General features: G+C 51.1%; 3 protein-coding genes and 1 long non-coding RNA gene across 17 annotated transcripts; 3 read left to right on the forward strand and 1 right to left on the reverse strand.

Annotated features, from left to right (window-relative positions):
• Positions 1-46,913: 46,913 nt before the first annotated feature.
• On the reverse strand, positions 46,914-48,678 carry LOC130706001 (uncharacterized). The gene is made up of 3 exons (XR_009006409.1): positions 48,548-48,678; positions 47,435-47,644; positions 46,914-47,257 (listed from the first exon to the last, which is right to left on the reverse strand). It is a non-coding gene; the product is annotated as an uncharacterized LOC130706001 (long non-coding RNA).
• Positions 48,324-98,527, forward strand: CRHR1 (corticotropin releasing hormone receptor 1). 3 transcript variants are annotated; one of them, XM_028164917.2, is made up of 13 exons: positions 48,324-48,650; positions 71,212-71,299; positions 80,696-80,815; positions 85,588-85,673; positions 92,888-92,994; positions 93,778-93,898; positions 94,121-94,274; positions 94,568-94,628; positions 96,780-96,852; positions 97,066-97,202; positions 97,441-97,576; positions 97,764-97,805; positions 98,304-98,527. In XM_028164917.2, exons 1-13 carry the CDS (start codon positions 48,618-48,620, stop codon positions 98,442-98,444), a joined length of 1,299 nt encoding a protein of 432 aa, XP_028020718.1. In that variant the 5' UTR covers positions 48,324-48,617; the 3' UTR covers positions 98,445-98,527. The 3 variants fall into 3 exon arrangements, with proteins under 3 accessions (XP_028020718.1, XP_007175907.1, XP_028020719.1); XM_007175845.3 differs by having other exon boundaries at positions 48,329-48,650; positions 97,117-97,202; XM_028164918.2 differs by lacking the exon at positions 48,324-48,650 and adding an exon at positions 75,894-75,913 and having other exon boundaries at positions 71,216-71,299.
• An 8,202-nt stretch (positions 98,528-106,729) lies between these two features.
• On the forward strand, positions 106,730-108,823 carry SPPL2C (signal peptide peptidase like 2C). The gene has a single exon (XM_057536790.1). The coding sequence runs from the start codon at positions 106,730-106,732 to the stop codon at positions 108,788-108,790; it is 2,061 nt and encodes a 686-aa protein (XP_057392773.1). The 3' UTR covers positions 108,791-108,823.
• A 25,329-nt stretch (positions 108,824-134,152) lies between these two features.
• On the forward strand, positions 134,153-243,337 carry MAPT (microtubule associated protein tau). 12 transcript variants are annotated; one of them, XM_007175823.3, is made up of 16 exons: positions 134,153-134,274; positions 193,220-193,339; positions 197,325-197,411; positions 199,959-200,045; positions 203,917-203,982; positions 208,670-208,975; positions 211,608-211,663; positions 214,241-214,435; positions 215,488-215,620; positions 216,787-216,840; positions 218,598-218,863; positions 228,872-228,964; positions 233,050-233,131; positions 235,033-235,145; positions 240,078-240,285; positions 241,106-243,337. In XM_007175823.3, the coding sequence occupies exons 2-16, from the start codon at positions 193,237-193,239 to the stop codon at positions 241,117-241,119; spliced, it is 1,863 nt and encodes a 620-aa protein (XP_007175885.2). In that variant the 5' UTR covers positions 134,153-134,274; positions 193,220-193,236; the 3' UTR covers positions 241,120-243,337. The 12 variants fall into 12 exon arrangements, with proteins under 12 accessions (XP_007175885.2, XP_007175897.2, XP_007175899.2 ...); XM_007175835.3 differs by lacking the exon at positions 208,670-208,975; XM_007175837.3 differs by lacking the exons at positions 208,670-208,975; positions 214,241-214,435.
• Positions 243,338-243,793: the final 456 nt, after the last annotated feature.

Here is a 243,793-nt window from a genome sequence, read left to right on the forward strand (position 1 = left end):
TTGTGGCAAGCGGGGGCCACTCTTCATCGCGGTGCGCGGGCCTCTCACTGTCGCGGCCTCTCTTGTTGCCGAGCACAGGTTCCAGACGCGCAGGCTCAGTAATTGTGGCTCACGGGCCTAGCTGCTCTGTGGCATGTGGGATCTTCCCAGACCAGGGCTCGAACCCGGGACACCAAATCTTACCCACCAAGGCTTGCTGGGCTACCAGGACCCCTCTGGTTTTGAGGTTCAGAGTAACTGAGATGTCTGAGATAGTAAAAAGCTTAACCTAAGCGGCTGAGACTTGCTTAGCGAGCAATCCTTGTGCTGCTAGAGAATAGGGTGGCAAACTGGAAAGAAACTAGCTTGGAAGTCAGAAATAACTGAGTGTCCACCCTGGCTCTGCCTCTTACTATCGTGTTACCTTGAGCAACTTACTTTACTTTTGTGAGCCTCAGTTTTCTCATCTGTGAATGGGCTAATAATACCTACTGTGTAGGGTGTGCTACCTGGCCCAGCTCAGGTACTCAGTAAGTGGGAAGATTGTCCCTCCATTATGGCTTCCTCAGCATCTTCTTCTCCAGTGTGCAGGGTTTCAGAGCCTCAGTACAGCCCCGATGACTTTTTCGCAGAACTTTCTGGTGGGGAGCCAGCTGCGCACACACACAAGCCACCCCCTCCCCCTGGTACAGACCCATCTTTGCTCCGGTTTCTAGAAAAGGGGAGGGAGGGGACTTAACGGCTCAAGTAGCCAAACCACTGGCTGGGCAGGAATGCAGCTGGCCTCAGCGGTGACTAGAACCAGAACCTCTGGGGCCACCAGGCCTCACTCCTACTGTCTTATCTCTGATCCCCTGGGTGTCCCCTCCGGCTCAGACATCTCCTCCCATGCTGCTGTTCCAAGGCCTAATACTCCACTGAGGACCAAAACTCTTCTCTCCAATTCCAGTTACAAACACACAAACAAGGAAAGACCCCAACCGGCCAGACTTGGGTTACCCATCACCTTCTCGACCAATCATTGAGACCCAGAAGCAGAGAAGTACCATGAATGGCCAGGCTTTGATCAGGTGATCACACCCAGACCAATCATTTTTAGCAAGATGGCCACTCCCATGCAGATCCCCTAACTAGAGCAGGAATGGACAGTTCTTTGTCCAGAAAAAAAAAAAAGGGAATGAAAGGTTCTGGACAAATTATCACATGTCTTGTATTTTTCAAATCCCAGTTCTCTCTGCTTCTAATCATTTCCATCCAATACTGAAAATGCCACTAGTGAAATTTACATCCTGCCACTTCTTCTCCCCTACCCTGGTGCTTAGGTCTCTGCTTTCTGCTTGCTGGGCACAGCTAGCCTGAATCAGCCTGGCTGAAAAACCTGACAGGTTTTCCTGAGTTCAAGGAAGTCCTCCCTTCCTTTCAACTGTCTTCAGTGCCTTCCCTCCTCTGCTGCTTCAGCAATTTCACTATTGGAGATTCACTTCTTAGCTTAGTAGGGCTTGTTCCCATTAAAATGCACATCCTCTTGTGAGCAGGCACTCGCCGTCTGAACAATTATCTCTGATTTAGTACTAGAGGTTTTTTTCGCTTTTCCCCATTTGGGCAGGGGAAGGGAGAGAGAGAGAGAGCGTGAGAGGACTTGCCTGAGGCTGGAGAAGGGAAGAGATTGGATGCAGAATGAGGAAACTGACCACTCTCCTGATTCAACGAGTCTGTCCTAGGTGTCCAGGTGCCTGTCTGGAAGACTTGGCCATTCTTATTTCATCTTGGAGAAGCAACAACTGTTTTTCCTTTTTTCCCCTCTCTCCCAAGTTTAAGTTTATCTATTTACACCTTTCAGTCTTGAGATAATTGTACCTTCACATGCAATTGTAAGAATTAATACAGAGAAATCCCATGTGCCCTTTGCTCAGTTCTCCCCAATGGTAACATCTTGCAAAACCATACAAGAATATCACAACCAGGATACTGACGTTGCTACAGGCAAGACACTGAACATCTCCATCACCACGAGGATCTTCATGTTGTTATTTCATAGCCACATCTACTTCCCTTTCCACCCTACTCTCTCTATAATGGGTGTCAACCACTATTCTGTATTCATCTCTATAATTGTGTCATTTCAAGAATGTCATATAAATGGAATCGTACAGTGTGTAACCTTTGGGGACTGGATTTTTTCACTGAGCATAATTCTCTGGAGATTCATCCAGGTTGTTGTGTGTATCAATAGTTTATTCTTTTTGATTGCCTAGTATTTCATGGTAGGATATGCCACAGTTTAACCATTTCCCTTTGAAGGACAACTAGGTGGTTTCCAGTTTGGGGCTATTATAATTAAAGTTGCTATGAACATTGGTGTACACGTTTTTGTGTGACTATGTCTTCATTTCTCTATGCAAAGGAGCTGGGACTAATTATTCCAAAATGATTTTTTAAATTACATATATACAATATACATTATTTACATTGGATATATTATTTATATTATGCAATTATTTTGGAAGAATTTTAGATTTACAGGAAAGTTGCAAGGATAATATAAACAGTTCCCTTATGCCCCTCATTCAATTTCCACTAATATTAACACCTTCCATTACCATGATACATTGTCACAACAAAGAAATGACATTGGTACACTACTACTAATTAAACTCCAGACTTTATTTGGATTTCACCAGGTTTTCCACTAATATCCTTCTTTCTGTTCCAGGAGCCAATCCTGGATCCCATACTGCATTTAGTCATGGTTTAGTTTTATGATTTTTTGCACTAAGGCCTCAGGGATGTGGCAGAAAGCTACTGGGGAGGTGAGGTGGGGAGGTGAGAGAGGCTTTAAAAAAAAACTATGGTATAATTTACATCTGGTAAAATTCAGCCTTTATAGTGTACATGTCTTTGAGTCTTGATAAATGCATACAATCATGTAATCATCACCACAATCATGACACAGAACATTTCCATCACCCCCCAAAATTCCCACCTGCCCCTTGGTAGTCAACCCTTCCCCCATCTTCAGCCCAGACAATCATTGATCCATCCGTACAGTTTTGCCTTTTCCAGAAAGTCACATAAATAGACTCACACGACATGTAGTTTTTTGGGGGTCTGGCTTCTTTCACTTGGTAAGATGCACTTGAGATTCATCCATGTTGTTGCGTGAATCTAAACTTCATTTCAGGACTTCCCTGGCGGCCCAGTGGTGAAGACTTCACCTTCCAATGCAGGGGGTGCGGGTTCGATCCCTGGTCGGGGAGCTAAGATCCCATACGCCTCGCCGCCAAAAAACCAAAAACATAAAAGAGAAGCAATATTGTAAAAAATTCAATAAAGACTTTAAAACTGGTCCACATCAAAAAAAAAAAAATCTTTAAAAAAAAAAAAGACTTCATTTCTTTTTATTGCTGAGTATGGGTATCCCATTGCATGGATATGCCAGTTTGTTTATCCATTTACCAGCTGAAAGATGATTGGGGGGCTTTTTGATGATTATGAATAACGTCTCTATAAACATTCATGCACAGGTTTTTGTATGTATATAATCTTCATTTCCCTTGGGTAAATACCTATGAGTTGGATCGCTGGGTTGTATGATGAGTGTATGTTTAACTTCATAGGAAACTGACAAATTGTTTTCAAAAGTGGCTGTACCATTTTGCATTCCCAAAAAGCAATGCATGTGAGTTCCAGTTGCTTCACTCAGCCAGGCTTTGGTATTGTCAGGTTATGATTACTGTTGTTGTTGTTGTTATTTTAGCCATTCTTTTTGGTGTGAGTCAAGAATTTTATAGCCCTTCTTTCTGTCCCTGCTGCCCCCCTCTCCCCGCCATGGGTACCAGAGAGGAGGGGGTGTGGTCACAATCCAGAGAATGCAATTATTTTGGAAGAATTTTAGATTTACAGAAAAGCTGCAAGGATAATATAAACAGTTCCCAGAACCAGAGAAACAGAGGACTGGCTCTCAGAATTCCCCTGGACACTAGAAAGTTCAGGACTGCAGTTTTTAGGAAGGCATGACTATCAGCAAGTATGTCAAGGAGAATCAGGACAAGGGCTAAGGTGGGAGGGGCACTAGGGCACAAGGCTGGCAGTGAAGGGCCTGGGGGCATCAGTACAGAGTGGCAGGACCTGGAAGACCTAGCCTGTCCACTCCGGGCTTGCTGGTAGAGGGAAAGGGTCTCCTGGGGCCCAGGGTAGGCCCCACGGTCTCAGCACCCTCCCACTGCCCTCCAAGCCTCCCAGCCATTTCCTACAGAGAGAACTGAAATCTCCTGGGATCCCAACAGGCTTGAGAGGGAGAGGGAGGGAGCCTGGGAACCAGAAGCCTGGCTTGGGGCCCAGTTGTGTGACACCTGAATCTTGGGGAAGGTGGCTGAGGGGCCAGGCCACTGGAGCCTCCCAGGACAGCTGGGGACAGGGAGGGGCCGCTCAAGTTTCATCACTGCTTGGTGTGTTACCCGGGCCCTGACTGGGCAACAGAATAATGCCAGGTCCTGGCCCCTGTGGGGTTTCTTTCACCAAGAAACCGCCGTCCTTCCACGCTCCACAGGGACTACTCTGGCCCCGACTTTGGGTCCTGTGGCCTAGAAGTAAAGAGACCAGATTTAAGTCAGGTCCCAGGACAGGAGCCTAGAAACACTGCTCTGGAGGGGAGATGTGGGGTGTATATGTGCATCTGTGCCACATGTGTCTGCAGCATGGAGAGGGTGTCATGCGGGGGGTGAGTAGCCTCCAAATATTTGCTTTCTGTTTACTAGCTGTGTGACCTTGGACAAGCAACTTAACCTCTTTGGGTCTAGGTTTCCCTAATTTTTGACTCAAAGGTTTGGTGATTTTCAAATTTCACTGAATATCAGCGTCACCTGGGATTTTTAAAATAAACTACAGATTGCTGGGCCCCACTACAGACTTACTGACTCAGCATCTCTGGGTGTTTAACAGGTTCCTCAGGTGGGTTTTTCTGTGGCCAGCGAGGCACTGATATCTCTAGAAGCACAACACAGTAGTCCAGTAAGTTCAGCCTCGGGCAGCCTCTGTCAGGGAAAAAAAAAAAATGGTCATGAAGAACCTAGGGGCAGGACGGGAATAAAGATGAAGACCTACTAGAGAATGGACTTGAGGACATGGGGAGGGGGAAGGGGAAGCTGGGACGAAGTGAGAGAGTGGCATGGACATAAATACACTACCAAATGTAAAATAGATAGCTAGTAGGAAGCAGCCGCATAGCACAGGGAGATCAGCTTGGTGCTTTGTGACCACCTAGAGGGGTGGGATAGGGAGGGTGGGAGGGAGGGAGACGCAAGAGGGAAGAGATATGGGGACATATGTATACGAATAGCTAATTCACTTTGTTATAAAGCAGAAACTAACACACCATTGTAAAGCAATTATACTCCAATAAAGATGTTAAAAAAAGAAAAGAAGTTAGGGAGGCCGGTCCAGAGAGGAGAGAGGAGCCAGAGAAAGGAAGCCAATCAGATACCAGGAAGGAGGAGGAGTCAGAGAAGGGGAGCCAATCAGAGACCAGGAAGGAGGAGGAGCCAGAGGGGGAGCCAGTCAGGAGAAGCAGATGCTTCAGGACTGGGTTCTGATGGGGAAGGAAGATTTAGTCTGGATAGAGAGACAGCTGGGCTGGGAGCCCAGGAAGAGAAGTTTCTGAGAAGAGAAGCCAAAGTAGTTTGGCTATTAACTGTCTGGGTGTGGCTCCTCGCATCACGAGACAGTAAGAAGGGGACCACCTTTGGGTTTCAGGAGGAGAAGGACAGGGAAGGGCGGGCAAGGGGGCACCTTCCTTGTCTGCTTGGAGACTCTGAGCAAGTCTAGGAGAAGCCGCCTCTGCCTGGAAGGACACCATATACCCTGCAAACGCCGAATAGCTCCTGGGGCATAAATGGCTGCTTGGACCCTGGCCAGTTCACCCCCTCTGTACCTGACTCGGTTTGGAGGACCCAAGAGTCCTGGTTTGCTGCTTCCTGGCTTTGTGACTATGGGCAAGTCCCTCAAGCTTTCTGACTCTGTTGCCTCATGTGTAAAATGGGGATAATAATTACAACTGCCCTACCCCTCACGGCATTACTGCGGGCATCACCTGCGATGAGGGAGGTAGTAGTGCTGTGTGACCGGCAGCATGGCAGTGGGCACTATTGGAGCCCCGGGAAGGAGAGGATTGGACTCACTCCTCTGCCCCATAGTTGGAATGTCCGTGCTTAAAATAAAATCACACAGGCCAACTCCTTGTAAATTGTTATACAGTTACAGATCATCTCCCCTTTGATGCCCCACTTTCAGGGGTAACAATTGCTATATGAATTTGGTGTGATCCTTCCACACTTAAAAATATTTGGGCCCATGGAAAATATACAGTATTTTGTGAGCCTGTGTGTATGTGTATGGTTCATTTCACATAAAGAGTGTCACAATGTCGTATCATTCAGCAAAATGCTTCTTTTAACTCAAGATTATATGTCTGAGATCTAATTAGGTCATCCTTTTATCCGACGTGTAGCATTTCACTGCGTTTCTCTCCCACATGCTGTTTGGCCTGATCTCAGAGCTTTCTTGTGCCTTTTCTTGTCTCAGGGCAGCCAGATAGGCTACCTTTAGCCAAGCCCAGCAGGGTCAGTAAGAAGCCGGAGGCTGTCGAGGAAGCCCGAGGGTGAGTTGTCACCTCCGAGCCTGGAGAGAGCATCCTCTGTGCCTGACCCTGCTGGGTCATCCACAGCCAGCGGGAAGGAGAGCAAGAGTGAGCCAGAGAGAGAGAGAGAGAGAGAGAGAGAGAGAGAGAGAGGGAGAGAGAGAGAGAGAGAGAGGGAGAGACGGAGGGAAATAGAGCTGAGGCCCCGGCTGCCAGAGAAGACCTTGGGTGGCCATCCTCCCATTGTAATAGCACTGCCCCCTACCCCTTCAGATGAAGGTCAAGGACCTTTGTCCGGAATCAGGGCAGGGGTCATACTTTGCAAGGCCCAGTGCAAAATAAAAATGCAGGACACCTGTTTAAAAAGTATGAAGGCTGCATTGAGCCAAAGGCAGCTTCCTTCTAAGTGTGGAGCCCTGTGTGACCCTATGAAAGTGCTGCCTGAAACCGTCCCCCAGGGTGTTGGAGAGAGGAAAATTACTGTCATTTCTGAAGCGCTCGGGGACTTTGAGCACGATCACACTGAAGCATGGAGGTCACTGCTCCGAACAGGTTGGGAAGAAGCTCTGATTTGCCGGAGCAAATAGACGCCTCAACAAAAAAGAGGCCTCCATCCCTGGGATGGAGGCTGGGAAGCTGAGAGGGTGCAGAGCCAGCCGGTAGGTCAGAAGGCCCGGGCACAGATCCTCCCTCTGTCCCTGCTGCACTGAATGACTGTGGGTTTGTTGCTCAGCTTCTCTGTGCCTCAGTTTCTCTATCTGTGATATGGTGTCTATTAGGCAGGATTGCTTTGGGGATTAATCCTAAAACTCTATGGAGAGCCTTAGAAGAGTGCCCGGCATGTGGTGAGTGCTTAGTCAGTGTTAGGTGCTCTTTCCTAGAAAAACAGAATTGGGGGTGGGGTGGGCAAAGACGGAGGGAGCCCTGGATCTGGAGTGAGGAGCCCTGAGTTCCACCCTCAGCTCTACTACTGACCACTGGTGACCAAAGGCAGGCCACCCTCCCCTCTGAGTCTCACTAAAATCCAAGGGGTGTGTGTGTGTGTGTGTAGGGGGGGTGACGTGTCCCTTCCAGCTTTATCGTTCTGTTTCCAAGGGAGCCTACCCCTCCCTCTCATTGGCTTATTCAGTTATTTATTTTTCTCCTAGATTTAAGAAGTTCTTCCTCTTATCTGACTGCAACTCCTTCTGCTTTAGTTAAAGTCCATTTGTCCTTGTTCTGCCCTTCATGTGAAAACAACTGGCCAGTGACCCATTTTATAGACTAAGAAACTGAGGCACATGAGCCATCTGCTCTCCAGATGGAATAATCCCAGTCCCTGCCTTTGATTTCTCCTTTCATTGGCCCTTCACTGTATCCCCTCCCCGGGAACCTCCACCTCGTCCCGCATTTAGAGACGCACACAGGTCGCTTCTGCAAGCCAGGCACTGAGCTACATCTCTCCCTGCGTCTTCCTGTTCAGTCCCTCATCTGTAAGGAAGCAGATCTTGTTCTCATGTTTATAGCTAGAGAAGCAGGCTCCTGGAGCCTGGACTGAGAGGGTCCTTTGTGGATGACTTCTAAGACCCCCTAATGCTGTGAGGCTGAGCCCCCGTCCTGTGGGGCCCATCGTTCCCTGGAGAAAGTCTTCCCCTCAGCACTCATGATGGAAGTTGTCCCTGCTAAACCCACCCTTGGGCATGTGCAGCTCTGGGCATGCCGGCTGCAGCTGTGGCCCCCTCGCTGCCACTCAGGAAGACGCACGAGAATGCAGACATGTGCGAGGGACCTTGTCGGGGGCAATTCTCAAATCCGGGCTTCTCTCCACAAACCAGGTCAGGGCCCCCAGCAGCTCCAGCACTATTACAATGCAGTTGGAATATTTATTCGTGGGGATTATTTAATGTACATCTCCCCCTAAAATACAACTCTTGATTGTATTGGGTCAGGGGGCTTGGCTTGTTCACAGATGCCTGTCACGCTGCCTGACACGTGGAAGTGCTCAGTAAGTGTTCCACAGGTGAGCAAACGATCCACTGTGATTTCTTTAAACTTCCAGTAACTGTTGGCTTTTTACTCTTACTAACAAATTCCTAGAGGTGCAGCTCTGACAGGATCACTACGACCTGGTACCAATTTAGAAAAGCGCTATTTCTGTATCACGTTGTGATGATACATTCATTCGGTCAATATGTACTGAGCACCTACTATGAGCCAGGGCTCTGGGGAGAGAGCAGGAAACTAGCCAATGTCCCTGACCACGTGGAGGTCACATCCTAGTGGGGAGACTTTTAAAAAGCAAACACCACTCACGGCTACACGATAGGGTCGGGCAATGCTTTACTATGCTATGGAGAAAAATAAAACTGGGAAAGAAGACAGGAGAGAGGTGGGGTGGATGGGGTCCTATTTTAGACCGAAGGGTCCGTGAAGCCCTGCAGAAGAGCTGGTATTGGAATAAAAGCTGCCGCTGAGAGTGAATCGGGATTTGGAGCATCCCATGTGGCCAGCAGGATTCAAAAAGAATTCCTTGAAGTTTCAGGCTCCTGGATGAGCCAGTGGGGACACACTCTACTCGCCATCAAAGTGAATTAGAAACTCATCCGGCTCCAAGCCTGTGCCAGAGTCACCCAGGCAGCAGTGGCCTCTTTCAAAGAAAAGAGTTTACCGAAAAAGAGGGCAGCATGGCATCCTGCTGAGGACCGGGGGCTTTAGAGTTTTAGGCAGAAACATGTTGAAATCCCAGCTCCAACAAGATTAAGTTTCATGTCTTAATCACCCTGTGTCTCGATTTCTTCATCTGCGAATGGGGCTAACAATAGTGCCCCCCACCACAGGGTTGCTCGTTCAGAGAACTAACCTGTGTAAAGCGCTTAGCATTCTCTTGGCTCCCAGGGAGGCTCTTCTCACTCATTCATTCCACAATTCTCCCACCGGCTAGTTGCCAGGTACTAGATACTAGGGTACCCAGAGGGGAGACACTTGAGCTGTCCAAAGGTGGGACAGAGGGAACACCCATCCGAGAGGCAGAGCCCTGGGCTTTAGGCTGCCATTCCTACCCGAATGAACTTGGCCACGTTGCTTTGTCTCATTGGGCCTTAGTTTCCCCGACTGTTGATGGAGGGATCCACTTGGCAATCACTAGGTAGTCAGTGGTGGGGCCTGCCACCTCCAAGGACCCACCACATTGGCCAGGGCCCCTCATGGGGACATGGCGGGAGCAGCCTGCACAGGGGGCAGAGGGTCCAAACATACCTTCACAGGAATAGAGCATATAGGGCATGCTCAGCAGCATTGAAGGTGTCGGGAATTTCGAGGGAGGCTCCTGAAGGAGAAAGCCACCAGGCGAGGTAGCCAGGGGGGCCAGATTGAGGAGGAGGACCTCAAGGGGGAGAAGGGACTTGTCTCATTTCTTCCCAAGTCCTGTTTTCCCTTCTGGTTCTGGGAGTACTTATCAAGCTTATTTTGGGGCTCCCATACTTTGGGCATGCCCTCTCCTCCTTTCCAGCCCCCTCTCCTCGGAGTGCCTCATTCCCTGGTACTGTCCCCTTCTAATTCCTCCTCCTTCCCTGCACATCAAAACTTACCCATCCTGGGCTTCCCTGGTGGCGCAGTTGTTGAGAATCTGCCTGCCAATGCAGGGGACACGGGTTCAAGCCCTGGTCTGGGAAGATCCCACATGCCGCGGAGCAGCTGGGTCTGTGAGCCACAACTACTGAGCCTGCGCGTCTGGAGGCTGTGCTCCGCAACAAGAGAGGCCGCGATAGTGAGAGGCCCGCGCACCGCGATGAAGAGTGGCCCCCGCTTGCCGCAACTAGAGAAAGCCCTCGCACAGAAACGAAGACTCAACACAGCCAAAAATAAAAAATATAAAAAGAAATAAAATTTAAAAAATAAAAAGGAAAAAAAACTTACCCATCCTGTGTACCTCTCCCTCACGGCTATGGGGAACTAGGCTCTAAATAGTGTTCATTCACTTATTCAAAAATCTTTCCATGAGTTTTGTGCCAGGAACTCTTTGGGCACTGATGACATAGTAGTGAACAAAACAAACAAAACCCCTGCCCTCTGGGAGCTTGCATTCTAAAATGTTAAGGGACAATAATGATTTAGTGCAGCATCTTGTTAAAATTCGGTCTCATTCAGTAGCTCTGGGGTGGGGCCTGAGAGTGGTCCAGTGTTGCTGGACCACAATTTGAGTGGCAAGGGTTTATGTGTTATCCCTTGCAGGGGGATTAAAATCTGGAAGAGAACTCCCTGAGATGAAATGATGGAGTTCTCCCTGGAAGAGAATTCCTTTATCCAAAGGAATGGCTATCTAATAGTGGAGCCCTGGATTTGTATAAGTGGTGGTAGGCAGGTACCTGAGGACATATGGCGGCCATTGGCCTGACCTTATGGGTGGCTGCTTTCTTTGCCTGTGGAAAAGGCTGGCTCAGCTTTCCAGATCTGGCTCTTTAGCTCCCCGCTGCTCTTGTTCAGCCAGGCTGTGGGTGAGAACATCTGGAAGGGATTCCCTGGAACTGAAGGGAATTTCCAGGCAAATGAGGCTCTGTCACCTCAGCTGGGAACACCCACCCCTGCCATCTGCTCCAGACGTCATTACAGAGTCTGTGTGAGAGGAATCCAGCCGTTTCCAGCTCCTCCAAGGGAACACGCGTGTCCTGCCTGGGGCACATCAGCAGACTGTCCCTGCTGCTGCTGCGGCCCCGCTGGGAGCCTGGGTTCCTGAGCGCACGAAGCAGGTCCCTTTCCTTTCTCCCTTTCTCTGCTGGGAGGTAAGGTGTCTTGGAATTCCAGAGATGCTCTGAGTGTCTTTCCAAGAATAGTGATGGAGGGAGAGGCTGCCCTGGTTGTCAGAGCAGTGCCATCAGCCCAGAATTTTCTCATCCTCACGAGGCAACGTTTGTCCGATACCCTCTGTGCTCTGCCTTATGCGACACCTTGGTAATACCCACTTCTGTGTGCAGGTGGCCCTGTGTACCAGGGGCTTTACGGTTTGACCTCATTTGATCTGCTGGAAGCTCTGTGAAACTGTTCTTATTCTCACCTTCCTACAGATGGGGACGTGGCAGCTCAAAGAGATCAGGTTACCCACAGGAAGTGGCAGAGCCAAGATGTGAACCCAAAGTCATCCAATACCAAGGCCCAGTGTTAACCCCTCGGCCATATTGCCTCCCTACATGTTCTTCTGAGAGCAGGTGCTGGCCAAGAGGGACAGCAGGGCTGGGTGGGAGCTCATCTAGCTGAAAGTCTTGCCTCTCCCTCTCCTCCAGCCCCACGGGCAGCTCCTTGCCCAGGGCTATGGGTGGCTGTATCTGCCATATTTGTCACATGCATCTGCCCGAGATGAGGCAGCACTTGTTAATGAGAGTGACAAATGACCGTCATCAAGCCTGGGAGTTACTCAGCACCAAAGATGGGATCTCCAAATGTGACACCCTCATTAATAGCACATATTAGAGCAGAACGCCTAACCCAAACCAGGAGGCCCAGGTACTCATTCGGGAACTCCCAGGGGACTCCAGGGAAGCTTGCCCAGTCACAGGGCAGCAGGGTGGGGGAGCCAGGGCTTGGGGTCTGCTCTCATGGAGGGGGTCTGAGACTGCAGTGTCTCTACCCTCCATCCCCAAGCCCCACCGCCATCAGAGGATATGGGGGAGGTGAGTACCAGATTGATGCTAAAGTTGTTATTTTATTATATTCCCCTCCCACCACCACCACTGTCTTCCACTCCTTCCTCCTAGCGTGGATGCCCCTGGCCCGGGAGCCCTGTGCTGAGCTGGCAGGTGGATTAACAAGCCTTGATGTGTAGAACTTGTGCCCAACCACGGTGAAACAGAACCTCCTGCCCCTCCCAGCTGGCTGGGACCATAAGACTAAACAGGCAACACAATCGCTCTGTCTTCACCTGCTCCGCTGCCCTCTTTGTCTGCTGTGCCCTCAGCTTTAAACCCGAGCCGGGCAAGTGTGATCAGGGAGAGAGGGCTCCATGACTGCGATTGGCCGGGAGATTAGGGGCCCCTGAGGAAGGGCCTTTGTTTCTGTATTTTGGTTTCACAGCTTGGGGAGATTGGAGATAGAGTGCATTCCCTTGAGCAGACTGGCTGTGAAGGTTCTATAAAAGCCAGGCAGTGCTCTTGCCTATAAACGTAGGACAAACATTATCATTTTATGGGGCTGAATCATCTCCCCTGTGGGGGAGGGAAAAGAAGACAGACCTAAACTCCCACCTCCGAATGGGGCAGCGTTGGGGTGGGGAACAGGGTCTCGAGTTGCTTGGAGATGGGTCCTGGCAGTGGACTGGCTGTGTGTCTCCAGGCCGGTGAGGCACCTCTCTGGGCCTCAGATCCCAGTGGGAGGAAGGAGGGAGTGATTTCGGAAGATGAGGGTATAGAGTGTTGGTGAGAGACGTAAGAGTGACTGGGTAGGTGGCTGCAGGTTGGAAGGAAGAAGGAAGGGGGACTGGGAAGTAGGTGGCGGGAGAGACAGGACAGGCTCAAGTGTGCTGTTCGCAGAGACTGGAGGGCCCCCTTCCACTGGCCTCCTCCTCTATCTCCTGCTTCTTCCTCGTAGCCTGGGTGCTGCCGTGCTGAGTTGGCAGATGGGTTGAGTATAGGACTTGTGCCAACCACTGTGAAATAGACCCCACAGGCCTCCAAAATCCTGCCCATCTCCCTGCCCCTCCAGCCCTCCCCAACCCCACAAGGGGGGCTACTCAACCTCCATCTGCAGGGTTGCCCCCTCCCCAGGCTTTGCTTCTGACCCTGTTCCCAGATTGAGGGTTAGAGGGTCCATAGATTCAAAATCAAGTCACCTCTTACCTTCTTTTTTCCACTGAAATCTGACCTTCATCCTGGGCCTGGTTCCAGGCATGGGTTTGGATCCCAGCTCTACAGCCTTTAGGTCTACAACTACCTTCTGCCCTGAGTCCCATCTCCCTCTTTTGTAAAATGATCATAATAATAGTGCCTCCCTCCTAGGGCTCTTGGAGGATTAAATGAGAAAACCAGAGGTCCCAGCAAAATGCCCAGACATTGTAGGAGTTCCTCTCCCTCACCTCTCCTGATCAGCTCCTTGGGTTATGCGGCTAAATGGGCTTGTTTACAAAGACCTGGCCAGGCAACACACAGCTAAGGTGCACGGAGAGGTTCCCCGCTGCCACTGTCAGCAATAAGGGTGAGGGCGTGCCAGGAGCTGTCACTTATTGACTGCTGTAGACGGCCAGACCCATGCCCTGCAAAACTGTAATCCTCACATCAACCTCGCAAGGAGGGTTTTATTATCCCTGCTTTAGAGATGAGGAAACAGAAGTTCTATCTTCTTAAATACCCTGCCCAGGTCCCAGGGCTAGTGAGAGGTGGAGGCTGGATTCGAATCCAGCCCCCATTTCCAAGCTGGCTGAGCTCTCTCCGCCACCTCACTCTGTGAGACAGTGTCACTCAAGCGATGGGTGGCTGAAGGCTGATGGGACCAGGTGAGAAACACCGATGCTAGAAGCAAAGTACCCCAATGTCAAGGCCAGGGCTGTGAGGAATGCTCCGGTGAACAGAGACCAAGAGCAGGGCAAAGGTCCCCTGGGACCCAAGATCAGATCCTGGACTGGATCAGAAAACAGGCAGACAGAAACCAAAGCAAAACAATACCTGGGGACACAGCCGTGACCGTGGGAGCAAAGAAGCATGGAGAGGCCTCCGTGGTGGGCCGTGGTGGTCAGTGGGTGCTCAGGGTGGGGAGCTCATGCGATTCCTTCTAGACAACACATTTGTCCAATCTGACAGCGGCCAGCAGGAAAAACTATTTAATCTACAAAAGCCCAGTGTATAGGTATGACCGACCAATGTTTCAGGGAGCCCCCAGTCTCTTCGTGTTTCCAAACAAAGCTATTTCTCCCAGAATCCCACAAAATGGCCAGGCACTTGGGCAGACTCGTCCAAGGTCAAAGACACTATTCCAGGTATGAATTTGATTGTTAACCAGGTGGCGCTCGAAGAGGTTCAGAAATCAAGGTGAGAAAAACTCACTGGTTGTTATTACTCAGCACAGCCTGGGAGGAAGAAAGGGCTCTTTGTGGAGCAATGAAAAGGATCCAGATAGAGGCAAGCCCCTGCCCTCCTGAGCAGAAATCATCTTTTCCATCACCAGTTTCTGCTTTGCACGGCCCAACCTCATTGTTCCCCTGCATTCCGCCAGGGGCAAGAAGAATACAGTGGGATACATTGCTTTCTCACTGCAAGTGCAGGTATTTCTACACAAGGACTTGAATGTAGATCTATTCTAGCCATCTAAATATTATTTAGAAATATTTTGACAAATAATTTCCTTAAAGGTACTGCTGTTCCCCTTCACTCTTTTTGTTGTTTATCTTTTTTTTTTTTTCTCCTCCAGGGAAGGATATAATTCTCCACCACAATTTGCATTATAAAGCCACAACAACATTGAATTGAAATGCAGCAGTGGAGGCCTGGTAGGCAGAGATGGCATGTGTGCGTGACAAGAGCATAAATCCAGGTGGCCACCAGCACATACGGCTCCTTCAGACCTGGCCTGCCATGGTCACGGTCACGGTCCCCCCGCTCCCCGGTCATTCTCCTCCCCCTCTGTCCACCCCAACCCTCTGTCCATCCCACCCTTCTGTCCTCCTCCTCTGTCTGTCTCAGCACCAGAGCTATGGTGGTGAGTCAAGGAGACCTCTTTCCACGCCGGGGGTGGTGGGGCAGGATACTTAATAAGGATGTTTCTAGGAGCGCTGGGTGGCGGGCGGTATAAGGCTGATGGGACCAGATGAGGAACACCGATTTGGGAAGGGAAGCACCCAAATGGTCAAGGCCAGGGCTGCAAGGCATAAAAGAGGCATCTCAACTCTTTGAGGGCTTATGTTCTAGCTAAGTAGGTAAGACAAGCTTTTCAATGTGTCACCGAGGCTGTGGCCTCCGTGCAGAAGGCAGTGACAGTAAGAGAAGGCTGTTGGGCTGATGAATGTGGGTGAGCTGGTAAAACACACAGCTGCCCTGCCACGGTGGGTGCGCAGGGTAGTGGGTAGCTTGCCCCCGAGGTGGCTGCCGTCTACACCCTCCCTTTCTATGGATATATGCCATTCTCCCATCTGCGCCTCTTGAATCTGAGCTTTCCTTAGTGATTTGCTTGACCTGTAAAATGTGGCAGAAACGACGCTCAGGATTTCTAACCAAGATACCAAGAATCTTGCAGCTCCTGTCTGAGCCTCTAGGGACTTGGAGCCTTAAGCCTCTGTGTAAGACCAGTTTCCCTGAGGCTGCCATGCAGTGAGGAAGTCCAAGGTGCCACGTGGAAAGACTGAGCAGGGAGAGGGAGACGTGCCAGGCCACCTCCATAGGTTCCAGCTCCCAGCCGTTTGAGTCACCTGAACTGCAGCCAAAAACACCCTGCAGCAGTGATGAACCATTCCCTCTGTGCCCTGTCCAACTGTCTAAATTCCTGACCCACAGAACTGTGAGACATGATAACAATAAATTGTTTTTTCAAGCCACTGAATTTTTGGATTGTGTGTCATGCATCAATAAATAAGAACCTGGGTAGGGGGTACGTGTAAGTGCCAAGTATGTCTGTCGACCCAACCATCCCTCTTTAAGACAGTACCCAGGACTTCCCTAGTGGTCCAGTGGCTAAGACTCTGCATTCCCAGTGCAGGGGCCCAGGTTCCATCCCTGGTCGGGGAACTAGATCCCACGTGCCACAAGTAAGAGTTCACATGCTGCAACTAAAGATCTCGCATGCCGCAACTAAAAAAAGATCCCGTGTGCCACAACTAAGACCCGGTGCAACCAAATAAATAAATTAATTAAATATTTTTAAAATTAAAAAAAATATGACAGTATCCCTCTCCTCTGCTCCCCCTGACCTACACCGCCATGGCCCTCATAAGCCTTGGAACTCCCATCCCCAGGACCAATCCCGATTCCTACCAAATTTCCTTCTAGAAGCCCAGCTTGAGAATTAATTTGCTGCTTGGGGAAGAGGTAGGAAACCCTGGGGGAATGGCAAAGATTCCGTGCGGCCTGTCTCTAGGGTAGTCCTGATGGACTGGCCAGTGGGAGGGGAAGTAGTGTGAGTCTCGTGTGCGCAGTGGCTATGTGATTCCTCGGTGGAAATGATTCCTCAAATGAAAGCTCGTTCTCGCCTCCCCTCCAGAACTCCTGTCCAGTGTTTCCAGCCCTCAGCTGGACTCTCTGCAGCACCTCCCTCAAGTCCCTCAGATCCAGCACATCCCAAACCAGAGCTTTCTCTAAACGCACCCTTAAGGCTATTTCCTGCCCTGCCCCATTTCTGGAGGGACGCAGACGTCACTGGGCCCATCCAGGTGTGGGCAGCCAAACCTCCAGGGACAGGACCTGCCCAACGAGAGCTGGGGCCAGCAAGAGTTTTCTCAAATGGCTGGAAGTTGGTTCTAGGGACCCCACGGCGGGGGTGGAGGGGGAGGCTTCTGGCTATGGGCCAAAGTGGGAAGACTTGTGGCTAAGGATCTGGGCAGAACCCAGCCAAGGTCATAGGGTTCCTCCTGGAGAGGAAAGGGGTCCTGAGGCTGTGTCCTGGGGGCTGGGAGATGCCCACAGGAAGCTAACAAGGCTGTCTCCAGTCTTAGAATCCCCTCTGCCTCTTCGGCCTCCTTCCCTCCCACTGCTTCTGGAGCAGCCATCAGGAAACGCTGTGGCTTCCTACTTTCAGGGTTCCTCACACCCCTTGTGTCCTTTCCATCCCCCTGCGAGACCCTGGTTCAGCTTGTCATTGCCTCATCCCTCACTCTGGTCTCCCTCTGGTCCCCTGCCCCCCATCTCCCCCTCCAGCCCAGCCATCCCCCCCTAAGTCACTCCTTCTCCTCACAGCACCCCTCTGCCAAAGACCTCCAGTCGCTTCTTACTGCCTGTGGGATGAAGCCCCTCAGTGGCCCAGTGGTCCCAGAGCCTTGACCCCTGCCTGTCCTTCAAAGGGTCCCCAGCATGAGCTGCTGGCTTCTGCCACTCTGGCCTCCCTCTGGGGCCCCTGACCCGCTCTGTGCAGTAGCCCCCTGCCTTTGCAGACCCTAAGCCTGCCGGGTCTTCAGGGCTGCGGTCTGGTCTGGTAGCCAGGTTCCCTGCACCCCCATGGCTGTTGAACGCTTGGAGCTGGCTAGTGCGATTGAGGAACTAAATTTTTAATTTCATTTACATCAATTTAAATTTGAAAAACGGATAGTGGATTCAGTTATTGGAAAACTTTTAAGTATGTTTGGAACAATTTGGGTATGTGAACCTACTTTTTCAACTGTACATTTAACGAAATCCAAACGCAGATCTAATATATCCAGTGAAATACACTTGTGTCTGAATTTAGCGTCTACATTGAGATGTGCTGTAAATGTAATATACACGTTGGACTTCGAAGGCTTTGTACAAAATTTAAAAAGAATAAAGTATCTCAATTTTTAAAATTGATTCCAAATGAGATGATCATATTTAGGGTATACTGAGTTGATACAGAGAGCAAAGAGAAAAAAATCTTTGGTATCATCTTTTTTTTTAACTTTTAAACTGTGGCTACTAGAAAACTTAAAATTATTTATGTGGCTTGAAGTCTATTTCTGTCGGACAGCACTTATGTAAGCCACTGATCTAGCACTTGATTGACAGTTCAGCCCCGCCCAGTCTTCTCCCCTACAACCTCAGGCTCAAATGCCAGCGCCCCTGGGTTTATGGATGGCCCATACCTGGCATGCTGATCTCAGCAGGACACACACGTTTGCAAAGAACATGCGTGCATTCATGAGGGTGTGTGCACATGTGTCCCTACCCACATATATGTGCACGCATGTGTGCATCCAGGCCTCTCCATGTTTTCAGTGTGTAAACACCCGGGAGGGCCCCCTGCATGAATCATTCTCAGGCCAGCGTCTGGATGGGAGCCCAGTGCCTATGGGGAGTTGATATGGGGACAAGGCCTTGGGCGTGAAGCCTCAGGCTGCTTGTTCACCCCCGGGGGACGGGGACGCTGGAACAGACAGCATTTCCTTGGCAAGCTGATGAGAATGTCATGTAGGAGAGAACCAACAGCCGCCCTGAAATCAAGATAGATGACAGCTCCTTCTCGCCCCTCGCCAATGAAGCCCGTCACTCTATCACTGGAGAGGAAATTAAATTGGTCTGGCACAGTTTGCTGTTCCCAAAGCCAATTTGGTCATTGCTGTGTAGTGCGTTATGCACTTCTGGGTGGTGTCTAATTGATCATTTGGTTTACAGATAAATTTCCAAGGCACAGCCTGTGGCGCTCACCACACCATAGGAAACCAGGAAGATGTCCTTGTTCCTTTCCTAAAGATAGGAAACAACCCCACCCTCCATCATCCATTCATCCTCCCATCCATTCATGCTCTGAGTCATTCAGTTATTCCGCCAATACATATGGAGTACCCACTGTGTAGTGGGCAGTGTGTAAAATAAAAAGAACTGTGAGGTGAGAGTCTGGAAAACCAGATTCCAACACCAGCCCTTGGGTAGGTCTCTACGCTCTTTAAGCCTCAGTTGTCCTCTGTAAAATGAGGGGGTTGGACTAAAGATCTCAAGGCCCCTTCCAGCTCTGGCACTTCAGGGTTCAGGGCCGATTTTCTGGGCAGAGATTTCTCACTTCCAGGTAGAGGTCCTCTCCTAGAGCCCAGGGGCTGCTTGGACACTATAGTGGGATGAGGGGGACACAGAAGGATGCCAGGGTCATGGGCATCACTAACCCCCACAGGCTGAAAGCCTGATTTACGAGAATGGGGGGACCCGGAAATATAGAGGGTTTAGCTCAAGGGGGTATTTGTGTGTTTGGTTGTTGTTGTACCTCAGAGATTTGCAGGCACCAGGCGGAGTAGCAGTGGCTTAGTCTGTTTGGGCTGCTATAACAAAGATACTACATTCTTTTTTTTTTTTTTAAATAAGCTGAATGGAGCTGGGGGACAGAGGACCCCAGGCCCTGATTTTTTTTAAATTAATTAATTTATTTATTTATTTATTTTTGGCTGTGTTAGGTCTTCGTTTCTGTGCGAGGGCTTTCTCTAGTTGCAGCAAGCGAGGGCCACTCTTCATCGCGGTGCGCGGGCCTCTCACTATCGCGGCCTCTCTTGTTGTGCAGCACAGGCTCCAGACACGCAGGCTCAGTAGTTGTGGCTCACGGGCCCAGTTGCTCCACGGCATGTGGGATCTTCCCAGACCAGGGCTCGAACCCGTGTCCCCTGCATTGGCAGGCAGATTCTCAACCACTGCGCCACCAGGGAAGCCCAGATACTACATTCTGGGTGACTTAAACAACAAACATTTATTTCTCAGTTTTGGAGGCTGGGAAGTCCAGGATCAAGTTACCAGAAAATTGTGTGTCACAGACGATGGTCTTCTTGCTGTGTCCTCACTTGGTGGAAGGAGTGAGGGAGCTCTCTGAGGTCTCTTTGATAGGGGCACTAATCCCATTCATGAGGGTTCCGCCCTCATGACCTAATCACCTCCTAGAGGCCCCACCTCCTAATACCACCACATTGGGGATTCGGTTTCAACACATGAATTTTGGGGGGAGGACGCAAACATTCAGCCTACAGCAAGCAGACTCCGGCATTAGTATTTTGGAGACTGTGGCTTGTCTTGTGATGTCCCTTAGCCCCTGGAGCACATAGGGTTGCTGGAAGCCCTTTCTGGTTCCTAAGCACTTCCACAGGCGGCCTGTGTCTTTGGGCAATTCCAAGGCTCCCCTTTCTTGTACCAAATAAGTTTTCACCATTTCCTGCCCTGTCTTCCCTGCTTCCCTTCCACCCTGGGCTGGTTTGGTTTCAGGGTCTGCTTCTCAGGGCTCCACATGTTGGCCAGAAAGCCCAGCCCTGGCGCTCTGAGGCATCTCGTCCAGCTGGCTGTCCCCAGCTCTCAGGACCCATTCCAAGCCCTCCTAGGAATCCTTTGCCTCAGCCTGGCTGATTGGTGCAGATTAAAGGAGCTGTGCTGATCTGGTTACTGAGGGCACTAAATCTCCACCGCAGAAGTCAGACACAGCAGAAGCTTTCTCAGATCCCCGTCTGCATACCATCAGTCTTCGTAATGAAGGTGCCTGATTGCAGGCTGGGTTTTAGGAGGGCGGAAGCAGAGGGACAAGGACGGGGAGAGGGGAGATTTGTCGCTGAGCTTTGCCTGCTATGATCCTGCCCGCAAAGAGCAATGTCCTCGGGCTCCTCCTCCAACATTCAAAACCTGTCAGAAAACCCCTAAACCAAAACCACAACAATGATGGCATGTTGGAACATCCCGAATTCAGAAAAAAAGATGGGAGGAAAAGCAGATGTTGAGAGTATCCATACTCACCTCCCAGAAAAATATCTCCCCCCGGCTAACCTCCTCTCTTCTGTAATTTAGACCATGAAGGGGCTCTGATTTCTGCTGTGTCCCCTGAGCCTAGCGCAGTGCCTGGCATGTCATAGATGTTCAATAAATAGCATTGAATACATGGATTTCTAGCCCTAGGATTACACTGAAATTTCCTGGTCATAAACCAATTCACAAGTGGCTGACGGCATCATCTCTTCATTCAATGAGCATTTGTTAGGCAGCTCCAGGTTCCTGACACTGTGCCAGGTGTTGAGGACTGGGGTGACTCGACAATAAACCATTCAACAATAGCAGTGAGCTCCCATCCTGCACCAAGCCCTGTGCGGGGTTCTGGACATAGAGAGGTGAGCAGGACAGATATCCCCACCTCCACGGAGTTCAAATGTTCCCCTCCACAGGAGACAGGCAATAAGTAAGTACATAATTAATAAGCAAGCTGATTCTAGATTGTGTAGGTGCTGTAAATGAAATTTGTAAGTGTTGTGATGGAGAGCGGCTGGACAGGGGCAACCTAGGGACGGGCTCTCTAGGACCTGAAGACTGAGGAGAAAAAGCCAGGAAGGAGCATAGCAAGTGCAAAGGCCCTGGGCTGGAAACAGCTCAGTGGGTTTGAGGAACAGAAAGGAGGTCAGCACAGTAGGAGTGCAGGACTGAGGGGACAGCAGGGCAAGATGAGGTTGGATAAGTCGTTGCTCTCCAGTGGGAGAGGCAGACAAGCAAGCACTCAGAATGGTTAATGTGGCAATGGAGGGGGGAATGTAGAGAGAAGCCCTGAACTCAGCCTGGAGGAGGCAACATTGGCACCAAGTCTTGAAGCTTCACCCCCCCAAATCTCTCTCCAGTCCTGCGTGGCCTTCCATCCTTCTATCATCATGGACCTTGCTCCGAATCCCTCCCTTTGCTTGCCAGGAGCAGGGTGCTCTGGAGTGGTGTCAGCTGCACCCTGCTCCAGCCCAGCGGAACATCCTCTGAATGATTTCCCTGCGCTGAAGCTCCGCCCAGTCTCTTCCACTGCCGCAGAAAACTGCTGGAGTTACCTGGGGCGAGCGAGTTTGGCAGATGTACTGCATGGCGTGATATCGCCAGCATGGCGAGTCTCTTCCTTTCATCTCCCTGTTCTCCCTGGAGGTTTTACTATCATTGAGCCTAGCATCTAGCAAATAGCTCCTTTTACCTGGCTGGCTTTCAACTTGAGACATCCTCTCCAGGGGCCTTTGCTTGGTAACAGCACTCTTTGGAACTACCGTCCTCAGGGTAGGGTATGCCAGGTGCTTGAGTAATGATAATAATAATAATAATAATAAATGATGTAATAAAAACTGTATCATCAGCTCCCCACTTATTAGGGTCTGGGCATGCCAAGCACTCTGCTAAATACTTCACATGCATCACTTCATGTAATTCTCACTACCACCTTATAAGGCAGGTGTTGGTATGAGGCTCAGAGAGGTTAAGTAACTTGATCAGGTAGCACCGCAAACAAGAGCTGGAATTGACATTAGACCTGGGGAGGTCCAGTTCCGCAAACACTTCCTATTGGTTCCCAGCTCCAAGCTGGCTGCATCGGAATCATCAGGGGAGCTTGTTGGAACTTAAGATTTCTGGTCCCTCATCCTCAGAAATTCTGATTCTGTAGGTTCAGAGTAGGGCTCAGGAATCTGGTTTTATTTGTTGGTGGTTTTTTTTTTTTTTAAGTACTTTTTAAAAAAATTAATTTATTAATTTATTTATTTTTGGCTGTGTTGGGTCTTCGCTTCTGTGCGAGGGCTTTCCCTAGTTGTGGCAAGTGGGGGCCACTCTTCATCGCGGTGCGCGACCCTCTCACTATCGCGGCCTCTCTTGTTGCGCAGCACAGGCTCCAGACGCGCAGGCTCAGTAATTGTGACTCACGGGCCCAGTTGCTCCACGGCATGTGGGATCCTCCCAGACCAGGGCTCGAACCTGTGTCCCCTGCATTGGCAGGCGGATTCTTAACCACTGCGCCACCAGGGAAGCCCCCGTTGGTGTTTTTTTTTCTTTTTAAGCAGGTTCCCTCAGGAGATTCAGATACAAGGCCAGGTGTATACAGGTACACCTCCTGTAGGTGTCCGCTTAATCTTCTTAATCTTCATGAGTAGAAGGCAGAGAGAGGAAGTGGGTTGGGGGAGGGGGGGTGTCCCTGAGGAGCACATCTGACTCCGCGGCCCCCTGCTGTCCTTTCTCCAGTCAAGAGCCAGAAACCAAACCCTTCTCAAGCTCACCTCTTTCTCCCGCAGTGAGGAACAGTAGGGAAAACACTGTTGAGAACAGACTGAATAGAAGGGCTTTCAGGGAACACAGGAGGGACTTGGGGAAGGGTATCTAAAGCTGGGAGCCAGGCGGGTAAAAGGCATGAGAGAAGGTGGTGAGGTGATCTGTGGGGTAACTGGTCTACCATAGTGATGGTAGACCAGCATGTCTTTTCAATCACCGAACACATTTTTTTTTTTTTTAATAAATTTGATCGGAAATAGCTTCTTAAAGGCCTAGGGTTTTTTTGTTTTTTTTTTTAAAGACACCAATTGTACTTGAACATTTGTTACTTTTTATTTATTTATTTATTTATTTATTTATTTATTTATTTATTTATTTATTTTTGGCTGTGTTGGGTCTTCGTTTCTGTGCGAGGGCTTTCTCTAGTTGCGGTGAGCGGGGGCCACTCTTCATCGCGGTGCGCGGGCCTCTCACTATCGCGGCCTCTCTTGTTGCGGAGCACAGGCTCCAGACACGCAGGCTCAGTAGTTGTGGCTCACGGGCCTAGTTGCTCCGCGGCATGTGGGATCTTCCCAGACCAGGGCTCGAACTCGTGTCCCCTGCATTAGCAGGCAGACTCTCAACCACTGCGCCACCAGGGAAGCCCACCGAACACATTTTTTTAATAATTTTTTTTTTTTTTTGTCGTGTGTGCGCGGCACGCGGGATCTTGGTTCCCCAACCAGGGATCAAACCCACGCCCCCTGCGGCAGAAGCGCAGAGTCTTAATCACTGGATCTCCAGGGCAGTCCCTGAACAAACTTTTATTAAGCTGCAGTATGAACAAATACTGCCCTGCAAAGGTGTCGTAGGGCAGAAAGGAGCATAAATACTGTCCTTGCCCCGACCTCCATCCCAGCACCTAGCATTCTTTTCGGCCCATATTGATCTTCCTAGACAATTCTGTCACAAGAATAAAGATCTTCAATTGTAGTGGGAGGGCAAGTGCAACATCAGGAATAGCAGAAATGACTATTGGGACTAAATAAAATTAAGTGTTAACACATGTGACAGCGTGGATGGACCTTGGGGACACTATGCTAAGTGAAATAAGCCAGTCACAAAGACAAATACTGTATGATTCACACTCACAAGGTACTTAGAGTAGTCAAATTCACAGAGACAGAAAGTAGAACGGTGGTTACCAGGTGCTGGGGTGGGGAAGGGAGAATGGAGAGTTGTTTAATGGGTACAGACTACCAGTTCTGCAAGATGAAAAAAGTTCTGGAGGTTGATTGTATAACAATGTGAATGTACTTAACACTACTAAACTGTACACTTAAACATGGTTAAGGTGGTAAATTTCATGTTATGTGTATTCTATCCCTTAAAACAATTTTCAAAAATTTTTATATAAAAATAGTTGTGCTACATTGTGTGTGGGGATGGTAGAGATTGTTAGTTTCCCTCCAATATCCATTCACCCCTTTTCTTTTTCTTTTTGGCTGCAGCACGCAGCTTGCGGGTCTTAGTTCCCTGACCAAGGATTGAACCCAGGCCCCAGCAGTGAAAGAACCAAGTCCTAACTGCTGGACAGCCAAGGAATTCCCCTTTCTCCCCTTTCCTAATGGAAAGAAATTTTAGGAACTTCCCTGGTGGCGCAGTGGTTGAGAATCCGCCTGCCAATGCAGGGGACACCAATTCGAGCCCTGGTCCGGGAAGATCCCACATGGCGCGGAGCAACTAAGCCCGTGAGCCACAACTACTGAGCCCACGTGCCACAACTACTGAAGCCCGTGCACCTAGAGCCTGTGCTCCACAACAAGAGAAGCCACCTCAATGAGAAGCCCGTGCACCACAACAAAGAGTAGCCCCTGCTCGCCACAATTAGAGAAAACCCGTGTGCAGCAACAAAGACCCAATGCAGCCAAAACTAAAAATTAATTAATTAATTAATTTTTTTAAAAAAAAAGAAATTTTAGCTGGGCACAAGGTCACCCAGAATAAATATTACATTTCCCAACATCCTTTGCAGGCAGGTGTGGTCATGTGGCTAAGTTCTGGCCAATGGATATAAGTGGGAGGGTCCTTTGGGAGCCTCTTGGACTTCTTTAAGACATTGCATCAGTGCATCCTTTACCCCACCTCTTTGTCCCTTCCTCCACTGGCTACCAGGAGCATGGGGGCTGCCATATTGGAGCATGAAGTTGGGAGTCATGAGCTCATGGAGGTCACACCTGGTAGAGCAATAGGGTGTGAGGCCCTGGAATGGAAACAGCATATCAACCCGGATCTATCGGCACCGACTTCTGCATGAGAAATAGACTTTCATCTCCTTCAAGCCACTGCTATTTTTTTTTTTTTTTTTTTTTGTCATTTGTACTCAAACTTCATCCTAATAAAGAGAAGGGTAGAATGAAAGATGGTGAGAACAGAAAGGACCACGAGGGTTAGAACATTCAAGGAAGGCTGTATGGGTGAGGTTGGACCTGAGCTTTCCTGTTGGATAACCAACGGGCTGCAAGATGAGTAAGGCCTGGTCCATGAGTAGTGGAGGGAACGGACATTTATACCTTATCTATAGTCAGGGCCACTGCAATCAGCTGATATTCGAGGAACACTTGCCATGTTGTCAGGTCAGATGCATGAACCTTTATATTTAATCTTCACAACAGTCCTATGGTGTCCGTACTGTTATTATTATCTCCGTTTTTTCAGGGGGAAACATCTGGTGGAGGTTAGGCGGCTCATGAAGGTTGTACGGAGCAGTGGCGGAGTGGGGGTGGTGACCCAGGCGGTTTGATCCTTAACCACGGAACTAGGCAGAGTAGAAAGGAACTCAACAGAAGGAGGATTCATGGTCATTTGTAGGGATTTGGAAAACTCTGTGCAGGTGGTGACTTTTTTTCTGAGCCTTGAACGGGGCATGGTGGGGAGGGGCACTCTAGACTGTGGACACAGCAGAGGCAGTGGCGTGGCAGGGAGCTGGTGAGGCTGACCCAAGAGGGGTGCAGTGGGAGACGAGGCTGGAAAAGGGCTCCAACTCCACACAAAGGGCTGGAAGGAAGCCGTGTCACGGGCCTGAGAGTGTTCCCAGCAGAAAGGCTTGAATTATAGAAGACTTGGACCTGGGATGATGGGTCTTCCCATGATTATTTTTAAAAAACCAAATTTGGGACTTCCCTGGTGGTCCAGTGGTTAAGACTCCACGCTCCCAGGGCAGGGGACCCAGGTTCCATCCCTGGTCAGGGAACTAGATCCCACATACCACAGCTAAGAGCCCACATGCTGCAGCTAAGACCCGGCGAGCCAAATAAATAAATAAATAAATAAATATTTTTAATTTTTATTACATGGGACTGAGTGAACTGATGAGGATGATTATAATTTTTGTGACTTTCTGTTTGAATTAAAAAAAAAAATCCCACAGGGACTCAGAGGCAAAGAATATACAAACCAATTTTCACTGCAAAGTAAAGGAGCTGTTACAGTGGAGGATTACTGGACTGAATGTCAATATTATGACATAGTATGAGTGTGTTTCGTGTTTGGTAATTGCAATCATTGTTGCTTTTCTTGTGGTCATCCATTTACAATGCTTGGTGTCAGTCTATTTATCTCTTGTAAAAATAAAAAAATAAAAATAAAAAAATTAAAAAAAAACAAAAGAAAGAGAACTAAGAAATAGGTTAAAAAGTCAAAAAAAAATTTTTTTAAAGCCTAATTTTTCTTGAGAAGAAAGAACTGGAAAGATGCAACGGGGAGTAAAGCATGTGAATTCCTGTCTGGATAATTAGTACTCGATGGCTTGATTCGCACAGCAGGCAGAGGAACTGGGAAAACCTTTTTTAAAAGAAGAATTGAAAACTGCTTACAAATGTCCATGGATAGTTCCAGACCATGGATTCTGAAAACTAAAGTATTTCCAGAGAGGCTAAGGGAGGGGCCGGAATTAATTTAAGCAGAGATTGATAATAGTTTGTTTGACAGAAGGCACCCATCTGTACTCAGGGGTTGGGGGTACTTTAAATCTTGCTCCAAATGAGATTTTACATTAAATTTAAGGGACAAAAGAAAGGAGTTTGATAAGTATTTGTATCATTGTTTTAATGTTGCTGCTTTATGAAAAAAATCTAATTACAAATAGAAATATGTGAGTTGTGGTAGCCCCTGAGGAATAAACCACCCCTCTGACTTATGCGCTTTGAGCGTGTCTACTTGATTTGGGGAATGGTGGCCAAAGGGAAATTAACCAGCCCCTCCAGGGCACAGTCTCGCCTCGCCAATGCCACGCCCATATCAGGAAGAGAAAATGGGTAGGATGGGGGGGTGGGGGAAGAGAGTTTGAGTGAGGGAGGCATCCGACTGGGGAGAAGCCTGCCCTGCAGATGGGTGGGAACCAACAGCCCCTCCCCCCACCCCGCCAGTGGGAGAAACTTTAGGTTCTGCAAAGTGCTTTTATTTTCTGTGATCACATTTTTGTGGAGTAGGAAGAGCGTCCACAAAGCGGCATTATCCTCGTTTTGCAGATAATGTGAATCCCAGAGAAGCGATGTGATTCCTCCAGGTGGTGCAGGAATGACCCCCAACGTCAGGGAGAGGCATGTGGGCGCAGGTGTCTGAGCAGAGGACTCGTGACTGACAGGAGTGGTGTCTGATCCAGCCCCATCTGGATTGTGGGAGGGAAGGGATCAGGCAGGGACTGAAGTCTGGGGGAGCTTCCTCATCCCAGTGTCTTCCTCATGCCCTTCACCCGCCCTGGGCGCCCTCCTGCACCCAGTGGACAGACCACCCCCTTCCTCCAGGGGACTGTGCCCGACTGCCCATGCAGAACCGTTATATCACACCATTTGCAACCAAGCTCCCTGTCTCCACATGCATCGTTCTCATTTTTCTTTTTTAAAATATCAGAATGAAATTTTATTTAAAAAAAAATCAATACCCATGACATAACCCGCGGCAGATAAATCAGAGAAGCTTACCTTTCACGGTCTGAGTGCCTTTTGCAAGGATTCCCCAGTGTCCCTTCCACTCCCTTGGCCAGAAACCTTTCTGTCATGGGGTCTCCGAAGAAGCCAGACCCACCCTCTGGTCTGGCCAGCAGCTTTGCTCAGCAAACTTTTCTCTCCTTTCATTATACCTCTGTTCCCCAACCTGGCTGATTCCCCCCAGCCCCAGGCAGGCCAGCCTCCTACAGACTCGAGCCCCTCAGCCTCAGTTCACCAGCCCCTCCAGCAGTCCCGCCCATCACTTCCTTCAACACCTGCTGCCGTGTCACCTCCTCCAAGAAGCAGGCACTTTGGAGTCAACAGCCTCTGGTCTCCTCTCACTCCTGTGTGATCTTGGGTCCACCGCATAACCTCTCTGAACCTCAGGACCTCAGTTACGTCAAGGATAAAATTGTGGATACCGGTACCTCTTTCATGGCATTTTTGAGCTAAGAAAATTACCTAGGGTATGTAACAGCCCTTAGCACGTGCTCAGCACTAGTAAGCTCTCAGTAATGCTTGATTCCTTTCTCTGGGCCTATCTGCGCCCTGCTCCTTCATCCCACCTCTCTGGGCACTTGAATGCCAGAGAGTTTATCCTGGGAACAAGCATCCTACCCCTTTCCCCTCGGTTTGGTGCATCCACGGTGGTGGGCATCGAGCTCCCCTCTAGATGGTCAGAGCTGGAATTCTGTCTGTCATGAGCACTCAGTGCATGCCCTAGGGAGATGGGACCAGAAAGGCAGAGGAAGGAAAGGAGGGAGAAGGGAAGGGAAAGAAGGAAGGGGGCAAGGGAAGAGAAAGGAATAGAGGGAGGAGAAAGAAAGGATTCCTTCCTTTCCTCCCTAGCAGCAGGGAGGAAAGGAAGGAATCCTTTATCAGCAATAGACGTCTGGTGAATCCCACAGTGACTGGTACAGAACAGGGGCTTGAGGCACTTTGAATTGGATGGGTAGATGGATATGGTTAGATGGAGGGAAAGAAGAGAAGGAGGGAGGAGGGAGGCAGGAGGGAGGTGGGAGGGAGGAGGGAAGGAGGGAAGGAACAGGGAAGGAGGGAAGGAAGAGGGAAGGAGAGAATGTGGCGTTAGTCTGTGTTCCCCTGGTCTGGACCCCCCTTCCTGTCCAGCTCTCCTCTCCCTTGAGGCAAGATGGGGCTTCCAGGTAAGAGACCTTCGCTCCAGAGGCCCTGTGCTGCCTAGTAGAATCAGAAATGCCCCACGACCAGGTGCAGCAAGGGGCCAGGGACAGCAGAAGCAGCTGCCAGACACAGGCAGGCTGGATATGGGCACCTGGCTGGTGAAAGACGCTTTCGCCTCCCTCCTCGGCTTTCCAACTAGCCCGCAGCTCTCTATCCTGGGGCCCTACTGAGTGGCAGGCCTGTTTAGCATGCATGGGGCCTCCTGCCTGGCTGTAGGTGGGGAGGGAAGCAGGACAAGAGCCCTCTGGAGATTACTGGGTTTGTAAAGGCCTGTCTGGATGGATGGATGTCAGCTGCAGCATCTGCATGGCAGGCAGGGGGCTGGGAGCCAGCCCAGGCCTCCGTGGAGCTGCCAGAGTCCGCGCTCACCTGGAAATCTCCAGGAGAACCCTTTCCCAACTGGATTCCATGGAACTCTTCAAGATGAGGAGAGGCAGGAAGGGAAATCCTTAGTCTCTAGCCCCTCCTTAGACATTCACAATGAAGTGAGTACAGTAAAGGGTCTGAGGAGTCCCATAGCAAGGGAACTGTTTAATTTGAACTCTTTGCTTCCCAAACCTTTTCCATCATGGAAACATTTCCCCCCCACCCCTGCGGGCACTTAATTTACATCCTGAAGATACTAGAGTTTGTAGGATGCAGTTTGGAAATGCTGAGGTGGCCTGGGGAATAGAATTTTGGCACTGGGTTTACTGAAAGGATCATTGAGGTCCTTCTGGAAAACTCCTACCTATCCATTGAAACCCAGTTCAGATGCCCTCAGGTTCTCTGTGGTGTTTCTCTACTCCCCGCTCAGGGAGAATTAACCAGTATGTGCCCCACGATGCTCACATACCACTTTACTCTGTTCCTTTTGTGTGGAGTTGGTTGGAGTTGGTTGGTTTTCAATCTTGCTGGACAGAAAGCTCCTTGAGGGCAGGAACCACATGTTGCTCGATTTTGGTTCCCTCCTACCTGGCACGTCATAGGTGCTCAATGCACATTTCTCAATGGAATTTAGTCCAGCACCCTTGTTTTACAAAGAAGTAAGCTGAGATCTAAGGAGGAGCCAGGGCTTGGCCTGTCTTCACCAGCTGGACTTGGCAGGGTATGGGGGTGCTGACCAGGCTTCCAGGTTCCCCTGAACCTGCCTGTCTCCATCCTTGACCCTGAGCCAGTTGTCATGAGTGCTGGGTTTTCTCTACTGCATTTCTGTTCACAGTCAAGCAGGAAAAGGACTCAGGTAGGAGAAGCCGTAGCTAATACATCCACTTGATTCAGCAAATGTCAGGGTGGTCATTTCTGTTCCCACCTTAACACCCCATTAATGTCACCGGTGACTGTAGGTTTGGTTTAAGGGCTAATACCCCTGATCATGGTCCTGGCCTGAGACTGGTGGGTAGAGGATTGTGCTTCCTCTTATCCTTTTGTGTTTGAGGCTAACTTAATGTCCTGGCAGGGAGAGTAGCCATCAGTTAAATAAGCTGAGCGAGGGCACAGCATCCTGAAAGCAGGTGAGAGGTCGCCACAGAGCAGATCATCAGCACCTCACTGGGCTGGTGGCAGGGCCTGGCCTCTGTAGTGTCCCCTTCTCCACCATCTTCTTCAGGGGCCTCAGGTGGGGTGGGGGGGCTGGAGCTCTCTTCCAGCCTGGTGGGGACAGGGTTGGGAGAGCCGGGGTAGGGAGCAGGGAGAGAAGGGAAAAGGGTCCTGGTGCCCTGAGAGCTGATGCCACCTCCTAGATCCAGCCCTGCCCACCTACTGCAGCAGGCTGACTTCTGGCCTTTATGTTTGTGTCCTCAGCATATGGGATGGCCTTGTCCCTCCGTGGGGTTCACAAGCAGGGTGTAGGTTCCAGGCAATGAAGGCAGAATCTTATCTTGGACCAATTAAATAATTATGGAGTGGGTACTTTTTGTACTGATGCCTGGAGGTGGGAGTGGGGCACAACGGAAGTGCCAGAGGTGGTTTCCTTTTAGGGAGCTTAGCATCGAGTTACCCCAGACATGCCTCTGGACCTTTTCTAGGGCTCAGCAGCTGGGAGGGATCCTGCAAGGGCAGATGATCAGGTGTCAGCCTGGGGTAGGGCAGCAGGATGGGGTGAGGGGAGAGGTATCAAGGGAAAGAGGACTGGACTTCCAGAAGAGCCATGTGCCTTTGGTGAAGGAGTAGGGCAACAGGACACCCGTGTCTCTGGAGGAATCTTACCCTCACACCCCCACTAGGATAACTCTGAGGCACGCATCCCACACAAGCTCCCCAGGTTCCTCAGTGGGATGAAGCTCCAGTCACCACAGGGGTTACTTGCTCAGCTTCCTTCCCTTCCATCTCACTTCCCCACTCCCCTACTAGAGCTTCCTGGGATCACCCCCCAAATAAACTACCTGCTCTAAATCCTCAGCCCAGGGTCTGCCTCTGGGAAAACCCACCCTAAGACAGTGTAAATTTTGCAATCTATCTGGAGGATGATTTGGCAATAATCAAAATTATACATTTGGCAAGTATCAAAATTATAAATGCACATGTTCATGGGCCATGGACATGAAAGTTATCCTGTAGATATACTCTTATAAATGCCAAAAGATGTATGAACAAGGTTATTTTTTGGCAGCACTGCTGATAAGACCCAGAGATGAGAAACATCTAAATATCCATCACTGGGGACAAGATAAGTAGATCACGGTTCATCTAACACATGGAATATTATGCAGCCATAAAAAGGAATGAATGGGGGGGCTTCCCTAGTGGCGCAGTGGTTGAGAATCTGCCTGCCAATGCAGGGGACACGGGTTCGAGCCCTGGTCTGGGAGGATCCCACATGCCGCGGAGCAACTAGGCCCGTGAGCCACAACTACTGAGCCTGCGCGTCTGGAGCCTGTGCTCCGCAACAAGAGAGGCCGCGACAGTGAGAGGCCCGCACACCGCGATGAAGAGTGGCCCCCGCACGCCGCAAGTCAAAAAAGCCCTCGCACAGAAACGAAGACCCAATGCAGCCAAAAATAAAATAATTAATTAATTAATTAATTAAAAGAAAAAAAAAAAAGGAATGAATGGGGACACTCTTTATGGGCTGATTTGGAACAATCTCCAAGATAAATTAAGAGGAAGAAAGCAAGGTACAGAAAATCATGTTTGTATGAAACAAAATCATGTTTGAAACAAAAAGAATATACAGCCATAATTGCTTGTTTATGTAGCTAGACAGGCGATCTCTGTCAGGAAACTGATAACCGTGGAGCCTCTGGAAAGAGGAATTAGGAGGCTGAGAGCAGGGACGGAAGGGAAATTTTCAGGATATATCCTGTGCACCTTTTGATTTCTGCATCATGTGCAAGTTCTGTGGTAGCTATTTAAAAAATATATATATATATATATATATATATATATATACACATACAACTTAAAAATAATTGTAAAGAATAACCATATACCTGGATGCCTGAGCACAGAGTTTTGCTATAATGATCAACCCAATTTTAGTTCGTCTCAGGAAAGTTGAACCCATGGCCAGCAGCGTTCAACCTTCCTTTTCTCATTTAGCTTTCCCATAAGGTGGTTCTGCATCATTAGTCCACGTTTCTAAATAAGGAAAGTAGGCCTGAGTCCAGTCTTCCCCCAAGATGCTGAGAGTCCAAGCCGCCCTTCCCCTACCCCTTACCTGGGATGACAGAAGCTTCCTAAATCTTCCTGACACAGGGAAGCTTGCAGCCCTTCCGTTATTGAGCTCTTGGAAATGCAGATTGCTCTCTTTGGAGAGGATGAGGAGAGGCAGGGGGCTAGATAAAACGACCTCTCCACATGGGTTCCTTGTGGGCAGATGCCATGTTCTATTTCTATATTCCAGAGGCTTGGTGCAGCACTTGGCACATTTGTTGAGTGGATGGATGGATGGATGGATGGATGGATGGATGGATGTCTTTTTGCCCCAGAATTCCAGGTATGGAGGAACAAAGGGGAAAAGGACCCCCTCCTTCCAGCTCCTAGGATCCTAGGTCAGTAAGCAGAGCTCTGGAGTTGAAAACATTCTGCTTAAAATTCCAGTTTTGCTCCTCTGGCTGCCATGTGACCTTAGGTTAGTCTCTTCACCTGAGCCTCAGTTTCCTTATCTATGCAATGTGCAGTGGACACAGAGTCCTCCTCTGTAGAGGATTAAATAAGATTCTGTCCAGGTGCCCCCAGTGTGCCTGGCACAGAGTGGGCTCTGCTAGGTGTTTGCTCTCCACCCCCGCCCCCCCTCATTTCGGCAGAAGAACAAGCAGCACCAAGACCAGACATTGTTGCCTCTGCCTGCATCAATCACTCTCATGTCAAGGGGGTCCTCCTTCTCTCTAACTGACCCATCCTACTATAACCCAAGTCTGCAGCCTCCTGTACTGTGGTCCATGGGCAAGACGGAAAGCTGTCAGCATGGTCCCTACAGGAGGCTTTTCCAGATCTGAAGGCACAAAGAAAGTCAAGGTTGAGTCTTGTTGACTGTGGGCGCAGCAGCCCCAGCCCCTCCTGCTTGGCCCGTCTGTTTTAACTTCTCTACTTCCTCCTGGGCTCAAGGACTCTTCGTGCAAGGTCAGCTGAGGATTGCCCAGGGTTCCAGGGCACAGCACCTGACCCTTCTCCACCCCACTCCCTTCCCCTCCACCCAAGGAATCGACAAATAGCTCAGATTCCCAGAGCTAGGAGATTGAACCCGGGCATGGAGCTGACGAGTTGCATTTTACAATAAATCTCCGCACTTAGACCCTTGCAAACATCTTCACTGTCGCTTCCCTGATATACGGCAGGGAATGAGCTTAATGTCCCTGGCAACCAATTCTTGGACTAAAAATAGTTAGCTTGTGGGTTCACCTTTCCTTGTTTAACATCCTATCTCTGCTGGGGCCACGGAGGGAGTGAGACTGGGGTCTGGGTCCTTCCCTGGAGCTGGGCCGGGTGTCAAGGGTTAACCCAGCTTTAACTAATGTGACTGCCAAGGAATTAGCCAGCAGGGCAGGGGCGGGGCCGCCTTCTCTGAGGGAGGGGAGCCAGGCTGAGCTGTTTTATTTTAAGTGTGCAGGCTTTCTGAGTAGGCAGCTACCTTCCCAGAAGACTCGTTAGTTGGCCTTCTGAAATACCACCTCTTCCTCCACCCTCACACTCCCACACACCCCCCAGCAGACACCACCATTCAGAGGACCAAGAATGGGTTCTAACCCACTGTGTCACCTTGGCCTGGTCCCTTCTCTCTGGTTTGCTGTTTCCTCATTTGCAGAAGGAGGGGTTAAATGAATCCATCTGTTTATGTACTGGATTTTCAGATATCGTGGACTCACAGTTTCCAGTATTTTGTCCCAAATGTCCTCACAAACATCAAGGTTCCTGAAATGCCAACACCTCAGTGTGCAAACTCCCTCAGGGACCATCAGGCAGATGGTACTAATTTTTCCCCTGGAGGGAGAAAAAAAAAACAACTTTAACATTATCTTTAAAGTCCTGTCCGGAGCTAAAAATTCTAAAATCCCTCTGTCTTAGAGCCACTTGCCAACAGTAAAACACCAACTATCCCCATAAAACAGCTTGTTCATGAAGTCTTATCAGTCAGTCACATCTTAGTATAAATCAGTCTATAAAGTCCTTTCCTGGAAGAGGAGGAGGAGCATGGAGTCTTGGGGTCCCTCATGGGGCTGTTAGGATACTGAAAGCCTCAGCTGGCTCCCCACCACCCACTATGAGAAGCCCCCATGTGGAAGCCAGGGGCCTCCACCAGCTGTGGCCCCAGCCCACCTGTCTAACCTCAGGACCTCCCAGTCACGCTCTGCTCCAGGGTCACTGGACTCCCTGGAGTAGACCAAGCACAGTCCCACCACTGGGCCTTTGTTCACAATGGTGCCTCTACCTGGAGTGCCATTTCCCCTTCTCCCCTCTGTCCCCACACCACATTTCTCGGTTGGTGGAAACCCTACCCATTTTTGAAAGTACAAATGCCTTTTGTGAAGGCATTCCCTGTCCCATGGTGAAAATGAGTCCCTCAGGGTCACTCTTCTACCGGCATTTGGAACCCTGCAGTATTAGAGACAGAAGAGCCTTAGGGACCATCTACACCAGCATTTCCCAAAGTACTTCGGCTGTGACCCATTATAAGAAATCCACTCCGTGTTGTGACCCAACACACACATAAAACATACACAAGTGCACATATGCACACAATGAATACACGTATACACTCAACTATAGACACATGTAAACACACACAGATACAAAATACACACATGTACACATACCCATGTCTTTTTTTTCTTTTTTTTTTTTTTTGGTTGCATTGGGTATTCGTTGCTGCATGCAGACTCTCTCTAGTCGTGGCAAGTGGGGGCTACTCTTTCTTGCAGTGCGTGGGTTTTTCATTGCGGTGGCTTCTCTTGTTTCAGAGCGTGGGCTCTAGGGCGCGCCGGCTTCGGTAGTTGCGGCTTGCAGGCTCTAGAGCGCAGGCTCAGTAGTTGTGGCGCGCAGGCTTAGTTGCTCTGCAGCATGTGGGATCTTCCCGGACCAGGGATCGAACCTGTGTCCCCTGCATTGGCAGGCAGATTCTTAACCACTGCGCCACCAGGGAAGTCCCCTCATTTCTTTATGTACTACTTATCTCTACTATGTGCAATGCTCTGATTCTGATATAGTTGCTTTCCTTTTTTTTTTTGAATGCTGGTTCTGACTCACTAAATTTATTTCACCATCTTGTAATGGATTGCAAAACTACAGTTTAGAAAATGCCGACCTAGTTGAACTCCTTATTTTACAAATAGAATTACCAAAGTCCAGAGAGAGGAAGGGACTAGCTCGAGGTCACAGAGCTGGCTGGCGGCAAGACCCAGACCAGACTGCAGTTCTGTTGGCTTCACAGGGGCGACCTCTCCTCTCACGCAGGTTGCAGCTGCTCCTGCAAGATTATAAATCCAGGAGGAAGAGGGCGGTGTCCCCAGCCCCCCAGCCCCTCCCCCTGTAAAGGTCTCGTCCATAGCAGGTGCCTAATAAGGGGCTGCATTGGAATAATGATGAGAAAGTGTTTGGGAAGTCAACGATGGCCCTGCTGGAGCGAGGGGTTAATAAATGCAGCAGCCTCGGCTTGGAGACCAGGTCAGCTTTAGCTCATTAGTGAGGCGGGGCTTTCCCAGGGTTTCGGAATGCTGAAATTCGCGGGGGGAGCAGAAATCCCGCTGCTGAGTTGGGGTGGAGGCGGGGAAGCGAGGAGGGAAGGATGGAAGAGGGGTGGCGCCCCATGGGGAGGGGATGTTGGAGGGACAGTGGGCGGGGGCGCGGTGTCAGGGCGCGAGCGAGCGGGGCTGCGGCTCATTGAAAATCTGAACAAGCTCCAGAGAGAATGGAACTCAGTCTCCTTCTGCCTCGTCTGCTCCTGTCATTCTGGGAGAAGTGGCTCAGCTCAGAAGGTCGGAGAGGCGAGGCAGGGATATGGAGAGGGAGAGATGAGAGAAGGCGAAGACGCAGAAATGAGCAATTTGGACACAGTTAATATCAGAGGCGACGCTGCTCAGGGAGCCACTTGAGGCTTCCCACAGCCCCTTCCCCCTCCACTGCCACCCACACTCCACCCCCCACCCCAGGGCTCAGCCACCCTGGGAACGGAGGTGCCAGTGGCTCATCCACCCACCAGAGCGCCCCACTCCCCAAGTCCGTGGGCCTTGTGGGAAATCAGAGCGGGGGGCTGGGCAGCCTGGGAGGGACGAACACTCATTCACTGACCACATGAGCCATGTTCTCAGCCTGAGATAGACTTGGAGTCCGCGAGCAGAGCCCTCAGGTGTCATCCGGACCCACCTCCTGTGTATCTACACCCCTGTGTACCTGTGATCAGCACAGGATAGAAAAGGAGACAAGTAGGATGACCTGGCAGGAGCAGGGGCCTGGCCACTGGTTTATTCATTCATTTGACAAGTATCTAGAGTTCCTGCTGTGTGCTGGGCCCAGGGCTAGGTGCGCTGGAGTGGACTTGTCAACAAGGCATAGAGCCGAGGGTGGAGCAGGGAATGCAGACTGTGGGCAGGGGTGTTTTGAGTGGCCAGGGGAAGACCCAAGAGCTGGCCTGGGGTACTGGTGAAGGCTTCCTAGAGGGGGTAAGGTTTAAGGTAAAATTTCCAGAGTCCAGATGAGGAGTTGACATGTGACAGGTGGCCTGGGGAGTGCCTCGTGTCTGCGGTTTGGTGGGGTCTCCTCAGCCCTGTGTCTCAGCCTCAACTTTGCAGCCCTGGGAACTTTGTTATTTTAGCTGCCTCCAATGGGACAGAGCTCAATGGGACTGACTCACAGTAAACAAACCTTCCAGAGACTGAGTCATACATCAAAATGCCAGTTTGTTTTTCTGTAATGGAAGTATATTTGGCAAACTAAGCCTCACTGGCAGCCTACTTTAGGACTAGAGACCCATAGTGTGAGTCTCAATGCTACATCACACCAACTAAGGAACTTGGGCAAACCTGTAATCCTCTATGAGTCTTGGTCTCCTCATCTGAAAATAGGGATAATCATGGCTACTTAGGGTTGTGGTGAGGATTAAGTGAGCTATTGCATGTAAAAGTGCCTCATTTCTCTGTAAGAATATCTATACATGGGTTAGTGATTTCTTAAATTTGTATTTATCTTTTAATAGATGGTGAACGCACATGGTACAAAAGTCCAAAGGTACCAATGGATTTAAACTGACAAATGAGTCTCCTCCCTGCTCCCCACCCCTGCCTCAATCCTCAGCTACCCAGTTCCCCTCATTGGAAGCAAAACAAATAATTATCATGACTTAAAAAATTTTTTTTTAAGTCAAAAAAATTATGACTTTTTTTCAAAAAGATTTTTGTTATATTATAAAAGTAACTCATGGATTTAAAAATAATCCAGAGAGAACACAAGGGAATACAATGAATACTTTTTCTTTCTCCCAAGCCACCCAAGCTCACACCCCAGAAGTAACTATGGTCGATTGTCTTGTGTTCCTTTAAAGGATAACAATTATTGCTTGTTCCCAATGCACCTTTCAAGGGAGGGTCTGCACAGGAGAGGTTACAAATGAGAACGTGCTGGATTAGTCAGGAGGTGGGCAGAGGTGGTAGGAAGTTCTCAGGAGACTTTTCTGTCAATTTAGGGCCATGGAATGAATTGCCTTTCTCCACGCCGGGGAGATTTGTCATCCATCCACCCACCCACCCACCTACCTACCCACCCATCCTTCCAACCCTTACCAGCTGGACCCTCTGCTAGGTGCCGTGGGGAATACAAGGATGAATGAGTGAAGTATGCTCTCCTCTCTTGCACCATCAGTGGGACAAAATCCATGGATTTATACAAGTCTGAAAGGGACAGGAGTGGTACCTTAATATACCACCTGCCACCACTACCCTTTCATAAACAAGGAAACTAAGATCCAGAGATGAAATGTGACTTGCCCAAAATCACACAGCAAGTAAATGGCTAGGCCAATGCTGAGAGGCAAGTCTGGGGACACAACTCTATGTAAGACGGGAACTGATGGAGGAGAGAAGTGGGCCTGGAGTGGCAGTCCAGGAGAGAGTCTAGCTGTCCTAGAGAGGGTCAGGGCACTCCAGGCAGCCAGCAGAGCTTGAGGAAAAGTGCCAAAGCAGGGAGCTTGGCAGTGTCCAGGATTCATTCTGGCTCCCTCAGGATGTTTACAGGGGAGGACCCAGAGCAAGGCGGGGATGGTAGGTTGGGCAGGGATTCCTTGTCCAGCGAGAGGGGCTCATCCTTGGGAATTCAGCAGCCATGGGCTCAGCACAGCTGGAGAGGAATGGGCAAAGCCTGGCCTTGCTGCCCTTTGTCCTGGACCCCTCCACCTCTTGCCCTCCCCTGCCCCATGACAATATCCTTCCCGTGAAGTTTGGGGAGACCCTCAGTTCTCCTCCTGACACCTCTACCAACCACACCTCCAGTTGGATGCCCTCTGCTGGGGTCTCTGCTCGTTTGTTTTGGGTTGTCTCACATGCCTCCTTCATCCTTTGCCCTCTCGGTCCAGTCAGGCCCCCTGGGGAGGCCTCACCATCCCTCCAGTTCACTAGGGTTACATGCAGAAAGAGACTCATTGTGCAATCACATTTGCAAACTCAGCTTCTGAGCAGCCTGCCTCGATCAAGGACTTAGCAGGGAAATGAATGGCCCACCTGAATCTAGATAAACGAGAAGGGTTTGTTAAAGGGACTGTTTACAACAATTTGCACAAAATGGGGAAACCACAGGGTTTCCTGTAGTTAACCACATGCAGTATCTTCGGGGACAGGGGAAGGTTACCAGAACCCTGAAGGAGAGTCATGGAGAGAGGCTGCCATGAGAGCTTGGGGAACCTCAGTCAAGGGACATAGCTAGCCCATGGCCTCCCCACAGGGAGAGAGCTGGTGGGATAAATACCCCAACTCACGCTCCTCCCTTCCTCTCATCTTCAGCCGGGGCTTCCTATTGGCTAAATCCAACTAGAAGTGGGAGGGTGAGGAAGCCCATTGGTGCACTTCACACCAGTCAGCCCTGGAGTGCACAGCAGGTAGGGAAAGGCGGAGGGCGGGTGTAGAGGGGAGATTGGGAGATCCCTTGCACAGCCACCATGGCCTCCTTCATCTCTGACACTCCTGCTCCTCCTCTGTGCCCCCCCGAGTCCTACCAGGCTCTGTTTCCTGTGAATGGATCACCTACCTGTCTCACAGGCAATTTCCCCTCTTTCTCCCCTCTTCTGCCTCATGACTCAGGAGCCCTGTGTGCTTCTTTCCCACGTGGCCTGCTGGTAGGACCCAAGAACTTCAGCCTTTATCACCCCTTTCCCCTGACCACATTGGGATGGAAACGTCTGGCCAGCCTCAGGCCAGTCCTCTCATGCAGTAGGGACTCGGGAAGGAGCGAGCGTGAGACCTTCTTCCGGAACAAGCGGCTGCTGTGTGTGCAGTGGGCTGAGGCCTGGTCAGCACTTCTTTGGCTCAGGCATGACTGGAGGTGCTGGCTCCCACCCAGCTGAGCCTCTGGGGCTTGGCCAGGTGGCAGCCAGCAAAGCTGAGGTTGGTTCTGAGCCACAGGCCTGGCTTTGGAAATCAGGCAACGAGTGGCCCACGGAGGCTGCATACCATAGACACCGCAGGGCAGGGGTGGCATGGCCCAGCCCCCAGCTCAGCTGTGGCTCACTAAACCTAGGCCTCAGGTCTCCCTGAGTCTTACAGGGGCTGTGGGGCATCAGCTGGGCCTGAGGAAGGCTGTGTGGTACAGTGCAGAGCACAGGAGGCTGAGAGGCAGGAGGCTGGGCTCGGTCCAGCTCTGCCCCGACACAGCTGGTCTTGGAAAAATTTCTTCTCTCCTGGGCAGAACCCTTTTCTCAAAATGAGATCTCCCGTAGAACTCCAGTATATAAAACAGGTTCAAACAAAAGTGCAGCCTCAGAGCCCCCTAGCCAGTCTCCTTGCCATCACTTTCTCCCCCCACCCCATCTCCAGCATCAGTCCTTGGAGCATCTTTTAAAAATCTTGGGGTTGCACAGAAAATGATTTGGAAACCCTGGCCAATATGCTCCCTGAGAGGTCTCAGACAGCTCTCACGTGCTGTGAATCTTTTTTTTTTTTTTTTTTTTTTTTTAAATATAAGCAACTTTTTTTTTTTTTTTTTTTTTTTTTAAGATTTCTTTATTGACTGATTGATTGCTATGTTGGGTCTTCGTTTTTGTGCTATGGCTTTCTCCAGTTGTGGCAAGTGGGGGCCACTCTTCATCGCGGTGCGCGGGCCTCTCACTATCGTGGCCTCTCTTGTTGCGGAGCACAGGCTCCAGACGCGCAGGCTCAGTAGTTGTGGCTCACGGGCCTAGTTGCTCCGCGGCATGTGGGATCTTCCCAGACCAGGGCTCGAACCCGTGTTTCCTGCATTAGCAGGCAGATTCTCAACCACTGCGCCACCAGGGAAGCCCGCTGTGAATCTTTAAATACATAAAAATAGACAAGGACTTCCCTGGTAGTCCAGTGGTTAAGGATCCGCCTGCCAATGCAGGGGACACGGGTTCGAGCCCTGGTCCGGGAAGATCCCACATGCCGCGGAGCAACTAAGCCCGTGTGCCACAGTTACTGAGCCTACGCTCTGGAGCCTGCGAGCCACAACTACTGAGCCCACGTGCCACAACTACTGGAACCCGCACGCCTGGAGCCCGTGCTCCGCAACAAGAGAAGCCACCGCGATGAGAAGCCCACGCACCACAACGAAGAGTAGCCCCCGCTCTCTGTAACTAGGGAAAGCCTGCATGCAGCAACGAAGACCCAACACAGCCAAAAATAAATAAAAACTAACTAAATAAATTTATATAAAAAAATAGACAAAATGTTACCATAACCTCCCATGTGCCCATCACCCAGATTCAATAATTAACAACTCATGGCCATCCTTGTTTCGTCACTATCCCCACCTGCTTTCTCCCTTCCTGTATTACTTCAAAGCAAATCCCAGACATCATGTCATTTCACCTGTAACTATTTCAGTTTGTGTCTCTAAAAGATTAGGACTCATTTTAAGTATATAACCACAATGCCATTATCACACTTTAAAATATCTAATCAGAATTCATATTTCCAGTTGTTTATTTATAGGGTTTTTGTTTGTTTATAGTTTGTTAGAATCAGGGTCCAAATGAGGTCCACATATTGCAGTTGGTTGATAGGTCTCTCTTTGTCTTGTTCTATGAATTGTAAGTGGCCAGTGAAAGTCAGGGTGGTCAGTTTTTGTGGGCTTCTCTGGGGGCAGTGAAGACATTCCCAGGAAACTTGAGGGAGTCCTGAGCCTCTAAGTCTGTTCAGTCTGTTCAGTCCTGAACCTCTAAGGGAAGAGGCGGGAAAGAGTGAAAAGGCCAGACTGAGGTTCAGTTCTGTGGTTTCCCACCAAGAAGCTGTAACTGTCTGTTTGCAGGGGGTGGGGGGGCGGTGAGGTCAAACCCCAGAAGAGGGGGTGCCTCACCAGTGGTGTGAAGGACTCAGAAGAATATGGATGCCTACAGAGTCTTCTGCCCTGGAGGCAGGAGCCTGGGGTCTAATCCACTCGTAAAACTGACCATTAACTGAAAACATTTCCTTTAGCATCTCCTGAGACACAGGACTTTGCCAGAGGCTGAGACTGCTGAGATGAATGGGGAAAGTCTGCCCTTCAGGAACTCATAGCTCTTCAGGGAAACAGATAACATTGTATATTTAACCTCTAGACTTCAATTAGTGATCTGTAAAATGGAAATAATAGCACCTTACTTACTAGACCAGCAGGTTTCTATGAGAACCCTCCTAGCTATAAATGGGATTTTATGAATAGGAAAAAAGGGACAAACTATACCTATAAAAGAGGTGGAGGGGAGGGATGGCAGGGTGCTAACCTGGTGGAGGGATGAGGAACATCATGAAGACCCCAGAGTCCTCAAGTCCTGGCTTTACCAACTACCAGCTGGGTGGCCTTAAGCAGGATGCCCCCACCATTGGTGTTACCCCAGTGTCTTCCCTGGGGCCTCAGTGTTTTGGAAATGATGGAATTCAGGAAGTGTAGAGTGGGAAACCCTTGCTCTCTGGTGATTCTCAGACAGAGTAGAATGTCTGGGTTTGGATCATAGCCGCATGGAAAGCCAGGGTTTCTGCTGTCCATGGTACCAAACTCTTGTCTAGGTTTCAGTCCCTCAACCTCAGCACTGTGGGTGTGTTGGAAGAGATAATTCTATGCTGTGGAGGCTGTCTTGCACTTTGTAGGATGTGTAGTGGCATACCAGGCCTCTACCCATGAAATGTCAGTAGCTTTCCCTCAATTGTGAAACCAAAAATGTCTCTAGTCTTTGCCAAACATCCTCTGGGAGACAGAAGCACTCCCAGCTAAGAACCACTGGTCTAGGCTAAAGGGATGCTATTTCTCTGTAAAGATATGTGAGTATGTGCCCTTCCTTTCGACTCCACACTTCTGACTGGTGCCTCTGATCTGTTTTCAGTTCCAGAATGTTCCCAGGGTGTCAACACTTCTTATTTCAGTGCACCTTTCAAAAGTTCTTTTAGGGACTTCCCTGGCAGTCCAGTGGTTAAGACTTCACCTTCCAATGCAGGGGTGTGGGTTTGATCCTTGGTCGGGGAGCTAAGATCCCACATGCCTCGGGGCCAAAAAACCAAAAAACATAAAACAGAAGCAATATTGTAACAAATTCAATAAAGACTTTAAAAATGGTCCACATAAAAAAAATCTTTAAAAAAAAAAGTTCTTTTAAAAACAAACAACTTCAATGGCCCTCTTGGCCACACTTAATGCATGCAAAAATATGGTAATTGTGCCCAAGGTAAGCACATTTGCCCTTGATTGATACAGACTCAGTCTTGGGAGGAGGAGCGGGTAGGTCACCTGAAGAGCCTCTGTGACCTAGCGGCCCACCTAGCAGACAGCGTCTGCGGTCACCGTCGGGCTCTGTCGTGTAGCTTGCCTTTGCTCCTCACTTTTGTCTGTCCACTGGGGAAAGACTGGTCCTAGAACATCATTTTTCTGGAGCCAGGGCCTCCTCTAGGTGATATCACAGCTCCCTGTGGGTCTAGGCTCAGGTCACCCCTCCACAGTACACTGGGAAATACCTGAAGCAGGAGCTCAGGTCATGGGGCTGGAATCCTGCCGTGTGACCCTGGGCAAGCTATCAACCTCTGAACTCATCTGTAAAGTGAGGCTATTAATACCTCCTCCACAGGGTTGTTATAAGGATTAAATGAGAAAATGTTTGTGAAAGACCTGTGTGGCACAAACTGCCCCACACATCCTAATTCGTATTATCTCTAAGGGACCCTCCTGCCTTGAAGGTCTCTTTCTCTCTTCATCTGTCCACATCCACTTCCTTCAATATCCAGCTCCTGGGACTTCCCTGGCAGTCCAGTGGTTAGGACTCCAAGCTTCCACTGCAGGAAGTGCGAGTTCGATCCCTAGTCCGGGAACTAAGATCCCACAAGCCTTGCGGTATGGCAAGTGCTGGGTAGATCTAGGTGGATGATGGCCAGGAAGATGACAATAGTTTATAAGATTTTAATAATAAAAACAGCTAACACTTTTGAAGCACTCACTATGTGCCAGGCACTGCACTAAGCACTTTACATGAATTAGCTCATTTATTGAGTGCCAGCAGACTACATGGAATTGAACATCTCCCTCTCTGCTTCCAGACCCCAGCACAATATCACTTACCCGGTAGACCTTTCCCATTGGCCCCGAGCAGAATTAATATGTCTCCCTCCATGCCCATGATGCCTGGTTTATTACTGACTTAATTTCACTAGCTTTTAATTATTCATCAGAGTGGCTGTCTCCCCTTCCAGTCTGAACATCTTGAGGGCTAAGGCCCTGTTATATTAATCTTTATTAGCTTCGGTATCCAGTGGTGACTGGCATATAGTTGCTGCTCATTAAATGTTTGTTGAATGAAGGCACAGATGAATTGAGTAATTAACACCATCTCCCACGATGTTCATGCGATTTTATAAGCTGCTCCCTCCATGAGGCCATTTTCAGAAGCATTCTAGTGCTATCCAAGCATGATCTGCCTGCAAACTATTTGTTGCCAGCTGTGACAAGGTAGGTGCAGAAATTGAGAGTAAGCATGTAAAAAATTTTAAGCAATTTTAGAGTAGTTTTAGGTTCATTGGATCTAATAATTTTAAAAACTGGGCTTTTCTTTTGTATGTCTTTATTTTTTTTCTTGCTTTTGCTTGGTTTAATTTTTAAGTCATGAGATCAGAAATTGTAATAGATTACAGTTACTGAGCTCTTATTATGTTCTGAATATTAGGCTTGTATGTCTTTATTTTTATTTTCTAATAATTCATTCCCACTATATTTTGCAATGGTATCATTCTGCAACAGATTAGAAATTTAAAAATCAAGAACTGGTTCTTCATCGCAAGTGGTCTGAGAAATACAGTTGCAGACCATCGACCTCACTGGGATGCCCATGGTTAAGCCAATGGCAGAGGGGGCATACTCAGCCCTCTCTCGCTGGGTCCCACCCATCACGACTTATTCTCATATCTGTTTCTCCTACTGTTTGGAAGGACGTGGAATTGTCTTTTAATCCTGTTTGGATTCCTCATTATTTCTCTTTTCTTCCAAATCTGGCAGGTTCAATAGATGAAAGCTGACTCTGGTCTGGGCTTGCACAGGAAAAGGAGAGGGCAAGGGAGGGGTCCGAAGAGAGTTTGGGAAGGGTCTGGCTGGGAAGAGGATGCTGGGATGGAGCAGAAGGTGGTCCTGAGGAGGGTTGGAGAGGCTGCTAAGGAGACCACCCTGAGCCATCAAGGCTGGTTGGCTGGAGCGGCTGGGGTTGATGGGGGGGAGGGGCAGCGAAGGCGCCTGAAGGTGGAAGGAAGCAATTTCAGGACAAATGAAAGGGGATGTAGAATCCTTTTACAGAAGGAGTGTTAAACATGAGGCTTTCATAACCCCCCTGAGGTGGTCAAGGCCAAAACTATAAATAAGTAGGTCATGGAGTGATACAGAAGGTCCCCTCCTCCCACCCAGGGGTGGGGGCAGTGTGGAGGTTAAGTCAGTGAAATCAACACAATCAACTAGATGGGGAGAGAAAGGGGGATGAAATGTGCCATCTGTAGACGCCCCTTTAGAGAGAGAAGGTCTGAATCCCAGGCCAAAAAGGCCGGAAGAGCAAGACTTGATTACAGCCTGATCGATGGCATTAGCATATTTAAAGATCACATCAAGGAGAGAATAAAGAGGCTCAGAAAGAGGAAATGGTGTTTATTAAGCAGAGAGAAACAGAATCTGGAAATCTGGAGCTGTCTGGTTCTTGGAGAGCCAGCTCCAAGGTCAAGCAGAGCTGGGGAGAAAGGGCTCTGCAGGGCCTGGGCAAACTTCCCTTAGGACCCGCCAGCTTCTTCTCCTCTGATTCCATAGTCCATCGCTGCTGTTACCTTCTAATCGAGAATTCAGCTTTCCATAAAGAACTGCCTAGAGGGAGGGCCCACTCTGCCCATTTGAGCATCTGGTCCATTCGGTGATGGTTATGATGATGATGATGATGGTGGTGGTGGTGGTGGTGGTGATGATTACAGCTAACCTTCACTAAGCCCTTGCTACGTGCCAGGCACTGTTCCAAGCCACTTACAAATATTAACTTGTTTAAACCACCCAACCTGTGAGGTAGGTAGTCCTACCTCCATTTTATAGATGAGAAATTTGAGGCAGTGTTAAGTAATTTTCCAGGTTTATACAGCTTGTAAGCGGAACAGCCTAGACTCAAACTCAGGCTGACTGCAGAACCTGCACTATACTGGACTACCCTGCATGTAAGTTTTGTTGAAAACAATTAATTGGCAATCTGGTTGGTGCATCCATCTCTTTGGGATTGGTTGGGGTGAATCTGTGCCAAGGTCAGCATGGCCAGCTCTGGGGCACTAACCAAATGGGGTTTTTTCAAGACTCCGGACTGTGTGCTTCATTTAGAAAGTGCTACCCAGTGTGGCTAAGCCAGTGTGACCAGCTGGTTTCCTGGGCACCGCCCCTCCCCCACTTCAGAGCCCCAAACCCCATCAGGGCCCAGTCCTCCGGGAGGCCGAGGACTATGCTTACCAGCTATGTCACTTTGGGCCGGTGTCACCACCTGTCTGTGCGCCTCAGCTTCCTCACAAGACCTCTTAGCAAAAACTCCCTGTCTAAATGAAGAATCAGTTGGACCCATGAATGTGCTGGCTTTTGCTCGGTGTGCTGAGAAGGGGGTGGAAGGAAGAAGGCGGAAGGTGGAAGGTGGGCGCGGCAGGGCACAGCATCCAGGGCGGTTGGGTTCAGAGTTGGCTTGCAAAGCCGGCTGACCGCCCCTCCGGGAGCGTGCTCCGCCCGGAGCGCTCCCGCTTCCTCGCGAGGGTCTGCGGTTGGCGCTGCAGGCCGAGGCTCTGTGGGGTAGAGTCACTTCTCTACCTCCCCTTTCGGCTCTGGCGGGAGGAAGGAAGAGATAGAAGTCAAAAGTTCTGTCCGCCTGGAAGAGCTGGAGGGGAACGTCTAAGGGGCTGGGGGAGGCGGAGCTGCTTCCCAGTGCTGGGGGCGGGATGGGGAGCTAGGGGGCCAAGCTGGACGGAAGCCAGGAGGTCTGGCGGGGCGGCTGACCCTACCCTGAGGGCTCGGCCGAGAGGGGGCGCTGTGACCTCCTCCTCGCCCAGCCCGTTGGATTCCAAGCTGCCGTCCCTTTCGTAGCGCAATGCGCGCTCGACTTTCCCCCTCCGCGGCGTTCACAGGCCGGCGAGTCCTGCAGGGCACCGCCATCTCCCCTGGTCTTGGGGTTCCCAGGTTAAGCTCCTTGCCGGGACCAAACTGGGCAGGCGCTTAGTTTGTAGAATGAATGAAAGATGAACGAACGAATGAAAGACAATGAATGAATGAATGAGAAGGGTTCCTCCCTCAGAGCTTTCGCACCTCAGAGCGCACCTGGCGTGCCAGTTCCAAAGGCGCAGGGCGTCTGGACCAACACCCCGGCCCTGCTGAGGTGGGGGCGGGGGGACCTTCCGGCCCGCCGCAGGGCGGGAACTGCCCGAACGCAGTTCCCAGCTTCACCAGCTTTCCGCGGCGCCTCTGCTCAGTCCGGGCTGCCCTACTCCCCAGCCTCCACGAGCCTCGCTCTTAGAGATTCACCTGAGCCCCCCAAGTCCCCTCAGACTACCTTGGACTCCCCAGGCCCCAACCTGAAATCCGGCGGGAGGCGGGAGGCTGCCTCCTCTCCCGCCCCCGGCCCCCCACCCGCCAGCTTCTCCCCGGGCTGCGGCGGCCGCGAGCGCTGCCAGCGCGCCCAGCCGACTGCCGCAAACCCGCACTCGGGGAAAAGGGGGTCAGCGCCGCGAGGGCGCGGGGAGCCGGCCCCGGGAAGGAGAGGGGACCGAGGAGGCGGGGCGGGGGAGGGAGCAGAGGGGCGAGGCGCGGAGGAGGGACCGGAGGGGAGGGGAGAGGAGAGGAGCGGAGGGGAGGGGACGCCCAGGCGAAGGGGCGGGGAGCCGAGGCGACTAGCGGCGCGGACCGCGGGGGAGGCGGCGGGGGCTAGGCGGGCTCCCGGCGGGCGAGAGGCAGCTGCGGGCCGGGCTGAGTCAGAAAGCGGCGGCCGGACTCGCCCGGGAAGGGGAGAGCGAGAGCCCGGCGGGCCGGGCTGCGGGGCCGGGGAGCGCGGAGCCGGGCGCCTCCGCCACCCGCGGCGACACAGGAGCCTGGCCGCCCACCCACGCAGCCCGAGCCCTCACCCGCCGGCCGGCCCCTCTGGGATGTCCGAGGGACCCAGGCATCCAGGACGGTGACCGAGCGAGCCCGAGGATGGGACGGCGCCTGCAGCTCCGGCTCGTCAAGGTAAGAGCGAGCCGGTCAGCCCTCGAGCACTGGGGGCCCGCAGCTCCGGGCGCGCAGGGCTAGGTGGGCTATGGGTGTGATGCGGAAGACTGGGTGTCACTGAGCAGAACTGTGCCCAGGTCCGGGGGCGGCCGGGGTTTGAGGAGCAGCCCAACTCCCTCTCTCTGGACCTTTGGAGCCGGCATTGGGCGGGGGGAGGCGGGGGGACGACACTGGTGAAAAAAGAAATCTTTGTGGCGAAGCTGCCGGGATGTTGGCGGAGGTGGGCGTGGGGTGGGGGGTGTCAGCCCCCCCGGGTAACCAGGTCTGTGAGGGGAATCGCTCTAGGCTGTGGGAACCGACGCAGGGTTCCCCCTCCCACCCTCCCGGGTAGACTGGGGTCCCGAGACAGCAGCCTCGGCAGAGGGGTTCCCCATCCGCCCCAGCACCCTCTCATCAGGTCCCCCACTCCGCACGCCTCCGCCCTGTTCCTGGGAGCTCCTTCCTGCCCCTGCAAGTCCGGGGAGATAAATGTCCCCGGTGCCTGCGAGCCCTGGATCAATATCGCAATCTCCGGGGAGCAGACCGAGCATCCGGCGGTAGTTACCGCTCCTCCGCCGCCGCCGGCCCGCCCGCAGGAGCACAACGCTGGCTCTCCGAGCCTTTGCACTCGCGGGTCGGTCCTCGAGCTTGCTCGCTCCTGCCCGGGCTCTGGCGACGCGATTCCTGCGTCCGGAGTTTAGGAAAGTCGCCAGACCGCACGTCCAGCGTCTGTCCGCTGAAGTTCTGGGGAGGCGGGGGCTGCTCTGGGGCCCGGGGAAGGGCTGGGGCGTCGACACCCGGGCCCGCCGCTAGTGACAGCTGCCACTTCCTGGTGCCGGGCGATTCCCAAAGCGGTTCGACTTGCGGGGTGTAGGCAAGGAGGCGGCAGCGGAGGGAGGGGTGGGTGGGCCTCGGCGCCGCCGCGGGGGAGCCCAGCGCGGCTCATGCCTGAGGATACGGACTCCGCAGGGTCAGTGGGGACCGCCAGAGCACAGACACCAGCTTGCCTGGATTCAGCGCCTTTACAAGCTATTAACTTCAAAGGAACTGAATGGATTTGGGGGAGGGGTGCGGACTGACTGAATTTCATTTTTCCATCAATTATTAAACTGTACGTATATCAGCACACAAAGTGGTTTGAGTTAAACCACCAAGATTTTAAAATGCAGCTGCTGCCGGCTCATCAGTTGAGACATTACTAGTTACCGAGGCTTTCTCCATTCTCTCCTTCCCTCTCCAGAATATATATAAGTTGGTTTTTAAAAATGACTAAGGGTTGGTCTGATTGAACCCATATCCCCTCCCCCACTCCTTAACTGAGGACTGGGGGTGAACCCAGAGATTATTTTCTGGGTGATGAAGGAGACCCGGGGAGGGAGAGAGGAGGAAAAACATCCAGAGAGCTTGACTAGATGGCACTGAGTGGGAATATTTTCCAAAAGGCTAGAGTGTAGCAAACCTGGGTCTAAATTCACAAATCAGTTAGACCAAATTCAGCATTTTAAATGGATTCAAAGGATTGAACTGTAGGTTTTAGTTTTTGTTTTTGAGTTTACGTGGTAATAGGTAAATGTTCTTTCTCTGGCCTTTCTTAGAATCATGTGCAAATTTCTGCTTAGAATTATGATGCTTTTCTAAAAGGAAAAAAAAATTTTTTTTCTGTTGTTGTGTGTGTGTTTCCTGCTAGGTGGTGAGATGTGTGCCCTTTATGTCTGGCCTAATGAACTCAGTAGGTGCTCAGTAAATGCATACTGAATGAGTGAGAGGCAGTGAATGAATGGGCAGCTAATGTGGTTTCAATTAAATAATTGCTTTTTCTTTTATTTATGTGGCATATACAACTTGTTGGGTAGTGTTCTACCTGCTTTGCAAATATTAAGTCATTTAGTCCTCATAACAGTCCTGGGAAGTAGGAATTATTACTGAGGCACAGAGAGGCTAAGGAACTTGTCCTTTACTTGTTCCTCACTGATACGGCCAGTGAGTGGTGGAGCCAGAATTCAGACGCAGGTACTGTGGCTCGAAGGCTTTGTTTTGTTAGCTTTTATCAGAAAATCTTTTAAGCCACTAAAATCTCATCCTAGACTTCTGCCAGATGAGAGAGAGCACAGGTGGTTTTGTTGGTATCAAAGTCTGAATCTAGGTGGGGTTCATCCAAAATCCGGCGCTGTCCTCAACAACTCAGCCAGTGTTGGGAAAGGATCCACTCTGGGGCCCTTACCATGGGCCTCACACTGTACTGGTTACAGAGAACTGGGGGAGAGTGTACGTGAATGTTCATGAGTGAGAATGTGTGTGTGCATGGGAGGGTGGTTGTGTATGTCAGTGAGGGAGAGATGATGTGCGTGTGAGTGTGGATGTGTGAGTGTGCGTGGGTGCCAAGGAGACAGGTGAAATATTGTCTCTGCCCCCACGGGAGGGCCGGGGACCCACCACGTCTGAGTCACCTACCCACCAGCCACAGCTCCTCGCAGGGAGACCCAAGTGTGGCTCGGAATGGTGGGTTTGGCTGAGTGTGAGGAGTGGAGAAGGCAAGTCCTGGTGGGCTATTAAAGGAAAGTGAGTTCTGCGGAGAGAGCTGGTTTTATTGCTTTTGTCATAAAAGCAATCTAGCAGTATTACGCAAAGTTTGAAAACCAGAGAGGGAAATTATTACACTCTCACCCTCCTAACACAGCTATTGTTGCCATTTAAAAAATAATCCCTGCAGGCCTTTTTTTTCAAGGGCAGGTTTGGGCACAGCTGTGGCTACTGGGAACACCCCCTCACTTACTGTCACAACCCAAGTCTGTCCCATGTTATTCCGGAGCCTCCAGAGGGAGATCGTCAACATCTGCATATTCCCTGTGAGGGGATGCTCTTTTGCCATGTCTATATCTGTGCACATTTGGGCCATTTCCAAATTGCTTCTTTGACAAATAATTTGGAGCCGGGTTTTGAGGGGAGCATGGGCAGGAGGGAAAACGAGGGCAAAAAAGTGAGCCATGGGGTGTGGGGACAATTGGCATGGTCACAGCCCAGGGGCAAAGGAGGAGAGGGGGGCTGACAGCCAGGCCAAGCCGTCTGGATTTGATATGTCCAGCCCTGGGGAGGGGCATGACTTGGGTCCGTCCAGTTCTTAAGGAGGGCATAGATTTGTGGAAAAGCAGGACACTGACCAAGGGCCGCTGAGGACGAGCTCAAGTGGAAAATCCATTTCTCACCCTCTCTAACATTTGCATCCTCGGAGAGCATCAGCAGCCAGTGGTGTTCAGCTGCACAGAAGAAGGAGTTTGGAGGGTCGAAGGTGCCCCTTGGCAACACCCCAAGTGCCCGTGGTGCTTACAAGCCCATGGGCCTGAGCCCCGGCCATGATGTGACCTAGAAGGAAGGGGTTAGGTATAGGGCTGATCATTTTAGAAGCTATTGGGGTGGAAGGACCATCAACCTGGGAGTTGGCAAACCTGACATCAGTCACAGCTATGCCTCTAATTAGCTGTGTGACTTCAGGTAGGTTACCCTCCCTCTCTGAGCCACCGTTTCTCCGTAAACAGGGCTATTTGACTAGATTCTGTTTTACCTTTCACATCTCTGTGCAAGATCTGTTTCCAAAAACACTCCTTAGGGCCACAACCTCATATGAGAAGAGTGGGGTGCAGCAGATTCAATTCCCAGCTCTGCCCCTTCCCAGCTGCAGGACCTCAATACTTGGACCCAAGTACCCTCTCTGAGCTTGAGTGTTCCCAGCTATGAAATGGAGGCAATACCTAACTTGAACGGTTGAGGTAAGGATGAAATGAGTTAATACACACACAAAGTGCCTACAGCACCTGGCACAGAGTTTGCTTTCAGAAAAATTTGCAAGGTGACTGCTCTTCAGAGAAAATGAGATAATGCAGGAAAAAACAGCTAGGAAGCTCTTGGACATTCAACATGTAGCATTTTTGCATCTTTCACCCGTCATAGAATCAACTGCATGTGATAAGCGTTTCACAAATGTTTGTTGGCTGGCTGGATGGTGTTATTGCTGCTTCCTTCAGTTTAGTATTGCATGATCAGAGTGGACCCGTTGCTGTTCCCATGAGATGCAGGTGTCACGTCCAAACAGACTGAGAGATGCCAAAACCATCCTGGCAGAAAAGCCATCTCTGATGCAGAAAAGACTGGAACTGCCCCCCTGAGGCCCACTATGGTTATGTTAAAAAGAAAAGAAAAGAAAGCAACAAAGAGCCAATGCAGCACCTGGTGGTTTGGAGAATCCATTGAGGGTGGGGCCTTGGCTGGTCGGGAGGAGAGCAGGTTGTTAGCAGGTGACCTGGGGCCTTTCTTGTTTCCTCCTCTGTGAAAAGAGAAGGTGGAGTGATCTCTCCCAGATCTGACTCTACCTAACCATTCATGGCATCAACAGAAGGAAGAGTGAGCCCATTTTGGAGCTAAGGCCAAGTCTTAGCAGCAGTTTTATATTCAATGAATGAATTTGTTAATTACAAATGACTCCTGTCTACTTAGATCCTCGGGGGCCCCTGTCAGCAGAGTCCCTTGGAAGTAACATCATCAAGTCCTTTTTAAATGCTTGTCTTCCGACTTGTCGCTCTTGGCCAGCCAGCCCTCACTCCACCCAATGTGGCAATCAGCATCTTCTTGTGTGGATGGGAACATCAGGTGAAGCAGATGTGGGCTTGAAACCTGATTCTGCTATGAAGCTTGGTTATCACTTGGAACCTCAGTTTCTTCATCTGTTTAAAAAAAAAAGAGGAAAAATAGTATCTACTTTATGGGATAATCATAATGACTTCATGAGATGTCAAGTGTGAAATTAAGCACAACTGCGCATTGTCTGGCACACAGTAAGTGCTTAATAAATATTAACTATAGTAGTCACTTAATAAATCTTTACTGAATTTTATCAATCTGAGGAAGAACAGCAAAAAGAGGAGTGGTGAGGGAAAGGGAGGTGGAGGAAGGAGTACTTAGCAATGTAGAATCTCCTCCTGCCCCAGGGTCCTTTTCATAGACCCTGGGGAGAAGGGATGGGGCCACCTGCCATCAGCCAAGCTCAAAGGGCAAAGGACAGAGGTGCCTGCTGTTGGCCCTCTGAACATCTCTGACATGTGAAAACATTTGGCATTAAAAGTAGAGACATGAGGACTTCCCTGGTGGCGCAGTGGATAAGAATGCACCTGCCAATGCAGGGGACACAGGTTCGATCCCTGGTCCGGGAAGATCCCACATGCCACGGAGCGACTAAGCCCACGTGCCACAACTACCAAGCCTGTGCTCTAGAGCCCGCAAGCCACAACTACTGAGCCCGCATGCCACAACTACTGAAACCTGCATGCCTAGAGCCCGTGCTCCGCAACAGGAGAAGCCTGCGCACCACAACAAAGAGTAGCCCCTGCTCACCACATACAACTAGAGAAAGCCCGCACGCAGCAACGAAGACCCAATGCAGCCAAAAATAAATAAAATTAAATCTTTAAAAAAAAAAAAGTAGAGACACGTAAGGAGGATAATACAGAATGATTAAGTCACTGACACAAACAATTATTTTAAAACAACTAACTGGATTCCATTAAGCAACAGATTATTAACCATTTCTTTTCAGAGTAATTGGTGTCAACTTCAACAAAACTGAGAAGCTAGAAGGCAGGAGGGGAGGAAGGGAAGGAGGAAGATTTGGGGAATACGGACATGCACTTCCTTTTCTGTGAAATGGGTGTGTTGAGATGCAGTTCTGGGAGATGGGTCCCATGTACACAGAACCACCGACTCAATGCTTTAGCCGAATGTGTTTTTTGGCAACTCTCCGCCCAGGAGCCATGAATCCATTTCAGGGACAGATGAAGATGTTTGTGGGTGCTCTTTCTTCCCTATAAACTCAAGCAATATCACAATTCCTCCCCTGGCCCCGCTGGTCCCCAGGGAGCAGCCCCAGTGAGGTGCTTAGAGATGAGGTTTGTGGGGTGCACACCTGCCCCCCTTCACCTGTCAATCTGTTCCCATCCTCCAGCCAATCTGGCCGGGAGCCAGGACGCCTAGGTCAAAGCCCAGGACAGAAACTGGCCAGACTGGTCCAGCTGCTTCTGTGCCTGAAGAACCAGGGAGACGGGGTTTGTTCTAGGCTGACCGACTACAATTTGGAGCCCACCCATAGCGAGTTTTAAGAGGTAGTGAGGCTACCCGGAGGCACAGTGGGAGACTTAGTTGAACCTTTAAGCGCTGGGAGGTCAGGCCTTTGGGACAGTGTATTGCTCAGTACCCCTGGCAGGTGCATGGAGCCGAAGAGCTGGAGGGCACGCTGCCCAGGGTGATGGGCTAGGGCAAGCGATGGCTGCAACATTTCCATTTACAGCAGGGTTTCCCCTGCTTTCATCCGTGTCTCCCCAGCCTCCTTGGCAGGATGTGTGAAGGGCTCCGTGATTTCCAGAGATACCAGCTGTTCCTGGAGCAGCGCCGCCACAGTGCGGACAGAGCTGGGTGGGATAGGGAGGAATGGCCAGGGATGAGGGGCTGGGCTGTGTAGGCTGGAGACGGAAACCAGGCCCAGGAGGGCTTTGGCTACCCTGGGGAAGGGTCGAGGGAAAGCCCCGGGCTGTCTAAGGGGCAGAAGGCCCCCCTGCACTGAGGGCCCCGACCCCACAGTCAGAAGCAAAGGCCCAGCTGGGTGCCCATGGGCCTGCTCAGGATAGATGATTTTATTATTATATAAGATATGGACATGCAGAAAGACAGAAAGAAACCAAAGGTGATGCAGAGATGGAGACCACTGGCTAAAGTTGGCGTGAGAGAGAGATGAGGACAGAAGGACCTGGAGGAAAGTGAAGGGAGGAGGGTGGGAGGGAGAGAGAAAGAAAGGGAGAGAGAAAGATGTGATAGCAAGAAAAAGACCTGCGTGTCTTTTTTGGCTGTTCTTGCTTAGTACTTTCTCTTTAGCGGCCAAGTGAACATGTGCCTCTGGTAGTGAGGCCAGAGATGGCCTTTACCGGAAACGCCCCTCTCCATTTCTTTTTTTTTTTTAAGAGTTTCTTTCTTTCTTTTTTTTTTTTTTGGCTGCGTTGGGTCTTGGTTGCTGCTTTCTCTAGTTGCAGCGAGAGGGGGCTACTCTCCGTTGTGCTGCGCAGGCTTCTCGTTGCGGTGGCTTCTCTTGTTGCGGAGCACGGGCTCTAGGTGCATGGGCTTCAGTAGTTGCAGCACATGGACTCAGTATGTGTGGCTCACGGGCTTTAGAGCGCAGGCTCAGTAGTTGTGGCGCACGGGCTTAGTTGCTCCGCGGCATGTGGGATCTTCCCGGACCAGGGCTCGAACCCATGTCCCCTGCATTGGCAGGTGGATTCTTAACCACTGCGCCGCCAAGGAAGTCCCATTCCCCTCTCCATTTCTTACAAGAATTCCCCGCATTCTCCCTAATCTGCTGCCAGGAGCCTTCCTCAGCCATCAGGGTCAGCAGAGCCCCGGAGAGCAGGGATGCCCTGAGGCATGCCGTGTGGAGGCTGCGGATGCCTGCCCACAGGAAGGAGCTCCCGCCAACCCCACACCCTCCAGCGCCCCCAGGGCTGGGCTCTCCCAACCCAGTTCAGAAGGAACAAAGCCTGTTGCCTTTGAGGTTCTACCCGGGCCCCCAGTGTGCAGTCTGTCTCTTTCTTTCTTACACACACACACGCGCGCGCACACACACACACACACACACACACACACACACACGCTGGGATCCTCAGGGAGTCCTCTGCAGTGTTTCTAATAGCATCCCCCCACCTGCTACCCGCTCAGAGGCTGCTGCACAGTCAGACCGATGAGACAGGTGGGCAGCTCCCTCCTGCCTGGGCCAGGGCTGGAGGACTGACTCCCGGAGTAGCAGCTGGGCCCCCAGGGCCCTGGGGTCAGTAGTGGGGGTGGATGGCAGGTTGGACAGCCTCTGTGACCGCGCCCCAGGCCGCACATGCCTGGCTGGGAGCCCGAGAGGCTGGGCCTTGGAGGGAGGGCTGTGTCCTGGGCGTGGTCTGAGCCCCTGCCTGTCCCCCTCCTCCTGCCCTTTCCCTCCACTTCGCCCAGCTTCTCTGGCTATTCACCGAGCCGCCTCTGTGCCCGCGCCCACACACGCGACCCCATGGAGTCCTCCTGTCCCACTCTAGGGGTGAAAAAACCAGATGTTCCCCGCATCTCTCCATCGGCTCTTCTGGCCCTCTGCCCCAGCCCTCCTTCCTACCTCCACAGAATACTCATTTCTGCCCGACGCCTGCCTTTGGCCGTAGTGTTCCTCCTCCTAGGGCTTCTGTCCCCCCAGTCTCTCTACATCAATCCTGTCTAATAGGTCCACCAAATTCTCCCTGAACCATCACTACCCTCTCCTCCAGGAAGCCCTCCAGTCTAAGTCCATCTCTCACTGGTCGTTCCTTTGCTTGCCCTCCTCCCCCTCATGTGAGCCTCCGGCTCACGGTGGAGCCTGGGCTCTCCAACAACAGGGGACCCTGCAGCTCTTTGGTCTGTCCCCCTACAGGATGCTCAAAACATTTACCAACCACACCCCGCATGGACCTCTGGTCACTCTCACCTAACCCAAGCCCTTGTCCCACCATAGATTCTGAGCTCTGCCGGGTCAGGAGGATTCCCTTAAAAATGAAAACAAAAACAAGACTGTGTCCCGAGCACCTAACCCAGTACTCCAAGCTCCGTAGGCACACAATAGATGCTGAATTCAATGGAGGGCATCTCCCCGCTGAACATTTATCTGTGTGTGTGGAGGTGCTATGGCGACAGGAGACATGGAAATGACAAGCTAGACAGATAGATTCCCCTGGCTCTGCAAGTGGATTTATGACTCAGTGGCTTATCAAATGCTATGCTGTTGGCGCCATTTAGTAACATTTAGCAATTCCAGTCCTGCCCCACGTTCCATCCCTGGTCCCCGTAGCACTGGAGGCATTTGTCCATGTGTAAAAGCAAGGGCAGCATTTTGCTTCATGAGGGGTTCGGGCAGGGCTGGTAGGAGACGTTGCCAGAAGCAGGTTTGGAGCTGGGCTGAGGACAGAGATGCAAGAACTTTCTCAGAACCTGGGGTCCTCAGAGAGCAGGTCCAGGGCACTTTAGTCCCCAAGCAGGGGCTGAGGAGGAGGCTTGGTGGCCGCCTGGGGCTCCCTCCCCGCCGCTGTCCCGGTTCTGCTGGTTACGAGGCAGGAATAGCCAGACAAGGCAGAGGTGGGCAGAGGACACTGGTGCAAGGGAATGATCCCATTCTTGGCTCCCTCCATGGGATCTTGTCTCTCAATCTACATCCCTACCCTCTAGCTCCCTAAGGGTGGGTGTGGGGCAGACTTTGGTGTCTTTCTCTCCAGATTGCTGGGTCCCAGTGACCTCACAGTGAACACCACTGCCAGGCTGTGAAACTCCGGGCCCATGCAGTGGCACATGTACATTCCTGAGAAGCAGAGCATTCCTGGGGGAGGAGCACCGTGCCTAGAGCTGAGGAAGCAGGAGGCCTGGGACTGGGGCTGGCTCCGCCACTTCCTGGCTGGGTGACCTTGGGCAAGTCACACAATCTCTCTGGGCTTGGTCTTCCTCTGGACCACGATGGAGAATAAAGGAGGAAATGCCTTTGTGCTGAGGGGCCTGTCCCCCCTGAAGCTCAGTGAGTGGGACCTGCTGCTTTCCCTGGTGAGGTCCCTCCCCCAGCCTCCACTCTGTCCCCCACTCCCCCCCAACTCCTCCCCTTGACACTGAGCCCAACTGGTACTCAAGACCCTCTTCCTCCACGGGGCCTTCCCTGGTGAGCCGGCCATCGTGTGCTCTCCTCCAGCTAAAGCAGGGCTTCTCAAACTAGCTGTAGGGAAGGCCCACATGGGTCTTTCCAATCCATGGCATGTGGTCCTGTTGTGCACAATGACCATGCAGCCTGCACCACACGACTCTTCTGGAGAGCTGGACAACATCTGGAGTGGTCTAGACCCTGTTCAATGAGATCACAGCAAAGACACCTTCATATCAACGTTTCCAGGTGCTGACTCTCAGTAACGAACAGTCCGCAGTCCCGCACGGTCCCCACCACCCTTTCAGCAGCACTGATCTAAACCCCTCCTTTGGGGCCAGGATTCATAGCCCAGAATCTCTGGTTCACTTTTCAAGGGAGTCTGGCTGCCGGCCAGCCCTGTACCTGTGCGCCTCCTGCTGTAAGACTCTGTGCTGTAGCAGCTGGGCTGGGCTGGGCTGCCGGAAGCAGGAAGAACCCCTGTCCAGGAGGGTGGAAACCTTTGGTTTATTCAGAGCCCTTACCACCTGGCAGGTTCTGGGTGGGCCCCTTCCCCCGCTTCGTTCTCACTCGTCAACCTGCACCTTGTCACCCACCAAGGTCAGGGCAGGGGTTGGGGAGACACATGACAGTCACAGAGCTCTGGTGAGACACGGGAAGCCCGTCCTCTGTGGTGGGCTCACCCCAAGGCTCACAGGACTCAGCCCACGCTGGTTCTAGCCCTCGTCCTTGGGCTCCCCCGAGATGAGGGAGCGCGACTTCTCCAGGGTCAGCTCTGCCTTCTGCCTCCGAGGAGCTCGCCCAGGGGCAAGCTGGGCAACCCCAGTTGCTGGCTCCAGGAAAAGGCTGCGTACGTGCCTTCCCTGTGCTGCTTGATCCCCAGCGTTGGCTGTACCCACAGGTGGCCACCTTCCTGCTTCGTCTGCATCTCCTGTGCACACCCCCCCAGGAGGAGGCCTGGGGGCTCCAGGACAGCAGTGAGGGGAAGGACCTCCCATCTCCTCAGCTGGCCAGGAGGGGTCATTCCCAGCAGTCTCCTGCCTTTGGGCTGAGGCTAGGAGGTGGGGGAATGACGGGTCCAAGGCCACAGGGTGAGATCAGGGCCTCTTCCTGTCCTGCAGGCTCCTCCCTCATGTCCTCTCCTTCTTTCCAGCATTCTCCTTCCCATCACCATCTCCCTTCCACACTCCCAACTTCCATGATGGGCAGGCAAGTGAGTGTTTTCAGAGCTGGGAAGGAGCTGCAAAACCCTCCCACCCAGGGTTTCCCCTGCTCAGCACCGTTGACATTTGGGACCAGGTAATTCCTTGCTGTGGGGCTGCCCTGAGCATCCCCGGTCTCTAGCCACAAAGTGCCAGCAGCTCCCCCTAGCTGTGGCAACCAGAAATGTCTCCAGATGTTGCCTCGTGTCCCGTGGGGGACCAAATTGCCCCCACTTGAGAACTACTGGGCTAGTGTAGTTCCCCTCAATTCTGGTGACACTTCAGAATCACTTGGAGAACATTAAAAAAATAGAGAGACTCCCAAGTTTCCCCTCAGGCCCGCCGAGCCCAGATCTCTGAGGTGAAGCCTGAGAAACAGAATTTTCTGTCCCTTGGCTGCCAGGCATTGTCTGAAACTTCTGATTTTGTCTAATTCCCTTCTTTTACAGACAAAGAAACAGGCAGGGCCATTGCCCAGCTAATGGATGATTATATGGTTATTCCTAGTCCTTGCCCTGAATCTCCCTGCTCACTGGGGTTCGGTGGTCCAGCAGGCCCCTCTAAACCACCCCTCATGGCCTTGGAAGGCAGTCACTTCTCCAGGAAAAACAACCCCAAAACCTTTCACAGTTTTCTAACAGAAGTTAATTTCCAGCCGTCAGATGATTTCACTCTGCCTTCCCGACCCTCTTCACATCCCTTTTAAAATGCAGCTTCTTAAAGGACATCACTTTGCTGCTGACACTGAAATCCCCCTCACTTTACACTTGTCAGAGAGCTGGCTGAGCGAGAGCACGGCTGATAGTGGCACCCGCGTGGCTGGTGTCACCGTGCTGTCCCCAACACCTCGGCTCTGTCTCTCCGGGTAGCAGATGCCTCTCCCACCCCCTCAGGGACCGGTTCCCAGTGTCCGGGAGCAGCTCACAGCTCACGGCTGAGCAGTTCCCAGGGTCAGGGGCTGGATCAGAGCCCCAGTCGGGCTCCATTCCCTTGCGAGAACCAAACTCCACCCTTCCTGAGCCCCCCACTGACAGGGCCCCCACTGGTGTCTACCCCCCAGTTTCCACTGCCAGCTTTCGGGGAGCCAGGCTGTGGCCCGGAGCTAGAGGTCAAGAGGCAAAGTCAACCTGTTCCTCCTCCTTTGGAGGATCCATGCGGTGGTGGGGCCTAAGAAGGGAGGCCGGACAGGCAGGGAAACAGGCTGACCTGCCCAGGGGCACCACCCCAGGATTGGAGCATCTGTATGGTGGGTAGATAGTAAAGGCTCCACTTCTTGGGGTTGAGAAGGATTAAATGAGAAAAATCACAGGGTCTGGCACTGTGCACGTCTTCAGTCAAAGCTGGAATTTAGAAGAAGAAAGGAAGGAAGGAGAGAGGGAGGGAAGAAGGGAGGAAGGAAAAAGAAAGGAAGGGAAGGGAAAGGAAGGGGAGGAGGAGGAAAAAATGGAGGCTAGGGAAGACTGAGACAGGTGGAGAGCTTAAGACCGGGAGAGAGAGGAAGTTAAGTAGGAGGGACAGCGGGAGGCCGAGAAGGCACGAGCTATGAGAAAATGTTAATGAGTGAATCGAGAGCGAATCATATCAAGAGGAGGAGGGAAAGAATGTGTGAGTAGCAGAAAAGGAGGCTAGACCAGGATGGGAGGTAGCGGTGCTCCAGGGCACTGCCTGCCCCCCACCTCCCTTCCCTGCGCTCAGCAAATCTGCATCAGCGACAGTGATGCAAACTTTACTTTCGCAGGTGTCTGCTGGCTCTTGGGAATAGAGTGGTGGTGGAAAGTGGGTGTGCACACCCTGGGTGGGCAGGCAAACCAGTCAGGGGGCACTTCTGGAGAGAAAGGCCAAGTCAGGAAGGAAGCAACTTATACATAGTCGAGTAATACTAATCACTACCGTTGGTTAACGGCTTACCGTGTGTTTGGACCTGTGCTGTTTGAAATGCACCGTATTGTTGAATCTCTCCAAAAGTTTTAGAATATAAATACTTCATCCCTATTAGCCCCATTTACAGATGGGGAAACTGAGGCTCAGGGATGTTAAGTGATTTACCCAAGGTCACACGGGTAGGAGGGGGCAAATAAAAGATACCAGTGTGGATCTCTCTGGCCTCAGAGTTAAAGGTCTGAATTTCTACTCTCCTGTAAAACCTGGAGTCAGAGCATATTCAGACCTGGAAAGGAGTGTAGGGAACACTGCCCTCCTCATTTCACAGATGAGGAAACTGAGGCATGGGGACAAGGGAGGGAGACTTGTCCACGGTCACAGAGCAAGTTTGTCAGATTCGGAACAGGAGCACAGCCCTGCACTTTCCACCCCAAAACACTTTTTCCTTCAGCACAGCCTCCTGGAGTCCAAGGTGGAGATCAGTGCAGGAAGGAAGACCAAGAGCAAAAGAGAGCTCCTGGTGGGCAGGGGGAAGAGATGCAGGAAAACGGGGAACAGGAAGTGAACCCGTCAAAATGTCCTGGTGGGACCCCATGGTCAGAGGGGTCAGAAAAATGAAAACCCATCCATTCATTCACTCTGTCAGTCATTCATTTATTCATTCAACAAACATGTATGGGGGCCCACTCTGTGCCAGGCCCCACTAAGGGTACAGAATTAGCCAAACACAGACCCTGCCCTCAGGGAGCTTATAACCAACTGGACAGCATATCTGGGACCCTTGGAGGGGAATGTGTGAACTCCAGAGCTGGGGTGTCTCAGGTCCTCACTGCCCTTAGGGTGGGTGAAGCAGGTTTCAGCTCTGCTGTGGGGCCTCGTTGTGGGAGCAGAGGTGTGAAGTAGCAGGGAAGGGGGCAGGGTGCCTCCTGAGCCCAGGGCCCCAGGGAGAAGACCTGAAGGCGGGAGCACCCAGGTGTGCCCCACTCCCTGAAATGTAGGCAGGAGATCTTCCTTCCCATTTTTTCCTCTCTGCACAACAGCGATTTAAGTTAATTAAATGGAACAATAAATTCTTTCTTAACTGCCTAGGACAGAATAATCTTTCACTGCTCACCCACTTTGGGGAAAGCACAGGCTCTTTGCTTTGAGGTGGTGACAGGTTGTGGCTATCCTAGAAAGAGGCTGTCCTGGGGCAGGATGGGGAGAAAAAGGTGGTTGGGGGCAGAAGTCCTGGGCAGTCAAGAGGGCTGAGAAAGGACATCTAACATCACCACCCTCTGTCCCAAGTCTGGTTTTACCCTGGCTAGTCTTTAGAGCACCTCTTCATGGATTAGAAAACGCACCCCCCACCCGAGGGTCCTGGCTCTGCTGATGCACAGCCTGCAATTCTAGCCCCCAGAGACCTCTCCACTTGGCACCTCTGTGCAGGGCAGAAATTGCACAATTGCATGTGGGCTCTGTACCTTCCCTGTATTGTCATTCCGTCACTACAGATATATCCCCTGTAGGCACACAGGTTTCAGAAGAGTTGATTGCGCATATGTTTTATTTCTGCAAATCAGATCCTAATTTTTAAATCCAACGGGGAGCCAGCTTTCTAAAGAAATCTTGATTTATGATCCCTCTTCTTTTTCATATTTAGATTTTCTTTCTCTTGGCTTTGCTTAAAACAGGCTATACCTTGGAAACCTCATCTCTGATAAAGGGTCACTATCCAAACTATATAAGGAACTCATACAACTCAATAGTAAAAAAAACCCAAAAAAACAAAAACAAGCCCCACAAATAATCCAATTAAATCTGGGAAATGCAAATAAAAAACACAATAAGATTTCACCTCACATCTGTTAGAATGGTTATTATAAAAAAGCCGAGATAAGTGCCAGGGAGGATGCGGAGAAAAGGTGGTGGGAATGTAAATTGGTGCAGCCACTGTGGAAAGTAGTATGGAGTTTCCTCAAAAAGTTAAAAATAGACTGCCATATGATAACAGCAATTCCACTTCTGGGTATGTATCCAAAGGAAATGAGATCATTATCTTGAAGAGATATCTGTATCCCCATGTTCATTGCAGCATTGTATACAATAGCCAAGATGTGGAAACAACCTAAGTATCTATAAATGGATGAATAGATAAAGAAAATGTGGTATATACATACAACAGAGGGTTTTTTTAAAATTTTTATTGGAGTATAGTTGCTTTAAAATGTTGTGTTAGTTTCTACTGTGCAGCAAAGTGAATCAGCTATGCGTATACATATATGCCCTCTTTTTTTGGATTTCCTTCCCATTTAGGTCACCACAGAGCACTGAGTAGAGTTCCCTGTGCTGTACAGTAGGTTCTCATTGGTTATCTATTTTATACATAGTATCAATAGTGTATACATGTCAATCCATACAATGGAATATTATTCTGCCATAAAAGGAAAGGAAATCCTGCCATGTGTGACAACATGGTTGAACCTTGAGGGCATTATGCTGAGTGAAATAAGTGAGACAGAGAAAGACAAATATCATATGATGTCACTTATATGTGGAATCTAAAAAAGTCGAACTCAGAGAAACAAAACAGATTGGTGATCGCCAGGAGTGGAGCGAGGTGTGGGAATGGGTGAAGGTGGTCAAAGGTACAAACTTCCAATTATGAATGAATACATTCTGCGGGTATGATGGACAGCATGGTGACTATAGTTAACGATACTGTGTTATATATTTGAAACTTACAAAGAGAGTAGATCTTAATAGTTCCCGACACACACACACACACACACACACACACACACACAATTGTAATTACGTGAGATGATGGATGTTTTAACTAATCTTATTGTGGAGATCTTTTTGCGATATATACATATATCAAATCATTATGTTGTACACCTTAAACTTACACAATGTTATACGTCAATTACATCTCAATAAAGCTGGGAAAGAAAGCCACAGCCCAGAGAAAAGCAGACTCAGAATGGTCAGATATTCGGGTTGTGGAGCCAGGGGACCCCAGGACCCAAGAGGAGTGGGCCTTCCTTCCTCGGCCAGCAGACGGCAGTGTCCACTGGGGGTCTTGCCTCCCAGGGAGGGTTGCAATCTCGGCTTCACTGGGGAGTTGGGAGGCCTCTCTGTGCTCCAAGTCAGGATCTGCCACAGTCTCCTGGGCCAGGGAAGGCAGCCAGGCTCAGGTTCACGCCCAGCTACTGAAGAGCCTCCACTGAGCCGGTGCCTCTGAGGTCTCACTTCCCCTCTCTGGGCCTGTTTCCATACCTACAAATGATGAAACTGACCAGCTACGACAAGCTGATGCTCAGGAATCCACCTTGGCACTCCAGGCCTGAAGGATCCATCGCAGCCCGGTGTCTGGGCCCTTCCACAGATGGCCTGTCCAGCCTCCTCAAGCTCAGGACCCTCCCCTTGCCTGGAAAGCCCTCTCCCTCCTTCTCACAGTCTGTGCCCACTCTGCCATTCTCAAACTCACCTCCCCCAGGAAGCCTGCCCACACCATCACCTTGTGCTGAGCCCTCCTGTAATCCCATGGTCCCCCTGTGCTCACCAACACCTTGCCTTGCCATTCTCCTCTTAGTGTGTGTGTGTGTGTATGTGTGTGTGTGTGTCTGTGTGTCCTTCCCTGCCTCTTCTGAATTCCTTTCCTTTTTTCCAAATCAAGGAGTCCTGGACTCCTTGAATGTAGAATCCCAGTTCAGCAAGGGGCTCAGTGAGATCACTTAATCTGGTGGTTTAAAAAAACAAGAGACAAAAATCAAAACAACTTTCCTTCTAAGCTGAAAAATCCCTTTTCAAAGGAAAGCTTACAGAGAAGGCAGAACAGTCTGACTGAGTGAAGGAGAAGGCCCTGGTCCTGCTGCAGCCCCACTCTCCAGGGCCTGGAAGGAACACCAGGACCAGCCTGCTCTAATCCAACCCTCTCAGTAACTAAGGAAGATTCAAGGGCCCAGAGTGACCAAGTCATGATAGTGACCCCATGGGCACTTCTAGCAGACTTTAAATTTCAGAAAGCATCTTCCTCCTTTTCTCCTCCCTCCCCAGGTGACCTGCATCCCTGTGATGCAGGAAAGAAAGAGCACGTTGCCCAGAGGGGCCAGGTGACTCGCCCAAAGTCGCACAGTTAGTAGTAGCAGGATTGGGCTCAGAACTCAACAGAAGTGGGAGGAATCCTGCTGAAAGATCGCTCGCAAATGCTGCAGCTGTGGTTCTGCCCAAGGGCCAGCTCAGTCCCTGGCTCCTAGGGAAGGTTTTCTTGGGGCCTCTGAGGGCTCTCCCAGGCTGAGCATCAGAAGTTGTTGTGTAAGGGAGGGAAGGCAGGCCCCCATCTCCTTGCTCCTCATGAATTTGGGGAGGTGAGCGCGGCCCCTGGTGCCTCCAGTGGCCCTTCAGGATTCTTGCTGAAAGGTTAATTACCAAACCATCCCATCAAAGGAAATTGCACTTTTGTGCCTTAAAGACCAAACTGAGCTTCAGCAACATAGTTATTTATGGACTCTAATAAGCATTTTCTGGGTGTGATTAACCTTTATGCCAAAGTCACACTGGGAATTGGGATGGCAGCTTCAATTCTAGCCACGCCGTGTGCTGGCCGGGGGGTGGGGGCAGGTACAGCAGCTGGAGCAGCCTGGAGCAGGCAGCTGTCAGACTCCGGCCCGCCCACCCTGCCCTCTCCACGGCTCCTGCGCCCTTCCCTCTCCTCTGCCCATCGCTTCTTCCCATGCCCTGTCCTGATCTATCCCCCTCCATCCTTCATCCACTTGAAAGACAGACCTGATCGCCTGCTTACTGGGCCCTAGTCTCCACTCAGCTGCTAAAAACAGTTCTGTGACCTTGGGCACCTCAACTATAAAACCCCTGTAAAATGGGGAGCATGGAACTTTGTCTGCTTTCCGCAGCACAGTGCCCCTTCCGTGTCAGGGACCCCTGGGTCCTAGGATGGTCGGTTCATGTGATGCTGTGATCGAGCCACAGCATGCCCTTGGCCTTCTCAGATTTAACATCCCAGCTTTGGCTCTTTGGCAAATGGAGAGATTTGCAGCTGAGGCGCGGGTTTTATTTGGGGGCCTCGGGGCTGCCAGGCTGGCACACAGAAGTGAGGATCTACCTCGTGAGTGAGCCTAGCGCCTGCCAGCTTCAGATCCTCAGTCCCGTTTTGGTTTTCTCTCCACCTCACGAAGTCCTGAGAGCTTGGTTTGTCAAAAACGGTTCTGAAAGGAGAGCCAGCGGCTAAGGCTGATGACAGAGGGGTCCAAGGAAGGGGCGATTCTTAGATCAAAACCACTTCTGGTTTACTTTGAGAGAGGATGACATGTCCAGTTTGGTGAAGCCCAGGCGTCTGATGTGACCCTACTCACCACATGCTCCAGCCATATTTTTTGGAGTGCTAGACCTCACCACAGAGTGAAGGAAGCTCTTCACGCTCCCCAGGAAAATGGTCAGCATTACACGCAACATTCTGCATTTAATTACAGGGTTTCATCCCCTCCCCTGCCTCGTGTGTTTGTCGACACCAGATTAAGAATTCACAGCTTTAGGGCTTCCCTGGTGGCGCAGTGGTTGAGAATCTGCCTGCCAATGCAGGGGACACGGGTTCGAGCCCTGGTCTGGGAAGATCCCACATGCCGCGGAGCAAATGGGCCCGTGAGCCACAACTACTGAGCCTGCGCGTCTGGAGCCTGTGCTCCGCAACAAGAGGCCGCGACAGTGAGAGGCCCGCGCACCGCGATGAAGAGTGGCCCCCGCTTGCCACAACTAGAGAAAGCCCTCGCACAGAAACGAAGACCCAACACACCCAAAAATAAATAAATAAATAAATAAAGTTACATCTAAAAAAAAAAAAAAAAGAAAAAGAAGAATTCACAGCTTTAGCAGAACACAGCATCCTTGAAACTTCAGGGGCCTGTCTCTACAGTGCAATACTCTCCTGTTGGTGCAGTTGGAAAACTAGTGAACGTTGAAGAGGAGATCAACGTATGGTGGAAGGAAATACACAGGAAAACTCTGGACTTTTCATGAAACTGTGATTCAGGAATGAGCCAGGAGCCTTGACAAACCCTTCCGCAGAGCCAGAGGTGGCACAGGCCCAGATTCTGTACAGAGCCAACATTTCCTGAGAGGAGAGATTGGTTTGGGAATTGTAAGAAACGTTTTTCTTTGCATAGTGCAAAACAGGCCCTCTATTGGGAGAAAATGACTTTGTGAACCAGCACATCCAAGGAGAGGTAAGGGTCAGGGTTACAGTTAGCCAGCCAAGGACAGGCTTCATCCCGTGGCATTTGCTTTGGATTCATGATGAATCTGGACTCTCCCTGCTCCTCTGTGAACCCCAGGACATTAAGATGCGAGGCTAAGACCTTCTGGCTGGTGTATTTGCCATCTAATTAGAACCCTGGGGTAGAAGTGCATTGTGCAATTCCATGCATTTGGGACTAGTCTGAGTTCTCTGATTGCCAGGGTCTAGTGCATGTACGGAGGGGACCTGGGCACATTGACGGGGGACCGAGTTGCTTTGCTTTGGAGGGTTGGGGAAGATGCTGCCTCAGGGAGGGGCTCTGGACCTGGCGTTTGAGGACTGCAGACTTCACCAGGTGGGCCAGGGTGAGGAGGGGGCAAAAGTGTGCAGACACCAGCAGGAGCCTACGTGCTGGGGAAGCAATAAGTAATTCAGTGTGAATAAAACGTGGTGTGCTTTCAAGGAGGATCTGAAAGACCGAAACACAAAGCACAGCTTCAGGCTTAGAAGGATAGCGGTGGAATGCCAGGCAGCAGGGCTGATATTTTCACATAGGGTGTTACCGGTTTCTTTAATTTACCTGTGACTGAGCTGGCTCTGGGAGCCCCATTTCCACGCTGTGTGTGTGTACACGTGTGTCTGTGTTGGGAGGTGGCAGAGGCAGGGGTGGGTGACAAGCCGGGGGTGGGGATCTCTAGTCCCCTTCTAGAAGAGGCCTCTGGCCATACCAGCTGAGCGGCCCTCTCTGGGGACAGCTCAGAGCTGGGTCCCTGCTGACTGCGCCAAGCCGAGCAGCAGGTCTGTCAGCGAGGACACAGCTCTCCGCTTGGCATGCAAGAGCCACTGGCGGGCCTGGTGGCTTCCTCCTCTCTCCGCTTCTGCGTTTTGAAGTGGAAAAGGAGGGTAAAGATATTTCGCCATCTCTCTGGGGACAGTGAAGTTTAATTAGTGATTAATAAAGTATTGGAAGTTCCTTGGGGCCAGAGAGATGAATGAGTTTGTTCTAATCACTCCCAAGTCCCAGGAGCAAGTTAGCTGACCCCAGCGCCGTTGGCTGAGGCCAAGCGCTGGGCACGGGATGGGGGTACAGGGCCGGGGCAGGGGGTTGCCTCGGAGCATGGAGCTTGGCCCAGTAAGAGCATAAAGACCCCTATGATGTGACAGGAGGAGTGTACCAGCGAGGGAATAAACAAACCCACTGCGGACTCAGGCACAGCACTGAGGGGACAACGTGGGGGAATCATCAGGGTCAAGGGGGGGCTTCCTACCGGAGGTGTGGGTGGAACAGGTCCTGACCAGGAGTGGGGAGCATTTGATTCCATCTTGGGTGGGAGAGCGGGGAGCAGGGTCTGTCTTTGTCATCAGATGGCGGGAGTGGGCGGGTGGGTGGCACAGGTTGTGAGGGTCTGGGGCGCAGGGTGGAGGCCAGTTTGGGAAGAAGGTATGGGAGCAACAAGGCCAGGACTTGGGTGAGGCAAGTGAGGCATTTTTCTCAAGCGTGGAATTTAAAGAGCTGCCCCAAAGTGCAGTATCAAGATAAATCATATTTTAATATTATTACTGATTTTTCCTTTTACCCGAGGCTCCAGCATGGCCCAGCACTGTTAGTGATCCTGCCTTTTTAAAAAAAGCTTTTGATATGTTGTTCATTATGGAATTTTTTGCATTAATTTAGAGTTTAAAAAAAATACTGCGTTAAAATATTATGTATCTTGACTACTAAGTTTTCTGGTGCCCCCCCACCCCCACTTAAATTTTGCACTGGAGGTGAATGCCTTGGTCTCCTCACCCTAGTCCTGGCCCTGCGAGTGAGGTCTGCAAATGAGGGCTGCGAATGTGTGCTGCTCGTGTTGGCCACCACCCTGGCTCTACTCTAAATTAGAAACTTGCTCACGTGGGACTCGGATGAGTCCCTACCTCTCTCACGAGCTCATTTTCCCCTGTGAAATGGCTAAGGCTGCTTCCAGATCGAAGTGTCCCTGTCTGAAGTTCTGCAGTGAATTTTGCAGAACTGTTTGGAAATGGGCTGGTGCTGAGACACCCTGGCAGGTTGGGGGGCGGGGGGAGGAGAGGAGACGATCCCAGGGAGGGGACCCCAGGAAGGAGGAGCAGAGGAACAGGGGTGGTGATGCGGAGAGCAGCCTCCCATGAGGTCAGGGAGACAGGGCTCTGCTGGTCCTTGGGCTCTCAGGTCCTGACAACTGGAGGGGGGCGCTGGTTACAACCCTCCACTACCCGAACCCCCCACACGCTCCTTAGTCCTTCACAAATCAAATCCCAAGGGAAACAATCACCTCGCCTCCAACTCGTGACTAAATAAGAATCACCAAGTTCAAATCAATCAGCGTGACCTATTGAATGCCTGTTGTAGACCTTAAACACAATGTAACTTGTTAATGTATTCAGCAAATTAGAATGCAATGAACAAAACAAAATCCCTCCTGTCTTGTATCAAGCTGTGCTGCTCACAGAGGACTTCTACATACACTGCGTCCTGTAAGCCTGGCGGAGTGGTGGTGGGGGGGCTAGTACACCCGTCTTTACAGGTGAGGACATCGAGGCACAGAGAGGTCAAGTAACCTGCCCATGGCAGCACAGTGAAACTGGGGCTGGATGCCAGGTCTCTTTTGACTCTAAATCCACAGGGAAGGTGTTGACCTTAAGGGAGGGGACACAATGATTATGTGCGGGTGTTAGTTGAAGAAGGGGGCAGCCCTCTAGGTGTGGGACCCATCCTACTCTCCCCAAGTGGGCTGAAATTTTGGAATCAGAGTGACAGAGTCCCCAGGGAGGGTAAAAGGCAAAGATTCTCCCTGGATTAGGGCAGGCATCTTTCCAGACACATTCATCCCTTCACCTCTCTGGGCCTCAGCTTCCTCATCAGGGACGGCCACGCCAGCCGGCCCCACAGAGAATGAAGTACCATCGCAGATATAAAATGGCTTGGTAAATGGTGAGGCACAAGTTGTAGTGACCAGTAATTAGCTGGACGGGGATGAGGGCCCGGGAGGCAGCTCATTAAACCACAGGTCCTGAGCTCCTGCAGCTGGGGAGGGAGGGAGGCTCACTAATGGGGGTCTTCTGTGAGCCCATGCGGCAGGGGGGGTGCTCGGGGGGGGGGGGGCAGGTGGGAGGGTGTGGGTGTGGGTGTGTCGGGACACGCCTGTGCCACCCTTGAGACCCCGTGAGGATGGAGGTGGCTTGCTCAGGCAGAGCCTCTCTGGAGGCCCCCAGCCCTCAGGGAGAAAGTTCCCCTCTGTCCTGGGAACCTGGGCTCCTGCTGTCACCTGCCTCCCTTTCAGGCCCCTCAGAGAGCAGGGCAGCCCCAGACCTTGTAGGCAGAGAGGACACGGCGGAGGAGGAGGGCAGGGAGGCTGGGCCGGTGGGGGAGGTGGGTGTGTCTGGGATGAGACGTGTATGAAGGGCACAAGAGGGGCAGCAGGAAGCTCCAGGCCAGACCGCTCATGACACAGTCTAACTGTGTCCCTCACCTCCCTGTGCCCACAGGCCCTTCTCCTCCTGGGGCTGCACTCCATCTCCGCCTCCCTCCAGGACCAGCACTGCGAGAGCGTGTCCCTGGCTGGCAACATCTCTGGTGAGCACCCCCATCTGCCTCCTGCAAGATTCCAGGTCCCCACACCCCTCCCCAACCCCCAGGGCTCCCAGAGGCTGCACACAGAGCCATCCATGCCCTGGGGCAGGAACAGCAGAGAGATTTCCCCTCTGGGGCTCCAAGCAATCCATCATCTATCCACGGAGTGCTGTGTTGAGGAGGATCCTGAAGTTGGGTGTGAGTGTGGTGGGAAAGAGAGCTGCGATTAGGTGACAGCATCAGCCGGGGGCACAGAGGGGCTTTTGGGGCAAGTGTGCCAAGTAGTTATCTGCCCTGCTTTGGGCTGGACAACAGGGGAAGTCGCCCCAGTCCTTGCAGCTGTGAGAACCAGCAGAGCGGAGGGCTGGGCTGTGACTCAGGCATCAGAGAGGAAGAGAGCCTGCTGTTTGCTGCTGCTAAAAATGCCTGAAGCATAATATGTAGGGCGCTCTGTGTGGGGCACTGTCCGAGGTATTTGAGATACAGCTCTTCCTTGACTTACAATGGGGTTACGTCCAGATAAACTTATCATAAATTGAAAATATCGTTAAGTCAAAAATTCATTGAATACACCTAACCTACCGATCAGCATAGCGTAGACTAGCCTACTTTGAAATGCTCAGAACACTTACATTAGCTACAGTCGGGCAAAATCATCTAACACAAAGCCTATTTTATAACAGTGTTGAATATCTCTTGTAATTTATTGAATACCGTACTGAAAGTGAAAAACGGAATGGTCGTCTGGGTACAGGTTGGTTGTCAGTGTGTCAGTGGTTTACTCTCATGATCGCGTGGCTGACTGGGAGTTGCTGCTGCCGCCACTGCCCAGCATCACGAGGGAGGATTGTACCACATGTTACTAGCCTGGGAAAAGGTCAAAATTCAAAATCTGAAGTGTGGTTTGTACAGAATGCATATTGCTGTCAAGCCATCGTAAAGTCGAAAAATTATCAAAGTCGAACCATCGTAAGTCGACGACCACCTGTATATTCACCCAGTTTTTACAACGACCTCCTGAGGCAGGTGCTGTTATCCTCCTTTTACGCATAAGGAAACTGAGGCACAGAGCAGAACTAGTAAGTGCTGGAGCTGATTTGAGCCCAGGAAGCCTGGCTTCCAGATACGTTCTTTACCACCGTGCTCTACCCCTCCTCGATGGAAAATACTGCTTAACTGCACATATTACTAATACTTGTATAACTTCACCATTTACAAAGTGCTTTTGTATAATAATCTTATTTCATCCTCACAAGAGTTTAAGATGCGATATTTGTACAGATGAGGACACTGAGGCATGGGAGAATTCGGTTTTTGGGCTCCTGAGGCCATGCCTTTTCTAATTTGGGGTGTGGTCCTTGAACCCTCATCCTGGTCCCTTTAACCGGGGTCCTGGGGATGCCGCTGCCCAGGTGGAGAGGTGCACCTGAGGGTCTTTGGGAGGCTTGTTCTTTGGTGATTCATTTTCCTCTGCAGGTCTCTCTCCTTGATTCAATCCAACTCATTAACTGAGCACCTACTGTGCTCCGGGCCCCATGTTCCCTGGGAGAACAAAGAGGAGCTCACAGTCTGGTACGGGAGTCAAGTTCATAAACACATGTGCTATGAGGCGCAAGGCCCGCGCTGTTGGAGAAATGGTCACCACGTGCTAGCAGGGAAGCAGGGAGTTTCTGAACCTGGGCCTGCGGGGAGAGGAGGCTTCCACAGCTCCAGGCAACTGCCCCCCGGCCTGCTGTTCCCTCACTAGGGTGGGGTTTGGGGGGCGAGAGAATGAGCACCAGACCTGGAGCACCGACTGGGTTCCCATGCTCATAGTGGCGCTCAGTCTTGTCCTGTCTGCCCTAGGGGCCCCCACTGATAGCCACAGGGATGAGCATGCCTTTGACTCCCTTGAGCCTCACTTTGCAGTTATAGAGTAGGGTGGGAGGGCTGACACCTGCCTCAAGGATCTGTTATGATTAAATGCACTATGTTTAATGGCAATATTTCACAAACTGTAGAGTGCCATACCACTACCGAGTATTATTTATTATTGTTGGTAAGAGCAGGCTTTTAAAAGTGCTTACTGTGTAGCTGGAATGAGGGGCAGGCACTTGCCATGAATTGCTCACGACAATGGAGATGGCAGGGAGGTTAGATCAGGGTGGTGTGAATCCAGGAAGGCTTCCTGAAGGAAGAGGTTTCAAGGTGAGTCTCTGAGAGACTGAGCAGGGACTGGCAGAGAAGAGCCAATGCTCTGAGCCGAAGCTAGAGTTGACTGAAGACTAGCAGGTGGGTTTGGTGGAAGAACAGGGGAGGGGTCAGGAGGGAAGAGCAGTAAGCCTGGGGAGGTACTGGGAGCCCAGAGCATCTGGCTGCAAAGTTGGCTAGGCTGGGCCATGAGGAATGGAAAGTTCTTGAGCAAGAGTCTGGAGGAAGACTGGGAGGGAAGAGACCTGCTCGGAGGCCTGGCCCGAGAAGAAGCTCCCCCCGATCCCAGCCCCTTGCACGGCGGCCAGGTCAGTCTCCACTAACTTGCTTATTGTACTCCTGCGCAGTGACATCCCTGAGCTCACGAAGGTGTCACCTGTCCTTGGAGGCAGCAGGCCGTGATGAATGTCGTTCATTTCCCAATGATTTGTACTCTGTGCCCCTACCCCCAGCCCAGCCCAGCCCAGCCCAGCCTGCCTGGCTTCAGGGCACACAATCCATCACCCTCCACAGCAGCCTCTGAAAATGGGCTATTTGTCTTCCGACGCTAAGACCTACCCAGACTGATGGGCACTGGTAGAGACAGATGGTGAGGGTGGGGTGGAGGGACTGAGACAGATGGATGGGCGTCTGGCCGGGGTGGCTGGCACTGAGCTGGGGCCTTTGGGGGGCCTCTCCCATGCCAGGAGCAGGGAGAAGGTGGGTCCCCAGGGCTGATGCTCCATCATGTGGCAGATCACAGACTTGGCAACTCATAAAATCATGGCGTGAATATGACGGTGCCAGAAAGTAATAGAATTATTGACCCATGACATCAGAGATAAGTGGAATCATAGCACTGACAAGGACCCCGGGTCATCTCCTGTCTTGAGGTCATGAATGATAATAATAATTAATGTAACAACTAATAATAACAACCAATGTTTACTTAGTGCCTATTGTATGTTAGACACCATTCTAAGTGCTTTAATCTCATTCAGTCATCAAACAATACTGTTAGGAATTATTTTTATCATCGTCTTACAGAAGAGAAACCTACAGCTCAGAGACGTTACGTAATTTGCTCAAGTACACGTGGTTACTAAGCAGTAGCCCCAAGATTTGCATCAAATGGCCTGATTCTGGACTTTCCCGCCACCATGTATGTGGTCACCTGGAAAGTCGCAGTACCCAGGGCCCACTATGGTCAGTCCCCCAGGGGTGCAGAGACGTGCCTGCAGTTTCCCATACCTATACTGGGTTTACGCACAGCTCCCAGTATTCCTCAGAACCTACTATGTACCTGAGACTGTGCTAGGTGCAAAACTGAAGAGCCCATAGACCCACAGGACAGGAGGCTCCCACCCACATGTCCTGATGAATCAATCACACACCCTACAAAGGCATCTTCCTATTCTGCCCAGCCAAGGAGAAGACAGTCCAATGACAAAGTGGCCGAGCAAAGAGCAGGGCTCTCTGCCTGGCCTCTCCATGCCAGGTGACACAGGCAGAGCCCCTGCCCGTTCATCCCAGCAGCACCTTCCTGGAATGAGCAAGCAGGTGTGTTTCAGAGACTGCCCTTGGGCCACTTGGCTGCCCCTCTGGGCAGCCTTGGCTGAGTCTCCCTCCTGGGCTTAAACCAAACAGGGGGATGGGCTTCCCAGCTGCAGGGCTGCTGCCACGTGCCCACCTACCCTAGTTCATTCAGAAGCCCCTGATGGGAGACCCGACATAACTGGGGACAGGAAGCAGTTCCAACCTTCCTTGGAAGTTATCTACTATGGAAAGATCTGCTGAGTACATTTGGACCCTGAGCCTGATGGGAAGGGAACTATACAATCTATTTGGGGGAAGAAACCAGTGCCCAATTGTGCACAAGTTTTAAATAGGCCACCTTCAAAGGGTTCTTTTCTGTTCATTAAAGCAGTTCCCCCCAGGACTCTGACTCAGCAGGTGTTTTTCAGAGGCAGGTGGGAGCCCTTCATACTGTTCCTCTCTCCTCTTCCCTCCATTCACAGGAATCTGGGGCGGGCTGACTGCGGTGCTCCCATGAACAATTGGAGTGTTGGCCCCCATGCATCTGCTTTGTGCATGTGTGGGGAAGGAGGAAGATACAGGACCAGTTTGATGGGTTACTTTTGGCTCCACCCACCCCCAGCCGCAGAAAAAACTCTGAAGGGATCTAGCTGCCCCATGAGTGAAGGGGTGAGCCACCAAGTGACAGGAATGTTAATACCTCAGACACACTGAGCACACACCTGCCTGAGGGCCTTTGTAGCTGCTGTTCCCTCTAGAACCCTCTTCCCCCAGGTAGGCACACATTTACCTCTCTCACTTCCATTGGGTCTCTGCCTAAATATTAGGACCAAATTAAAACAGCACTCCTGTCGGTCTTTATCTCCTTACCCTGCTTGTTTTTTCTCCATAGCGTCTCTCACTGGTTAACAGGTACGTCTGTCTGTCTGCACACAAAACCCCAACCCCCAACCCCGTAGACTGACAGCAGGGCATTTTTTTTTTTATACAGCAGGTTCCTATTAGTTATCTATTTTATACATATTAGTGTATATATGTCAATCCCAATCTCCCAATTCATCCTGCCACCACCCCCCGCTCTCCCCCCTTGGTGTCCGTACGTTTGTTCTTTACATCTGTGTCTCTATTTCTGACAGCTGGGCATTTATTTTATTCATTACCGTATCCCCAGCTCCTAGAACAGGCACTGTATCCTCAGCTCCTAAAACATTCCTTAGGTGGTCAGTAAAACTTGTTGAATAAAGAGCAAAGTCTTTATTTCTCCCCACCTATTACTTCACCGACCAGGAGGGGATCCTGGTGACGGGTCTGCATGGGGAGGAGTTGGGTCCTAATAGTAACTCAGGCTTCGTGCTGCTGGCTGGTAAGTCTACCTGGCTATTTGCAAGGCTGGTTTACTCTGGTCCAAACTGCTCCTCAGCCCAGAACTATGCTACCCAAGGGGGAACATATCCCCCAGGAGAGCAGGAGAGACGGCACATTTGTATCAGTGGGACCTGGAGAATCACAGGCCAACAGCCCTGACCTCTAGGTCCTTATAGCCCCCATGCTGAGTGACACCAGGACTTCTTTTCCTTCCTTCTCCCCTTCCCAACTAGGAAATCCAGTCCCTCCCCACCCACAGTACCTCTGAAATTATTTTTCTCTGTACCTTGTTCTCCTGGCTTTCTGTCTGCTTCTCCCTGTTTTATTCTCAGTGTCTTTTGTCTTCTGTTTCCTCTCTCTCCCCCTCTCTCCTTCTCCCCTTGTCCCCTCCCTGCTTTTCTTCTCCTCAAAGAGTGATGGAGTGAATTGAATGGGTGGCATGAATTTCATCAAGGGCCCTTCACATTGCCTGGTACAGAGTAGCGTTCAACAAAGGTTGTTTCCCCCGGCCCCCCAAATCCTGTACACCCTTCCCCTTCGGAGACTGCAGCCCCCTCCCTTCCCTCGACCTCTGGATCCCTGCTCCTCTTCCTCCACCCTTCCTTTCCTCCTCTTTTCCCTCCCTACCTCTCTCCTCTCCGTCTACTCCCTAAAACCAAGAGGCCAATTCCGCTTAGAACTTCCTAGCCTGTATTTGCGCGTCGTAGCCTGGTCGCCGCTCCTGATTGGCCCTGTGCCTCTGGCCACACCCCTGCTTGGCTCTTCCCTCCCTCGGACCCCGCCCACCCAGTTTCTGGAGCCCAGGCCAGCGTGAGCGGGCCTTTTTTTTCGGAGGGAGGGGTAACGTCGTTTCCTGACAGCTTGCATTTAGTTTCTCTTCTTCATTCTTGCAGCCTCTCTCTGCCTTTCTTCCCGTCTCGCACAAAGACTTTCATTCCCTCCAGGATTTTCTGGGCTCTTAATGTAAAGGTCATGTCTGCGGCAGTGTTCCTCCGCACCACCTCCATGCAGCCTTCTGTGAGCTCCGAGAGACGGGAGGAAGGGAGAGAGGGAGGCACTACCGGAGGAGCCCAGGGCACAGAGACCAGTGCAACCAAATGCTGAGAAGGCCAATTGCCCAGACTGGGGACCGCTGTGGTGCAGTGGGAAGAGCCCTGGGCAGGCGTCAAAACCCACTTCTGCCTCTTAGTGTCTGTGTGACTAAGGATAAGCAATTTGCTCGGCCTCAGTTTTCCTATCTGTAAAACGGGAGAATTAGCACCCCCATTGGCAGATGGTGTGACACCCATAGTAGGTGGTATGGAATCCTAATCTGTACCACAGACTAGAGGCAGAAAGCTCTACCCTGCCCATTCCCGCATATCCCCGACCAGCCGTGGGTGGGGTCAGGCCTCTGGGCATTAGCTGGTACCTGGTCCTTGACCAGGAGGGCCATCGGCTCAGCAGCCTGTCCCTGCCTCGGGTCTGGCCTGGTCTTGGCTGTGGTTGGTGCCCAGTCCTGCCCTGCCCTCTGTTCTTTTCAGAAGGGACTCTGGGGAACTTTCCAGGGCAGGGGAGAGAGGGCAGGGAGGGAGGGCAGATGCTACACTGAGAGTGGGCCTTAGGCAAGTTCCAGGTACCACTTGTGACATTCCATTTAATGCTCCCAGTGCCTAGCTCAGGAGATAATGTGAATGAGTGAGTGAATGAACAACCTACTGAGGAGAGTTATTAAGTCAGGTGGTATATGTAAAGCACCTGGCAGGTGCCTGGCACACAGTCAGCCCTCAATAAATACTGCTCCTTTCCCTGCTGCCTCTTTGACTGTCCTCCTCCCTTTATTGGCAAGCAATGTGCTGTAATAGAAAGAACACTCGATTTAGAGTCCCAAACACCTGGTTATGAGTCTTAGTTCCTTCACTCATTGACTCATGACCCTGGGCAAGTCAGTTACTTCCCTGGGCCTCAGTTTCCTCATCTGTAAAAAGGGAATAATGAATCTGTAAATTAAAAAAAAAAAAAAGGGAATAATGGCATTGCAGGGTGAATGAGGAGCAAACAAAATACATGAAGAAGGCCTTTGGAGAAGCAGAGCACGGTCCATAATATTATCCCCCCTCATGACGGCCACATGCCTCCGCTTCTCCCCTCCTCCAGGCTCAGCACGATTGGCATGACCCATGGCAGATTAAAATCTCAACCTGATTTCCTCACTCCCCTACCCCCATCACCTCTCTGTGATGCCATTCGTGGAGGCTCCACTGTGGCACAGTGCCAGGGCTTGGCCCACCCCTGCTGCCTAGCTGGCCGTCTCCTCGTGTCCATTAAGCCCCAATCCAGATTTCTTTCTCTTTCAATTAAACCACTTAGCCTCGAAGCCTTTGCCCCTTGAGCCCAGATTTGCACACACATCCTATGAATAGCTTTGATTAGAAAGAAAAACCAGCATTTGGTACAAGTGTTGCTCAGCACTGCCCTGCATCCAGCAAGTAAGGGATGCCAGTCTAACCCAATGCTGTTTCCTGAGAGACTGGGCACAGGCTAAGCTGGGGGGGGGAGATGGCAGGCGGGCCCCAGCCAGGGCTTGGCAGCTGCTGATGCTCTGGACTGAAGATGCCACCCCTTCATTGGCTCGTGGCTCTCCCTGGCTTGTCTGTACACTCTATGGCCTGTCTCAGGTTATTAGCCTCTCCAATCGTGATGGACGCACTGGGTCTCCACAGGACTGGTGTGCCAGCCTTGAGAGGAGAGGGGCATGGAAAGGCAGAGAAAGAAGGGGCAGCGTCAGGAGGGATGCCAGGACTGTCCTCAGCCCAGCCCCCACCCACTGGAGACCAAAAGCCCCCCCCCCCCACCTTCCTAGAAGTGTTACTGTGGCTTCAGCTCTGCTCCAACACACACACACGCACGCACGCACACGCATGCTCCACTCCAAAAAGCTCTTAATTAAGGGCAAACATTTGGAAGGGGATTTTGACACCCTGTCTCTAGTCCGGTTGTTTACATCCTTTTCTGAGTCACAGACCCCTTTGAGAATCTAATGAAAGCCATGGTGCCTTTCCCAATTGCATGTATAGAACAAAATTTTCATTTAATTTCAAAGTCTCTATGAACCCTTAAAGCTTCCAGTGGACTGAGATTAAGAATTTCTGATCAGATCCAACTACTTCATTATCGATAAAACACTAAGGCCCAGAGAAGGCAAGCGACTTGCCTACAGTCACACAGCAAATTAGTAGCAGAGCCCAGTCTGAAGCCAGGGTTCCAGATTACTTATTCCTTTCCACTCCCCCACGTGGTGTTTCCCTCCCTTTTTTCTCCATGGTCCCCTTCTCAGTCAGTCCTCTCTTAGGTCCCAGCACAGACCAGAGCACGAATGTTCAGTAAAAGTGGTTATCAGGTGAGCTGGAAGGTGGGCCAACTTCCTTTAGCTGGTTCCTCCCTGCGGGTCCAGAGCAGATGTGGTTTGGTTCTAGAGACATGTGAGGGAACTGGGTCAGGGGTTGGCTGGGTCTCTTCCGAGCCATTCCAGGCTGTGAATTCTTTTTTTTTTTTTTTTTTAATATTAAATGTGGGTTTTTTCTTTTTCTTATTTACTTATTTATTTATTATTATTTTGGCTGCGTTGGGTCTTCATTGCTGCACGCAGGCTTTCTCTAGTTGCGATGAGCAGGGGCTACTCTTTGTTTCAGTGCGTGGGCTTCTCATTGCGGTGGCTTCTCTTGCTGCGGAGCACGGGCTCTAGGCACGCAGGCTTCAGCAGTTGCGGCACTCAGGCCCTAGAGCACGCAGGCTTCAGTAGTTGTGGCATGCAGGCTCAGTAGTCGTGGCTCGCGGGCTCTAGAACGCAGGCTCAGTAGTTGTGGCGCATGGGCTTAGTTGCTCCACGGCATGTGGGATCTTCCCGGACCAGGGATTGAACTCATGTCCCCTGCATTGGCAGGTGGATTCTTAACCACTGCGCCACCAGGAAAGTCCCAGGCTGTGAATTCTAAGAGCTGCGATCCAACTAAAGGGCCAAGAGAAGTGTCCTCAGGCTACAGAGCAGGGGACCTGGAGCACGTCCAGCCTTCTTCTAAATGCCAACCAGGATCTCAACTTTTACCACCACCTCCAGCCATCTCTGTTCCTCCTCTGCTCTGGAACCCACATTGTCTCCCTAGTGCCATAGCGTCAAATTCAGATTCCTTTCCCTGGTGTCTCCTCTGCAGAAAAGGAGCTCATCTCTGCACTGGGGTCATTGCTCCTGTCCTGTCCCCAGATGGCTTGTGAATGTGGCCCAGTGGGGAGGGGGGGTGGGACACTGGAGTGGGGATGTTGCTCTGCCTCACCAGCCGTCTCTGCCCACAGGACTGCAGTGCAATGCATCCGTGGACCTCATTGGCACCTGCTGGCCCCAGAGCCCTGCAGGGCAGCTGGTGGTTCGACCCTGCCCTGCCTATTTCTACGGTGTCCGCTACAACACCACAAGTAAGGGAGCCCTTGGAGGGAAGACCATCTCCTGGGAGGTGGGACAGGATGGGAAGAGCTTGGGACTTGTTGGAGGTGGGGAAAATAATAATGACAATGACAATAATAATAATACCATTCACGGGTACATCCGCCATTGACCAACGGCCAGCTCTGTGCTCTGCTGGGTATTCTGCTCATTACTACCGATACTCACAATACCCTGGAAGATGCCACATGTGACTATGTCATATAACTAAGGCCTCCGAGGCTCAGAGAGGTTAGGGAAGTTGCCCAAGGTCAGCAGCTGGTAAGAGGTGAAGCTGGAATTTGCATCCGGGTCTGTCTGACACTTTCTTCTGCAGTTGACAAACTGGGTTAACGTTGGCATGAGCCATGAGGTAGGGCAGACATCATCAGAAAGCCCTAACTTTGCTCAGAGAGGATACCAGGCCTATCCAGGGCCCTCCAGCCACGAGACGGGGGACTCAGAGTTTTAGATCCGTAGGCAGGGGGCTTGTCCTTGCATGTAGGCCCACAGGTGGGGTGGGGGTGGGAGACGACTGACCCGGGCAGGGTTTATTCAGATACTTGATCCCCATGTAAACACCCTGCTCCCCTAGGGCCCTGAGCCTCCACCTCCAGGCTTTGCAGCTTCTTGCTATGCCACCTGTCACCCTCAGAATTAATTTGGTCTCCCCTGTCAATGCCTCACAACCCCTGCTTATCAAGAGAGCAACAGGTGCAGGCCAGGGGCCCTGAGCTGTCTGAGGGGAGGGTGGGGGGGGGGGGTCCTTGGGTGGGCCCTTGGGGTCTGGTGGGCCTGAGCTCAGAGCCTCCCCAAGAGGTGACAGAGGGTGACCACAGACACCAATTGTGACCTTTAACACAATTTTCCTCTCTAATGGCCCTCTGGCCCCTCATCTGAGGATGGAGAAGCCTGGACGACATGGCTTCTTAAGACTCTGTCCAGCTCAGAACTCCCAAGTTCTATCTCCTACCCCTCTCTTTTTTTACCAGCTGGATTAATGGGGTTCGGGTTGGGGGCCACAGCCAAGGAGGGGTGGGAGGGCCCTGGGGAGGTGTTGGGACTGGGCGGGAGGCTGGAACAGCCAGACCATGCAGCTTCGTGTGTCTGCAACCGCACCCTGGACCCCAGGAGGAGAAGAAAGCCTGGAGGAGGTGTGGGGAGAATGCAAGTAGGAGGAAAGGCAGAATGACCTAAGGGAGAGTTTGTGTATCCTGCCAGCCTCTAACTTGGGCCCATTTTAGTTGGAAATGCAGGCAAAGAGGCTAAAACTGCCCAAGGTCACAAGGCTTGGAGGCAGCATTGGAACTGGGGAACCAGAGCCCTCCTGCTGTTCCCCTCACCCGGCCGGGTGCCCTGCCCTGGAGCTCCCCGGAGAAAGGCAGCATTAGGGCTGGTGATTGGTGGGGCATTGGGGGGCTGCTTCCAGGAGGACCCCCCCCCCCGCAAGTCCCCTCAGCAGTGCACCAGGTCCTGTCAATTCCACCTCCAAAGTGAGTCTCATGTCTGACCCTCCCTGCCCTCCATCCCCAATGCCGCTGCCCCGGTCCAGGGTACCCCAATCTCCAACCCTAGTCTCTCATCTGACCCTGTCACACCCTCGCTTGGAGTCAGCCCTTCTGTGGGTCCGCATTGCCCCCATGGTCAAGTCCCCCCTCTGGCTACAGTCCTGCCTACCTTTGCAGCTGGTCCTGGCCACTCCCCATGAACTACCCCCACTCTCGTCCCTGAAGGTGACTTGACATGCCCTGAATAAACCTTTAGTGCCTGGGCACATGTAACTCAATTGGGCAGCCCTGCCATAAGTGGAAGCCAGGAGCCTTGGGCTCTAGTCCCACCTCCACCTGTACCTGGTTAAGGAACCCTCTGCACTGGCTCTCCCTGGGCCTCAGTTTCTCCACCTGCAGGATGGGTGGCGGGAGGTTTGGGTGAGGTGCTCTCTCGGCCCCCTTGCTCCTCCTTCTGTGACCCCAGGAGAGGAGATGGAGGAGTTGATGGCCGCTTGACGTGGGGGCGGGGCTGGAAGATTGCCCTTTCCAGGTGCCCCCAGCGCCAGAATGATGAGGAACGCCCGAGTAATCAGTAGCGACTGGGAACGCAGAATTGCACCTAATCATTAGGCACTATTTAATTCATTTACCGATGAGGCGCTGCCAGGACTTCTAGGCCTTCTCCTTAATGGCCTCCCTCCCACTGCATCTGATCTTCAAAGGAATGGGAAGCATTTCCCAAAATATCCATTTTCCCATGAATCTCCGGGAGGACTGCTCAGCTCAGCAATTAAAGACAAGGAAGCCGCATCCTCCCTGGCAACGACTCGCTGCTCCTTGGGCCTGTTTTCTTGCAGGATCACCTCCTGCAAGCCTGCTCCCTCTGGATGACCCGGCCTGGGAAGGACTCCAGGCTCCTGCCCCACCTATGGGATTCAAAGGGGAGCTTGAGCCGAGGGGATGCCTCCTGGAATCCCCGCCAGTACCCCCTATGATAGCGACAAGGGACATGTTCTGAATCTTATGGAAGGTTATAGAAATATAGCTCCAAGACAATAATAATAAAAACATAAAAATAACAGCTCACATCACATGCCAGGTAGAGCTCCAAGCACCCCGTACATGTCAGCTAGAAATGCCCCTCAACCATTGAGGTAGGAACCCTGGTTAGGATCATTCCTATCTTGCAGATAAGGAAGCTGAGAAGTCGTGGGACTCCTCCAGGTTCACACACGAAGCTAGTAGCGGCTGGTGCCAGGATCTGAACCCAGGCTGTCGGGGTGGAGAGCTCGTAACACTACAGTATACTGCCTCTCTTAAGGCAGCAGCTCCCACCCCTGCCCTCGTGCCCCTTCCCACCAGATCTCTGACCCCAAGTCCCTTTCTTTGAAGACATTTTGGAGCAGCCTCTGGTCCCAGGCACCTTCCGTCCATGGCAGACACACTGGATTCCCCTGCTTCCGTGCGTCCCCCCAGGCGTCCCCGAAGCCCCAGCCACTGAGCCCTCAGCCCTCTGGTAGCTTATCCCTCATTTAGCAGTTAGGAGGGAATCAGCAGCATCTTCAACTCTGCCCAAGGGCTCAACTCTGCCGAGACTCAGGTCCTCTGGCAGGGAAGCTGAGCAGAGCTTTAAAAATCCATTTAGCCTCATTTCCCCACTGGTGTGCTGTGCGAGAGCAGCCTCTCAGCAGAAGGGCCGAGGGGCAGCGTTAGAGAGGAGGCCTCAGCCCGGCAGCCCTGGAGGCCAGGCCGGGGCTCCCTTTCCTGCGGAGGCAACCGCAAACCCACCTCCCACCCCATCCTCTCCCTCTTGTGACGTGCTGCCAGCAGAGAGGCAGGTCCCAGGCTGGACGGCCTCTTGGGGATCATCTGGTCCAGCCCTTCCTCTTACACATGAGGAGAGGGTCCTGAGAGGCCAGCTGGCCGATGACACTCACGCAGTGGGGGCCCCCGTTCTGCCTCTCTCGTGGCGCTCTGCCACCGCAGGGACTGGGACCCAAGCAGCTTCCGCAACCTCCTTCGGCCCTGCTGGTGGGGGGGGGGGGGGGATGTGAGGTGAAGGTCAGTGTGAGCCATGGAAAGGCCTGCAGCAGGTGAGGGGCTCCGGTGGAAATGGCTCAAGCCTCTCCCAGCCAGTGATCCCTGGAGTCAGGACCAGAATTTACTCCGGGAAACATATTTAGAGCTACCGATGCCTGAGAGGGGTATGGGGTGGAGCAGGGTGACCTCCGCCAGCAAAGAAGCAAAGACTCCAGATTTGAATCTCCCTTGGACCCCTCCCTACTGGGTTTCAGGGCCCTGGTGTCCCCGGGGCGTGGGCAGGAAGGAGGGCGTCCCAGAGCCCTGAAGCCAGGCCTCAGTTCAGACCACAGGCAACTCCCAATCTCCTTAGAAGGTGACACGTTCTGGCTTCCAGGCTGATGACTGCTTGGACCCCCCCACCCCTTCCCGGGCCACATTCCTGCCTTATTTCCCAAGTGCCACGTGCCAGGCTGGGAGCCAGTTGGAGCGGATCCTAATAACGAAATACTTGCTACACGAGACCCACTCCCATGACATCCCCCAGCACATCTCCCATCTCCTGCCGCCTGTCATTTTCTGTCCCAAGAGACCTCCACCATGGGTGCTCCCACTACGTGGCCCTCCAGCATAAGGCCTGCTCTAGGGAAATGCCACCCTGGTGGCCTTCCCTAACAGCTGCCCTGTGATCCCCACCCCCGTGAGACACTGCCATGTGAGACCCCCACGGGATACCTCGCCACGGAGAGTCCCACCGTGTGAAACCTGTCATTGCATTGTGCCACGTAAGCTGTCACCGCACTCCCGTCCACATCTTGCCCGGCCTCGTGAGTGAGAATTGACTCGTCAGAACTCACCATTCTTTTTTGCTACCATGTGAGACCCCAGAATGGAAGATTTCTCAGAAGGGTGCCCACCGTGTAATCTGCCCCACATAAGGGTTTGCAAGGAAGCAGGAAACAGCCCAGTGAGCTGGTCAGGCCTCTGCCCGTGGGCATGATTGTGTCAGCCTGGGTGGGCAGAGCCATGGCCCCGTGGGCAGGCATTGGGGGTCACCACTGTATCTCTATTGGGGGCCAGTGGGCAGAAAGAGGCAGGAAGGTGGAGGTAGTAAGAAAGCCCCTTCCCCCCCCAGCAAGCCGGCTCCTGTGCTGGCCCAGATGGACGGCTAGATGGACAGTCGAATGGACGGACAGATGCTCAGTTACTCTTCGGGAGAGGAGCCACGGGTCACTTTGACTCTCTTCTTTTTCCAGACAACGGCTACCGGGAGTGCCTGGCCAATGGCACCTGGGCCGCCCGCGTGAACTACTCGGAATGCCAGGAGATCCTTAGCGAGGAGGTGAGGCTCCGAGCCAGCTATCCCGTTGAGGGCAGGGCCCGGGCGCCCAGCACGGCTCTGCACCTGCTAGCAGCCAGCCGGATGGGAGAGCCAGAGGCTGGTGTCTCTGCCCTGCAGAGAGAAGCCAACTGGGGAGCCAGAACTAGGCCAGCCCGTGAGTGGGCGTCCTCAAGGGAGGGTGAGGCAGGAGGGCAGGGGGCAGGCTCTGACAGCGGTGAGTTGAGTCTCCCTTTCTCCCTCCCTTCCTTCCTTCCTTCCTTCCTTCTTCCCTCCCTCCCTCCCTCCTTCCTAGCTCACTGGGACCTGTTCTCATCCGTTTTCCACCCCACCCACCGGGTCCAGCCAGGATCCTGCGTTAGAATCCGGGATGTGGGTGGGAGGAGCAATGGAGTTGGAAAAAGCCCTTGAAGAGCCTTTCAAATATTTAAATGTTTTTGAGAAAGACGTTGCTTAGACACAATACAAAATTAAAAAGGTACAAATGGGAAAACAAAAAAGTCTCCCTCCCAGCCCTGTCCCAGCCACTGGGCTCCCCCCATCAGAGGTAACCATTTTGCCAGTTTCTTAAGAGTTCTTCCAGAGACAGTCTCTGCATAGGCAAGCAATTATGTATATATATTCTTTTTTGTTTTTCACCCAAATGTTGCATATTATACACTTCGTTCGACACCTTGCTTTTTTCATATAATCATCCACCTTGGCGATTGTTCCGTATCAGTACGTAAAGAGCATCTTCATTCTTTTTTCTTTACATGTGCATAATATCACATTGTACAGATGTTCCATAGCTTAGTTAACCAATCTTTATTCTCATCTTTGCTTATGACAAACAGTGCCGCAATGAATAATCTTTTAAGGGTGATGTTTGGCAGACACACGGGCATATCTGTCGTTCTGTGTTGCTGCTACCTCCGTCCCCCTTGTCCCCTCCCCTACATCTCCACCCACCCCTTTGGTGGGTGCTGAGGAAGGTGGGGGTCATGGAGCGGGAAGGAGGAGTGAGCAGAAAGGAAAGGGCAGATGGGAGATGCCCCAAGTTGTCCAAGGGCCCCAGGCTGCTGGGGCGTGGGAGAGAGGGGCTGGTCTAGGCAGTTCCAAGAATTCCAGTGCCTAAAAGATCTAAACTGGAAGGGACCTTGGGGACCCTCCATCCCATCTTGATCTGCCTGGTGATAAGAATCATCCCGAGCACTTGTTCAAATGCAGGGCTACACCCAACATCCGATAAACCAAACTCTCCAAGGACAACCTGGGAATCTGTATTTTTAACAAGTGCAGGGGGTAGTGTGTGGGGGGGTGATGGGGAAAAAGTGAGAAACTCTCATCTAGGGTAACCCGTTCACCTTACAGCGAGGGAGACTGAGGCCCAGAAAGGGGGAGTGACTCACACAAGGTTACACAGCCAGCGTGAGTCGGAGCCTGGACCCCGGGGCTTTGGAAGTGGCTCGCTTTGCCCAGACCAGGTACTTACTTGGTGTGCAGTGAGGTTGATGGTGGGAGAACAGCTTTCCCCACCTAACACTCCGCTCCCCACCCCCCGCGAATGCCTTGGTTAGCCGCTCCCCCAGGCTGCCTGGCCTCACATCACTGAGATACTGGGGCTCTGCTGTCTCCTTGTAGAAGCTGTAAAGGTAGGGCAGTGCTTAGCCCAAAAGAATGACACGCTCTTTAGTAGTGCTGCTTTGGCAGACGAAAGAGTTACTTGGGATGCAGGGCGAGAGGCTTCCTGGCATCTAATGTCACACAGGCCAGGCCTTATGGTCCACCCCAGGCCGGGTGGGTTGGCCCAGCTCCCCAGTGACCTGACCTGAGCAAAGACAGCCCCCAGGTTGCTAAGCATCCACATGGTGAGCCGACCCCAGAAGTCCAGGGTTGGGGATGAAGGCACCCACCTGGACTGGGGGAGGAAAGTAAGGTTCCCATGTTAGGAAACATAGTCGAACCAGAAGAGTGGGGCTCGGGTGGGCAAGAAGACCACTCAGCGGAGTGGGGGACTCCTTACCTAGCACACAGTAGAGGAGGCAGGAGGATGGGAAAGGCAGGTCAGTGTTGTCTGCGGCTCTTAGGACCGCAGTTCACGCCCGGAGAGGGACGGTGTCGGGGAGCACAGCTAAGGCGAGAAGCCTGCAGCCCCTCCGTCGCACCCCACCCTGCGCTTTGATCGTCCTGCTGGGTCTGCAGGGCCTGAGGCTGACCATGTGTCTCCAAGTGGAGGTCAGATCGCCAGCCTCCTGCCTTAGGACAGACACCCCTCCCCCACCCCAGAGCAGCGAGCGTCTGTCCCCCTCTTGGACATCAGCAAGCTGGAGACGCCACAGCTGCCTTCAATCTCCCTCCCTGCACTGGAGCCTCCTGAATGTCAGAGGACACTCCCGGTCCCCCAAATCTCTCCTGCTCTAATTTAAGCCCCTTCCTTCTAGTTGGCTGATGGGGGACACTCAGCAGCCCCCCTTGCCCCCAACACCCTTCAAAGAATCAGGGGCAGAGGTGCCTTCTCCACTCTGCAGCTCCCACCCCTTCTGCCTGGACTGGGGTCTCTCCCTCTCTCCACCAGCGGGCTGGGGGGAGAAGGAGGATTAGGGGACACCGGCTTCTCATCAGGCCCCTCTTAGACAGTATAACGGGAACAGCCCCGGCTTTGGAGGCAGAAGCTTTGAGGTTTGGATTCTGGTTCCAGCACATGTGCTGTGTGACCCTGGGCAGGTGACTCAGCCTCACGAAGTCTCAGCTTCCTCGTCTGTAAAAGGCCGGAGAGCAGCTCAGTCTGCCTCCTGGGGGCGGGAGGGCGGTGTCCGACTGCGGCTTGGCCTGTAGAGGGCGCTCCATCTATCCACCGCCCCTCGGCCTCTCATCACCTGAGCTCAGGGGAAGCTGTTGTGTTCATGAGGGGGGATGGTTGGGGGGGGGTCACCAACCATCGGGCACCCCCGATGGGGTCACGGGCACCGCTGTTCGTCTGGTTGCAGGGCTCACCCCCACCCGGGCTGCCCCGCCCACCCTTTCCCCCGGCAGCCCCCGCTGGCCCCTTTGCCTGGCACTCTGGGTAATCAGTTAATTTAATTAGTGAAAATGCCATCCCCTTCTGCCAGCCCCCAGCCTCGCCAGACCCCTCCCCATTCCCAAGTCTCCCCGTCCCCTCCTGGAGCTACTGTGAAAGAGGAAGAGGAAAGTCGCCAATTAGCCGAGCCGCCGATTTCTCAGCTCTAGGCCCGGACTCAGCGCTAATTAAGCATCAGCGCCCCAGGAACTGAAGATAATGGGTTCGCAGAACCACTGCCTGTGAAATGAGACTTGTGAGGGCCCCCAGAGGCCAGGCCAGGGAGGAGACCTGCCCACAGCCATCACCAGCAGGGGACAGGCCCCCAGCCGGGGAGCTTGCTTCATGCATGGCCCAGCCCCTGCACTGACCCCCCAGCACCAGCCTGCACCCTCCCCACACACACACTTGTCTCCCTCCACTGCAGAGACACCCCAAACTGCCCCAGCCAGCTCTCCCGTCCCCCCACCGCTCCCTTGACGCTTGCACACACTCTGCGTCCCTCCCCTCCACTCTGCTGGGCACAGGGAGCCCTGGCCCCCGGCACATCGTGGCAGGGCACACACTCTGATGGGACATAAAAGGGGCTCTGGGGGTGTAGGCTCGTGGGCCGGCGTTCACTGCTCGCAGAGGGGGTTGGTTCGACCAGGGCTTCTGGAATGCTTAGGAATCATCTGGACTTCTTGCTAAAATGAAGATTCTGACTCTGGATCTGGGGTGGGGCTTAAGGTTCTGCATTTCTGAAGATTCCTGCAAGCTCCTAGGTGATGCTGACGTTGCTGGTCTGGGGACCACACCTTGGGGAGCAAGGGGCTGGAGTGCCCAGGGTGGGGTGAGGGAGTAGCTCAGGAAGCCCAGGTGGAGAGGGAGAGCCTCAAACTGGGGTGGATGGGGGTGGGAGAGAGGCTGGGGCAGTGGGGACCAGGCGGGGAGAACCCATCATGCCATCCTGAAAAGGCATCAGGACAGGTCTGACACTGCCACCACTTGGGACCAGGTGTGCCTTGCAGAGAGTCTGGTCAGAATTACTTGTTGGATTCTGGTCGTGAGGGTGCAGAGGAGTGGCTTCTGCCCAGTGCCACACTGTGCCACCCTCTTCAGGGTACTTACCTGCCAGTCTCTGGTCTCCAGACTGGGCAAGGACAGAGTGCTGGTCAGGTCCCCAGGGACTGGCTGTGTCCATGTGTCCTTCAGGCATCCCAGCTGCTTCTGCAGTTAACGGTGGCTTTCTCTCAGGAGGTCACTGTCTCTCAGGGTGTCATCAGCATCTCTTGGAGTGTCACTGGGTGTCTCTTAGGATGTTGCTGGCTATTCTCTCCAGGTGTCATTGAACACCCCTCAGGGTATCACTGACCACCTCTTGGGGGTGACTGGCCATCTCTCCTGGTGATGCCGGTCATCTCTCAGGGTGACACTGCCATCTCTCCAGCAGTCTTCTCGGGCTCTCGCTGCACCGTAACCCCCCAGCTGCCTTGCTGTTTCTCAGTTTGCATCAGGCTGATGTGGCAGGTGAGAAGCAGGGCTGAGAGCCAGCCTGGGCCCTCCAGCTCGAGGAGTCAGGCAAAGGTGGTCCCCTGCGTGGTTTGGCCCAATTCTCCCCTTTCAGCCTCAGTGGAGAAAAGCCCTCATGAGTCCCCAACCTCCCCGTAGAAGCTCCCTGAGTATTCTGAGCCCAGGACGAAGAGAGCGCTTCTGTTTTCAGTCCCTGCTTATCCCCCCAAGAAATGCACCGCGGGGACAGAGGAAGGAGGGTCTTTAAGGCCACGCAGACCTGGATGCCGACGCTGGGCTGATTATGCAGCCCCTTCAACTGGAGAAACGGGGACAGAAGGACAGTCTCAGAGGGCAGTTGTGAGAAAGAAAAGCAGTGACGTCTGTAAAGCCCCTGGCGCAGTGCCCAGCATACAGTCGGTGCTTAATAAATGACTCATGCCACCCCAAACCAAAGGACCCCGGCTCGGCCTGCTGTGGGGGGCAGTGAAGGGCCTCCCTGCACACTCTGCTCATCTTGCCCACCTGGGCCTGTGCAGGAAGCTGGGGCATCACACCGTTCTGGGCTCCACAGTCTCTGCCACTACCCAGGGGCTTCGCAGCATGGATCTGTGGAAAATTTAATAAGAGGAAATTAAATATCAGTTCCAGACAGGCTGAATGTGTGCATATCTGCTGGGGTCTCTGGTCTTGGCATCTACCGCCAGGCACTCAGAGATGCTACCCCGCCGCCCCCCGCGTTTATACGATGGCAGTGAATACCCTCTGCCCCTCCCGCCCTCTCTCCCCACTGCCATTTACACCTCGCTGGGTCTCAGCGCTCCAGAGCCTGAGCTGCTAATGTGATTTCCTGTCATGTTCCTGAAAGCTTCTTCCAGGAAAACCAGCCCCTAGAACAGAGCTGCCTGGGCCTTCCGGGCCTCAGAGCTGCTTCGGTGAGGATGCCCCTTCAGAAGGGGGAGAGCAGGGGCTGGGGAGAGCGGGGGCTGGGGAGAGCGGGGGCTGGGGAGAGTGGGGGCTGGGGAGAGCAGGGGAGGGAGGGCTTCACCCCTTCTCAGATGCCTGTTAGGTGTCCTGCTTCAGAGGTACACCCCTTGTCCTTGGGTGGGTGAGTTTAGGCCTCAGTTTCCTCATCTGGAAGATGGGTAGTGCTGGACTTGATCCCTTGGGACCAGTTCTGATGCCCGTGGATTCTGTAATTCCGACAGGAGGGTCCACGGAGAGCCAGGAGCTCTGGTGGCTCTGAAAGGGTGCACAAGTCTCCTGCGAGCTTGTCTTTTTCTCAATACTTGCCAGTTTCCGAGCATCATCATGCCCATGCCCCACCCCAGAATTTGGAAAGGGTGAGGGAGGGAGGGGTTACCAGGGACCCTCCCCTCGCAAAAGCCAGTGCCTTTCCAACATCCATTTTTCCTTCCTGCACTCGACACACAGTTCCCAGCGCTCCACCGTGTGCCACACTCTGGCTCTTTAGCCCCTGCCCTCTTGGGACCTACAAAAGGGTGAAGGGGGCCTTTGCTCTCGCGGGGTCAAGAGTCTGCAGAGAGCTGGGCCCTGGAGACCCCAGTCCACCATCATGGGGTGGGGACCCGTCTTCTGCCTCAGCACCTTGTCAATCTGCACATGAAGGTGAGAGGCGGTTTGAAGCTGAGTGACCTTGAACGAGTCCGTGTACTTTTGGGCCTGTTTTTCTGCAAAATAAGGTACAGACCCCCTACTGGCTCTTCCCCCAGTGTTGCCTTGAGGGTTTGAAAAGATAACAGATATGAAAATACTCTGTAGGGAATTCCCTGGCGGTCCAGTGGTTAGGACTCCGAGCTTTCATCACTACCAAGGGCCCAGGTTCAATCCCTGGTCGAGGAACTAAGATCCTGCAAGCCGCACAGCGCTGCCAAAAAGAAAAATAAAAGAAAATACTCTGTAAACGGGAGGGCTTCCACACTCATGGAGCAAACTTTGATTGGAAAGGGGCCTGCCGCGTTTCCCAGCTTCCATCAGTGTATGAAATGAATTAAGTAATAACATTGGGAACTTTGTTTTAGTCCTGGGAGAGGACCCCATTGACTTCAAGCAGACCCCCTGGGCCAGGGGTGGGACCCGGGAAGCAAGTTATAGAGCCTAGAGAGGTTTTTTGTGGTTTCTAATGATTCTGTGGATGCTAATCCAGAGCAACTGCCCTTTCCCCTCCTCGCTGATAGGAGCGGGCCTCAGCTGCAGCGGGAGGGATTTAGGGGTGATGGAGAAGATGGTGGCTCAACTGAGAAACGGGAGGAGGAGAGAAGTCCTAGAGGGTTGGTCTGCACCCACAAGGGCCACCTGGAGTTGGGACTGAACGGAAAGGTGAACATGAGAGACCATCCGTGAGCCGTGCATGCGTGTTTGTGCACGCGGAATGGGGAACCCTATGTGATATGGAGATTCAAGTTAACTGACATTTTTCCCACAGCACGGAGCAGTGCACAGAGCACGGGATTGGGGGACAGACAGACAGACATAGACTCAGATTGGACGGCACTGCTCTAGGGCAACACCTCACACACAGCAGGGGCTCAGGAAGGGATAACTATTGTTGTCATGGCCCACTTTGTCCCAGGCACCTGTGGGGGTGGGCTGTCCTGGCACATTCAGTGGGCACAGGGGCGCAGCTGTGAAGGAGCCTCACCTCTGCCCCTCTCTCCTGCCTCAGAAGAAGAGCAAGGTACACTACCATGTTGCCGTCATCATCAACTACCTGGGCCACTGCATCTCCCTGGTAGCCCTCCTGGTGGCCTTTGTCCTCTTTCTGCGGCTCAGGTGAGGAGGCCCTGGGACTGTCCCCCCGCCACACCCCCCAGGTCCCAAGCAGGGGGGAGAAGTAAGATACAGGAGGCAGTAGTGGGCTGGGGGAGTCCTGCTCCCTCACCTCAGGGGGAGCAGGTGACAGATACAGATGTCCCAGGTCTCTTGGAACCTCTGGCAGGGTCACTTCTGCAACCCTGCCCAGTGACTGCAGAGGGGAGGGGGATGGCCAAAGCCCAGGCTCACCTGTGTCACCCACACCCAGGCCGGGCTGCACCCATTTGGGAGACCAGGAAGGTGGAACCCACTTTGGGTTTGAAGCTGCCTGGGCCCAGCACAACTGCCAAGGATGCAGGTGGCAGTGCCAGCCAGGTCTGTGCCAGGAATGGGGGCTGACAGCGGGGGCTGAGCATCAGGGCTGAAAGCTGGGAGGGAGGCATATTGCTGGAGGCCTTTTATGTTTTCTGAGCCTCAAACTTGGAGCTACAGGGAGGGAAGGGTGCTCATGGGAGAAGGGGCATCCCTAGTAGCCAAGCAGCCCCTGGTCCCTGCAGCACTGGCCGTGTGGCAGGCTCTGCCGCGGAGCTTAGGTCTGGGTGGGCCACAATTAGGAAGGGACCTGTGGGACATCAGGAGAGCCACTGCTGCCACCTCCCAGTGTGACTTAGTCAGCCCGCCCTGCTCGGAGCCCCGGTTTCCCCATTCATACATCTGGGCTGGAGTGATGCTGATGACCTATCCCTCATCTTCTCTCTCCTCCTCTTCCTCCTGTCACCCCCCCTCCCCTGCTGCCCGCAGGAGCATCCGGTGCCTGAGAAACATCATCCACTGGAACCTCATCTCGGCCTTCATCCTGCGGAACGCCACGTGGTTCGTGGTCCAGCTCACCATGAGCCCAGATGTCCACCAGAGCAATGTGGTGTGTCCTGGAGGGGCAGGCCCAGGGTCAGAGGAAGGGTCTGGGTGGGGCTGCCTTTGCAGAGGAGGGACCAGAGCCGGGCCTTGGAGCCCATAGCACAAGAGTGGATGCTGGGGGGGTGCCCCATCCTGCCGGGAGGAGGCCCCGGGCCTGGGGTGGCCCGCTGCTTCCTCCCATCCCCCCTCCCTGGTTAATCATCGCCTCTGATGGGGTGGGCGTCAGGGCTGGTGCAGGTTGGTGACAGCCGCCTACAACTACTTCCACGTGACCAACTTCTTCTGGATGTTTGGCGAGGGCTGCTACCTGCACACAGCCATCGTGCTGACGTACTCCACCGACCGGCTGCGCAAGTGGATGTTTATCTGCATCGGCTGGGGTGAGTGGGCCAGCCCCCTGCCCTGACCCGCCATCCTCTCCCCACCCAGACTCAGACCGGCTGGCTGGGGGCCTGAGACGGAGGCCGGGTTAGGGTGGTGGGGTGTGCACACAGCCCTCTTCCCCTACTTGGGGGGCACGGACAAGGGGAACATCTTAAAGGAGGCATGATAGGCCAGTGAGTACCTGGGGAGGCCCTGCCCGCCTCTAGGCCCTGGGCTGCGCTGGGGGCTTCCAGGCCTGCATCCCCCAGACTCCACCGACAGGTCCTGTGACAGCCGGTCTCTCCACCAGGTGTTCCTTTCCCCATCATCGTGGCCTGGGCCATTGGGAAGCTGTACTACGACAATGAGAAGTAAGTCACCTCCTCTTCACTGCCCTCAGGGGCCCCTGAGCCCCGAGATCCAGGCTTCCAGCCCTGCTCTGCCTGATGCTTCTCAGGGACCTTCAGCCATGTCACCTTCCCTATCAGGGCCACAGTTTCTCCATCCACATAGGGAGGGTGCTGGGGGTCAGATTCAAACTGAGTCTCCCTAACAGTGTTCTGCCTGAGGTGGGGCTGGACAGGCAGGTCCAGGCTCTTTTATCTGTCTCGGGCTTTCACCACAGGCAGAACAGCCTAAAGGTTACTGGCAGCCCCTGGAGCCCAACCACCCACGTTCTGAACTGTGGCTCCCATCATTAAGTAGCTTTATGACCTTGGGCTAGTTACTGCAGTGTGCCTCAGTTTCCTCATCTGTAAAATGGGCATCCTCATAATAGTGCCTCCCTCAAAGTGTTGTTGTGGGGATGACATGAGTTAATATATGTGAAGCATTTAGAATAGGGTCTGGCACATAGTAAATGTCATATAAATGTTTTCTATTAATAAAGACTTGTTTTAACAAACGATTCCATTGATTTAATAGGAACTGATCCAGACAATCTCAGAGACTCCTTCCAGCTCTAAAGTCCTGAGGGGCTGTACTTAAATGGAAGTAGGTGTTCCCAATCACCCCTGAAAACTGCGCTTCCGCTGCAGTGGCTCTCAGCCTTGGCTTGTATTAGAATCACGCAGGAAGCTTTAAAAAGTACCGATGACCAGGTTTGACCTCCAGAGAGTTGGATGTTATTGGTCTGGAGTGTGGCCTGGGCACCAGGATTTTTTAAACCTGCCCAGGTGATTCTAATAGGAAGCTAAGATTGAGAACCACTGAAAAAGAGAGGCAGAAAAAGTGGACACGGATGGCCAGCGGAGGTGCCAGGATCTTCTTTGCCAAAGTGTTCTCAGGAGCCCACTGTCTGACTGGGGTTCCAGGCGGCCTCCATCACCATGGCTATTCCTCTCCACCCATGACAAGGAGCCTGGAAAATTATATTCACATTTAGGAAGGATCAAGGTGATCCCTCCTGACTCCGGCCCAGCCTGGCTGGCTCTCTCTGCATTTGCACAGCCGGTGGTGTGGGGGCCTGAACTGGGAGTCGGGGGCAGCTGACAAGCAGGACTAGGGGCTTGGCAGTGATTCCAGAATGGTGGCCTGGGTCTCAGAACAGGAGCATTGTAAATCCTGGGCGATGGAGCCTGTGCCTGCAGGTGTGAAGGTGAGTACAGGGAAGGAAGAACAGGTTTCAAAAAGCTGCCCAGTGTGTGTGTCTGGGCGCATCTTGGAGCAAAAAGGATGGCTGAGTGCAGAGGAAAGTTGGTCTGAGCGTCTCTGGAGCTCCACCTTGTGGTAAGATGCTGACACTGCAGCAGAAGGGATCCAGGTGTGAGACCTGAGAGAGACCTTGCAGGCTCTGGGGCCAAGGACTGGACCTGGCCCCAGGACAGCTTGCGTTTGGTCTGCCCCGTGTTTTTTGAAAACTTGAATTGCTTCCAAACTTTGAAAAAGTCAAGAGGTTTCACATAAAAAATCTCAGTTTATTGTTTATGGAAGCATGCTGAGATCTAGGTACTGCGGATCTGCATGCCCGAGGGTCCATCATCTCTGCACAAGGACATGGGACTTCCTATGTGCCTCATCCCAGCCCACCCCCTAGACCTCCCTAGATCTTGCTGGAGGGAAACTCAAGAAAATGAAAAGCAATTCTGTCTCTCACGACAGGTGGAACCTGTAGAGTCTCTGCCTCTAGGTCGTTCAGGCTGCCATTAAATAAATTCAGAGATTGTTAGCTACTGAGCGTCACTGCATGACATGTACAGGACAAGGCCCCCCTCGTGGGCGTGCACCAGAGACACAGTGGGAACTGAGGGGAGCAGTGTGTGTTGGACCCATGCCTGTTCTATTCAGTGGTCTTTTCCCCAATCCCCCTCCCTGCCACAGTGTCTGCTTCCAGCTTTACATCTCAAAGGATGCTATCCATTCTGCAGATGGGAAGCTATCTTGACCTTCTGCCAGGGTTGGAATTGGGCCACCCAGATCCTGGCTTTTGGCTCCAGTCCTGGTCTGGCCAAGCACTGTTCCTCCCTCATGCCACTGAGCTGGACCCAGGTGACCCTCCTCCTCTTACCTCTGTGGCCTTCTAGGTGCTGGTTTGGCAAAAAGCCTGGGGTGTACACTGACTACATCTACCAGGGCCCCATGATCTTGGTCTTGCTGGTAAGAACTTGGGTAGGGGGACAGGAGAGAGGGGCTCAGTGGGGAGGGGCAAGCAGGGCTTACAGTGGACTAAAAGGATCCCTCTGTCTAGAGGTGGCGGGCAGGGGGCCAGGAATATGTAAGGGCTCATGAAGATGGAGGGAGAGCAGCAGGGGGGCGGAGGCCAGACCTGGGACAGCTGAGTCCCTGCCCTGTCCCCCACCTTCCCTCCAGCCTCTTGCACGCACCCGTGCCCAGGCCATCCCACCATGTGTCAAATTACAGATCAATTTCATCTTCCTTTTCAATATCGTCCGCATCCTCATGACCAAACTCCGGGCATCCACCACGTCTGAGACCATTCAGTACAGGTAACCAGACCTGCCTTCCCCACCCATGGGGCGCTTCAGAGATCCCAGCCTCTGACCCAGGGTATCCCCCCAGGCCTGAGAGTCCCTCCTGAAACCCCAGCTCCCCTTGTCTCAGACATTCTGGGGATCTGCTACAGCCCTCCCCCAGAGCTGGTCCTTCCCACCAAGCCAGAGGCCCCAGCCCCCTTCCTGGGTGGGCTGTGACTCTGGGCCTCCCCCCCTACCTGCCTCATCCCAGGAAGGCTGTGAAGGCCACTCTGGTGCTTCTCCCCCTCCTGGGCATCACGTACATGCTGTTCTTCGTGAACCCCGGGGAGGACGAAGTCTCCCGGGTCGTCTTCATCTACTTCAACTCCTTCCTGGAATCCTTCCAGGTACAGCCGTCCTCCACCCCAACCCCTCGCTCCAGCCCTGACTGTCCCCTGCACCTCTTCGGGTGGGGATTCTTCCAGGCAGGGGCCTGGAGGAGTGGGAGGCTGGGGACAGAAACGGGTCAGCTCCGAAGCTGGATGGGGCCGCACCTGCCCCCGTCCCTTGACCCACCTTCTCCCTCCATGCCAGGGTTTCTTCGTATCTGTGTTCTACTGCTTCCTCAACAGCGAGGTAAGGACCTGGGGCCCCAGGACTCGGGACGGCAGGAGGCCTGCCGGGACCAGAGACTGTCTGTAGCCTCCTCCTGCCCGAGGTGGCAAGCCCACTTCTTTGCTCTCATAGGCAGTAGGTGTGGGAGCCAGAAGCCGGGGCTCCAGTCTCATCAATGAGTGTGAAATGGGCTGTTGAAAACCAGGCAGCTGAGCCCTGGGACAAGGGATGTATGTAGGTTGAGGGCAGGAGATGTGTATGGGTTGAGGGTAGAGATTCTTCACGGCAAAGGCCATATAGCACCTTTGGGTGGATTTGAGAAAGGTACCCCTTGCTCAGAACGCTTGAGAAAATTGTCCTAACAAATATGCAAATCAGCAATGTTGATGATTGTTGCCACCTCCGACGTGGCCCCCTGTGCACAGCTCCCCTGTATAGCTGCTTGTGGAAGCCCTGGGAGAGGGGGGGGGCGGTCCTGAAACCTGGACTCAGACCTTATGCTCTGCTCTGTGCCCACAGGTCCGCTCTGCCATCCGGAAGAGGTGGCACCGATGGCAGGACAAGCACTCGATCCGCGCCCGCGTGGCCCGCGCCATGTCCATCCCCACCTCCCCCACCCGTGTCAGCTTTCACAGTATCAAACAGTCCACAGCAATCTGAGCTGGAGGGCCATGGGATCCCCCAAGATCCATGGCTGGGGAGATGGTCACCAGGCTCAGCTGGCCGCCCTGTCTGTGGAGGGGACCAGCTCTCTCCCACACCCTGTACCCCCAGGAGTAGCTGGCACGGAGAGCCCGGGAGGCCCCTCCCGCACCCCCAGTTGAGCAGGAGTTCCAGGCCTCTGAGAGCAGTCTGGGCCACGGGATGAATGGAAGATACCCTATAGGCCTGCGCTGGGCCCAGGGCCTCTGGCTCCCCTTTGCCCCAAGAATGGAACAGAAATGGAGTGGAGATGGAGAGCAGGGAATCCAAAGCAGCATGTGGGTCCCTCCAAGAGGTGTTTTTTCCCAGAGCACAAGATGGCAGCCCACTGGAGACCCCGGGATGTCCTCAGTGACTGTGGGGGGCCATCCACTCCTCCAGGGGCATCATGGGAAGCTCTTGTGACAGCATTCCAGCCACCGTGATGGTGTCCCCAGGCCTCAGCAATGCTGTCCAGCACCCCTGGGAACCAAGGCCATGTTGTCCGAAGCCCTGCAGACATCGTTAGAAATCAGGTGGCATCATCAGACATCAGGCCACATCACCGAGATCCTCCCAAGCCACCAGAAATTCATGTGACCCTGTGGCACTGCCACCAGAAATGCCCTGCCTCGCTGCCTTGCGCCCTTGGACCTTTACTACCCCACAGCCCACATGGGTTCCCCCTCCTTAACCTCCTGCCCCAGGTGTCTCCCCCTTCGTGAGATGATGGGGAGGTGGGAGGGTGACAGAGTGTCCTGGAGCAAAAGCCAGTGTGTGCCCCAGCCAAAGCCAGCCTCCCTTTGGGGGGCAGAGAATACTTGGGGCCACCGAACCTGCTGTTTTCAGTGACCTGGCCTCTGGGACAACCCCTCTGCTGGTCAAAGGGACCCTGTGGCCCTTGGATGACCTCATTGGGCAGCATCATTAGCTAAGCAAAGATAGAAGAGGGTGGGGCACTCAGCCCCCCTCTGCCCCGAGTTCCCCAGAGCAGGACAAGTGGCTCTTGGGGCAATCAGCCAGCTGACCGCTTACACCCCTGGTAAGGACCCAGCCACATCCAGAGATGCTGGACAGCCAGAGCAGGGCTTTGGGGGAGTGGGGCTGAGAGATGGGGGTGGCTAGTGTAAATAATAATATTTATCTTTCAGCCAGCACTTGTGAAGCCTGGTATGTGCTAGGGCTGGATAGGGAGGGCACCACAAAGAAATGGAGGCCACCTTCAGCCTTTAGGGCCACCGTGCGGTTGGGAAACCAATGGCACTCAGACACACGCCAATGATGGGGCGCTAGGGGAGCCCCTGAGGTCCAGCAGAGGACTTAGGAGAAGGGCATGGGCCTGCGGGAACCAGGTAAGGGCAGCTTTTGTAAGGGGGCGAGTTGTAGGGAGAAGGTGTAGGACACCACGGGCCGGGCACAGCTTGAGCACAGGTGAGTCAGTGGGACCAGGCCGAAGTGTGTCCCAGCCCCAGGGGAGGAGATAAGCTGGGAACAGGCAGGAATTAGGAAGCAGGGGAGGCCGAACAGGCTTGAATGCTGTCTTAGCATGGAAACCCCAGAAGCATACCAAGAGACAAGGCTTCGAGAACCAACTCCAGGGTCGGGGCACACACGCCCACCACCATGGGCAGCTGCAGCCAGTCCTGCTGCGGAAACTGGGAGAGCCGGGTGGGACCCACACCTGCGTCGTCCCACCCGAGGGGCGAGCGATGTGTATCCACCAGCTCCTGGGGGACAGTAATTCCCTGCACCTCCTGCGGAGGCCGGGAGAGTGCCGGGCACAATGTGGGCCACGTCCTCGGGGCAGGAGGTGGTTGGGACACAGACGCTCCACCCAACACACTCAGGCCCGGGCCTTGCCTCTGAGTCTCTGACCCGGAAGGAGGGTCACACAGGGGTGTGTGTGTATGCACGAGTGCATGGGCACACAGGTGCGTGTGCTATCAGGACACCAGGACAGACAGATGACCACGGTGCTGGGAGCCCCGAAGCTTCTGCTGGGGGAGGGGAGGTCCAGTGGGTGAGGATCTGGCTGCCCCCCGAGGGAGGAACTGGGTGTGTCCCTGAAGGCCATGTGGGGGACCCTGCTCTGCTAACTCCCCAAGCACTGTCCCCTAAAGGTGAGAGATGGGGGGACCAGCTGAGCAGAGGAAGCCATGAGAAGAGGACCAGGGGCACCAAGACGGAGATATGCTGACAGCTTCCAGAGCAGCTGGGGTGGGACAGCCGCAGAAAGGGTCCTAGCTGACAAGAGGGACCAGAAGTGACTTGAGTCTCAAATGGCCACAAGTGAGGCACCTTTCTCAATGTTGCCTTCCACCCAATGAAGGAGAAGTGAGAAAGCAAGGCAGTTCACGGACAATGTTGGGATGTGGGGGGCTGCGGGCATCCCAAGGACAGAGGAGCCTGAGAGGGGCTGGGGGGGGCTGTGAGGGGGTTTTATAGGCAAGGGCTCTTGAAGGGGCCAAGCTGGGGCGGTGCCCCTTTTCCTGCTTGTGCCTCCGGGCCGTTTTAGCTGATGGGCACCCTTTGCACGCCTACTGTGCGCTCAGCTCTGTGGGCGGGGGGAAGCAAGCAGCACCCCCAGGACGTACGCCAGCAACGGGCTGCAAAGCTCAGAGCTGCCGGCTCTGGAAGGTCGTGGGAGGACATCCAAGGCGAGGCTGCTGGTCATCACAGAAGCTGCAAGGGGTCCCTGGGCCATGGGCGCTGTTTCACATGAACCTCAGGATCCCTCTTGTCCAGAGACTGTAAGGGTAGAGGGGCTGCTGAAGCACAGCTGGAAACATCTGGGCTGCAAAGAACTGCAGCCCCACCTGCCAGGGGCAGGTGTGCCGAATTTAAGCCTTCCATGGGCTGCAGGGCTGGAGTCAAGGCAGGCCTCTGATGGGATTTCTGAGGGTCATTCTGCCCTGAGCTTCGACTTGTGGGTGGGTGGGAAGGGAGGTCCCTTGGGGCTGTGGCTGTGTGATGGGCCAACAGACACACAGGTCACCCCACTGTGGGAAGGGGCCGAGCAGCTGCAGGGTGGGGATCACTGCGGGACAGACCTCTCTCTCAAGCTGGGAAGAATTTTTCTCCATGCCACACTCAGAGGCTGCAGTTCCCTAAAAGTTACCCCACCTGAGCCCTTTTCTCCTTGGGTCCCTCCCTCATGGGCACAGATCACCAGTACAGGAAAAACCACCCTGTGGGGTTTGGGTTTTCCAGTTCTGGCTCCCCCCTCCCTGAGTGTGAAGGCATAGCCCCTGCTTTGGGGTCCTTGGCTTCCCCCACAAGGCCTCCTCAGTCCCCCTGCTGCTGATGGGACCCAGACTGGGACCCTGACAGACACCCTGGGACCTGAAGTCAGGGCAGAGGGTGCAGATCAAGGAGGAGGGAGGTTTTGGAATCCAGATAATAATTAATTGAGGACATTTGTAGGTTGCTTTGCAATCCACAAAATCCTTTATAACATTCACGGAAGTAGGGAACAGAACCAACCCATTTTACAGATGAGAAAACTGAGGCCAAGCGACTCCCCTGAGATCAAAGGTGTCTGGCTCCAAATCCAGACCTCTTTCCACCCCATCAGTTGACTGAAGTCACTGGGCTTGGGTTTGGGGAGGCCAGGACTGGTAAAGCAGCTCTGCGGGGAGGGGACAGAGAGGAGGCCTCAGGGTTTCAGATCGGGGACGTGTCCCAGGTAAAGAGGGAACCGGCCCAAAGACGGCCCGGCCAGTGTCTGGCTGCTGAGCCCAGCTGGGTGGGAGTGATGAGGGTTCTGTACATCCAGCAACCCCTTCCCCACCTTCCCAACATCCTGCACCCCTCCACTCCTTAAAATGATGCTTAAATGCAAACAGTACAGCCCAGGTCACCAGAAGCCTCTGTGGATCTCCCTGCCCAGCCCATGTGAGGGTGTCACTGGCCTCCAGCTCAGGGGTCTCTCAAGCTCATCTCATCCAGCCCCCTGACTTCAAACTGACCTTCCCACCCTTGGTTCAAACAGAGGGGGTGCTTCCTACATTTCAGCAATACTATCACTGAGCGCTCACCAGGAGCCCCCTTGCTAAGCCCCTTACATACTGATCTCATCTACTCTTCATACCACCCTATGAGGAAGGAGCTGTTATCCCCACTTAACATATGGGGAAAGTGATGCCCAGAGAGGTTGAGACGTGCCCAGCAGTGGCATGGCTGGATGTGAAGCCAGCCTGGCCTCGCTTGGCCCCCACGGTGTTTAACCCCTGTGCAGCGGGAGTTCTCTGTAGCATTCTCTTCCCTGACCCACCGCTCCCTCCAATCCTCTTCCTAAGGAAATTCTTCAGTTTCTCCAATTTTGTGGACGAACAGTGTTCAGAGACGAAGCCGGACGCAGGAGTTTGTGCCCAACAAGCGTGGGCCTCAGGTGGGCCCACTCCCTATCCAGCCAGCCCAGCCTCCAGGCCAATCACAGGCTGCCTGCCTCCCGGCGTCCCCAGCCCTGTCCCTGCTCCATTTCAGAGTGTCACCTCCTCTCTCCTACCTTCCACAGCCCCATTACCCCTGCAGATCCTGCTGGGCAGGCTTGGGTCAAGAGAGGCCTGGAGCAAGTATATTTTTCAAAGCTCTCAGTGTATTGAAAACACCAATGAGATCATCAATTGGAAGTAACTCCAGAGACCACTTTTGGCCACCAGGCTGCCACCCATTCCCTCTGCCCCTCCAACGGGTCCAGGACAGATGCCTGCTGCCCAGCCTCATTGCCCACTGGTCCAAGGCAGGTGGGGGCAGAAGCAACGTGCTCCTGCTTCTCTTGCTTTCATTACTGGGGGTTTCAGGGGAAGGAGAAGATGGTAATCTGGTCCCTTCTCAGCGTCTGTACCATCTCTAGAACATGCAGCTAGGACAGATCTGGGCCAGGAAACAAGGGCAGTGCATGGGCCCGGTGAGCTGGGCACCATCCCACACTTCCTGAGCAACCCCACTGGGCTGAGACCCATTGCCTGGGACCTGCTGCCCTCTCTGCCCTGAGTGGATAAAGATAAGTGTTCCAGGTGCCACCTACATCCCCAAACAGAAGGCAGAGACATTGCCCCTGGCCTGCCCTGGGCAGCGACCCTGAGAGCCCAGGCCATAGCTAAGGGGGGCAGTGGGGGAAGGAACAGAAGCTGGAGATCAGGGGGATGCCCTCAAGGAAAGGGGTGGGATCTGGGGAGGGCATAGGGGAGAGTGGGTGATGCAGAGTCTTAGAGCAGAAACACAGCCTGGGGAGTGGGCATCGGCCACTTGTGTGTCTGCGCCTACCAGGGCATCCTGCAGGGCGCTGTCAGGGCACCAAGCAGCCACAGAGAGGAGCAATTCCATGGCTGGGGGCTGGGGGCTGGGGGCTGGTGCTGGGAGATGGGATGGGGGGATCTGGGGAAGCAGCAATTGGACAGACACCCAAAAGCCTTCTGTGAGCTGGGTCCCAGGAAGAGCCTCAAAGGAAATGAGCCTCCAGAGAATTCGTTGAGCCCAGGCCACCAGGAGCCTAAGGGTAGATCGGGGTCGGGGAGAGGCAGGAACAGGCTCTGGGGGGCCCGTGTTTTTGAACCCCAAATGAGGGCATATGCTGGTCTGATTGGGTCCAGAAGAATTACAATGAGGCCTGTCCTGAGCACAGTGTCCCTGGAGGGGACCAGAGTTGCTCCTTGTTTTGTTCTTTTTAAAATCGTGGTAATACACACAGTATAAAACTTACCATTTCAACCGATTCAACGTATTAAATACACTCACAATGTTGTGCAACCATCACCTCTATCCAGTCCCAGAACTTTTTCATCACCCTAATGAAACCCCGGACGCACTGAGCAGTCACTCCCCATCCCCCCTTCCCCCAGCCTCCAGCCACCACCAACCTGCTTTCTGTCTCTATGATTTGCCTATTCTGGATATTTCATAACAATAGAGTCATGTGATATTTGTCCTTTTGTGTCTGGCTTCTTTCCGTTGCTTAATGTTTTCAAGGTTCATCCACATTTTAGTGTGCATCAGAACTTCATTCCTTTGTAGGGCAGAATGATACTCCATTGTACGGGTAGACTACACTTTCTTTATCCATTCATCAGCTGAAGGACATTTGGGTTCTTTTCATCTATTCCAAGTTATTGTGAAGAGTGCTGCTACAAACATTCAAGTACAAGTTTTTGTTTGAACACCTGTTTTCCATTTTTTTGGGTATATGCCCAGGAGTGGAATTGCTGGGTCATATGGTAACTTTCTGTTTAACTCATCAAAGAACGGCCAAGTGTTTTCCACAGTGACTGTACCATTTACAATATTCCCGCCAGCAACATATGAGAATCCCAATTTCTCCACATCCGTGCCAAAACCTGTTATTATCTGTTTTATTTTATTTTTTTATAATACTACCCCAGTAGGTGTCTTAGTTTTTGGTTTTTTAAAAGACCCAGAGACTTCTCTGGTGGCACAGGGGTTAAGAATCCTCCTGCCAACTCAGGGGACATGGGTTCGAGCCCTGGTCCAGGAAGATCCCACATGCCGCGGAGCAACTAAGCCCATGCGCCACAACTACTGAAGCCCGCGTGCTGCAACTACTGAAGCCCGCGCTCCTAGATCCCGTACTCCGGAACAAGAGAAGCCACTGCAATGAGAAGCCTGCTCACTGCAACGAAGAGTAGCCCCTGCTCGCCGCAACTAGCGAAAGCCCACACACAGCAACGAAGATAAAAAAAAGAACAGGGCCTAGAGTCTCCCGGACGTGGTGGAGCTGTCCTTGGAGGTAGGGCCTGAAGGACAAGCACGGGCAGCAGGTGAGGCCTTGGGCCAGAGATCAGAGCTGCAGTCAAGCCACCAGGGAGACGGGCAGGCCCCAGGCAGTTCCCTGGACAGGGCAAGACCTAAGGGTTATGTCCAGTGTGAGAGCTGGATCTGGGAACCAGGGCTGGGGCCCATGGGGTGGGCTTCTCTGAGCCTCAGTTTACACATCCATGAAGTAGGGATATTCAGGTAAGTTTAGGCTGCTGTAACAAAGAGACTCATAATAAGCCAGTGGCTTAAGGAAGATAATGTATCTAACAGCCCACGGTGAGCATCCCATGCTCCATGCAGACATCCAGGGACCTGGTTCCTGTCGCTCCCTTTCTCCCCGTCCCTTAGGACAACGCCCTCCTCTCCATAGCCAATGGCCTGTCCATGACTGATTTGTGAGAAAAGCAAAGGGATGGACGAGGAGCCCCCCAGTCTCTGTCCGGGTCCCTGAGGGACTCACATCATTTCTGCTCAATTCCATTGGTGAGAAATGGCCACGTGGCCATTCCTAAATCCAGGGGAGTCTGGGAATAAAATTCCAGTCACGTGCCTGCCCAAAGGGGCATGATTTAAAAGACAGCTTGTAGCCTCGTGCTGGCTGGGTGTAGTAATACCTCCTTGCAGGGTGCCGTGAGTACAGGTAAAGAACCTGGCACTTAGTAAGAGTTTAATAAAAGTGCACAATACCACTGAGGTCAGGGCTCCCAGGAGCCTTGGAAACTCTCTGGTCTAATGTCCTCATTTCTCTGCAGTTGAAAAAACAGGCACAGGGCTTCCCTGGTGGCGCAGTGGTTGAGAATCTGCCTGCCAACGCAGGGGACACGGGTTCGGGCCCTGGTCTGGGAGGATCCCACGTGCCGCGGAGCGGCTGGGCCCGTGGGCCACGGCTGCTGAGCCTGCGCGTCTGGAGCCTGTGCTCCGCAACGGGAGAGGCCCCAATGGTGAGAGGCCCGCGCACCGTGATGGAGAGTGGCCCCTGCTTGCCGCAGCTAGAGAAAGCCCTCGCGCAGAAACGAAGATCCAACACAGCAAAAAATAAAAATAATAAATAAAAATTAAAAAAAAAAAAAGGAAAACCATTAAAAAAAAAAAAGTAGTAGGTGTTTAAAAAAAAAAAAAAAAAGAAACAGGCACAGAGGGGAGAGGCCTCTGCCCGGGTTGCCCAGTGTGTAAGGGGCAAGGTGGGTCCAGAATCCTGTCTGGGACCCTCAACCCCATCCTCTCACCGCTTGTTTCAGATTAGCTGGTCCAGCTCCACTGGGAGCTAGGCAGAGTATGGGACCCAGATGACCTCTCCACCCAGAGGCAGGGTTGGGGGACAGGATCCCAAGAGGCTGCACAGCTTTGTGACTAGGTAGGTGTGGCCCTGGTTTCCTGGACAGAAGACAAAGCTGCTGCTCTGTGACAGAGGGCCACACCCAGCCCCGAGAGGGGGCAGCGGGCTGTGGGCAGCTGCCACACTGGGACGCAGCAGCAGGTGCCTGAGGAGGATGGTGTGCCTGGGCTTCCTCCTCCTCCTCCTCCTCCTCCTCACCAGCACCATGGCCCGGGGGGAGTACGCTGTGGTCCACGTGGTGTCAGACAACTGGAGCAAGGACTACTGCGTCCTGTTCCGCTCCGACTACGTCACCCTGCCCCGGGACCTGCACCACGCCCCCCTCCTGCCCCTGCACGACGGCACCCAGGCACCCTGGTGCCCAGGCGAGGACTCCTCCCACCAGGCCCACCCCGGCTCCCGCAGCCAGTGGCCCCTCCGCCTGACCACCGCCATGGTCGTGAGGGGTAACTGCAGCTTCTACGCCAAAGGCTGGCTGGCTCAGGCCCGAGGAGCCCACGGGCTGCTCATCGTGAGCCAGGTCAGCGGCCAGCAATGCTCAGACACCACCCCGGCAACCCAGGACCGCCACAAGCCCCTGCCACACCTCACCATCCCCGTGGCCGTGCTCTGCTACACCGACATGCTCGACATCCTCAGCTACACCCACGGTGGCGCCGGGGTCCGTGTGGCCTTGTATGCACCCCCAGAGCCCATCCTTGACTACAACGTGGTGGTCATCTTCATCCTGGCTGTAGGCACCGTGGCCGTGGGCGGCTACTGGGCCGGAGTGACCGAGGCTGACCGGGTGCAGCGGCGCCTGGCCCAAGGGGAAGGGGGGCCTGGCGGTCACAATCAGCAGGAAGCAGTGGCAGCCCAGCAGGGGCACGAGGAAGAAGACGCAACAGTGGACTTCACGCCGGCCATGATGGGCGCAGTGGTCACCATGTCCTCCTCCATCATGCTGCTGCTCTACTTCTTCTACGACTGCTTTGTCTATGTCATGATCGCCATCTTCGGCCTGGGCGCCAGCACCGGCCTCTACAGCTGCCTGGTGCCCGTGGTGCACCACCTGCCCCTGCAGCAATACTGGTGGCCCCTGCCCGGCCGCCGGGCCTGTCTGCAGCTGCCCCTGCTGCTGCTGCTGGCCGGCCTGTGCATGGTGGTGACGGTCCTCTGGGTCGCCTACCGCAACGAGGACCGCTGGGCGTGGCTCCTGCAGGACATGCTGGGTGTGGCCTACTGCCTTTTCGTCCTGCGGCGTGTGCGCCTGCCCACCCTCAAGAGCTGTGCCTCCTTCCTGCTGGCCCTGCTGGCCTTTGATGTCTTCTTTGTCTTCGTCACACCCCTGCTCACCAGGACCGGCGAGAGCATCATGGTGGAGGTAGCCTCGGGCCCGGCAGACTCCTTGAGCCACGAGAGGCTGCCCATGGTGCTCAAGGTGCCCCAGCTGAGCTTCTCGGCCTTGACCCTGTGTGACGAGCCCTTCTCCATCCTTGGCTTCGGTGACATCGTGGTCCCCGGCTTCTTGGTGGCCTACTGTCACCGCTTTGACGTGCATATCCGCTCGCGGCAGGTCTACTTCGTGGCCTGCACCGTGGCCTACGCTGTGGGCCTGCTGGTCACCTTTGTTGCCATGGCGCTCATGCAGATGGGCCAGCCCACCCTGCTCTACCTGGTGTCCAGCACCCTGCTCACCAGCCTGGCCGTGGCTGCCTGCCGCCAAGAGCTCACCCTCTTCTGGACTGGCCAGGGCACAGCCAAGACCCCCGCCCGGCCGGTGCCAGGGCTCTGCGGGGCCCCTTCAGTTGGCCTTGACCAGAAGCAGGAGCACGCAGCAGACGTCCACAGAGCCAGCGAGCTTGAGGGGGCCACTGAGCACCTGGCAGGGAACTTAGACGGTGACCTCGGGAAGGACACGGCTGAGATCGTCACCATATCTGAGGAGGAAGCCACCAGTCCTGAAGGCCACAGTGACAGCTCTGAGGGCTGGAGTGATGCCACCCTGGAGCCTGATGAGCTGCCCTGTACCCCCCCTGGGGCCTCAGAGGAGCTGATGCCACTGATGCCACCGGCCACGCTGACACCACTGATGCCACTCATGCCGCCGCCCTCGGAGCTGGGCCACACCCACGCCCAGGCCCAGGCCCACGATGCTGGCCTGCCCTGGACGGGGCTCCACGATAAGAAGGGCCCAAAGGTAAGGAAGAGCATGTCGACCCAGGCTCCCTTGTGAACCCGGGGCCCTGGGACTTGTGCCTCTGGACTGTTGCAGAGCAAAGCCACGTGTGGCAAAAAGAAATCGGGGCATTAAAGATATTCCATATCTACCCAGTGGAGCCTCTTTGTGTGTTAGGACTGTAAGAAAGCAGCAACCACGGAATAAGTCGATGCAGAGACTGGAGGGTCCTTAGGACAGGCCCCATCTCTCCCTGCAGCCCAACCCCGGCCTCACTGCCCATCTTTTTCTCATGCTCAGGTCCAATTGAACCATGACTCTTCCTTGATCATACCACGTTCTCTCCCTCTCTCTTTGCACATGCTTTTCTCTCTGGCTGAGATACCCTTCCCTTCCCAGACAGATATACCACAGCCCAGCTCCCTCGCTCACTGGAGCATTTCTAAGCAGCCTTCGTGTGTCAGCTCACTACCACCCTTACTGCTGAGCTTCCCTGCTCTAGGCATCCTGGACGGCAACACCACGCCCAGCACGTGCCTGCTGTCATCCCCCTGCTGCAGCCACAGACATCAAGTATGCGCCTACTGTGTACACCACCCTGTGGTGGGCACAGAGGGAGACTGCTGTCCAGCTGGGGGAAGGGTGGGGGATGGAGAACAGACAAGAAACAACTTGAGAATCATCTCAGACCAGGGATGGAGAGGTTGGAGCCGGAGTGGAAGAATTTAGGAGACCATGGCTCTAGTTCCCATGCTTCCTTCCCTGATCCTGGATGATGGACCAATCTCTTAACCCCTTTGAGGTTCAGGAGTCTCATCTTCAAAATGGGACTTATACCATGTCCGCCTGGAGGCAGGGGCATGGACAAAATGACCTCTTGAGGACCCCACAGTTTCTTTAGTTTTATGGTGTGTTTATATGTTGCTTAAGCAGAGCAAACAAACTCTGGGGTGAGGGAAGGCTTCCAGAGGAGGCTATGTGGGAGGGGCAGTGCGGTACCGTGGTTAGAGTTCTGGAACCAGCAGCCTACTGGAAATTCCAGCTCCATCACTGACCTGTCTTGTGTCATTGAGCAAGTGATTTAACCTCTTAGTGCCTCGGTTTTCTCAGCTGTAGAATGGGATAATAATAGGACCTACTGTGGGGGTTTGGGGGAGGTTTGACCGCATTGGCTTATATACGAGGACTGACGCAATGCCTGTAGGGAGATCGATATGAATGTTAGCTCTGTGTATATTACTCCCCCTTGTGAAAGGAGCTGAAAGAATTAAATCCAACTCCTACAAGTCTTTGGGTTCTGGCCCCAACTTCCTCCCCTCCTCCCCTCCACACCCAGCGTTCCTGCTCTTACCACCACCAGCGAGCACACACCAGCCCCCATCACACACATCTTCCCCCTGCCCCCCAGTACCTTCCCACGTGCTGGGTCCTCTACCTGCAACTTTCCACTCCTCCTACCCCCAGAATCGGGTCTGGCCAGTTTCTTGTCCGTCCAGCCCCAACTCAAATGCCCCCTCCTCATGGAAGCCTTCCTTGATGACCCTTCCTAAAGCAGCCCCTGGCCTCAATCACATCACCCTATACCCGGTTCATTAGTTTTCTCGTCTCCCCCAGTCACGTCAGCTTGGTGAGGGCAGGGAACCCTCTGTCTTGTTCATCTGTAGAACAGGGCCTGGTATGTAGCAGGTGCTCGAGTTATATTTGTTGGAGGAATGAATGAATGAATGAATCATGGGATAAAGGAATCAATGAATTCTGGGCAAAGCCTGGCCACCGCCTGCAGTTCTGAGCCAGACAATGAAGTGAACCTGGGCAAGAGAGGCAGGCCTCCCGGGAATCCTCACCCATCACAGCCTTCCAGACCATTCCCTGCTGCAGCCACAAGACTGTGAGCCAAGGGTAGGTCTCAACCCAGCTCACTTAATTCTTGAAGCTGGTTGTAATGAATGAATGCATAAATGAGTTGCTCCAGCCTGAACACCATGAGGGAACACCCCAGGCCGCCTCCCTGGGGTACTGCAGGGCCTTGGTCAGTGTGGAGATGAGACTCTGAGGGTTCTGGCTGGGCCCTGGGGGTGGGGAGGAAGGAGGTCAGGTAAAGGGCATCTCAAAGGAAGTCCCACTCACTGGGGACGAAGCGCAGCCCCCTCGGCAAACAGCATCTGAAGGCTGGGTCTGGACAAGGGCAGAGCAAGGAACCCGGGCCAGGACACTGACCGGAGGGGTTGGCAGCCCCTTCTGCTGGAGCCAGCGACCATCTGGCCTGGACAGAGGGGCCTCCGCAGGCTCTGGCTCACCTCCAGCCAGGGCGGCCTCCCCACTGCTGACCTGCGTCACTGGGCCCGCCAAGGGTGGGCTATACCCCTCTGCCAGGCCCAAGGGGGAGGGCTGAACAGAGCCGAGGCCTCTCGGTCCCCCTCACCGCCTAGACTGGGGGGCAAGGGAGCTCTGCTCTCCCAGGAACTTGCAGTCGGTGTGGCTCTGAGGACGCTGGACTGGAGCCCCCTGGGCAGGACGATGCCTGCCTCCGAGGAGAGGATGCTCAAGGGGACGGTCTGAGGAGGGAACCCCTCCCCACCCCCCCACCCCCGCCATGTCCAAGCAGATTCAGGGAAGAACGAATCCAACTCTGTCCTCACTCTTCTACCCAACAGGGGCTAACACTCAGAGACTATTCTGTCTATAAAATGGGGGGAATGATACCGCCTACCTCGGGGGTTCCGGCGCGTATTAAACCGTCCGGGTAAGGAGCCGAGCCTGGGCTCCCGACATCTGGTAGCGCTGCTGTCGCTGCTCTTCTCTGATGGCCCAGCATCCCCTGCTCCTGCCCTGACTCCAGAGCCAGGATCCTCTCTGAGCTGCGGGCTGTGCTTCCCTTTGCCAGTCTGCTTCCCAGGGATTGGGCCGAATCCAGGTGGCTGTCACCTGTCAGAGGTGCCCAGCGTTGGCAACCCCAGAGGGACACAGAGTACTGCACGTGTGCATGTACACACACACACACGGGTACGTGCAAGCAGACATGCACACACATCCGTACTGCACCCTCAGGTAGCTAATGACAGAGCAGGACAGTGGGACCAGGGCCTGCCCATCTCCCCCTGGGCTAGCAGAGACGGTGGCAGGCAAGCCTGCACCCCGGTCTGATGGCTCCCCTGCCCTCACCTGTTCCCTCCTCTGCTGCTTTTGCACTTCGAACCCCATCTCAACATCTGCAGAGCCCAACGTGTGACAGGTGAAACCTAAGATGGGGAGGTGGGGAATTCCCTGGCAGTCCAGTGGAATCTCTGGTCAGGGACCTAAGATCCCACAAGCTGCGCAGCGCGGCCAAAAAAACCAACCCCCCACCCCACCGCCCAGAAAAAAAAAAACTAAGATGGGACCAGGGCAGGAATGAACTCCTGAGCCATGCCCAGGGCTCCAGGTGGCCCAGTCCCAGCTCTGGGGCTGTGCTGTGTTCAGGCTGCCCGGCATTTTTCTTTGTGGCCTCATTTAATCCCAGCAAGAACCCCATGAGCTGAATAGTCACAGCCTAGTTTTTTTCTAGTTGATGAGAAGTTTGGTACCAGAGATTTTGGCTTCCCTTGATAGTGAGAACCAGCAAGGACCCGAGAGATGCTCTATCCCACAGATGAGGAAAGGAGAGCCCAGAGAGGGTCAGGAGCTGCCCAACATCACACAGCAATGGGACAGCATAAATAGAACACAACTCTGGTCTTCTGCCTCCCAGCCCAGCAGCTGGGATCAGTTCCCATCCTCAACACTGCTCCTCTCTGCACACCCTGATCTGCAAAATATGCCTCCTCCAGGAAAACCCAGGGTCTACCCATTCCTTTGCCTTGTGCCCCTCAGGAGGTTCAGCCCTCTCTTCTCTTTGAGAAGTAATTGTGTGTGGAAGGTTTGTGATTCACCATCAAGCATCTCTTCAGCTAGCACAGGAGGACACAGCTGCACGCTGAGTCACTGAGACTTGGATTCAAAGTCCAGCATTGCTATTCACTTGCCGTGTGCTGCTGGACAACTGAAGCCACCCCTCTGTGTCTTGATATCCTCACCTGTAAAATGGGCTGCAAAGGTTTACACTGTGGGTTTGTTGAAAGGATTAAATGAGGTGAGGTATGTGTTCACACAGCTAACACGTGCTAAGCACTAATGACAGGCTAGATACACATGTTATCTCAGTACCTGATGCCCAGGTTTCAGAGCAAACTTTCCAGGACAGCACTTGTCACACCTCCAAATGCCGTCTTTCCCAAATCAGCTTACAATTCTTCCTGGTTGAGCTCCCAGAGGGGGGAGTCATCCTCTTCCCTTGGAATGAGGATGTCTGGCCATGCCCAGTGGGGTGCGGTGTGGGGGTGGGTGCCTGGCGGTGAACAAGGGCACCACCGCATAACCGGAAGAGGAATCCCTCCTCAGTTAGACTGAAACGCGGAAGGTTTTGTGCCTTTTTTCCTGCAACGCTGAACTTTGTGCGCTCCTGTCCTGCCATCTCCTGGTCAGTAATGTAAGAGCAGGCGGGCTCACACTCCAAGGGCCAGGGGCATTCCATCAGGGAACTTTGGAATAATTATAGTCAGGGGTGATATTCAAAAAATGTATAATAAACTACCCAACTGCAAAGTTCTGGAGTCCCTACTGGGCCCAAGGTTAACTCTTTAGGAGCTGACTGTGATGAAGCGGAGGTGCCCTGGAGAAGGGTCTGAGGGTATTTTGATAGTTTATGAAATGAAGCAGCCCCAATGCAGCATCACGAAACATCCTTAATGCTTGAAGGGTCCATGCCCTGGTGCTTACCCCACCCCCCATAGAATCAGGTCACCTTGAATAAGTGACCTGATTGTGAATAATGAATTCTGTGTTTCAAGACCCCCAGGATGTGGACCATTGCTAGGTGAGGGGGACTCCCCATTTTGTCCTCCGGTCCCCCCAGTACTTGTTCTTGTAGGCCCACAGGTGCCCCTTCCCACACACAGCACAGCGATTATTCAATGTGTTTGTGAGCACATCCCTGCCCGTCACTGGTTTACTTTCCAGATGCTTAGTTTTATGTTTGGGAATACCTACTCTTCAGCCTCTAGGACTCTTGGCTGAAGTTCTTCCAGCCACATAAGTCTGAGACCAGGTCTCACATCTCACCCCTGAGCCCACCTAGAATTATGGAACACAGTCTCAGAGAGACCCCGGGAAGGGGAAGCTGGAAAGGGAAACTGAGGCTCCACTGGGAGAACCTTGGGCTGCTGACATTGGGAAGAGTAGTTCCGAGAAATGCCTTTAAGTGGCTTCCCCAGCCTCTTAAGGACTTGAACGGTGCAAAAGACTAGGGGGAGGACGGTGTATGAGGTCTGAGTGAGGGTGCTGGCAGAGCCTCCAGGGACCTTTCAGAACTCTCCATAACTGAGGACAGAGAGCGAGAGTCGCCTGCCCGAGGTCACGCAGCAAGCCGCTGACAAGGCGAAGGTAACTAAGAGCCTGGAAACTAACCCAAGAACCCTTCACAAACAGGAAACTTTCTGGAATGCAACTGCTTGCCTTTCAGGGATTGTTTCACAAGGTCCCAATTTCCCACCACATTCTTGGTTTTCTTAAAGCAGGAGGCTCTTGGATCCAGAGAGTGGAGAACTTCTCTGGGCAAAATCCTCAGCCCGTCATAAATCATCCTGGGCAAAGCCTGGCCACCGCCTGCAGTTCTGACCCAGACAATGAAGTGAACCTGGGCAAGGGAGGCAGCCCTCCTGGGAATCCTCACCCATCACAGCCCAGATTGTCTTCCCGGCCATCCCCTGCTATAGTCACAAGAGTGTGAGCCAAGGGGGGGTCTGGTCTCAACCTACATCACTTAATTCTTAACGCTGGTTGCGATAAATTGAATAGCGTTCCCTCCAAAAGATAGTCATGTCCTAATCCCTGGAACCTGTGAATGTTACCTTATATGGAAGGAAAAAAAAGACGACTTGGCAGGGGTGATTAAGTTAAGGATCTTGAGGTAGGGAAGCTATCTTGTATTATCCAAGTAGGTCCTAAATGTAATCACAAGGGTTCTTATAAGAGGAGGATTACACACACAGAGGAGGAGAAGACAATGTGAAGATGGAAGCAGAGCTGGGAGTGACGTGGCCACCAGCCAAGGATTGCCGGCAGCCGCCAGGAGCTGGAAGGGGCAAAGAACGGATTCTCCCTGGGAGCCTCCAGAAGGACCTCTGGCCTGCTGACCTCTTGATTTCAGGTCAGTAGTCCTGATTTCAGACTTTTGGCCTCCAGAACTGTGAGAGAATGAATGTCTGTTGTTTTAATCCACCAAGATTGTGGTAATTTGTTACAGCTGCCACAGGAAACCAGCACACTGGTCAGCAGGCAACCCTGACACAAGCTGCCTGAGTGCCCAGCCCTGTACTTGAGAATTAAATGTCTCACAGAGCGGACGAGACAAAGACACAGCCCCACAGCAACACTCCTAGTCCTTCCCACTGGGGAGAGCCGGGCACCCGGAGTCAGTGAAGGAGAGACAGGAGTTGGGTGTCTCCGTTGCAATAGCCAGTGAGCGTTTCCCAGTTTCAGCTGCTTTATCAGGCTCCAGGGATTTCTTTTTATCGTGATTTTATTGTGCTTTGGAGAAAAAGTGGAGAGCACAGAAAAGTAGAAAAAAAGCACAATTCCTGTTAAACTTCGGTATATTTCCACGCAGTCATTTTTTTCCCCAGTCACAGGTTTTTATTTGTGTGTTTCATTTACAGAGTTATTAGCAAAATGGATATATACATTGGTATTCTGCTATGAATGTTCTATGTACCCTTTGAACCTTTGTTTGGAACGGGCTATGTAGTATTCCATAGCAGATATAACTTCATAGACTTCACATTCTCTTTATTGGATGTTTGATTTGTTTCCTACAGCACCGTGAGGAATATCTTTGGCAGTAAATTACTTTACATGTTTTAGGAGATTTCTGTAAGATAGATCTAGTAATTTTACTTCTGGGAAACTAGGGGTATGAAAATCTTTAAAGATGGTAATGCATTTTGCTAAATTACTTTCCAAATTGTGTGTGTGTCAATTTATCCTCTGCGTGTGCTGTAAAACATGGAAGTAACCATTTTACCACACTTTCACCAGGATCTTTTCCAATTTGCTATGATGAAAAACAATATCACTTTCAATTTGCATGTCTCTACTTAACAGTGAGGTTGGACTTTTACTTCCACACTCTGGTTTATTAACAGAATACTCTCCATTCCCGGGCTTTAATATGGTGTCCAACCAGTCGCAATTTCCTGTTGATTCTATGCTAGGAAAACCTCTGGGATCTATTTTCTCCTTCCCATTTTTACAGGCTTATTTCAAGATGTCACCTCTCACCTGGGGATGAGAGGTCATTAGGATCCTTGAGAAAAAAAAAGAGCACAACTATTCTTGGTCGTGTCTTTCTGGCTGAAAGACCTTGGATGCCTCCCTACTGCCTGTCAAACCAAGCCCAGCTCCTCGGCTTGGTGTTTAAGGCAGTCTGTGATCAGCCTTCCCTACAGCCAAGCTTGCCTGCTATATCCCCCAGCCACCCTGTGTGTGTAGCCCTCCTCACATGTTCGCCCAGCTCCGTGCCTCTGCTCTGCCTTCCACTCGCTTGGAATGTGCTCTTGCACCTAATACCTATGCACGTTGTATCCGGAGATTCGCGCCGCACTCTCCAGCACCCCTGTGCAGGGCCCTGTCCAAGGTCCTGGACACAAACATGACCCGGGATGCAGTTCCTGCCTCAGAGGGTTTCACCTTCAGGAGCGGGTGGATGAGGGCATAGATTCGTACATTCCGATTAATTCAGGCCCTTTGGCTTCAAAGAGCAGGAACCCATTCAAAGTATCTCAAGCAAAAAGAGTAGCTTATTGGAAGGACACGGGGTTTCTCAGAGCACCAGGGCAAACAGCCCAGATGGGGCTCGTGGGAATTGGGAATTAGAGAGCTGTCAGAAAGCAAAGGCATCTTCTGCCTCTCCAGGCTGTACAGGCTCTGTGCACCCACTTCCTCTCTTCCCTCCCGCGCCAGCTGCCTCTGCACGCTCATTTTGCTCTAGGCTCGTCGTGGCACTGGTCCCAACTCTGCATCGTGGTCTCTGCCCAGGGACCACCCCCAGTGGGCAATGGTCTCTATTCAGACACCATTCTGATTCTCAAGAGAGGGACTCGGCTGGGCTTAGATTTACTCAGTGTGGTCGGGGTCTTTTCATTGGTTGTTGGTGAGCCCATGGGCCCTTGATTCAACATCTACTCCTGGTCCAATCAGCTGCGGCTGGAAAAGGACAGCGAGGAGAGCAGGGTCAGATAGTACAAAGGGTTGTCAGAATCTGAATTATAACACGATCCCAAGGTGAAGCCTCTGCTTATGAGGGTCTAAGAAGCACTGCTTTAGAGCAAGGGTTCTCAAAGACTGATCCCTGATCCAGCAGCAGCAGGCTTGCCTGGGAACTTGTCAAAAATGCAAATTCTGTAAATCAACTATACTTCAGTTAAAAAAAAAAAATCATCCAATGTCTTCTTAACCAAACAAAGAAACAAACAAAAGAAATGCAAATTCTGAGGCCCCTCCCCAGGGCCTGGAGGGGGCCTGAGAAGGAGCTGGGCGCTTCCCACAGGTTCTCAAAACAAGCCCCACCCCCGCCCTCTGTTTTCCACAGAGAAAATGCCCACCTTCCTTCCATGGTGAAGAGCCAGTGCCTTGCTCTGCACCTGTCCCCTGTGGGGCTGACAAAGAGATACTACCACACAGGCTATTGTGTATAAATGAAACACGCTGGAGAGCACTTTGGCAGCATTGATTACAATTTCATTATGAGTACCCCTGGACCTGGGAATTCCACCGCTTGGTATTTACCCAAATCCATTGTACAGAAGAAACACAGGTGATGTTTGCTTATGCTGGTCAGAGGCAGGTCATCCCTCCCTGTTGTCCTCATTTTCCTACTCAGGCAACAATGGATGATTTCTGTAGTCCCTTCAAGGATTATGGGTTTTAATGGCCTAGTTGGTTCCCACCTATATTAGTTGCCTGTGGCTGTTATAACAAATTACCACAAACCAAGTGGCTTAAAACAACAGAAGTTTATTTTCTCACAGTCTGGAGGATGGAAATCTGGACTTCAGATGTCAGCAGGGCCACGCGCCCTCGGAAGGTTCTAAGGGAGAAGTCTTCTTTCCTTCTTCCAGCTTCTGGTGACCCCAGGCGTTCCTTGGCTTGTGGCTAAATAACTCCAGTCTCTGCCTCCCCGTTCACATGGCCTTCTCCTCTTCTCTGTGTGTCTCCAATCTCCCTCTGTCTTTATCGCATGACAATATGTGTCACTGGATTTAGGGACCACCTCGGTAACCCAGGATGACCTCTTCTTGAGGTTCTTAATAATTACATACTCAACAACCTGAATGGGAAAAGAATTTGCAAAAGACTAGATACATGTATATGTATAACTGAATCCCTTTGCTGTACACCTGAAACTATCACAACATTGTTAATCAACTATACTCCAATATAAAATAAAAAGTTTAAAAAAAATTGCATCCTCAAAGACCGTTTTTCCTAATTAGGTCACAATCACAGGTTCTGGGTGGACATATATCTGGGGAGGGGGGCACCGTTCAACACACTACACCACTGTCCCCGCCAAACATTTGGGACCAGACTAGGGACAAAGGGTGTCTCCACCCCACCTCCTTCCTTATCTAGAGTAACTACAAGTGACAAGATTTCTGTTCAGCCCCATTTTAGAGCCAGAGGGAGAAGAATATCGAGACACAGCCCCCCTCCTCAAGGAACTGATGGTTGGGTGGAAGCAGAGCAGCCAAGAAGGGTGCCACCTTTGCACCCCTGCCCACGGCAGTGCCCACCCCGGCCTGCCATCTCCTGTCAATTTCCGGAGCTGTGGCTGGAGGATGAGGGAGTGGCCTGAGAGGGGGCTCAGAGCGCCCCGGGCGGTGTTCTGGGAATTGCAGGGGCCCCAGCGATACCAAGACGCACACTCCCTCCTTCTGCAGTTTCCATTCTGCCAGGGCAGGAGGTTTTATGATTGCCAGGACAGCAATTAAAGAAGGGGCAATCAGCCAATGACACATTCTTGGGCCTCGGCAGCCAGCGTTCTCTGCAGCCTGCCTCAGAGGGCGATGAGAATTTCCAGAAAGCAAGCTGGTGTCCAGAAAAGGCCCATCCCAGGCGGCCTCTAATGTCATTAGCCCAGCGATGATGAGTGAAATGAGGTACAAGCGAGCAGCCCTGGCCCCACTTGATTCTCTGAGGGACGCTGATAAGAACGTGGTTTCCCAGCTGGGGACCACAGAGCGTGGACCAGGGGAGAAAGGAAGCAATGGAGAGGCAGGAGAACTGAGGACAGCGTGTTTGTAGTGGAAATAGGCAATCAGTAGACCTGGGTTTTCATTTCACTCATTAGCTGTGTGAGCTTAGAAGAGTTCTTAAATAAAGAGCCTCTGCAAATCATTATAAAAAGACAAACGATCCAAGAGGGGAAAAAATGGGCAAAGAATTTTGAACTGGCATTGTACAGAAGAAACACAGATGGCCAAAAAAAAAAAAAAAAAATACAAAAAGATGTTCCATCTTTCTAGTAATTAGGGAAACAAAACTTAAAACAACCAGAACACGAGTGAGAAAATTGGTGATATCTGAGTAAAGTCTGCTGTTTATTAAGTAGCTTTGTACCAATGTTAATTAATGTCTTAGTTTTGATCACTGTATGAGGTTATGTAAGATGCTGACATGAGGAGGCGTTGGGGGAAGGGACTATAAGAACTCTGTATTTTCAGAACTTTTCCGTTAGCCTAAACTTATTTCAAAATAAAAAGGTAAATAACAACTACTATAACAACAGTAACAGAGGTATCACTGTCTTCCCAGCACAGGGGCAAGAATTATAAAGATTAATAAGACCCAGCATTGGAGGTGGTGGTGCTGAGAGGCAGGCTGTCATACATGCCGTTGGTGGGAAGGTGATTTGATACATCCTTTTTGGAGAGCATTTTGGCAGCATTGATTACAATTTCATTATGAGTACCCCTGGACCTGGGAATTCCACGGCTTGGTATTTACCCAAATCCTTGCACTTGTATTCAAAGAGGCATGTCCAATGGTATTGGCCACAACCCTGTTTCTAATAACCAGGCGCAACCCAAATGCCCAAGAGAGGAAAGGTTAAATGATACAGTGCATCTAACCATGAAGTACTATGCAGCAGGTAAAAAGAATGCAATCCATCCACATGAACAAAAGTGAAAAGGTTTCCAAAGCCAAAAAGTATAATTCCACTGATGTGAAGGAAAAGCCCAAATAAAGCCGTACATTTCTAAACATACATATACAAAGGTATAGGCCGACCCAAAAGTCAGGAACAGCACCCTCTCGACTGGTCAAAGTTCCCTCTGGAGAGGACAGTGGGGCAGAGATTGGGACAGGCACGGGTGGGTGGGGCTGTGTCAAAGGGGGCTTTTTCTTTTTCCATATTCTCCGAATTTTTAACATGAAAGCTCATGTATTACTTAGGCAGTTTTTTAAAATAATTATTTTAAAAACCTGCACAAGTAATTTAACCTTCTCTGACCTGCAATTTCCTGGTCTTTAAAATAAAAGAGTTAGTAATACAATGTTATATGTCAATTATGTATGTATAAAATAGAAAAACAACAAAGATATATTGTATAGCACAGGGAATTAGAGCCATTATCTTATAGTAACTTTTTCTTATTTATTTATTTATTTATTTATTTATTTATTTTTTGGCTGTGTTGGGTCTTCGGTTCGTGCGAGGGCTTTCTCCAGTTGCGGCAAGCGGGGGCCACTCTTCATCGCGGTGCGGGGACCGCTCTTCATCGCGGTGCGCGGGCCCTTCTCTATCGCGGCCCCTCCCGTCGCGGGGCACAGGCTCCAGACGCGCAGGCTCAGCAATTGTGGCTCACGGGCCCAGCTGCTCCGTGGCATGTGGGATCTTCCCAGACCAGGGCTCGAACCCGTGTCCCCTGCATTAGCAGGCAGATTCTCAACCACTGCGCCACCAGGGAAGCCCCCTATAGTAACTTTTAATGGAGTATAATTTGTAAAAATACTGAATCACTACTCTGTACACCTGAAACTAATATAATGTAAATCAACTATACTTCAATTAAAAAATAAATACATAAAAATAATAAATAAATTAAAGGGGTTGAGTTAGGGCCCCTCCGAGGTTGCTTCCAGCTCTGAATTTCTTTAACCGGAATCTGAGGCTGTGTCCTATACTGCCCCCTCCCTACTCTGCCCCCCCGCCCGCCCCCCCCCCCCCCCCCCCGACACACACACACCTGCTTCTCTCCAGTCCTCACACTTTTCCAGCTCATTCCTGACTTAGGGCCTTTGTGAGGCCTCCCAGACCGCCCAAGATAACAATAAGGGAGGGGAGAAAGGCAGGGCCAGATCAGAGAGGGCCTGGGAGACCCAGGAAAGGAGTTAGGATTTCAGCCTCAGGCAGGTAGGAAACCTCAAAAGGGTTTTAAATGCTGGGGGTGGGATAGGGTGGGAGGGGAGGAGGGGGAAGGGGGAGGGGTGGTGTGAGGCTGCCTCCACCATCTCATCAAAGCCAACAACAGTCTAAGTCTTGGTAGAACATGAAATATAAGGTAGAGCCTGGCTTTAAGCAATTGGGGGCCAGTCTGAAGGTAAACAGAGCTTGAAGAGAAGTGAAGGGTCAGAGTGAATCTGTTTCAAGTGAGTCTCCCCTAAGTCCATTTACACTCTGTAGCACAGTGTTTTTCCATCTCCTGAATACGTAATGTCCCTCCCAAATTCACTTAAGGCATAGAGTGTCCTGTTTTGATGTCTTCTCAGATCCTTGCGCTGAAACCCAAATTTATTCTCAAAAATGTCTCTCAACACAATGATATATCATTCCTCCCCTCTTTCTCTCTTTTTGCCTCACCCTTTCTCTCAACCACTGTTTTCCACCCGTCTTCTTTTCTCCAGACTTCCTAAGATTTTGGCCCCTTCTCTCTCTTTCCCCACTTAGTGAGATTTGCCATCCTTTGATAAACCCTCTTTCCAGCGGGACTTTATTGCTGGTCTAGCCTGCCCTTCCCCAGTGGCCTTTGGACCTGGCCTCATCTTCCATGCTTTGGCTCCACGTGACTTTCCAAGGCTGGATTCCCCAGGCTGAACATGCAGAAAAGCTTCCAGGACTCTCTCCTTCTTCCTTCTTTCCCTCAAGTCCAGCTTCATAAGGCACAAATGGTTAACTGCAACTTCCTTGGATGGGGGGTTGTGGGTTCAGAACAGGCTACAGGGAAGACAGGGGAAGGTCCAGGTGGTGACTCAGACCCCTTTGGATCTCTCCCCTTCCTGTTTCTGTTTCTCTTGGAGGGACTTTCTCCACAGGGCTAGAACCCTGGCCACCGGAGAGGAAGAAAGAGGCCTACAGGTCAGCCCCGCCCAGATCAGGTGCCCAGTTGCAGGACCAGAGGGGTGGACACCATCACAGGGGCCTCCGATCAGAGCCACATGGTTCCCCAAATAGAAAAGAGTAACAAATATGACAATTATTAATCCAACTCTTATATCAACAATCACCTTACACATCAATGGTCTAAATGCACCAGTTGAAAGACAGAGATTGTCAGAGTGGATCAGAAAACATACTGCATGATTCCAACTATATGACATTCTGAAAAAGAAAAAATTAAGGCAACGCTACAAAATCAGTGGTTGCTAGGGGCTGTAGGGGAAGGATGAACAGGTAGAGCATATAGGATTTTTAAAGCAGTGAAAAGTACTCAGTGTGGTACCATAATGACGGATACATATCTTTATACGTTTGTCGGAACCCATAGAACAGGGGTCCCCAACCTTCCGGTACCAGTCCAAGGCCTGTTAGGAACCCGGGCTGCACAGCCGGAGGTGAGCGGGCGAGTGAGTGAAGCTTCACTTTCTGCTTCCCATCGCTCCCCATCGCTCCCCAACGTTCCCCATCGCTCCCCATCGCTCCCCATCGCTCCCCATCGCTCGCATCACCGCCTGAACCATCCCCCACCCCGTCCGTGGAAAAATTGCCTTCCACGAAACCGGTCCCTGGTGCCAAAAAGGTTGGGGACCGCTGCCATAGAATATACAACCATAATGTAAACTATGGACTTTGGGTGTTTATAACGTGTCAATGCATGTTCATCAATTGTAACAAATGTACCACTCTGGTGGGGGATGCTGATAATGGGCAAGGCTGTGTATTTGGGGGGGAGCAGGGAGTATATGAGAAATCTCTGTACCTTCCCCTCAATTTTGCTGTGAACATAAAACTGCTCTTTAAAAATTGCCTTAATAAGAACAGGTGCTAGGAAAAAAAAAAAAGAACCACGTGGTTCCCGTGCACAAAAGGGGCATTTCTCCTAAAGAAGAGGACATCCATGCCCTAGAAAAAGGGAACAAGTTTTTTTTTTTTTTTTTAAACTTTAGGTTTATTTATTTATTTTATTTATTTATTTATGGCTGTGTTGGGTCTTCGTTTCTGTGCGAGGGCTTTCTCTAGTTGCGGCAAGTGGGGGCCACTCTTCATCGCGGTGCGCGGGCCTCTCATTATCGCGGCCTCTCTTGTTGCGGAGCACAGGCTCCAGACGCGCAGGCTCAGTAATTGTGGCTCACGGGCCTAGTTGCTCCGCGGCATGTGGGATCTTCCCAGACCAGGGCTCGAACCCGTGTCCCCTGCATTGGCAGGCAGATTCTCAACCTCTGCGCCACCAGGGAAGCCCGGGAACAAGTTTTAAGCAGACAGAACAGGGGGTGTCCACATTGCCCCATGTTCAGCCCAGGGGCTGGCATTGGTAGGTATGAGGTCTGGTTTCTTAGCAGCAGGAAGACTTTGGGAGACCTGGCTGGTGTCTCCAGCTGTTCTTGCTTTACCTTCTCCACCCAGATGTTGCAGTCGACAGCAGATGCCCAGAGCGCACTGGCTCCTGACTCCAACGGCCCCTCCTCAGGGCACCAAAAACCTTGGATGCTGACAAATCTGACTTTTTTAGGAAACCAGCCCTATCTGGAAGAAAGTTATTTTCTATTTTAAAATGTCAGATGTGGAATGTCAATTTTCTCAGAAAATGTATCATTTATATACAAAGGATGGGCCCATGTTTTTCTCCAGGATGCTACTTTTCAAAAAGTCAGAATTTTTTAGAGCTGAGAGGCCCCTGGACGGTCTTTTATTCCAACCCACTCATTTTACAAATGAGGCAACTGGTACAGAGAAGTCAAGCATTTTGCCCAATAATACCAGCTAGTTAGTAGCATTGGCAATAAGGAATCCTAATAATTAATCAACACTCAGGGTTTCCATGTGATGTTTGCAAACTATTTAAGAAAAAATGTAGTAATGAAAACTTTCCCTGGACAGGTATGCCTTTATTTATTTATTTTTTTTAAGGCTTAAAGTTTAAGCCATAGGGGTTGTTTTTTTTTTAACTACATGAATATTAAATTGAATTTTTCTCTTTTGTGCATTTATCTACGAAATGTTTTATCTTTTTTGTCAAATGGTAATGAATCTTAGCTTCACATTTCTTTGCCATTTACCTCCACCTCTGGAATCTCGGGATCTAGAAGCAAACACTTCAGGGCACCAAGGGAATTAGGACAGAAGACTTCTTTGTAAAAGAGTTGCTTTAGTCATTGGTCACTCTTTCTGGTTTATCTAGTTTGAATATTCACATTTGTCTTCCTTAAAGAGACATGCACCCCTATCATTATCATGTTTGTACAATTTTTCTTCTCTAGCCTGTTCATAATTTTGATGCCACACCCGAAACCCAAAGTCATTGGCCTGAACTTACAAGAAGAAAGTAGTTATTGTGGATGAATATGCAAAGCACATGGGCCCTGAAATGCTGTTGTTGGACACAAAAGCCCCTCTGTGACTTTGTAATAGCCGGTCCCCCACATCACACAGAGCAAGAAAAAGGGCACACACTGTGCTCACGCTGTTTCACCCTCTTGAATTTGTAAACGACTGAAACATAACACAAACAAGCCGTTTCTTTTTTTAGCTTGCTGGTGTTTTTAACTCAATAAAATGTTTGTTAATTAACTTCATGAACTTTTTTTTTTTTAACCCCAGATTATCTTGGCATTTGAATGGACTCCACTGGCTGGTTGGAATGGGATGGTTTCTTTGAATATGGGTTGATTTCTGTGTATGCCCTTGTAACAGTCAGGATAAGCTAGGTTATGGTGCAATAACAAAGGATACCCGAATCTCAATGGTTTGACAGAAATTTGCTTTCCTCTCATGTTACACGTCCCATGAGGATCAGGAGGGAGCTTGCAGTTTATGGTAATCACTCAGGGGCCCTACCTGAAGGAGGCTCTATCTTACCTGTGCTTCCACTCACCTCAGTGGACGGAGAGAACTCCGGAGGGACTCACAAGCAATCAGATGCTCCAGCCTGGAAGTGACACCCATCACAACTCATTGGTCTGAACTAGTCACGTGACCCTGCACATCAGTAAGTCCATTGCCTTGTGTGCTCACCAGACCTCAGCGTATACACACACCACTCACAAGAACCCCACCTCCATACCGTGTCCAGGGAAAAGCCTCTCTGAGGAGAGCCCAGTGCCGAATCAACTGGTCAAGCATTTAAGTATCAATTATGAGCAAGGCCTGGATGGAACTAAGGAATAAAGACAACCAAAGTCATAGAAAATTTTCACCTAATTTTATGGTACACGAGTTATATTTCTTTTTTTTTTAACATCTTTATTGGAGTACAATTGCTTTACAATGGTGTGTTAGTTTCTGCTTTATAACAAAGTGAATCAGCTATACATATACATATATCCCCATATCTCCTCCCTCTTATATTTCAATTAAAAAAAAAAATTGACGTGTTCTTCCATGGAGGAAAAAAGTCATAGAGGTGCTACTGATATCTACCAGGTAGAGGCCAGGGACGCTGCTACATGTCCTACAATGCACAGGACAGGCCCCACAACAAAACTTGTTGTCTAGAGTTCTTCCAGGCACATAAATCTGAGTCCGGGTCTCACACCTCACTCCTGAGCCCACCTAGGATCATGGGACAAGTTGATTGTCCCATGGTTGCCATGGTTGAGAAGCCCTGTATTAGAGTAATGCAAAATTCACATTCTGAAAACACAAAACATAAATCAATCCCCAAACCAAAACAAGCAAAAGTCTGCCTTGAGTTCGGCCCCTGCATGTTGGATTAGCTGGAAAGTTAATCCCATTAACCCATTGGTTCCCATTGCTGAAACCACATGGAAGCATCCATTAGATGGGCTGCAGCTGGGCCCTGCATGGGGTGGTGACCAGATCCCACTTCTGATAAGTGCTTACAAGTGGCCTTGACTCTCCAAACACTTGTTAGCACTCCTTCCCAGCAGTGAGGGCAACCAAAAATGTCTCCAGACGGTGTCAAATGTCCCTGGGGGCAAAATCTCCCCCAGTAGAGACCCTGTTTTAATAAAATTTTCAAGTTTGCAGAGAATACAATTCCAATTGTGCTGCAGAGGAACAAACCCTGGACTGGGAAATGGAGGGCCTGATTTTAAACCCAGCTCTGCCATTAATCACTCAGGGCTTCCCTCGTTGGGCCTATGCTTCCCTATCTGTAAGATGAGAGGCTCAAACAGGACGATTTCTAAAGTCTATTCAGAGCTTTCTAAGGCTCTAGGGCTGGGGTGCTGGAATTTTTCATTCTAATACTTTTCCAGCCTCTCCCCAAAGAAACAGTGGCGTGAGGATTTCAGCTGCACGGTGACACAGTTCACGTGACAGGAGGGGACTGATAAAGGGACCAAAGAACGTGGAGGGCTGACAGCCAGTGGGGTGGCTGGGCAAGCAGGAGGAGAGGGGAGAGGCAGTGGAGGTCCTGAAACCACCAAAAGGCAGTTCCAGCACTGACTCTGCACTAAAAAGTCATCTGCGATCCAAGGAATAAGAAGAGGTGGGCAGGGGCTGCTAAACGGTTTTTGGAGAAGTTGAGGTAAATAGCATGCAAAGTACACAGAGAAAAGAGCAATGTACCAAGAATGGGAGGGAATTGTGTGTGTGTGTGTGTGTGTTTGTGTGTGTGTGTGTGTGACACTGCTGTTTCCTTGCTAATGGCAAGAGAAATTGAACAATTTCCATTCAGCTTGAATCTGCCTGTGAGCTTTAAAAAATCATAATCACAGGATTATTAGATTTGCTGGTCTTTTTTTTTTTAAATAAATTTATTTATTATTTTTTTTTGGCTGCATTGGGTCTTTGTTGCTGCGTGCGGCTTTCTCTAGTTGCAGTGAGCGGGGGCTACTCTTCATTGCGGTGCGCAGGCTTCTCATTGCAGTGGCTTCTCTTGTTGCGGAGCTCAGGCTGTAGGCGTGTGGGCTTCAGTAGTTGTGGCACGCAGGCTCAGTAGTTGTGGCGCATGGGTTTAGTTGCTCCATGGCATGTGGAATCTTCCTGGATCAGGGCTTGAACCCATGTCCCCTGCATTGGCAGGCGGATTCTTAACCACTGTGCCACCAGGGAAGCCCAAAGATTTGCTGGTCTTTTACTGGCCTCTTGACTCTTATTCAGCTGTAATCAAAAGACAAGGGTGAGAGGAGAAAAGAAAGAGATGCCCCCTTGTTCCTTGCCATCCACATTTCCTCCTGGTTCATCTCAGAATCCAATAAAGCTTTACAGTGAAGTTGAATGGGAGTGAGAGGTATTTAATAAAAGGCTCTTCTGTCTAAACAATGACTCAGGACTTTTTGGAAGCTGGGAGAGACAAGCTGAATGGCCCACTCCAGGTCCCCTCAAGAGGGTTTATGCATACCCTTTATTTGTCTTAGGTTTGTACCTGTTCTGGTTTTTTCCAGCCACATCAACACTTCTCTGGATTGCCAATAAGCTGAGCTCTTAGACTCTGCTGTATCCCACAGTCTGCACCTGTTTCTCAGAAATGTTTCACCCAGTTCTTCTTTTATCCATCCAGTCTACAGGCCTCTCATCAGCTGTTTATGAAGCACCCACTGTGTGTCAAGTACTGTGTTATGCAGTAAGGTGAATAAAATACAGTTCAGGCCTTCCAAGGCATCACACTCAGATGGGATAGACAGGTACACAAGCGATCACCCCCCTCCCAGTGTGGTAAGTGGGCCTCCCGGGGTAACACCTGGCCCTAAAAGGCAGGTCTCAGGGGAGGCCTTCTGAGGAGGGGGTATCGGAGCTAAGTCTTAAAGGACAAGAGGAGGGGGTATTGGAGCTAAGTCTTAAAGGACAAATAGGAGCTGTTCAGGCAGAGATAAGAGAATGATCTAGGCTTATGAAAGGTTTGAAAGGAAGAGAGAGTTTGGTGATTCAATGACCTGTAAAGAATATAATGTGATTGGATAGTAGTGTTCAGCGAGGACCCAGGCTGCATTTGCCAAGCCAAGGCAGTGTGTGTCTGTTTCAAACCACCTTACTGAATATTTGGTGTTGGTTTATTAACACTGAGCTCACGGCCAACAGCCCCGTAACTCGTGCCTGCATGACACTTCCCTAATGCACATATTTTCTCCATGCAGCACATCACAGCCTTCTTGTGCTTAGAAACATTAGAGCCATTTTAAACAGCAAAATCAGGGAATTCCCTGGCAGTCCAGTGGTTAGGACCCCGCGCTTTCACTGCCGAGGGCGCCGGTTCAATCTCAGGTCGGGGAACTAAGATCCTGCAAGCCATGTGGTGTGGCCAAATAAATAAATAAAATAAAGGATAGATTTTTAAACAATAAAAAATAAAAGCGAAGTCACCAGCAAACCCCACAAAACTACAGAAAGCATGGCAAAGCATGGCACTAAATAGATGGAGGAAAGGACACTTGCTTACAGGGTGAGAGCTGAAAGCAGAAGAGAGTAATGCCTTGCTGGACCTCGGCTAGGAACATGCGAAGTTGGACCAATCACGTTTTTTGCCCCCTGCACATATCCACAAATGACCACACAAGTGCCACAAGTATTGATTTGGGGGGTAAAAATACATTTAGGGAGTGGGCAAATTCACAGATATGGAGTCGTGTACAATGAGGATCATCTGTATTTCAAAAACGTAAATACGAACCCCTAAATTCTCGGTACTGCCAATGACCACTGTATTCAGTAAAATATTTTGATTTCTCCTAGAATCCAAGAGAAAGTCATGAGTGAGTTTAGAGGTATCTATGAATTTAAGACTAAAGATCTGGGGACATTTGTGCACTGTTGGTGGGGATGTAAATTGGTGCAGCCACTATGCAAAACAGTATGGAGTTTCCTTGAAAAATTAAAAATAGAACTGCCATATGATTCGACAATTTCACTTCTGCATATTTACCAGAAGAAAACAGAAACACTAATTTGAAAAGATATATGCACACCAATGTTCACTGCAGCATTATTTACAATAGCCAAGATATGGAAGCAACCTAAGTGTCCATTGATAGATGAATGGATAAAGAAGATGTAATATATATATATAGGAATATTACTCATCCATAAAAATTTAGAGAAAATCTTGCCATATGCGACAACATACATGAACCTAGAGGGCATTAAGCTGAATGAAATGTCAGACAGAGAAAGACAAGTACTGTATGATCTCACTTGTATGTGGAATCTCACTTGTATGTGTAAAGTACAAACAAACATAAACCAAAAACAGATTCAGATACGGAGAAAAAAATGGGTGATTATCATAGGGGAGGGGAGTGAGGTTGGCGAAATAGGTGAAGGGGATTAAGAGATACAAACCTCCAGTTATAAAGTAAATAAGCCATTAGGATGTAATATACAGCATAAGGAATATGGTCTATAGTATTGTAATGACTCTGTATGGGGACAGAGGGTTATAAGACTTTTATTATGGTGATCATTTCATAACATATGCAAATGTCAAATCACTATGTGGTACACCTGAAACTAACATAATATTGTACGTCAACTGTATTTCAATTTTTGAAAGAAGACTAAAGATCTGGGACTCATGGAAAGCTATCTTACACTGAAGCAGTGTTTAAAACAGACCATCCTGCGTCATTCTAGAAGGACCGCCTGTCAGAGGGTGACTTACAGCTCATTCCCTGATGCTAGGGAAGCCAGACTACTGAACTAGCAGACTCATTTCCGACTGGAGCAAAGCAAAGTGCCTCAGAGCCCCAAAGGGCTCTCTGTTCTGTTAGCTGTCAACATCCACACTGTCTGTATTCGCCTGTGCAGGAGCGTCAAGGAATCATGGATCTTGAGCTGCCAGTTGCTGACAGAAATGCAGCAGGCTTTGCCCAACAATGTGTTACGAGAACAGTCTCGGCAGTTGGTGCTTCAGAATTTTCCAGAACAGTGATAAATAAGTTCCTTAAGCTGCTAAATCCCAGGTACCCTCTGGGGCAATTATTTATTTGAAATGCTAGACATGGGACTGAGAGGTTTTATTTAATATTTAAAAGTATAGGTAGTCTCTTATATAGGAAAAAAATTAAGTTATACAACACAGTTCCCTCAGAGTCTCATTTCGTAGCTGTCCCACTGACTTCATGGGGACTTTCCTTGATCAAAAAAGTATCACTATAATGCTTAGAATTTTATTTTTAAAGAATGCATGTCACAAATTGCCTGGGTGGTACCTAACGCCAGAGTTTTTGGGTTTTTTTGCATTTCCCCAATTTTGTTTGAATTTGTAAAAGGTGGATTTTATTTTTAGAATAGTTTTAGGCTCAAGCAAAACTGAGTAGAAAATACAGATACAGTTTCTACCACCTCTTGCCCCCTCCCAGGCACAGCCTCGCCCAGGATCCACATCCTGCATCAGAGTGGTAACTTTGTTACAATCCATGAACATACACTGACATCATTAGCACCCAAAGTCCACAGTTTAGAGTTTACTCTTGCTGCTGTGCGTTCAGAGTTTTGACAAACGTATGACAACGTGTATCTACCATTATAGCATCATACAGAATAATTTTGCCCTAAAAATCCGTCTTCGCCCCACCTCTTCCCCCTTACCTCTGAACAACTACTGACCTTTTGACTGTCTCCATAATTTTGCCTTTTCCAGAATGTCATATAGTGGGATCATATGTATCCTTTCCAGATTAGCTAACCCTGAATGTGTAAGATCAATATCAATTAATAAGTAACCTGCAAATCACTATACTGAGAGCAACTTACAGTCTTGATTATCATTGTTTTCCCCCCACACAGTTTGTTGAAAGGATAAACAACCTCCTTCTCTGATTAAAAAAAATCAGGACACTAATAACAGTCAGTAATAGTACTTAGAACTTGGTATTACTTAGAAAAAGAAATGATAATGATATTTACTCTGAATAAAGAACAGCTTGCAGGCTTCCCTGGTGGGGTAGTATTTAAGAATCTGCCTGCCAATGCAGGGCACACGGGTTCAAGCCCTGGTCCGGGAAGATCCCATATGCTGTGGAGCAACTAAGCCCGTGAGCCACAACTACTGAGCCTGTGCACCTAGAGCCTGCGCTCCGCAACAAGAGAAGCCCTGCTCGCCGAAAGTCTGTGCGCAGCAGTGAAGACCCAACTCAGCCACAAATAAATAAATTAAATAAAATTTTTAAAAATGCTTAAAAAATAAAAAAAGAACAGCTTGTAAAAAATAAAGTACAAACGCCAACTATAGCTCATGAGATGTGACTCAGGTCTCAATATTTTGGTAACTTTTAGAATTCTTACTTTTTTCAGTTTTATTAAGATATAATTGACATACAGCACTGTATAAGTTTAAGGTGTACAGCATAATGGCTTGACAGATATATATTGTGAAATAGCTACAACAGTAAGTTCAGTTAACATCTATCACCTCATATAGTTACAAAAAATTTTTTCCCTTGTAATGAGAACTTTTAGGATTTAGTCATCATGTTGTACATTACATCCCACTTTTAGAATTCTGACTACATCTTCCATAGAGTGGGATTTTGCCAGTGATGGTACAGTTTAAGTGAAAGTTAATATTTAACTTGATTTCAAGTTCTGTATTTGGGGCTCCCCTTTGAGAACTCCCCAAATTACCTGACATTCCCCTAGGCAGGCATATCCAGAGTGTCTGGGCAAAGCCAAATATAAGGAGAGTCTGATCTCATGGATCTGTTATGCCTTGTCCCTATTTCTGGGCCCCAGGATGATCTTCGCTTTTTTGACAATAGAGCTACACTGCTGAGTCATGTGTAACTGAAACCTTCGTCTGCAGTTCGTCCTGCTTCTTGCTGGAATTCAGAAAACCTAGACAAGGGGCAATGTTCTCAGCAGGATAATGGAGGGAAGGAGAGGTGGGTAAGAGGCATTCAGGAAATATAAAGACAGAAAGGAAAATTGGGGCCTAAGCTTTAATTAGCGAGAGGTAAGTCCAGAGAAACTAAGGCATGGATCTGCCTCCTTTTATATAATTGAGGTGTTTACAAATTTGCCTGTAAATCAACTTACATTTCAAACGCATCAGGGGAGCTGACATTTAGGGGAATCTGGATATGGTTCCTTTTGCAGAGTAAAGCATTTGTCTGTAATGTTAATACTCACTTTCTAATCTAGCTGTATTATATTGATATTCCCCTGCGTTGGCTCTGAGAGAGGACTGTAGGTGTCTCATCAAAGCACCTTGCCTAGCAGACAATTAGGTGGAACAAATACACTTCAGGCTATCCAAATACTCTGCCAGGTTGTAAATATGCCTTCCAGTTGGAATGATTAGGGGAGGCTTTGGTAAAATTTGAGCTAGGTTTCGAAAGTTAGGTAGGATATTGGTGAAGAAAGAGCAAGGACTTTGTAGGCAAAGGAAAACCCCAGAGTAGAGCAAGAGTTCCAGTCAAACAAGCTCCGTTGGCCATAGAGTAGATGAGAGAGAAAACTGGAAAGAACAGAGGCTCAGATGATGGGCTGGGGGGGTGGGGCGGGGGAGGAGGTGCAGATGAGGGGGGGCGGGGGGGAGGTGCAGATGAAGAGAAGTTTAAGGCTAAGGAGTTTAATTTCACTTAGGGAGAAGTTAGAAGCCTTTAGGCAGGATGAGCTGATATAGAAAGAAACAGAGAAGGGACACCAGTAAGGTCACTACATATCGAGAACCAAGATAAGGGTCTTTAGGATGGTGGCAGTTGGAACAACAAAAAGGTCAATTCTAGACTCAGAGCCTAAGAAATTGGCCCCCATCTCCATCATCCACTCAGTGCTCCCAATAATACATTAATTAAACCCCTGTGAATAAAGCATCTTTAAATACCTGCTTTTTGTATTATCTGTAACATACAATACTGCTTTGAAAAAAATATATGAGCTATGCAAATTAAAGCTTTAAGACAAATTCCCATCTTAGGACAAGATGGCTGTCTCCAAGCCCTCATACACTTAAAACCTCCCACAGCCAGGGCTTAAATTAGATGTTGGGGAGACCAAGCTAAGGACAAAACCTAGATGCTGGCTGACTGAGAGAATGAAAGCCTCTGGTCAGTTTCAGTCTGAGGCAGTGTTATCCAGGTGAGAATCTCCAGCAGGCATTTAGAAATTCAGATCTCAAGCTCTGTTTACAGTTTAACAGTGTTTCACAAACAAGGTAAAAATAACTGTATATGTGAAAATGCTCTGTAATGTGATAAGTGCCATTTGAACCTTCATCTAATTTAAGATTTTATTCTTGGGTCACAGATGAATAATAGATTCGAATGCTCCTTGTTAAAACAAAAAACCAAAACCCCCCAAAACCTTGCACTACCGTATTACAATTGAGTTAGCCTGCTTTCAGCATATCTGCTAAGGAAAGAATTCACCTTGATCAGTAACAAAAAAGGTGGACAGATTGAAAGGAAGCAGATCCGGGGAACTGATCTCCAACAAGGGGAATCATTTCGGGAAATTCAGGGGAGGGTCAGGGTGCCAGCGATAAGGAGGGCAAGCCCGAGGGAGGTTTGAGGTCCAGGGTGGACGGACTGGAGGACGGGCCATCTGGAAACCCGCCCAGAACTTTTCCCAGATAGGACATCACCCCAGGAAGACAGGGAAAAAAAGGGGCAGCGGACCTGGGGGCGGAGCACCCAGCCTCTTCTCAACCCAGAGAGCATCCAAGCCTCCCCCCCAAGGGAGGAGACCCCTCAGACAAGACAAAGGCTCCCCAGCAGGAGGAGGGCCAGAGTGCGCGTGCGCATTGCGGTCAGCGCCGCGGCCCAAGTCGTGGGAGGGAGGCGAGACCCGGGAAGGGAAGCTCAGATAGGAGAGAGCCGAGAGGCGAGGATGGGCCGATCCTTGGAGCTCTCGCGCGCGCCTACTGGTGGCCGGAGGAGAATACGCCCGCGGAGGCCTCACGGCCCGCCCCTCCCCTCGGGAGGCTCGCGCTCCCGCTGCTCGCGCCTGCGCTGCCCGCCGGTCTCAGGAGCGCGCCCTCTTCGCTCGTGCGCGCGCTCGCAGTCTCCGCCACCCACCAGCTCAGGCACCAGCAGCAGCGCCGCCGCCGCCGCCCACCTTCTGCCACCGACACCACAGCTACTTTCTCCTCTGCTTCCCTCTACTGTCCTCGCCCTCTGTCGACTATCAGGTAAGTGCGAGGCTCCGACATCTGCCTCCCCGTCCTCCCTCCTGCACCCCCATGCCGCCTCCCCTCGCCTCAGAGATGGGTTTCATGAGGTGGGCATTGGTCGGGGGCAAAGGCGGCGGCCCCTCCTTGCGCCCTCAGCGTTCCGGCGCCTGGATTGGGGCGACTTGGAAAGGGACCCATGCAAGGGATGCACGCTCGCGCGCGCGCGCTCGTGTGTGTGTGTGTCCTGGGGGGGGGGGGTTGTCTACACGACCCGCTTCTCGCGGACCCGTCAGGTGTTGTGCCCACAGGGTGGGGCGCGGATGGCGGTGATCTGGGGGAGGGGGCTGCTATGCACTCTCGAACACCGCCTTTTGCCGCAATGGGCGTATGACTGTGTGTGGGGTGGGGGTGGAGGGGAGTCCGGTGACGACCCCCGAAACCGAACCTGTAATCCAATTTCTCTGCCTCGGTTTGCCATCAGCTCTAAGGAAGGTATTGATCGGGTTCTAGAAAAGATGACTCCCTGCCTGCCCCTCCCCGGCAGCGATTCCAGTGGGGCTTTCACTGCCCTTGGTTTAAGGCGGTGGCCCACCCTCTCCTCGATTTCCTCCTTCAGAAACCCTCAGGGGACATTTGAGGGCTGGGAGTGGAATCGGAGAAATGGGGAGGGGTCCCGGCGCTGTCACTTTAGTCGCCCTTCCCCCTGCGCGCGCCTGGCACCGAGACGCAAGCAGCGCCGTGCCCGAGAGAAGACAGCGCGCGGATCCCAAGGTGGAGTCTCGAAAAGGCAGGGGTCACCTGGCCTTGCGATGTGGAAGGATTCGGCAGCTGCCGATCCCGGCTCGAGGGCGCGCACAGCCGCAGCCCCGCACAGACCCGCTCAAGGGCTGCAGGTGCATTTCGGGGCGGGCCCCATTCTCTGCGCTCCGCGCGGGGCGCCCGGCTTGTGCGCTCCCTGCCGGAGGCGAGAGGCTGGCGCGCAGGGCTCGCCCCTCACTGCGGCAGTGGGTGTGGACCCGGGTGGGCGAGGAGGGGGAGGGTAGGCTTTGCCTCCTCCCACTTCCACCCTTGCTTTTTTCCCCTCCGAACGCGAGGTGCCATCTTTTTGCTGTGTGTCACGTCTCTACAGTACCATGCCAAGCCGGGTGGCTGGGCTTAGGAGGACAGGGCGGGGACTGTCATTAAAGGGGGGAGCGCAATTAGCGCTGAAATCTTGGCATTTTGCTGCTGCGGTCTTGAGCACCGGGGGCGTTCACCCGGAATCGTCCTCGGGGGCTCGATGCTTTGTTTGTAGGGCTTACGTGATCTGCGTTGCCAGCACTGGTTTTGGCTTTTATTCTACAAGGGTGTTTAACCAAGGTTCCCACCCCTCCTCCCGCTTTTTGCCCCTCATTTCCGAGCCCTTTGTTAGCTCTCAGAGCTCGCCGGGGTCGAGGAACTCCAGTTAGCCTCGGGGGCACGCATGGAAAGGGCGTCACTCCGCGCAGCCCCCTCCCAGAGCCGGGCCACGCGCCAGAAAGCATCCGCGGGGCTGAAGGGGTGGGGTTCGAGGTCTCCGCCCGCCTTGCGGGTCGCCGCGAAGGGACGAAGCCCCTCCCCACACCCGGAACGTCCCGGGGGCCATGCCCCACCAGCCTGCCCACCAAGGAGCACCAGTGACTCACGGTGGGAGCTCGCAGGCGGGGCCCCGCTTCGCTTCAAGCCCTGTTGCTTCGCCAGGCAGGAGATTGTGAGGAGGGGCCGTGAGGTTTCCTCGGGTGCTGCGGGCCACACCCATTTTTATCGGGAGGACTGGGATGGGGGGCGCCGAGGGGAGGTTGTCATGGAGACCACACGCTCCCCGGGCCCTTGGGGCGTGCCCCGCCCCTTCCCAGCAGAGATGGAGAACCCTGGGACAAGCAGGGCCGCCCCTTCTGGCTCCTGGAGGACGCTGGAGGGAGACCCGCACCCCAAACCCTGAACCCGTGCCTGTTCCTAATTGGACTCCGGCGGCCGCAGCCACGCAGATAGGCATCTCTCATGTGCTTTTATTATTATAGCTGAATATTATTTTAGAACTGTGCGGGATTTTCACTTAAGATCCCGAGTTCGCCGCCGCCTTGAAACCGGGAGGCGGGGGTGGGGAGGGAGGGCTAGAGAGGCGGGTACGGACCCTGGCGAACAAATCCGAGCCTCGCCCTCCTTCCATTAGCCGGAGCCTGGCCGGCTTTCTGGTTAATTCTATCGCTGGAAACTGGTGCGGGGGCGCAGTTCTGAGAGGGATGAGCAATTTAGGGGCCAAATCGTCCTTTCGAGCCGCGCAGATTGATCTGAATATTCGGGAATGACTCGGCGGGGGGTCGAGAGGCTGCCGGGGGCCAAGCCGAACCTTCTCGTGGCTTCAGGATAAGAGCCTCCCTGCAGAGCTGGGCTCGGCACGGGTGGGTTGGAGAGGTTCAAGGATCAATTCGAGCATCTTCCCCGCCCCTCCCCCCAATAGAGCTGGACAGGAGATTCTGGTACCAGAGAGAGCGAGGGTCTCAGAGCGGCCCTGGGAACGGGGAGCCCGCGGCCACCCCTGCTCGGGATGGACCGGGGGCAGAGAGGTCATTTCCTGTCGGTTGGGGGAAAAGGAGCGCGGCAGAGGCAAGTGCGTTTAGCTCAGTGCCGGGAACAAAGCGCAGTACGGGCATCCGCGATTTTACTCTCTTTTGAAATGTGTTGGCGGTTTGGTAGGGCTCTCTGGTCGGCAAGGCCGGGGTTGGCGGGCTGTTAACGGAGGATTCCCGGGGGCCGGGGGACGGTCCTTCGTACACGTATCGGGAAATTCCATCCCTGGCTCTGGGCGCGCTTTAACTAAACGTCTTCCTACCCGGGAACGCGAGAGATGCCCCGTTTGCGCCCACGCTCCGACGCTGAAGCTGGGGCCAGCCGCCGACTCCTGTCCCCGAATCTCCAGCAGGTGGGGGCTGTTTTAAGTCCCGGGAGAGCCCGCTTGGCGTCAGGCGGTCCGGACCCGTAACTCCATGTGCGAGTCTCCGGCTGGTCCGGGTTGGGGTGGATGGTGGGACCTGGGACAGCGACTGCCAGCCTGCTCCTCTGGGCCACCGCGCGCTCAGGCTCAACAGGACAGCTTTGAGTTTTATCTGATCCCCGTCCCTCCAACTGACCGATCCTACGACAGAAAGAGAAATGCCTTTCCTACCATAATTAATTAAGGTATTTTTTTGTGTTTTATGATGTTGCTTATGTTTACCACATAAGAACTGCGTATCCATTCCTCCATCTCCAAACCTTCCCCTAAATAAATTAATAACACGCTTCTCCCAGAGCCCGCTTCAGAGTGACTCTTGAAGCTAATCAATTTCTTGACCAACATTTGCTTCTGTAACAGGTTGTGTTTACTGCAGTCACCTGGCTTGACTCTTGGCGTTCAGCGTTGGACAATTTGGGGGAGGTGTTTGTTGGTTATGCTGGTTTTGGATGAATGACAGTCTGTGACTGTCCGACCTCCTCTGCACTCGCCCATCTTTGAGTGGTTTCTAATATCAGGCACAGATTCCCCCAACAGGAACAAAAGAAAAGGATTATTCCCACAAATTACAAGAAGAAAACTTAAAATCAGTTCGATTCAAGAAGGGCCAGATTTATTCCAGTTGGGAAAAGAGTCCCTTCTATTGAACATGCCCTTTGACCCACATGCCCTTTGAGAGCTGTGGCAGCCTGGAGATGTGGTAGGATTGGGGTGCCCTTTGTTTAGGCTGAGTTTTCCTTCTGCCCTTTTAACATCGATTCGTGAAGCCCATTTGTTGAAAATTTTAAGAAATTGTTTTATTCTACCTTCCCTCGGCATTTATGTATATAAATGTATGTATACACAGCTGTGTACATGAACATATGTTAGTTTTCAACTAGATTGTGCCTTCTATTTAGTTAATTAGTACCTTCCTCCCTCTCACCTTGAAAAAGAATCACTCAGAAACAAATAGAAGCACCTTTAGGGGCTTAGTACAGTGCTAGACATACAATAGGTCTTTAGACCATGCCCATTTAACACATAAATGGATAAAACGGGAAAATGCAGGTTAAAAAAGGTGGTGAAAAGAAAGCAGGATGGGAGGAGGGCTTTATTCAAGGTCATGGCATCGAGAAGTTTTGGGGACAAATCCAGTCCAGTTCGTCCCCTGCTCTGTGTCAAAATGACACCCAAAAGCTGCCTGTGCCCCTTGGTGCACTTCCACGCCCTCCCCTCCCCCACTGCTTCCCTGCCTTCTCCCTTCCTGCTGCTTACGGTCCCACAGCCTGGTCCCCACTGCTCACCTCACCCTCATTGGCCAGCAGAGTGGAAAGAGGAGAGACCACACTCCACCCCCAGGGGGAGGAAGACCCTGCCCTGCCACCTTTAGCACTGCAGGTGCTCCTCCTGCAGGAGGTCAGAGGGACGGAGGTGGGAAACCCCTTTGCCTCTGCTCCTTCTTCTTCCTCCCACTTTTCATCATCCCACTTAGAGGACCCCCCCCAACCCCTCCACATCCCCAGAAACACCCACCTGCCCGACCATTCCTAACTTGCCAGCCTAGATGCTTCCACTAGTGACTCGGAACTGGCATGGGAGGGCCACCTCAGCAGGTGAGAGGAAGAGAAGACCCCAGCCTCACCAACTGGGCTACAGCAGGGAGCGGAATCCAATGTTCCAGCTGGGACTCTCAGCTGTTTTCCTGTAAAACAGTGGTTCTCAAGCCCTGGGGCCACTTTAATGTCTAGAGACATTTTTTTGTTTTGTTTTCACAACTGGGCAGGGGTGCTACTGGCATCTAGTGGAGAGAGGCCAGGGATACAGCTAAACACCCTACAAGGCCCAGGGTGCCTAAATGATCTGGTCCCAAATGTCACTAGTGCCAGGGGTGAGAAGCCCTGCTATAGAAACATTGTTACCCTGGCACCATCATCTTAGTGGCATCTTATGTTCACTGCGTATCTTCTTGGAGGCACTGTTCTAAGTGGTCCCCAGAGATTATCTCATTCAATCCTCACAACAACCCCTTTAAGTAGCAGTTTGTATTATCTCCGTATTACATATGGGGAAACTGAAGTACAGAGAGGTTTAGTAACTCACGAAAGGTCACACAGCCAGTGAGTGGTGGAGCTGGGTGTCTGACAGGAGCCCCTGCCCCCTTCTCAGCTACACGTGGGCTTAATAGGCCTTTATGGGCTAGCGGGAACCAAAGCGCGATCTATAACATTGACGCAGTGGAATATACTAATTCCAAAACCACTGACTCGCATGTGAACTTTTTTTTTGTAAGAGTCTGTAATTGGAGCACAGCCTAAAGCTCGGAATTTCGGCCTTGACACATGGAACAAGAGATTTTACTCAACCTCTGTGCCTCTGTTTATAAAACAGGGAAGATATCCTGGGGACCTTAAACCTCTTCCCCCAAATCCAGGATTTCAGGACTGCTCTGTCATGCAAAGGAGCAGCCAGGTCTGACTGGCTTAAAGAAGACTGGAAATCAAGATCGGGGGGTCATGACATAGACTCAGCTATGGTCAAAATCAAATCACTTAAGTTTTAGGGACATTAGATCTCCATCTTGGGTTCTGCACCTCAGAGGCTGATGCTTTGGCAACTGCCACTGGGACCCAGCTCGGAGCCTGTGGGTGTGAGAGGAGTTGGGCGGGCATAGGAAGGACCTCAAGCCAGAATCTCAGTCTCCCTTGGCAAAGGTGGGCCTGGGAGCTTTTCTCACTTCCTGGGGCCCGGGCTCTGCAGTAAATATTCCGTTATACTGTGGTGTAGAGGGACAGCCTGGAATCCTCTATCCACAGGACTCACTGCCTCTCCACCCAGCTACGATTCTGCTGCTTCCCACAAGCGCCTGTGTGGGCTATCGGACACACACCACACACACCGGACTCACTTCTGTTCCCTTGCCAAAGGGGTTGCTGTCCAAGACCTCTTTCCCTGCCTCAGGTGCCATGCTCCTGCCATCTCTGCCAGGTTCCTTCCTTGCACAGATGGCCCCCACCTGAGTGTGGGGAGGGAGCTTGAGGCCAGCTCGGGGTGGTTTTTGAGCTTTGGGAGTTCTTTGATTAGGAAACATTCTGTAGGTGTAGGAATCGGCTTCCACAAAATGCCAGCTTGAATGACCTCCAGGTGGATTATCTGAAATTGTGTTTGCTTTGTCGATATTTCTGTGCTTGCCCCAATCAGGAAGACTAAGAATTAACCCCCAAGAAATGCATTTTGTGCCTCAGCTATTCAAGGAAAGTTTGTGAATGCCTGGAGGGCAGATGCTGGTTTTCCCTGGACGGGTTCCCCAGTGCAGGGCAGTGTCCTGCATGTAGACAGAGTAGGTTTGGCCTGATGGTTAAGGGTGGGGCCTCGGATCAGAACTCCTGGGTGCAAATCCCAGCTCCCCTACTCACTGCAGGGCCTAAGCTGTGTTGTTTAGCCTCTTGGAGAGTTTTTTTATTGTTTGTAACTTGGGGTACCTATCTCACAGTTGCTGTGGGGTTTAAATGGGGTAGGGCTTAGCCCAGGGCTCAGCACATAATAATTGCTCGTTAAATGGCTTCTTGGGCAGCAGCCTGTGAGCAGACCCTTGTGATTGGATGAATGTGCAAACTACTGACCTTGGCCATGGAATTAGTTGGAACAGATACATTGTTACACTGAGTAGGGATCAAGATAGAAGTAGGCAGTTCTTCCTGGAAGCAGGCGATGTTGTCTGGGTGGTAGTGGAGCCCCCGAAAACCACACACACCCATGTTTAAATGCACACAGCAGAACTCTTGCCACAGGCAAGCAGAGTGACTTGTCATTTGTTGTCCCTGCTTCTGCCCTCTTCCTTCCTGAAATCTGCTGCGTGCCAGGAATAGCCTGTGTACTGTCCACGCCAGCCTAAGCTGAACCACCCTCCCTCCCACCAGCCTGGGACTGGTGACCTGGCTTAGCAGGTGGGTTCCGAGACCTTACTAGTTTACTGATTGAATAAAAAGTGAGCACTAATGAGATTGAGAAAGTAGCAGAACTAATGGAAGACAATGGAGGAGAGATTCTACAAATGAAATAATGAAGCAGTGCTGAACTTGGTAAACTCAGAAGTAGGCTTCGTGGTGGCAGCTGAGAGTCAAGAAGAAAAAATGTTAAATAAAGCAAACTCAACATGCTCTGAATCCAGGGAACGCCAAGCATTCGATAACCATAGTTATATCTGAATTAATAAATCCGGTTTAAGAAGCTTTCTTATCCATGGAGTGAATACTGAGAGTCATAATACATGTTTCTTTAAAAAGGTCATTAGGGGCTTCCCTGGTGGCGCAGCGGTTGAGAATCCACCTGCCAATGCAGGGGACACGGGTTCGAGCCCTGGTCTGGGAAGATCCCACATGCCGCGGAGCAACTGGGCCCGTGAGCCACAACTACTGAGCCTGCGCGTCTGGAGCCTGTGCTCCGCAACAAGAGAGGCCGTGATAGTGAAAGGCCCACGCACCGCGATGAAGAGTGGCCCCCGCTCGCCGCAACTAGAGAAAGCCCTCGCACAGAAACGAAGACCCAACACAGCCAAAAATAAATAAATAAATTTATTTTTTTAAAAAAGTCATTAAATCAGAAAATCAAAGGGACTTCCCTGATGGTCCAGCGGTTAAGAATCCACCATCCAATGCAGGGGACGCAGGTTCGATCCCTGGTTGGGGAACTAAGATCCCACATGCCGCGGGGCAACTGAGCCCATGCGCCACAACTACAGAGCCCACATGCTGGAGCCCGTGCTCCACAACTGGAGAGAAGCCCGCCTGCTGCAACTAAGACCCAATGCAGCAATAAATAAATAAATAAATAAAATATTTTTTAAAAATCATAAAAAATGATACATATATATTTTAAACATTTAAATTAACCAGATAGTTGTGCATTTATTCCTCCATCTTTTGCTGTAGGGCCCAGGCCTTCTTTTGGTGTTTGGGTCAGCTGGTTGGAATTCCTTGTCTTTTTGGCCTAAGCAACACCCATAATGCATTGTCTAGGACTTCCAGCTGGTTGGAACAAGGGCTTACACTGTGTATAATCTGAATGCAGAGTCTCTCTAGAGTTTTACTATTTTTTTCGCAGTCTTTAACATCCTATTTGACGGTTAAAAATTTACTCACCTTTATGAAGTCTCTCCAAGTATTCAACTTGATTTTCTTAGAGTCAGTGAATGATTTTCAGAATTCATCTTACATTTAACACTTGAATGTCATCAGCTTGCACTGTATTTAAGTTGTGTGACTATTGTAACAAATATGATGGACCTAGAAGGTTGGCGGTGGTAGGAGGAGGCCCTGGCTGTGGACATCAGGCCTTGTGGACCAAGCCTTGAATATTTACACTCCTTCATTTCTGCTTCTTACGTGGTGTCAGGCAGGAGAGGGCCTGCTGTGGAGACTTTTGTGTTAAGTAAATGGTAGGCATCATCTTCCCAGCATCTCTTGCCTGTCTTCCAGGACTAGCGTGGCACTTGGAATTCATTCACATAGAATCCCAACTAAACGGGGCATTGCAAAATTCTCCCCATAAAACTCAACATAAATTTAAATTCTCTTTACCATGTTAACTCCCCTTAGTGAAGGAGCTTTAGATCAAGATCCAACAATTAAAAAGCCATTTTTAAATCAGCAAGTTAGAATTAAATCTGAAGCCATTGATAATGATGTTTCATTCATGGGTCTCCCTTTGGTCCTGTCTGCTTCACTGCTAAATCAGGCATCAAAGAGAAGAGGGACATCAATTATCTCTGGTCCCAGCTGCTGGTTTTCCTTCCAGCCTATCGCCCAGTTTTCTGGTTTCCCGGGAAGGCTGGGTGATGTTGTCTTGGGACCTAAGCTTGTAGTTCTACAAAAAACCTCAGGAGGCACTTTCATCCTTGTGTCCTCCTCTTCAGGACGTTAAGGATATTAGAAGACCCCTGGGTCCATAATCGCCTGTGATGTGATCCACAGCCTAATGCCAAGAAGGAAGTGGCAGAAAGGACCAATTCATGGAATCCTAGAACTGTGCCCCTCACCCAGGATAAAGGACAGCCCTTCCTCCAGAAGTAGAACCAGAATTCTAAATTATGTGTCAACAGAATTGTCCTGGATCAAATCCAGTTCTGCCATTGATTTACAGATCGTTTCAGAGGTGCTTATTTTCAGTTGTTCTTGATTGGACAGTGATACCAAACCACTGTCTTACCTCATTCCCTCTCCCATGATCTCAAAAAGAGGCTTATTGGATAATTAATAATCTAAAGGCTTAAGGACTCCCCTAGTGGTGCAGTGGTTAAGACTCCGCACTTCCAGTGTAGGGGGCACGCGTTTGATCCCTGGTCAGGGAAGTTCTGTATGCCGTGTGGCACAACCAAAAAAAAAAAAAAAAAAACACTATAAAACTCTTAGAAGAAAATGCAGGATAAAAGCTTCAAAACATTACATTTGGCAGTGATTTCTTAAATATGATACCAAAGGCACAGGAAACAAAAGAAAACATAGACAAATTGGAGCTCATGAAAATTTTAAAAATTAAAAAATAAATAAAAAATAAAGGCTTAAGTGCCCAAAAGAAGGTTACAATTTACAGAGTCTCTCTGGTTTAATATTTAAATATGAATATTCACTACCTTATTTGTTTTATGTCTGGGCTTTTTATATTGGGTTTGCTGAAAACTGGAACAGCTTTCAACTTTGGTATTGGTAATGCATCAGAATTTAAATCAATGTATGTTGATAAGCCAAGCAAAAGTTCTACATACAAATAAAATAGTTGTACGTAACCTGCTACTTTGGGGCAAGGTAATAATCGTTTGGTTATTGGTATTACTAAGTAATAATGGTTTGATTCATATGAAACCTGTCCCTTTTGAAGTTGCCACTTGCCAAGAATCACCAGGAATAGCTGTTTGGGAATAACTGTTTGGAAGAGTCGCTAACTCTTCTGCCGTCCATTTTCTGCCTTGTCTTTTTCCTAGAAACAGGGGAATTCTACACTGTCCCCACCCCATGGTACAGCAGTTCAGCTTCTGCCTCTGCTGTCGCCATGAGGCTGGCTTAGAAACGAAGGATTTTGCAGAACATCCCTAAACCCGCTTGAATAATGGACTGATCATTCAGAGACGCACCTGAACCATCTTTAAACCTGTTTAATCTTTTCACCTGGGTTAATCTCGTGGGGATAACGTGCCTCCTGGGTGTCTCTCCATTGGATGCATTTCTTCCCTCGTTAGTTCTGAAGTCCCTCCTTTCTTAGCAGCGCAGTGAGTGATGGCTGCACTCTGTTCCCTGCAGAGTATTAATACAGACTGAATACATTGAAATAAATCCCTGTCAGTGTCACTAACGTGCTATAAATAATTATGAACCAATGTTTGATGTCTCATGGGAAATGCAGGAAAAAAATGTTTTTAACCGACAGGATTCATGTTATAAGTTGACAATCTGGGCCAAGTGAAAATCTTTTTAAAACATCTCCTGATCTGAACAATAAATCTTGCCAGCAAGACTGAATTCCAGAAGTTAGCCATCCTCTTATTTTGTGGGGCCTCAGTTATCACTCACTGCTTGGGCTTACCCAGCCCTGAATTTAATTGCAGTCTTCCTGTTTATCTACCAGTTGTGGCAATAATTAAGATTTCCTGGAATTCCCTTGAGGACCAGTGGTTAGGACTCTGAGCTTTCACTGCCAAGGGCCCAGGTTCAATCACTGGTTGGAGAACTAAGATCCCACAAGCCGTGAGGTTCGGCCAAAAAAAAAGATTTCCTGAACCTTCATTTTTCCATCTGTAAAATGGGGATTATTCAATCTTCCTTCTCAAAATGGACAATAATGTGGTCTTTCTTCTCACTGGGTAATCACAGAACTGAAATGAAACAATCTAGGAGAATTCCTTTGGGCTTTTCAGAAAACAAGTGCGACAGGGGTGGGGGATACCTCCTGGGATCCACAGTCATGCACCTGATCTGAAGTCTCTCTTGGGCTGAGCCTGGAATAGTATAGCCGCTGCTGCTACCTCTCTCCTTTAGCGCCGGCCAGACGGTGCATACTGCTTCCCAGGAGTGCGCACCCAGTCAGCTGGGCCTGAGCCCTGGATGGATAGACAGATGGCCGCAGTCCAGCCTGTACTGGTCTTATCTGCCCCTTCTTTGGAGGGGAAGCCGATAGCCAGGTGTAGGACGGTGGGTGGGGTGCCTTTAGTATGACCTCAGATGATATCTCTTCCTGCCAGTGGGACTTCCTTGGCTCATGCTGTGACCCTCAGAGGGAATTAATTTCCTGGGAGCCTTTCTGTTTTCTCAGGGGGTTTCAGTTTCCTCCTAATCAAACAGGGACTGGGTGCAGAATCTCATATTCTAATTATGCCCAGGGGCAGCCTCTTCCTGCCACTGTGTTTAGCACATGCTGGGAATCGATTAGGTCAAGAGCGATTAAAGTCTGGAGTTGACTTTGATGGTATAATATTCTTTTTTTTTTTTAATTTTTTTCCTTTTTTTCTTTCTTTTTTTTTTAAAAAGTTTTTATTTATTTATTTATTTATGGCTGTGTTGGGTCTTCGTTTCTGTGTGAGGGCTTTCTCTAGTTGCGGCAAGCGGGGGCCACTCTTCATCACGGTGCGCAGGCCTCTCACTATCGCAGCCTCTCTTGTTGCGGAGCACAGGCTCCAGACGCGCAGGCTCAGTAATTGTGGCTCTTGGGCCCAGCTGCTCCGCGGCATGTGGGATCTTCCCAGACCAGGGCTCGAACCCATGTCCCCTGCATTGGCAGGCAGATTCTCAACCACTTCACCACCAGGGAAGCCCCGGTATGATATTCTCATGGCTGTTTGGCAGCAAGAGGCATAGTGAAGGCTCATTCATTGAATACTTGCACTTGGAATTTGAATTGAGCTGGAGCTGGGCTGCAGTCTATTTGCCTTTGCCCTGGGATTGGAGGGTTTCTCATGCAAGTGGACAGTGGGAAGTATTTCAGGGGCTGTGTGTCACCCCACCCTGACAACAGCCCAGCAGTTCTACTGAGTGGCTGGCCTTGAGCATCAGTCCTGGGTACCTGGTGTCCCCACATCATCAACCTTTGTTTACCCTGCTCTCCCCAAAGCTGTCCTTGTTACGCCATGGTCCCATCCGCTTTGGCCATTGGAACCTGCCATCCTCAAGTCCCCATGTGGCAAACCTTGGAGTCTTACACTCTTCTTCCCACCCCCCACCCCCATATCCTGGAACAGACTTAACCATCATTTTCTTCTTCCCAGATGTCACCTGGACCTGCCCCTCCCTTTCCAGTGCTTCCTCACCAGCGCTAAAAGGAATGTAGGTCTTATCACTTCACCCTCGGATCATTGTGGAAACAATAATGGATTGTTCCCAAGTTCGGTTCCGAAATTGACATCCAATCCATTTTGCAGACCATTGCCAAACTCTTCTTCCCAGAGTAGCCCTGTCCTCTGCCCTGCCCAATCCAAGCATGAGCCCAAGATTGCCTTTTCTGTCCCTTGCTAAGTCACGTCCCACCTCTCGCTGCCTGCCTAAGTCCGCATGCCTCGGCCTGGCCTCCCTGTCTAGTCCTACAGGTCCGGTCCCACCGCTGGCCAGCCTGCCTCTTGGCTCCTTCATAAACATCATGTTCTTTCTGCCCCAGCTCATCCATGGTACCTTTGCTGAGAATGTCCCCTCTTCCTTCCCCTCTCCTGACCTTCCCTAATCTCTATCTCCTCTGAAAGCCTTCTCCAGCTACTGCACTCAACAAGATCCATAGATCTACACGTTTCATCTCTCAGCAGTCATCAGCACTGCAGTGGTTAACGCTTAATTGTTTTACCTCTTGCCTTTCTGTGTGTGCCCGTCTCATCTTCCCGCAGGTTGTATGCTCTCTGAGGGCAAGGCTTGTGTCTTGGGTGGCTTTCCTGCTCCCCTGGGTGTCTTGCCCAGTCACAGAGCTGAGCACGTACATAGCTCAAAATAATTCCTCTTGAATCATGAAGCTGGATACTAATAAATCAAACAGGCTGATGTCAAATGAGTTTTACCCTTTTAAATAAAGTACATTCTCCACCTCCTAGTACATGGTTCTATTGTTCTATATACTTAAAATAACAAAAGTCACATTTCCTTTAATATAGTCTATAATTGTTGCTTTGCCTTACTTCAGACCAACTTAACTGTTAGTCCATATTAGTTTTGCTATACGAAGATGCTGATAATAATGGTAGTAACAGGTTGCTTTTATTTTCCTAAAAACATTGCTGCATTTAACCCTCACTCCCCTAGAGATTCCACAGTTGGGGAGGGAGCCAGATGGTACCTCAGTCCAGGACCTTGTCTTGCTGCCTCCGTGCCCTCAGAGCCCCCCCTGTGGTTCCACCCTTCATGCCAACGGACATGTCTTTAGTGCTAATGACCGGAGAAGCCGTGCCCTCCGGCCTCGGTGATCCGGTCATATGTAACATGAGCCCGGAGAAAATACTTTAAACTGAAAGCTAGCCTCTAAACTGGGCTGCTGCTTCATGTCACCGGTGACGGCAGAACCAAATTTAGTGTCGTGGGCAGTTCTACACTTACCAAATAGTGAAGCTCATTTTTCTGCCAGCATGAAAAATGTTCACACCTGCCGCACTTCCATGGAGGGGTACATGGGACCAAAAGGTTGGAAAATGTGGCCCCAGAGGAGCCCTGGGGTGTAGACTCAGGGAAGATGACATTCAGGTTCCCAGGCAGTGTCTGCAGGGAGAAATTTAATTCAACGTGGGTGGTTTCCCTGGGCGGCCAAAGCAAGTCCCCGGCTGTTAGGAAAACGGGTTACGGTGGGAGGGGAGGGAGGGTGGGAGGGGTTGGGGCCAAACCTGCAGCACCAAGCCCCCTGGGTACTGCCCCATCCCCCTTACTCAGCAGTCCACTTTATATCCCACAGGTCTACACCACTGCTAGAGTTCACACTCTAGGACCAGGAAAAGTGACGGGGATCAGGGAAGGGAGGGACAGACAGCCATGAGGTTGAGGTTGCACATACTGCATTTCTTAAAGCCACAACTTCACCAGGCACTTTGATGGTGTTGAAATACACTTCCCATAGCCACCCTTCCATCTAACTAAAACAAGAGTCTGGTCTCAGTTCTGTTCTTGCCTCCTACTTTCTCCCCCAAGTTAAAAAAAAAAGAAAAAATCACCGGCTATACAGCCAAGATACCACCTGTGAGATCCTGCCCTAGTTTCTGATCTGTTGGGTTTTTTGTTTTCTGTGTTTTTTGGCGGGGGTGGGCACAGGGATCATTTCAGTCTATAAATTGTCTTCAGGATGAGTAGTAAGTGTTTCTTCAAGAAAATTCTTAAAAGCACCGCAAACAGAAAGTTGGAGTGCCTGGTGGTACTTGGCGCTGGGCACAGACCTGGTTAGCTACGTGGTTCCGGGCGGGAGCTGAGGGGTGTGGGCCTCTCTGCACACAGACCTGGATGTAAAGTTAGGAGGGGGAGGGATAAATTGGGAGATTGGGATTGACATATACACACTGCTATGTATAAAATAGGTAACCAACAAGGACCTACTGTATAGCACAGGGAACTATACTCAATATCTTGTAATAACCTATAATGGAAAAGAATCTGAAAAAGAATAGATATATATGTATATGCATAACTGAATCACTTTGCTGTACACTGCTTCCCCCTCCCCCCCGACAGGGACAAAGAAAATGTTTTTTTTTTTAATTTATTTTATTGAAGTATAGTTGATTTACAATGTTGTGTTAATTTCTGCTGTACAGCAAAATGATTCAGTTATACATATATACACATTCTTTTTCATATTCTTTTCCGTTATGGTTTATCACAGGATACTGAATATAGTTCCCTGTGCTATACAGTAGGACCTTGTTGTTTATCCATTCTATGTATAATCGTTTACAACTGCTAATCCCAAACTCCCAATCCATCCCTCCCCCACCCCCAGAAAAAGTTTTTGATGTTTTTTTTAATAGGGTAGAGACCTGGAATTGCAGTTTGAGGACTTGTGCATTATGATGAATAGATGAACAGATTGCTTCTTCCTCTTATAAAATTCTATTCAGCATAAGAAGTGTTTGGGGGATGGGCATAATTTGTGCCCCAATGTGCTCCTGCACCCGGTAATGGGGAGCAGAGGCAGCCGCAGGTGAAGGGAGAAATCACCGAGTCTTTGCAGCCCAAGGTGGAGTCTGTGACGGCGGGGCTGTGGCCAGAGGACCTGCCTCGCCGTCACCCATGTTTCCAGGGATCCAGAAAACATGGAAGAAGGAAACAGCTCCATCACGTTAAGGCAGCCCTGGCTAAGTAACACATCTTGTAATACAAGTTATTTTTTCCCATAACTAAAGGCTAAAAATGGTTGCTTGAATTTAAAGATAATTAGTAAATTAATTGGGTTTCTATACTACTGATTAAAATTTTCTGCTTTCACGTTACTAGGGCGCAGTATTTTGTGTTTAATTTCCACAAATTGATTCCTTTTTATCTGATTCCACTTTGTCTGATTCCATTTTATTTTTTAAAATACATTTGTTTATTTATTTTATTTTTGGCTGCGTTGGGTCTTTGTTGCTGCACGCAGGCTTTCTCTGGTTGTGGCGAGCGGGGACTACTCTTCGTTGCTGTGCACGGGCTTCTCATTGTGGTGGCTTCTCTTGTTGCGGAGCACGGGCTCTAGGTGTGCAGGCTTCAGTAGTTGTGCTTCACGGCCTCTAGAGCGCAGGCTCAGCAGTTGTGGCGCACAGGCTTAGTTGCTCCGCGGCATGTGGGATCCTCCCGGACCAGGGCTCGAACCCGTGTCCCCTGCATTGGCAGGTGGATTCTTAACCACTGCACCACCAGGGAAGCCCCTGTCTGATTCCATTTTGAGGGGCTTCCCCGGAGACCAGGTTCCCTAATGCATCCACCTCTTGGGCGATGTTTTATTCATCTTTGTATCCTCAGTGCCTGGCACAGCGCATAGCACAGAATAAACGTTCAGTAATTGTTTAGTGAGTGATTAAATGGATGAATAAGTGAATTCAACACTGATTAAAACTTCAAGATTTCTCTTAGAAAGACTTGAGAACTGCGAATTCCCTGGCAGTTCAGTGGTTAGGACTCTGTGCTTTCACTGCCGAGGCCAGGGTTCAATCCCTGGTTGGGGAGCTTAGATTCCACAAGCCATGCTGCGTGGCCAAAAAAAAAAAAAAGACTTGTGAACAGAAAGGGAGACAGGTGCGTAACTTGTATTTTTGTTCATCCTTCTACCCTCCTGAAGGATGGAGGGTTACATGTCTGCATTTGGAGTTTTGAGTGCTAAAAGTAGAAATACATGTACTCTTTGCCGTAATCTTTTGAAAAGTTAAGCCTTTAGATTCTCCTGGAGACCAGAATGCCACCGTAAATCATGAGCCCTACTTCAGAGACAAAGATCTTGATGGCCAGGCCTGGTCCCTGTGACTGTATCAGGAAGGGCAGTGAGCAGTTCCAGGCAAACCACTTTTTTTTTTTTTTTAATTGGCGTATAGTTGATTTACAATGTTGTGTTAGTTGCAGGTGTTCAGCAAAGTGAATCAGTTATACATATGCATATATCCACTCTTTTTTTAGATTCTTTTCAGGCAAACCATTTAAATCCCAGCCATTTCATGAGTGGCTCAGGCCCAGGTAGGGCTGTCAGAATTAGCAAATTAAGACACAGGATGCCTAGTTAAATTTGGATTTCAGATAAACAACAATTTTTTTTTAAGTGTAGTAGGCTACGTAATGCTCCCCCCACCCCACCCTGAGATATCAGATCGTAGTCTCCAGAACCTGTGAATATGACCTTATTTGGGAAAAGGATCTTTGCAGATACGATTAAATTAAGGATCTTGAAATGAGATTCCTGTATTATCTGGGTCCTAAATGCAATCACATGTGTCTCATAAGAGCCAGACAGAGAGAGATGAAAAACATGGGCGAGAAGATGATGTAATGATGGAGGCGGAGATGAGAGTGATATGGATGCCTGCAGCCGCCGGAAGCTGCAAGAAGCAAGCAAAGGATTTCCTCCCAGAGCTTCTGGAGGGAGCATGGCCCTGCCAACACCTTGCTTTCAGCCCAGTGACACTGAGTGTGGACTTCTGGCCTCCAGACCTACGAGTGAATAAATATCTGTTATTTTAAGCCACTCAGTTTGTGATAATTTGTTAACAGTAGCCATGGGAAACCAATACAATTAAATACGTCTCATGCAATATTTGGGACACACACTCAAAAAATTATTTGTTGTTTATCTGAAATTAAAATTGAACTAGGCTGTATTTAGGCTGAACTATATCCTGTATTTGATGTGGCAATCCTAATTCCCAGGACCAAAGAAAGGGGCTTTTGAATTTGCAAGAAAGCTGGTTGAGCCTGTCAGGAAGTGTACCTCCTTATGCTATGAGTCTTTGTAAACACCCTCCAACTGAACCAATTTGAACTTTACTAACTACCCTCTGGACAAAAGAGGGGGGCAATTAGACAGGTGTTAATGATTTATTTTTTCAGCAGTCATTTGAGCACTTCCCATAAAACAGAAGCTCTGTGTAAGGGTGGAGGAGTTAGCCGTTAATCCGGTACATCTAGGCTAAGTTACAAACCATTCCAGCTACATCACATGAAAAATAGCCATTAGCAGAGCCTGAGTGATGCCGCAGTGCATTGCTGATACTTGAGCTGCCCCTGGGAATCTTTTACCCTTTCACTGTTGGATGGTGGGGCCCGAGCCGAACAGCTGGGTAAATCCCAGTTGCTGAAGGAGAGGACTTCACGGCAGACCTGAAATGGAGGGAGGGGGCAGATGTTGCAGGAATGAGCTAGCTCTGGATTCCCAGGAGGAGCTCTCAATGGAAGTAGATGCAAAATGTCTCCATTGTGTCTCGTGGCATCACACCCTAACATGAGTTAAAGACAAACTGGCCCGTTCTCCCATGCAGAGAGGGCTGCCACGCCCAGGCCGGGACATCTATCTTCAGAGGCTCAGACTCAGGCTCAAGGTGGGGCTGAAAGTCGCAGCTTTCCCTGCTGGGCTACTGAGGGCTTCTCTCGCTTACCATTGGGCTCTCTGAAACCTGGACACTCCCCGGACCCTCGGGCTTTTAATGATTCCCAGAATCCACAGTGTTAGAGCTTCAAGGGACCTTGGGTCATCCAGAACTGGCAGGCGGTCCTAGGACACCCCGGAATTGCCCCCAGATGCTTTACCATGCCTCGGAAAAGAGAAAAGCAAGTAGTTTACAGGAGAAAAAAAAAAGTGGGGGGGTACTAAACGTGAAAAAGATGCTTGACCTGGCCCACAATTAAGGGACTGCTGATAAAACCACAGTAAGATGCCACTGTTACATGGATGAGATGGCCAAGATCCGGAGGGGTGGTAACCCTTGGCTGGCCGGGGTGTGCTGTTGGTGGGAGTGGAAAACCACCACTTCTGGAAAGAAGATTGACCAGATGCCCTTTGGCAGAGCACCACTGCTTCTGAGAATTTTCTGTGCGAGCAAAGGCTTATATATGGGGGTTCACTGGGGAATTATCTGTTATGCAGAAGTCTGGAAAGAGTCGGTATGGAACTGGTTAAATAAACTGTGGTCCCTGGAGAAATGCACTAGGTCCATAGTGGTGGCTCTGGCTGCTCCCTCAGATACCTTGTTAAGCGGGGAGCAAGGTAGGCATCGTGTGTTACCATCTGTGTAAAAGGCGGGAGCGTACGTGTGAATGAGTCATGCATATGGAGCCTGACACTGGAAGGAAAGGCGAGAATCAGGTTTTGATGGCAGCCTCTGGGGGGAGAAATTGTGGGTGGGGGCAGGAGACGCCATTTTCACTCTGTACTTTTTTATCTTGTGTACATATTACCATTTTAAAAAAATTTAATTTATTTATTTTTATTTTTTTGGCTGCGTTGTGTCTTCATTGCTGTATGCGGGCTTTCTCTAGTTGCGGCGAGCAGGGGCTACTCTTCATTGTGGTGTGCGGGCTTCTCATTGCGGTGGCTTCTCTTGTTGCGGAGCACGGGCTCTAGACGCACGGGCTTCAGTAGTTGTGGCACGTGGGCTCAACAGTTGTGGCTCACGGGCTTAGCTGCTCCGCGGCATGTGGGATCTTCCCAGACCAGGGCTCGCACCCGTGTCCCCTGCATTGGCAGGCAGATTCTTAACCACTGTGCCACCAGGGAAGCCCCCATATTACCTTTTTTAAAGATAAATTTATATATATGCTCAGGCCCTAGCTCACTTCAAAAGGATAAGCATATCTGGAAGAAGGTTCTTTGAGAGCCTCCCCAGGTGTTGCATGACAACCCCTGGTGGAGAAGCTCTGATCTGGCCTCACCCTCATTTCCCAGAGGGGCGGAAGCTCTGTTACCTGGCCTGCTAGCCTGCGCACTGCATGCCTCAGACAGGGGAGCCTTCCAGATAAGCCGGAGGAATAGGACTTAGCAAGAGCACATGCACAGTGTGTGTGTGCAGTGTATATAAAATGTGTAATGGAACACAAGAGAGCACCTTCTAGAATGCTCCCTGGGGAGTAGAGGAAGACAGGGGAAGGTGGGCTACTGTGTTATGTAAGTGTCTAATCCTTGTCGTGGTTTGTGACAACCCAGACTAGCCCCATGAGCCACCCTGGTCCCCAGAGTGCCTGGTGACCTGTGTTGCAAGTGAGACCCCCGTGGACGAGTTCCGAGGCCGGGCTGCATGATATGCCACTTTACAATGTTAATGCCCAATCCTTTTATCTCAAAAACAACCTCAATGTTATTTTTTCTCTTAGTGCTTCATACAGATGATCTCATTTCATCCTCCCAGCCACTCCAGGCTGGGTGGCACTTCCTGTTGGGAAAGGGAAGTAATGGAAGCTGCCATCCCAGAACCTCAGCAGTGGGACAGGGTGAGGGGTTCCTGGTCCCAGCCCTGCTGTGGGGCAGGAGCCTGTCTCTTCTGGAGTAACTTCCGTGGTGCAGGTTCCAGAGTCCCTCCAGAACCCCCTCATTCCCTGAAGGATGTAGGGCACAGCCCCTGCTATTTGGGGACGCCTGCCACGCCCAGAGAAGCAAAAATGCACTGCTGGTCTTCTCTTTCAGACACAGAACTGCAGTCCTCAGGGACGTTCCAGCCAATCCTCTGAGGGCCTCGTTTCAGTTTTAATTATCATGTTGTCCCATTGGCTCTCTCCAGAGAGGCCGACGGGCGTGGCCACGGCTAGAATGTAAGTTTCCTGAGCCCAAGGCCCGAGCATCTCCTACTGTTTGTTAGTTAAGGGTCACTCTGCCTGGCCTGTGGGACCCAGACCTCCCAGTACCATGGAGGGGGAAGAACCCCCAGAGCCCACCCAATCCCACCTCCCAGCCACCATGCAAACCTCCTTCTCTGCCTTCCTGACAGAGTCACCCCAGCGTCCCTGGGATGGCAGCTCATGGCCTGACAAGGGGGCTGGGAGGGAGGAGAAAGAAGGGGCCAGAGAGGAAGATAAAAGTGTTGGGAGCAGCCCCCAAACGGGTGACATCCTTAGAATGAATCACCACCTTCCCTTCAACTCTTTCTTCTCCTGTCGGGACCTCCCTCCCCCCACACCTCCCCGCTTTCTAAAGTTATACTGAGAAAAATCCACAGAGGCGCCAGCACAAGGTGATAAGGACCACAAATTTGGCATTTTAACAGATGCCAGAGTCACTTGAGAAATGAGGACACAGCCCAGAGAGGTAAAGTGACCTCCCCAGAGTCACACAGTGAGTTCATGGCAAAGCTGGGCTAGCCCAGGTCTCCTTCCTCCCCACACAGATGCCCTCCCATGCCCCATCTCGCCTCCTTCCCCAGAGAGGGACCCTCAGACCCACCTGGCCAGTGGAGCCGACCCATGGTGGAGGCCTGACCAGGAAGCACCAATATTTGTGATCCCAGCAAGTGAAGGTGAAGCCTCTCGGATGATCTGGGACACACAATCTGACTTACGGATGCGTCCCTTGAGCAGCAGCTTTCCAGAACATTCCCACTTTCTTCCATACTGAAAAGACCTCTTCTCCTGCAGTGTCCTGCTGGTCTCCTCCCAAGGATCCCTTGTTTCACTGATTTTGACAAATCATTTCACTTCACAGCAAGTGTGAGACCTGCCTCCGAGGGATCACATGAACCTGTGTTGAGTAACCAACTCTGAAGCCAAGTATTTACCCCTCAGAGGAGCAGGGGCGGGAGCTAGAGTGGGTATTATGCCTGGACGTGCCCTCAAGGAGAAAAATAAAACAAAAGCAAAAACAACAACGAAAAGACGTCTCACAACGATTGGCTCTGAGTCAAGGTTAAGAGACCTTTCACTAAAGCAGCCAGGCTGAATTGTCTTCACTCTTTTCGAAAGGACAAGCATACACCCTGCTTAAAAAGAAATGCTGATTTTCCTAGAGAACGTCCACCATTCCTGGAGGATGCATGGGTGTCCCTAGTGGAATAGCCTTCCCCTCTGGCTGCTTAAATAACAGATGCAACATTTGTTGCTGGAAAATATCAATTAGGTTAATGAGGTTTTTCTTGCCCAGAGAAATGAAGCGGTTCCTGACAATGGACACGCTGTATGGGAAAGAAGGGCAGAACTGCCAAGCCATTTGGCCCACCCATGGGGTGAGCCCCAAAGCCCTTCATTTTTCTGCCCCCTTTGGTTATTTCCCCCCTTGCTGTCTCCTGGAACCGTCTTCCTTTCCAAAGTCAGCCCATCCCACTATTAGCACAAAAGCTGCTAAGGGGGCTCCTCAATGGTCATCTCTCCCTGCATCTGCCTGGCCTATTCTTAACCACTCAAACAATTTTTCCCAAGTGTTGTTTCAATCATTATATTGTTACCATGTCATACTTAAGTAATGGACATGAGATGCAATTTACCCACCTCTCCCTGCCATCCTGGATTGTGGATGAGATGTGGTGGGAAGGGCCCAGGTCTTGGAGGAGGGCTGACAGGGGTTGACTCTTGGCTCCTCCCTCCTAGCTGTGTGACCTTGGGTAAGTAGCTCGACCTCTCTGAGCCCGGTTCCTCATCTGAAAAATGGGAATAGTAGCACCTCTGTTTCAGGGCTGCTGTAAGGAGTGGTGGTGATGTCTGTAAAGCACAGAGCACAGTGAGTGACTGGCCCTTAGTTACACTACTGAACACCCACCATGGTACCCAGTCATCACGGTGGACCCATAGGTAGCGACCTGGAAACATGCCCCTGCTTTGATAAGCTTTTAGAAGGCGGTTGTAGAACTGAATGGGGGTTACAGAAGTCTCTCACTTTCTACTTTCCGCACTTGCATTTTTTCTTAAATTCAATAGGTCTGTATTTCTTTTGTGTGTGTGAGTCGAGGAATTTTTTAAATATTACATAAGTAATACGTGAATAGATTCTCATCAGAAATTCAGACAGTAGCATGAATTTTATTTATTTTCTTAAAAAAATTTTTATTTTTTAATTTTTTTATTTTGGCTGTGCCGGGTCTTAGTTGCAGCACATGGGATCTTCAGTTGTGGCGTGCAGACTTCTTAGTTGCAGCATGCATGTGGGATCTAGTTCCCTGACCAGGGATCGAACCTGGGCCCCCTGCATTGGGAGCGCGGAGTCTTACCCACTGGACCACCAGGAAAGTACCATGAATTACTTTTATAATCAGGAAAAAAGAGACAAATAATATTTGGAGAAACTTCATCTCATCAACTCCACTTTCCACCCTTCTGATGTTATAAGTCTTTACTCCTCCTTCCACCTGGCCCAGGGGTGCCTCCCCAGGAGATGTTTCTTCCCAGGTAGATTGTGTTTCCTCTTACATCCAGCATGCCAGGACTCACAGAACAGGAGGAAGAAAAGGGTGCCCTCCTCCCAGGGCACCCTCACCCCTGCCGAGGCCAGAGGCCTCATCCCGGCCCCTCACCTGCCGCTGCCTGTGAAGGATCCCGAGGTTTCCTCAGAGCCGGTGCAGAGAGCTCTGCTTACAGTTAGTTCCCGTGGCTGCACCCACAAACGACCTTGTGGGAAACAGTGGGCTCGTCACCGGCTGGCTCTCATTACTCTGCCTGGTTCGCATTTCTTTCCTCCCCCTCCCCACCTTCCCCCACGGCTGGGCTCAACTGGGGGCAGGTGGGGCTTAAAGCTCAGAGGAGTTTAAAGGGGCTCAAGATGGGCCCGGCAGCTCAGAGCTACTAAGGTCTATCTCAGACACACGCTGTGTTACTAGGCTTTGGTGGGCTGGCCTGGGCACCTGGCTGCCTTAGAAGAACCTTCCAGATGAGCTGTAGACAGAGAACACAGGAGCCGGGAATGTTTCCCTGGGCTCCGTGTGCACCTGTGATGCGCTGGGCAGCACACTTGCTTTGTATAGATCCTAGGCCTCGGGTTCCTCTTTTTTTGTTTGTTTTTTGTTTTTTTTACGTGGAGGGATGGATTTGGCTTTTCTCCCAACCCTCTGCTCCGCTGTCACCTGTCTGGTACTTGAAGCTGTTGACCAGCTGCCTGGCCAGAGTTGGCAGTGACGATGGGAACAGAACAGTGATGGCTGGCACGCTCCTGCTTCATCTCCTTTCATCACATCTATCTATTGAGTTTGCAGATTCTACCTCCATTTTTTCACCTGGGGAAACCGAGGCTCAGAGCGGCTGGGTAACCTTCCCACACGGTCCCTCAGCTCTCAGGGGCCACACTCAGCGGCACAGCCTGGAGGACCCTCCAGCCCGAGCATTGCTTCCCCAAGGGGCCTCCTCTCCCCAAGCTGTGGGCCTCCTGCCTGCCTGACGGTTCCGTCATCCTGCCCTCTTTCAGTGGCTCAGATCTGGCCCTGGACCCTCCCCTGTCCCACAGGGGTACCAGACTGGAGCACCCTGGCAAAGCAGGGGGCGGCTGCCCAGTGCCTGGGAATCCCACAGACACGCCCTCCTCAGTCAGCCGCTAACTGGCGGGGCACGCGGCTGAAGTCTCCGAGGCAGCGGGGGTGGCTCTGCGGGAGCGCTAGCGGCAGAGCTGAGCAGTTCTGTCCACAGCTGACCGGCGACCCAGGGCCCGCGTCACGTCCCGCCCCTCGTCTGGCATTTAGCACCTGGCACAGCGCGGGTACTTAATGATAACTGAATTCAGAATGAACTCAGAAAGGCCAGCATGTGGTAAATGTATGCATCTTTGCACAACTGTTATACAGCATGATGAACAAGCCATTAACAGTTCATCAGGAATAAAAATGAATGTGGGAAAAATCTGATCACAAAGATTTGTACTCCTTCCTCCCCTCCCCAGACTTTTAAATGAAAGTTTAGGGATAATTGGTCTTCAGTTGTTTTTTTTTTTTTTTAATTTTATTTATTTATTTATTTATGACTGTGTTGGGTCTTCGTTTCTGTGCTAGGGCTTTCTCCAGTTGCGGCAAGCGGGGGCCACTCTTCATCACGGTGCGCGGGCCTCTCACTATCGCGGCCTCTCTTGTTGAGGAGCACAGGCTCCAGACGCTCAGGCTCAGTAGTTGTGGCGCACGGGCCTAGTTGCTCCGCGGCATGTGGGATCTTCCCTGACCAGGGCTCGAACCCGTGTCCCCTGCATTGGCAGGCAGACTCTCAACCACTGCACCACCACGGAAGCCCCAGTTGTTCTTGTAGCAGGATTTATCATGAAAAGAATTGGGACTAAAACCTTTATGCGCTTCTCCGTGTGGATTTGGGCAGAAATTTGGAGTGTTTCTCACTGGTGAGGGCCGTTGCAGAGCAGCCTGTGGGAGGCTTTCTGGAATGGGCAGTCAACATCCCTTGCCGAAAAATTCTCTTCTCCAAACCCAGATCCCGTGGCCTGGCAGCCATCTTGGGGGTGTGTCCTGCAAGACAATGTGGGTCAGAGCACCTCTCAGCCCAGAATGCCGCAGCCCCTCTTTGCCTTAAAGACCCCATCAGGACAGCTTGCCCTGGAGGAAGCTTGGTGCCCAGCCTGGGGTCACCAGGCGTGGAGGAAAAGCTGAGGGGGTTCGTGCGTTGCTTAGTTAAATGGGTGACAACGAATCACTTGTTACCAAGGGACAAGGAGCAAAGAACCCAGACAAGCATCCTGTCACCAAATGCCAACGTTGGGGGGGCCTGGGGAGGCCTCCAGGCAATGATAGTGTCTTGTGGACCCATCGTAGCCAGATCATTCCAACTTTTCAAGATACATCAGAAGTTGTCCTTCAATCAAATATCCCTATTTTCAAGTGTGGCTTACTAGTTTAGCAGCTTTAAACTCTGTAATATACTCCTGGGCTGTTGATCTGGTTTAAACTCTATCTGGAGGAATTCAAGCCAGACAGCACTTCCTGGGATGGGGATTTTGAGACCTTGGGGAAAAGGGGTATGGTGTGTCTTTGGGGTATTCTGGTCTCAGCCAGCTGGAAGTAAGGGGCAGGGACTAGAATATTCCTCAGGGAAATTCAAAGCACCTAGCCCATGACCCTCAGCAAGTGTTTTTTGACCGATGGACACTCCCTGAGTCCTCTCTCTGGCTCTATATAATGGCAACTCTAGGCAGGTCTGTAACTCTCATTCCAAAGGCCTAATATTTTGCCCTTTGAGGATTCTTTTCATCTGATGCCTGTTGGTTGCCATCTTTTAACTTTTAAGGTTAAGGGATGTTTTATCAAAATTCCCAGCCAAAGTGTCCAGACATATACCGTAAAATGTGAGAAGGTCCAATGTGTCCGTTTGGATGCCTGCTGTGTGCCGGGTACCAGGCTACTTGGGAACCACTCAGTCCTGGCCCGTGAGAAGTTCAGAGTCTAGCTAGGGTACACACACACGTATACACCCACACACTCACACTCACACACACTGTGGTTTTATAAGTCAGTTTTATATGTACGATAAAGGTGTTATGTTATTATGTTGAGACATCTTGATATACAGACTCTCTTAAAAGATAGGATGCCTAGAACAGGTGTTACCTGAAGCCTTCTTCCAGCCTTGGTTGCCTTCTATCATGATACAGGTGTTTCACTAATGGGATCGGAATGTGGTCCAAAGATGGGGCTGACATTGGGACTGGATCCCCACCAGGAAGTCAGGCCAGGTTAGGACAGATCCCTGGAACCATCAGGAAACAGCAGCCCTTCCACGGCTGGTTTAGCTCAGAAGCCCCATAGAGTTTACTACTGATTCAAGAGCACAAGACATGCCCGGGAAAGGGCAGCCTGGACATGGTCTGGCCATCCTGGGTTTACTTGTGCGCACTTGGGTGAATGCCCAGAGCCAGCCAGCCTTCATTTTAGGTTCTGTGTGGTTCTGAGTTGCTCCCGTAAAAGGTAACCAAAGTCATTCTCATTAGAGTCTTCCTCGCTCTGCAGCACATGATGGGACTGCAGCTGTTATTGACTCAGCCAGTATCATGTTGCATGAGACCCTGATCTATGCACACACTGTGGAGCCAGGTGGCCTGGACTCAAATCCCAGCTCTGCTGTGTCCTAGTGGTGTGAACTTGGCCAGGTCATTCAGCCTCTCTGCCCGAGTTTCCTCACCTATAAAATTGGAATAATGATAATACCTACCTCATAGCGCTGGGAAGAGAATTAAATGAATTAAGATTTGTAAAGTGCATAGAAAAGAGCCTTGCATGTAGCAAGTACTAGCTAAGGGTTTAGATTTAAAAGATCCTTAAGTACATTCTCTGTGGATTTCACAAGCCCTTTATTTTGCACTTCACACCCAAGCCCGCTCTCCCTTGGGATCCAGCCCTAGTTCTGCTTCACAGCTGTGAGACAGGCCTGGCAGGTCTACACAAAGAGGAGAGAAAGCAGCCCCTCGTCCAAGATGGTGAAACCAGGATATACCGTGCTCACCACCCCATCAGGGGCTCAAAGTCTGGACTCTCCAAAGCCCACTTCAGATGCAGGTGTAGAGCTCATAAGTGCAAGTCACCTGGGCCTCTGAAGGCCCCTTTGCTCAGTGCATCACCATTATCAGGGCCTAGGGAGTAGAGGGGTGCTTATTGGAGAGCGATGGGCTGGCTTCCCAGCCCCCTCCACACCACTCTTCTTTGCCTGTCCTTCCATCACTTCCTCTCTGAAGGTAAACAAGGTCAAAAAACAGTGCGCGAAGTAGGAGAAGAAAGGCCCCAGAACTCCATGACGTCACAGACCTGGCTTTTCTCCCTGGGTGACTGTGACACCACGCCCGCCCTCCCTGACCATGCAGCCCCTGGGGGCACAGCATGTCAATTCCATCACACGTGTGCGCCTGTGTGTGCCCATAGCCTCCCTGCAGGCCCTGCTCAGCCCATGTCAGCCAACAGGGGTTGCTCCTGCCCATGTAGACAACCAGGAGTTGCTTATGGAAAACCGTCCCAATGGTGTGACAGCACGTCCGCGGCAAACCGCTGGGCCAGGAAACTGCCTCTCATCTCTGTAGCCACTCTTTGTCAACTGGCTCCTAGCAGAGAAGCAGCTGCGAGAGACCCCCTGCTGTTTCCTTAGGTACCGTCACTGCCCTTTCCTGGGCGATGCTGTGGGAGTGGCACTTAACTCTTCCCTCCTGCCTCTTCATAGCTGCTTGGATTTGGGAGCTGAATTAGATCGGGGCTTGTCTTGTGGGGGAGGGAAGTCTGTAAATGATCAGCCTAAGCAGAGGTCAGACTTTCCTAAGAAAACCTGCCGTATTGCCCATGGGGTGGATTTTGTTTTGACTCCTGTGTGCCCACTGGCACGGTTCACCCCATGAACCCTCGCTATTTTCTTTTCTTTGTATCTTGTGTTGGACATGTGATGGGAATGCAGAAATACATGTTTGTGGATTTGTTTATTCATGGAGCAACCGTGTCTCGAGTGTCTGCAGTGGGCCAGGAGGAATGGGAGGCCTTGGGAGGCTGGGGTTTCTCCAGCCCCCGCTCCTGGTTTCCACTGTGGAAGGTGATTTGTGACACGTTCTCTCCTTGGGGGTCACCCCCTGTCTCCATCTGTGCCCCTCAGTCCTTCCCCGATTCAACAATAGCATTTACTCAAGTCTGCTCCCGTACGATGCTAGTGGGAGTAAAATTTGGACCAATTTCCAAAAAGCACTTTGGCAGGATGTAAAGAGAGGCTTTAAAATGTTTGCTGCCCTTTGACCCAGAATTTCGCCTCTAGGAATCTGTCCTAAGGAAATAATTAGAGACATGAAAAGGATGAAAACACTAAGATGTTCATCAGTGTTTACAGTAGGAAATTTCAAAAGCCGGCTGCATGTCCAATCTCTGGGAAGTGGTTATGTAGAATGTAGGTAGCCATGAGAAAGTGATGTCTATGGAATTTTAAATTATTGAGAAAATACTTGACATAATAAAAGAGTATGGTAAAAAAAAAAAAAAGAGTGTGGTACAAATTGCATATTCAAAATAATCTTGACTGTGTTTGAAAATGCATGGGAGGGCTTCCCTGGCAGTCCAGTGGTTAAGACTCCACGCTTCCAATGCAGGGGGTGTTGGGAGTCGATCTCTGGTCGATCCTTGCGGCTATCCCATATGCTGCGTGGTGCAGCCAAAAAAAAAAGACAGAAAAAGAAAAAAGAAAATGCATGGGAAAAACCCAAAAGAAAATATATGAAAATATTGCTAGTGATGTTTCTTGTGGTAGGATTATAGGTACGTACTTCTTTATACTTTGCCGGTGCACGGAGTCCTAACCACTGGACTTCCCCTAACCAGGGAAGTCCCCATGTGTTGCTTTTATATTAAGAAAAATATTGTTTAAAATTAAGGTTTGTATATAATTATACATACACATTCAGAGACTGACAGAGAGAAAGCAAATGTTACAAATATTAACAGTTGGTGAGTCTAGGAGAAGGATATAGAGGTGCTGATTGTATTATTTGTGTAACTTTTCTGTAAGTTTGAAAAATTTCAAAGTAAAAGATTGGGGGAAGGGAGAGGACCAGGCCACCCCTGAGCTCTCTTTTGGAATGCTGGAAACATAGCCAATGTGATTTTTTTTTTTTAAACCACATAGTCTTTATTTATTTATTTTCTAATTTATTTATTTTATTTTATTTATTTTTGGCTGCATGGGATCTTTGTCGCCATGCACGGGCTTCCTCTAGTTGCGGCAAGCGGGGGCTACTCTTTGTTGAGGTGCACAGGCTTCTCACTGGGATGGCTTCTCTTGTTGCGGAGCATGGGCTCTAGGCGCACGGGCTTCAGTAGTTGTGGCATGCGGGCTTTAGAGCACAGGCTCAGTAGTTGTGGAACATGGTCTTAGTTGCTCCGCGGCATGTGGGATCTTCCCGGACCAGGTCTCGAACCCGTGTCCCCTGCATTGGCAGGCAGATTCTTAACCATTGTGCCACCAGGGAAGCCCAACCAGTGTGATCTGACAGTTTAATTTGTTTTCTGTTGTGGGCAAATGGTCCTTAAGTGTTGGGGGGATACTGGGATTTGGTAGTCTTAGGAAGGACTCCCAGGGGTCAAGGTGTTTTGCAGGGTTGACCTATGTGGGCGGCCCAGAGCACCTCACATGCTAATTCAGCACTGTTCTGTACTTGGCCAGAGTTCGCTGTGTGCACCTCTCCAGCAGCTCTTGGGTGACTCTGCTAAAGCCAGGCCCTCCCCCGCGCCATGCCCTGGATTCCATCCCTCCACCTCTCCCACCATTCAGGAAGCTTTTATTTCCCACCTTCTCCTGTTTCTGTCCTCTCCTTCTCTCCTGACTCCTTGCTGTTTTTCTTTAAAACAAAACAAATGCCCCCATTCAGTCCACCCCACTAGCTCTGTCCTCCTCTTCCCAGACAGATTTCTTTTTAAAGCATCATCAACACTTCTGCAAACTCCATTTTCTCCCCACATGCCTGCCCTCCTCAGCTGAATCCAAGCTGGACTCCACCCCCTATATTTCTAGTAAAACCACTTGTATTAGTCAGCGAGGCTGGGTTTATGCTGCAGTAATAAACAAGTCCCAAATTTCAGTGGCTTCACACCTCTGGCACCACCTCTTTCCTCATCTTCCAGCCTCATGGGTCATCTTTTAGTTCCTTGAAAACTCTCTGCAGTTTCCTGCCTCAGGGCCTTTGCATGCACTGTTCCCTCTGCGTGGAATGTTCCTTCCTACCCCCTCCCTTCACCTTGCTCACTTGTACTCATCCTTCAGGTCTCAGTATAAGCATCACTTTTTCAGGGAAGTTTTCTCCAACCCCCCAAGACTAACAAGTGCCCATCTTAGACTCCAATGACCTGCTGTCCTTTCGTTGTGACACTTGTCTCACTTGATTGGCGACTATCTCCCTCATGAGGTGCCTTCACAAGGGCAAGGACATGTCTGTGTCACTGCTGTGGTCCCAGCCCCTGCACCCTGGTTACCAACCTTAACTACACATTAGAACCACCGGAGGAGCCTTTAAAACTCATCGTACCCAGGCCCCATCCCAGGCCAAATGAATTCTAATTTGAGGTGGGCCCAGCTCGCAATAGGTATCTTTTTAAAGCACTGTAGGGAATTTTATTTTATTTTATTTTATTTTATTTTTGGCCATGCCGCACGGCTTGCAGGATCTTAGTTGCCCAACCAGGGATTGAACCCAGGCCCCAGCAGTGAAAGCACTGAGTCCTAACCACTGGACGGTCAGGGAATTCCCGCTGTAGGGAATTTTAATGCACAAGCTTGAGAACCAATGATCTGCATTGTGCTTAACACTCAACTTTTCTTGAATGAATAAATCAATCTCTGAAAATTTAATCTCCCCAAACCCCTCCAAAAGACAGGAGGCTAAGGATATTCAGCTTAGGTAACAATATGTTAATTTCATATTTTGTGAAATTTCATATTTAATTTCAACCAAGCTTTATTATGCACCTTACATGGGGCAGGCCCAATGACTGGGAAGGGTATAATTTATACCCACTGTACAGACAAGGAGAAGTTACTTTAGGTGAGGGAGGCACAAATAGACAGTAAAGGATTTCAAGGTTCAGCCAGGGTGTATTTGTCTTTCAGTTGCAACTGGCAGAAGCCCAAAGAAACTGACATAAACACAAAAGATAATTTATTGATTTCCAGATTTTAAAAAGTCAGGGATAGATCTCAAGGTACAGCTGGACCCAGTTACCCAAATGATGTCACCAAGAACCTGGAATGCACCCTCTCTTGGCTCTACTTTCTACTGTTCAGATAGTCTTCCCCAGGCGATGGTAAAAATGGCAACCCATACCTCTAGACTTGTGTCTTATTTAGTAGGGATATATAGAAAGATCTCGATAAATGTTCTACCACAAAACAAAAACAAAACCTTCATTATGGGACTTCCCTGGCAGTCCAGTGGTTAAGACTCCGCTCTCTCAATGCAGGGAGCACGGGTTCAATCCCTGGTCAGGGAACTAAGTTCCCACAGGCCGCACAGCATGGCCAAAAAATAAAAGGAATCTTTTGGGACTTCCCTGGTGGTCCAGTGGGTAAGACTCTGCGCTCCCAATGCAGGGGGTCCGGGTATGATCCGTGGTCGGGGAACTAGATCCCACATGCATGTTGCAACTAAGAAGTCCACATGCCGCAACTAAGATGTCCACATGCCGCAACTAAGACCCAGCGCAGCCAAGATAAATAAATATTTTTTAAAAAAGAGCTGTGTTGAAAAAACCCCACAAAAACCTTCATTACTTTTAAATCACAGCTTACACCTTCCTTCTTTCCACCTTCCTTCCTTATTATTCTCTCCCACCTGCAATCTAGTCTCGTAATTCCTAAGTATAGAGTGTTCTGGTGATTTATTCTTCATTACCCACAGTTTGCACATGTTTATTTAAAATACCAGGATTACCTGGCCATTGTTTGCTGCTAACAGATCGCTGAAGCCCAGGCTCCAAGGGGAATTGGTAACAGGTACCCAGCCCCTGCTGGCAAGCTATCCACCTTTTGGCAAGCAAAGTTCCTACCAGGATAAAGTTTGGTATACTCATCATTCTTAGAAAAGTTTCTCTGCCTGACCACCAATGCAGCCCTGAGGTGGGACGCCTAGGCCCTACCAGGCTTTGGTTCTGTCCCTGTAGAATATTTTGTGTCATTGTTGAAAACTGAAGGAGAGAGAACTAAGATACCGACTACCAACTACTCAGAGAACAGACACAGTTCTGCTTCATCTCAGGACAGCCTCTAGAGGTGGGGTTATATCCCTACATTACAAATAAGGAAGCTGAGGGTCAGAATGATTGTCACTTGCTCAAGATCACACAGCCAGTAAATTGCAGAACCAGAATTTGAGCCCAGATCTTTCAGCTCCAAAGCCTGTTCTTTCTACAACCCCCTGATTAATTTTTTAATTTGCAAGATTAGACTCTTCCTCTATCCATGTTGCCTGTCTCCCATCCCCAGAAAAAGTTGCGCACTGCTCAAACTTTTTCTAGCGTGGGCTCACTTCAGATCCGCTTAATTTTGCTTCGTCACGGCTGCCCAGTTCCCTGCCGGTAGACTGGGAAGTAGGTCATAGCTGCAGGGACCACACACTCTGGCTGCTGAGAGGGCCAACCTCTGGTTTCAGGGCTGGGCAGGGGCCAGACTTCGCTGGGAGCATCACCCGCTGAGGGCCCTGCTTGGATTTCTCATCCCTGGCCCTGTGAAGCCATCACAAACCTTCACATCATTGAACTTTACATTGTAGAATTCACTGTCATTGTGGGTGCTGTGTGAGGTGGTGTTTAGAGAAAGGAACATAGGGATTAACAGGGAAATTGATGGTCTGGGGAAAAAAAATAATCTTCATTCTGTTGTGGATCTGTGGGTGATTGAGACTAACTGATTGTTGAAGGGGTTTGCCCTGCCATCACATGCCACTTTACAGAACAGAGGTACCGAGCCACTTGACACCCAGCCATTTAACTGTCCCCTCCTTTATGTGACAAAATTATCTTCAGAAATAATCGTGAAGGGCTTCCCTGGTGCGCAGTGGTTAAGAATCTGCCTGCCAATGCAGGGGACACAGGTTCAAACCCTGGTCGGGGGAAGATCCCACATGCTGCAGAGTGACTAAGCCCGTGCACCACAACTACCGAGCCTGCGCTCTAGAGCCCGCAAGCCACAACTACTGAAGCCCGCGCGCCTAGAGCCCGTGCTCTGAAACAAGAGAAGCCACGGCAATGAGAAGCCCGCGCACCGCAACAAAGAGTAGCCCCCGCTCGCAGCAACTAGAGAAAGCCCACACACAGCAACGAAGACCCAAAAACGCAGCCAAAAATAAATAATAAATAAATAAATAAATTTATTTTAAAAAAAGAAATAATCATGAAATGAAACAATCATAATAATTGCCAGAAAAGAAACACAGATAATATTTCTCTTATTGAACTCTGTACATGTAATTATGCCAGGATTTTTTAAATAAAAGTAAATATTATTAGTACAAAAAAAGGAAAAAAAGCACAACTATTTATTAAAAATTTTTTTCTTTACTGAGTTTTGATCCTTTGGTTGCAGCCTTATATAATGATTACATAAATTATTATTTGTTACTAATAGGTGAACTTTAATAAAAGTGAGACATCTACAAAAGTTGCCTATAATTTAGCAACTACTAAATCGTACCACTGATGTACTGCTTTATTTTCTTGCTTAATTCTTTAGTTTTAAAAGCTAAAACTCACCATTTTAAAAGAACAGATTTCCATTTAAAAAAATACTATTCAAACTCAGTAAAATATGTCACGTATGGAGTAAACGTTGTACTTACCGAGCAAAAGTAATACACTTTGCAGTTCATATCCAGTGTCACTGTTTTCAATTTTAAAAACAAATAAAATCTCCAAGTGGCCATGTGGGATGACAGAATTGAAGTAATTCAGCTTCTTTGTGATCAGGGCACTACCACTGTTCAAGCTTAGAATCTGCTGCTTAAATGCAGGAGTATGTGGTCTCACAGAGGTTGGAAATGCAAAGGTCACCTGAAGCAGGCTTGAAATTCTGAACAGTTGAGGATTTCTCTCCAAATGGCTGTGTGTAGCCGACTCCTCATATGTTGGGGCCGACTGTGTAACTAGGAGTTCTCCAAATGACTTCCATGGAGAAGACAAGGTTTAGTAAAGGACTCGTTTTTACAGGTGCGAATTTGAACTTAAACATGTATTATTGACACTCAACAACATCAGTACCAATTGTTCGTAACTTGGACCAAAAAGACGTTTTTCAGGGAGGGGAATGTTATCACTGACGTTGTTGAGGATTTCCAACACGTGATGCTCGTAAACATCAGGCTGACTTTTCATCCGTTTATTATTGTTTTTGGATTCTCTACAGACAGTCCACCCTTTACTAGCTTGCCATGTGCAGCCCTCCCTCTACCCTTCACTTGGTCCCAGTATTATATCCAGCCCCTGGTCCTGGTGGAGGTGAAGGGAGATGATAGAACATCTCTGGCGGGAATTCCCTGGTGGTCCAGTGGTTAGGACTCCATGTTTTCACTGCCAAGGGCCCGGATTCGATCCCTGGTTGGGGAACTAATATCCCACAAGCCGCGTGGTGCAGCCAAAAAAAGAAAAAAAAAAAAAAAAAAAAGATCTCTGGCAGTCCTCCTAGGACTGAGGAAACCGAGGCAACTTGCTAGATCCCAGGTCCCTTGACCTTCTTCCTGGACAGGACCAAGCTCTCCCCATGCTCCCAAGAGTCTCTGCATCTTAACATGTTTTCCGATGGAACTTTTGCTCTGTTATATTGACTTCCTTTGTAAAAGAAAACAGACAAGCAATTAAATGTTAGGTTTGAGAAGGTTGATGTGAGCAATTGAGCTAGAAAGTGAGCTTGCAGTAAATTCTAGCAGGTTTTTCTTAGGAATAATACCATCTCCAGCCACTCGCAGTAGATTTATTCTGAATTCAGAAAGAGTCTTCATTTGTTGTTTATACTTTGTGTTATTGGTGTGTTCCTTTAAATTATGATCCTTAGTCATTAGGATATTTCAGTGCAGTGTGTTGGACCTAAATGATGAATACATTTGTTCTTTTTTGCACAGTAGTTTATATTGTAGGTTTTAATTTAACTTAAAAATAATAGGGCTTCCCTGGTGGTGCAGTGGTTAAGAATCCGCCTGCCAATGCGGGGGACACGGGTTCGAGCCCTGGTCCGGGAAGATCCCACATGTCGTGGAGCAACTAAGCCCGTGCGCCACAAATACTGAACCTGTGCTCTACAGCCCACAAGCCGCAACTACTGAAGCCCATGCACCTAGAGCCCATGCTCTGCAACAAGAGAAGCCACCGCAATGAGAAGCCCGCGCACCGCAACGACGAGTAGCCCCCGCTCACCACAACTAGAGAAAGCCCACGTACAGCAACGAAGACCCAATGCAGCCAAAAATAAGTAAATAAATTTAAAAAAATACTAACCTTTTCTTGGACAATTGCCCAAATGATATTATCAGCCATACGGTTGAGAATGTGCTTTCTGCAGGCGCCTCCTAGCGTTTTGCTTTCTGACGGCCACTGGCTAGAGACTGCACACGAACAGGCATGGGCTGGAGCACAAAACAACGCTGATGTAAAGTCATCAGTCCTCTGAAAAATGGACACCAGCTTTCTGAGCCCGTGGTACAGCCAAAGGAGCTCTCTATTAAATTAAAACAATGTCAGAGGCAGAAGCTAATTTCTTGCCTTGCTTGGCTGTTGACTAGCTGGGTGACTTTGGGCAACTTGCTTAGCTTCTCTGTTACCTTTTCTGCAAAGTGGAGTCATCTCCTTACCAGACAGAAGGTGGACCCTGAGCCCGAGGCTGTGTAATTTCCCCCTCTTAGAAGGACCTCTGATCCTATCAGCTATTTAACAACCACAAGTTAATAATTGGGAAAAGCAAAGGGAACACTTCTGTTTAGATAATCATGCGTGGTTTTGTCCTTTTCTGGTTGGAAAGATGTAAGTGTGACTGGGGAGGTAACCGCATGCAGTTGCAGCCTTCCAGGGTGGACCTCTCTGGGGAGGGTTGCTGTGCCCAGAGCCCGTCACCAGAATTTGAGAATTGACTGTCGTGGGGTCTGCTGACCTTGACAGCTAATGGTGTGCTGAGAAGTGTCCCTCCAAAGAGGCCTTTCCATTCGGTCGGGAGTCTCTGGGCATCCCTTCCTAGGCGCCGTGATCCTGTCTCCTCCCTCAACCCCCCACCCCAACTGTTCCCTCTCCTTCCCTCCCCAACGCCCTCAACTTTCTCACAAGCCTTTATGCTGCTGCAGCCTTTTCTAATGAGGAGGTTCTGGCCAGGGCCTCTCTGCAGCTTGATCACGTGGTCCTGGGATCACCCTGAAAAGGGTGTCAGAGGTGGGCACACAGCCAGGGCCAGTCTATTTACCGTCCGCACCTCCTTTGAACTTGGAGACGGTGCAGGAATTTGGACTCTGCAGGAATTAACAGCTCCAGCACCAGCCCCAGAGCCAAACGTGTGAGGTGCATGCTTTGTTCTTTGTTAAATTCCAGCAAACAGGACTGTCACAGAGAAGCCTGTTGGGAGCTGTTGCCCTGATGTTGGCCCAGAGCTCCTAGCTGGCGCTTGGCCTTAAGTCTCTCAGAACTGGGTTCCACCAAAATGTCTAGTCTCTCAACCATCACCCCTTTGACCAATGATGTCCCTTTGTCCGGTGATGACCCCCCCGCTCCCTTGCCTGATAATGACCCTGTCTCTACCGCCTCTCCAGCCCAGAGGAAGGAGTTTGTCCCTCCAGGCCTGCCTTCCCTTCAAGTCTTAGCTCAAGCTCATCTTCTTTCCAGAGCCTTCTCCAGCCTTCTTGACCCCCATCTCTTTTCGGCTGCTACAGCTTTGTCTGTAGCACCTATTCCACACTTAGCTCACAGAATCACAGACTCTTGGGGCACAAGCCAATCTGCTTTCTCTCTTCTGACCTGTGGCCTTGAACTGTATTTATCTTTTTGTCTCCCATCCCAAGCCAGATCCCAAGAAGTCTTCCATCCCTTTGCCCAGCCTGGAGACCCCCACCCATGGGAGGCAGCATTCCGAAAATGGAGTTGACCATGGGGTTGCCCTGAAATCATCCCTGTGTCATTCAGTATTTGCACATGTATCTCCCCGGCCAGACTGACTATATCCAAGGGCAGGGGCCACATCTGCTGGGGGCTGGTACGTGCCTTTCTCATAGTCTGCTCACTGCCCTGGTCCCTGAGGTCTCCCCAGCTGCTCAGCCAGGGCTGGGCCAGTGGGATTGCTCTGTCCTGTTTATATCATCTCTCCCTGCCTGACTTACCCTCCTGCCCAAAGGTACGCCTTTGAGACTGGAGGGCATACATGCACATGCATGGGCACGGTGCACATAGACACAGCCCCTAAGCTCAGCATCAGTAATGCATTTTATACACTGAAAGCTGCTGTAAACTTTATTTATTACACAACTGACATGTCTGAATTGGCTCCCAAATCCACCACCAAGCGTGTGGTGATTGGTGAGCCTGTCACTTAGGAGCCCACTTTTCTCTCTGTTTGTTAATAATAGATGCTTCTTACAGCCTCAGCTTGACAGCTTTGATTTAAAAGTGATCTTAAACCAAAGAGACTAATGGATGGGTCTGAATCTGTGCCTTTTAAGCACAAAACATTGCTCTTCTTAATTAACTGGATTTTGTCCGTTGGTCGGAAAAGGCTCTCTCCTCATCGCATCATTAACTACCTACATCTGGACAGCGCCCAGAGCAAATCTCAGGTGTGTTCCCCGAACTCTCGGGAGGCATCGAGAACCACCTAGATACACAGAGCGTGCGTGCCTGGGGCTGTGTAGCAGCGTGAGACGCCCAGAGAGATGACTCCCATCCCATCTCTCCCCACCTGGGAGAGGAGCTTTCTTCCATCCAATTCACCATTCAAAGTGGAAAAGGAGCCTTCCCTGAGCCGCACATGCCCACTCCTGGGCTGCAAATACATAACGTGGTATGAGAGCACGTCAGTGAGCTGTAAGCAGTGTGGTTCGTGGGTCAGACCCCCCCCTCCCCCCGCGTCACTTCGTCCTTCCCGCACAGGCTCAGGTGCATTTGTGCTTCCGTCTTTGTGCCCCTCCAGTGGACAGTGCAGAAGGTGGGACCATGGAAGGACCAGAACTGTGGGGAGAAGCCCCCTCCAACCACTGCCCTGGTCTCCAGCCCCATTCCCTCCGGGAAGCTGGTGGGTGCTGACACGGGGGAGAAGGGAGGAGGGGGTCCAGCAGGGCATGTGGAGAGGATGTGGCCACCAGATCTGGGGCTGTCCATGTGCACAGTCAGACAGACCAGGCCCTGTGGGCTTTTTGTACCATTTAGCCTGAGTGGAAAGGAAGGCGACACCATCAAATAGAAAGCACTCTGGAGGCAAACAAACCGGATTCACACCCTGGCTCGGCCACTTTACCAGCTGAAGCGTTAGCACCTTGACCTCTTGGAGACTCAGAGCTGTCGGCTGCACGCTGGTGCTATCAATGCCTACCTGGCCAGAGGGTGGAGGAGACTGTGTGGTATGACCTACAGGGCCTCACACGATGCCCGCCACATGGCAGGTGCCCCATCCACGTCCATTTCTTTCCTTTCTTTTCCCAAAATCAAGTTGTCATTATTAACGTGCTGGTCCACCTTAATGAGCAGACTTACAGAAATTAACTGGTCATTTTCTATTTGCTTCTGTAACAAACTACCACAAACTTAGTGGCTTAAACCAACACAACTGTTTTATCTGACAGTTGTGTTGGTAGCAGAAGTCCAGTACAGGTCTCACTGGGCTAAAATCAAGGTGATGGCAGGGCTGCATTCCTTTCTGGAGGGTCTAGGGGAGAATCTGTTTTCTTGCCTCTTCCAGCTTCCTCGGCTCATGGCCCCTTCCGTCTTCAAAGCCAGCTTAACTGGTTGAGTCTTTCTCAAATCACATCATTCTGACACTGACTCCCCTGCCACCATCTTCCACGTGTAAGGACCCTTGTGATTACATTGGGCCCACCTGGATAATCCAGAATAATCTTAAAGTCAGCTGACTAGCAACCTTAATTCCATCTGCAACCTTAACCCTCCTTTGCCACATAAAGTAACAAAGTATTCATAGGTTCTGGGGATTAAGACATGGATATCTTTAAGATGCTGTTCTTCTGTCTACCACATTAACTAAATGCAAATACATATTTTTTCTTAACCGAAGAAGATTTAATAACTAATCTTTTTCAACAAGATCTAGAAGAGGTGGTATAAATGTATAAATTAAGATGCAAGTAATCTGAATCATATTTGTAATATCCTTAGTTGCGTTGCACATTTTTAACCAGACTTTACTAAATAAAATCAGCTTCTTTGCAGCCCTTTTGCAGTATCTTATCTCATCTTGTATTCTTTCACATAGAACAACCCTTTAAATCACAGGCTTAAGGTGTTTAGACATTCTTTGTCCCTTGGATATTGCTTATAAATCAACATTTCATGGCTCCCTGGAAAATACTCTCTAAACAATAAGCCCCAGGATGAAAAGGAAAGGACAGGTGCTCTGTAACTGCAAATGGTCTTTTACAAGGAGGTTTCTAATTACTTTGCTCTTTCTCTTGAGCTGAGGCATTGAAGTGTGGGTGACAGAGAATCATACGACGTGGCTTCATCCTGAGCCTCCAAGGACCCAGTTACACAGCAGGCACACCCACTCCCAAAATGTCCCTGGGGCCACATCTGAGAAGAACCCTGGAGTTCGTGCAGGGCCTGCATTGGCGAGGGTTCCCTCTGAGTATGTTTCAGATTCTGATGTCATTTTTTTCCTTCAGTGGAAAGAGGCATCCAGTGATCTTTACTCTGTTCTCAGTGAACTCACTTTCTCGTATTTTTGTTCATCGTTTGTGTAACTTGAAGGAATCAGATTATTTTCCTCCTCCTTGACAGGAAGCAGAGATGCAATGTCCTAAAATTGTGGTGGGGACTCTTAAGAGAACAGAGAGTAGTAAAATCTATGAAAAGGGACAATGACGGTCTCTATACTACAAGTTTCTAATTTTCTGGCAAAAACACTGTGGTATTTTCTAAGTAAACAGAACTGCATTTGACCTTCAGTATCAAATGCATGGATCTGATGCTTGGAAAACAATGGTTTCTGCTTTACTTGGGGTGTGTTCAGTGAAAGGTGCTCCTGACTTAGGTTTGAATCCTGGCTTCACTGTCGAATAGCTGTGTGACTTTGGGCGAGTTACTTCACCTCTCTGTGCTGTCAAGGGCCTCTTTCTTCAAGGTCCATTCTAAACTTAGAACCCAGGATTCTATGATTCTGACCTAGTCAAACAAGGGCACCCAGACAGATGCCTGGAAAACAAGTCTGTTTTGGGGGGAGGAGAAGGAACCACAGTGGGAGAGACCTTGATGACAAATTCAAGGTCATTCCTGGTTAACCCAATGCCCAGATGACTCAGCAGTTTTATCTCATTTATTTTGGTCACTTGAGGTTTGCAAAGCGGGGAGAGAATTTGAGTCCCCTCCCCTACCACAGAGGAATATTCCCTCCAATGGGGTGTGAGAGGTAGTTATCCAGGGAGCTGGGGTAGCCCACACAAGAGAACAGGTCTGCTGTCAGATTTGCAACTGACAATGAGCTTGGGAAGTGTCATCGATTAATGTTGTCACCTTTCCTCCTCCATCCCACGGGAACCCATCTCCCTGTCCCCCCACTCCTTGGTTCAGCAGCATTATTGGGGCCTTCCTCCCGCCAGGTGTGGGACCAGGTGCTGAAGACAGGATGGTGAAGGAGGTGGCTACGGCCCTCCCATCCTCAGGGCATCAGCATCCCAGAGGATTACAGCACCAGGCAAGTGTTTGTGAGGGGCACACTCGAGGGAGTTTGGCAGAGTCAGGAAGGGCTTCTAGAAGCAGTGACTGCTTTGATAGAGCCTGAAGCTTGAGTAGGAGTTAGCCAGACAAAGGGGAGGGGATGTGGAGGAGAGGACTTCCCTGGCAGGGAGACCAGCCCTGGCAAAGGCCCGGGGGTGAGAAAGTGTAGCAGTTAGGGTCGCACAACTGCACAAGTGTAGCAGTTAGGGTCGAAGAAGTGTGAGGGGCGGCTTTCAGTTCACAGTCATTCTTTCGTTCATCCTGAGCACAGACTGAGCACAGACCCCCTACCGAGCACTGCACTGAGTTGTTTACAGTGGTTTAAAAAAATAAGTACAGGAGAGTCTCCACCCTCAAGGAGCTTGCATTCTAATGGGGGGACTCATGGGTACAATTAGAGTATGATGTGACAGGTACAACAGGAAAGACCGGCCCAAATGTTGAGTGGAAGGAGGCCAGGGAGGTAACAGATTCTTACCCATGTCTCGGGAATGCATGAGTTTCCAGCCTAATCCCGGAAGTGGGGTCAGGGAGATGTGGTGAATTCTTTGGAAGTGAGTGAGTTGTGATGTTTCTGTTTCCCCAAGGCACCTGGGGGGGTGGGGGTGGTGTGTGTGTGTGTGTGTGTGTGTGTGCGCGCGCGCGCGCGCACCTCCCCAGCAAGCCCTGCCTCTCTCAGCCTCTGCCCGCCCTGAGCTTTGCGGGGACAGGACGGTGAATGCTGCCTGGGCTCACTGGCCTGGGGGGGCCCCTAAGACACCCATGCTCCATCTCTCAGTACAGCAGCCTTCCCAAGCAAGCAGTTCATTCGTTCATTTTCCCTCTTTTTGCTGTGTGTATCCAACTCCTGGTTTTAACAGGGAGGACGCTGCACCTCCCCTGCAAAGGTGTTTTGACCTGCCACCCCCTGACAGCCCGTCCACCTGGGAAGGTGCCCTTGGGCCCAGCGCTTTTCCTGGTGCCCCTCTGCACCCTGGTGGGCCACAACCCCCCATTCAACAAAGGCCAGGACCCTTGAATGAGGTGGGGTCGTTGCCGACCGGAAGGAAAAGCTCAGATCATACAAACAATGCAAAGCCACCTTCGTGGTTTGTTTGTCACAGTCAGGGGTTAGATTTGAGCCAAGGCTGGATGGCCCAGAGGAGAGAAGGTTTGTGTACAAGCTGCTTCATCTCCGCTGTTCCTCAGAGAGAACCACTTTCTACCCGCCCGGGGAAGAGGGCTCTACCTCCCCACAGGAAGGTTGGAGGGCATCTGTAGTTTTAGATTTAGCAAAAGGAAATAAATTTGACTTTGAGCCTCTTTTGCAATGTTTTAAAAACATCTTTATTGAGATTATGGTTGATGTACCATAAAAACCATCCCTTTAAAGTTACAATTCAGTGGGTTTTGGTATTCCTGTACAATTTCGACTTCGATGGTAATTCCTAAGACACTAGGAAGACCCAGAAGCAGCTCAGATGGGGGCAGGGCGACAGCCCTGAGTCAGCGGCTCCTCTCTGTTCCCCCGATGCATTACTGGCAGGCCTGCAGGGCCCCCCTCGGCTTCCACCCCAGGTGTAGTGTTTCCTCCTTTTCCAAGAAGAATTTCATTTCCTATTATGTTTCTAAGTTCTTTGTACTTCTTTCTCGCCAGCTTTTTCTCTCTCATCTGCTCATTCTGTCTTCCTTCCCTCCTTGACTGTAATTTCTGTTTCTGAACATCATGTCCAGGACTTTCTGCTGGATAATGAATATTTTGCGACCAACAGAGGCTGCCTGGGCTTTTTCTGAAATACGTACTTGGGGGCCCAGATCCTAAATATATGCCCCTGGCTTTGATTTCCTGTTTCTCCCTGATCTGAATTTCTGCTGTGTCCGTTTTAATTGATCCAGATATTTGTACGCCTGGATTGGATCTCGTTCCAAAGCTGTGTTGAAATTCTTTCTTTCAAGATCATTCCCTCACTCCATAAATTTTCTGTTTTCCACTGTACTCCACTTTGTCAAGCATAATTATTTTATCCAAATAAGAGAGCATGACCCAGGGTCCCACGCTAGATAATATTTGCATTTTCTTATTTTAATTTTAATGAGAAGTTTTATTGATAAATATTGAAACTACTTTCCCAACCTCAATAGATGCAGCAAAATTGTCTGGTTTCCCCTTTATCTAAATAAAGAGCCTTTATTTTTATATTCTGACATGGCCATGGACCCTTACTGCACACATTGCATTTGGAAGTTACCTTTTCTAGGGCTCATAAGGCTGTAACTTCAGCTCCGGTGGGGCTCCTCACCTCCCTGCTTCTCTCTAAATCCCTTTTCGGAACAAGGTAGATATAAATACATGAACAATTACAGCCCCCCGATGTGTTTAGACATTTCACTGGATCTTAGAGAATCACACTTGTGATAGGCAAGGGTTTGTGACGTCAGAGTGCTATGTCCAGGTGTCCCTGGCTCTCTGCCTTAACTGTGTACCTGAAAGGCTGCATGTCAGCTGTTAGTGAACCCCATCTCTTTGTGTCATGACTCCTCCCAGTGTGTGAAGCTTCCCCATCCAGGAGCCATCACTGGCTCTGTAGGGCTTCCCCCGCTGCCCCCATCAGGCACCTCTGGTGGTGTTCCTCCGGCCCCAGGTAAGAATGCCCCCCACACATTTTCCCCCTAAGCAGCCTCTGTCTTCATGATTGGTCACAGATGTAGTTGAACACATCACACTGACGCCTAGAATCAGTAGTAAGCCTCTTGGTCACCTTGACCCATCAGCCATGCGGGTGCCTACAGGCAGTCCATGATTTGTGAATAAAAGGAGCCGCACACTTGGGACAAATCCTTGACTTTGTAACACGGTGTTTTGTTTTGCCAAAAGCGGAGTGTATTTATTACTTTTTGTCAGATTATAAACACATGTTTAGAAAACAGTATAATAAAACAAATGTACACAACAACAAGAGAAAGTCTCCCTAATTCCACTTCCCTTCCCAGATCACATATCCTTTACAATATCTTTTAATTTATTTGTTTTATTTATTTATTTTTGGCTGCGTTGGGTCTTCGTTGCTGCTCGTGGGCTTTCTCTAGTTGCGGTGAGCGGGGGCTGCTCTTCGTTGCAGTGCGCGGGCTTCTCATTGAGGTGGCTTCTCTTGTTGCGGAGCACGGGCTCTAGGCGCGCGGGCTTCAGTAGTTGTAGCTCGTGGACTGTGGAGAGCAGGCTCAGTAGTTGTGGCACACGGGCTCAGTAGTTGTGGCTCGTGGACTCTAGAGCGCAGGTTCAGTAGTTGTGGCGCACGGGCTTAGTTGCTCCGCAGCATGTGGGATCTTCCCAGACCAGGGCTCGAACCCGTGTCCCCTGCATTGGCAGGCGGATTCCCAACCACTGTGCCGCCAGGGAAGCCCCCTTTGCGATTTCTTGTCTGCACATATGCACGTATGTGCTACTGTCTTGTTTATAAATATTCTGTGCGTGCACATTTCTAAAACTGCTTTTTTCCCTTGGTGATACAGGATGGAGCTCTCTCCATGCCAGTGTGTTCGCTTCTCCCCTGTCCTCCTCACAAAGGGGTCAGCTTCGCACAGCGTGCTCCGGGACACGGTTTTGGCCCCGTCTCCAGGAGTCACGGGACCAGGGGATGACCTCACCGGGTACACCATCTGCCCTGCCTGGCCAGAGGCTGCATCGGGAGGGCCAAGGGGGCACCATGTGTCGTTGGATCCAATGTGGGGTGGGGCTCTGGGCCCTGAGAAGCTGTTTAGTCTGAAAATACAAACAGGATACAGAAAGGTTTGGCTCAAATAATGGGTGATAAGGTTGTCGTGATAATAAGCACAGCTGGCACTTCGATCGCGTTTACTATATTAACTCGTTTAATCCCCACACTTTACAGACGAGGCAACGGAGGCTCTGAGAGGTTGAGTGACTTACTCAAGGCCACCCAGCTAGTAAGTGGCAGATCTGGAGTGGAACCCAGACAGCCCGGCCCCGATGTGTGCTCCACGCCCCCGAACTGCACTGTCAACTCCGCCCCTGATGCTGTGTGGGCACCCCTGTCAAGGGGGTAATTCAGGGACGGCGTGCTTGACCTGGGTGGCATTTTTCCCATGGGTTCAAAGGACACTATTTGTTTTCCGTCCTTCTAGCCGTGCTGAGATCAGGTTGCTCATTACTGAGGGACATTGCTGATTAGAGACAGACTACGCCGTCCTCCCGTGCCCCGCGTCCTTCAGGGTGTGCTCTCAGACTCAAAAAATAGAAATGAAAGCATCCTCAAAACTACCACCTTCCCTTCCTCATTTCCTCTCCCCTCCACTTCTTCCTTGTTGTTCCATCTAATGAAACGTTGTGACAAAAAGAGCCAATTTCTGGTCATTGCACGTGGCCTCTCAGACTCCCACCTCCTTCGCTGCCAAGACTGGTGTGGACGATTCGTCTCTCCCCACATCACCTCCCGGCATCACCTTCTCCGCATCACCTCCCCTGTCTCCTCTGTGCTCCGGGTGCCAGTGCTGGGAGGGGTGGGGAGCAGAGACACCCCCGTTCTTCCCCGATGCTTACCTTTGCTCTGTCACTTCCGAGACCTTCCTGGAAGGACCCCCTCGTTTCTCCTCCTCTCCCTGGGCTGACCCAGAGCTGCCTCTCACCTCTTCATGCTCTTACCACCCCTCCTTCAGGGCAGAAGCACAAAGGCTCCTGTATTGGCCCCTGATTTTATCCCTTCAGGTTAAGCCTCCTCTTCCCCATCCTCAGATATCTTCTCCTTGCTCAGAACCCACGTGTCATAACAACAGTACCGAGCATCAGTCTAGAGCATCCACAGTTCACTGAAGCGCTCTCTCTCACATGCATTTTTCCAGTGACCCTCACAGCCACCCTGTGACACAGGTGTCCTCGTGCCCATGTTACAGATGAAGAATCTGTGATTCAGAGAGGGCAAGTGACTGGCCCAGCATCGACCAGCCAGTGAGTGGTCCCTCCTAAGCCTAGAACCCAGGGCTCTGGACTTCACACCACATGTCCTTTCTACCCAAATCCATGAAGAGGTCTGAACCGGCAATAAGGTCCTCAGGAAGATTTGGAGCCAGTGCCTACACCTTGGAAACCAAGGGCACAAGGAGTCCAGCCATTCATGCAACTAACAAGGCTGGACTTGGTGCATTCCACGAGAGGCGTTAGGGCTGAGTGGCCTCTCAGGGTAGATGCAAATATGGCATCTCTGGATCATGAGACCCTGCTTCATGGGAGAGACCCAGGTCCAAGGGAAAGCGAAGCCAGGGACCCTCCAGGCTCACCTTTGGGGGCAGGATGGAGGGTGACTCCCCAGCCCCTGCTGTGAGGGCGAAGCCGTGCAGTGTTCTCAGAGGGCCTTGAGAGGGGGTAGCCTAAGTGCTATTCATCGGTCCCAGGAATGGCTAATGGAGGAGCAGGTGCTCCCGAGAACCCATAATGGTCTTTGGCAAATGTCCCGAGGTGCCTCTGAGAGGCCTCCCAGCACCTGACTTGCTGCTGAGGCAAGACCCTGACTGCGGGGGGCCCATTCAACATGGGGTACAGCCGTGTCCTCACGCCCCTGACATCATTCCGCCCAGCGTTCACTCCCAGAGACTTCCTAGCCCTAAGCTGAGCTTTCCAGGAAATCACTACACGCCACACTCTGTCCCCAGCTCTGGCACTATCTCTAGGTCCACTTGAGCCTCTCTGTGCCTCAGTCTCCCCAGCTGCAAAATGGAGCTAAGATGACCCGTGTACCTCACAGAGGTGCAGTTGGAATGGCTCCTCCCATATCAGGGCTTCAGAGTGGGGCTTCGTGATTTGTCGGTGAAGGTCTCCAAAGACCCACCCTGTGTCCAGCTGGAGGCTAGGACTGCAGGTTCAAAGCCACGCGTGCATCCTTCCTCAGCCGGGGCTACTGAGCATCAGTGCAAAAATGGGGATAATAAGATAATTTCCTCCTTCACATAGGTCGTTGTGAGGACTAAATGAGATGAAATGTGTAAACAGTGCCTGGCTACAGAAGTATTTATTCAGGGAAGATCATGGATGGCTAAAAAAAAAAAAAGGGCGGTGGGGGGGGACTTTAAAAGTCCCCCTCCAGCACTTTTCAAGTGTAATCTTGTGTTGGGTTGTGAACCATTTGCTGCCTGTTAGAGCTAGAGGGCAGAGATATAACAGCAAATCTAGAAACTGTAGCCATTGACGATCAACCAGAAATTAATATAAAGCTTATTAATATCAGCATATTTATTAAACAAATAAAGTAGGCTACAGAACAACTGGTATGGTATGGTCTCCTTTGGGGAAAATTATATGTGTGCATAGGAGAGGTGTTTGCAAAGAAGTTCCCTAGAATGTTAACAGTGGTTATTTTGCTTTCCTCTTTTCACATTTTTGTATTTAACTTTTTAATAATGACTATGAATCACTTTTATAAAACAATAAATTCTCTCTCTCTCTCTCCCTCTCTCTCTCTCAGGATTAAGAGTGGCTTGCCCTAGAAAAAAAAAAAGCAATTTTTCGCTGTGGTTTTTCCCAGCTTTGACATCAAAAGAGACTGCTTTTTATCCATTTGGTGCTCTGAGTTCAGGGGGTTCATCTCAGATACAGTTAAGTGGTGGCCAGGGCCATTGGCAGTCCCTGAACAGGACAGAGGCTCAGCAGCCTGCTGCCACCCCCTGTAGGGGTGTCACATGGCAGTGCTGTCCTCCTTGAAGGCTAACTGATCAGTAACTCATCAGAAAGGGGGTTGGAGGGAAAACTACTGCAGTTCTGAAAACAAAGGCCACCCAAGCACGCCGTATCATCCTAACAGATGCTACAGCACTATTTGACTATGCCAGCAGTTACAAAGGAGGTAAAAAAAATAAAACAGAATCCTTGAGCTTAAAACCAGAATTGTCCTCTCCGACACAGTCTGTGGATTTTCTTAGTGGTGGACGTCACCCAGCTGACATCAGCCATGACACATGGTGTGTGCACAGCAACACTACGTCCCCCCAGAAAGCGGCCTTCATTCATGCTTTCATACAACTGTTGATTGTTCTCTTTGGATTGAGGCCCGGGATTATTCCAGTTTCTTCTCACCAACCTAAGTCTTTCCTCTCTGTGGGCTCCTTTATCTTCTCTCCACTTAAGTTGGCAGTTCTGCTTGAAATCCGGGTATTATCATTATTATTGTTCAGATTTGGTTCTAGAACATTCTCTGGTACCCTGTGATAGGACGTGAGCACAAGCTCACACTTTAGAGTTCCTCTGAGGTTTGCCAGGCCGTCTTCCCTCCAGCAAGTCTTCCTGAGAACTTCCCCGTGGTGCCTGGGTGCTGGGTGCCACCTGCCTGTCGAGGGCGGGAGAGAAGAGGGGCAACACAAAAGGAGATGCAGCTCCCGGTTGGGACTAGCTGTGAGGGAAGAGCGTCTGAAGCAGCAGAGTTGCCACGAGCCAGCCCAGTGTTTTCTTGAACCCTGGAGGCTCTTTCTCTTTCTTTAGGTGCAGTTGGTTCCCCGCTTCATAAGTATAGGGATTTCCTAATGACCTTGGACCCAGACTTCACCTCCGCCAAGGAGACTACTATGCCTGCCCTTTCACTAATCTTTATATCTTAAAGTAAAACAGTTGAACCGTAAGCATTAAAGAATAGACTGTAAATACAAAGAGAAAGTTTTCAAAGGAAACGAAAGCTTTCAGTTGAGTGGGTCCTTATGTTCCTGAAATGGGTGATCTCAGTCACTGCTTGATTTAATCACTGTGTCAGTCGGCCTCACAAGGTCAGATTCTGGTGCCAGGCTGCTTGGGCTTTGAGCCCTGACTCCATTACATGTTTACTGTGTGACCTTGGGCAAGTTACTCAACCTCTCTGTGCCTCGGTTTCCCCCTCTGTAGAAGTAGACATAATAACAGGGGCAGTTGTGTTGATTAAATGAGCCAATACCTGGAAATGCTTGAAACATGGCTCCTGTCATGAGGAATCCTGTTTTCCACCTGAATGCACTGGCAAATTCATGATGGTGCAGAAAAGGGACCAGAGCAAAGGAAAGATGGGATGCGGGAGCCAAAAATAACCTTGGAGAACAAAGGTCATTTTAAGGTTATTTTTAGATTTCTCTCTACTTGATCTTCAACTATCTGAGAGATCCATTTAGGGTGTTTGTTTTTTTAAAAAACAGCTTTATTGGGATATGTCACATGCCATAAAATCCACCCTTCGAAGTGTACAATTCAGTGACTTAAGTATAGTCACAAAGTTGTGCAATATCACTACTCTCTAATTCCAGTTGGGTTTTTAACCTGAGGGAGTTTTAAGGGCCAGCGTCCTTTTTTTGGACAGAGCCACCTGTTCTGGTGGCGGTGATTGCGCTGAGTCACGGCAGCGGCCCGGGAGCCTGCAGTGCTGCCTGGGGGAGAAGCTGAGTGGCTGGGCTGCAGCGAGCGGGCACTGCGCCCCGGCATGTGCTGCCCCCTAGCGAGGGCTGCAGCCCCGCCCGAAACAGCTCCCCGCCGGCGCCTTCAGGGAGGGGGCTCTAGGACACAAAAAGCTCCTCCCGGGCTTGGACTGCACAGGCAGCGCGTCCTGCTTGGAGCCTGGTGAGCCAGGGTGCGGGACCAGCCCCTGACACGGGCTTTCTTCTTACCTCCTCGACTCTAATTCCATCCAGCCGGGACAGGGTCATTTCTCCGGGTCCTGGAGGGGAGAAAAGGGCTATGTTTTTAAACTCTCTGTTGGGAAGGCACTGATATGATACAATTTCCGAAAGATGGGTTTTAGCATCAAAAGATCAGAGTTCACATCTTGCTCTGCCTCTTACTAGCTGTGTGACCCTCAGCAGGTTCCTGAACCTCTCTGAGCCTGTTTCCTCATCTAGAAAGTGAGGATAATTCCTCCCTTGGGTCTGTTGTATTACAGAGATTCGCTTTCTCTCTCTGAAGCCCCTGAGACTGGCTAATAGTCACGACTCAAATAAACAGATGCTTTTAATATTCCAAAACTGCCAAAAATGGTGTCCACTGTTGTCCTGGCTTACCCGAGGAGCTTTCTAGAATCAAAATGCATTGCTGTAAGTAAGAAAATTAAAAGGAATAGGAAGGATGGCAGTAGGTGTAGGAAGGCTATTTGGTCTTCATCTCCTTCAGGTAGAGACTGCCCCAGGTCAGCTGAAACCCGCAGACACCCTGGAGAACTGGGCAGGAGCAAAAGCCTGGGTGGGGAAGCAGACAGAGTCATCAGAACTGCCGGGAATTTGTGTTCCAGAGGGGAGTCAGGTCCCAGGCTGCCTTGCTGGCCTTGGGCAAGTCATTTAGGCTCTTGGGGCCCTTTACCTGGCTGGGATTTGCATCCTGCCCACCTCATAGGTTTGTGGTGAGCCTATATGTTCTGGCGTGGGAAAGTGTCCAAGAAAATGGCAGACGTGCTTCAAATAGCGAGCAGGGTTCCCTGGTGATGCTCCAGAAGTCACCTCTGAGCTGGGCTAGGTACCTGGGCTTCCCTCACCCACCTCTGGATGCCTCAGAGGGCAGCCTGAGATGATCAGAAACAAAGCTGCCTCTTCAGGTAGGACACACAGAGCATGTGAACTCTACCAGGCAGAAAATTTATCCACTTTGCAGCCTGGGAAGACCCTCTTCTTCGGGAGCAAAAGGGACCCGGGGTCTCAGTTGCACATACCTGTGCCCTGAGGGTCTGGAGGGGCCGGGGGCCCAGCCTTGGCAAAATGAGGAAGAAGTTGAAGGTTGTCTGAGGGTCCCTGCCATTCTCCTCTTCCACCATCCTACCCCTTCCTGCCCTCACCTTTCCTCCCCCTCCACCCCGATTTCAGCATTATCAGACAAACATCACAGTAAAAAAATTCCATATTATCTTGTTTCCAAACTTAAAAGACTGTGGGTAATCATCAATGGATACAGGGATAAACAAAATGTGGTGTATCCATACAATGAAATATCATTCCAGGAGTGAAGTCCTGACACGTGCTACAACGTGGGTGAATCTTGAAAACATTACGCTAAGCGAAAGAAGCAAGACACAAAAGCCCAGTGTTAGATAATTCCATTTATTTGAAATCTCCAAAATTGGTAAATCCATAGAGACAGAAAGTAGATTAGTGGTTGGCAGGGCATGGGGGGAGGAGGATGGGGGGAAACTGCTTAATGGGCACAGGGTTTCTTTCTCGGGTGATGAAAATGTTTTGGAACTAGACAGTGGTGATGGTTGTTCACTTTAAAATGGTCACTTGTGTGTTGTGTGGATTTTACCTCAATCAGGAAAGTAAATAGAAAAGACCGGGTTGCAGCAGCCACGGTTTGATTCAGGGGGTTCCTCCCTCCCTGTGCCTTCACCCCCTCTCCTGCCTTCTCTTTTATCCTCTCATCACCTGCACTGTCCTCTTTGTTCCTCTGTCTCTCCCTCTCAGCCCTGCAGACACTCTTCTCCCTTTTCCTGGCTTGCCATCCCCCAAGCCATTGGCAAGGCAGCATTGGGTCTGGGGGTGTGATCTTGTAGGACCAGGCAACTTAACAAGCCCCTTCCCCTCAATTTACCAGCTACCAAATGACAAGGACAGACTCCAGGACCCTCTGCTTCTCATTTTCTCTTGTCAGGAGGCAGTGCTTTTCCAAGGGTCCCAAAAAAGTGGCCCGTTTTCGTTTCCAGGTTTAACTCAACTTTTGTGCTGCTCCTAAAATTTCTTCCTTACCTCCCACCCCACTGCCTGTAGGTCACTGCCTGGGAAAGTGGGAGGTAGGAAATCAGAGAGATTGAAAAAGAGATTGGTTGATTTAGAAGAATAAGAAGGCAAAGCATGGCCTTAGGACAATAGCTCCTGGCGTGTTTATTTTCCTGTCTGTGTGTCTCTCTTAGGCTACAGGGATCTGTGGGGTGATATAACCACGTCTAGTCTGGACTGTGTACCCACCTCAGGGCTATGCTTATTTTTGTGTTTTCAGTCTGCTGTCTCTGCATGAAAGTCCTAGGGCTGGGACATACGGCTGTGCCGTTTGTCAGTTGCTTTACATGTTCTTTGTCCAGTTCTTCCAGAGATATCATCCTGCCCTTGGCTCTCGTAGAGGAAGACCACAGGGGTCAGAGACGGTGGGAAAAGAAGGAGGCAGGGCTGAGTGTTCAGACCCTTGGCTGGGATGCCAGGGCCCCCTGCCTCTCAGCCAGGCCTGGGCTAGAGACTCCTGCTGCCCTGTGACCAATCCTCCCAGGGCTCCGAGCTGGAGGACACAGGCCTAATCGATCCACTTAAAGTAAAACATTGGAGCAGGAAGGGCGCTCAGGGGTCACTGGGTGACATGAAGGAGGTTGAGAGAAGTGACTTAGTCACAGCTTTGGGGTGTGAGTCCTGGACACTGCTGCTTTCACACCCCAGATCTGTGCCCCAGTGGAAAATTGGGGAACATTTGATGGTCCCGGATGGAAGAACCGGCAGTGAGGGCAGCTGAGTGCTCCGTGAGGACACAAGCTTTGCATCCTGGCGTCGCCTCTTCCTGGCTATGTGACCTGGGCAGAGTACCTCCCAGATTCCTCATCTGCCCGTAAGTGACCCAGACAGGTCCCACCCGACGGGACTTGCATTCTCGTGCTCAGTATTTGTCCTAAGACTGAGAAGAAGAACTACTTCATTTTACTCTCCGATGACATCCTCCTCTGGGCTCTATTTTCTGCTTATGTCGAGTAGCCTCTCAGAGATGCTCCAGGGATGACCTGTAGGTACCAAAACATTAGCACGGGGCAAGTGGCCCAGCCCAGATGAGTTGGAGAGACAGCACTGGTGGCCTCATTGAATCAGGAGGTCCATAAACCTAAGGCCATTTGCTGGGGTCAGTGGGAGGTACAGGGGTGGGGGGGTGCCTCCCTGTTTAGAGAGTTCTTCCCATGCATTCCTCTTTTTACCCTAAAGGAAAATAGTGACACCTGAGACGCACACGGTTTATTCATTTTGCATAGTGAATAGTAGCCTATGTTTTAAAGGATGATTTAATTTCTCCAGAGGCCCCTGTAATTTGTTCAGCTTCCTATTAGTGCTTCTGACTTTCTCCAGCCATGCAGGGGTGGTGCTGGTGGCAGGGAAGTGGGGGGATCCTTAGAATCTGGAACAGTGAGACCCATTGCCTTGTCTTTTGCTCTGTGGCGCTGAGTGAGGCGGCCTGGCAGCCAAAGGGCTTATGCTACGGATGCTGTCTCCAGTCCCTAGAACAGTGTGGCACTGCCCCAAGCCCCAGAATGACCCTTAGTTCTCCTGCTCCTGACTTGAAACTTCTGGAAACTTCTGGAAGGAGACCAAAATGTACAATGATTCTTGCTAAGACTTAATTACAGATTTTTTTTTTTTTTTTTTTTAATATTGAGAGAGGAGAAGAAATACTGGGAAAGCGAAAAGCAGGAGTCTGTAAACTATGGCCCATGGGCCAAATCTGGTGTTAGCTGGGAATGGTTTTTACATTTTCAAATGGTGGAAAAAAACAAAAACAAAAGAAAAATATTTCATGATACATAAGATTATATGCAACTCAAATTTCAGTGTCTGTAAATTAAGTTTAACTGGGACCCAGCCGTGCTCCTTCATTTACGGATCTATCATCAATGCTTGCTTCCCTGCTGCAGCAGCAGAGGTGAGTAGTTGTAACAGAAGGCACAGCCCCCAAAGCCTAAAATATTTACTATCTGGCCCTTTACAGAAACAAATTGCTGACCCTTGACCTGAAATTAAAGTGGAAAACTGTTTCATTGTAGATCTGTTTTAAAAAAAGATTCATAAAAAATTTAAAATTATAATGGAAATCAAGAGGGATAGCAGAATCTATTTCCTAGAACTTATGTCAAATCAATCACCAGTTGGTAAAATGCAGTGGGGGAGATTCTTCTTTTGAGCAGGGATCTTTTAAAGACAGAACCCACCCTTGTTGACCAGCTGCTTTGGACCCTGATGCTGTTCCCTTTGACTGTGCTACCCCCTCCCATTTTCCCAGCCTTCCAAGCCCTCACCTCTAGTGTAATCCTGGATTCTGCTCTCTCTCTCTGACCCCAGCCCAGTTTTAAAGCCCAGTCTAATGTTATCTAAAGTACACTTCTTGGATCTGTCCCTTCCTTTCCATGGGCTCTGACCCCTGCTCTGGTTCCGGCTTTTTTGCTGTATGCCTGGGTCAGTGCAGTCACCTCCCTGCCAACAGTCCTTTCTTACCCATCCAATTGGCCCTGCCGACTGTTGCTAAAGTGACCTTAGAGCACTTCTTTGATGCCGCCCTGCTCATGCCTGTGAACAAAGTCCAAACTGGCCACCTTGCCCACCTCCAGACTTTTGAGTGAGAAGCAGCCAGCATGTCACGTGGTTCACCCCATCCACCCCCAACATGGTGGTCCTGCAGATGGGCAGGGAAGAGACCAGGGCAAGCGGGATCTTTTTAGTTGTGGCATGCGGGATCTTTAGTTGCCGCATGCATGCGGGATCTAGTTCCCTGACCAGGGATCGAACCTGGGTCCTCACAAGTCACTGAGTGAGAGATTTTTCTGCTAAGGGATCTCATCTCTGATAAACAGAAGGCTAGAAAATGGTTCTCCCATTCATTCCCCAGAGACCTTGAGGGGAACCCATTGCCCCTGTGCCAGTACCAGTGTTAGAGCTCCGGCCATAATCATCTCAACTGTGGAAACCCAAAGCCCTTATTATTATGTCATCAACACGATGAAGGGGAGGGTCCCACTCACAAAGGCAACGCCAAGGATGAGGAGACATCAAGAGTGGCTGCAGCAAGATTAGGAAAGATAAGAAAAAAAGAGACCCAAAAAATCAAACAAATAAAAATTAAAAAAAAAAAAAAGAGTGGCCTCAGCAATATGCAGGACTACATCCTTCCCTCCACCGCAAGAGATTTAGAAACAAGAATAAATGGGAAAACATACCTTGCTCTTGGGTGGAGACACTAAATATTGTGAAGATAGCAACTTTTATCGTTTTGGCTCATCATGCAGTTCCAGCCAAAATCCCAATGGAATTTTGAGAATTTGAGAAAAAAATGTTCTAAAGAGCACCTGGTAGAGAAAATGTGCAAGAAGGTCAAACAATTTTGAAAAAAGAAGATGAGAGTGTCTGAGCCCACCTAGAGAATAAGACTGGAGATCCAACACTTAAATCGGGAGGCTCTAGCACCAAACTTGACAGGTGAATGGAGCAGAATAGATGGTTCACTCACCTGGGGAAAGAGGGCAGATTGTTCTATGAATAGGGCTGGGCCCATTGGTTTAGCTGTTGCATTTGGGAGAAAATTTTTAGATTCCCACCTCATATCATACACTTAAATAAATTCTAGATGAATTAATAAATTTAATACAAAGAATTAGATCACTAAAAAAATAGTAGAAAATATTTATGCTCTTCACATACTATAGAGCAATGGAATAAATCACAAAGAAAAATAGACTTGACTGTATGAAAGGTAAAACCCGTCAGTAGAAGCCATCAGAAACCAAAATAGGGAGTTCCCTGGTGGCCTAGGCTTTCACTGCCATGGCCCAGGTTCAATCCCTGGCTGGGGAACTGAGATCCCACAAGCTGTGCGGTGTGGCCAAAAAAAAGAGAAAGAAACCAAAGTAAAAGGAGAAGCTATTAGCCACAAATATGATAAAGGGTTCATGTCACTCATAGATTAAGAACTCATTCAAATCATTACAGTGATCACTGAGGCATGACAGAGAAGCAAAGGATGTAAATGGGCATTTTATAAAAGAAGCCAGTGCATCAGATTTTTGCTTTTACACTTCCATCCACCATGTTCCAAATGGGAAAACTTAGTCCTTGAAAGGAATTGATCAAATCTACAAAACAAAACCACGGGGCTCATTAAACTTCTTAGTGTTCCCTAAAACCTTAGCTGCAGGTTGAACAGGACGACCTGATTTGGCTGATCTGGCTCACCCGGGCCAGGTGTAGTGTCTCCAGCCAGTTTGGGAGGCCTTGCGCTTCTGGGCTGATTCTACCGCTCCTGGGTGGGGCTCCTGGTGAGTCAGCGGGTGAGGTGACTCATGGACCAACCCCGGGCACGAGCAGCTGGGCAGTGACCAGGGATGTCCTGAGAGAGGCTTCACCAGGAAGCAGCGAGGGAGGCGTTACTTCCTAGAGTTGGGTGGGGAGCAGTAGTTGACTCCTTTGATAATGAAACTTGTTCCTCTTAGCACAGGGGTTCTTGTTTTGGGGCTTTCTAAGGGAAACAGACCATCAGTATATCTCAGGGTAGAGAATATCGCCACCAGATACTAAGTCTTGAAGGATGAATTGGGCTTTGATCTTCCCAGGATAAAGTCCTGCCCATCCTTGGGGAGATATCAAAGGTTTGGAGATGTTCAGCCTCAGATGCCTCTCCCAAGAGCTCTCTGAGAGACAAGGGCCTCAGTCAGAATGAAAAGTAGCTGCCTAGGAGGGGCCAGGCCACCCACCCTCTGCCTCACCCAGAAGAGGTCTCACTGACCTCATTCTTAGAACCATCCTAAGCCCTCCCAGCTTCTTATCCTACATCGTGGGTGGAGAAGAGAGCTCAGACACCCACACGAGCGTGTCCTGCCTAGAAAGGAGAGAAATGGAGCTGGACCTGAGTATGCCAGTGGCCAGCTGGTATAAACACAGTGCCAGAGGCTGGCTGTCTCCCCACACCTATGTCAGTCTGGGAGGTATTAGGTGGAGTGTCTGCCCCAGGTGGACCCTCCCACCCTGTAGCCCACCATTTATATGACTTGTCCAATACCTGTCAGAGGTAAGACTGTGGATTTTAGAACATTTGGCAACTCATAATGCATTTTGACAATGCGTGACATCAGGTACGCCCTCCACACCTGGCCCATGGCAGACATTACTCATTGATCACAGAAGCCAGAGAGCTAGCACAGTGGAGGCTTGGAGGAGAAAGAAAGGCTTGTCCTCTCCAGTTTGTGTTACCAGTTCTCCCCCTGACAACTCGCCTACGGCTACTGGAAAACAGCTTGTGAAATGAGAACAGAAACATAAGAGGATAACTATTAACAAATTATAAAGGAAAACTAGAGATTTAAAGTAACGAAAGCAAACAAAATTAGAATAAAGGTAAGAACATAAAGGAAAGGCAGTAAAGAAAGGGAAATGGCCGCCCAAATTTTAAAAATGAAGACTAAATTTATGTCAGAATTATAAAAAAAATGATAAAAGTTAGTTATAAAAAAGAGAGATTAAAAGAAAAAGCAACCTAAAAGTTTAGAAAGATAGAAGATAACAGGGAAATATATTTTAAAGGGATTTCAAAAGGTTAATGACCCTCTGGGCAACTTTTACAATCTTTCTATAAGTCTAAAATTATCTCAAAAAATTTAAAATATTAAGTGAAATGCTAACATGAATCTGGAGTGAAAATTCAAAGTAAAAATAATGAAAAAATAAGGATATAAATAAATATATGTAAAATAAACCAATAAATATGTTTACTTAGATATGTTTTATTACATATATAGCAATATATATGTATTTATTACATATCTTTATATAAATATATGTAATAAATCAAATAAATATATGTAAAATAAATCAAAACATAACTGAGATTTTAAAAGGGTAAGAAATAGGGCTTCCCTGGTGGCGCAGTGGTTGAGAATCTGCCTGCCAATGCAGGGGACACGGGTTCGAGCCCTGGTCTGGGAAGATCCCACATGCCGCGGAGCAACTAGGCCCGTGAGCCACAACTACTGAGCCTGCGCGTTTGGAGCTTGTGCTCTGCAACAAGAGAGGCCGCGACAGTGAGAGGCCCGCGCACCGCGATGAAGAGTGGCCCCCACTCGCCGCAACTAGAGAAAGCCCTCGCACAGAAACAAAGACCCATCGCAGCCAAAAATAAATATAAATAAATAAATAAATAAAAATAAAAAAAAAACAAGATCAAAAATTATAAAAGTTTAAAGGGAGAAGTAGAAGCAGCTAGAACAGGGGAGTTTCAAAGATAAGAAAAAATATAAAGTAGCAAATAAATAATGAGATAACTAGATCATTTAAAAGGAAGGTATCAAAGTAAAATACAAGAGACTCAAATTACAGAGATAAAAATGTAAAACATGAAATAATCCAAAGTAGCACGAATGAACCACAGCAAAATGACATACTCAAAAGTTCAGAAATTCAAAGTTATAAGTTATTTTTAAGATAAAGAATTAAATATTGTCAGTAAAGAAGAGGGCAGAGTATGATTAAATGATCGTTTCTGGTGGACTTTGTTGAGCTTGAAGCCACCTCTCAGCTGGGGCTTTTGCGGGAGGGGAACGTATGCTGCTCTTCAGCCCCAAATTCATGCCCCCGCACTGTGCCCTGTTAAGGACTTAGCCTGGCTCTCAGAATGCACACCCGAGGGTCCTGGTGGGAACCAGTGAGGTGAGTGAAAGCCCGTCCCTGACCCCGGGGGGCCACCTGACTCAGAGCTGGGGAGTCGGGACACCCAGGTCAAGTTGGTTCCATGGCACTGCAGCGTGTGATTGAACGATCACGTTGCTTCTCTGTGCCTCATTTTCCTCACCAGCAGTGCCCAGCTGATGCCTTCCCTCTCAGTAAAAAAAAAAGAAAAAAAACCATCAGGGACTTCCCTGGTGGTGCAGTGGTTAAGAGTCTGTCTGCCAATGCAGGGGACACGGGCTTGAGCCCTGGTCTGGAAAGATCCCACATGCCGCGGAGCAACGAAGCCCGTGCGCCACAACTACTGAGCCTGCGCTCTAGAGCCCGCGAGCCACAACTACTGAGCCCACGTGCCACAACTACTGAAGCCCGCGCGCCTAGAGCCCGTGCTCCGTAACGGGAGAGGCCACCTCAACGAGAAGCCCTGGCACTGCAGCAAAGAGTAGCCCCCGCTCACCGCAACTAGAGAAAGCCCGCGCACAGCAACGAAGACCCAATGCAGCCAAAAATAAAAATAAATAAATTTATAAAATAAAAAAAAAATTTTAAACCCCATCAAACTACCAGTCAGCAGCATTTACTTTTTAATGAAGTGGAAAGAGCAGTGAGCATAGTAACAAGTCAGGCCTGCTGAACCTGCCCACCTGATGGTTTTGGACATGAACTGATTGTGATGCTGGTGAATTAAAAGTGCACATACAAGTAAATAACACTTCGGCAGCGATACACCCTGTGTATGAGGTTGGGCATCTGGCTGTTGGGGAGGAGAGAGGGGAGGTGGAAATCTGCCTGCTGTGAACTGGGGAGGTGGCACCTCTCTCTCCCTGCCCCCTACCCACCCCCAAGCACTTAGCCTCAGCACAGCACCCCAGCCCTCACCTCCCATCTTCGTTCCCCAGGTGGGCTTTGAACCAGGATGGCTGAACCCCGCCAGGAGTTCAACGTGATGGAAGACCATGCTCAGGGGGACTACACCCTGCTGCAAGACCAGGAGGGTGACGTGGAGCACGGCCTGAAAGGTTAGTGCACAGCCCTGCGTAACGGGCCCGGGCGCTGTGGGGATCACGGCCCACCCGACTGCTCTGGAAAGGGCTGGCAGGCAAGGTTCACATCCTGAGTTTTAAAGGAGTCTGAAATACTTTATTGTGTTAGATTGTCAATAGACTTGAAACCTCATTAATTTGAGTGAGCCAACAGAACTCAAAATGTGAGGCTATTTGAAAATCTGCCTTTTGCAAAGGAGAGTTTGCCACATACGTGAATATCGTATGATAAAGATTGCTGGAGGCTTGTTGGTCTAATTAATACAAGGGTGCTCTGTTGAGTCTTTAACCATACCCATTAACCTACAAATCAGCAGGATTTATTAGCATGCAAAATACATGACTTTATACATTATTTTTTTCTCTTCCTTAATAGGCCTGTCTGGCCCCTATTTGGCTAGAGTTGGTTAGCTCAGGGTTTCTTACTGTCCCTATTATACCTTAATAAACCACATCAACCTCTTAATGTTCTATAGCACAGTCTTTTGGCCCAAATGGCTTGGCCTCCTCTCTCCCCTTCACTGCACTGTCTGACCACCGAGATCGGGGAGCCCTGTGGAGCACACAGAGCCCTCTCTCTGGCTCCGAATGCTAGTCCCTGCATCACTGATGGGAGCACCAAGCTGACCTGTAGGGCACTGGCTTGTCCTTTAAGGAACCCTCTCCCCCCAGTGTCACTGGTGGCCAGTGCCCCCTGGAGCAGCCCACGGTGCAGCCTCGGGATAAGAAAGACTAGGTCCCTGTCTTCTAGACCCATTTCTAAGGAGATGAAATGGCAGTCTACTTTTCTCTTTTAATGCTAAAAATAACAAGCCTGGGGTGTGTGGTGTCGATGGCAGTGGTAGAGCTCCAAGGTGGGAAGGGAGCTCTTCTGGGTAAATCTATCTGGGAAGGTTCCCTGGAAGAGGCGGGGTTACCAGAAGGAGCCCTGGGTTGGGGAAGCACATGGAGAAAACATCCCTACCTTGGAGACGCTTCAGGACTCGTTGGGGGGGCCTTGTTTCAAAGGCTGACTTCTCTGTACCTGTTTAAGCAGAGAACACATTTGAAGGCAGAGCTTGGGAATCAGACAAGTGGGCTCCAAGTTGGGGGAGGTGAGGGAAGAAATGGGCTGTCCCCGGAGCTCAGAGGCCACCCTCTGGCCTTCTTGGGAGCCCACCCAGCCCGAAGCTCTGGGTGAGGGGAAATGCCTGCTCCCATTCGGCTCGACCCTCCCCTCCTGGTGTCAGGCATCAATGGTGGCAAGAAACGTGCATTCTGACCTCTCCCAGGCCACAGCCTAGCTGCAGCCAGAGCTGCTAATTTTCAGCTCCCCACGGGGTTGGAGCGGCAGCTGGGCCCTGAGAGCTCCCTCATCTGAGGACCTGAGCCCACCATCCCTCCACATGAGTGTTCTGCCTCATTATCAGTATCGCTGCTTTCACTTTCAAGTGTCCCTATTTGGGTGATAAAGTATATGGCTGCCCTACTTATAAATGGGACTTCCTTAAAATGATGATTCAGGCGACTTCCCTGGTGGTCCAGTGGTTGAGACTTTGCCTTCCAAGGCAGGGGGTGTGGGTTTGATCCCTGCTTGGGGAGCTAAGATCCCACATGCCATGTGGCCAAAAAACCAAAACATAAAAACAACAGAAGCAATATTGTAACAAATTGAATAAAGACTGTGAAAATGGTCCACATCAAAAAAAATCTTTAAAAATAAAAGATGATTCAGGCATTTTTGTAGAACTCTACAAAAGTTGGCAAAGGGCTTTGGCCACCGACATCTCAGGTAGCGCTCACAATAACCAGTGAAGGCGGAGGTTGCCTTCCCCAGTTTACAGGTGACAGAGTTTCGTGTCTGAGATTATGGGGCTAGTATAGCCTTCAGCTCCATGTCAGCTGTTTTTGCCTCTGGTCACCCTTAGCCACATCTCCTTAAAGCTTCAGTTATTAAACTCTTGTGGGTGGAATCCAACTTAGAATCCCAACATACTGAACTCTGCCCCAGATGAATTGTGCCAACGAAAAAATGGTGCTCTTGGGAATTCCCTGGCAGTCCAGTGCTTAGGACTCAACGCTTTCATTGCTGTGGCCCAGGTTCGATTTGGGAAACTGGGTGTGGGGTATCCTCTCTGGTCTATCTTTGCAGTTTTTCTGTAAATTTAAACTGTTCTCAAATAAGAAGTTCATTTTTTTAAAGTCCGGGGAAAAAAGTGGTTTTTACCACTTTTATTTTTTGAAAGAGAAACTAAATTCAATTTGTAAAGTAAGAACAAATTTACCAAGTTATTTTGTGTCTCAGAGGTGCTTAAAGTATGTTTACTGAAACTCCTCAATTCTTTTAACATAAAACGTGATTGGAAGTTCTATCCTGAAACAGATGTATGCATGAATATGTATAATATGTGTGCAAATTTTAAGATGCTAATAACCTTTTTGTCACTGCTTTGAAAGGAAAGTGTTTGAAGACAGTTTAAACAAACTTACCCAAAGAATATACTTGCCAAGAAAGCAAGTTGATACCTAAGAGATTTTCATGGTTCTCATCAAATTTGTTCTTGCTACTAAGGATTTAGAATGAGTTATTTTTATATGGGCAGTGAAAAGTGTGACTTGACAGAAGGTGTCACTTTACAAGCAACATTTTAGATAAGTGACAGAGACTTTTTTGAATAATGACAAGAAACCACATGTAAAATACTAAAACAAAGAGCATCTGCATTGATGCTAAAAGTTGGAATAGGATTAGATAGAGCCAAAGAGAGCTGCAAAGTGGGTAAAAGCTGGTTAACTGATAAAATAATGCACCCACATGAATTAAAAGGTGTTAATGAGTTAACTTGTTAGACCTTCCAGAAGAGCCTCAGAAGAGGCTTCTTCCTCCTTCCTTCCCTCCCTCCAAGAAATTTAACAAGGATAAAGCAGATGATGACAGTTGTAGGCTGGGGATGGATTGGGGGAGGGGTGTTTGGGGGACAAGTGTTTGAGGCACCGTCACGCCCATAGGCTTCTGTGCTCTGGCAGTCGAAGCTGGTCGGTAATAAGACCCGGCAGACAGTCTGCATGATGCTCCCTCACTATGTGTCCAGAGCCTACTTGAGGGAGTTGGCAGGTTTTTGCAAGCTCCAGGACCGGAAGCTTCTTTAGAATCAGCCCTTCTTTGGCTGGATGGGTGCAGCCAGAGCTGAGTGTCCAGGGATGACGTTCTAGCAGTGGGTGCGACATGTCTGATCTCGAAGTGTACTAGAACATCACTTGCCTTTTTTCATCTCGTGAGTCTGCTTCATGCAGAACCAGCTCCCTGTCCTGTATCTCCAAGGCTGCCCCCACCCCAGGTGGAGTGGCTTTTGCAGAGTCCATCAGAGCTCCCTTGGCTGTGGATTCTGAAAGGACAGTTTTCTTATAAGTAGCGATGGCTGACATTTCAGGTGTAACTCAAGGCTTGTTGGGCGGTACTTGGAGACACAGCCAAGTGTACAGTTAGAAGTAAGTACTGTGTCTGCCCTGAGCTAATTCCTTTGCAGAGGAAGGAGTTGGATCTCTGAGTGTTTTCCCAGGTCATTAATTGTCATTAATTCATGGCAGTGATCTCCCATGAATCTCTTCAGTTGGGAAACACAAAGCCCCAAGTTTACTTGTGGTTTAGCTTTCTGGTGTCTGCTGCCCGTTTGTCAATATAAGAGCCTTTGTCTCAGTTGGAACCACAAGCTAATTAAGAGGCAATTTCTCCTCTCGTCCCAGAACAGGTAAACATTGCGTGCCTCTTTGCCTGGTGACCCTGGTTTGGGGGCCCAGTTGTGTTGGGGTGGGGGTGGGATTGGTCCCCTTTGTGGTTTTATCATGTGCCCACAGTCCATCCGTCTGGGTTCCACGCTGGGTGATTTCAGCTCCAAAAGACACTGTCCCCAAGGTCCTCTGAGGTCGAAAGCAGGGGTGGAGAGAGGCAGCCATTCTGAGGGGCTCATTGTATATGTTCCAGAATCTCCCCTGCAGACCCCGGCCGATGATGGATCTGAGGAACCAGGCTCTGAAACCTCTGATGCTAAGAGCACTCCAACGGCGGAAGGTGGGGCCTCCCTCTTCTCACGGCTTTATTCAAGCAGCTCCTCCCATGCTCCGGCCTGCGCTTAGCCACGCTTTGAGCTCATACGTACCACCCTTCCTGGCTGCCTTTGCTGCTGCCGCTCCCCCTGGCTGAGAGATAGCTCGCTCGGTGCTTTGCAGGACGGGGCTCAGGCCCCGGGTGTTGTGGGAGCCACGCTCTGTTTTGACGCCTTGCTCGCTAGGGTCAGGTGTGGGCAGCTTCGTCGCGTGTGAGTTTTGAGGCAGCCACACTTGAACAGGCTGGGATCTGTGGCAAAGCAGGGCCTGACCTCAGCTCCACAGAGCCCCTGCTCCTCGCCCATTGTCTCCCCAAACTTCTTTCATGAGCCACCAGGTCCTGAAGCAGCCGTTTGGCTGAGGAAAGGGCAGGTCAGTGCACATCTCGAAGCTCACACTTTGGGACTGGTCTTGGTTTAGTATCTTTCGTTTCTTGAGCTTGGCCTGGGTGTCTGGACCTTGGCCATGGTGTTTGTTAGTTCCAGCCCATCTTCTAACCTGTCCTCTGTAGACATTTGGTGTCTAAGTTATGACAAAGCTACTAATGTATTTCCTGAAGTGTTCCTTGGTCCTGATTTTGACCATCTTCTCTTGCTTCCCATCTATATCAGTCAAGACTGTGTTGATCGCAGGTAATGGAAAACCCAACTAACTGTGACATACATATGAAGAGGTTTATTTGTCTCACATAATAAAATGTCTGGACTTGGGCAGCAGCTTCTCAGTGTCAACTATTTTGTCTTCTGCAATCATTAATGGCTGGATTGTTGCCTTATGGTTACAGAATGGCTGCTGTACCTCCAGGCATCACATCTGCCTTCAAGAAGAAAGAGAGTAGCAAAGCCAAAAGAGCCCTGAAACCAAATGTGTTCCCTTTTTATTAGGAAAGCAACAGTTTTTCTGCAGGCCCCACCTAACCAACTTCTGTTTATGTATCATTGGCCAGAACTGGGTCTCATGGCTACTCCTGGCTGTAAGGGAGGCTGGGACATTGAGCATTTTGCCTTCCAGGCTCTTTAGCAGGAAAAATCAAGGGATAAGGGCATTGACAATGGCTTTGGAGGAACCAGTCGGCAGTATCTGCCCCTCCATCTCTCCATCCTCTCCAAGGTTCTATTCTCAGCACTTCCCTGGGCCCTGCCCATGACTTTGATGAGAACCTGGCCCCAGCATCTCCTCAAGCGTCCACCTTTGGATGAATTCAGAAAGTGGCTGTCAAGTGCCTGCCAATTGATGGTGCATCCATGGAGGATATAGTGGATGTGGCCCTTCCCCCCCTTTGCCCACCACCCCCCAACCTCTGAGGTTCTCAGCCTAGTGAAGAGAATACCAGACCAAATGCTGTTTGCTCTCCTTCTTAGAGCCAGTGATGTTAAGACATAGCCTGCTTATCTTGTTAGGACAGTTTTGCAAGTTGCCTACCGCCCTGAGAAGGTCCTGAAACACTAATGCCAGATTTTATGCCAGCCTTCCAAATCAGCTTTATTCTGGAAGAATCTACCAACCAAGTCTTGCTGCATTCTGGACCCTGTCCATGTGTGCATCCCAAGAGCTTCAGCTCTGGCCCCACAGGGAATGGGGGAGCCTGCTGGGGCTGGACTCTGCCAGGCTGCTCCCGAGACAACCATAATAAAATGGACTCCTTTTGACGAACCTGACTCAGACTCTTGGGAAGCTTTCAAAGCTGACAACTCCTTATGTTTGCCCAGAATGGCCTGGGAGTATGCCAGGGCATTGCTCAGGGAAGAATGCCGATTTGGAAGTGTTCACCTCGATGAGAGACCAACAGCAACTCCTGGTGGTGGATCTTTTCCTCCAGCCTCTGCTCTGAAGGTGGATCCATATGTGGGCCTGTTGTCAAGCACCTGACTCCAGACAGGGCCGGCCTGTTCATTGCCACCCAGGGGAGTCTGTGGTTTTAAACCATAGGTCATGGGCTCCGGGAGACAGGGGGATTAGAACTGGAAGAAAACTTGGAGGTCACCTGGTGGTGATACTCCCATTTTGCAGATGAGGAAACTGAGACCCTAAGAGGACAAAGGACTTGCCCAAAGCCAGCCTCCCAGCAGAGCCATAGACTCCAGCCCTGACTGCAGAGTTCCTGCACTGCCTTGGTCCCAATCCCATTCTCCTGTTCTGCAGTGCTCTAAGGATCAAACACCTGTGACAAGTCATCTGATTTTAAACACTTCCTCCTTAAAAACACTTGCGACCGTCCCCAGCCGTCCCTCTCACTGCAGTGTTTGCAGGGGGGCTGTCCTGGCTTTCCTGGCAGAGGGCCTGGAAAGGCCCATGCATGGGTGCCACTCAAACAGAGTATTGATGTGCTCCCTGGGGAGATGTAAAAAGCTGGAGCACGGCTCTGGGCCCTGCTCTGTGGGGCTGCTTTTTTGCATGCGGCTGAGTCCCCTCACCATCCCCATCCCTGCATCTCTGCATCCCCAAAGAGCAAAGGTGAGGGGCGTGGCACAGCTCGTCCCAGCCCCCTAAGGTGACTCTCCGTGGTTTCCAGACGTGACAGCGCCCTTAGTGGATGAGGGAGCCCCCGGTGAGCAGGCGGCCGCTCAGCCCCCCACGGAGATCCCAGAAGGAACCACAGGTGAGGGTGACTCCCAGGTCGGGGTGCCCAGCTCCCCTGCTGGAGGATGGGTGCACGTGGGGTTATGCCCGTCTCCAAGTGCAGCAGGAATGTGGGTGGACAGCAGCCTCTGGAAATCTCTGGTGGTTCTGAGCCTGATGCCCTTTTGCTTCCGTGGCTGGCTGCCTGCCTGCCTCCCAGAGAACAGAGGACCTTCTGGATTCCTTCTAGCTCCTCTCCTTGTCGTAGCTCCAGAGAGTTCCCTGAGGCAGGCTGGTGGCAGATCCTGCCTTCACCCCCAAGGTCAGGCCACCCTCCTGCTGCGACTCTGCCAGCAGCAGGGTTACTTCCTCGGAGGTAAACAGCTCCCTGGGGGGCAGCCGAGTGTGCAGCAGCATTGAGATGGCCTACCCACACCTTTGGAGGATTGTAATTGGACAGTCCCCGAGGAACTCAGCGATGTAATCTAGCATCCATTTTCAGGACTATCTTTTCAAACGTATCAGTGTCGAACAGACATGACAAGACTGTCCTGTCAACACAGATGATGGGGAGTAGCCCAGACAGGGCACTGACCAGAAATAGCCCTGGACTCGGGGCCGCCAGAGTCACCTGTGAGCTGCCCAGGCCCTTAGGGAACAGCGAGCACAGCCCAGAGCCCTGGCTGTCACTTCCTTCACGTCCCCTTCCCCGGGCTTACGCACGACTCCAGCCGTTGGCTTGGTGATCTGGAGGGTGCTCAGCACGAAATGCAGAAGAGTTCTGGACCGTATGTCGCCAGCAATGGACAGCGGGGGAAATGTCCCCCGGCAGGAGTTTTCTTTCCTTCCTGAAGACGGGGCTCAGGGCAGCCGTTTAGGAAGCCTGCAGCTCTCTCCCGGGCCTGTGTGCTGGGCACACTGGGCAGGGGCCAAGCAGCACCACTGCCTCCTCCAAGTAGTTTCTATTTGCAAGTTGGTCTTCTGAGATGGGTGGGGGGATGTTCAGGAAGCTGGCAGGCCTCGTCCTTGACAGTGAAGGTCGTTTGAAGGCCGTGGAACGAATGACTCATGGTAACTTGGCTTTTGTCTCCCGCTGTCCCTTTACAATTGTGTCAGTGGGCGAAGCTCTTCCCCTGCCTGGGATGCAAACTCTAGACACCTCTTGACTTTTGATCACCTCTGAGTTATCAAAAGTGTTTTAAGTTTCCACAATCACAAAACCCAGTCTGCAAATACTGATTAGAACGTCCAGTCCTGCATAACAGCTAAAGCTGCAGCCCCTCCTCTCTGGGACTAGGGAGGGGGCGAGGACAGGGCAGGGACAGGAAGGTTCTTACTGCGTTGGCGCTGCTGTGAGCCGGGTCCACATGGTCTGCAGGTGTTTAAAGCTGACTCTTTCTCTGTGGGGACCTTTTTGGAATTCTTCCAGACACCCCACCCTCACCATCCTCATCATCCCTCCGAAGGTCCCTCCCTCTGCGTTTGATTCCAGCAGACATTTCTTCTCTCTTTGGCCCCTTGGGGTCTGAAGAGCCACCTCCAGCCTCTCGCCTGCTGAGGTCAGCTTGCTCACATCAGTGGCCCTGCTGCATGTGGCCTGAGGCGCCCCCTCCACTATAGCTGCCCTGTGCCCACAACAGGTCCATGGGGAACATGGGTATTCTTTGCCCCAACAGACTGTGGATATGCAGGCTGCCCGTAGGCTTTGCTCTGCCACCAAGGCAGGGCCAGCGTGTCTCTCCTCCTCTGGTTTTCCCAGGTGGGCTCGTGACAGCCGTCCACCATGTCCCTAACCATAGAGAATTCACACCACGTGTCTCCCCCTGGTACCTTGAAACCCTCTCAATGGGATGAGATGGGAGGTGGCCAGGCAGCCACCCCCACCCCCCAAGCTGCTGTCTCTAAAGAAATCCTCCTAAAAAATTCTCTCCCCCTCCACCCTTTACATCCTCAATGAAGCGGGAGGTTTTAGAGTTGTGGGGACATTTTTTCAGCTGGTGGCTTTAACGATATGTACCTCAATTTAGCACCTCACTTGGGCATGTCCCCTTTGCTGTATCTTGGTTCTCCTATGAAGCTTCCCATTTGAGGTCCATTTGGGGGTGCAGTGTGGCCATCCCTTTGCAGGAATCCCTGCCTTGCGGGGTGAGCATGGCGCCCTCTTGGGGCTCCAGGGATATGGAGAAGCCATATAGGGATGTGACGGCCCAGCCACTGTCACACACCCTCCCTCTCTTTGGCTTCTCTGAGCATCTCCCTTGCTGGGATCAGGGGATGTCAGAGATGTGAGCAGCAGCCCGCAGTTTCTGATTTGCATCAGGACGAGGATATCAAGACACCGCGTGGGTAAGCGAAAGCGGTGGGCTTCCCAGTGCCACGGCGGTGATGTCATCGGCATGCCTCCTCGTGTCCTCTGTCTCCAGGACTCCGTGCCATTTAGCTGGACTTGCTGTCACTCTGAGCCTTTCTTCCATAACCTTGTCAGAAACTCAGATCAAACCTACGCTCGGAGCTGTGCTTCCCAGACAGTCGGCTGTTGTCAAGTGACATGGAGCTTTCACCACTAGACCTCACAGGCCGTACAGTGTCAGCGTGCAGGGGACCCAGAGGTGTTCCTGCCTAGGAACTGGCAGTGGGGGAGCTGCCCGAGCCCACTGCTGGCCCCCTGCCCCTCGCCACAGCTGCCCTGGGCCAGCCAGAGGGCTGGCTGTTTATAAGGCCATCGTGCGTCTGTCCAGCGACCCAGGGGGTCTTTCTTTTGCCTCCTCCGTGTTCTCTGTGGTGGACCCGTATGGCAGGTGGTGGTAACCTGGCATTTCTGGTTTAGGTGTAGAGACTGAGTCATTGCAGGACTGGTGGCCCAGCCAGCAACTGGTGGGCATTTCTCAGGGTGGTGGCCGTTCTGTCACTGTCCAACAGGGCATGTTGGCTCTCCTGGGATCATGGGGTCACCACACGTCAGTGTGCGACGTGACCAACTTGCCTTTTAGGGGCTCTTTCTTCTGGACAGTTGTATCCATGGTCCTGCCGCAATATCCCGACTTTTTCCATGATGCAGAAATTGGTGTTGTATGAAAGCTTATTGATTTTGGTACCACTGACGATCAGTAGCTTTTCTCAGTCTTTTTTTGTTTGGGATGGACTGTGGATCCCTAAGCAGGAGCCCAAGACACCCCAAAAGCTGCTCACTGACACTGCTGGCCTCCCTTTAACGAGGTAGCCCCTATTCTAAGCATGAGGTTAAAGGGGATTGCCCAGTAGTTTGGAGGAAAGAAACTGAACCGCCGGGGGGCCCCTACCGTGTCCCAGGCGCTTTGCTAAATACATTCACACCATTTTGTATGCATCCTCACCACTCCCCTGCAAGGCGAGCCAGCGTCAACACCTTGGGATTCTAGAGTTGGAGACAGAGGCCCAGAGAGGCTGAGTAATGGGGGCACCTGGGTTTGAACCCCAGCCGGACTCCACAGCCCGCACCTTGTCCTTCCTGCACCTTTGCCGCCCGCCGCCCCAGGAGCGCTGGCTGGGGCTGGGAGGGCAGCCTCCGCCCAGACACAGCTCCCACAGCAGTGGCCGAGCAGCACATTGCTTCTCTGACCTCACCTGTCCTGTGTCTTTGTTGAGTGGGGGTACTGAGGACCCTGGGCCCATTGTGGAGAAGGTCTTTCCTACTGGACTGTGTCGCCTGTAAGGTGCGTGGCTGTGTGGGTTTTGTTGAGTGAACTGTTTTCATCCACGTCCCCGGCAGTCACATTTGCAAAGAGCCAGAGAGGTGCAGCGCCTTGGTGCTGCTAAGGTGTGCCTTTCCTGAATGCTTTCAGAAACATAGCGGAAGAGGCGGGGAGCTTTGTCTCTAGCAAACAATAACTGTCTTTGCTTTTATCTTCTTCATTTGCTGACACACAAACCAGCTGAAGAAGCAGGCATTGGAGACACCCCCAACCTGGAAGACCAAGCTGCTGGACATGTGACCCAAGGTCAGTGGGCTAGAATTGCCTGCCACGCATGACGTGGGGGGTTGGGAAGAGGGGAATGGCGACACAGATGGACCCTACCTACCCTGAAAAGAGACTTTGGACCTGGGCCTTAATTCCTGATCTTTAGGAGTTGGTTTTTATCGAAGGTGGGCTATACAGATAGAGAAAGAGCTCTAGCTCTTTCTAGCCATTTCTGAGTCTTTCCTGAGGTGTTTAGTGTTCTGAAAGAAGCTGGCCCTGCCCAGAATGGGGAGTCGAGAATCAATGACCAGCAGAAACACAGATATGTACGATGAGTGATTTCCCCTGTAGGCGGCCCTCTGGCCTGTCCCGGGAGCAAAGCCTCAACCAAATCACCACTGAGCTATTTCTTTTCAACTTTCTTCTGTGCAACCTTCAAACCTTATTATGATTTTCTTCTCAGGGACCAAAACTGCTGTGCTCAAGAAAAGCAACTTTGTATAATCACTGAGCATAAATGTTTTAAGAACTCAATTTTTTAAATCCTAGAGATTCCTGATCTTAGGAAACGGAGACCGCCAATACGACCTAGCTGGGTTTGTTTTCCGTCATTTGCTGCATAAATGAATTTGACAGTCTACTGTGTAATGTGGAAGCTTCTAGATTGTAAGAAAGCAGGGAAAACACTGTTCTTTTCTCCAGAAAGTGATTTGGGATTTGTATAGCGCCACCACTGGGGCCATCTGACTTTAGGAAGACTCTGGGCCCTCAAGAAATGTCTCCTTGAAGGTGTTTTGAAGCCTAACTACACATTTCTGCTCCCCAGGGGTCCCTGCCCCATAGTGGGCTAGGGTTTCTCATCTCACGTGTCATGGAAAGGCATGTTTTCATTCTTAGGCTTACAAAGAGCTTCAGAAAATATTAGAAGGGATAATCATTATAAGGGGAAACCTCAGTCTATGTGTTAAATAACTAGAATCCTGCCTCCTGTTTCTTTTAGGTTATGACTTGCAGCTTTTAGGTAAAATTAGAGGTTTTTATAACCTCTGGAAATGATGATCTATTTCCATAAAAAGAAATGATGAGTTTTTTCTACCAATTTTTATTGCAGGCTATGTCTCCATGCCCCTAAAACATATTCCGTGCAACAAAAAGATCAGGCCATCAGCTTTCCTAGAAACTTTACTTTTGTGCTAACTGAATTTTTAACTTTCCCAGCACTGGCCTAGAGTCATATAGATATAAAGATGAACACCAGGTAACATCTGCAATGGGAAATTGGCAGCAAATCTGTGAACACGTGGAGGTTTCTACCTCTACTCCCAAGGCCAGTATTTAATGTCTTGACTGGAACTGCTGATCCAAATGGCCAAGCCCAAGCTCCACAGGCAGTGGAACCTTGTGAAATTCAGGCACACTGGTGATCCGCAAACATTTTATTTGACACAGGCCTGCAGTCTGTTTTGTACAAAAACAAGCAGATTTAGGGAGAGCCATGTATACAAAAGCACAGCTATTATCTCTTTCTTGCTTTCCTGCTGCAGAAGGAAAACCTCTGGCAGCCTGTGTTCATGAAGTACTAAGACAGAAAAGATGTTTCAGGATGGAGCTGCAATTGGCTGAGTATTAGGTGTGGGGAGACCCTACCCATCTCACCCCTGCTCACGCCAGGGTAGACCTTTCTTCTGTGAGTGTCTCCAGGACCAGGTCTCCCAAGGGAGTGTGGGGACACAAATGTAACACATCAAACTGTGTTTTCCCAAATAGTTTTTACCTTGGACCCACCCCCGGTGATTGCTATATTTAATATTTACTGAGCACTTTGCAGTCTTCTGGGAGCTGAATAGAATGTTCTCCCAGCCTGGCTCCTTCCTCCAGGAGTACAATGGCATGAGCTAAGGTTCCTCACACACACATGCACACACGCACACACGCACACATATGCTGTACTATCATCTATTGGTAACTTTTCAGGCTGTGTTTACTCTGTATGTTTGGTGCCCTTGTTTCTATTTAATGAGGGGCTTTTCAAGCCCTGCAGCGCATCAGAGTACAGTGACACCCACATCACGAGCAATTTCTAGGAAGCTCGGGAGGAAAGCTTTTTCCAGAAGGCGCTGGAGACCTGGCCCGTCAGTGGGTGTAAGGACTGGCAGCTGCTGCCGCCTCTGGTCTGTTGAGCGGTGGGTTGGGAAGAAGAGGCACTGAGGCACCTGCTCAGGCTGCCTGCTGCCCAGCTTGTTTCCTCCGTCTCTGTCGTTTGGGCGGTTCCTCCCCGAGACTGACCAGGGGCCCCCGTGAGGTGCCTGTAGACCCCGCAGAAGGCGGAGATCAGCACGTTTTCCTGACACGCCTTCATGCACTGATCCCTGGCCTTGTGGCAGGCTCTGTGGCGATGCTAGGAACACGAGATGAGTGAGATGGTGAGGTCAGGGCCCCGGTGTAGGGGTGGGAGGTAAGGCTGAGCCGGGCCTCTTGGTAAGGGTCCAGTGGGCAGCTGCAAGGACTCAGACTGGGTTGGGGCGAGAGGGACGTGTTACCCATGTGTGTGGACACCTGTGTTCTCCCACCTCCTTCCCCTCCCCTCATCCAGTCTCTTTCTCTTCCTAGACCCCCAATCCTTTGGGGTTCCAGATTTTGTTTAGAGGAGAGCCGTGAAGTTGTTCTGGAACTAGGTAGGATGTTTGAAGAGTTGGGAGTTAAAACAAATACAGGATGTTTATTAGGAGAACCAATGAGCATACGTCTCCTGTCCTTAATACACAGATACTTTTTTTTTTTTTTAATTTATTTTTGGCTGTGTTGGGTCTTCGCTGCAGTGCGCGGGCTTCTCCTTGCGGTGGCTTCTCTTGTTGCGGAGCACGGACTCTAGGCACGTGGACTTCAGTAGTTGTGGCACGTGGGCTCAGTAGTTGTGGCTCACGGGCTCTAGAGCACAGGCTCAGTACTTGTGGCGTACGGGCTTAGTTGCTCCGCTGCATGTGGGATCTTCCCAGAGCAGGGATCAAACCCGTGTCCCCTACAGTGGCAGGCGGATTCTTAACCCCCGCGCCACCAGGGAAGTCCCAATACACAGATACTTTAAGGAGGGATTCACGTGAATGTCGCATGAATGAAGCAGAAAAAAGGGAAGTGTGCCCTCCATCCACTGGGTTGGCACATGGCAAGTGGTGTGATAGGGGTGAAGCAGTGGTCCCCGTGGGCCACCCATGTCTTTGCCGTGCAGACCACCTTTACTGCTATGGTGGTCGCCTCACCTCGTGCAAAAGGCTGTCCATAATCCACGATCTGGATACACCTGAACCGTGTTTCTGTTACTGGGGTCTCATGGCAGGTCTATTAGTAAAGACTTGAGCCCTGGCGGTGATACGTTTTGGGTTTTTCAAATCTGTCACGGTGGGTTTGTAGGCACCTGCTGGTTTCATTCAGCAAAAAGGGGGAACAGAGAGAGAAGGGGAGGAAAAGAGATCCTCTCTGCGCCCCAGCCAGGTCCCAGCTAGAGGCCAGAGTCTTCCGGAGGCTCGCTGTCCCTGGAGAGGAGGACAAACTTCGTGGCTGGTGGAGTTAGCACGAGGCAGCCCCGGTTAATGACAGGATGCTCGGAGCCCAACCAGACCCACGATGGGCAGAGGGATAATGCCGGCACTAGACGGGGCTTTGGTCCAAAGATGAGAAAAGTGAGGCCCAGAGAGGGGAGGTGCTCACCCAGCAAGTTGGTGGCAGATAGACCAAGAGACCTTTCATTCTGAGCAAAGAAAAGCAGCGAGGGTGAGCCCAGAGCGTGGGCTCCTTTTTCTTGGTTAGGTGGGCTTGAGATGCCGTTGAAATGTCCTTTTCTTCTTTCAAAAGTGTGTCCCCTCTCTTAAACACTTAATGTGCTCTTGCTAACCTTTTGCCACCTCCGCCTCTTCAAACCCAGAGGAGAGGAGAGTTCCAGGCCAGCAGAGGGAAGTGTCTGAGAGGCCCCCTGCTAATGGACTTAGCTCTCAGGTCCAGCCTGCACACGGCCAAGAAGCTTCTGGGGTCTCCGAGCTGCATCTGGGGGAGAAACAGCCGGAGGCTCCCATCCTGGCGACCTCTCACCTTTCCCAGCATCATCCTGTCTGCCAGCCGCCTCTCCCACCGGGAGGCCCTCAGGAGCCCCACCAGGAGTGGGGACCGAAGCGAGGGGAGCAGGCCGAGGAGGGGCTGGCCTTTCCGAAGCCCACCTCCCCTGGATGTCTCCAGATGGAGCCTGGGAGTGTTAAGGTTGTCCAGGAAAGCTTCCTCAGGGAACCAGGGCGCCGTGGAGGTGAGGCCATGGACCCCAGTACCCCAGGTCTGACCTGCCAGCACGTGTCTAACATGCCTGGGGCTCCCATCCTGCCTGAAGGCCCCAGAGAGGCCACACACCAGCATTCGGGGCCAGAACCTGAGGATGCAGACGGCAGCTGCCGTGGCTCTGAGCTGTTGGAGCGCCAGCTTCTGGGAGACCTGACCCAGGAGGGGCCGCCTCTGAAGAGGGAGCAGGGCAAAGAGAGGCTGGGGGGCGAGGAGGTGGATGAAGACCGGGACATTGATGAGTCCTCTCCCCAGGACTCCTTTCCCGCTCAGGTCTCCCCACGTCTGCAGAGCCCCACCACCCGAGGCGGGCCAACCCCCGAGGCAGTTTCCGGAGAAGCCCCTGGGATCCCTGGTTTCCCAGCCAAGGGTGTCATCCCCCTCCCTGTCGGTTTCCTCTCTAAAGCTTCTGCAGAGCCCCGGGTCTCAGAGCCCGATGGGCCCGGGGAGGGGCCCCCAGCGGAAGGGCACGACGGGCCCCCCGAGTTCATGTTCCACGTGGAAATCAAAGCCAATGTGCAGAAGGAACAGGGACCTTCGGAGGTGGATTTGGAAGGGGCTGCACTTCCTGGGGCCTCTGGAGCAGAGCAAGAGCCCCGGGGCCCCTCTGAGGGCGAGGACACAAAAAAGACTGACCTTCCAGAACCATCTGAAAAGCAGCCTGCAGCTGGTCTGCCGGGGAAGCCCGTCAGCCGGGTTCCTCAACTCAAAGGTCTGTGTCTTGAGCTCCTTTGCTCCTGCCCGGCGACCTTGTGTGCCACCCAGGCTGCGGGCACTGCCACTGAGCTTCCGGCCCCTCCTTGGCTCCTGCCGCTTCCAAGGCCCCCGGGGGACAGCCACCAAACCGGCCACCTGGGCCTCTGCTGACCCTCCCGCCTCCTCCTGCCCTTCAGGCTCCTCTCACGCTTGCCCGCCGTTTTGCATGTCACCAACACCCCCCGCCCCGTGCTTTCTGCCCCGTTCGCTTCTCTGGCCACTTGATTTATCCACAAGGTTCCATCGGCCCGCTGGTGGGCCGCACTCCACAGAGAGCATAGCAGCTCTTCCCACTTTGGAGGGCTTGTTATGGGTCTCAGATTCATTGTCTAGAACCCTCCCAACCCTCCCAAGTGGGCATAATTAGCCCCACTTTGCAGATGAGGAAACTGAGGCTTGGAGAGATAAAGTACCTTGTTGAAGGTCACTGAGTGTTAGGTGATGGAGCCAGGTTCGGAATCCAGGTAGGTCTGCTCTGAAAGGCCCTCCCTTCCCTATACACCACAGTGCCTTCCAGAAGGTCCTGAAGTGTGTCCTCCTAGCCTGGAGACTCAGAGGGCACATGCCTGTCTTCTTCGGCTCTGTCAGTGGACAACACATCACATGTAGCAAGCGACACACACAAGCATTCGGAGGTGGCCCAGAGTCCCCACCCCCACTCCACTCCACCCTGCCTTGTGGCAGGATAGACAGTGAGCGGAAACAAAAACTCCCTGTGGAAGAAAACACTTCCTCGTCCCTCGGCAGAGCCCAGGCAGTCCCTGTGCTGGGATCGCAGGGGTCTCAGCCCTGGCCCAGTCTTGAGCCCTGGGAAGCGTCACTGCAGCAGCCCTTCAGGAGCTGGAGAGATGGGAGGGGAGGTTCCCAAGGGTCAGGGTCTGTGTCCTGTCAGTGAGAGGACAGTTTATACTCCAGAGGAGGCCTCATGGCCACAAGTCGGGCACATTCATATATTTAGGTCCTGTAGCATTTTAGAATTATCTGCGGGGCCCAGAAATTGAGGCTACTTAAGCTGTCAGTTGCAGACATCTGTTAAATGTGGATTCGAGTCTACTCGTTGTGAAAACTTTGGAATGTTATAGATAAAGGAACCTGTATTTAAAATTTAAGACAGAGAAAGAGTCCTACTTTAAAATATCCTAAACTCCAAAATAGTACGGGACAAAATACTGTGACTTGACAGATTACAACAGTGTTTCCTGAAGTGGCGTTTTATTGAATACTGGTCCACTGGATGTTGATAGGTGTGTCCAGGGAAAAAAGAGTTCCATGGTCCAATTAGTTTGGGAAAAAAAACAGGTGAAACAAAGTTAAACAGGGTTTGCTGCAGCAGGACTTGTCAGAGCCTTTAATATTCTAATAATGTACATTATGACCCTCTGAGAAGGATACATAGTACGCATTTCCCCAGTTTGCCAGTCAGCACTGGGAAATGCTGATCTAGCAGATGCTTTTGTTGTGACATAGATGATGATGGTCACTGGGGCAAAAGATGTGAATCAGGTCCACCTGGGGCTCTTATTAAAAGGCAGATTCCTGAGCCCCACCTTAGGCTTACCGTCTCAGAGTGAGCCCGGGATTCTGTATTTTAGGAATCTCTCCCAATGGGGTTCTGCTGCATAGTAAAGTTTGAAAACCTCTGGGCTAGGTCATCAGTGCTGGTCACTCTAGAAATCTGGTCTCCAGTTACCAGTGAGATGCTCCAAGCAGCCCCATTGTCCCTGGAGCAGGGGAAATACAATATTGAAGCCGAAGACAGAAACCTATAGTTAGTTTTCAATAATGAATGCCAGTAGTAGGAGTGAGTTAGAGGTGACACTGGTAGACAAGTGGATTGGTTTCACCAAGGGGTGTGGCTTTCCAAACACAAAAGCCGTCAATGGTTTGGTCCTAAAATCCAGAGGTTATCTATAGGATGTTTGACAGTAGCTAGATTGTTGCCAACTTGGAGAAATGGCAAGCATTAGTCCTCTTGGGAGAGCCTGTAAGTGGTGAGAAGACCCTCCAGGGTTGGGTCAAGGGTGGGATGGGCTTGTCAGAGAGCCAGCTGGGGCTGGTCACCGAAGCCCCCATTAGTGAGGGGCGGGCTCTGGGAAAACAGCCTATGCCCCTTGGCCCTTGAATGAGCAGAGGGGCCTGCAGGGACCGGGGCCTGGCTGAGCTGCCCCATCTGTGGCCCTGGGTTTTCCAAATGCCTCTCCTTGGAGGGGGGTTGGCCCCAGCTGGGGGAGGCTGACCCCGACAGAGACGGGGAGGGAACCTGTGAGAGGTGGTCCTGCACTGTCTACCTTCCCTGATTGCCCCTGTGCCAACATGTGCCCGGAACAGTTTCCCCTCTGCATGTCCCTGCCCTCGGCCAGCCTGCTGCCCCCTCCTGTCAGGGTGCTCCAAGCAGTGACTCCAGTGTGCTGTGTTGATACTAACAACGAGACCCTAACAGTTTCAAGGGGAAAGAAAATCAACTGGATTTCCACTGGCCCAACTGAACAAGACATGTGATGGATCCCGAGAAATCAGCCCCACTCCATCGGGCTCTTTGTGAGCTGTGCGAATGGTGTAACATACATTCTCATTTTATATTTTATCAGCTCGCATGGTCAGTAAAGGCAAAGATGGGGCTGGACCCGATGACAAAAAAACCAAGGTAAGCTGACAAAACCATGAAACCTCTCTGCTGCCATCAAGTTGATCAAGAAGCCATGCTTTGTATCTGAATTAATCTTTATATATAACATGTGGAGAGCGTTTGTCCCTGAAGTACAACTGTCATTCAGAGTGCTTTGTGTTTTTATGCAAACTTTTAAAATTCTAGCATTTATCCATGGACGCTTGGGCCAGGGAAGGGCAGTCAGCAAGTTATGAATTAATTAATGCTCCTAATTGTAGTTGTATCAGCATAGTTTGAATTAAGACGCTCACAGTAAATGAAGGTGTGTTTGAATTTTCTGCAATGAAGTTTGGATTTTGCACATTTTACACTTCCCGCTACAGGTCTAGGCTCAGCAAATATGTATCTATAGACATACACGCACACAGATATATTTAAGATATATCTAGAAAATACCATTTACTTAGGGGGCTGAGGGAGTACTGAGCAAGAAAGGGATCTCCAGCCTGAGACGGAGGGTCCTGGAAAAGCCCTAGAAGAGAGGACCTGTGAGGCAGGCCAAGAAGGAAATATGAAGGGGGTTGGTGACGTAGGAGTGAGAAGAGGCATTCTAAGGAGTAGGACCAGCACAAGCAAAGGCCCGGGGGCATAAGGAGACTGTTTTGGGAGCTCTGAGCAGATCGGCTTGGTTGCTGCGGAGCTCGGAGTGGGGCTGACACAGGCTGGAGGAGGGAAGCCTGACACACACCCTACGTGCTGAGTGGACACGTGGGCCATGATGCCATGGACGCCGTCCTGAAATCCTGCCAGCCGGTCTTCAGAAACCCCCCGAGGCCCAGAAAATGAAGCAACCTGCTCGCCACCAAAACCACACCCGGAACAATGTGGTCCTTCTCATGCTCCCTTTCAGCTGTAGTTTACTCTCCTCCATGACTGTGCATCTTGGAAAAAGCTCCTGTAACTGCATGGTAGTATTTTGCCAGGAAAATCTCACTGGGGCCCTAGATGAAGACCTGTTTTTCTTAAAGGTGTATCAAATGTCCCATATCCATGCTGCCTGAAACGCCTGGGTCTTAATCGGTCCTGGAGGCCTGATGGAGCCCCCAGATGCAGAATGAAGCCCTAAGAGTTTGGTCATGTGTGTTGAGGGCCGCTGCCCGAAGTGCCTGCCCTAGAGGAGGTAGGGTTCGCCATCAGGACTCTGCCCATCAGTGGGGCAGCCGAGGGTCCTGTGGGAACTTGAGGGAAGGCAATAGCTGCTTGCCAATCATGATGCCCATTCAGGGGAATCCCGTCCTCATGCCGGCATGCATTCTGTTCCTTCATCCATCAGGAAGCTGTCCCTGCCCTGGAGCTACTCACAGCCTCACAGCAAGGGGTCAGATCTCTCACGAACCTTGGCCACTTGGCCAGGTAGGGAGCAGTGCCAGGGGAAGGGGACCTTGCGCAGCTGGGGAAGGAGGGGTTGCCAGTACCCAGCCTCAGCTTTTCTTGTCAGCAGCCCCAGGGCTTCAGCCTGCATCCCTCCCCTCACCCGCCCTGCTCCATCCCTCTCGCCCTCACCCTCCCCAAGGCTGGCAGCAGAGGGGGTCTCAGCCACCTTAGTGATGAACCCCAGCAACAAAGTCTCTGGTCAGGACCCTGCTCTGTAGCTCTGACTTCCTCCTTGGAACACCTCTGGACTTGGCCTCTTGGTTGTATTCCTGAAGGCATGGCCCTTCCTCCTCCCAGGCCACCCTTCTCTACCAGGGCCACACATCCCCGTCCAAGGCCCCCAGAGGCCATCCAGACAAACTGCAGGTGTCGGCCACCATCCTTCACATGCTCTCATCTCCGTGAGGTCAGCCAGCTCACAGACCCCTGTTCCATTGGCCGCCTGCCCCACCCAGCCTATTTCCTTAGGTGGATCATGTTCAAGAGTAAACAGTGGCCAGATAAGATTCACCAGACAGTGTTTAGTTTTGAGACTTTATTCAGAAAGTGTGTGTGTGTGCACGCGTGATCTAAGTGGTGTCAGGCAGAATCTTCAAGACCTGGGGCAGGCACAGTTCTGATTTTAGCAAGGACGATTCTGTCAGTGTGGTGGAAGAGGGCCAGGAGTTAGGGGGCCAGCATGAGCTCCCCACCTGGAACTGAGCAGAACCTGGGGCACTTCTGACCCAGGACACATTGGAGCTGTTTTCTTGAGAAACATCCTAAGAATCACATACTTTTGGCGACCTCCATCAACTCTTTGAATGCAAGACACCTTTAAACCAGTGGTCTCCAAAGTGCAGAGTTGAAGTAGATCCAATGGGCTGGAGGAAGAACATACCAGCAAGTCTATCCATTTTCCAAGTTCTGCCATATGAAAGTTTCATAATGTTCATCATATGTTAGCATCATAGTATACATATTAGCTGATGCATAACTACAAGTACATGAGATGCATGGTCACTTCATGTTCTTCCTGATAAGAAAGACTGATAAGGGTGCGTGATCCAAACAGCTTGGCGATCACGGCTTTAAACCATTACCTGTCTTATTTATTTGTAATTACTGTCCTTTTTTCAGTTTGTTCATTTCTCCCATGTGCTGACTTTTATTTTGATTTTATTCATGTTTATGTTTAAGACATCCACACCTTCCTCTGCTAAAACCCTGAACAATAGGCCTTGCCTTAGCTCCAAACGCCCCACTCCTGGTAGCTCAGACCCTTTGATCAAACCCTCCAGCCCCGCCGTGTGCCCAGAGCCATCTTCTCCTAAACACGTCTCTTCTGTCACACCCCGAACTGGCAGTTTTGGAGCAAAGGAGATGAAAGTCAAGGTAAGGAAACCACGTTTGGAAAGAATCAGGCTGCTCTACTGTGGTTTTCAAGTGTATGCTTTTCTAGCTGCAAAGACCTTTCTTTGGATAAGCTCTTACCTAGAGGCTCCACGTAGAACAGTTAAAATTCTGGTTGAAACAAGGAAAAGGAGGCACAGTGCCATCCTTCTTGGCGCCCCTTCGGCCCTCATGGCAGCAGCCCTTAAGGCACCGGAGGGGACCCTGGTTTGGAAATCACCACTCTGTTTGGGTTCCTTTGTCCATTTCTGACTTTGGTAACCGGAGGTGCTTCCAGGTTGCCCTCATCTGGGTCGGACAGCATCACTCTGCAGCCATGCCTGTCCCACCAGTTTACTCCTTCCTGAACTATCTCGTGGTCCTCAGTTCATGTCAGTTTCTTCTTTGAGTTTGTGTTATATGTCAAGGTCATCAACTGGGTCCCCAGTCAGCTGACTGTGCTTGTGCATCTGTGCTCCACCTTTGGCCAGTTTGCTAATTGATGCTGGTGTTCACCCGCCAAGGGCTCTTAGCACACCTGAGGTGGCACTGAAGCCTGAGGCTTGTTTGGGAGAGAACAGGAGGATAGGACCGAGGTCTGTTAGCACTCTCGGTCAGTTTCAACAAACTGTCTCTGTGTCCCTCTGAAACTAACCACCACCAGTCAGATAAATCCCTAAGGGAGTCAGAGAATGGTGTCCACGTAGGAAGAGTCTACAGATGTCCTGCCCGCCGACACTGGTTGGATGATGAACTCGATCATTGCTATAAGCTCTGTTGACTTTTTATTAAATACATTAGCTCAGCTCTTGCAGATAACTCATGTAAAATGTCCCTCCAGGAGGAAAAGGTAGGCATTTGGGAAGGGCTGTGGATTTGTGTGCCCAGCAAACCCTCATCATTGTAGAGGACATTTGTTGTATCTGGCTGGCAAAGTGTCACCCTGACCTTAGCCTCATTTGGAACCACGGTGGTTGAATGGGGCTGGCATTGACACCGGGTGGCAGGAACCTTTCCCGGTCGTAAAAACCACTCTACCGTGCTTCGGTTTACAGGGGGCGGATGGTAAACCTGGAACGAAGATCGCCACACCCCGGGGAGCGGCCCCTCCAGGCCAGAAGGGCCCGGCCAACGCCACCCGGATTCCAGCAAAAACCACTTCCACCCCAAAGACCCCGCCGGGCACTGGTAAGAGGGATGTTCTCTGGACTCCAAGTCGGGGGGAGAGCTCGCTGTGGAGGCCCTGACAGTTAAGCTCTGGTAGCTGATCAACGCCTGCAGTTTACTAAGCACCAAATGTTCATTTTCTAATTCTTTTAATTTTCTGAGCTAGATATTGAATCCCCACTTTTTACCATGAAGAAATCGAGGCTCGACTAAGTCTAACCAGCCTTTTAAGCACGAGGAAAATGCAGCCGTAAGACTAATAACTGATGGAAAAGTGGCTTCTCTGAGATCCTTGGACCCCAGGTCCAGGGCTCCTGGGAGGTGTTTTTCAGTCCCCAAATGAGGGTTAGGTCACGGCCCCTGCTAACTTGCTGGGATGTTAGGGACCCTCTGACAGAACCTAAGAATCTTAGCTAAGCAGTCACACGCTGGGCCCGTTCCCCTGGGCTCCTGTGAGTAAAACCCACTCGGTTCTGAGTACCAGGCAAGGCTTCACTTGAGCCATTTTGCTTCCATTGGGGACAACCAGTCTGAGTGCCCCTGTCTCACCGCCCTGGGGACTGTCCCAGGCAACTGGGTTTAGATTGTGCATGACGCGGGGGGCGTCTGGCCTGCGCTGGCTCCGGGGTGGTGCTCAGGGGCCCTGTGGCTCTTATGTGGGCTGTGCGTGAGGCCTGGGCTGGTGCCTCAGGGCCTCTGCTGCTCCTTGGCCCCGGGGTGGCCGCTCAGAGCCCTTGTCTGCTGCATGTCTTGGCCGTGGTGTTTCTCGAGGTTGCCGTAGGGTGGGGCCTGCACGGAGGCCCTAAGGTTGGTTTTCTCCCACAGGGTTTTTCCTCATGTATACAATACATATGATACAGGGTAATTTACAGACTTGTGACTGGAATTTTTACATGATTTTGACCCTGCTTTTTTTCACTGGACATTATGCCAGTTGATTCACGCAACTGGAGTCATACCTGGAAACAAGAACGTGTGTTTCTCTTTGGATCTTACCTGCTCTTGGGTGGACAGATCTCCCCCAAGTTGGCCTCGTTTCCTGCCAGATGGGGCCCCTGCTCCCTGACCCCGTTCCCCGCCTTGCTCGCCTCTGTGGATGGCCTGGCTGGGCGCCCAGAGAGAAACACTCGTTAAGGCCTCTTTAAGCTCGATGATAACGGGCTTTCTGTGGATTTTTTCTTTTTAAGCTACCAAGCAAGTGCAGAAAAAACCACCCCCTGGAGGGGCAAAATCTGAGACAGGTAATTCTGAGCCTGCTTCGCCCAGCGGGGTCATGCCTTTTGCGCATGTGGCTCTTGGTTGGCTTAGGTTTTTAGAGGCGGGAGGACGTGCTTCTGAAACGTAGGTTTCCCACGTTGAGCCTGAAGTTGGAACAGTCAGAATTCCTGCTCCTCTCTTCGTGTGGTTTGTGCGGATATGTCTGTCCGACGGGCCTTTCTAATCCTGCGTGCTCTCACTTCAGCCGAGGGCTGTGGTGGGCCCAGGGGAGAACGTGCCTCGAGCTGATACGGGGGCTGGAGGTCTGCACTGGCCCTAACCAGGTTACATGTGAGATCGCACTGGCATCCTGTGGGTGACGGTCACTGTGCTGGACCCGGGGACGTCGAGTAACTTGCCTAAGGTCACTCTGCAATTCAGTGGCGCAGAAAGAATTTGAAGCCACCACCAGGTCCACCAGCCAGCCGGTGTGCCTGGGGGCAGAGGGTGGGGGGCACCGAGCCTGGAGGCTTCGTCTGCCCTGCTGCTGCAGGGCTTGGCACCGTGAGGGAGTTCCAACACACATGGAGACTCAACTAAAAGCCACATGCTCCTTCTCCCCTCGGCAAGAGAAGTCGCCGCTTCCAGCAAAGAGCTGCCCTTCTCCAGCCTGGGGCCCGGCAGGTCCCTGTTTGGTACAGATGGTTCCTGGGGCGGGGGCATCAGCCACCCTCAGAGCTGGAGCCCAGCCTCCAGCCCAGTGGCTCTCAGACTCGAGTCTGCTCAAGAATCCCTGGGAGCGTGGGAAGCACCAATTTTGCAGGCCCCACCCCTAGAGATTCTGTCCTAGCAGGTCTAGATGGGGCCCGGAGATCTGCATCTTACAGGTCCCACTCCCCCGTGGTGGCTCTGGAGATTCTGATGCAGGGGTGCCTGGGCCACACTTGGTGAAACACGAATCCAAGAGGCAGACGGAATAGCCAACTATTAAAGCGTGATGGGGGATGAGAAGTGCAGGAAGAGACGCATGTTAGGGAGCCCAGGGCTGTTCTGCTGGGAGACAGATGCCCCCAGCAGCCTTCCTGGAGGGCTTGGCGCCTGCATTGTGCCTGGAAAAGTGCACTGCTATTTGCTGCGCGTCGCTTAGGTGGGGAGGGGGTTCTCGGGAGGGCAGGGCGGCAGGAAGCAGCATGGCTTGTTTGGAGAGCCAGGGACAGATGGACACGAGGCAGGTATACCACTGGGGAGCCCAGGTACCACAGAGGAGTTGAGAGTTTGGCTGGGGTCTGAGGGAAAGGGGCCTTGAACTTGGCGAACAGCTTAAAATTCACCCCATGGTTAAAGAGTCCAGTGGATCCAGATGGGCCCCTGACCCACCACTGCATTGCCCTTATTCAGGGCGCAGGCCACGTATCCCTGCCCGGCCTCACTCACTGCAGGCATTACAATTTTTTCCTCTGAGCTCAGAGTGGGTAAATGACTTGTCTGAGACCACACAGCTAGCTGGAGCCTCTCCTGACCCCAGGGCCACAGGGCAGAGTTGGTCCCCCTCTAGGGGGTACTGGGTGGTCCTTGGCAACCACTCTTTTGCTCCTCTGGGAAGCAGGATGTCTCTGTCGCAAAGCAGCAAGGCTGGGAAGTGGGGACGTTTCTCTAGAAATGGGACCAAGGGCAGCCTCCTGCTGGTTTGACTGAGCTTCTGACCTTGTTCCCACGTGCCTGATCCAGCCCTGAGTCTAGGAATGGAGCCCAGGATAGATAGCCCTTTGCTAACTGGCCTCATGCCCTCCTTCCTTTCCAGGTGAATCGGGGAAATCCGGGGACCGCAGTGGCTACAGCAGCCCCGGCTCCCCAGGCACTCCGGGCAGCCGCTCCCGCACCCCTTCCCTGCCGACCCCGCCCACCCGGGAGCCCAAGAAGGTGGCAGTGGTCCGCACTCCACCCAAGTCACCGTCTGCAGCTAAGAGCCGCCTGCAGACCGCCCCCGGGCCCATGCCAGACCTGAAGAACGTCAAGTCCAAGATCGGCTCCACGGAAAACCTGAAGCACCAGCCGGGAGGCGGGAAGGTAAGGGCGTGCGAAGGCTGGCTGTGCAGGAGCAGGCAGGTGGGTCCCCCGCAGCTGGGCTGGAGGCGGGCGAGTGGCTCTCCTCCCACCACCAGCCTGGGTCCCCCCACACCCCCAGAGCACAAGCACCTCCCCGGCCTCTTCAAGGAAAGGCAGTAGGTTACTGTTCAGTTCTTTATTGGGGTCACCACCAGGCCGTGAGTGCCCTGCTCAGGGGAGAGGAAGTACCGGTTCTTCCCTTCCTCACTTCAGCCCTTGCCAATTGGACGGATCTGAGGTGACAGGCTTGTAGCTCCATGACCTGGCGGTTCTCAAAGTGGGTGCCACAGGGGTTCCCTGGCTGCCTTGTGTTTCGAAAATGAGACAACCAGTCCATAGGTGGGTGTGTCTCTGGTGTTGGTTGGACATTTGTTTAGGTCCCAATTCTGGGGAAATTCGTGATTCTGTTTTGAACAACTGATTCTTCCAGAGACAAATGGGTGCTCATGACATTTCTGGGTCTCCCAAAGTTGGAGAAAATCAGCTTCCAAGGGCCAGAGGTGGAGAGAAACGGGGACGGCCTGGACCCTCTTCCTCCTCTTCTTGACCCCATCCCCCGTTGTATGAGTTTCCTAGGGTTGACATACAAAATACCACGGTCTGGGCGGCTTATACAACAGAAATGTAATGCCTCATAGTTCTGGAGGCCAGAAGTCCAAGATCAAGGTGTCGGCAGGGTTGGTGTGTTCTGGGGCCTCTCTCCTTGGCTTGTAGGCGCTGCCTTCTCCTCACGTCCTCACATGGTCCTTCTCTGGGTGTCACTATGTCCCAGTCTCCCCCTCCTATAAGGACACCAGTCATATTGGATTAGGGCCCACCCTAATAAGATCATTTTAACTTAATGAGCTCTTTAGAGACCCTGTTCCAAATACAGTCCCATTTGGAGGTGCTGGGAGTTAGGACTTCAGCATGTGGATTTTGGGGGACACAATTCAGACAATAGCAGTCCTCCCCCTCCCCAGCACCAGGGTGGGGAACAGAGAAGGAAGAAGGCAGGCGGGAAAGGGATCAGAGGACCAAGACCCAGCTCTTGTGCTGGGCCTTCCAGGCTGGGCCGTTTTTGGGGCAGCGAGCCTCCTGGTGGGCAGGGCCCAGTGTTTCCCTTTCAGTCGGGACCCCCAGCTGGGGCCTCCGCACTCTTGACTTTATTAATCACTCTTGTCTGGGGCCTGGGTCACCGCGGAGGGAGGGTGTCTCGGAGCACCTGTGGTCCGTGTTGGTGCCATTGCCTGAAACCCCGCACTTTGCTTCCCGTGGAGCCTCAGGGACCCCTGCTGGCCTTTCCCATCCTTGGGACCCGAACAGTCCTGCCCGGTGGGGAGGTCTGGGTGCCTCTCGGGGTCTCATCGCACTGGTCTTTGGGCCACAGTGCTGGGCCTGAGCCGTGTTTACCTTCCTGCAGTGTTTGCTGTGCTTCGTAAAGATGCCTGTCTCCTTCCAGAAGGGGCTCTGGCGCAGCTGGCTGGGGCGCTGGCTTGAAGTTGACCCCTCTGTGAGGTTCCGGGGGCAGAGAGACCCCCAGGGAGAGGGTTTCCAAGGTGATGGGATGTTTCCCACTGGCGTTCGCACCCCTCCCTCAACGGTGTGGATGTCCCGTGTGTGCCCTGTTTTCATAGCACAGAGCATTTGCCTCTGTTTTGAAAAATGAAAAACAAAGCCCCACACGGCCAATTCTGCACCACTGAGGAGACTGTGGGGCTGTGACCAGCGTGCTCATCACGGCGAGAGGGAGACCATGACCATCAGTGTCTCCCAGCCTGCGGGGCTCTGTCACACATCCGCAAACACCCGCCGGCTCCCCCAGCCCATTCGGCCCCATTCTCGTAGCTCCGCCAAGAGCAGCAGTGACAGGCCTGACTGGGAGGAGCCCACCCCTCGCACCTGAGCTGCCCGCCCCGAGGGCCAGAGACTTGATGCTCAGGGCGGAAATGGGGAGGGTGCCCCCAGGTTATGGCCGCACCGCGCTGGGCGCAGACGTGTGTCCATGGCAACTGAAGGTTAAAGGAGAAAAGTGACTTTTCTTGGGGCTTACTGGGGAGATGTGAGGAAGTAGAAGAAGGGGAAGTAACAGCTTCCCCTTAAATTCCATGGAAAACCTAGAAAATTGTGTGAAACAAAGAAAACCTGACCCATAACAAAGTTCAACACATTAATCTCCAGGAAAAACGACAAGAAAAGGAAAAAAGAAGGCACCTGGGATCCACACAGAAGGCCTTTTAAAATGACTAGCCTGGGGCTTCCCTGGTGGCGCAGTGGTTAAGAATCTGCCTGCCAATGCAGGGGACACGGGTTCGAGCCCTGGTCTGGGAAGATCCCACATGCCGCGGAGCAACTAGGCCCGCGAGCCACAACTACTGAGCCTGCGCGTCTGGAGCCTGTGCTCCCAACAAGAGAGGCCGCGATAGTGAGAGAGGCCCGCGCACCGCGATGAAGAGTGGCCCATGAAGAGTGGCCCCCGCTTGCCGCAACTAGAGAAAGCCCTCGCACAGAAACGAAGACCCAACACAGCCAAAATAAATAAATAAATAAATTTTTAAAATAAAAAATAAATAAATAAATAAAACGACTAGCCTTGGACTTTCCTGGTGGCACAGTGGATAAGACTCTGCGCTCCCAATGCAGGGGGCCCGGGTTCGATCCCTGGTCAGGGAACTAGATCTCACATGCATGCTGCAACTGAGTTCGCATGCCACAACTAAGGAGCCCACGTGCTGCAACTAAGGAGCCCGTGAGCCACAACTAAGGAGCCCAGATGCTGCAACTAAGGAACCTGCCTGCTGCAACTAAGACCCAGTGCAACCAAATAAATAAATAAATAAATAATAAAATAAAATGACTAGGCTGAAGGTCCCTCAAGGTCCCCGTGAGATCTTTGGGTCCCTGTGGCCTCTCATTCAGCCCAACATACGATACAGTAAGTGCTCAATCACTGTTTATTTGGCTACAAAAGGGACAACGAATGCTCCAAGAGTCTGAAGGATAACTCAACTCCCTGAACAGATGACACGTTGAAGAAGGAGGAGCAGGAGACGGTCATGTTTGTAAACCTGCGGAGCCTGAAAACCACAGCAGATCACTGGTTGGAAAAAAATGTAAAACATCTGTTTTCTGCTTCGTACTTTTCTCTGCTTTCATGATTTGCTACAGTGAACATGTATTGCTTGAAGAGCCCAAAACGAAATTACTTTTAAAGGAAAATGCAGATGATCACTTGGCCACTTTAACAGAACCAGTTGGATCCACCAAAGGTGGGGAGGGAGGGAAGGAGTAGCAGTTCTCCTGCAACTGCAAAGGAGAATCACCTGGGGCAGGGAAGGGGGAGGATTCTTTTAAAAATCCTAGTGCCAGAGCCTCTCCCTGGCCCGTGAGAATCTTGAGAGGGCCTCCCTAGGAGTTCCCAGTGTGCAGTCCAGGCTGAGACCCCCATGGGGAGCTAAGATCCCACATGCCTCACGGCCAAAGCATAAAAGAGAAGCAGTATTGTAACAAATTCAGTAAAGGCTTTAAAAATGGTCCACATCAATCAATCAATCAATCAATATTTAAAAAAGAAAAAAATGGATAGAAATACAGTTGTGACTGGAGGTGTCACAGTAGATATTAGTAAAGTAAAAGATAAAAGGACATTGGGCTTCCCTGGTGGCGCAGTGGTTGAGAATCTGCCTGCCAGTGCAGGGGACACGGGTTCGAACCCTAGTCTGGGAAGATCCCACATGCCGCGGAGCAACTAGGCCTGTGAGCCACAACTACTGAGCCTGCGCGTCTGGAGTCTGTGCTCCGCAACAAGAGAGGCCGCGATAGTGAGAGGCCTGCGCACTGCGATGAAGAGTGGCCCCCGCTCGCCGCAACTAGAAAAAGCCCTCACACAGAAATGAAGACCCAACACAGCCAAAAATAAATAAATAAATTTTTAAAAAAGATAAAAGGACATAGAAAGTCCATGTAATTGAAAGGGGAAAATTAACAAATATCAGGAATTAAACTGTAGGGCAAAAGGTTTATCTGTTGTTAAGAGTTCAGATATTATGTCAATAATCTATTTAGTCCATAAAGAAAAATACCTATAAATATAGAGAAGCAGAAATTGCTTCTAATCTCTAACCTCAGTGTAATACACCAGAACTTCATTGTGTGCATATCACCAATATGACCACAAATGCCTGGGAATTAAAAACTTTTCCTTTGTCACTGCTCATTCAGTTTGGAAATGAAAATGCCTTTTCCAAGTGCCTTGATAACAAATGCCATAAATTATGTGGTGATGCCCCCAAATTGTACTTAGAAGGAATTCATAATTTTAAATGCTTTCCTTATTTTAAAAAATTAATGACTGCAGCATATAAATTATGTTCTTATTGGAGGGAAAAAAGAATACAAGAAAAGAATAAGAATACAGAAACAAAGATAAGAGCAGAAATAAATTAGAAAACAGAACATACAATGGCACCAAAAGCTGGTTCCTTCTCTCTTTCCTTTATTCATTGATGCAACATTCCTGGGGCACCTCTGAGCGCCAGGCCCTGTGCTGTGAGAGTTTCTGCCCCCAGGCCCAGGCGGGAGAGAGAGACACGTGAGCAGATAAAAAGGGGCAAGAGGAGAGGTTGGCAAGGGAAGCATATGCAGGAGGGGGGCAGCCTGCACCATCGAGGGGCCCCCATACTGAGGGTCACCTGTACTGTTGTCACCCACACTGGGGGGGTTACCTGCACCATCAAGGGTCACCATACTGAGGGTCACCTGTGTTGTGGAGTGTCACCCACAATATCAGTTGTTACCAAGTCAGAGAAGATAGGACAGACCCTTGTTTGGGACCGTCATGGGGTCTTTGAAAGGGCAGTCCCCCACATAGAGTGCTGGAGACACAGAAGAGAGAATAGTGGGGAACTGCACCTGGAGATGCTCAGAGCAAAAGCAAAATAAAGCTAAAACTGGCACCAGCTGGGGTAGCAGAAGGGCGTGGGTTAGGGTGGAGTTTTGTTCGTTTACGCGAGAGCTTCGGAGAGTTAAGAGCTGATAGAGGGAGGTCCCTGCTGGGTCTGCTGTGAACCAGCTCTGTGTTTGCCCCGACAGGACAGGATAGGATGGAGACGAAAGAGGGTAGTGGAGAGCACCCGCCGCAGAGCGTCTGGCTTGACTGTCAGTGAGTCACGGAGGGGGGAGGTGAATAAGAGGGCAGGTCTGGGCCCAGCCGAGGTGAAGGCAGCACCAACCTCAGCAGCGTCTCTGTGTGGTCAGCGGAGAGCACAGAGGTCCCAGGTACCTTCCATCGTGAGAGAGGAGCTCGTATGGGGCTGAGGCTGCCAGGTAAGGAGAACTGGGGGTATCCCTGTGGCTGCCAAGGTGAGAAGGGATATGCAGAGTCATGACCAGAGCATGGGGGGTGGTCTGGTTGGCTTTGAGCAGATGGAGCTAAAGTCACTTCCTCCGAGGATGTCCAAGGCAGTAGCTGGGATGCCAAGGTCCCAGGCAGGACAGAAACCTACCAAAGCTGCCGGGCTTGGAAAGCCTTGGGTTGCAATATTCCAGGTGGCCACAAGATGGCGACGGCACGCTGTGTCTGTCTCCATTCTGGAGAACTGAGTGTTTCAAAAATTGGTTGTATTTGTTGAAACTTTGTCTCATTTTTAAAAGTACACGTGTGGAACATTTATGTGGAGTAAATAAAGTGAGTCTGTACCTAGGATAGTTTGCTTGTCCTGGGTCAGGGCCAGGCACTCAGCTGAACTTGAGCTGAAGTGTCAGGCTGTGCAGAGCCAGGCTCGGACCCTCCTCTGGGATAGCCTTGGAACTCTGAGACCCTCTGGGCATCTCTCCCTATACACAGCGTCTGTGTTTCTGGGAAAAAATCTTGTGTAAATCCCATCATTATAAAGAATCTTGGGGCAGTCACTGTTTAAAGGAACAGTATAAATAGTTCTAGAGGTGACTCCCCTATTACTTGATCTCCTGTGTCAGTTCTCAGGCTGACCACCTTGGACTTGAAGAGAAGGCTTGCTGTGGGCGTCCGGTGCCCACCCCAGGTTAAATTCCCACCAGAGCATCCCAGCCCCCAGTCCTCAGCACTGGGCCTGTTGACCCTAGCGAGGCCAAGCCGGGCCCAGTGCCAGGCAGTGCTCGAGACAGGCCTCACCAGGGGTGACCCAAGGACACTGGGCCAGCCTGGAAGCTGCTGGGGTGGGAGTGGCGAGGGCTGGGCGATCTGGAGCACCTCAAGAAATCTGAGCCCAAACAGAACCAGAACAAGGTCTGATGAGGGTTTGGAACCATTTTGGGTTCTCCAGGAAATGGATTAAACCAAAGTGGACCCGCTCCCAGGCTCACACCACCCCAGCGTCTCCTCCAGGGTCGAACCCTGACCACAGGAATTTATCCCTTGACTAGGAATCCCCGGGATCAAAATTTGGAGCTTCCAAAACATTGTTTTTTTCCTTTGGCTATTTTCAGTGTCCGCCCAGAGCTGAGGCTCAATATCATACGTTTACTCTAGTTGGGAAATTAAGTTTCAGGATTCCAATTTCATAATACGAACCATTGCCCTTTTTTCTCCTTTCTGTAAATCTACCACTCTGAAAAAGGTGTTGACTTAATCTGACAACTAACAGTAATTCAGGTCTGCTTTGTAAATATCCTTATGTCTCCTGCCAAATCCCACAAAAGCTCGTTGCCTTTTTTGTGGGATTGGAACAAGAAAAAGCTGCACAGAGAAAACATTTCTGTGTATGTTGCACATCTTGTTATTGCTTAATGGCTCTTGAGTTTTTTGATGATGTTCTTCTAAGGATTAATACAGAAAATAAGGCAATCCTCCTTGAAAAACGGGTAAGTTTTCTTTGTCAGATAAGAGAGTTATGTAACCCAACATGTTTTCGCTTTTTGCCTTGGCCTCCAGGAAGCTCAGAGCTAAATGTAATGATCAGTCTTATCATTGTCAGTCCTGACGACCTCCCGTTCTTTTACCATTGTCTTTTCAATCTTCTTGTTTTATTATTTTGTGTGTTGGCGTGTGTTTTCTAATTCTAAACTGCTCCAATTCTCTTATGAAAGCTGGAAAGTCTGCTTCTGGGACTTAGCCAATGGAAAGTTATCAATAAAAAATGATCCCCAAAGCAGGAGTTCATGTGGGACTCCTTAAAATTTGAGGGTGGGATGAAATGATTCAAGGACATTGTGCAGAGGGTGACAGCAGTTGCCTACAAAGCAGGGTGAGAAAACCTGTTCTACCTCTTCGTCCCAGCTCAAGCCTGGGCTGAGGCGTTGCCATGCTGTCTCCTATATGGCAGGAGAGACGTCACCATTCACCTTGAGAGAGTGTTGTTTTCATTTGGTTTATGAGACAACAGGCTTGAGAACAGCTCAGGCAAAATATTGTTACATAGGCAGCCGTGGCCGCAGAAACACCCAGATCTAGATTCCTGTGTGGATTCTGCCACTGACTTGAGAAAGTCACTGAACTTCTCTGGGCTTTAAATGGCCTCTTCATCAGGAAGGTTGGGAGCGGGGCCGGGGTGAGGGGGGGGGGGGGTTGCGGGGGATGGCAGGTGAGAAGGGTGATGTGGAATTAGGTATTTATCCAGCCTCTAAATGAGGGATGGTTTTTACATTTAAAAACCAGGGAAGTTACAAAGAAAGAAATGTTACAAAGGAAGTATATAAAAATGTCAACGTTTGTATGTTAGAAAAAAAAAAATACAACTACTAGCAAAAAAAAAAAGGACAAAGGAACAATTTTAATAATAATCAAAGAAATGCATAATAAGCCAACAACACAGACCTACTTATTTTAATCAAAGAAATAAGAAAAACAATTTCTTTTAATGCACAATGCTGGCAGCAACATGGTGAAACTGACTTTCTCAACAGTGCTCACAGGAGAAATTAATCCGACCCTTTTAGAAAGCCATTTGGAGAGTTGTGTGGAGAGTTTTTATAGAGTGTTTGTAACTTTGGCCCAGAAATTGTACTTCTGGCGCTCTGTGCTATGAAAACAATCCACAAAATGGGAAAAACTCCTTGCAGAACGATGTTCATGGTGAGACTGTATTCTTTAAAATGGAATCAATATAAATATCTGATAGCACAGATAACATGAAATGGAATATGACTTATTTTTTAAATTAATGCTTCTGATGACTGTAGAACGTGGCAAATACTTGGTAAAGGAACATATAAAATAGTATGTACACAATAATTACTACCATTTATATGTCTGAGATGGTAGTTTTATTTTTATATATGAGAATTGAAGAGAATTCAAGAAAATGCAACAGTGGCTGTGCTGGGTTAGCAAGAAAACGTTTTCTCCTCTTTCTGGAGCCTCTGTTTTTCAAAATCGCAATGTCCTGTTACTTTTTTATGATGAAAAAAGGCATAGCTTTTTACTTTAAAGGAACATAAAAGAAAACAAAGCGATGGGTTAGGTGTGTGCTTCCCAGGTTTTTCAATTCAGAGCGGTGAAATTAAGGAAAAAAACAGGGATGGGGGTCCAAGAGAAGATGACTATATTTTAATTTTGCCAGGTTAAGGACATCTAAAAATAATATCTCCTATCAATGTAATTTAATAATTAATAATGTAATAAAGGAAAGGCCATTTTATTTTCATTTTTATTTTTTTAATTGGAGGAAAGGCCATTTTTAAAACCAAAAAGTAGGACGGACAAATTTTGCTATCATGTCCTTATTTCCTCCTTTGGCTGAGGACCTGTGGACCCCTTGATGGCCGGCTCTGGCTCTTGGGTCAGATTCGGGGCCCTTCACCCTAGATGAGCCAGGCCCCGCCTCTGACCCCCCAGCCACAGCTGCCCTAAAAGCCGCCCCTGGGCCTCAGGGGCGGTGGCCCCCACCTGGCAGCAACTGAGGTCTTGGTGCCATTTCCAGAACTTCAGAGGGCAGTGCTGGTTCTTCATTGGAAACTTCAGTTGGCAGTTATTTATACCTGTGATTAATAGAAACTAAGGCCCACTGGTTCCAAATACGGCACTCCTGATGGAGGACACCTGGCGAGGATGTGATCCCTGCTGTAGCAGACAAAACGCAGAGTTTTTCGGCTCCTCTTCTCTGCACCACTGTTGTCTGTCTATGAAATACACAGACAAATTGGGTAAAAATCATTCCCCCCTGGAATGTTGATAGCCCCACACCCTTTCCCTGGTGCCTGGAGAAGGAGGAGCCTCGCAGAAATACAGTGGGATCTCTACCATCTGGACCACACCTGCTCAGGAAAACGTAGGGAAGGTCACCTGGGAACATCGCCCTGTCCCCTCTGAGCGCCTGGTGGTTTGTGGATGAGAAGGAGCCGATGGTGAAGGGCAGGCACTTACCCTGCCTTCCAGGAGGCCAAGGCCTCCCGTGGAAGGGAGTCCAGGTTTATCTTCTCCATCAAACCACCTGTGTCCTCCCCATGAAGTCTGTGATTCTTGAACCTAGCCATGCATCCATCTGAACCAAGCACCAGGGGTGCTTTTCATAAGCGCAAAGACTGAGATTCTAAGGTCAGGTGTGGGGTCTGGGATTTTAAAAATATATCTGCAGGTGATTCCAATACGTAACAGACTTGAGAACAGCCACATAAAGGTCTCGGTGAATGTTCAGAGGGATCTGGCAGGTGTATGAATGAGGCCACAGTTGGGACTTATATTTATTCATTTAATAATGTAACTGAGTACATTTTGCTCCATCCCAACCTGGTGGACACTCGCCTCCAATTTTTAGGCCTCCGAGGTGCTCTCTGAGGGGGCCTCCATAATGCAATCCTCTCGTAAAGGGAAGAACTGCCTCCTGATGGATCCGTTTTGTAAACCCAGCGCTGTAAGGTGGGGCCCACCTCCAACCTCTCACAGTTCTGGAATGCTTCCCGGGGAGGTGTGATTGAGCCCTGCCCTCCTCTCCCTGGCCTGCAGCCAGACATGTTTTTCCGGGGCAATGCATTTGGGTGTGGTGTGTCACTCATCCTTTTTTCTGGCTATCAAAGGTGCAGATAACTAATAAGAAGCTGGATCTTAGCAACGTCCAGTCCAAGTGTGGCTCAAAGGATAATATCAAACACGTGCCAGGAGGCGGCAGTGTGAGTACTGTCACACTATCCCTGCGCCGAGCTGCGGTTCTGGGTTTGAGAAGTGGCATGAGTGTTTGTACTTGTGAGACATTGCATAGAATAAACCATTCTCAGGCTCGGAGTCTATCCGGGTCCCCACGTAAATGTAGCTCAGGCTCCCCACATCCGTGCCTACCGTTCCAGGAGGGGCGCCCGCCCCAGGGCTGCATGGGCAGAACGGCGAAGGTGACTGGTCCTCTCTCCGACCTGTTCCTGGTGGCTGGGTCCTCACAGCATAAGCCCCACCTTCGCCCCCGCTCACTGGGAGCCCCACGGCCCGTTAGAGTTTGGGCTGAAGGTGGCAGCGCCTAAGACTCCTCCGTCACCTGGGCAGGTTCACTTTAAGGGGCTCCACTGGGGACAGCTGGCCCGCTTGTTCTGAGGAGCCCACTCAAAGGTCTTTACCATCCTACCTCAGAGCAAGCAGAGGCCATGCCCTGCTCGCCTTTGACTTCTGCATTTGCAAGGGATGAGCTGACTCTTAAGCCTCTCAGCTCATGTTTGAAAACAGCTCCACCCCCGGCAGAAGCTCCAGATGCGAAAGAGCCCAACAAAAATGCACCAGGGACCTGCCCGCAACCGAGGCTGGACAGAAGTGCTGCTTTGAGCCCTTTTAAATTTGGCCTCCTCCAGACGTCCCCGCGGACTCCCTGCATCTCCAGTGGATGTGTCCCTGAGACTGGGGGCCGGCATCCTCATTCTCGCCTGCCCACTTGACCGGCTCTGCTGTTATCCTCCAAGTTCACAGACAAATGGGTGCAAACTTGGCACCCTGAGGCTCGGCCCCCCTTCTCCGCAGCCTCCCTCGCTCCCCCAGCCTTCTTGGTCAGCTGTAGGCAAATGTTTAAACCCGTTGGGGAGCAGGAGGTTCGAGGCCCTTTGAGGTCCACCCCTGGGGAGGAGGCTGGTTTCTGAGAGCAGGCATCTGGCCTCTGGCTGGCAGTGCCGGGGTGACAGTGGAGCCCCCGGGGTGGGGGGGGGGGCTCTCTGCAGAAAGTGCCCAGCCTGGGCCCGCATATCATCCGCGTCCAGACCTGGGGGTTTATTCTCGCAATGCGCTGCTGCCTGCTGCCCTGAGCGCCCGGGTCCCGGCTCTGCCACCGACGGGGCTGCTGCACTGCGCTCACTCATGCCTCCTGACGGGGCTGCTGCACGGCGCTCACTCACGCCTCCTCACCAGTGTCCGCTCAGTACCTCCGCCGTGCCCCCGTCCCTGCTCTCCTGTCCCACTGCCACCTCGTCTTCCGCCAGGAGAAGGGGTGGGGACCACCCCAGGCTGTGATCGTGGGCTCCGAGTGACGTTGCTGTTTTAGCTTTGACTCCGGCTCTCTGGCTTCCCTGCAGGTGGCAGGCTCTGGCCAGAGAAGGAACGACATGTGCTTTCCGGTTTAACTCGCATCTGGTGTGTCTGATCAGCTGGCGGGGGCTTGTGCTGCTGGGGCCGAGGGGTGGGGTCCAGTGGCTGCAGCCAGCGCCCCACTCCTTCAGGCGGAAGCTGGGGGCAGGGGGTACATTCCCTCTGCCGCTGGCGGTGCCCAGGACATCAAGGGACTTCCTCGGGGGCACCTCCCATCCCCCCTGCACTCTCTGCCAGCTGGTGGGCTAGCCTGTGACTCCGGCAGAGTGCCACAGGATGTCCCAGGCTGGTCCCGAGCGCTGTCCTTGGCCTGTGGCCACTGCAGTAGGAGCCGCCACAGAGAGCTCTTCTCCTGGTGAAAGGTGGCTGGGGGGCGACAAGCCCCAGCACAATGTCAGCCTCAGGCGTTTTGGGGACAGTGGATCCTTGGCCTGGGCTCTGCCTCTGTTTGCTCCCTGCCCCTCTTCTCCTCAGCTGGGAGGTGACTCCCCAGCAGGCAGGCTCTGTTCCTTCTCCTAGGGATTCTCCCTGCCTCCTGGCCAGAGCCTGGCCTCCTCCCTCCCCCTCCCCATTCCTTTCCCTTCCCCCATTCCTTCCCCCTCCCCAATTCCTTTCCCCTCCTCTCCCTTCCCCCATCCTTCCCCTTTCCCCATTCCTTTCCCCTCCCATCCCTTCTCCCTCCCCATTCCTTCCCCCTCCCCCATTCCTTTCCCCTCCCCTTCCCTCCCCCTCCCCATTCCTTCCCCCTCCCCCATTCCTTCCCCCTCCCCAATTCCTTTCCCCTCCTCTCCCTTCCCCCATCCTTCCCCTTTCCCCATTCCTTTCCCCTCTCATCCCTTCCCCCATTCCTTCCCCCTCCCCATTCCTTTCCCCTCCCATCCCTTCCCCCATTCCTTCCCCCTCCCCATTCCTTCCCCCTCCCCCTTTCCTTTCCCCACCTCTCCCTTCCCCCCATTCCTTTCCCCTCCCCTCCCTTCTCCCTCCCCATTCCTTCCCCCTCCCCCATTCCTTTCCCCTCCCCTCCCTTCTCCCTCCCCATTCTTTCCCCCTCCCCCATTCCTTTCCCCTCCCCTTCCCTCCCCCTCCCCATTCCTTCCCCCTCCCCCATTCCTTTCCCCTCCCCTTCCCTCCCCCTCCCCATTCCTTTCCCCTCCCCTTCCCTCCCCCTCCCCATTCCTTTTCCCTCCCTGCCAATCCAGGCTCTCCCTTCTTCACAGCTCCACCCTCCCTTCTCCCCCACTGGTTACCACATCCAGGCTGAAGGGAAGAGAAGGAAGCCTGTACACACCAGCCTTCACTTTCATCTCCCTCATAAAGGGAAGGAGGGGGAGTTCCCATAGCCCTGCCCCACCCCACCTCCGAGTGCCCGCTCAGAATCCGTCGTTAATCGTTAACTCACCGACGCCCAGAGGTGCGGGCTCTCCACACCTCCCTCCACGCACCCACGCACACAGGCCACGTCCACTTGTCAGCTTGAATCAACTCCATCAGTAATCGGCAGACGCCAGTAAGATTTTGATTAACGTAATTTGGGATTGTTCCAGATGATTTAGACCTAAGTAAAAACTCCTTTTTTTTCTGATGTCCTTGTTAATCCCGTTCTCGGGCACGAGGCCGTTTCTCTCCTGGGTAACTCCAGGGCAGGGAGCAGGAGCTGACCGGCTCCATGGTGATTGGCCTCCTGCATCCTCAGGTGACCTCACATGAGGGACGTGTCACCCAGTGACCATCAGGGACCCCTCACAGCCATGGCTTTGTAGAGACTTCCTCTAGGAGACCCCTCCGCTGATGCTGGGTCCCCGTGGGTTTGTCCTCCAGGGGGCTGAGGTCAGCAGGCGGCTGGGGGGTGGCTGTGTGGCCTGGCCACATGCTGGACCCTCAGGCTGGCTCTGAGCCCTGGGGCCCTTAGGCCTCCCCTACGTGTCTGCTGAACCTCCCTGAGACGCTAAACCTGTGATTTCTGCCGTGCTGCCCGCCCATCCTGCTGGTGTTGCTTTGCTCCTTTCTGTAAAGAACCAAAATGTCCAGGACACTGTGTGCCCTGGAGCAGGGTGGCGGGGGCGGGGGGCAGCTGGTGCTTAACTCTTACTGGGTTGTGGAACTGCTCTGGGGCCCTCTCTTTGACCACCACTGTTCTGTTGTGGGCTGCTGGGGTTTGTGAAGCTTCTCCCGGGAGGAATGCTCCTAACAGCCCCACACCGACCTCTGCTCTCAGAGGCCCAGCAGATATGGCTCTCTTGCTTTTCCAAGACTTTTCAAATGCTGCACAAACAGATCATATTGATCCCTTCTTTCTTTCTGTCTTCACTGAACGTGATCTGTCGATTTCATGTCAGGAAAGAGAATAACTTTTTCACATGTAAGTGTTTGCTAAACCAAAGGTGTGGGCCCTGCACAATGGGGAAGTAGCCCTGTTTTTCCCTGAGGGTCCTTGTCCTGTGGAATTGAAGGCACTCCATTTGTTTTGTGAAGACCCAGCTCCCCTGGGGCAAGGGTGGCAGAATTCCAACACATTCCACCCCCCCCACCCCACCCGCCCCTCACCCCCACCCCCGCCATGACTAGGGTGTTTTCCTCGTGGCAGACAGGAAAACACTGTCTGAGCAGGGCCTGGACTTACACAGCTGCTTTTCATTGCATTACGCCCCCAATAAAATAATCCTATTTTACTGTCTCTCTCATTCTCTCTCTCCTCCAGGTGCAAATAGTCTACAAACCAGTGGATCTGAGCAAGGTGACCTCCAAGTGTGGCTCATTAGGCAACATCCATCATAAGCCAGGTAGCCAGCCCTTGTAGAAGGCAAGGACGGGGCGGGGAGGCCTGAGGGGTGGGACAGGATAGGGTGGTGCTTTCTCCGGAAGTGCTTGGGAAGGACTGATGGGATGGGCCATGAGGGGAGTGTTAAGGGTGGAACTTGCTGCGGCCTGGGAGGTGTGGCTCTGTGTGTTGTTCCTGAGCAGGGCCAGGCTGGCCAAGACAAGATGAGGACGGAGGGCAGATGCTGGTCTAAATCCTAACCCGCAGTTCTCCAAGCAGGCTGCACACGGGGTATCTAGAGCTGAGAAAGGGCCTGATCTGGCCCCCAAAGCCTGGCTAATGTGGATGTCCCAGTTTGGTCCTCAGCCAACAGGAGGGGCATTTCACCAACTGCCCCAGCTACAACATGGGACCCTGGGCTGTTGCCGTGCTCCCACTGTCACTTCATTTCAACAGAAAATGATACTGTTGGAACTCCCCATGCTAACCCTTTCCCTCTTCATCTCATGCTGTATAGAAATCAGTGCTATCTATAGATCTTTCTGAGACAGTGGAAATGTTCTATACCTGTGCTGTTCAGTATGGTAGCCACTAATGACATGCGACTATTGAGCATTTGAAATGTGGCTGGTGCAGTTGAGGAACTGAACGAATTTTATTTAATTAAATTCGGGGAATTCCCTGGCAGTCCAGTGGTTAGGCCTCGGCGCGTTCACTGCCAGGCCTGGGTTGGATCCCTGGTCGGGGAACTAAGATCCCACAAGCCACACGGTGCTGCCAAAAAGATAAAATTCAATTAAAATTTAAAAATAAATAAAATTTAAGTAGCTACAGGTGGCTAGTGGCTACCATCTTGGAGAGCTAACTTCCGCCTGGAAGGCCAGAGCAGGGCCTTCTGCTTTAGGCCCTGTTCAGGGCTGAGGTCTTTACTTGAACCGTGACTGCAGGAAGAGAAGGTCGTCAGAAACGTAGTCTAGAAGGTGTGTCATTACTTCCTGCTTCCCCTGGACATTTTGTGGGAGTTCAGTCTCTCCCAGTGAAAACTATGCCTCTCCTGAGGCCACCATCCTACCACACTGGGAGCAGCTTTCTTTTTTTTTTTTTTTAATAAAGTATGGATATCTTTTTAAAATTTAATTATTTATTTATTTTTGGCTGCATTGGGTCTTTGTTGCTGCGCGCGGGCTTTCTCTAGTTGTGGCAAGCAGGGGCTACTCTTCGTTTTGGTGCGCGGGCTTCTCATTGCGGTGGCTTCTCTTGTTACGGAGCATGGGCTCTAGGTGAGCAGGCTCAGTAGTTATGGCGCACGGGCTTAGTTGCTCCGTGGCATGTGGGATCTTCCCGGACTGGGGCTCGAACCCATGTCCCCTGCCTTGGCAGGCAGATTCTTAACCTCTGTGCCACCAGGGAAGTCCCAAGGGAGCAGCTTTCTTAAGTGGCTTTATCCTTCCAAAGAAAGTAATGTAGTTCGTCTCTTCCTCAGGCCATATCTCCCACACTTGGGCATGGCATCAGGTGTCTGAGGAGGGAGAAAGGGTCAGGGCCCCTCCTTATTAAGGGTGCATTTTGCCATTTAGTTTAATTCTGAGGTCTTATAGGGCTGTAGCTTATAGGATGTTGGCATAGAAAGACTTGACTCTTTGGAAGCCAACTAATTTAGAATAATTTCTCGCGAACTGAGCTGTCATCTACCTTTGCATCATCTAAGGAGGAAGAGTTTGCTGAGTAAATATTTGATGTGCACCCTGATTAGAGAGAGAAAGCAAACTGTTTTCAAGCCCTTTAGAAGGACCTACTTGCTCCAAACCACGCTCTAAATAAAAGCTGGTCTTAGCTCCCCCTCAAGGTTGGCGTCTGCATGGAATCACTCACTTGCTTAGCCCTCACTCAAGGCTTGGTGCCCTTGTGTGCATTGTGTTCCAGGAGGTGGCCAGGTGGAAGTAAAGTCTGAGAAGCTGGACTTCAAGGAGAGAGTCCAGTCCAAGATCGGGTCCCTGGATAACATCACCCACGTCCCTGGCGGAGGGCATAAAAAGGTAAACGGGCAGGGCAGGGAGGAGGCTGTAACAGAGTCAGGCGGACAAGGCTGGTCCAGTTTCCCACGGCAGGAGAGCTGAGGGTCCTGTATTGCCTGGCTTGACGTGGATTCTCAGTTACCACCAGGCCTGCGGGCTCCACCTGGGCTGCCCTTTGATGTCCCCTGGGAGCTTTAACACACTTGATGCCAGGCCCCACCCTGGAGATCCTGACTGATTGGTCTCAGGTGCCATCTGGGCACCTGGAGTGGAGCTTTTAAAGCCCCCAGGTGACTCTTTAGTGCAGTTAAAGGTGAGAGCCACTGCCCTAGGCCCTGTGGTGGGCAAGCATCCCCAAAAGGAAGTAGCCATCACCAAAGCCAGCCCCAGTCACCAAGAGCCAGTCACGGGAATGTAACCTAACTTTCTAAATGGGTCACTAGGCAGTTAGAGCAAAACAGTGATGCTGGAATCCAGATTTCGGCAAAGCCTCTGTAAGTGTCCACGGGGAGGCTGCTAGACCAAGGACCTCAGCGTTCCCTGCAGTTTCTAGAGGCCCTGGGTCTGGCTCTGGGTGTCTGTGTGCAGTGGGGGCCGGGGGACACCGGCGTCTCCCTCTGGGCCCATTGCAGAATGCCGTCTGGTGGCTGCACTTTTTCTCTTCTGCATAAATACAGCAAAGTGCCCTCTGGGGTTTCCTGCCCACGCCTGCCCTGAAGTTCTGCAAGTGGCTCACTTTCCAGTCTTCAGTGCCTCCCAGCAGCTGACTGAGGAGTGGTGAAGGGAGAAGGGATGTCCCAGAGCGGGCGTGGTAACTGCGACCCAACGCAGCAGTGAGCAGCGGTGCAGCCCAAGGGGGCCCCGCTGGTCAGAAGTGGCAGCCGGGCCTCGCTTGGAGGCCGCCAGGGTCCCCACGGCAGTCACCACCCCTCCCCCCATCCCGCTCGCCACCTCCTCCTCTGGTTCTGAACAGACACACCCCACCTTTGCGGTGAAAGCCCGACAGCATAGTTTTGGAGAAGCCTTTGCTGGCGTGTTCTTCAATCACAGGTTGCAAACTGAGACCTCGGGGCCGACCTGACCCGTGATGGGGGCGCCCAAAGGCGGGGGTAGGACGGGGTCCTGGCCCCGCACAGGGCTCCCTGACCATCAGGCTTCCTCATGCTGGGCTTCCCCAGGTGCAGGAATACTTCTCAGTGCCGCCTGCGTCTCTGTTAAAAGTGAGACCCAGGGAAATGAGAAGGTTTTCTGCAAAAGGCCAGCTTGTTCCCATCGCCGCCCCCAGCCTGTTTAATGCAGGGCCTCCCTGCCCCGGGGAGCTTTAAAGAGACCACGTCCCACCCCCAGAGAGTCTGACTGAATATATTGTATATGGAATGAGTCTGGGTAGGCCTGGGCGTTGGTGATTCCCAGTTGAAGGAAGGCCTCTACCCCTGACTCTGGAAGCTTCTGTGTCCTGGGAAAAGCTCTGGGCTTGACTCTGCTCGGAGGCGTGACCCAGGCAAGATCTGCAAGCCATCTCAGCGTCAGGTTCCCCTTCAGCAAAGCGGATAGAAACATTCCCGTCCCAGGCTGGTTGTGAGACCCGGATGAGGCAATGTTCAGGAGGGTGCCTGGAGCTTTGTAGTCATCAAAGAACATGAGTTAGAGCCAAATCCGAGTCAGAACTTCTCCCGTTTTAACTCATCTCTGTGATGCCTCGGAAAGGGTGGGCCCTGCCCTGCCCACTGCCCAGGAGACACTGACCTGGTCCCAGAGGGTCCTCTTGTGTTCAGTCCCCTATTTCCCTCTGTGATGAGCAAAGCTGCTGACAAGCAGTGGAGCATAGGACCCCCGCCACCTGAGTTCCTTTCAGTTTGGGGGATTTGGGGACATTCCCAGGATGCTGTCCCATTTTTCTTAAGAACATAAGTGTTCTTATCAAAGCTTATGTCAAAATGGCCTTTCAGTTGTAGTAATAAGGGAGAGTCCTTTTTTCATAGTAGTAACCCAACATGAACAAAACAAGCATATGGCTTAAATGGGAGCCTGGTTTTTCTCTACACTCAAATGCCCCTGCAATAGGCCCTCTTTACCTGGGGTCCAGGGACCCCTGAAATTGTAGGGAGAAGTTGTCATGTGTGTATGAGAGCAGACACGCGTGTGTACACATTGTCCTGGTCTCACCAGATGCTCAAGGAGGTCTTAGGACCCAAAAAAGGCTGAGAATTACTGTGTTCACCACTTCAGGACTCATCAGGAGAGAATTATTATGTACTACTGGCATCTCCAGCTAATGCTTTCTGCTTCTGGGCTTCCCAGGTATCCTTTGGAGCTGAGACCTCTGGGTCAAGGATGCTCTACTTTATTTTTGTTTATTTTTAAATTGAAGTATAGTTGATTTACAATGTCATGTTAGTTTCAGGTGTACCGTACAATGATTCAGTTATACATACATACATACATACATATATATATATTGTTTCTCAGATTCTTTTCTCTTATAGGTTATTGCAAAATATTGAGTATAGTTCCCTGTGCTATACAATAGGTCCTTGATGGTTATCTATTTTATATATAGTAGTTTGTACATGTTATTCCCAACCTCCTAATTTATCCTCCCCTCCCCTTTCCCCTTTGGTAACCATAAGTTTGTTATCTATGTCTGTGAGTCTCTTTCTGTTTTTGAAATAAGTTCATTTGTATGCTTTTCTTTAATTTTTTAAATTGAAGTATAGTTGATTTACAGCATTGTGCCAATCTCTGCTGTATAGCAGAGTGACTCGGTTATACACATATAGACATTCTTTTTTTATATTCTTTTCCATTATGGTTTATCACAGAATACTGAGTATAGTTCCCTGTGCTATACAGTAGAACCTTGTTGTTGATCCATCCTATATATAATAGTTTCCATCTGCTGATCCCAAACTCCCTGTACTTCCCTCCCCGACGCCCCTCCCCCTTGGCAACCACAAGTCTGTTTTCTATGTCTGTGAGTCTGTTTCTGTTTTGTAGATAGGTTCACGTGTGCCATATTCTAGATTCCACTTATCACACATAAGTGATATCATATGGTATTTGTCTTTCTCTTTCTGACTGACTGCACTTAGTATGATAATCTCCAGTTGCATCCATGTTGCTGTGCAATGGCATTATTTTGTTTTTTATGGCTGAGTAGTATTCCATTGTATATATGTACCACATCCTTTTTTTTTTTTTTAATTTATTTATTTATTTTATTTTATTTTTGGCTGTGTTGGGTCTCCGTTGCTGTGCATGGGCTTTCTCTAGTTGTGGCGAGTGGGGGCCACTCTTCATTGCGGTGCGCTGGCCTCTCACTGTCGCGGCCTCTTGTTGCAGAGCACAGGCTCCAGACACGCAAGCTCAGTAGTTGTGGCTCACGGGCCCAGCCGCTCCACGGCATGTGGGATCTTCCCAGACCAGGGCTCGAACCCGTGTTCCCTGCATTGGCAGGCAGATTCTCAACCACTGCGCCACCAGAGAAGCCCTCACCACATCCTTTTTATCCATTCATCTGTCGATGGACATTTAGGTTGTTTCCACGTCTTGGCTGTTGTGAATAGTGCGGCTGTGAACATAGGGGTGCATGTATCTTTTTGAATTACAGTTTTGTCTGGGTATGTGCCCAGGAGTGGGATTGCTGGATCATATGGCGACTCTGTTTTACTTGTAGACTTTCTGATGATGGCTGTTCTGACTGGAGTGAGTGTTACCTCATGTGGTTTCGACTTGCATTTCTCTAATAATCAGCGTGAGCATTTTTTCATGTGCCTGTTGGCCATCTGTACGTCGTCTGTGGAGAAATGTCTATTTACGTCTTCTGCCTATTTTTTTAAAAAATTTATTTATTTATTATTTTTAGCTGTGTTGGGTCTTTGTTTCTGTGCGAGGGCTTTCTCTAGCTGAGGCAAGCAGGGGCTACTCTTCATCGCGGTGCACGGGCCTCTCACTGTCGCGGCCTCTCTTGCTGCGGAGCACAGGCTCCAGACGCGCAGGTTCAGTAACTGTGGCTCACGGGCCCAGTTGCTCCGCGGCATGTGGGATCCTCCCAGACCAGGGCTCGAACCCGTGTCCCCTGCATTGGCAGGCAGATTCTCAACCACTGCGCCACCAGGGAAGCCCGTCTTCTGCCTATTTTTTATTGGGTTGTTTTTCTGACGGAGCTGTATGAGCTGTTGCATGTTTTGGAACGATGCCCTACTTTCAAAAGGGCTTCGTTGCGTCATGTTTCCTAGTACACCTGCCAGTGCTGCCACCTCCAGCATCCTCACCAGTCACTGGCAAAGGGGAGGCATGTGTGTGGCTCACAGCTGCACGGCAGGGGCTCTGGCCCCATCCCTGAATCTCCTCCAGCCTCTCCTTCCACGCTTTCATTTGCAATTTGGCAATGTGTGTACGTTAAAATAAAATGCGCACGCCTTTTGACCTACTAGCAATTCCACTTCTGGGATACACTTACAGTGCACGTGTGAAATGATATGCCTACAAGGTTATTCAAACACAGCATTATCTGTGAGAGCAAAAGACTGGAACAACCTAAATATCCACCCACAGGGGCGTGGATACATTTTGGTCCATCTGCTGCGAGGGGAAACCACACAGCCCTCAGCGAGCAGTGAGGGAGCTGTGTACTGATGACAATGCAAGGTATTAAGTCTAAGCACCAAAGTGCAAAGCATGTGGATATCGTTGCCTCATGTATGGTATTTCTTTTTCTCTACTCACACATACACGTGTTTGCGTGTGTGGCCTTTCTTGGGAAGGGTACGCAAGAAACTCACAGTGGCCGCTGCCTCTGGAGAGGGAGGCAGCTGGCAGGTGACCAGGACCCTGCAGAAGCTTAGCCGTTGGGAAACGATGAAACTGTGGTCCCCACCACGCCTCCCTCCCACCCAAGGCCAGCAGTTGGCGGGGCCTCTCGGCCTCACCCTGCCCTCTCCTCTCTTGCAGATCGAAACCCACAAGCTGACCTTCCGCGAGAACGCCAAAGCCAAGACCGACCACGGGGCGGAGATTGTGTACAAGTCGCCCGTGGTGTCGGGGGACACGTCCCCACGGCACCTCAGCAACGTCTCCTCCACCGGCAGCATCGACATGGTAGACGCACCGCAGCTGGCCACGCTCGCCGACGAGGTGTCCGCCTCCCTGGCCAAGCAGGGTTTGTGATCTGGCCCCCGGGGCGGTCAATAATCGTGGAGAGAAGAGAGTGAGAGAGTGTGGGAAAAAAAGAATAGTGATCTGGCCCTTCGCCCTCTGCCCTCCCCCAGCTGCTCCTCACAGATCGGTTAATCGGTTAATCACGTAACCTGCTTGTCGCTCACCCCTGGCTCGGGACTTCCAAATCGGTCACTGGAACGAGAGCCAAGGTCATCTTTCCAAATTGACGGGCGGGCCAATCATAATAAAATATTTTTAAAAAAACCTTAAAAAGATGGCCCTACCCAGAATTTCCTTGGGCAGTTACTTTCTTTTTTTTCCCCCCCTCTGAGTGCACGAGGGAGGAGGAGAGGCTCTGAAAGCTGCTTCTGGGGACTCTCAAGGGCCTGGGGGGCGCCCCATCCTGGGGGTGTCACAGAGGCAGCAGCGGCAACAAGGGACTCGACACTTGGTGCGCTGGTGGAACCACAGGCGTAGGGCCACCTTTGGAGCAGGACGGGGTGCGGGGGCGGGGGGCTGGGCAGGGGGGAGGGCGAGGTGAGAGGGGGTGTGTGGGGCGTGAGGATACCGGAGGAGGAGGAGCTCAGGGAGGAGATGCTGAGGACGGCCCGGGAGGCGCAGCAGGCAGGGCACAGCCTCCGCCGCCCACAGCGAACTCGGACCAAGTGGCCTCCGGTTCTTGGTGGCCCGGGGTCTGCTGCGGGTCGGCGTGCCACCCTCTGGAGGGAGAAGGGCTTACACCACGAAGGGCAGGGGGCGGGAGGAGAAGGAAGGTTGCGGGAGTGGCATCCGAGCGCTGGCCTCTTTCTCCCTCCCCGCAGGGTGGGGGTCCTGAGCTGAGGGGCTTCCCTCTGCCCCGCGGAAACCCTGTTTTATTGAGTTCTGAAGGTTGGAACTGCAGCCACGATTTTGGCACCTCACAGACCTGGGACTTTAGGGCTAACCGGTTCTTTGTAAGGACTTGTGCCTCTTGGGGGACATCCGCCTGTTCCCAAGCCTGGGCCTCTGGCATCTCTGGAGTGTACGGGGGCCTGGGAGGAGGCTCCTGAACCTCTCATCCCTCCCACGGCCGCCGCAGCCACCTGTCTGCCCCCACCACGCCTGTGTCTGCCGTGCGGCGCCCAGCCACTGCCTGTACCCCTCGTTACGTCACGCCGTCCCGCGTTCCCAGCCTCACCCCACCCCCCTTCTCAGTAACGGACATTGTTTAGATGGGGAGGCACCTCCTCTGAACCAAGGGGGAAAGTCAAGGAGGGCAAAGTCCAGACACGGTGGGGGACCTCAGTCTCTCAGTCTAAGTTGTACTCATCCAGCTGGCATGTCCCTCACAATGAACCTGATGACCTTACTCGGTTCCCTGCCCTTGCCCCCATCCCAGATGGGAGCCAGGGTGGGGTTCGCAGTGACCCTGGACGTTTATGCCGTGTTTACTTGGAGAGCCTTTTCTCCCAGAAGGCCTGGTTCCCTTCCTATGCCGAGCTGGCAGCAGGTTGGCCGTCCTGGATGCCAGAGATGGCACGGGGATGGGCAGGCAAGGCCCCCAGGGCAGGACCACGCTCCCTCCGTTCCTTACGTCTGCCCCAGCTTGTGACTGCCAGCCTCTCAGAGAGCCCAGCCGCTGCTCAACCCCAAGTGCATATAATCAGCCCTCCACACCCCAAAAAGGGAAACACGCCCCCTCGGAAATGGTTCTTCCCCCAGTCTCAGCTGGAAGCAATGCTGTCTTGTCCTCCTGGAGCAGCTGAACATATACATAGATGTCGCCCCTCCCTCCCCATCTGCACCCTGTCGCGTTGTAGTCGGATTTGTCTGTTTATGCTTGGATTCACCAGAGTCACTATGATAGTGAAAAGAAAAAAAAAAAAAAAAAAAAAAAGGACGCATGTATCTTGAAATGCTTGTAAAGAGATTTCTAACCCACCCCCCATGGGAGTCCTAGATGTCTCTCACCCCCCAGCTGGGACTTGGATCCAGAAGGCCAGTGTGACTCTCTTCTGTGGGGCCTCCCAATTTTTGAAAGACTTTCATCAACATCTGGGACCCAACAGAGACCAGATGCTGACATCTGAGAACCCTCAGCTGCAAAGAAGGCCTGAAGCACAGGAGGAGGACAGAAGTTATGGTACCCCCTCCCCGCCCCCGGGGCTCCCTTCTGTCAGGCAGGGGGCAGTGTGTCTTGTGGTGAAGATGGCCCTGGAGAAGCCCCACAGCAGCCCTGAGAGAGGGTCGTACAACTCCCTGCGTCACGAGTGCCCACTGGGGAATGGTCTGCAGCCCGCCCCTCAGCCCGGGGTCCCGCTCCAAGCTCTCCCGCAGGAAGGCTGGCCCAGGCCTCCCCACCCGGGGCCTGACGGCCACAGCAGGGGTTGGGATGCACTGCCTGCCCTGGACCAGCCCCAGGGGCCTGAGCCTCCTGACAAGGGTGACAGGTCAGGAGACACCATTTCCAAATCCTTGGCCAGAGCCCCTGCTGACCTTGCATGAAACCCATCTCCTGCCATGGGGAAAGGGAAGCAGCCTTTGTAGAAATCTGCTGTTTGTTTGAAGAAAATCAGCAACCTCGGCCTGGTTCTGCCACTTCTGATTTGGGTACAGTTAAAGGCAACCCTATGGGGCTGGGATGGAGTCCAGGGCCAGACGCTTCATCTGCAGCCAGAGGATCATCTGGGCCCAAAACTTCCCGCAGTGAGGCTCTCCTCTGTCCTCTGAGTCCCAGTTGGTCTTGGAAGGGTTCTGAGGAAGAAAGAGGAAACTTGGTGTGAAGATCTGGTGGCCGTTAGAGATGCAGCCCCTCATTACTGCCACCGATTCTGGCTGCATTTCCTGAACCTCTCCCTGCAGTTTCTGCGCCCCGCTCTTCAGTACCTTATTCCGAGGGCCTTACTTGGCGGGCACCTCGTGTTGCGTGGGCTGTTGGGAGCAGCCCGAAGATCGTGGTTTAGGGTCATCAGGTCAGTGCTGGCAGGGAGCCTGCAGAGCGCAACGCTGGCTTGGAACCGTCAACGAGGACAACCCCCCCTCCCCAGGGCTGGGCATTCCCCCACCGCTGTTTCTTCCAGGGTTGGTGTCCCTCGGGCGGGCTAGATAGGATACACTATCCGCCTGGTCGCTGCAAGCTCTGCATTCACTTTATCAAAAGTTCCATTTGAACTGGCTTCAGTGGTGAGACTATCCTGTTTGCAACTGCTTGTTGGGCTCCTGGTGGGGCGGTGGGGGGAGAGGAGCCTGTAGGAGAGTTACCACTGGGCAAAGGGGAGTCTTGGAGAGCAGGAGTCCAAGGCCTGGTAACACTTTTCTTCCTGATTTCAACCACGTGTGCTAGAGGTCCCTTGGGATTTCACCTTCTCACCGACAGGTGCCACAGGCTGCCAGCTAGTTCCCATCATCTTCTTCCCGGCCAGGTGCAGGCAGTGAGGCTTGTGGAGGAATCCGGAGATATGGTTGCTGTGACCTGCTGCCCTTTTGCGGGGTTCCCAAGCCCGCAATCACGCCTCCCAAACACGCTGGCA

The sequence above is a fragment of the Balaenoptera acutorostrata genome, chromosome 20 (assembly GCF_949987535.1).
Source record: "Balaenoptera acutorostrata chromosome 20, mBalAcu1.1, whole genome shotgun sequence".
In the NCBI taxonomy this organism is placed as follows: domain Eukaryota; kingdom Metazoa; phylum Chordata; class Mammalia; order Artiodactyla; family Balaenopteridae; genus Balaenoptera; species Balaenoptera acutorostrata.

Bases quoted from the DNA above. Each gene is read 5' to 3' on its own strand.
- CRHR1 (XM_028164917.2), top strand. From the start codon at position 48,618: ATGGGACGGCGCCTGCAGCTCCGGCTCGTCAAG. The intron at 97,203-97,440 runs GTAACCAGACCT...GCCTCATCCCAG, and splicing joins TCTGAGACCATTCAGTACAG to GAAGGCTGTGAAGGCCACTC. The intron at 97,577-97,763 runs GTACAGCCGTCC...CCTCCATGCCAG, and splicing joins CCTTCCTGGAATCCTTCCAG to GGTTTCTTCGTATCTGTGTT.
- SPPL2C (XM_057536790.1), top strand. From the start codon at position 106,730: ATGGTGTGCCTGGGCTTCCTCCTCCTCCTCCTCCTCCTCCTCACCAGC.
- MAPT (XM_057536460.1), top strand. From the start codon at position 193,237: ATGGCTGAACCCCGCCAGGAGTTCAACGTGATGGAAGACCATGCTCAG. The intron at 203,983-207,862 runs GTCAGTGGGCTA...CTTCAAACCCAG, and splicing joins TGCTGGACATGTGACCCAAG to AGGAGAGGAGAGTTCCAGGC. The intron at 215,621-218,597 runs GTAAGAGGGATG...CTTCCTTTCCAG, and splicing joins AAAGACCCCGCCGGGCACTG to GTGAATCGGGGAAATCCGGG.